Source organism: Mustelus asterias, chromosome 17 (genome assembly GCF_964213995.1).
Source record: "Mustelus asterias chromosome 17, sMusAst1.hap1.1, whole genome shotgun sequence".
Classification (NCBI taxonomy): Eukaryota; Metazoa; Chordata; class Chondrichthyes; order Carcharhiniformes; family Triakidae; genus Mustelus; species Mustelus asterias.
The window spans coordinates 28,880,381-29,161,110 of record NC_135817.1 but is presented as its reverse complement, the minus strand read 5'-3'; the positions used below and the strand labels follow the sequence as shown (position 1 = coordinate 29,161,110).

Sequence of the window (280,730 nt, the reverse complement as noted above, 5' to 3'; positions counted from 1 at the left end):
GGCGGGATTCGAACCTGGGTCCCCAGAACGTTAGCTGAGTTTCTGGATTAAATAGTCTAGTGATAATACCACTAGGCCATTACGTAGTGGAAGATTTCTGAAGGCACAGTGTGCCTTCATGTGCTGAAACAAAGCAGATTTAAAAAAGAATTTCTGAACGTAGGACCAGGGATAGCAGATTTGGAGTCCAGAACCAGAGGACTGGTCTGCAGAGAGACATAAGCTGGACAGAATCATGCAGAGGAAGGTGACAGTGAAATTTGAAAATGAGGACCATTAAGTCAATTCAAAAGGGTGCAGGGAGTCGAAGGAGCTCGGCATTGATGAGGCTGGTGGTCGTGAGGGACCATAAATTGGAAACTCGGTTGTGAATATATTGGAACTTAGAGGGTTAAAACAAAGTGATGGGCTAGAAGAACTTTGCAGGATTTTTAATGCTCGTCTTTTATGCCCGATATCCAAGTAATATTGGGAAATCTGAGCTTTATTTTCCAAGCTGCTGACTGTTTTCATCTGCGTGAAGCACAGTTTGAATTATTTCATCCACACTGGCTGTGTAAAGCAATCTTTGGTTTGTATTAGTCTGAAATATATGCAATGCTTTTCCTTCCAAGCCTGAATGAGTGTTAGTCTTCCTGCAAGTGCTACAAGGTATTTTTTTCTGTGTTCCTTAAATATTTGGATGTTTAAAATATTCCATTTTAAAAAAAGTAAATGCACAAATATTTGAACAGTTAAAGGAAGCTGTACTGGTAAATAAAAACTGTACGACACCAAAACTACCTCGTATTCTCCATTTATTTTCTTTTATATAAATTTGTCCAGGTGTTATGTAACACAAGCTTTATTTTTACATCTGTAAACATTGATGTTAATCAGGGTGAAGGAAGTCAAACTTGGGATTCTGTAGTTAGAATGACTTGTGTCAGTTCCATGGAGATCAGATACATTTCATTCCATGAATTAATTAGCAGTATTATTCCTTGGAGCAACGGTCAGTTCTGAAGGCTTGTCTGTTCAATGTGGATGTGTGAAGTGCTCATACATATTTTCCTAGATGTACACCAATGCACTTGTGGTATCTGTTTAACCGACTGTTAGTCAGATGTGATTTGAAATAGTATAACATTCTTTTCAAAGTGGGTGTTTTATCAGAAGGAACAGTGGCGTATTGCTTCCTGCAAGATTAAATAAGACAACTAATGCGAGGACAACAGTGGCTGATTTTGCCATGCAAAATAATAGTTAATCCAATTTACGGAAACTAATTCAATCAGGAGCCAGCTGTTATGCAAGCTAATTGAATAATTCAAGAACCTTTGTTAAACAACTAACAAAGTTTAGTTAATCTTAAGTAATTCTTTTTTAACATTGAATAGGCATTTATCTTTGACATTTACTTCCATTTGTTCAAAAGTTCTTGTTTCGCTGAAACTACCACTCCAAAAAGGAACTTCCAAGCTATGTCAAACTCCCAGCCATAAAACATAAAATGATGGGGATAATTTTAACTGCAAGACAATGAGGGGAAAAAACAGGACAAGGGGACAATTAAAATTGCCTGGGTTACTTATTTGCTGCAAACTCACCCAGATCCTGCTAACATCTTGCTGACCCATTCAGGCTTCTGGGCGGATGGCCAAGTCATCTGCCCAAAATCAGCAGGCTCCTTAGTTAAATTTGCAGTTTGGGATCTGATTGTATTTTAACTCGACAGCCTGAGCAGGAAGCCACGCTGAGTTTCCTATCAGACCAACCTAGTGCTAAAGTGGATTGGGGACATGGGAAATGAACCTCCAGGCCCCACAATGTAAAATGAGGCCTTCCTTGCATGGATTTGTGCTCATGGTATTTCCCAACACCCACACAGCATAGCCCCGGCATAAATCCACCACTTAACTGGTCCCAGGAGGCATCTCACAGATTTAATGCACTATTTCCTGTATGTTAGATATCATTTTAATTGATAGTTATATTATTTATTCACAACGAGGGACAAAGGGAATTGACCAGTCCAGTGGACAAGAGCATTGCATTTTCACCATTAGAACTCAACTCTAATTCCAACCAAAATTGATCTCCTCATACTGCTGATTGCAAAAGCTTTAAATTAAATGGAGTTGAACTGACTAAATGCACAACACTAACTCAATTTTGGGAGCATCATTCAAGAAGGCCTCAAGAATAGTTGGTATGGGAAACAAACAGCAGATGTTTGTTGGGGTGGCACAGTAGCACAGTGGTTAGCACTGCTGCTTCACAGCTCCAGGGGCCTGGGTTCGATTCCCGGCTTGGGTCACTGTCTGTGTGGAGTTTGCACATTCTCCTCATGTCTGCGTGGCTTTCCTCCGGGTGCTCCGGTTTCCTCCCACAGTCCAAAGATGTGCAGGTTAGGTTGATTGGTCATGCTAAAATTTCCCCTTAGAGTCCTGAGATGCGTAGGTTAGAGGGATTAGTGGGCAAATATGTAGAGATATGGGGGTAGGGCCTGGGTGGGATTGCGGTCGGTGCAGACTTGATGGGTCAAATGGCCTCTTTCTGCACTGTAGGGATTCTATGATTCTATGTCGGGCAGGCTGAGGTGAAGGCATATCATAAGAACTTAAAATTGTTAAGGGTCTCCACTGCTAATTGAACTACACCATTCATGAACTGTTGGAATTAGCTGGTCTCTGACTGACGCATTTATCAGACTGCTGAATCAAAGCAATTAACATTCATGATGAACCTGTCCTAATTACTTGGAGATGCAAACACAACAAGGAAAACTTAAAATAATGTGATGAGATCACTTCTAACCATCACAAAGCAACTGCAGGAACCAACATCTTCATTGATTAACATTTTCCTTTCCAAGCCTGACTCTACAAGTGTTTCTTAAACCTTTTCTTGAAAGTAAATACTGCAATTGCTGGAAATACGAAACAGAAAATACTGGAAATACTCAGCAGGTCTGGCAGCATCTGGAGGGAGAACCATTCATGTTTCAGGTTGTGACCTTTCATCACAACTGGGATGTTCCTGTTCTGATGAAAGCCAGTTCTGATGGAAGGTCAAAACCTGATTGCTTAATATACTATGTCTAAGTCAGAAAAACAATGTAACAAAAGAAATACTTGCACTTACAGAGCACTGCTTATGAGCACAGGCCTAAAATCCTTCACAGACTATTAATTGCTTATGAAGTATTGTCACTAATGTCAGGTAACAACGCAGTAGCAAATTTGTACAGCAAGCTCCCACAAGTATCAACAAAATAAATGACTTGCTCATCTGGTTCACTTTAGTAACATGGTGGTATCAGCACCTTAGGCCTGGGATTTTTCCAAAGAACAATTTCTCATTTGCATCCATCTTTTTTTTCTTCTCCTCCTTACATCCTACTGCCCACTACAGGGGTAATTAAAACCTTGTCGGTTTTTATTCATCATTTCTACCTCCAGCTCCACTCCTTCTTTACACACCTCTGATACATGACGTCCCAAACTTTCCAAATCCTCCTTGTTTTATTTCCCTCCTGCCCTTTTCCTGATGAGTTTGCCTCTATAAATATTTAGTTTCTTTTTTTTGCTCTTGCTGCAATAGTGAAGCAATATTATAAGGGAGGAGTGATATTTCTATCTACCCTCATTATAGGACTAAAACTTATTTTATGTCACAGGTAGCCCATTCTCTGAGTCATATTCCTTGACTCTTCCAGTGAGCCCACTAGGGAGCAACAGGCATTTATAATATTTTAACTATTGGTTCAGCAAGCAAAGAACAGGAATGAATTTTGGGCTAAGATCCCGAATCTCTTATGTCCATTTTTTTTCCTCTGATACAAATGAGCACCAATACTCTATAAGATAAAGGACTCCAAAGGTTGATTTTTATTTATGGCCTTGGGAGTGTGGGGGTTACTCTGCCTTAAAAGGCTAGAGGGAGGAAGAATCTTTAAAACACCCTTCTGAGCCCATCTTCTCACAAGTGATCGACTACCACGAGGATAGAGAGTGCCTCTGCTCCAGTATCCTTTCTCCAGGGGAATGGCCCACATGGATTTACTGAAGCAAATTCCTGAGGGTTATATCATCAACTTGAACGTGGTGCCAATGTGAAGGAACCTCAGGGGAAAAGGTGAGGAACAGAGAAAGCTGCTTTCAACAGCAAAACAATTCTAACCATGCACAATGCAACCATGACTCACAGATACGAGATCTTGAACATCTAGTTTCTCCTGACAGTCTTGAATTCCAAAATTAAACATTGGGATGGATGACGCCGTCACTCAGTTGTGTTCGCCAGGAATGACAAACCTCAAGAGGATGTGCTGGATCTAGGGCAGGTGGTGGCACTGTTTATATCAGTTTCCAAATGTGCTGAGGAGAAAATATGGTGATACAGGCCAGGAATGAGTAATATGGAGATAATCAGCCTGTTTGTAATGTTAACATGTTCAATACCAGAAACTGCCAACTTACTGTAACCAATTCTGATTCCCAAATTTACAATTTTCCAGCATAGATATTTCCTTTGTATTGTTTTGTTTTATTGGAAAATAATACGTATTCAAACTTACACCCATTGAAATGCAGATCATTTATCATTTTGATTTCAAAGACACACAAAATTCACATTATCAAATACTACATTCTTATGTTCTTCGTAGAAGAAAATAAATGAGAGATTTATAACAATGTCATTCGATCCATATAAAATGTTTACAAAACCTACCCCAGAGTACCGAGGCCATCAGTTATAGAACTCAAGATTTAACACCAGTCAATGAGTATATCTGAAGCTAACTACTACCAGGCATGCAATGTATTCAAAGTAATTTAGTTCCAATGAGTCATGGCTTGGATGTAAAGGAATGAGTTGACAAACAGTTGACATATCACTAAATTTAGGGTTTTGGTTAAAGACACTACCAAAATGCAGCAAGGTTTCTGGAAGGAATGTTAGAAATTCCTATCAGAAAGCAAACAGAAAACCATTAGTGCTGAGCTGACATGATTTTTAACTGCCTGTGCTTGGTCCTATGTAAAGCTTTCTGATTATCTCTTGACAGCCACTTTCTTTTCTTCAAGGCCCATTTCATACAATCTGATTTAAAACAATTGAAGGCACACAGCTGGCATGGGTGTACAACCATTGTATATACTTTTGGAACTTATAAATATGTATTTAATTGCACTGTGTTCTCGCAATGCCGCTTGTTGCTGACATGGTCATAGCTAATTAAGGGCATTGCGTTTCATTCCCAATTTGATTCTGATGACGTGGTTCTAACGATGCACCATTAATTGTCTGACATCATCAGTAGTGTTATCATTGAGTATTCTGACATGAGTATGTTTCAGTCTTGGCTATCATTTGTAAATGTGCGGTCTAAGTACCCTTCCCAGCAGCCCACTGAAAATGTTGTCTGTACCGCATTTAGACATGTCATTATATGTCCCACTGGCGTCCTGATGTGAGATATTAGGAGAATGCAAAGAGGCCTCAAGGGGAGTCAGACAGGCTAAGTGAATGGCCAGGAACATGGCAGATAAGAGTATGAAGGTCAAAAATAACTGTGAGCTAACCTGCAGGCAGCAAGTAAGGATGACCTTGATTGCTAAGGGGATGGAGTGCAGGATTAAAGAGGTCTGTCAGCAGTTGACCGCAGCCTTGTTGAGACCTCACTTGAAGCGTTGTCTGCCCTGGGACAGACTGACTTCACATAAAGGGATTGCAACGGAGGTTCACCAGATTTATTCCAGGGATTGGAGGATTATCCATAAAGTGGGATTACTGCAGCCCCGGACCTTGCTGGGATCTCGATGTTGTGAGACCCATGAGGCAGGGAGCAAACTTGCTGCTGTGTGGCTTTCACCATAGAGAGGAGAACACAGTGGAGCACGGATCCCATTTAGTTGCCTCATGATCATTAGGGTGTCCTTTTAGTCAACCAATTGTGCTCACCTTAAACTTCACCCACCTGGAAACACCTGCTCCCACTTCAGGGATTCACAAGTACACTGCAACTGCGTTTGAAGAGACATTTTAAGAATGGTGCACATCATATTTCAAACATACTGGGTCGCCTTCTACTCTTCCCCTGTCACCCACCAACTTTCCCCATCACCTTGTCCCACCCAAAATAATGATTTCTCTCTCCATTTCACCCTTGAACACATAACTATCACTCTCCACCTTCTCTTCCCTCTGATCCCACACCTATTACCTTCCCCATGCCTACCCAGACCTCTCGTTATTCAAGCCAGTCTGTTATCATGACCCCCCAGTGAAACTCTCAGCTACCTGACTATTACCCTGGACCTGCCACCCTACCACATCCCACTCTCTCCCCCCCACTCACTGCGACTGTTCACACCCCAGCACCCCACCATAGACAGCACCACACTGCCCTCTAGGACCATCTCACTCCCATCATCTCTGCTTGGAAACCTACTCTCACATCCTAAAACCCGACCCCCAGACACAACAAACAAGGCCATTCCCATATCCCTAGCCCCTTGCAATCCCTCACTGCCTCCCTCCCTGGCCCAGTCATTCTGTCTTCCTTCCCTGAATAGCCTTTCCCCATTAACTGCTGGTGCTGCCTCTCATGTCCTGCCTCCGCTTCACTCTTTCCCACTGAGCCTGTTTCCCCCTTCCAGTCTCCACTCCTCCCTTCTCCCTTCCCCACTGGTCCTGCTTCCCGTGTTCAGACTTTGTGCAGTATGTCCTACCAGCTGAATCAAGAGGGTGACATTTGTAAGCAATCCCCAGGAAGGCCAAAGCAGTCGCTACACACGTCAAGTGGAAGAAGTCAACCTCGCCAGGTGCACATCACTTATACGCTGTCATAGATGTGAATGTTCTGGTTTCAGATTGACGGGAAAATTAATTCTGGTGAACTGGTCTTTTAATGAGCATTCATAGTACACAAATACATGCAAAAGTGCATTGTTCCCAACCTGCTTTTAAAATCCCAAGGACATAATTGTAAAAGCTCATTACGCCATTGGGAAACTGACTTTTGGTCTCAAGCCAAAGTAAATTCCCTGCCTGTTAAGTTTCCCACTGCTGGCTGGTCCATAAGATACTGCCCTGAGACTTACCCTGCAACAAAATAAAAACAGTAAATCAATAAGACACAAGAGTTGCAAAATTCAGCTGTATAGTGCCAGCAGTTTGGCACTATTGATGCCACTATATCAAAATGGCGTGTATGCCCCTTCCAAGCATACTCTTTGTCAAACATCATCATCATGAGAACATTTGTGCAGGCTTTACATGTGATACTGTAGAGTAGGCAGATTGTGCATCAATCACGAGTCTCATTGATTAACCCCAGCTCTGCCACTTTAGCCCTCACCACTTTAGTTAATAGTTTTCTTACTCACACACACAAATATGGAGGACCAATCTACCTTGCTATTTAAATGGGTCATCAACAACTTGCTGTTTAATTGCTGATTACTTTCTACTCTGGTTTGAGTTTGTCATAATACTGTATGTTTGGAGGAGTTGATATCAGTTGAGTGTGTCCCACCTCTGCTCCACTCCATCCAGCATCCTGGTGGGGAGGGCCCCCTCTGAAAAACGTGGTGCTGCCTTCTTGCTTGACATCCCTGCAGTCCTAATGGAACAAGAGCTGAGGAGCTGGTATGAAGCTCCCCAGTGCTTGCAACAGTTAAGTCATTGCAGGGCAGGCGAATCAAAGGGAATGCACACCCCTGGAGCAGGGCGAAACTCGTGGACATAAAAATGCTCACTAACGAGGCATAAGATTTGGCCCAAAAACACACTGGCGGCATTGTGACAGGAATCACTCCATTTTTCCTGCCGGAACCAACACTCTGCCTTTTTTGGTTTCGCTTTATGTCATTGTTCCATCACCATCATGGAGTTAAAATTCTGGAGCTTTCTCCCTGACAGAACCATGAGAATACCAACACTACATGAAATGCAGCAGTCCAAGAAAGGGTAATTAATGACGGGCAATAATTGCTGGCCTTGCATGTGCCACTCACATCCACTGGATGAATAAAAAAGTCACGTGTATAATTGATTTGACTCCAGCCATGCCATTTTTGACCTTAACTCTCTGGTTAGTAACCCCCGCCCCATTTAGCATCACACAGCTGAACATCCAATCAGCTGCAGGAAGGAACCTTCACAAAGAATAGTTATCAAGGGATCATCAACCACTTCTAAGTTAGTTTCTGGTTTACTGCACTGACTGCTGCTCAGTTAGTAGTAATGCTTGGAGATATGTACTGTCAGTTAACGTTGTTGATGTCTATAGGTGGTGGTGTGACATGTTGAAGGTCTTGGTTCTCACCTTAAGGTTGTATTCAGTCCGATTCGTCCCAATTCTGGGTTCTGTTGTTCCCATCCCTTGGTCTGCAGAATGTCAGCGTGCACACACAATATTGAGGTTGACAGGTACAGGAGTCAGAGACAGACCCATTCCAGCTGATAAGTAAAGGGCCAATTAATGCCATTAAAAAGCCTATTAACACAGATTTTTAGTTGCCTGTGTGATTTTGCATTCATCGCACGGGCAAGACGGCAAGAGAGCATTACATTTCTTTCCATTTGTCATTCAAGGGCAGGATAAAAGGCCCCCCAGAGTACACACACACTTTCATTTTATTTGCGATTTTGCTGCTGTCATACTTTTGAGTTTTACTAGCTTTCCTTTTAATTGCATTAGCTTTTTAAGCAAATCTGTACCAAATTTCTAACAAAACAGATCAATCTGTACAAACCATGGGAAACATTGATGTTTACAAAAGATATCTGCTTTGAAAATCTATGGCCATTGGGCATTTGCCATTGTAATTATATGCGGAGCTGGGGGTCTAGGAGCATAGCTAAGGGTAGGAGCTCTCTGAATGTCAGATTCCCCATGACCCAGGCCTTTATTATGACCCAGCAGACAGATCCTGTAGGTCTGTCCAAACAGACCCAGCAACCCCTCCGTCACTTCATCCCCGCCACCCCACTCCACCATGAACACTAACCCTAGCTCGGCTGGGCAGTCCCAATTGCTGCGATAGCAGGGAGACCAGATACATCCTCGATTGTATGCGTGTCCACCATATTGGAGCATTCAGCTCTGTGGAGCTCAGTAGGTTATGGGTGCAAGTCCCATTCGAAAGAATTGAGCACGTGGGCTTCTGGTCCCAGTTCAGTCCTGAGAGAGTGCTGCATGGTCTGTGGTACCAATGGTCAGGGGTGAGATGCTAACCTGAGAGCATATCTACCCTCTCAGATGGACGTCAGAGATCCAATATCATTGTCTATGGAAGGCTGGTCAGCACATTTCCACATTATAGCAATGACCACACTTCAAACAGCAGTGAGGCACTCTGGGACATCCTGAAGTCATGAAAACTGCTGGAGAAATGCTTACTCATTATTTTTTCATTCTTCACTGATGCAAGTAGATGAAGGGAACCCCAACTCTTTATCACCACCACCACCCCAACCACCCCTACAGCTTTCTCATTGCTGCCACAAAGTTTAGTTGGATCAGTGGCAGACTCTGGTCAGGACTTGCAAATTTTCAAAGCATATTTCAGAGCGACTATATAATGAGATACATTGGGCGGGATTTTACTGCCTCGCTCGAGCGAGACCGGAAATTCCAACCGAGGTCAATGGACATGTCTGTTGTCCATCCCTCGCCTGCTCCGATTCCATGATGGGCAGGGGGGTAGAATTCTGGTGATTGAGTCAGTGAGGGTTTTCATCAGGATCAGGCCATTGCTGAAAAGCCGCAGTATTAACACCAAATTCCTTTCCATGTTGTAGGGCCAATCTGTTAATCAACTGGAAGTTTAACTGAAGTTACCAAAATCCTGGAGAATACCATTGGACCCGATGCCCGATTCACTGTTTTCCCACCTGCACCATCAAGCCAACCAGGATACAGATTTCACATTGGGCAGGCAGGCCTTAATTGGTCACCCAATGTAAAATTGTATTGAGAATGCAATCTCACCTGGGAGTGGATTCCACGTCTACTTTCAGGCTCACCGACTTCACACACACATCAGACATGAAATTAAGGCCCTGGATTTTCAAAAGGCCTTCAAGAAAGTAACCGACAATAGACTAATAAATAAGGTCAGGGTGTGGAATCAGGGCTCAAGTAACAGAATGGATTGCTAGCTGGCTTTAAAACAGAACGTATAGTAAAGGGTTCTTATTCAGAATGGCAGAAGGTGGGAAGTGCTATCCCATAGGATCAGTGCTGGGTTCACTGATGTTCACAATTTACATCAATGATTTGGAATCAAAAACACAATTTCAAAATTTGTGGATAACATCAAATTGTAGGAAGATAGTCAGTACTGAGGAGGAAAGGAATAAACTTGCAGAATGGGCAAATGAATGTCAAATAAAGTTCAACACAGACAAATGTGAGGTAGTATATTTTGGTAAGAATAATAGAGGTCACTTGGCACTTGGAAGGTGCAAGACTAGGTGGATTAGATGGATTGCAGTGTACAAATGTACCAATCATTAGAAGTTGCACCACAGGTTCGCAGGGCCACATAAAGGCAAACCAAACATTAGGCTTTATTTCTAGAGAGGTAGACTTGAACAACAGGGAGTCATACTAAATCTGTATTGAACCTTGCTTCGACCATACTTTTCATGCATACAGTCACCATATAATGAGTGAAGGGATTAGAGAGGGTGGAGAGAACATTTATATGGATGATACCAGAAATGTGTGGGCATAAATGTCAGGAAAGGATGAACAAGTTGGGTCTCTTTACCTTTGAATAAAAGAGGCTGATAGATGACCTAAAAGAGATTGTTAAAATATGCAAGGTTTTGATAGAGTAGATACAAAGAGAATATTATCCCTTGTGGGGAAGAGCATAACCAAAAGTCATTAATATGAAATAGTCACCAAGATATTCAATAGGAAAATCAGAAGAAACTTCTTTACCCAAAGACTGGTGAGAATGTGAAACCCACTACCACAGAGAATGGTTGATGTGTATAGTATTGATGTACTTAAGGAGAAGCTAGACAAGCATATGAGGGCAAGGAAATAGAAAGTTATGATGCTAGATTAAGAGGAAAGACAGGAGGGACTATAGAGTGTATAAGGAGCATAAGCAATAGATGGGAAGGAGCAGAAACATTGGCGTATCTACAAAGCATTGGGTAATTTTAATTTTGGGCAATAATGTAAAAACGTTAGGTCAGATTAGCCATGTATAATATATCTTTTCCATGAAGCAGATCCCTTGGGTAGACAAAAGCAAATTCAGATATATTTATAACATTATTATTCGTATATTATATATATATATTCAGATATCAAGAAATGCACTACTGTGATGGTTTCAATTTTCATGTCAACATTCCTTTATTATTATTCATAGCTATAACTATTGCAGAATGCTCTTTTCTTTCAGCAAGAATGGGCCAATGAAAGTGAGACTGAAGGCCAGAATACAAAAATACCAGAAGTGGTATTTGCTGACAGCAATGTGATCTTTTATTAGCTGAAATTCTGTATTGATTTTCAAAAGCAAAATGACCCAACAGAGAGAACAAGTGCTGTCAGATAAGTCTGGCCTAGTTAAAATAATACTTTACGTTACTGACATGTGAGGAGACTGTACTGAAGAGACTTCCCCATGCTAAATTAAATTGTACACACGCATCCAATTGTTGCATATATTAGAAATAATTTTCTGATTTCCAAGTCAGAATTGCATTGATGACTGAGAGCCATGACAGGAATATGAAACTCGAACAAAGATTCAATTTCACTATATGCAGTGCCTCAGGTAAAGTGGCAGATTGTTAACCTGTGTGTTCCATTAATATCATTCCAGACATGCTCATTTCTAAAGTGAAAAATGAGTGAAAAGGGAGGTATATGCAATCAAAGGCAATAAAACTAATTATCTACCTATATATCTACATTCAGTACAGACAGTTTCCTGTTCTGAGTAACATATTTAAAAGTCCCACATTTACTGACTGAGGAATTATTAATACAATTGATGCTGTTGGTCCTTCAATTTCTCAGTGATTAAGGCCCCCAGATTCAATTCAAGATCTCTTCCGAGTTCAGTGATTTCTCCTTTTAACAATAATAAGATTGTTACAAATGGCTTTAGTATCCCTGGGTTAAGAAGAGGACAAGTGTTATCATTAACCAGCAATCCCAGCCAGAAAATGAGCAATGGTCAAGTCCGGATTAGCTTGGTTCTGAAGACCCATGCTCAGTCTGCTGATGTTCACAGTTTCAGGCAAGACTTGAAGACTTAGATTGGTACCGGTGGGTTACTGGCATCCATTAACTAGTACTCTGACACAATTCACCAGTTTGTATTGTTGGCCTCTTCTATATCTAATAGCATGCAAGGCAACACATTTCTTCCACTGTTTTTAAATCCAGCTCTGAATTTTTTCTATAATTAAGATTCTACCACATGATATACTTGTTAACAAAATTAAAAGCTATGGGATTAAAGTGATAGTGTCAGCTTGGATCCAAAATTGGCTAAGTGATAGAAAGCAGAGAATTGTTCTTTTTATCATTGGATGGAAGTATACAGGAGTTGATATTAGAACCACTGTTGACATAAATTGATCTGTTGAACTTGTGTATACAGGACAGAATTTCAAAGAGTACGGAAGACATGAATCTCAGAAATGTAGTTAGGTAAAGGTAGTAACAGATTTCAAGAGATCATAGACAAGCTGGTAAAATGGGAGATTCATGGTAGATGAAACTTCACTCAGAAGTGTGAAGTGATTGATTTGGTTGGGCAACTGAGATTAGGCAATATAGACTAAATTGTTACAATTCTAAAAAAGGCAGGAGGTCTGGAGTGGAGAGCTGGGTATTTGTGGATGCAAATCTTTGAAAGTGACAGGACAAGTTGAGAAGGCTGTTAAAAATGTATACGGGATCCTTGGCTCCATTAGTAGAGGAATAGAGTACAACAGCAAAGAAGTTAGGCTAAACTTTATTAAAATACTGCTAAAGTCTCAGTTATTGTGTCCAACTAATACATAACACCACACTTTAGGAAGGATGTCAAGGCCTTGTAATGGATACAGAAAAGATTTAATAATATGGTACAAGGGATGAAAGACTGCAGTCTCTACCTGGAGACGTTGGACAATCTGGGATACTTGTCCAATTTTAAACTTCTCAGCTTGCTTCCAAACTCGGCTGTGGCCCTGCCAATTCCAAATTCTATAGTCTCCTCTGCCCATTTGTATAAGAACATAAGAAGTAGGAGCAGATGTAGTCCATTCAGCCTCTTGGGCCTCCTCTGCCAATCAATAAGATCAAGACTGGTCTGGTTGTGGCCTTAACTTTAATTGTGGCCTCAAGTGTCCTTGAGTTTAATTTTTACATCATTGTCAGTCATGCCTTCAGTTGCCAAAGCCCTAAGATCTGGAGCTCCCTCCCTAAACCTTTCCATCTATCTCTCTTTCCTTCTTTAAGATGCCACTGAAAACCTACCTCTTTAACTAAGTTTTTGACCAATTGCTTTAGTATCTCCCTTTGTGGTTCGGTGCCAAATTTAGCAGGCTAGTATTCCACTGAAGCACCTTAGAATGTTTTACTACTTTAAGAGTGCTACATCATTGTAAGTTGTTGTTATGAGCTGGATCTTATAAAATGTTTATTTACATGTGTCACTAATGTCTCTTGAAATCTGCTTTTGTTCTCTAGTAACAAAGATAAAACTTCATTCAATTATTCAGATGCACTATCAAAACATCTGGTTGATAAACTCTCAAGACGTCAATATTGTTCCAATTAACTGGAATGATATCAAATTTGAATTCTGAATTCTAATTAAAGTAGAGCGTGCAGAAATGTGAGCAGCCACTGGGAGTTCCATTCAAACAATTAGCCACAATTTCAAAGACATTTGAATAATCTCTTGCATTTTAAAGATGTTACCACAGTGTCAGCCCGAGCTCTGTTGGTAATGATCTTTTCTCAGAGTCAGAATTTCCAGAGCTGAAGTCCCAGTCCAGGGAGATGCTCGGGGAATGCTTCACAGTTGGAGATTCTAACTTTTCAGACGAGATGTCAAACTCACCGTTTCACAGAGGATTTCTATTTTATCCTCCACCGACATCACTAAAACAAGTCATCTGGCCATTACTGCTTTACGAGACCATGGGCATGATTTTCCTGGCCTGCTGCTTTGCTCAAGTAGCTGCTGATGCCAGCCTCTCGGGCTAGGGGATTAGGCCGCGCCATCCCCACTACTAGCATGAATCCCCCGGCGGACTCTGAAGCACCAAGTGCTGGAAATTCAACCAACTCAGTTCCCCCAAAATAACTGCAAGTATTTGCCTATGGATTTCCTACTGTTTGTCAATTTTATTGATTAAACTGACCACAGCACATGAATCTCATGGTGCCCTGACCTCCCGCTCTGATTTTTGCCTCCTAGGAGCTGCAGACACAATGGTGTCTATAGCAATGAAAATCTATTTCCTGCCCATTGGCCACTTAGTGTTTTTGGGAAAATCGTCTCCCTTTGTGTTGAAATAGGCCACCATGTCTGCTACATTACAACAACAAGACACCTCTGGAAAATTAATAAACTGACGAAAAGGAAGAAAGATCTACTTGTAGGAAGGGGAGTCAATCTACGTTCAATGTAACTCCAGTGAATCGTGAAAAGTGCTGTGTTATCTTACAGATGCAAATTCCCGTCAAGAAGCTCGGTGGGAATTAAGCTGCAACGCATGATCAAAGTCTTACAGAGAGGTACTGGGGGAACTCAGACTGTCCAATTTCTAAACTCTGAATTTAAAAAACAGGGATGGAATCTAGCAACTGCACATACAGGACTTGCTGCATGCAGGGTAAGTTCATGGTGTAAACATTGGTTCAATGTCTTTACTCTCAACCCTTAAACGAATTAGGGAAAATATGTTGGATCCCACCCATCAGAAATTCTGCACACATTTGTCTCCTGGTTTAGATCTCCTGCAGCCTGGGTAGGACAGATGCTACTTCTTACTGTGTTCACCCCAGTCCAACGCCGGCATCTCCACATCATTAGAACAAATGTGCCATTGTCTTCCAAAAATTGGATTTTCAACTCCAGTTAAGAATTCACAAGTTTTTATAGCAAATCAGGTTGATTTTGATGTGTCGGGTGACAGTTTGGACTCCCTGCCAAACCATCCTCATGAATACATTTCCTGAGCAATAAAAATTAACAGACAATCATTCAGTGTTTTCTATTAAATTCTAGTTCTGTTCAAAGCTCTGCCTTCCTTTCATGTCATGTCTTTAAGATAACAAGGTTAAAAAGTGCAAGTAGTAGAATAATTTAAACAATAAAGTCATAACCTGCTCATTAAGTTCCAGATGCTGCAAATTTTAAATACTATTTCAGATGTAGGTGATATATTTCTGTTGTTTAATAGATGTGAGGCAAAATTCCTGCATAATTATACAATAAGTTAACACATTTATACTTTAAAATGAGTAAAATTTTGAAATAGACAGAAACAAAATGCAGGAATGAGAAATAAAATAAAAGGTAAAGAAAAATGCTGCAAATGGTTTTTAATCCACTTTGCAGCAGGGGCACAGTGTATATGCTTCCCCTTTTTGCAGTATTATTATAACGTGTGCATTTTAATCCACTTCACAGCAACAGGTGCATGGTACAGAGAGTTTAAAGTTAAAGTTTATTTATTAGTCACAAGTAAGGCTTACATTAACATTGCAACGAAGTTACTGTGAAATTCCCCTAGTCGCCACACTCATGCCTGTTCAGGTCAATGCAGCTAACCAGCACATCTTCCAGACTGTGGGAGGAAACCGGAGCACCCAGAGGAAGTTCGCACAGACATGAGGAGAATGTGAAAACGCCACACAGTGACCCAAGCTGGGAATCGAAGCCAGGTCCCTGGCGCTGTGAGGCAGCAGTGCTAACCACTGTGCCACCGTGCTGCTCCAGAAGGTCAATCAACCTGTGTAGTGATTTCCTGGAGGGGCACGGGAACCTCACAACTCCTCAGATGTTGGTGTCCCTTCACCAGATTCCCTTTATTTACAAACTCAATTCATCTCCTAAGAGATACAAAGTCAGAATCCAGAGTGTTAGTAGCCCTGACACCACTCAACATATATGTAGGTGAGAATCCCTGATTGGGCAGGCAATCATTACTCAATCAGGGAGCTCATACTCCAAGAGGTCAACCTCATGGGCCTCGTTGAGGTGTCTCGGAGCATTCATGGTGCATTTCTCGATGTGTGCTGTGAAGAAGAGTTTATAACCTCACCTTGCAGATTTTACTAACTGCATTTGCTGGAAATGCAGAATGATAGTGAAACTATGCTGTCAATGGGGTATCTTGGCATGTTGGGTCCATCTTCTTAATCAATGAAACTTAAGGAAAGAAAAAGAGACAAAACAAATGACAGAGAAAGAAGAATCGTGAATTAAAGTTCAACTGGATAAAGTAATATAAAGGGGAGTAATCTTCCCTGTTTCTTGTAGGCGGGTTTTGAGGCAGGAAGGTTGAAAAAAAGACGTGTTGCGTTGGCTCCCTGCCAATTTCCTGCCTGCTTGCTGTTTTGCCGAGGGCAGGCTGGATCATGGGCTGGAAGCCCACTAGTCAGGGGCAAAAAGCCGAGGCGGCGGCAATTAGTAAGCATTATTGGAAAGATATGGGATTTTGACAGTGCCACATGGGGCTACCTTTGTATCTGCAGCTCGCCTAGGAGGAAAAAATCAGAGTGGAAGGTCAGGGCACCATGAGATTTATGTGCAGTGGCCATTTTAATAGACAAAATTTACAAAACAGGAAGAAATCCATTGGCAAATACTTGCAATTATTTGCTTGTTGTCTACAGACTGATTCACCAAATAGTGTTGGGCACGAGGAATGGCCTGCCAGTCCCATGAGAATATGCCGCTACTATCTGGTGTCACCCTCTTCTTCGCCATTCACAGCCGCACACAGTATTCACAGTGGGCCTGTCACCCACTCTTTACGTCGGGTGGTCTGACTGGCCCTCACCCATCTTCAGGTCACCGACCATTCTTATTTGGAACGGTGCTCCAGAAGACAGCTTCTTAACTGGCTTCCTTTGGGAAGATCATACCCCATGTTCAGCCATGCACTTGTCTGGATTCCCCACCCAGAAATCAAGCTGACATCAAGTTTGCGACTCTAAAGGCAAATTCAACTCTAAGAGCAGGGAAGAAAATGGATTAACAGAGAGCGGGGGAGAAAGGGTAGAACGAGTAAAGATGAAAAAAGTGAAACTTAAGATTTCCAAAACCTTGGGGAGCAATTCACTACCTGCTGGAGTGAGACTCCACTGTTTCAATGGATCCCTCTTTAGGCTGCCAAAGTCGATATTCACATCAAGACTTTCGTTAACAGTGTCCTTACAACATAATTTACTCGCCTAAAATGTCTGCCTGGAGATAAATTTGTGTTAATGAGAACAAATCCAAAACTTTGGTGTTCTTTAGAGGAAGCTGGTTAATTGAATGATTGGGGAAAGGAATAGAAGGATAGGCTGAGAGAATAAGATGGAAGATGGCAGGGAGCTTATATGGAGCATATGTGTGTTTGGATCTTTCCATCTGTGAAAGATGTTAGACATGCAGCAAACAGTCTGTTTAGGTCCAATTTAAAGGGCCGCAAAGAAAATATTTCTTGTCTTTTTTCTTTGAGATTTAATTCAGTTTTCAGCTAAGCTTGATCATATTTTAGCTGTTGAACCAGGTGAGTAGATGGTTAAAATCACCCCTGAGATTTACCCATCCTTCTCTAGCAGTTTAAATTTTTAATCTGTACTTCATGAACGAACTGAACAAACATTAGGACACCTACTCAATGGTGTCAATGGGGTCTGACCACTCAACAAATTGCAGGTGAGGAGTTTTTGACTTACTTCTGCATAGGCTGAGTTTATGGAAGTGCAGTGTTGTGCTCTTTGCAGTTGTTTTTTTTAAGGTGTGGTGCTCATAGGTCTGGTACGGGGGCTGTGGTAGCAGTGCCTCTTAATCTGCAGTTTGAGTAGAATATGGAGTGGAGGAGGATGCAGAGAGAGAAAGCTTCATGAGGAGGGAGGAGTAACCATCCCCACAGTAAGCCCCACCCACCAAGGTGTTTCTGGACTACTCTACTGCCTTCACTCCATCCAGGAGCAATGCCTGAGGTGACTCCGATTCAACCTAGTCCGTGTCATCTCCTTTAACCTAACCTGGAGCCTCACAGCAGAGCCAGCACAGCACTGCTAGTGGCTGTCAAAGGTCACTGTCACTCTCAATATTTATATCTCTGGGTCCTTCCAGAAGAGAGCAGGACAATAATATTGTCCATTTGCCCTCCACCGAAGCATCCACAAAGTCCTGGAGGCTGTCTATTCCAGATGAGGGAAATTCATAATCTTTTCACATTTATGTGTTCTGTGAATCCTTCCTTGTCCTACTGCTTCTACTGTATATAACCTCAATGCAGCATGACTGGTGAAAGCCTGCTGACTTTCACTGAGGGGAATCTTCAGATGACCTTGAGCAGCTCAAGGACTTGAGGGTCCAGTTTCAGACTGCACAACCCCAGCATGGATAGCCGAACTCTGGTCTGGCTGGCTGAGAAGCAACTTCAGGGACACTGACAGAGTGGTAATGGCAGGAGTATGAAAGCTGTTATCCTGAGAGAGAACAGCAAGGTCGTGCTCCATGGTGCCACTACCTTTCACAAGGTGTGGTACCTCTGCAATCCGAGTAATCTGGTGGCAGACAGATTGCTGGACTATCATGAGAGCCTGAGTGCCCCTTTGAGCACTATGGTAGGCAGGGGTCTGGTAGCACTCGGAGCCTGTATGGCAACAAGCATGGGTCTCATGGCCCTAGTCTAAACTTCCATTGCAGCACTGAATGGCTGGGTAATTTCTACTGTACCACAGTGGAAAGTGAGACAGCAGAGGCCAGATTATAGGTGAGTTCACTCATGGAATTGGCCCCCATTTTCACACTGGTGATGATGGTGTTCAAGCTCTGCATGATTCAGTTGGATTCATCCAGGCTCCTTGGCATTGACAGGAGACTTTGTGACATACCTGCCAATGGAGCAAGCATCACAATGTTTACATATCATCTTTCTCACAGAGGCTGCCTTATTGAAGGCCTCGTTCTCCTGTGAACTGGTAGACAGCTGTCTTAACACTCTGGCCTGACTGCAGCTCACTCACCACATGCAGATCCCGACTCTATGGTAGCCTCTAAAGTAGGTGCAGTGTCAGTATCTGAGTGGGAATTGTCTGCTCAAGTGACAGTGTTTCTTCATCACTGCTGTGGTCTTGCTCTCTTCCCTGGTGTCCTGGGGTTGATTAGGCAGGAGATCCATGTCATCTGAAACCATAAAAGCAGAAAGGAAAGTTTAGGTTGAATGAAGAGTTGGGGAAGAAGGCAGGAGATCCATGTTTACACCACCTGCACCTTTCACATCATGGCAGATCTCAGGATGAGGGTAACAAGGGAATAGGGAACAATAAGGGAATAATTTACCGGCATCTTTGAAGTTCAGAGCTGCCAGGCTATTGCAGGCAGCCTCATGGTTTGGAGTATCATTTCCTTATTTGTGCTGAATGGATGGAATCATGACATCACCCCACAGCATTTTTGGTTCTCACTGCAGTTATGTCCACCTCAACCAGCAAGGGAGAGGGAAAAATATCAGTGATTGTCTGGCTCTTTGAGTTCATTATATGCCTGCCACAGCTCAATAGCTCGAGGTATGGGGAGACTTCAGTGGAAGGTGCATGTGTCGGTCAAGTATTGTGTGAGAATTTTAGGCACAAGTCCCGAGTGCTAGTGAGTGCTGCTGGGTGAGTCATGGGTGTCACGAACAGTGCCTGATGCCAATGATCTCTTGGGCATAAAGGATAGTGTAAAGATGTATTCAGTGACCTTGTCTACACGTGTGAGGTCATCAAATTTCTTGGGGCACTACTGCCAGGTCCTTGGGGCCTGACTCTAGTAATTGACTTCCCTTGTGATCTTCCCTCACCCCCTTCAATGGACCTGACGTGAAGGCTTCCTGCATTCGTGGAAACATTGCCCCTCTTTGGATGAACTTCTACTAGTGCCTCGAGCATAACATTGGAAGAACTTACAACCCTCTCCCTGGGCTGCTGTTCAGATTTCCTTTACTTGGGCTGCTGCATTTTCAGTGCTTTTCAGTCTTCAGTTTACGAGTGTAGTGTCCCTTTAAAAGGGACAAACTGCCTTTAAGAGCTGGAGGCTAGCTAGAGCATGTGATCACTTTGCACTCTCTTACAATCCAGCCAGCAATGTGAATTGCGCTTGGCTGCACATCACAATGAGGTTAACAAGGAGAAACATGCATTTCCACCAAGAGTAGTGGGGATAGGTCACAAATCATGACACCCATGCCCAAAAAAACTGCACAATCCAATTTTAACCAAGCACATTTGAAGTACAGTTAAAACACAGATGGTTATTATTAAAGTACTCACCATTCATTCTGCTCCCTGAGTTGACACACAATTATAGTTCATCTGCTGCAGCTCACATTGTGTCTGGTCCTCTAGACAGCATATATGACGTGAAGTTTTGAAGAAAGCTAATTTGTCAACCACAAGGCAAGGTGCTCATTAAAATGATTTTGTCTAAACATTCCTCTGTGTGGATCAGATTGCTATCTGGGGTTTGAGAAGCAATCTATACTGATGATGACTGATTGTAAAGGGCAGTTTCAAATCTCGACTGATTGTTCCAATTGAATCCCAGTCAGCCATTATCATTTCAAGTGTCTCCTCCAAATGACAAAGTCATATGTGATTGCTGTTGGCTGCTATATATTTATCAGGCCACAGCAGAATATGAAATAACCCAGAGATGACTATGTCAATGTAATAATAACTTATGGCCAGAAGAGTATCATCTGCTTGTTTCATTTCCATTTTTCTAAGTTATCAAATATCTAAAAAGAAATATGACTGTTTCAGTAGAAATCAGAAAAAGAATTAATACTAATTAAATGTCTTCATCTTAAATTGAGCTTTGTATGAATTATGAATGACTAAATTGTTTCCCCTGAAATAAGATGATGAATTGTATTTATTTAAACTCTTGGGTTTATTAGCTTTTGTTAAATAGTTTGTTCAATGTGATGAGAATATTAATGTTCAGGAATAGAATTCTGCTCTTTTCTATACTTTCATGTCAGACTCAAGTGTCAGGTATGGCACAGCCATCCCGTCTATATAGTCTTGTTATTGTCAAATCAATGGCCGAGATTCTTCAGCCTCCCAGCTGCGTGTTTCTTGCTGGCGAGAAGCCCATTGGCAGGGGTATGCTGGCAGCGGGACTGGAGAATCTCGCCGGCATGAACGGCCAGAGAATTCCGGCCAATGTGTCCAAACATCCATCTCAAAGAAGTGGTGAAAGACAGTATATAAATGCAAAACTTTATTTTTATGCATGGAAAGTGTAATGAAATGAGACAGAGACTGTTCACAGCAAAGTGGGAAAATCTGCTCACGGGTAAAACAACTGAAGGACAGTGGAGGATGTTTAGAGGAACATTTGATGCAATACAGAACCTGTTTATTTATACCCCTGAGAAGGAAAAGCTTCACTTCACAGAAAAAAACAGCCACAGACAACTAAAGAGATAAGGGATAGCATAAAACTAAAGGAAAGAGCTTGCAAAAATGCAAAAAATACCACAGATCCTGCCGAATGGAAAAGATACAAAAACCATCAAATGGCCAAAACGCTTGCTTATAAGAACTACAAAAAGGGATTTTGAAAGGAAACTTGCAAGGAACATCAAAATCAGTAAGATGAAATTTTATAGTTACATAAAGAGAAAGTGGGTGGTCAGGAGCAATGTTAACTCACTCAAGACCAAAAATGGAGATATTGTCAATGACTATGGGGAAAATACAGTAAGAAGTCTCACAACACCAGGTTAAAGTCCAACAGGTTTATTTGGTAGCAAATACCATAAGCTTTCGGAGCAATGCTCGTTCGTCAGATGGAGTCAGATTGACTAACATTCTCAGTTGTTGTTTCAACTGCTTCACTAGTTTCAATGTCCAGGAGTGTCAGAGGTAAAGTTTCAATGCACTGTTAGTGGATCAGGTCAGCGCAAGAACAGCATTAATGAACAAATCAGGTTCTCCATCTGACGAAGGAGCATTGCTCCGAAAGCTTATGGTATTTGCTACCAAATAAACCTGTTGGACTTTAACCTGGTGTTGTGAGACTTCTTACTGTGCTTACCCCAGTCCAACGCCGGCATCTCCACATTATGGGGAAAATGGCAGGGATAGGGCATAAGTAAAATTAACGTAAGTAAAACATTGATAATGAGGAAATTAATGGAACTAAAGAGTGACAAATCCCCAGGGCCTGATGGTTTTCATCCGAGGGTATCAAAGGAAGTAGGGAAAAAACTTGTAGATGCTCTAACTATAATCTTTCAGAGTTCCCTACATTCAGGAGTCATCCCTCTGGATTGGAAAATTGCTCATGTCAAGAAGGGTGAAAGAGGAAAAGCAATGAATTACAGACCAGTTAGCCTAACATTTATGGTGGGGAAATTATTTGAGTCTACAATCAAGGTTAGGTGAACCTTGAGGTTGAGGTGAACACCTCAAAAATTTTTGGGTTCATCAGGGACAGCCAGCAGAGATTCATGACGGGTAGGATGTGCCTAACAAGTGTCACTGAATTCTTTGAAGAGGTGACTAAGATAGTGGACAGGGGAATAATGTCTATGGATGTTGTTTATATAATTTCCAGAAGGCATTTGAAAAAGGCCCACATAAGAGACTGTTAACTAAGGTAGAAGCCCGTGGAATTGAGGGCAAATTACTGACGTGGCTGGGAAATTGGTTGAGTTGCAGGTGACAGGAAGTAGGGATAATAAGTAGGTACTCAATTTGGCGAGATGTGACGAATGATGTCTCACAAGGATCTGTATTGGACTCTCAATTATTCACATTATTATTAATGACTTTAATAATGGCATAGAAAGTCATATATCCAAATTTGATGATGGCATAAAGTTAAGCAGCATTGTAGACAGTGTAGATGATAGCATCAAAATACAAAGGGATATTTATAGACTAGATGAATGGGCAAAACTGTATAGAACATAGAACAGTACAGCACAGTACAGGCCCTTCGGCCCTCGATGTTATGCCGAGCTTTGTCTGAAACCAAGATCAAGCTATCCCACTCCCTATCATTCTGGTGTGCTCCATGTATAGATGGATTTCATGTAAGCAAGTGTGAGGTTATCCATTTTGGACTGAAAAAGGATAGATCAGGGTACTTTCTAAATGGTATGAAGTTAGATACAGTGGATGTCCAAAGAGACTTTGGGGTTCAGGTGCATAGATCCTTAAAATGCAACAAAGAGGTGCAGAAAATAACCAAGAAGGCTAATGAAATGCTGGCTTTTATATCTAGAGGACTGGAGTATAAGACGCAAAAATTATGCTGCAGCTTTCCAAAAACCCTGATTAGACCCCACTTGGAGAACTGACAGCAGACCTGGGCACCACATCTTAGGAAGGATATATTGGCCTTGAAGGGAGTACAATGTAGGTTTACAAGAATGATACCTGGTCTTCAGGGGTTAAGTTGTGAGGAGAGATTATTAGGCCTGTTTTCTCTAGAATTTAGAAGGTTAAGGGATGATTTGATCGAAGTCTTCAAGATATTAACAGGAAAAGACAGGATAAAGATAAATCATTTCCCATTGTTTGGAGATTCTAGAACTAGGGGGCCTAGTCTAAAAGTTCGGGCCAGACCATTCAGGAGAGATGCTAGGAAGCACTTCTACACACAAGGGGTGGTAGAGGTTTGGAACTCTCTTCCACAAATGACTATTGATGCTAGATCAGTTGCTAATTTTTAATCTGAGATAGATAATTTTTTGTTGAGGAAAGGTATTAAAGAATATGGGCTAAGGCAAGTATATGGAGGTAGGCCTCAAATCAGCCATAATTTCATTGAATGGCGAAACTGGCTCAAGGGTCTGAATGGCCTACTCCTATTCCTATGTTCCCAAGATAGTGCACAAACTCCTAAGCATGTGGAGCAGGTTGGTCTCCATTGGTATGTGCAGTCTCTTTCCTGGGATGTCAGGTAGTTAAGGCACCATTTAAACTTTGCGCAATTAAAGAATAAACAGTAAACCAAAAATCTGAATAGCTGACAATAGAATGTTCTTATTGATTAGTGCATAACCAAAATTTTTCAATAATTCTTTCTCTTTTGTCTTCTGTAAACTGCTTGAATTCCAATGGTTGGATGCTGATTACATCTCTAAATATGCAAGTTGCTCAAAGTATCTTAAAATCAAGCAGCGCTCTACCATTCTTATTATCCAATCAGGGATCCTCCACATGCATAAAAGTAAAAATTCATGAGTGTGGAAGCTATGGTCACTAACTGTATTTAGAAGGTAAATTCTTGACTGACATTCTCAGTTGTTGTTTCAACTGCTTCACTAGTTTCAATGTCCAGGAGTGTCAGAGGTAAAGTTTCAATGCGCTGCTAGTGGATCAGGTCAGCGCAAGAACAGCATTAATGAACAAATCAGGTTCTCCAGCAGATTGCTATTTATTTTGGATAGTGCAAGAGCAGTACACCCATGAGTGGCAAGTTCTAAACATAATGTTCAAATAGTTGAGAGTGCATTTTAGCATCCACAATTGATTTGAGTTTAATTTTGCTTTTGTAGTCACACAGTGCCATGGTCAGTTAGCTCAACATAATTTCATTAGCAAGTAAAATTGAGTAAACTTGCCTTCTGTGTATGGGGACCAGCTCATTAGTGCGTTCATGAGAATTAGGTATTATGTGAGTTCTGCTATGGAGCTGTGAAAGTGCATGACAATAATCTTATGGGAGCCCATTCATGGGAGAAGTTAATTTGACAAATTTGAAAGAAGGAAGGGAGATGCATTCACAATGTAGAATTAAGCTAAGTGAAGGACTGAAATAGATAACCTCTGTCTTGCAGCTAACCACACAAGCACCATGTGTTCCTTTTCTGTATTCCCACAACCCCATTCACATTTACCATAACATGAAAGTATAATTCTAGAGTACCAGTAATACTGTTGCATAGTCCACTCAAAGTTACAGACATAAAAACCGTTGGTGACACATGTTCCCAATGTTCCACTAAATCTCAAGTATCTCCCTATTCATGGGAACAAGGCTTGAAATGAACAGTCTTCCAGATTTGGTTGAACAAGGTGACATATATCTAAACCTGCCACTGAATGAAATTGATCACAAACAAGGTTGCCATGTGCTTCACACCTTCAAACTTATTATTTTTAATTTGTGCTGTTTCAGTTTAAACTATGAAGTTTGAATGTACAGGTGGGGAGCAACATTAATGCATTTGAATCTATTTCCTAGAACAAAACATAATGAAACCAATCAGGAAAGAGCTTATTTCATGTCTGTCACATAAGACGACAAGGTTAATTGGCAATGTCATAGTAAGGAATCCACTGAGAAAGAGTCATCATAATATGTCAGAGTTTTATATTGAGTTTGACAGTGACATGCGCAAGTCCCAACCTAGAGTATTTAAATAAATTAAATTAAATAATGCCAATTGCGTAGATATGAGGAACAACTTGACTAAGGTAGACTGGGAAATTAGATTAAAAAGTATGATGAGAAATGAACAATGACACACTTTTTTAAAAAAAATCATAATTATAACAAATCTATATTCCATTCAGAAATAAAAACTCCTCTGGAAAAGTATTTTATTCATGTGCAACTAAAGAGGTTAAGATAACACTAAATTGACAAGAGGCTTACAATATTGCCTTGCGAAGTAAGCTAGCGTGGTCTGGGAGAGTTTTAGATGCTAGCAAAAGATAACCAAAAGAATGATAAAGGGGGGAAAAGGATTTGAGAGGAAATCAGCAAGAAATATAAAAACAGATTATAAGAGCTTCAAGAAAGCAAAAAGGAAGACAGTAGCAAAAATAAAAGCTGGTACCTTAGAGACTTGAGATAGGAGAAATTATAATAGGGAATAAAGAAATGACAGAGATGAACAAACATGAATAAACAACAAACAATAAAAGACAGAAAATTCATACCAGAAATTGTGGGGAACCAAGGGTCTAATACAAATGAGGAATTTAAAGCAATTAATATTAATAAAAAGAAAATACTGGAGAAATTAAATGGGACTGAAAGCTAATAAATGCCTTGAATCTAATGGCCTAGAGTTCTAAAGACATAGCTGCACAGGTAATGCATGCACTGGTTGTGATTTTCCCTAGATGTTTGAATGATTCTAGTGGATTGGAATGTAGCAAATGTAACACTGCTACCTAAATAGAAGTTGAGAAAATGTGGTACTATAGGCCAGTTAACCTGTCATCGGTCATTGGGTAAATGCTGGAATCCATTTTTAGGGAAGTGGCAAAGAAATACATAGAGATTTGGCAAATGCAATTTTCCTTTCATAAGACCATGTTGACTCTGCCTAATCACACTGTTGTTTTCTATGAGTTTTTTGAAGATGAACTAGCAGCTTAGATAAAGAGGAACCAGTAAATGTAGTACATTTGCATTTTTAAAACGCACGCAAAAGGTTGTTGCACATGATAAAGGCTCAGATAGAGGATTGATTACAGGACAGAAAACAAAGTAAGAGTAAACAGGCAATTTTCAGATGAGCAGGTTGTAACCAATGGGGTACCACAAGGATCAGTGCTGGGGCCTTAGCTATTTACAATCTACATTAATGATTTTGATGAAGGGGCCAAGGGTAATATAATTGGGTTTGCTGATAATGCAAAGCCGGGTGGGAAAGTAAGCCACGAGGAGGACACTGCAAAGGGATACTAATGGCTAAGTGAATGGGCAAGAAAGTGGCAGAGGGAGGCTGTGAGGAAATTTGAAGTTATTAACCTTGGTAGGAAGAATCAAGAAACAGAATATTTTTTAAACTGGTGAGAAACTTTCAAATATTGTTGTTCAGAGGCATCTGGATGCACGTTTACACAAAACAGAGCAGCTGAACATACAGGTTCAACCAGACAGATAGTATATTTGTTCCAAGGCAGTTGGTTTACAAGAGTAAGAAAGTCTTGCTGCAATTGTACAGGGTTTTGGAGCAGTGTACAGTTTTGATCTCCATGCCTAAGAAAGGATGTACTTGCTTTAAAGGGGGCGCAACAAGGGGTCCAGAGATTGACTCTTGGGATGAGATGAACCAACAAGTTGTTTTCATGGCCAGTGGGTGAGTAGATTATGTAATATCCTAACCATTAACCCCCTGGATATTCATTATCAATCATGATGATATAGGGACACATATTTCCATATAACCATTACTCTAGCAGACTTTTCCTCTCTGATGAAGAGGTAGTCCTATATCCCTTTGAAATAGTTATTGACATCCTCGGGTATGAAATTCCATGAGGGCATCTTGGCATGTCTGATTTGTGATTCACAGTCCAACGTTCCAGAAATTGCCACTGGCAATAGCAGATGTCAGGTAACTTATGGAAGCCATCTTTAGTCAGTGAATTTTCTTGTCAGCACTCATGCATAAGTCACATTATCGTGGCTATAACAAGGAAGGAGACAGAAAACAGGAAACTACAGGCCAATTAGCTTAACCTGTGTCATAGGGAAAATGCTGGAATCTATTACAAATTAGGTTACAGCAGGACAATTAGGAAATCTCAAAGAAATCAAGCAGAATCAACATGATTTTGTGAAAGGGAACTTGCCTTTGACTAATTTATTGAGGTTCTTTGTGCAAGTAACAAATAACATAGAGGAAGGAAGGGAACCTGTGGATGTGTTGCACCCGGATTTCTAGAAGGCATTTGACAAAGTGCCATATCAAAGGTTAACAGACAAAATAGAAGCTTATGATGCAGGGGTAGCATATCAACTGGGAAAGAGGATTGGTTAGCTAATAAGAAACAGAAAGTAGGCACCATTTTCTGGTTAGCAAGAAGTGATAAGTGGAGTACTACAGGGATCAGTTTTGGGGCCTCAACTGTTTACAATTTATATCAATCACGGAGTTGTAGGGATTGAATGATGCAAACATATGTAGGAAAGCAAATTGTGAAAATGACATAAGGAACATACAAAGGGGTGCAGATAGGTTAAGTGAATGGGCAATGATTTGGCAGATGGAGTAGAATATGGAAAAATGTGAAATTGTCCACATTGGCAGGAAGAATTGAAAAATAGCATATTATTTAGAGGGAGTGAGATTACAGAGGTCTTGAGGTATAATGGGATCTGGGTATCCTGGTACATGAATTGGGAAAAGTTAGTATGCAGATACAGTAAATGATTAGGAAGACAAATGGCATGTTGTTGTCTATTGCAAAGGGGATGGAATATAAAAGTAAGGAAGATTTGTTACATTGGTTAGGCGAGATCTGGAGATAAGGGCCAGAATTCCCCGATCTCTCATGCCCTGCTGCCACTGCCAGCGAGAACGGAGAATTTGGCGCTCAGCCAAATCTCCATTCATAGCAAGGGGACCAGAGAATCCAGGCTGCGAGTGAAGTCAGAGAGAATTTCAAACAAGATCACAACTTTTGTCTCTTTATTTAAGAAAGGATATCAATAGTTTAGATGCAGGGCAAAATTTAGCTGACCAGTTCTCCACAGGCGCTAATCCCGTTATGGCCCCTAAATCATGTGAGGGGGTCATAATGGGATTTGTGGCAGCGAGGTCTTGGTTTGAGATCTCCCCCGTCCTCCATGGCGATGTAATCAGGTTCAAAGAACAAAGAACAATACAGCACAGGAACAGGCCCTTCGGCCCTCCAAGCCTGCGCCGCTCCCTGGTCCAAACTAGACCATTCTTTTGTATCCCTCCATTCCCACTCCGTTCATATGGCTGTCTAGATAAGTCTTAAACGTTCCCAGTGTGTCCGCCTCCACCACCTTGCCTGGCAGCGCATTCCAGGCCCCCACCACCCTCTGTGTAAAATATGTCCTTCTGATATCTGTGTTAAACCTCCCCCCCTTCACCTTGAACCTATGACCCCTCGTGAACGTCACCACCGACCTGGGGAAAAGCTTCCCAACGTTCACCCTATCTATGCCTTTCATAATTTTATACACCTCTATTAAGTCTCCCCTCATCCTCTGTCTTTCCAGTGAGAACAGCCCCAGTTTACCCAATCTCTCCTCATAACTAAGCCCCTTCATACCAGACAACTCAGGAAAGGCGTGAACTTGATTTGCCTGAACTTAAATAAGTATAGCTATGCAGCTTTACACTGTAGTATTTGGCCCTTTGGAATAATAATGAGAAGCAGTCAAGATGATCACACCATGGGTGTGGAGATGCCAGGAGGCCCCATGGGTTGAGGGCCAAGGCTGGGCATTATACCCTGGCATTGCCATTGGCAGTACCAGGGGCACTGAGAATGGGCACTGTGGTGGGGTTGCTCACCTCCATTGGAGGAGGGGTTCCCGTATGTGGTGGGGATGTACACTGAGTGCAGCACTGCGGGGGCCTGGGGGAAGGGGGAGGTACCCTCAATACTCCCATGGTGGGGCAGGCTCACCCGGAAGTTTGTTGAGGGGGTGAGGTCCTCCATGGCCGTGGGAGGTGGTGAGAAGGAGTTTATTATTTTCGCAGGTCGGGATGTCTTCAATCTCTTGGAGCCAGCCTTGTGGAGGGGTGGGAACAGTGGCAGCGGAGGGGGCGGGAACAGCAGCAGCGGAGGGGGCGGGAACAGCAGCAGCGGAGGGGGCGGGAACAGCAGCAGCGGAGGGGGCGGGAACAGCAGCAGCGGAGGGGGCGGGAACAGCAGCAGCGGAGGGGGCGGGAACAGCAGCAGCGGAGGGGGCGGGAACAGCAGCAGCGGAGGGGGCGGGAACAGCAGCAGCGGAGGGGGCGGGAACAGCAGCAGCGGAGGGGGCGGGAACAGCAGCAGCGGAGGGGGCGGGAACAGCAGCAGCGGAGGGGGCGGGAACAGCAGCAGCGGAGGGGGCGGGAACAGCAGCAGCGGAGGGGGCGGGAACAGCAGCAGCGGAGGGGGCGGGAACAGCAGCAGCGGAGGGGGCGGGAACAGCAGCAGCGGAGGGGGCGGGAACAGCAGCAGCGGAGGGGGCGGGAACAGCAGCAGCGGAGGGGGCGGGAACAGCAGCAGCGGAGGGGGCGGGAACAGCAGCAGCGGAGGGGGCGGGAACAGCAGCAGCGGAGGGGGCGGGAAGCTCTCCATGGTATCACCCCCAACCCTCCCCAGTGCCTATACAAAGAACAAAGAGAACAAAGAAAATCACAGCACACGAACAGGCCCTTCGGCCCTCCAAGCCTGCACCGACCATGCTGCCTGACTTAACTAAAACCCCCTATCCTTCCGGGGACCATTTCCCTCTATTCCCATTCTATTCATGTATTTGTCAAGACGCCCCTTAAAAGTCACTAGCGCATCTGCTTCCACTACCTCCCCCGGCAACGAGTTCCAGACATCCACCACCCTCCGTGTAAAAAATCTGCCTCGTACATCTCCTTTAAACCTTGCCCCTTGCACCTTAAACCTATGCCCCCTAGTAATGACTCTTCCACCGTGGGAAAAAGCTTCTGACTATCCACTCTGTCCATGCCTCTCATAATCTTGTAGGCTTCTATCAGGTCATCCCTCAACCTCCGTCGTTCCAGTGAGAACAAAGCAAGTTTCTCCAACCTCTCCTCATAGCTGATGCGATCCATACCAGGGGCAAATCTGGTAAATCTTTTCTGTATCCTCTCCAAAGCTGCCACATCCTTCTGGTAGTGTGGCGACCAGAATTGAACACTATGTCCTAAGTGCGGCCTAACTAAGGTTCTATAAAACTGCAACATGACTTGCCAATTTTTAAACTCAATGCCCCGGCCGATGAAGGCAAGCATGCCGTATGCCTTCTTGACTACCTTCTCCACTTGCATTGTCACTTTCAGTGACCTGTGTACCTGTGCACCCAGATCCCTTTGCCTATCAATACTCTTAAGGGTTCTGCCATTTACTGTATATTTCCTATCTGTATTAGATTTTCCAAAATGCATTATCTCAGATTTGTCTGGATTAAACTCCATCTGCCACCTCTCCGCCCAAGTCTCCAACCGATCTATATTCTGCTGAATCCTCTGCTGATCCTCATCGCTATCCACAAATCCACCAATCTTTGTGTCGTCGAGAAACTTACTAATCAATCCAGTTACATTTTCCTTCAAATCATTTATATATATTACAAACAGCAACGGTCCCAGCACTGATCCCTGAGGAACGCCACTTGTCACAACCCTCCATTCAGAAACACACCCTTCCACTGCTACTCTCTTGTCTTCTTTGACCGAGCCAGTTTTGTATCCACCTTGCCAGCTCACCTCTGATCCTGACTTCACGTTCTGCACCAGTCTGCCATGAGAGATCTTGTCAAAGGCCTTACTGAAGTCCATGTAGACAACATCCACTGCCCTACCATCATCAATCATCCTCGTCACTTCCTCAAAAAACTCGATCAAGTTCGTGAGACACTACCTCCCCTTCACAAAACCATGTTGCCTCTCACTTATTTCCAAGTGAGACTAAATCCTCTCCAATAATTTCCCTACCACTGATGTGAGGCTCACCGACCTGTAATTACCTGGATTATTCTTGCTACCCTTCTTAAACAAAGGAACAACATTGGCTATTCTCCAATCCTCTGGGACCTCCCCTGTAGCCAGTGAGGATACAAAGATTTCTCTCAAGGCCCCAGCAATTTCCTCCCTTGTCTCTCTCAGTATTCTGGGGTATATCCCATCAGGCCCTGGGGACTTGTCTACCTTAATGTTTCTCAAGAACCCCAATACCTCCTCCTTTTTGATCTCAACATGACTCAAACTATCTACACATCCTTTCCCAGACTCATCATCCACCAAGTCCTTCTCTTTGGTGAATACTGACACAAAGTACTCATTTAATACCTCACCCATTTCCTCTGGCTCCATGCATAGATTCCCTCCCTTGTCCTTGACTGGGCCAACCCTCTCCCTGGCTACCCTCTTGCTCTTTATATATGTATAAAAAGCCTTGGGATTTTCCTTAATCCTGCTGGTCAGTGCTTTTTCACGACCCCTTTTAGCCCTCCTTACTCCTTTCTTTCAACTTTCCTTGTATTCCACACTTGCTTTGTGTGTTCCCAGCCTCCTAGCTTTGACAAATGCTTCTTTTTTCTCACAATATCTCTTGTTATCCAAGGTTCCCAAAACTTGCCATACTTATCCTTCATCCTTACAGGAATGTGCCGGTCCTGAATCCCTATCAACTTACACTTGAAAGCTTCCCACATGCCAAATGTTGATTTGCCCTCAAACATCTGCCCCCAATCTACATTCTTCAGTTCCTGCCTAATATTGCTGTAATTAGCCTTCCCTCAATTTAGCACCTTAACTTGAGGACTACACTTATCTTTATCCATCTGTACCTTAAAGCTTACTGAATTGTGGTCACTGTTCCCGAACTGCTCCCCTACTGAAACGTCGACCACCTGGCCGGGCTCATTGCCCAATACCAGGTCCAGTACGGCCCCTTCCCTAGTTGGACTATCTACATACTGCTTCAAGAAGCCCTCCTGGATGCTCCTTACAAACTCTGCCCCATTCACACCCCTAGCACTGAGTGAGACCCAGTCAATATAGGAGAAGTTAAAATCCCCCACCACAACAACACTGTTACTTTTACACCTTGCCAAAATCTGCCTACATATCTGTTCCTCTGTGTCCCACTGGCAGTTGGGTGGCCTATAGTAAACCCCCAATATTGCGACTGCACCCTTCCTATTCCTGAGCTCTCCCCGTATTGCCTCGCTGTATGAGCCCTCTGTGGTGTCCTCCCTCAGTACAGCTGTGATATTCTCCTTAGTAAGAAGTCTCACAAAACCAGGTTAAAGTCCAACAGGTTTATTTGGTAGCAAAAGCCACTAGCTTTCGGAACGCTTGCTGCCCCTTCGTCAGGTGAGTGGGAGTTCTGTTCACAAACAAGGCACATAGACACAAACTCAATTTATAAAATAATGGTTGGAATGCGAGTCTTTACAGGTAATCAAGTCTCAAAAGGTACAGACAATGTGAGTGGAGAGAGCGTTAAGCACAGGTTAAAGAGATGTGTATTGTCTCCAGACAGGACAGTTAGTGAGATTTTGCAAGCCCAGGCAAGTTGTGGGGGTTACAGATAGTGTGACATGAACTCCCACTCACCTGACAAAGGAGCAGCGAGCGCTCCAAAAGCTAGTGGCTTTTGCTACCAAATAAACCTGTTGGACTTTAACCTGGTGTTGTGAGACTTCTTACTGTGTTTACCCCAGTCCAACGCCAGTATATCCACATCATATTCTCCTTAACCAGTAGTGCAACTCCCCCACCCCTTTTACAACTCCCGCTATCCCGCCTGAAACATCTGTATCCTGGGATGTTAAGCTGCCAATCCGGTCCTTCCCTCAACCAAGTCTCTAATAGCAGCAACATCATAGTTCCTAGTACTAATCTAAGCTCTAGGTTCATCTGCCTTACCTGGTACACTTCTCGCATTGAAACAAATGCACTTCAGTCCACCAGACCCTCATTGATTAGCAACCTCACCCTGCCTGTTGTTTCTCTGAGTCTTACTGGCCCTACTCTCTGGTTCCCCTTCAGCTAATTCACCTTTGCTTTGGTTCCCACCCCGCTGCCAAACTAGTTTCAATTCTCCCGTGTGACGCTAGCAAACCTGCTAGCCAGAATATTTATGCCCTTCCAGTTTAGATGCAACCTGTTCTTGTACAGGTCCCACCTGCCCCGGAAGAGACCCCAATGATATCTGAAACCCTCCCTCCTACATGAGCTGTTTAGCCACGTGTTGAGCTGCACTATCTTCCTATTCCTAGCCTTACTAGCACGTGGCACAGGGTGTGATCCTGAGATTGCAACCCCAGAGGTCCTGCTTTTTGACTTTCTACCTAACTCCCTAAACTGCTGCTGCAGGATCTCATCACTCTTCCTGCCTATGTCGTTAGTACCAATATGTACCACGACCTCTGGCTGTTCACCCTCTCCCTTCAGAATGTTTTCTGCCCATTCAGAGACATCCTGGACCCTGGCACCAGGGAGGCAACATACCATCCTGGAGTCTCTTTCACGTCCATCTCTGTAACCCTCTCTACTCCTACAATCCTTCCAAGATCGCTGTATTCCTCCACTTCTGGTCTGTTGTGCTTTCCCAATTTCCTTCAACCCACTACTGATGGGAGTGCCTGTGGTGAACCATAGATGGTTACCACTATGGGTACTGAACCATAGATGGTTATCACTATGGGTACTTGTACATATGTTACTGTTGTCACTGTTGGGGTTAGGGTTGGGGTGTTCCACCTGTTAGCATTGTTCTCTGGTACACTCCGGTTGGCTCCGCCTTCCTATAGGAGTATAAAGGTCACTGCACTTCCTAGTGACCCTTTAGTCTGGGATTGTATTGTTAAGCAGTATGCTCTATTCTTGTTGCGAATAAAAGCCTTTATTCCCGGGTACGATCTAGCCTCCCGAGTGAATTAATCGCGCATCAATTTTATTCACAACAAATTTTGTTCTGAAAAATAAAATGGAGCAGATGCTGAAACCCGATCGGCTAACCTTAGATCCGCGTGCCGCTGGAGCGTCGAACACTTTCGACCATTGGTTTAAGTGTTTCCAGGATTATATAGACGCCTCAACAGCAGTCCAAAACGACGCCGACAGATTGCGGGTCCTCCACGCAAGGGTAAGCGACACTGTGTATGCAACAATCCGTGATTCCCAAGACTACAAAGAGGCCATCGAATTACTCAAGAAGCTGTACCATAAACCGCCAAACAAGATTCATGCTCGTCACCTACTAGCCACTCGACGGCGGCAGCCCGGCGAAACGATGGGACAGTACCTGCGCGAACTTCAGCAGCTAGCCAGAGCCTGCAATTGCAAGCCAGTGTCGGCTACTTAATACACTAATGATCTGATCTGAGATGCGTTCGTGGCGGGAATCGGCTCATCCTATATTCGTCTGCGGCTGCTAGAGCAAGGTAACTTGGACCTGGCTAAGACGGTAGAATTGGCTGATGCGATGGAAACGGCCTCCAGAAGTCCTGAAACTTACCCCACCGACCATCGTGGGATGGGAACATTGTGGCAAGTACAGCCACCGACTCAACTCTACCCAGCGGCTCCTAGGAACTGCGCGATCGTGCTTTCAAACCTCGGACCTGACGGCTGCGGCAGCTCCAGGAGGCCCACGGTGCTATTTCTGTGGATTGGCGAAGCACCTCGCCCAGAGATGTCCGGCCAGGACGGTATTTTGCTCCGCTTGTGGAAAGAAAGGGCACTATGCTAAAGTGTGCCGAGCGAAGCCCCCTTCGAAGCCAAGCAGTGCTGCGTGTGACTCCCCAGGATCCGTCTCCTCATCTCCAGCTTCGTCGATGTCTTCAACCACGTGCGATTCACGGGCACCGCCATTCCTGATGACAACGACGCAAGACACATGCGATCTGCGGGTGCCGCCATTTTCAACGTCATTGACCACGTGCGATCCATGGGCACAGCCATTTTGGTCGACACCGGCCGCAGACGACCAGCAGGGGTCCTCATCGTCGACCATCTCAGCTGCCTGCAGTTGCACTCGGGATCCAACAGTGGCGTCAATCATCCTGGACCAGGCCAACCCTCACATACTCGACAAGTCCATGATGGACATAGAGGTAAACGGACGCCTGATGCATTGTCTGTTTGACAGCGGGAGCACGGAGAGTTTCATTCATCCGGATACCGTGAAACGGTGCACTCTCCGCGTACAAACTGTCAGGCAATCTCTATGGCGTCGAGGTCCCGATCTGTTACCGTTCTTGGGAGCTGCGTGGTAACTCTAATGGTGCAGCGCACAGTTTATGAGAACTTCAGGCTCCTTGTGTTACCGCACCTTTGTGCTCCGGTACTCCTGGGGCTAGACTTTATGGTCCACCTGAGGAGTGTGACCCTGCAGTACGATGGGCCACTCCCTCCACTTTCAGTGGGACAACAGCAGCCTCCAAATTGCCCAGCGCGCTCCACGTGCAGTCTCTCGACACTCAAAATCACCCCGCCTTCTTTATTTGAAAATCTCGTGCCAGGCTGCAAGCCCATCGCGACTAAGAGCAGGCGTTACAGCGCTGAGGATCGGATCTTTATTCGATCTGCGGTTCAGCGGCTCCTCAGGGAAGGGATCATTCAACCTAGCACTAGCCCATGGACAGCACAAGTCGTGGTGGTCAAGACTGGAGACAAGCCCCGGATGGTCATAGACTATAGTCAGACCATTAATAGGTACACGCAGCTGGACGCGTACCCTCTCCCGCGCATATCTGACATGGTCAACCAGATTGCACAGTACCGGGTGTTCTCCACCATTGACTTGAAGTCAGCCTACCACCAGCTCCCCATTCGCCCAGAGGACCGAAAATACACGGCCTTTGAGGCGGATGGCCGTCTCTACCACTTCTTAAGGGTCCCTTTTGGCATCACTAATGGAGTCTCGGTCTTCCAGCATGAGATGGACCGAATGGTGGACCAAACCGGGCTACGGGCTACCTTCCCGTACCTGGACAACGTCACTATCTGCGACCATGACCAGCAGGACCACGACGCCAACCTCCTGAAGTTTTTACGCACTGCGTCTCGCCTGAATCTGACCTATAACAGGGAGAAGTGTGTATTCAGCAAGCACCGCCTAGCAATCCTCGGATACGTGGTGGAAAACGGGGTCCTTGGCCCCGATCCAGACCATATGCGTCCCCTCCTTGAACTTCCCCTACCCACTAGCATCAAAGCACTGAGAAGATGCTTAGGCTTCTTCTCGTATTACGCACAGTGGGTTCCCAATTATGCGGACAAAGCCCGTCCGCTCATAAAATCTACCTCTTTTCCCCTGGCAGCAGAGGCTTGCTTAGCCTTTGAAGGGATAAAAGCTGACATCGCGAAAGCCACGATGCACGCTGTCGATGAGTCCATTCCCTTCCAGGTGGAGAGTGATGCATCGGATTTCGCCCTGGCCGCCACACTTAACCAGGCGGGCAGGCCTGTCGCCTTTTTCTCTCGCACCCTCCAAGGCCCTGAAATTTGGCACTCCTCTGTGGAAAAAGAGGCTCAGGCCATTGTGGAGGCCGTCCGGCATTGGCGCCATTATTTGGCTGGAAAACGATTTATCATGCTCACGGACCAGCGGTCCGTGGCATTCATGTTCAACAACACGTTAAGGGGAAAAATTAAGAATGATAAAATCTTGAGGTGGAGAATTGAACTCTCCACCTACAACTATGATATCATGTACCGTCCGGGGAAGCTCAATGAGCCCTCAGATGCCCTGTCGCGTGGAACATGTGCCAGTGTGCAGGAGGACCGGCTACAGGCCCTCCACAATGATCTCTGCCATCCGGGGATCACTCGGCTCTTCCATTTTGTAAAAGCCCGGAATTTGCCCTACTCCATAGAGGATGTCAGGTCGATAACTCGAAGCTGCCAGGTATGTGCTGAATGCAAGCTGCACTTCTACCGACCTGACAGGGCACACCTCATTAAGGCCACTCACCCTTTTGAACGACTGAGTGTTGATTTCAAGGGCCCCCTTCCTTCGACAGATCGGAATGTGTTTTTCCTCAACGTGGTTGACGAGTACTCCCGATTCCCTTTTGCCATTCCCTGTTCTGACATGTCCACTGCCACGGTCATCAAAGCCCTGCGGTGTCTTTTTACCCTGTTCGGCTACCCCAGTTATATCCACAGTGATAGGGGTTAGTCGTTTATGAGCGATGACTTGAGGCAATACCTGCTCTCTAAAGGAATTGCCTCAAGTAGGACTACGAGTTACAACCCCAGGGGTAACGGGCAGGTCGAAAGAGAAAACGCTACAGTCTGGAAGGCTGTCTTACTGGCGTTAAGGTCTAGGGGTCTTCCAGTCTCCCGTTGGCAAGAGGTACTTTCTGATGCGCTCCATTCAATCCGGTCCCTCCTGTGTACGGCAACCAATGCTACCCCACATGAGCGGATGTTTACCTTCCCTAGGAAGTCTTCCTCTGGGACCTCACTGCCGTCTTGGTTGACGTACTCAGGACCTGTCCTCCTGCGGCGGCATGTTAGGACCCGCAAGTCCGACCCTTTGGTTGAACAGGTCCATCTCCTCCATGCCAACCCTCAATATGCCTATGTAGCATATCCTGACGGGCGAGAGGACACGGTCTCTATCCGAGATCTGGCGCCTGCAGGGGACCTGGAAACCCCCGTCGCTCCCGCACCCCTGGTTAGGGTCCCTTTGCCCATTCTCTCCCCTCCTGACACGGCGCGGGCAGTATCGGGACCTCCACTTAATCTTTACTCCCGTGTACAGCTTGCCTGAGTCCAGGAGATTGTCGCCACCTCGAGGTCCACCCGTGCGTGAGGAACTGGAGGAGTCACTGGACACCACCTTGGAGAGAGGGACACCACGGTCACCAGAACCGGCACTACTGCCAATGCTGCGGAGGTCGCAGAGACGGTGCGGACCTCCGATACGACTGAACTTGTGAATATATGGACAGTTCGTACTGTTTTTTTGCCCCACCGGCCTTTGTTTTTAAAGGAGGGGTGAATGTGGTGAACCATAGATGGTTACCACTATGGGTACTGAACCATAGATGGTTATCACTATGGGTACTTGTACATATGTTACTCTTGTTACTGTTGGGGTTAGGGTTGGGGTGTTCCACCTGTTAGCATTGTTCTTTGGTACACTCCGGTTGGCTCCACCTTCCTATAGGAGTATAAAGGTCACTACACTTCCTAGTGACCCTTTAGTCTGGGATTGTATTGTTAGGCAGTATGCTCTATTCTTGTTGCGAATAAAAGCCTTTATTCCCAGATACGATCTAGCCTCCCGAGTGAATTAATCGCGCATCAGTGCCTCCCCCTGTCTAGTTCTATGCCAAAATTCTCCATCCTTGTTCGTGGCTGGGATTCTCCGGTTCCGCTGAAAGTGAGTGGAACGCCAAATTCTCCATTCTCACTTGCAATGGGACGACCATGGACGAGATCAGACAATCTCACCCATAGGCTCTGGAATTCCCTGCCTAAACCTCTCTCTTCTCTTTCCTCAAGATGCTCCTAATATCTCTTCTCTGATGAAATGATAACTCTTGTTTCTCTCCACAGATGCTGCCTGATCTGCTGAGCATTTTCAGCATTTAATTTCAGATTCCCAGCATCCCGCTCCTGTGATAGCTGTCAAATTTTATCTATACTGCCCCTGTGAAGTATCTTGGAATGCTTATTGCACAATGCTAACGTAAATTGTTCACTAGTTGCTTCACAGCCGGAGCTAATTGTCTGCCAAGCCCACTCAGTTTTCAGTGACTATCACCAGAGAGCGCTGGCTTAAAAAATACTTTGTCCAAAACAGCAAAGGCAATAACCATCGCCCTTGTCCCACAATGTACATGACTGTGGGAAACATAAGATGTATGAGGTGGTAGGGAATGGTGGAACATGCCTAACAAGCTGATCCCACACCTGCCTGGTGCATGGCAAGAAAAGCTAGCACACATTTGTCCTGGGAACTTCATCTGAGCAAGTTGCCAGAGAAGCAACTTTCATCAGGCCCAAGAAAGTGACACAAATAAATCACTCTTTCCTTGGAACTGTGTGAAGGAAACAGAGATCTGTGTACTAAATTAACCTGTAGCTCGGTTTCAAAATGTCACAATTTAACCTGGACTTGATTAGCAACACCCTGAAACAATATAAAAGCAATTGATAATTGCTGACTAGAATTATTTATTTTTATGTGTGGGGGTTTGGGATAACAGAGTGGGAGCTGTTTCCATCAAGTTGACAATTCCCTATATTTACTCTCAAGTGAGGTTTCAATTATTCCAGGTGTCTGAAATGATAAATACAGGCGTGCTGATTAATCTGTTTGCAAACAATCAGGCAGTCTGATATACTAGACATATTGCCCACGAGACAACAAGCCAGCGTGATGGATCTGCTAATCAGGCTGATGAGTTGCAGACAGCTGTTCACAATCTCTCTGACGAAGTAATTGCTGAAAAATGTGTTTCCTGTTCTGGAATTCACTCCCAAAGCCTCTCCACTTCTTTCATCCTTTATGATGCGCCTTTAAACCCACAGCTTTGACCAGGTTTCTGGTCACTAATGCTAACATTTCCTAATGTGTCTGTGTGTCAAATTTTGCTTGATACCATACATGGGTAGTGCTTCAGGGCATCGTACTACATGAGGAGCACTATATAAGTGCAAGTTGTTGTTGTTAATAAGAATCCAAAGCTTTCTTCAAAAGACATTCTCCTAAATGAAATGTTTCTGAGGGTAAGGAGCTCCCTGTGTTACAAGTTCAAAGAGTACAGTGCTTCCAATGTTTTTATCAAAACAAAACCATAGTAGCACAGTGGCTAGCATGGCTTCCTCACAGCACCAGGGACCTGGGTTCAATTCTGGCCTTGGGTGATTGTCTGTGTGGAGGTTGCACGTTCTCAGTGTCAACGTGGGTTTCCTCCAGGCGCTCCGGTTTCCTCCCAGTCTAAAGATGTGCAGGTTAGGTTGATTGGCCATGCTAAATTGCCCCTTAGTATCGTAGAATGTGTGGGTTAGGGGGATTAGCAGGGTAAATACTTTGGGGAGGAGGGGGTGTTACAGGGATAGGGTCTGGATAGGATGCTCTGTTGGAGAGTCAGTGCAGACTCAATGAGCCAAATGGCCTCCTTCTGCACTGTAGGGATTCTATAACTGTGCGCAGCCTGATCCTCATGGCACAGGTCACATGACTACATGTAGGTAGGACATTTAGTGCATGATCACATTTCAATCACAAACATCCTGGATCAGCTGCATCTGACTAGCAAACCCAAGTTCATTGAAAGTCGCCCATTCCAATCACCCCCGGTGTATGATCTGCTTCATCTGAGACTCCCTCAAAATGCCATACCATTTGTTATGTTGGATTCAGAAACTGTTCAATGGAAGTATATTATCATAGAATCCTACCATGCAGATAAAGGCCATTTGGCCCATCATGTCTGCATTGACCACAATCCCACCCAAGCTGTATCACCACAACCCTATGCATTTACCCTAGCTAGTCCCGCTGACACTAAGGGGCAATTTAGCATGGCCAATCCACCTAACCTGCATATCTTTGGACTCTGGGAGGAAACCGGAGCACCCGGAGGAAACCCATGCAGACACGGGGAAAACGTGTAAACTCCACACAGTCATCCAAGCCGGGAATCAAACCTGGGTCCCTAGCTCTGTGAGGCAGCAGTGTTAACCACTGTGCCACAGTGCCGCCCTTTTTTCTCAGCTGATAAACTCGTTTTGGTGTCCATATCTTTTCCTGCAATACATTATTTGTAGTTTAAGCTAAAATGTATAGTGTAAGTATTATTTTCTCCCCCCACTTATTGGAGAGAATTCCTATAATATCTGGTATTAACCAAATGGTACAAGGATGAATCGTTAACTGTGAAAACATGACTTGGACTAGGGAGTTGTTCCTGCTCCACAGCTGTAACTTTGTAAGCTTCACAGTAGGAACTCAATTTTCACACTTCAGATAAAGCTCTAGCAGCAGGATTAGCTTTGGGGAATTAAATAGCCTCACACGAAACATTGAGAGCCATTTGATACCTGGCTCATTGTCTTTGGACTTTATGAATCGAGATTGCACTGTCGCCACTACAGTCATTTTGTCAGTGTAGTGACGCACATTAATGACCACTCGTCACAATTAAGTCATGGCTCCCCAAACACACACAGGCTGATTTGCAGCTGATTGTTTGGGTGGAAAATTGACATTATACACTGACAATCCGATTTAAAATTATTCCATGGGATGTGGGCACCACTGGCTAGGTCAATATTTTTGTACCCATTTCTAATTGGTCTTTAAAAAGTGGTGGTGAGCCATCTTCCTGAACTGCTGCAGTACCTGAGGTGTGGGTACACCCACAGTGCTGTTGGGGAGTGAGTTCCAGGATTTTAACCCAGTGGCTGTGAAAGAACGGTGATATATTTCAAAGTCAGGATAGCGAATGACTCGAAGGGGAACTTCCAGATGGTGATGTTCCCACATGTCTGCTGCCGTTGTCCTCCTAGATGGTAGCAGACATAGGTTTGGAAGGTACCTTTGAATGAAACACCTCATGCTATCTCCATGGATACAAATTTTCACTTCCCTATAAATGAATTTTGCGACAATTCTTGTGTATGTGACTCTTAAACTCTATATTGTCTATCACCACATGGGCTCCCAGCCCTATCCCCTTCAACCCCTTTTTTCAATATGCCTTGCTCTTACTCCAGGTTTTTGTTAGACAATTGTATTAAAAGGACATGGGTGAACATGGGTGTGCAGATTTAGGTCACAAGTCAGCCGTGATCTGCTTGAATGGAGAAACGGACTCAAAAGGTGACAAGGTCTCGGCGTGCTCCTATATTCACATGAACCCAACATCCTGTAGGTGTTATCATTGGAACAGACTGTCTCATCTCTATTTTTTGAGCAAAGAATCCTCTGCGCTGCTTCATATCAGTCTCACATGTTAGTTTCACTGTTTCTAGGGAAACTTTGCAGGGTTGCTCACTTTCCTATTTTTTAATCAATATTTGTTCATACTACTTTGCTTTCCATCAATAATCAGCTCAATTTCCTGATAAATCCGTCTCTTCGCACTGATCTCCACTTCTGATCCCTGAATCTTTGATCTCACGGTTTTTGGCTCTCATGGTTTAACCGCTAAATCGGCCATATCATTGACCTGTTCTGGCTCACTTAGCACATTTAACACCATCACACACCATCAATAATCTCCTTGCCACGTTCCGCTGTTCTTCTAAGTATTCTCTTATCTTCCTCTCTAAAGCCATAACACTTCATGATACTTTATTCTTGATTTTTCCCACCTACCTGCGATGTCTGGCTCTGCAGTTTCCAAACACCACAAAACAAATACAATTTATAGACTTCAAGTTAATACTTTTGCTTTGACTCAATCTTTTGCTTCAGTGAATTTGCAGGAAGGGAGAAGACACTTTTAAGTTTAGGCTGGAGCAGGACTGCAGTAAACATCAGAAAGATCACTGTGCATTGTAGGCTAAACAAAACCACAAGCGTTTTACGTAACAACAAAAAGTTTTGTGCCTGATATTATCCATCAGGAAAGTGGGGATACCAAAATGTCCACAAAATGCAAAACATGCAATTGGATCAAGTCTCCCACCAACTTAAAAAAAAAATCAATGGGTCTGTACTTGCTGAAAACTTGTAGCGACAGCACAGCACATTTGTGGCTTGTACCATTATTTTATACTGCAAAGGTTTCAGATAATTGTGGCATGATTGTTTTACGCCATTACATTCTGCACACCATGATTGTTTAGGGCTACTCCAAAGAGACCCACACTTAGAAAGCTAAACATTAACTGCCCTGCACTTCATTACCATCAATGGTGAGACTGAGATTGCTGAACTAATGCTGCTGTGCTGTGATCATCACTTAGAATGGTGCTGGTGGGCTCAGTGTACTTGGTACAATCACATAAAAAATAAAATATTCCCCAAGGGATGATCTAAATAAACCAGGACTTGAATTAATCAGGTCGAATGGTAAGTCCACTCTTGCTATCTATTAAATGTATTCACTGCTTTTAAAGCATCAATTATCCACCAGCAGCAGGCCTGAAAGTCTTGTTCAGTTTACAGTATCTGATGGTTTCAGTTTGAAATGGCTCATTCAAGATCTCCATTTGTATATACTATCACAGATAAAAGGTAACATCACTTTGACACCTGTAATTATCAGTCACCCCATAAAATTCCCAACACCTTCTACTTCAATTCAGGTACAAGTCCTTGCTCAGTTAGTCACACATCCACCTCCAAATTAGAAGGTTGTGGGTTCAAGTTCCATCCCGGAGATTCTATCAGATTATCTCAGCTAGGCACTTCAGTATTGAGGGAGTGTGGCACTGTCGTTCAGTGGACTAGCTGCCATGGGGACACCGTTCAAAGATGAGCAGAGGAGTCCCTGTGTCCTGATCGATATTCAACCCCCAAATCAAAATCACAAGAGATTACAAAAGCAGAAAATGCTGGAAAATCTTAGCACGTCTGACAGCATCTGTGGAGAGAGAATAGAGCCAACGTTTCAAGTCTGGATGACACTTCGTCAGAGCTTTGCCATTATCACAATAGATTACCTCATCATTTAGTTCATTGTTGTTTGTCGACCATTGCTGCGTGCAATTGACTGCTGTGTTCCTCATTTTATAACAGTGACTGTACTCCAGAAAGTATCTCACTGACTGTAAAGTGCCTTGAGCCTCCCCAGGGTTGTGAGTTGCACGAATGCAAGCTTGTTCATTCTTCTAATCATTTTATCAGGTTGCATCTTATTTATATTAGTACCTCCCAACCCTAACAACACATTCCAATTCAGAGGTGTATCCACAAGCGGTATATGAGGAGCTGATACTGATTAAACCCAAGGCAAAGAGCAACAAGTCAGTGCTAGTCCATGTGTGACTGCAATAGTTCAGCTCCATTAGTTTCTGCCTTTCATTAACCGACCTGCAAATTTCCATTGGCCGGTTTGGTAATTACGGTGCACAGAGATTTTCCTGTCTCTTCAGCAACTTTCCTAATATATTATTCACTCTTTTACACAATATTCAGTGACATGTCAGTCACACTAATTTATACTGCTACATTTCACTTGCTTTAAACGAAGCAGCAGGGGGCCTGCTTAACCATGGATAAAACATTTAAAACAATGCAAGATTATTTGGTAGCGCATTCCAGGCCAATGAATTTAAATTCCAATGTAATGCATATTTTATCAGGCAATTTGCTGTTTTATTGAATCCAAAGTAGGATGCAGTTAATGTATCTGCTGCAGTATTCAAATTAAGCTGAACAAAAATTCGAGATACTGTCATCCTTTTGGCACTTTACAACCATCTGGACACATCGAGTTCAACAATTTTAGATCATAACCATTTTCCCCACCTTAGTTTTGTGTTTCTATTCCCCCTGCCCCTCTTGCTTTTCTCATTTCCTCTACATTGTATTTGGATTGCAGTTATTCAGTACCTGTCATTCACGCCTCCTCTAAACATAATCTTGTTTCTTTACACGGGCCATTACCGCTCCTTTTGGCTTTGTACTATGAAACTTTGTAATTTAATCTCAACTGCCCTCCACACTATCAAAAACTTTCCCTTTTGTTTTACTTTATTTCCCCTTGCTCAAAATCCATTAGCTTTCTAATTTATGTCAAATTGCATCTGATTCTTCGCACTGCTAGCCTTACTGTTGTGTACTCTTCAGCAAAATACTGCTCCCTGTATGCACAGAGAATTTCCGCACAAAACAGTTGAACACTGTCTTCAACATATCAATGGCATGATGAAATTAATAATTGTACAGTTTTGTCCAATATTACATCTTCTGATGTGCGCTGGAAAGCAAAATCCCTCAGATTTTGATCCATTGAAGCCAACCCATAACTGTCAATTCATAAAAACCTTTAGGATCTACTGAATCTGTGACTCAAATCAGACCTTTCTAAACCTCTGCAAATGCTTCGAGTGATGCAAGTTTTGACCAAAAGGACAAATGGCATTATTTCTGGGCTAACTCCAATGTTGCCAGAAAAAGTGACTGACAGTACAGCCTTCAAGGTTTGACCTCCCTCAAAAAAACAATGACTTCAACTGAACAGTCATCACAAACTCACCACAAATGGAATTTCAAAAGGTGGCCCAGCATGCGGTTGTGGTCAACCGGATCAGACAGTTCACCAGAACGAGCGCGTTGTATGAAAACTTGCTGCAGGATTCAAGACAATCCACCTAACACACTGTCTGTGACTTGTCTGTCCAACTTGGATCTAGACTTGTAAAGCTGTAACATTTTTAACTTTTCCTAATTCTGGTAGGTCGCTGACATGAGATGTTAAATTTGTTTCTCTCTCCACAGATGCTGTCAGATCTGCTGAGCATTTCCAACATTTTTGTCTTTATTGCAGTTAATGTGTTAGCTCAATTATTACACAAAATGTTTCCTTTTAGTACAATACTTTGAGGTGCACTGATTTGAGACAGAATAGCTAAAAGGCAGAAATGGCTGCAATGGTGGTTTTGTCAGTGAGCAACGGTACCTGAACTCCTGTGCTCACCATCAACATCACATTATATTTGTGTTACAAGTTGTTGGAATGCCAATCTGATAACCCTGCAGCAATGTCATTATTGCAACTGGCACCTCGTGAACTTTGTACACAATGACTCACCTCCTTCACCTGCGCAAAAAAAAGCATGTGAATTAAAGCCTATTGAAATATAGCAACTGAAAAAGGAATAGAGGGAACAGATCAACAGTGCACCAAAATGCTAAAGGGAAATTAAAAAGAATGAGCAGAAGCAGTCAGGGTAACCATTTTTGCTTGGGAATTTCTGTATTGGTCCTTGAGAAGTTAATGGTGGAATGGCAGTGGCGGTATGTAAAATTTTTGTCCTTTTAAATATAAAGTCATGATCAGGAACAGTGGAATTCCGAGTATGTACACCACTGCACTGTGTTCATAGGAATGATTAAACCAAAAAAAAAGTCAATCTTTTGACACTTAGCCAGGAAAACTAGATCTTTTCCTGGCAATATTGGAGTCAGCCCAAAGTTCAATCCTGGTGGTCACATCATAGAATGACCATGGAGTTGTTGACCAATTCTACTGAAGCTAATGTTGGACCGGCACAAATCACATGGAAAAATTGTGTAGAAAAGAAGCAAAGAGATAGTAAGAAAGCAAGAAAAAAACTTGCATTTATAAGTGCCACTCATCTTCTGGATGTTTCAAAGACATAGTTGAAGTGTAGTCATTATTGTAATGCAGGAACAAACTATTGTAATGTAGTTTCAGGAAAACAGTCATTTTATTTTGTTCAGGAGTAACACCATGGGACACCAACTGATTTATTTCTAAAGTAGGACAGCATGTATTATGATAATGTAAAACTTATAAACCAATTTCACACTATATAAATTAACATTAGTCTTTGCAACTTTTGCAGGAATACCATTTTGCTGATTATCGACCATGATGTTTTTGAAATTGTGGTATGCGCCTATAAAAGGCCAATAGTTAGCATGCGTTTCCACAGAGACGTTATCATGAGTGAGTTACAACATACATCACTGTGTTGATTCAGCTAATGTCAGAATTGAAAGAATGCAAGCCAGAGGCTTGCAACATCATTAAGTCCTCATATTTATCTAAGAAATAACTTGAATAAGTTAATTAGCTATCCCATGCTGGCAGCTAAATTCTTAAACCCCCAAGTGATAGAGCAAGCAATTCATGGAAAAAAATTCACTTTGAGAATAACAATAGCTACATCTAATAATCACATCAGACTTTTACTAGTTCAATATCACAGCATGTCAATGCATAATGCAGCCCTCAGAATAGAGAAGTCTAGATAAAACTGAAATTTAATAGTGTTCTTTGCCAGAACTTACATAGCAAGGGGCTCATGGTTGTTAGTAATGTCAGAAAATTGTTTGGTGAATGGCAGCTGCTTTACTTTCTCAGAACATGAAAGCCTGATGGGTTTTTTTTGCCTTTTTAATCCCCTTCACTAATTTTATCAACATTACTTTATCAATCTTGATCAATTAACTTTTTACTTATCTTTAATAGTTTTTAAACAGAAACTTCCCATTAATGTGGTCTTTTATCCGTCTCAGTATGGGCAACTCATGATGTTTATAACATAAAAAGGCCTTGATGCATTACTATCCCTGTGACATAAAACACAGCAACATGACACTCTACTCCAAAAAGAGAGGAAAAAAACCTTGTATAACACTGCCACCTAGCTCTCCCTTGCATGAATGTTATTTCCCTCTATCAGTATATTGTTATTAGAAATGCATTTGTTCTAATGTTTTATGCAGTTAGTTCAATATATATTATATATATATATATTTTTTTATAAATGTATTTATACATCACCTTTCTTGACCTCAGGACACCTCAAAATGCTTTACAATCAATGAAATGTGGTCACTGTTATAATGTAGGAAAGATGGATGCTAATCTGTACAGTAAGAAGTCTCACAACACCAGGTTAAAGTCCAACAGGTTTATTTGGTAGCAAATACCATAAGCTTTCGGAGCACAGCTGTATGTATAAATACATTTTAAAAATATATATATATATTGAACTAACTGCATAAAACATTAGAACAAATGCATTTCTAAGAACAATATACTGATAGCACAGCTGTGCTCCGAAAGCTTATGGTATTTGCTACCAAATAAACCTGTTGGACTTTAACCTGGTGTTGTGAGACCGCTTACTGTGCTTACCCCAGTCCAACGCCGGCATCTCCACATCATGCTAATCTGTACACAGTAAGCTCCCACAACAGCAATGTAATAAAAGCTAAATAATATGTTTTTTTTTCAAAATGTTTTTTTTGAAAGATAACTTTCAAGCTAAGTAGTGAGAGAATTTTCATGTTCTTTACAGTAGTAACCATTATTAGGAAACTTGATTTGCAAAAGATTTACAGTTTTAAGAGTATACAAAAAGTCTAGCACATACACTTAACAGTTCAAGGTATCAAGTTTTTTTTTAAAAAGCCTTCACTTGGTAACCAGGTCTCTCCCCAAGGACAGGGGACAGAATATAGAATCAGCTGCCAATGTATAGAAACTTCAACAAACAATTAGCCTCTAGTCAATTTCAAAAATGCAACTTTCTAGACTATTTTCGCATCTGCAATATCCAAGTTTTTGCCTTAAAGGGACAGGCTTGGTGAAATGCCGTTCCACCTTGGTGAATGTCACACAGTCAAGTTCACTCTGTGAGCAATTTCATAAAAGATCAGCCAATCTTTGTTATAAATATCACACGTGAAAGAATGTAGAAGAGAATCTGAATCAATAAAGCAGACCTGCTTTAATAAAAATGTAGCACTTCAGCTTCCAACCCTTAGATTTTCAAATGCCTTCAAATTGCAAACAAAGTTCTAAAGTCTTACAGTCTAAAATACCTACAATCATTTTGATGCTTCAAATAAAAGGGGTTCCTTTTGTTGTTTCATATAGATTTAATTTTTAAAATAGCTGCAAGAGTAAGATTGAAGTATAACATGGTTATTTAAATTGGTGCATTGATAATCCGCAGTATTAACTCACTATTACTAACGTGTGTGGAATAATAGCTTAGAGGAATGAATTGGGACATTAAAATTAGATACTGGTGGAGAAATTCAACTTGCACAAAATGCCTGCTCGTGGGGGAGGAGGGGTCAGTTTGCCAGAGCAGGCATTCTCAGGTTAGCACTGACCCACAGTAAATGTGTAGATCCAGGCAGAGGACACCTGCTCCTTCCAGTTCCATGAAAATATAACTTTGAAAAACTTTTGGGGCTTTTTTTTTGAGGGGCCTTTAGCTGCCCCTTTAAAAGCCACTGGTTAGGTTGCTCAAGTCCTGGTTCAACTAGATGGGGAGCTTGAAGTGAAATTACTGAGGATCTTAGAGCCAGTGTTGGATTCTGATTTGCTTGGTAAAAGAAGACATGCATCTGTTTTGGACTGTCTTGCTGGTTACCCATTGACCCTCATGGTTTTATGTCATTTGGGGCCCACCTTGCACCCCACAGGTGCAAGACTAATGGCTGCAAGTTCAATTTTTCCACCCGGCCCCCAGGTCGCTTTAGCATAAGTGGCAGTGAAGAATAAAAAACTTGTTTGTGTATAAATTGTATATTCAGCCATCAAAATGTAAATTCTAAAAGAGAGTGCAGGTTTTAGTTAAAAGTAGTTCAATTTTGTCAAGTAGTTTCTGAGCTTCTGTCATGCTCTTTCATAATTAGACAGGAATGTTAAAAACAGAAAGGTAAAAAAATCAGAAAATCCATCCCTTTCAACAAGTTTGTTGGGCATTGTGCTCTAAGTACTGAAATTCACTGCATCAGAGCTGATCTCTGTCAATTCAAACAGGATGTCCCTAGATTTTCTGTATTCATGCACTGTCAAAGTAAAACACTTTCTTAAAAATAATCTGCACACTGGTGAAAAATGAATAAATGCGCAGTTTTCAAACCGTGTGTGCAATTTCAATGATCACACATTAATGTAATGTGAATAATATGTAACATGGTGGAAGAGATGGGGATGGTGAGCACTACGCGTTTACAGAGTTTACAACTATAGTATCATCAAATGTTAAAATAACTGATACTGTAGCAGCTTATTGCAGCATCTCTCAGCAAGCAACGCCTGCTTCAAAACTCTTACACACGTTGGATACCCATCACCTGCTTTGTCAACCATGTATTAACCAAATTATTGTTACACCTTCTGTTTTAAAATGAGTTCCTTAAGTTGCTGCATCTTGTCGTCTCTCAAAGCATCACGGATAGATTGGAAGAATCCAAAGTAGTGATGGAGGTTATGGATCATGAGAAGGACTCCAGCCAGCAGCTCATTTGTCACGAGAAGATGGTAGAGGTAGGCACGGGTGTGATTCTTGCAGCAGAAGCAGGAACAGCCCTCCAGCACGGGCCTGAAGTCACCACGGAACCTGAATGGTAAAAGTCACGTTAGCACCAGGAAAATAGGAATCTCAAATCCAACCAGAGAATCAGCCTGTTTTATAATCCACAATTAGCTGCTAACTTCTGCAGTAACAAAAAACTGAACATGAGTGACATTTATCAGGGCATGCAAAATAAGAATTAATGAACGATTAATGAATTCTCCTTCAAGTCATTTATTCAATCAATAATACACTGAGGCAGAAACATGTTGCTTACTATCCAGTAATGCCATTTCTGTGATTTATAGATCCTTGCAAACCAAGCAACTGCAATTCAAAATACATTATTTCTATAGGTGGGTATAATTGCTGATCCACTAATTACAACCCATGGGATTCATTTTGTGTTCCAAAGCAAAACAGTTGACAGCATTTACAGCATCTAGTGAGAGAGTTTTATCCCACAGAATAATCAGAATGGACAGATTTACAATGGGTACAAGTAATGGTCACGAGAGAATCACAGAGCAGAAAGCTGCTGAGCTAATCACCAGCCTGGGCTGCCTTAGCTGGATTGCACCAGGTCATGATAAGGGGAGATGGGGAGACCTCTGAGGAAAAGCCATGCGAGCTTCCATTTTTGACAAATCTACCAACACACGTGCTGGAAGGTCTATGTGTACATACTTAAGGGGCTACAAAGGTAAAATAATTGGCAAAGCTTGTATTTTGTTCCGTTTAGAAGGTTAAGGCATATCCTAATTGAATGGGAGAAAATATTACTGTAATGAATGTTGGGGGCAACCATGGCCGAGGTAGCCACATGCAATATATTACGTTATAATTGAAATACGGCAGATTGAATGTGAGGCATTATGGGACTTGATTAATTTGACCGTGTAAAAACCATTTGTTCCTGTGACAGCTTGGTACTACAGTCACCAACCACTAAACTTGCTTATCATGAGATGGTCCAGAGCTATCCACAAATTGGTCATATAGCCACATGATTCCTAATTGTCAGCTTGACAATGCTGTAATCAATTAATATTGTGATTGGTTTGTAGCCAGCCAGGATGGGCTGAAGTAAATGTATATGAATGTGTGATTTTCTTTGTTCGGTGAAGAGACCACATCGGGAGCCCAGTGGCTATCTTCCCGCCAGTGTAAAATAAACCATTTAATGATTGCAACAGACCAGAGTCAAGTGATTCTTCTGGACACATTTGCTCTAACAATGAACATGTTAACGACATAGGGCAAAGGGATTCAGCATCTGTATTTCACTGATGATATCGGGGCATTTACTCTTTACAGGCATAAACAAATGTTCAATGGGAAAGCAGAAAAAAAAGCAGGAATATCCTACGTTCATGGCCAAGGTAAACCATCAGTGCTGACAAAATTTGTCAATTCATTTGGTTCACTCTACAGAGCTGACAACTGATCAGATACTGTACCACAGGAGCCCTCAGAAGAGAAATGAGAGGCTTTTTAGCTGGGCATTTCTTATTCCAGTTATAAAGAAAAACAACAGTAATAGAGTCTATTGAACACTCCACCACATTTATTAACAGGTTTATTAAAAATTCAATAACACTTACTGCTCACTTCTCAGATGCATTGTAAAAGGAATCATCTTGCCCTCATTGCCCAACGACTTGTTACCATTCTCATTATCCCCACAGCCATTTCTTTCCAGTACTGAAATATAATCCAAAGCACTTATTAGAGTTTTACTTCCAACTTGTATTATGCAATGTGCTCTTACTGTTCTCAGCTTCTGTCTCAAGTTAACAGTGGGTGAAATCCGATGTTAAAGAAAACTTTCATTGGTTAATCGCATTAGTTGCTTCTCACATTGTTATTTGATTCAGCTACATTGGGCGGTAGTAACTGCAAGTTGCAATTTCAGTTTAATGATTGCTCATTGGTGCATGTGGAAAATTACTGTTTGGAATGTTGTTAGATAAAAAAAGAATTTTGAAACTTTAGAACAATGTTTTTCAGCAGAAACTGAAAAAGTAACTCACCATCTGACGCCCCAAAGCCTGTCCAACTATCTACAAGGCAAAATTCAGGATTGTGATGGGATATTCTCCACTTGCCTGGATGAGTGCAGCTCCAACAATAGTACAGGAACTTGACACCATCCGGGACAAAGCAGCCACTTAATCAGCACATTGTCCACTAATTTAAACATTCACTCCCTCCCCCTCCAATGCACTGTGGCGGCAGCGTGTACCATTTACTAGATACACTGCAGAAACGCTCCTTCGACAGGACCTTTCAAACACCACCACCTGAAAATTCCAATTAAAGCCACTCACCATCGTGACTTGGAACCATGTTGCCATTTCTTCATTGTTGCAGGATCAAAATATTATAACTCCCTTCCTAACAGCACTGTCATTGTGGCTGCAACAGATAGACTGCAGCAGTTCAAGAAGGTGGCTCACCACCATCTTCTTAAAGGCAACAAACATCACATGGAGGAAACTTTTTTAAACTCCCAATGTGGAAGTTGAACTTAACAACTACAATTCATAAGGAAGTGACTGACATCTCTGAACTATAACAGAGAGCCTACAACCAATCCAAATTTGTACCAGTTTCAATGGCCCAAAAGCTAAATTGTTTAAAACATTTGGATAAGAGGCAACACTTTCTGCCTTGAAATCAAAACTGGGACAAAAATGTGAATATGTAGCTTTCACGACAAAATGAAGCCGTTATCAAAAATATGCTTCAAGCCTGATACCAAGTTTACAGCTATGAAACAGGCAACACTACAGACTATGCCTGCATTCACCCCCCTACCCACCTCAGGGTGGTGGGTTATGCGCGGTTAACCAAAACATTGCTAACTAATCTACCTCTTCAGAGATAATTTTTTATGTGGTGTCTGCATACAAATATGGGAATGCAAATTTCATCCATCACAGATAAATCTCCTAGAAAGTAAACTTGTTATAATGTTGCCAAATGCTGAATATCAATAGCTATATATTTAAAACAGAGGCTTTGTGGTTTTAAAAAGACAGATCTCTAAACCACTCAGATGCAGCCAACTGTACAACTAGCAAAAGCTTCAGCTGATATTAAAAACTATGAAGTTTTTAACACAATTATTATATAACAATGTCAAAGCTACACTGTTCAGTTAGAGACATCAGCAGTTGTATAATTATTAGTTGAAATTATGGCAATTAATGCTTAAGGATACTCCTCCACAGGTAATTTAGATCATCCAAATGGATACTAGTACAGGAAATGGAAAATATTGTACATCACTGCAGTAGGGGGTGATCCTGAGGTTTTTTGATTTGATTTATTGTCACATGTATTATTGGTAAACGGGGAAAAGCATTGTTTCTTGCGCGCTATACAGGCAAAGCATACCATTCATAGAGAAGGAAAGGAGAGGGTGCAGAATGTAGTGTTACAGTCATAGCTAGGGTGTTGTGAAAGATCAACTTAATATAAGGTAGGTCCATTCAAGTCTGATGGCAGCAGGGAAGAACCTATTCTTGAGTCGGTTGGTACACAACCTGAGACTTTTGTATCTTTTTCCTGATGGAAGAAGGTGGAAGAGTGTATGCCCAGGGTGCACGGGGTCCTTGATTATGCTGGCTGCTTTGCCGAGGCAGGGAGAAGTGTAGACAGAGTAAATGGATGCGAGGTTGGTTTGTGTGATGCACTGGGCTTTGTTCACAACCCTTTGTAGTTTCTTGCAGTCTTGGTCAGGACAGGAGCCATACCATGCTGTGATACAACCAGAAAGATGTGACGAAGGCATGTTATTGGGAAAAGCACAGGAAGCCTTATTTTCTGTTAAAGTGAGGAACACCTGACTTGGGAGCAACTGTTGTGAACACGGGGTTTCTGAAATGGAAAGTGTTCCAGGCCCAGTATTAACCTCTCATTTTGATGAATACATCCAAAATGTTGTACAATATAGAACAATTGGTTGTATCTCTTCAAAATCAGCATCTTTGGTTTAACATCAAGTAGCTGACATGGTGATGGTGAGAAAATATAGGCTATTCACTGTGCAAGTGACTCAGGTATTCTCGCTACCACAGGCTTGACCTGGGTGTCCAAGGCAGGTGAGGACACAAATACCAAGCCAGGAATAATAGTTTGGATAGACTACCATAGAGTCCATGATAGCCTTTGTTACGCGCTGCACGCTAACACAACATACTGACGTTCTATAATTGGTACCTTCCATCTCTGGGTCCATCTTGTATTTAAAATTGAATGTCAGAGCTCTTCCTTGCTCGGTCATCAGATAGGGGAAGAAACCTTCAAATAAATCCACTCCTCTTGATATACATTCCAGCACTTCATCTGGCTTTCCAATCCCATGGATCAACCTAACATTGGATAATTTGAATAACTATTAAAATATTGAACAGAAATGAAGTGCCACAAAACATTCTCATTTTGGATGAATCCAGTTAGCTTTGAAGAACTATGATTAAAACCACACAGAAACAGAAATGTTGGAAATACTAAGGCCAAACAGCATCATGTCACTAAAATAATTCTAAAAGATACTCCGTACTGTTTACCACCTTGCATAACATTTTACATGAATTTGCTTATAAACAAACTTCCCTTAATAATGAATAATTTTAACAAATTTCACGCACACCAACTTACCAACATCATGAAATCTCTTCTGAATCCCAATAAATCAAACCCAATAATTTTTAGAACCGCTGCTTTTCCTGTCCAACTCTATCCTCTCTGCCTGACTTGTGCTGAGTTCCTCAGGGAATGCTGCATGGTCAGAGGTGAAATCTTTCAGATGAGACTTTAAACCAAGGTTCACTGCAGTCGGGAATGGGTTAATGAACTTTGTCACACTTAAGCATTAAGACCCAAACTCTGTGATTTTGTTGAGAACACTGCAGAGTCCATGTTTTTGTCAGAGTTCGGTGTTTTTCATGTCTGTACCAGATAAAAGGAACAGCTATTCCTCTGTCTCCATTTGTTATCAAGAAATGCGATTAACCCAGCTCGAAATAAGCTAAACAGTCTCCATTTTTATGTACCTTTGTTTAACACGATGGAGTTGACATGTATGCCTTCTGTCTTTGTATAACCATAGATTCATATATATATATTCATCATACGTTATTCATCTTATCCTGATATAAAGTATTATACAAACCTGTATGTAGATTAGTCAACTTGTTTGTGCAAAACCTGTGATGTTGTTTCAAGAATATAAATGACGAACAATCGTGGCCTTGGAGATCGGACAAACTATGCAGAGGAAGATACTGCTAAAACAATAAGAATCTCACCATGAACAATGACAGCCATCTCAGGTTTTGCAATGTAATGAGGGCGGGAACAGGGACATATATAAACTCTGTTCTTACTTGTGTTCGATGAGAAGGCTGGGGGTCCACTGTTAGGAACCTCACTTCTCCCACAATTGTGAAAATAAACACTGCATTTTGAACCACTAATAGTGTCAGAGGTTTTTTACCTACAACATTCACCTATCCTCTCACCTCATCACACTCCTTTGAAAAAAAAACAGGAATTCTCATGGTGCCCAGGCCAATATTTATTCCTCAAGCAACACCACTAAAACATTTTAAGTAGTCATCCAGCTCCTTGCAGTTTGAGAGGCCTTGCTTTATTCAAATTGGCAGCTACGTTCCTCAGGTGGATTCATGGCGCATGTCAAAAAGGAGTTGGGACAGTCTCCCAATATAGGGAATCCAATATTTATCCCTCAACCAACATCTGTAAGATAAAAGCAAATTACTGTGGATGCTGGAATCTGAAAAAGAAACAGAAAATGCCAGAAAATCTCAGCATGTCTTCTGAAAGCATCTGTGGAGAGGGAGCAGAGCTAACGTTTCAGGTCTGGATGACTCTTCGTCAGTTTGTCTGGTTATTGCTACGCTGCACACAGCAAATGTTGCATTTCCTACATTTAAATAATGACTACATTGCTGTAAACTCTTTGTGATGACTTGATGCCACTGGCGCTATTTGAATGCAATTCTCTCTTTTTTTACAATACAATGGCGATTACACTTTAGAAGTATACCATTGACGAAAGCATTTTAAGATGTCCTGATGTGCAAGGTGCCACATAAAGATAAATCTTTTGATTTTAATTATAATATAATCCGTCATTCTTAAAATAATTTGGTAAAAGGCAGGGAGGTTACTTCACCTTGTTATCTTTGATGTACCATCAGCAGAGAACCATTTTGAAATCTGATGATCCACAGAATGAACAGAAACCAGAACAATATTCATAAAACATGGATAGCAGTTGTTTCTGCTCAGATTGGAGCATTTGATTGAATGTGGCATCGAAGAGACCCAGCAAAATTGAAGTCAATTGGAATCGGGGGAATATCCTCCACCGACTGGAGTCATACCTGGCACAGAGGAAGATGACTGTAGTTGTTGGAGGCCAATCATCTCAGCCCAAAGACTGGTGAGAAGTCACACACCTGAATCATTAATTCTGTTTTTCTCTCCACAGATGTCCTGTCCTGCTGGGTATTCCCAGCAGTTTCTGGTTTTATCTTGGTGTGATGAGTGCCTCAATGCATGCACTTCAAGAATAAACAAAAAACCCAGCTTCATCCAGGATAAGGCAGCTCACTCCTATGACTTGATTGACATACCACCCACCACTGATGCCCTACCTGGGTTTATCGGCAGGCAGTTCTTCTATGACTGAAGAAATTAAGTTCAGTTTGGGATCATCGTGTATGTTGTCTCCCTGAAAACCATCCAAAAGGAAACCTCCAACTGGCCGCTTCATAGTTTCTCTTGCGGACCTCAGCCTTTCTTCAAGAATGTCTCCTCCTTCTATTACACCTATAATCTCTATGTTCTTCAGCGCCTGGTACAAATAATAAACATGAAACTCAAATGTATTTACTTTGCTTTAATTTACTGCAACACAGCTTCTGTAAGCAGCATTGCAATTCTATGAAACATTGCTGCATGAATAATATGTGATTACTACTAAATGTTATTACTTCAAAACCAATAATGTTGGTTCCCTTTAATTGTCCCCCCTTTTTTCCCTAACTCCAGCTAAAGTTGCTAAACTGCCAGGTGCCCTCTGTTACCTCAGCAAAGGGCACATTTTACAAATACCATTCCTTTCTCAAAGAAGAACAAAAAATAAATCAGCTGTGTTCCTGCTCCTGATTTCTATTCTGCTCCCCTGTCTGGAAACAGAAAACACAGGGGAGATATAGAAAAGACAGCAAGAGCGGCAAAGAAAGAGTATGAGAAGAGATTAGCATATTGTACAAAAGAGAACATAGAACATTACAGCACAGAACAGGCCCTTCGGCCCACGATGTTGTGCCGACCTTCATCTGAAACCAAGATCGAGCTATCCCACTCCCTACCATCCTGGTGTGCTCCATGTGCCTATCCAATAACCGCTTAAATGTTCCTAAAGTGTCTGACTCCACTATCACTGCAGGCAGTCCATTCCACACCCCAACCACTCTCTGCGTGAAGAACCTACCTCTGATATCCTTCCTGTATCTCCCACCATGAACCCTATAGTTATGCCCCCTTGTAATAGCTCCATCCACCCGAGGAAATAGTCTTTGAACGTTCACTCGATCTATCCCCTTCATCATTTTATAAACCTCTATTAAGTCTCCCCTCAATCTCCTCCGCTCCAGAGAGAACAGCCCCAGCTCCCTCAACCTTTCCTCATAAGACCGACACTCCAAACCAGGCAGCATCCTGGTAAATCTCCTCTGCACTCTTTCCAGCGCTTCCACATCCTTCTTATAGTGAGGTGACCAGAACTGCACGCAATATTCCAAATGCGGTCTCACCAAGGTCCTGTACAGTTGCAGCATAACCCCACGGCTCTTAAACTCCAACCCCCTGTTAATAAAAGCTAACACACTATAGGCCTTCTTCACAGCTCTATCCACTTGAGTGGCAACCTTTAGAGATCTGTGGATATGGACCCCAAGATCTCTCTGTTCCTCCACAGTCTTCAGAACCCTACCTTTGACCCTGTAATCCACATTTAAATTTGTCCTACCAAAATGAATCACCTCACATTTATCAGGGTTAAACTCCATTTGCCATTTTTCAGCCCAGCTTTGCATCCTATCTATGTCTCTTTGCAGCCTACAACAGCCCTCCACCTCGTCCACTACTCCACCAATCTTGGTGTCATCAGCAAATTTACTGATCCACCCTTCAGCCCCCTCCTCTAAGTCATTAATAAAAATCACAAAGAGCAGAGGACCAAGCACCGATCCCTGCGGCACTCCGCTAGCAACCTGCCTCCAGTCCGAAAATTTTCCATCCACCACCACCCTCTGTCTTCGATCAGATAGCCAGTTACCTATCCAATCGGCCAACTTTCCCTCTATCCCACACCTCCTTAATTCAAAAGTTTTTTAAAAATACAAATAGTAAAAGGCCAGTCGAAGGAAAGATGGAGTAATTAGGGATCAGAAAACGGAGCGATGCTTATGAAGGCAGAGGGCATGGCTGGAGTAATAATTCGATATTCTGCATCTGTCTTTATGAGAGAAGAGGATGCTGCCAAAGTGACAGCAAAGGAAAAGGCAGTAACGATTTTGAACAGGATAAAACAAAGAGGATGTACTTAAAAGGATGGTAGTTCCCAAAGTAGAAAGTCACCTGGTCTAGATCAAATACATCCTAAAGTAGAGGATGCAAGGGTGGAAATTACAGAGCCTCTGGCCACAAATTTCCAATCCTGCTTGGACAATGGGGTGCTTCTTGAGTCCTGAACGACTGCAAATATTACAGCAGATTTCAAAAAAGAGGGGAGGGATAAATTTGACCAGTCAGCCTAATGTAAGGAAACATTTAGAGATAATAATCTAGAATAAAATTAATTTCATTTGGAAAAGTATCAGCTAATAAATGAAACATAGCATAAATTTGTTAAAGTTAAATTACATTGATTTACTTGATCAAGTTCTCTGATGACAGAATGGAGAGTTCAATGAGTGTAGTGAGGGTTGTTGTTGTGACACGGGCTTTCAAAAAGCATTTGACAAGGTGTCACCTAATAGATTTGTTACCAAAATTGAAGTCAATCAGATTAAAGGAACAGTGACAACATGGACACAAAATAGTCTAATGGACAGAGTATTGGTGAATGGTTGCTTAGATGGAGGTACAGAATGGTATATCCCAGGGTCAATATTGGGACCATTGCTCCTTTTTGATATACATTAATAGCTTGGATTTGGATATCCAGGACATAATTGTAGACAGACCAGTAGTAACAGAATTCAGGAGGAGGTAGACAGACCAGTGAAATGGGTAGACACATGATAGCTTTTTAAAATGTGCAGCACTGGTCAAGTCATCTAGCGTGGTTATTGTGACAATGCATCCATCATCATTTAATAAAATACGAATCCTGGCATCTTTTAGTTACAATCAATGTGCGATTGAAAATCCATTACTGCAATACAGATTGCATACAATACACTAATAAAAGATTTATACGGTCCTTAAACTCATTTGAGCATTTGTGTTTTATTTCTGTTCAAAAATGTAGTATGGGGTGGGGCACAGGGAAGAGTTGGGACAAATTAACACAACGGTAGAAAATGCTACTGCACATACAGATGTGAAATAAAAATATTTTAAATTAATCTGGACAAGAAATCACAACTGAACTGGAACATTTTTAGAATTTTAACATTAAAGATAGCTTTACAATTTTGAGTGGTTATTGTCTTTAGTGCAGCGCTAATGGAACTTGGCAAGTCTGATGCAACATTCTGAGAGCTCCTATTAAATGGTAATAAACTCTGCCGTAATCTAGTTTAACCACTATTTTAAAATTTGTGGCATGCATAGCTAGTATACATTAATTTGCTGTACAATGATGCTGTGTAACATTTTTCTTTATAGATATTCTAGCTTCAAGATTCTGTTATCACAATTCCTGTGCCAACAATCTAGTCATGCAGAAGTACTTTGAAATTTACAAATATTTCAGGGTCTGTCTTTAGCTTATTATTTGTACCAGAATAATTATTGATTTCTTATTTGAATCTTTTGTTCCATATGATCACAAATGGTTTGGGGAAAACCCGACACAATGCCTCATTAGTGATATTAAAATATAAATGTGAAAAGGAATAGCAGGCAGAATTCTTTACTATGCAAAGGAGAAATTGAACTGTTTGAGTTTGAAACCACAAAATCAAGAGTTTTGAATTACATTTCAGAATTTATCACAGAATTTGATTGTTAGGATGGCAAATATTTTGAAATGGGAGTACATGGGCAGATAAAGCACAATACGGTAAGGGTGCAAAAAGCAAATTCACAAGTGAACATATTGGGGTGGTTTCAGATATTATAGATGTAATTGTCACTGGCATGTTTAACAGCAATAATTGGGAAACTTTAGGGGATTGATACATTTAGCAAACCTATTTCATTAGGGTTGTAAAGGAAAAGAAGAACATGTTTGGGAAATCATTGCTGGAGCTATTTGAGTCATCTCAAAACACTGGTTTAAAATAGCCAGCCAATTTTTTATGACTTTAATTTGGCCTGCTCAGTAATAATACAGGTGTGTTTGTCAACTGTATATTTAAATGTCCCACATGAAATATAAAGGTTGCAAATCTCACCATTGCTCAGTGTCTCTTCCAAAGACCAGATTTCTAGTGTTCAAGTCATGTGATATGAATCAAAAAAGTTTTTTATTGTTTAAAAGTTGATTGCCTGTTCAGCATGCAAGGGGAATGGATGATGCCGGATAATCAAAAATACTGGTTTTACGTTATCAACCAATCAGGAATCTCCTGATTGTTCTCGTGGCAATGCATGTTTTGTGAAATCATGAGTGGGAACAGGAATCTAGTGGGCAGTACTAAGGGATCATGGTGTAGAACACTGGGAGGCAGAGACCACAGCGAGGGCAGGTCATGGATAACAACTAACCATGAGAATTCATTTTCGTAAGTTAATGAACAGGCGTCAGGCTGAAGGTTCACTGATGGCAGCAAATACCCTTGCACTGGCCCTGAATTTGATAGAAGCATTCAAAATTATGAATGGTTTGATAGAGTATATAAGGAGAAATTGTTTCCAGGGTCAGTAACCAAGGGATGCAGATTTAAGAGGATGACAAATCTTTGGAATTATCTTCTCAGAAAGTAGTGGAGGCTGGGTCACTGAATTATTCAAGGTTGATTTAGGTAGATTTTTGATTGAGAGGGAAGTTAAGGGTCAATGGGGGGGGGGGGGGGAAGAGAGAGAGAGAGAGAGAGAGAAAAGTGAAGTTGAGACCACAATCAAACCAGCCATGTTCTTATTGAATGGCAGAGTAGGGGCAAAAGGCTGCGTAGTGATCTGTAATGCATTGCCCAAAAGAGTGATGCAGATTTAACAGAAACTTCCAAAAGGGAATGGGATTAATTTAAACACAGGTGACACAAAATTCTGATTATGCTGAAGTTGTCAACCATTCCCGTTGGCATTAAAGATAGCTTTACAATTCCAGCCTCGGGTTAGTATGTGTGGAGTTTGCACGTACCAACCGACTCAAGAACAGCTTCTTCCCTGCTGCCATCAGACTTTTGAATGGACCTATCTCACATTAAGTTGATCTTTCTCTATACCCTAGCTATGACTGTAACACTATTCTGCACTCTCTCCTTTCTTTCTCTATGAATGGTATGCTTTGTCTGTATAGCGAACAGGAAATAATACTTTTCACTGTATATGTGACAATAATAAATCTAACTCAAAAGAAGGATACCACATAAGACATTGTTGAATATAATGTTTAAGCCACATTTAGAGAAGGCCTGCATTACTTAAGTCATGGGACATGTAGAGCCCCCTTTTCTCGTGGAATATAAATTGTCAGGAACATCTTACTCAGGACGATCTCCATTTAAAAACACTCATTTTGAAAAGGTACACAAGAAATTGTTATAATATTGTCAAAGTTGTGGTTTTAAATCTACAATGTGAAGAAAATTTCCTATTTGCTTGTCTTATAAAAACATTAATGACCTTGCTATACATAAAGCAGAGAGGAGATTTCCCCTGGAGATGTGATGCATTAAAGGCCTTCTTGCAGTAATATTTTACCTCTGAATTCTGATGCACCTTGAGGCAATCATCCAAGAAGCCCAGAGTACGGTCCACTGATTTCTTTACCCTCTTCTTTGAAGCTCCTGGAGGCAAAGGCTCTCCATCTGCCATACTTTGGTACCAATCAGCTCTGAAGGCTTGTTGCATTGCCATGAACTTTGATGATGTTATTTCAATTCGCCCACCTCCACCCCACACCGATACGGTCTTTCCAATTGTAATGATAAAAACAGAAGAGGAATTAGCTCATCAGGCACCAAGAAATGGATTTGCAAAGGATTTTAATGTTTAAATGTTTAAAAAATAACAAATTAATCCAGGATCCAACTGGTTGCTTTTTAAAATACAATTTATTATATTGTGCAGTCTTCAACTTCTTTATATTTCTCAATTCACTTACATCAATTTACAATTTAAGGGTTCCTACTATTTAATGTTGCCTACTTTCTTTCTTCTACCACCAGCTCTCCACTTTGCCTCAGTTTACTATTTTTTTTTCTCAATGAGACAATTCATGTTTGGGTACTGTTCCATAGCTAGGAGAAATCCTTCACCCAGATGTGCTGACACCAAGCTTACAATCTACAGTCCCCACACAACCACTCAGCATTGAAGCAATTATCAAGCTCAGAACCATCCTATGCAGTAAATTTACGGTGGAACTCAAATTGTTCTGACTCTTAAATAACCGAAAGAAAAATATTGCTTTTTCACATGAGAGAGAACATCAGTACTGCATTCCATGATTTTGGCAATAACACTTTGTTCACAAGTCACATCTAGCTTCAGTAATAATGAGCAGCACCATTGACAGCTTAGAAAGGAAATTAAATAAAAGCAAGGCATGAAGGACAGTCAATTATACCCTAAATTCTGTTCCTATGCTCATAACTAACTTACTTTGTTTGTGTTGTATCCTGGTGGACATGGACTAGCTGGGTCATACAAAGAACAGTACAGAACCGACTCTGGCATACCTGTCATAAAGCAAACTAAAATAAATAACATTTCTTTCAAATTGATCAAACGAGTGAACTCTGAAACCACCAGTAACCAAGTTGCAGCATCACGGGAATGCACTGGGATTTGTATAGCGGCATTAGTGATGTCCAAACTTCTCCAAAACAAATGTTTTACAGAGTGACAACATAAAATTGAATAGGGCAAAAAAAGGGATTAAGAAAATACAATCGAAAAAATATCTATTTACTGAAACTTAAAACAATACTACATCAGACAGATTAGCAGAAAAAATACACCTGAAGCCTTGAGTCTTGGGTTTCAAGGCTTAATTTTTCTTTATTTCTAATTTCCAGCACTCTTACCAATGCTCACTTTCAATTTGTTGAAATTTATTTTAATAATGAAAGGAGATTTATTAGCAACTAAATATTCCAGGGGTGGCCAAACCTTTTGAAGCTTACAGACACATATAATAATCTTCAGGCGTTTGCCCAGAAAACCATTAGACACATTTTTATTGCATACAAACATATGAATTAGGAACAGGAATAGGCCACCTGACCCCTCGAGGCTACTCTGCTATTGAATAAGATGCTTAATCTGATCGAAGCCTCAACTCCACTTTCCCGTCTATCCCCGAAAGCATTTCACCCCCTTGTTTATCAAGAATCTATCTACTTCTGCCTTATAAATATTCAAATTCTCAGAAGGCACTGGAAGCAGAGTAAGAGTTCCAACGACTCGCAACTCACAGAGAAAAAAATTCTCATCTCAGTCCTAAACGGGGGATCCCTTATTCTTGAAGTGTGAAGTTGTACGAACTAAGTAATGGCATGGTGGGAAAATTGGTCAACTATTTGGTACAATATAAGAACGGCTGACCAAGCTATTTCAAAATGCCTGACCCCTGTAAGACCTGATAAGGCTGACTCCGCATAACTTAAGACATGAATAAGACCAGAGAAGGTCAGGCTACTCCAAAATGCCTGACCTCTGTAAGGCCTGATAAGATTGACTCCTCATAACCTAGGGCTGTATGAGTAAGACAAGATAAGGTCAGGGATGAAGGAGTCACCGACCTTTTTCTGTTACATCAAAGGACAAGATAAGGGTATGAATGATGAGACAAAGAGTTCTAGGAGGTCAGCAGGTTGTGACATGATTAATGACGTTGCTTATGATTCTATTACTGATCGAATTCCTGAATAAGCTCTGGTCACGCAAACTGATAATGATTATGTATAAATACTGAACTGTTTCTTTCTGTAAGCGCAGACTTGAGGAGGAATTAGCAAGTTGTACCAACTGCTCTCTGAACTCAAGTTTCAGCCAATACTGCATGCAGTCTTTCGTAAATAAAGACTAAGTTATTTAGTCAGAACGAATTTTGTTGAGTCTCTCTATCACAGTCAAGAAGCAGGAAAGTTTCCACTGCAACAGAAGTGTCCCCTAGTACTAGATTCTCCGAAAAAAGGAAACATCTCCTTCATATCGATCCTGGCAAGACCTCTCAGAATCTTATATGTTTCAATCAAGTTACCTCTTACTCTCCTAAACTTTCAGCTTTTTAATCTTCGAGACTTCCTTCAAATAGCTTTTTCCTTTCTTATCCTAGCAGAGACTTTCTTTGTACACAATTCAAATAATTGAAAAAGCAAATCTGCTTCATTGACACATATAAGAACTAGCACGTGCTCACTACGTAACTGATTTTGGCAGCTATGCTCTTCCAATGTGGAAAATCGGTCAAGAGAATAAAAATAATTGATTTACTTGAAAATAAGTTTATCCTCCGACTGAACAACAAAATTCAATTCGGGCATCTGCGTCCCAATTCAGTAGATTCTTTCATTTCTGTGTTAAACTGTTTCCTCGCTTTCCACTCCGAGCCTGCAGGTTGGTGGGTCAACAATGTTACAATCCCATTTAATGTTATGACTGGACAGGATGATGCCAGAATAGAAACCAAGTTAGTATCTGTGGAGTGCTCCACAGAATCCCCCCACGTGAGAGATTCCGAACTTAAACAAAGCGTCCGCTCCTCTTTTAACATTGAATCCAATCCAGGATTTACACCAACACATTTAGGATTTCTTGCCTTGACTGTTGCACAAACTGTTCACAATTGCTTTAACGCTCAATTCCCATGCTCTCATTAAAATAGCATCAAATGTTTAAGTTACCTCTGAAGTCTGCTTTAAATCTGGTTATCGTAATTGTCTATTTAACTCAGAACACATTGTTTACTTTTCCTTGAATTCTTCTGATAGCTTGGTCTCTGTTCACTTAACTCTGGTCGTTTTAGACATTATTTCTGTCCCAATTCCCTGGTTATCTAGACTATACCTTCCTTGGGAAGCCTGAAACTTTTCAACTCCCTTGTCCTGTCCAGCTACTCCTGGCAGAGTTGAGAGATGTTGCCTCCCTAGTATCCTGTCACCAACTGCAATATATCCAGCTAAAATTTAAAGTTTTTAAAATCCTTACAAGGGCATCTAGTTGCTAAGCAACATCTCCATACCTCTATGATAAAAGCAAATTACTGTGGACACTGGAATCTGAAACAAAAGGAGAAAATGCTCCAAAATCTCAGCAGATCTGACAGCATCTGTGGAGAGTGAATAGAGCTAATAATGTTTCAAGTCTGGACGACCCTTCCAGCATTTTCTGCTTTTGCCTGCATACCTCTGTTGGCCCATTCATTCTTCAAGCTGTAGCCCCCTCTAAGCAGAATAAACAGTTGGAATTTAACCAACAACCTGCACATACGAACACCTTTGTCCAGCATGAATCTCACTACAGGTTTTACCCTTCCTGGTACAGAAACATTAAATTAAACACACTTAAAACTATGCCTTACTTTTAATGTTTACCAATACAAATATAAATTTCTTAAAACTACCTTTGTTTTCCTAACAAACAGCAAGAGGATGCATTAGTGAGCCAGAGAAAGTGGCGTTGAGGGTCACACGGTCCTACACAAGGCCAACAGGAGACTCTGAAATAAATTTTGTGACTACACTGGAACGAAAGGAATCAGCCACAATGTGTGTGTGGAAGCGCCACGTGTGGCTGCAAGTCACAGTTTGGCTACCTCTGAACTATTCATTACAAGATTTACCTGCAACAAAACAGAATTTATTGATACCACTGAATATAATGTTACACTCGTCACAAAGCTAGATGCGTACGAATGATACATGGACAATCTGGACCATGTTCTAGTATGAACCTGAGAACAACATGTTTACACACAAAACACAATGGGCACGATTTTAAAATTTGTGCCCGTTTTCGGGCGCGAAATCGCGGTAAAGTCGGGTGTGAGGCCTCTATCACGATCTGCACCCGCGTCCGCGCAGATCGCCACTTTACCGAGACCCATGAATGGCGGGGATCCGTTCCGCGCCCAAATCGGGTGCAACGACGATTTAAATGCATTTGCATGCATTTAAATTGAATTAATGAACTGCCCGCCCAACTCTATCAGCATTTCCCCCTTTATCACCGCGTTTGCCGATCCAGAACCGCGCTTTTAGGGACTTGCTAAATAAAAGTCTGAGTCGGGCGCTCCAGTCTCTGAAGAGCGTGCCAACAGCTCTCTGACTCAGTGGTGGGGGGGGGAGGAGGAGGGAGGCGGGTCAGATTATTCTCTGGTTGGAGGGGGGAGGAGGGGAGTGAGGTCAGATCGTTGTCTGGGGGGGGGGGGGGGGGTGAGGCCAGATCGCCGTCTTTTGGGGGGGGGGGGGGGATCATTGTCTTGGTGGGGGGGCGGGGGGGTAAGGCAGGCGGGTAAGATGTATCTCGGGGAGGGGGGTGGCGCAGATGGATCGCTGGTGGGGGGGTCAGGGGGTCCACTGCCACTCGGCGATTGGTGGGGGGGGGCAATCGGCCTGGGTAGTGGGGGGGTTGGTGAATAAGGGACACGCACACACACATCACCGTCCCCCTTATCCACCATCCCCTGCTACCCAGACCGATTGCCACCCCTGCCCCCCTCCCCCCCACCGATCGCCTGCAGAGTGGCAGCAGACCCCCCTGCGCCTCCTGCCCCCCCAACCAGAGATCCATCTGCGCGCCCCCCCCCCCCCCGCCCTGAGATACAGCCTCGCTCCCGCTTGTCACTCCCGGGCCGCTTTCTGGGGCTCGGGAGCGATCCGATACGGGCGCGCTTTTTCCAATTTTTTTCTAACTGCACATGCGCAGTTCAGAGCTCCGATCGTTCCGGTAGCGCTAAGCCCCGCTCACAGCGTGAATCGGACTGGAGATGTCTGAGAGCGGATGGGGGCACCTGAAAGCGGATTTCTAAGTCGGATCTGTACTACGCCGAGATTCGGCACTTAGAATGAAAATGGTAAAAATCGGGCCCAATGAGTACCTATGAATTTTCCGATGCCTTGTTTATACTCCTCCAGAACCTCATGGTGCTCAGCGCTGAAGAGAAAAATAAACAAATACTATTTGTGCACAGAGTAATATCAGAGATAAACAACATTAAGATATTTGGTAAGCAAATATTCAGTGGTAAAACCACAATCCTGTTAATGCAAATTTGGCAAAATCCCAGTTCATAAACACGGCAAAATATAATTTTCGAAGTAACTGTCAGGACCAATATATAGACTGTGACTGCTCATGCAGTGTTTTATGGCAGAAATGTAATAAAGGACCAAGAACTGGGTTGTGCAACAGATCAAAGTATTTATACTTCGTCTTTGTGATCAGAATACAAATCAAACCAGTTGGAGACCTCCTTTGTCTACTGGTTTCAAGGGTCATACTTTTAAACTCCATCAATATTCTCAATGGAGCTCCAACTCACAATTTCAGTCACAGTGAGAGATTACCTTACTAAATCAGAGGATGGGTCAGTAAATATAATTTGCTCATTAACCCAATGATAATACCTAGCTTACGGGCATTCACATTATTATTGATCACAGCAACTATAGAGCTCAACGAAACACAACATCAATTTTATTCTATAATAATTTATTTCATAAGCATTATATTGATCCATTCAGCCAGGAGTCAAAGTCATACAGCCACAGGCTTCTCCAGGAAATCGTTGCTTCAAAATAAGTCTTTTTCCTACCAACAGCATTTCATTTACAAATCAGTCTAAGAACTGATATAATGTAGCCCAATTGTGTAGGTAATGATGTATTGTACTTTATGCTGTCCACATTGGATTATTAGAAAAAACACTTCCTCAATTGCAAGTTGTTACTGCACTTCTTGTTCTTGTAGAGTGGCTTTAAAAACTATTAGTCATACAAATCACAAAGTCCCACTTTTGATTCTCTGCTCTGCACCAATTTAGTTGATCAGGCAATATGGCAGTAACACTCCTGGTAAAAGAGGGAAAAATTAGACAGGCTCCAGTTGCTAGGCCTACCCAGTTGAAAGTGTGAAAGTCTGAAGATGTGAAAGTCAGGCAAGTCCACGATTGAGCTCCACTCTATTTGCTCCCATGTCTGAATAGCCTGCCAGCAGCAAGTGTCTACTTTCTCATTTGGGTGGGCTACTGGAAGATTGTGACCTGAAAGCCAGTAACTATTCAAATATTACTGGGAGAGGAGAGCAAAACTGGCAGACAAAGGAAGAATAATAAAAGATAAATAAATAATCAGCACTGTCCTATTTTTATGTTACACCTTTTATCAGCTTCATCAAATTAAAAAAGATATCTGCAGTTTTAATGCAGCATTGATGTTAATACAAAATACACATTGGGTGCACATCGATGTGACATTGTCATTATAACTCAGTTAGGTCCCAATCCTATACAGAAGTGTTTCGAGACCTCTCTCCAGGAGACATTTGAATCTGCTTATGTTCATGTCAGGTTCAGTGTAACAGATCACCAAAGAGCATTATTACCCAAGTTGAAGAATTGCTTCCAACAAGAAAGGTAATTGAACATGGAATGCATTATTGGGAGTGGCTATTGAGGTAGAGTCCATACCTTTTAAAAAGACACAAATTAAGTGTTTGAAAATTGTGAACATAGAATCCCGACAGTGCAGAAGCAGGCTATTCAGCCCATCGAACCTGCATCGATAACAATCCCACCCAGGCCCTATCCCTGCAACCCCACATTTATCCTGCTTATCCCCTTGGCACGATGGGGCAATTTAGCATGGCCAATCAACCTAACCCGCACATCTTTGGACTGTGGGAGGGAACCAGAGCACCCAGAGGAAACACACGCAGACACGGGGATAATGTGCAAACTCCATACAGACAGTGACCCTGGCGCTGTGAGGCAGCAGTGCCAACCACTGCTGTGAATATAAAATAGTAAAGAGGACCTGCAACCTTATTTTCCAATGTTTTTAAAAGTTAAAGATAAATGCAGGAATTCACATCCAATATTACAATGAAGTGAGCACAGGTCTACTAGTACCATTCACGGACACCAGGGCAATGTGCAGCAAACAGACAAATGGTATCATACCACATATATAGAGCTCCAGGATTCACTTTATAGCAGAAGGCAAAGGGGCCTCTTTTGATGGGCACTCTTGAATTAATCCAACCCACATCAGTGTGGATCTTTGAATGCTGGAATTTCTATTCAACAGAAGGGATACTGCAACATTTCAGCAGGTACTTATCATATTTGCATTACAACCGAAGAGCAAAAGAAAAAAATGTTTTATACTTGCACATACAGCGTAGATAATGTCAGGTGCACAGGTTCAGGAACTCCTTCTATAAGACTGAGTGTGTCATGAGTCAGATGTGGAGCTGTGCCTGTCCGAGTATAAAGCAGACAACCAGGAATGTCAAGACTTTTACTGCCATTCCGTCCTACTTCAATCAATTTACCAAGACGACATCCATTCACAACACTGGAGAGGATTAACTTCATCTTTCCAGCTGAAACACTTCGGATGTGTGCAATTTGGATTGGTAGATCTTTTATTGCACAGGCAGATTGCTAAATATGTTAGTTACCAGATGTTTGTATGAAACATGAAAGATGCATAACTGTGTTGCAGTTTCTGTGAAAAGATAAAAGGGAAACAAATGATATTTTACTACATCTTTTCCACACGGCTATTATCCAGAGTAAATTTATACTTCCTAACTCAAGTAAAAGTTGTCACTCTATGTTCAATAATGACCAATTAAAGGTGGTGGTTTTTATGCCTATAATAGCAAAGCACGTCAACACCAGGGAAAAGGACAATTTTCTCTGTCGCCATCCAAGAACCCTCAACCTTGGCCAAGTGAAAAGTAAGATGCCCGTTTGGTCCTGAGAAAGTCTTAATCCCACTTCAGCAGACCAACCCAAATCATCACAATGCCCCATGGAGTGGTCAACAATGCAGGCAATTCCCTGCTGTCAGCTGTGTTTCACGTGTGAACTTAGGAACTTTGCCCATCATTTGGTCAGAAAATGAATTTAATCTAAAATTATTTTGACTTCACTGAGATGAAAGTTTATCCTACAATTTGACAGCAGTTCAACTCTATCACTGCCAAGCTCCCAAAGAGCATCACCTTTCATAATTAAAAATCAATTCCTTTCTTTCATTTTTCTTTATCAATATTTGAGTTCTGTCTTTGTTCTGCTTCACTGTTTCTATCTTTTTTGAATCAATCTATTTCATTTATTTCTCCTTCTATTTGCACCAGTTTCTATGCTTAGTCTGTTTTTGATGTACAATCTCCAGTGCACATATTTCATCCCAAGCTAAGTTTGCCAACATTCATATTAGAGCCAAAAGAGCTGCATCACAATTCTATTAATGAAAATGCTATAAAATCAATTTCCAATTATTACAAATAGTGAAACTCAGCAAACTTTACAAAGTTTTAAATTAATGAACCAGGATAAAGAGCCATGACAAATAGTTGAAAAGAGAGAAGATAACTCAGGAACTTGTAATTAGGAGACACAATGCTTGGGTTTTAAAAGCCTGAAGGTAGCGAGAGGAATAAAATACAAAAGTTTTAGGAAAGAATGAGGGATCATGTCCTACAAAATCATTCCTCAAACAACTTTCAGATTAGTAAAATCCAATGTGATGTCATCCAATCGGGACGATGGCACAGTGGTTAGCACTGCTGCCTCACAGAACCAGGGACCCGGGTTCGATTCTCAGCTTGGGGCACTGCCTGTGCGGCGTCTGCACGTTCTCCCCGTGTCCGCATGGGTTTCCTCCGTGCTCCAGTTTCCTCCCACAGTCTGAAACACATGCTGGTTAAATGCATTAGCCATGCTAGATTCTCCCGCAGTGTACCCAAACAGGCGTCGGAGTGTGGTGACCAGGGAGGGGTTTTTCACAGTAACTTAATTGCAGTGTTCATATAAGCCTACTTGTGACACTAATAAATAAACTTTAAACTTTATCACTATGAACGTACAAACAAATTAAAAGGAGTAGGCCATTCAGCCCCTTGTGCCTGCTCTCCCATTTGGAAGATCATGGCTGATCTGATTGTGATCTCCACTTTCCTGTCTGCCCATAATCTTTCACTCTCTTGTCCTTCAAAAGTCTACCTAACTCAGCCTTAAAAATATTCAATGGTCCTGCTGCCACTGCTGTCTAGGAAAGAGAATTCCAGTCTAAGAACTGCCTGAGAGAAAAAAAATTATCCTCACAACCGTCTTAGACAAGAGACTTAATTTAAAATCGTGTCCCCTGGTTCTAGTCTAAGCCACAAGGAGATACATCCTTCCAGCATCCACCCTGTCAAGTCCCTACAGGAGCTTACAGGTTTCAATAACATAACCTCTCAATCTTCTAAACACCACTGGATACAGGCCCAATTTGTCCAGCTTTTCACCATAAAATAACCCCTTCATCCCAGGAATCAGTCAGGTTAACCATCTTTGCACTGGTCCCAATACAGTCGTATCCTTTCTTAAATAAGGAGACTAAAACTGTATACAGCGCTCCATGTGTGATCTCACTAACATCCTCTACAACTGTAGTAAAATTTCCCTACTTTTAAATTCCGTTGTCTTTACAATAAATGACAGCTTTCCATTTGCCTTCCTAATCATTTGCTGTATCTGCAGACTAACTTTTTATGATTCATGTACCAGCACACTAGATCCCTCTGTACCTCAGAGTTCTACAATCTGTCTCCATTTAAATAATATGCTGTTTTTCTATTCTTCCTACCAAAGTGGACGTGTTCATATTTTCCCACATTATACTTCACCTGCCAAATTTTGGCCACTCACTTAACCTATCTACAGGCTTTTGCAGCCCCATTATGTCCTCTTATTCTCCTACTGATCTTTGTGTAATCAACAAGTTCAGCAGCTATACATTTGGTCTGTTCATCCAGGTTACTGATATAGAATGTAAATCGAGGCCCCAGTACTGATCCCTGTGGAACTCCCCTCATTAAAACTTGCTGACCCAAAGGTGACCCATTTATTCTTACACTGTTAACTAACAGCTATCGATGCTGATGTGTCACCCCTACTCCGTAAGCTCTTACAGTCTTTTGTGTAGTAACCTTTGATGTGGCACATTATCAAATGTCTTTTGGAAATCCAAGTCTATCACACTATTTTCTGATTTACTTTCTATTCACCTTTACTCTTGTACACTTGGTAACGTCTACCACCCTTCATCATGGTTTATTAGTTTTAAAAAGTCTTGCAAAATTTGACTAGAGAAAGATTCTGTCTCTCTGTGTTTTACTATTGCTGTAGTACTTTTGAGTGCATTGAAACTGATTTTTGGAAGCTTCATCACTTCTCAAGTAATTTCATTCTGGTGTCATATTTAAAATCTGCTTCGAATAGAATGATGTTAATGTTGCTGAGTTTACCTTTGGGCTGGCAATACACAAAAATCAACTTGTATTTACATAATGCCTTTCACTAGTAAATGGCCTCAAGGTGTTTCATAGGAGCAATATCAAAGAAAATTTGACACTAAGCCACATAAGGAGATATTCGGATAGATGACTAAAGGTCAAAAAGGTAGGTTATAAGGAGCTTATTAAAGGAAGAGAGAAAGGGAGAAAGATTTACAAGTATTTTTGCTACTGCCTGCATAAACCTGTGAAAATACAGATCCTCCCTCTGATTTGTATAAAAGATACCACAATATTTTATGGTGGATTATGAAGAACGAGCATAACAGTTTAATAAGTTACAACCTCATCAACCGTCAGAATCCACTGATTACCTGCACTGAATTTTGACAGAAAAATGCTTGGATGCAAAACTAAACTTGTTTAATGTTCTTAGATCAGAACTTTACAGTACAGAAGAGGCTATTCAGCTTGTCTTGTGCCAGTTCTTTGCTACAGCAATGGGCTTATCTCACATTTCTATATCTTGCACTCCTTCAAATGCTTATTTACTTTTCCCTTAAAAATGTAATAACCTATCTCAACAATTCCCTGTAGTAAAGCATTCAATGCTCCAATAGATAAACACAACACATACATGAACCAAACATTATTAAAATAAGGCAGTCGTGTGTAATAATATTGAAATCAAATTCAGTAGCTGTTTTCTGCTAATACATAAATTTGGCCATTAACTGTTCCTTTCTGCATAACAGTTTCATATCAAACTTACAGGCAGAATCTGCTTTTCAGACTAAAATAATGGAATGCGGTTCTCAATGGAATATGAGTGTTCTCAATCTTTGGTTGAGAGCAATAATTTATATGCAATGAGATTTCCTACTGACAACCCCAAACAACATGTTCATTCTGCAAAGGTCATAAGACCATAAGACATAGGAGCTGAAATAGGTCATTCGGTCCATCAAGCCTGCGCCACCATTCAATGAGATCATGACTGATTTGGTATGATAATCCTCAACTTCACATTCCCACTGTATCCCTATACCTCTTGATTCCTTTACTGATTAAAAATCTGTCTCAACCTTGAAAATCCTTAATGACCCAGCCACTACAGCCCTCTGCAGTCGATGTTCATGGAACATGAATCCTGTACTAGAAAGTGTGGTAAGAAGTCTCACAACACCAGGTTAAAGTCCAACAGGTTTATTTGGTAGCAAATACCATAAGCTTTCGGAGCAATGCTCCTTCGTCGGATGGAGTGGTCTCTGTTCTCAAACAGGGCACAGACACAGAAATCAAATTACAGAATACTGATTAGAATGCAAATCTCTACAGCCAGCCAGGTCTTAAATGCACAGACAATGTGGGTGGAGGGAGCATTCAACACAGGTTAAAGAGATGTGTATTGTCTCCAGACAGTACAGCTTGTGAAATTGTGCAAGTCCAGGAGTCAAGCTGTGGGGGTTACTGATAATGTGACATAAATCCAACATCCCGGTTTAGACCGTCCTCATGTGTGCGAAACTTGGCTATCAGTTTCTGCTCAGCGACTCTGCGCTGTCGTGTGTCGTGAAGGCCGCCTTGGAGAACGCTTACCTGAAGATCCAAGGCTGAATGCCCGTGACTGCTGAAGTGCTCCCCCACAGGGTGCTCTCCACCCACATTGTCTGTGCATTTAAGACCTGGCTGGCTGTAGAGATTTGCATTCTAATCAGTATTCTGTAATTTGATTTCTGTGTCTGTGCCCTGTTTGAGAACAGAGACCACTCCATCTGACGAAGGAGCATTGCTCCGAAAGCTTATGGTATTTGCTACCAAATAAACCTGTTGGACTTTAACCTGGTGTTGTGAGACTTCTTACTGTGCTTACCCCAGTCCAACGCCGGCATCTCCACATCTAGAAAGTGTGGACAGGACTGCTTGTCTGTAACTATTTGAACAGTTAATGCAACATCTAATTACTAAATTTGAATACTTGTAGATTGCAAAGCTGTAACTCTTCCATAGCTCAAGCAGGAATGCGAACATTATTAAAGGTTCAAGTGGGCAAAGGCAGTGAGACTGCTCCAACCAATTCAGAAAAAAAGTGGACAGGTGGAGTTGGAAAATTTGTTTTTCCGGAACTTTTCAGCGTTCTTCCGATTTCCGTACCAACAATCATGCCTCAACCAGCACCACCAAAAGCAGAATGAGTAGTCATTTATCACATTACTGTTTGAGGACCCTTGTCATGTGCAAACTTCAAAATTAATGTACTGGTTGGGAAGCACTCTGGGATATCCTGAGGGCTCAAATAAACTATTAACTTTTGCCAAGTCCATGCCTTCAACTCAAATATCACTGAGATTGCATCATATTCATTGCCTAGTCCACCACTACAAAGATCTTTTTAAAACTCACACATGGAAATGATTCAAGTGACAAAAAAAACAATTTGATTCTTTTTATTCCCCACAGGAATTAATTAATCTCAAACTAACATTTTCAACACTATTTAACAATTGATGAACATATTTTAGTTACAATCTGAACTTGTCTTTCCAATTGTAGGTATTAAGCCAGCGTTTATTGTTTGGCAGGCTTCTAACACCATTAGCAAACCAAAAGATTATCAGCTCTGATGAAGGGTCATTCCAATTCGAAATGTTGGCTCTATTCTCTTTCCACAAATGCTGCTAGACTTACAGAGCGTTTTCAGCATCCTCTGTATGGTCACTAGATTAATTATCCAGTTACTTAAACACTCAACTGCCTGCCTGGTTATATTAACGAATCAATGTGTTCCAGCAACGACGGTAAGGAAATATGTGGACTTTATAATTGATGTGGTGCACCTACTTCAGTTTTTCTTGCCAGTGATCTGTACCATATATACAGAACTGTACTGGGCTACATGAGCGAAATTCACCAACTTTAACTATGGTCACTTTCCAATCTGACCACCCAGGAATAAGCTCTCGCCTGATATGAAAAGTGGATGGAAGCATTGGGAATGGGTCGGATGTATATGCCACGTCCTCGCTTACTTTTAAAACCATGACGATGTAAACATATATCCTGCCAACAACAGCAGCAACTCTGCTAATAAAGAGATAACTCACCTGCACATGGTCCCCGAAATGTCCCGGCAGCCACTCCGAGCGCCCAGCCAATCAAACGGCCGGAAGCATCCCAGCATCATGTGAGAACTTGCTCTGGGTACGTCATCCGGGGCTCGCTCTTCCGAGTCAGCCCTTGGGGCATGCGCAGTAGCCGGCGTTCAACGGCAACGACGTGAATGGAGCGCCCGGGGCATGCGCAGTGTCCGGCGTTCATTCCAGTGACGGTCTGTGAATGGAGCATGCGTGGCAGCCGGCCCGGCGAAGGTTCGAAAAGATAGCCAGTTTCCTCTGTAATAGCCCATGGTGGACATCAGTGCAGACGGCTGGGCAGGACTGTAGGGCAAGAAGAGGACAGGGAGAAACTGTCTCCATTGGCGCAAGGGTTGAGAAACAGAGAACACGATTAAGGAAAGACTTAGAAATTACAACATGCTGCTGTGCAGAGGGACCTGGGGGTCCTTGTGCATGAGACGCAAAAACCCAGTCTGCAGGTGCAACAGGTGATCAAGAAGGCAAATGGGATGTTGGCCTATATCGCAAGGGGGATAGAATATAAAGCAGAGATGTCTTGCTGCATCTGTACAGGGCATTGGTGAGGCCGCAGCTGGAATACCGTGTGCAGTATTGGTCCCCTTATTTGCGGAAGGATATATTGGCGTTGGAGGGAGTGCAGAGAAGGTTCACCAGGTTGATACCAGAGATGAGGGGTGTTGATTATGAGGAGAGACTGAGCAGATTGGGTTTGTATTCGTTGGAATTTAGAAGGCTGAGGGGGGATCTTATAGAGACCTATAAGATAATGAAAGGGCTGAATTGGATAGAGGTGGAGAGATTCTTTCCACTTAGAAAGGAAACTAGAACTAGAGGGCACAGCCTCAAAATAAAGGGGGGTCAGTTTAGGACAGAGTTGAGGAGGAACCTCTTCTGAGGGTGGTGAATCTCTGGAATTCTCTGCCCACTGAAGTGGTGGAGGCTACCTCGTTGAATATGTTTAAATCACAGATAGATGGATTCCTGATCGGTAAGGGAATTAGGGGTTATAGGGATCAGGCGGGTAAGTGGAACTGATCCACTTCAGATCAGCCATGATCTTATTGAATGGCGGGACAGGCTCGAGGGGCTAGATGGCCTACTCCTGCTCCTATTTCTTATGTTCTTATGTTCACGGAGCGAGTGGTTAGCATTTGGAATGGGCTGCCTGAGGGTATGGTAGAGGCAGAGTTATTGAATTGTTGGTTACAGCGCACAGAAGAAGGAACTGTGCCAGTTGTCGGCAATAGTAATGTTGCCAACGCCATTCCCCCTGCTTTTTCCCCAGAGCCCTACAACGTTTTCCTCTTCAGATAATGTCCAATTCCCTTTTGAAAGCCATAATTTAATTTGCCTCTGCCACACTCAAGCAGCGAATTCCAGAGCCTAAGCACTCGTGAAGAAAAATATTTTCCTCATATTGCTTGGTCAGCATCCCATCCACAACCTTAAACATTCACTCTCTTTACCACTAATGCTCAGTTATAGCAGGTACAAGATGCACCTGCAGCAACTCTCCAAGGATCCTTTGACAACATCATGATCTCTGCCTCAGATTAACAATGACAAGAGTAAAGGATACCACCCAGTATATACTATTATAAATAAAGGATACAAGGCACAGTCCGAATGCCATACAATCTACACAGCTCGCTCCTCAACACTCAAGTTGTTCAAGGATATTAAACAACTAGGACTCAATTTTGACACAGGACTAGAAGCAATGCAGGTAGTCTTTCATGCCACCTTGCACCCCTGGCACAATGAGGATATAATGGGATCAAATCTGCACCTTAAGCTTGGAATATTTAAAGGAACACGCCGAGGGATGCATTCCATTATAAACAAATGGCATCTCTGGTTTCCAAAGAATAACAGCCAAAATTTGCCTCATATACTAGATCACCAGTGTCAACAAGATAAATAATATCACAAAAGAGCGTAATGACAAGGGGTAAAGGCCAGGATTAGTGATGAACTGCAGATTATGACTCCAAATTATCACAATCCACGGAGTTGAGAGAGGCCAAAGCCTTAGTAGAATTGTCAAAAAGCCTTAAGCATCCATCAGATTTCACCTTCATGATAGCAGGATAAAACAGGGCAAACTGCAATCATGTAGCTTTCAGACATTTTTCAACTTCATCGAAACCTCTGCCACCAAAGTTGTGAAAATGCATGATTACTGGTGTTGGGTCAGGTCTTGAGAATAGGACACAACGTGCCTCTTCAAGATTAATATGCCCAGCTTTCATGTTGAGATTAAGAAACGTAGTTGCCAGTTCTCATAAAAATTTGGCTAGGAGTTCGCCCTCAATTCTTTCTGGAAAGCTGGTCACACGGACACTCCTCCTCCAGGCCCAGCTCTCCAGATCGATCAGGATATCTGACATACCATTTACTGATTTTCCAAGGATTGAAAGCAGGCCTCACTGAAGAAACTGCATTCTCGACAATAAGGATTGTTTCCTCCGCTTCATCAAGCTTCTATTCAGTATTTTGCAGTGCAGCAATATGAGCATTGAAATTCTGTGCCAAAAAGCCAAGTTTGTCATTTGTAACCTTAATCATATTGACATCATTGGGTCAAGAGCCTGCTCACTGACCAAATTGCCATGTTGAGGGCTCAGCTTCATCCAGCTGCTTCCGACTGCTTCTTTCCATCAAGGATTTTCATAACTTTGCTTGTCACTTTGTCCCAAAACTTAACCAGAAAATCTTTCAGGGACATTGTACTGAGTTTTCACCCCAAGATTAGGTACTTATAGGCTGTGCATCAGGATAAATGAAAGTATTAAAAGATGAGTAGCACCGGAGCTCATGGAAACACAGCCATTCCCGTGCTCACATCACATGACCCCCCCCATAAAATAATTTTTAAAATCATGATTTTTGAAAGGAAATTAGATAGCACTTGAAGAGAAAATAATTGCAATTAGAATATTTGACTTGAAATGTTAACTATGTTTCTCCCTCCACAGATGCTACCAGACCTGCTGAGTATTTATAGCTCTTTCCATTTCTATTTCCAGCACGCAGGGTACTTTTTAAAAATTCTGTGGGATGGATATTGGCAGAAAATCATAATTGCTCCTAGTTGGCAGTTTCTGATTTAAGCACTTGTAATTAAAGTTGGCCCTTTGGGCTGTGGATTTTAAAGTGGGGAAATAAAATATGTAAATTAGTGTGTGAATGACTTATCGAAATAACTTAAAAACATAATTTAGTAGGTTAGAGCAATCTTTAAACCTGCTTTAAAATAAGAAAAATACCAACATCAAAAATTGTTTATTTAGTCAGTTGCAATTCTGTAAAATAAGATGATGTGGAAACTAGATGAAACCATAAGTAAGAAACTGTACTTACAGGAACTATGGCTCTATGCGTTAAAATGGAGAAAATTAGCACCTTAGATTATGGGTTCAACTCTCAGGAGTGGGGACTTGAACCTTCTAACACAGTGAGCCAAGTTTGACATCTAAGTGTTTACAATATATGTCACATTAATTCAATGAAAACCAGAATACCCTCACATTTCAATTTCCTGTTATTCTCATGGGCATCTTTACGAATTTAATTATTTAGGGTGTATGGAAATAGCCGTTGGTCGTTGCCATGGCGATAACAGATTCTGCGGCCCGGTGGGGCGGTTGGGCGTACTGACCCATGGGAGTTGTAGTTGTTGGCATGTTTTCACCGCTGGGTGGCGATCGGGATTTCGGGAGCGGAGAACTACATCTCCCGGCGTGCCGAGCGCGGCACGGAGCCGACCATGTTGGTGCAGGAAGTGGAGATGGACACGGCCATATTGGTGCCGGAGATGGAGCCTGGCCGCCCGGAGCTTTTCCACTGGAAGCGGTTCACTCACAACAAACATGGAACCAAGGTAGTTCGGCAGCACTGCTTACCTCTTAAGCACACGACAACTTTCAACGGAGTTAGTGTTTATTTACGAACTCATTTAAAACAATGGACCTCTTCCTGCCTGAACCTTCCCGGTTACTGCAACCCTGCTCACCGTGTTAAAGAGCTGACCGCAATCTTTGCTCTCTCCTCTTACGTTCCCTCTGTTGGCCTTTTCTTCCTCCTTTTGCCTCCTCTTTCTTTCCCACTTCGTTATTTCCATTCAGGCTCAATCTGCTCTCCCAGGTGGCTGTAAAACATCCCCTGGCACAATTTCCAAAAATACAGTGGTGTTCTCCCTAGTGTCCCAGCCACTGTCACCAAAACACATCATTTATCTCATTGCTGTTTGTGGGACTTTGCTGTACGCAAATTAATTGCTGTATTTCCTACAACACAAGTGGGTCTACACTTCGAAGGTACTTCATTTGTTGTAAAGCGCTTTGGGACATCCTGAGATCTCTCTTCCCAGAAGAAAAAAACAGCAAAATGGGGAAATAAGAATACTGATCTGAATTTGTCTTGTATACTTTAAAAATGGAACACGGGAAAATACTGGTTCAAACTTTTTTTCCTTCTGGGCTTTTCATTCTACGTCTGCAAGAATTTCTATTTCCTCTCTGTCGGTCTTTTTTGACTTGGGAGTCCTAGTCCAGGATTCTCTAAAGGTAAACTTGCAGGTTGAGTCCGTAATTAAGAAAGCAAATGTAATGTTGTCATTTATCTCAAGAGGCTTGGAATACAAAAGCAGGGATGTACTTCTGAGGCTTTATAAAGCACTGGTTAGGCCCCATTTGGAGTACTGTGAGCAATTTTGGGCCCCACACCTCAGGAAGGACATACTGGCACTGGAGCGGGTCCAGCGGAGATTCACACGGATGATCCCAGGAATGGTAGGCCTGACATACGATGAACGTCTGAGGATCGTGGGATTATATTCATTGGAGTTTAGGAGGTTGAGGGGAGATCTGATAGAAACTTACAAGATAATGAACGGCTTAGATAGGATGGACGTAGGGAAGTTGTTTCCATTAACAGGGGAGACTAGGACGCGGGGGCACAGCCTTAGAATAAAAGGGAGTCACTTTAGAACAGAGATGAGGAGAAATTTCTTCAGCCAGAGAGTGGTGGGTCTGTGGAATTCATTGCCACAGAGGGCTGTGGAGGCCGAGACGTTGAGCGTCTTCAAGACAGAAATTGATAAATTCTTGATTTCTCGAGGAATTAAGGGCTATGGGGAGAGAGCGGGTAAATGGAGTTGAAATCAACCTTGATTGAATGGTGGAGTGGACTCGATGGGCCGAATGGCCTTACTTCCGCTCCTATGTCTTATGGTCTTATGGACTCTTAATTTCCCTTGCCTTTTCCCTCTCATCTGTGGAGATTTGGAAGCAGAATCGATACTCTGGTTACACATCCCTGTAGAAATAATCTCACCCCTCCCTTTGATGTGAAGAACAAAGCTGGCTATTAAAGTTATAGAGCAACCCAGGATGAGGGGCCTGGTTTGTACTATACGCTACTTCAAGTGGCATTTCAAGTCACTGATACTGGATTTAGAGCCATGCTCGAATCTGAGCAAACATACCTTAGGAATTGATACAAGATACTCAGACAAAAGAAAAACTGACTGAGGTAGTGAGTCATGGGGATTTGGTTGGCTCGAGTAATGTAGCACACATGGTTGGGGAAATAGAGCACTTGAAGCTAACTGCAGAGTCACTTGATTGCCACATTCTAAGCAGTGACCCCAAATGGGCAGACATCTGATGAACAATGGTCTTTTTTTAGAAGATAGATGGGATTGTAACCAATTATGTGAGTATGTACTGAAAAACAGTAATTACTGTTAACAGCAGCATTGCAGGGAACACATAACTATTACGGTTCATGCCTTTTACATCATCTTCTCATGCAAATGCATTAATAATTTCCCTAAACTGACCACATCTTGTAAATTAACTTGCATCTAAAACTTCTGCATACTGAAAAATTCTAAGACTTAACTCTGATTGTACTGCATTTCTTATCAGAAAGCATATTTATAATATCTCCTGACAGACTAGTTGGAGAAATGTCACAATACTTATACAGATTCAAATGATTCACAGAAGCAAAAATACTGATAAATGCAAATTAATTTATAAAGAACCAAGAAAACACTCCACAAGAAGTTCATTTATGCAGTAGTTTTGCAATATAAAATAAGTTTCGAGGAACTTCACAAATGGTCAGGAAGATAGGGAAAACCAACACTGTGATGAAGGGATTGCATGAAATTTTCATCAAAAAATGGGATTTACGGAAGATTTTGAAAGAAATGAGCGAAACAAAGAGCAAAATATTTAGGGAGGGAGTTGAAGACATGCCATAACCCATAGTGAAAAGTAGAGGAGACACACTCGCGCACGCACGCACGCACACACGTAGGTTAAGGTCAAGAGTGAGAGATGGAGAACATGTAAAAGCTTGAAAGTGATTGTGGGAATGAGATGGGGCAAGCCAGGGGGACAGATTATAAAATGAGGATGAAAAAATTTAATCTAATACCTTCAGAAAGTCAGTGTCGGTCAATGAGAATCAACATGATAGAGAAGAGGTCCAAATGCACTTTATTTTGGATAAGTCGAAGCTTGTGGAGGAAAGGGAGGTGAACACAGAATGCATTTGAACAAATCACATTTTGAGATGAATAAAATACAGATAATGGATTCAGTGGCAGAAATATAAGGTAGAAGTAGAGACCAGCAACATTTTGCAAATGAAAATACCTGATGCTGAATAAGATCTGTTTACATAGAACATAGAACAGTACAGCACAGAACAGGCCCTTCGGCCCACGATGTTGTGCCGAGCTTTATCTGAAACCAAGATCAAGCTATCCCACTCCCTATCATCCTGGTGTGCTCCATGTGCCTATCCAATAACCGCTTAAATGTTCCTAAAGTGTCTGACTCCACTGTCACTGCAGGCAGTCCATTCCACACCCCAACCACTCTCTGCGTAAAGAACCTACCTCTGATATCCGTCCTGTATCTCCCACCACGAACCCTATAGTTATGCCCCCTTGTAATAGCTCCATCCACCCGAGGAAATAGTCTTTGAACGTTCACTCTATCTATCCCCTTCATCATTTTATACACCTCTATTAAGTCTCCCCTCAGCCTCCTCCGTTCCAGAGAGAACAGCCCTAGCTCCCTCAACCTTTCCTCATATGACCTACCCTCCAAACCAGGCAGCATCCTGGTAAATCTCCTCTGCACTCTTTCCAGCGCTTCCACATCCTTCTTATAGTGAGGTGACCAGAACTGCACACAATATTCCAAATGTGGTCTCACCAAGGTCCTGTACAGTTGCAGCATAACCCCACGGCTCTTAAACTCCAACCCCCTGTTAATAAAAGCTAACACACTATAGGCCTTCTTCACAGCTCTATCCACTTGAGTGGCAACCTTTAGAGATCTGTGGATATGGACCCCAAGATCTCTCTGTTCCTCCACAGTCTTCAGAACCCTACCTTTGACCCTGTAATCCACATTTAAATTTGTCCTACCAAAATGAATCACCTCACATTTATCAGGGTTAAACTCCATTTGCCATTTTTCAGCCCAGCTTTGCATCCTATCTATGTCTCTTTGCAGCCTACAACAGCCCTCCACCTCATCCACTACTCCACCAATCTTGGTGTCATCAGCAAATTTACTGATCCACCCTTCAGCCCCCTCCTCTAAGTCATTAATAAAAATCACAAAGAGCAGAGGACCAAGCACTGATCCCTGTGGCACTCCGCTAGCAACCTGCCTCCAATCCGAAAATTTTCCATCGACCACCACCCTCTGTCTTCGGTCAGACAGCCAGTTACCTATCCAATCGGCCAACCTTCCCTCTATCCCACACCTCCTCACTTTCATCATAAGCCGACCATGGGGGACCTTATCAAACGCCTTACTAAAATCCATGTATATGACATCAACTGCCCTACCTTCATCAACACACTTAGTTACCTCCTCAAAAAATTCTATCAAATTTGTGAGGCACGACTTGCCCTTCACGAATCCGTGCTGACTATCTCGGATTAATCCGCATCTTTCTAAATGGTCGTAAATCCCATCCCTAAGGACCCTTTCCATCAATTTACCAACCACCGAAGTAAGACTAACCGGTCTATAATTACCAGGGTCATTTCTATTCCCTTTCTTAAACAGAGGAACAACATTCGCCATTCTCCAGTCCTCTGGCACCATCCCCGTGGACAGCGAGGACCCAAAGATCAACGCCAAAGGCTCTGCAATCTCATCCCTTGCCTCCCACAGAATCCTAGGATACATTTCATCAGGCCCAGGGGACTTATCGACCTTCAGTTTATTCAAAACTGCCAAGACATCCTCCCTCCGAACATCTATTTCCTCCAGCCTATTAGCCTGTAACACCTTCTCTTCCTCAAAAACATGGCCCCTCTCCTTGGTGAACACTGAAGAAAAGTATTCATTCATCACCTCGCCTATCTCTACTGCCTCCATACACAAGTTCCCACTACTGTCCTTGACCGGCCCTAACCTCACCCTGGTCATTCTTTTATTCCTCACATAAGAGTAAAAAGCCTTGGGGTTTTCCTTGATCCGACCCGCCAAGGACTTCTCATGTCCCCTCCTAGCTCTCCTAAGCCCCTTTTTCAGCTCATTCCTTGCTAACTTGTAACCCTCAATCGAGCCATCTGAACCTTGTTTCCTCATCCCTACATAAGCTTCCCTCTTCCTTTTCACAAGACATTCCACCTCTTTCGTGAACCATGGTTCCCTCACTCGGCCATTTCCTTCCTGCCTGACAGGAACATACCTATCAAGGACATCCAGTATTTGTTCCTTGAAAAAGTTCCACTTTTCATTAGTTCCTTTCTCTGACAGTTTCTGTTCCCAACTTATGCCCCCTAATTCTTGCCTAATCGCATCATAATTACCCCTCCCCCAATTGTAAACCTTGCCCTGCCGTACGGCCCTATCCCTCTCCATTGCAATAACAAAAGACACCGAATTGTGGTCACTATCTCCAAATTGCTCTCCCACAACCAAATCTAACACTTGGCCCGGTTCATTTCCCAGTACCAAATCCAATGTGGCCTCACCTCTAGTCGGCCCATCCACATATTGTATCAGGAAACCCTCCCGCACACACTGCACAAAAACTGCCCCATCCAAACTATTTGACCTACAAAGGTTCCAATCAATATTTGGAAAGTTAAAGTCCCCCATGACAACTACCCTGTGACCCCCACACATATCCATAATCTGCTTAGCAATTTCTTCCTCCACATCTCTATTACTATTTGGGGGCCTATAGTAAACTCCTAGCAACGTGACCGCTCCTTTCCTATTTCTAACTTCAGCCCATATTACCTCAGTGTGCAGATTTAGTAATTAAATCAAGCAACTCAAGATCTCAGGTGGTCTGATTCAGCTTGTGAATGTCCAGGAAGGGGGCAAATGTCAGTGGCAGGTGCATGGACATCCAAAACAATGGTTCTGGTGATCCTGATGTTCAGTTGGAGGACATTGTTGCTTATTCAAATTGATGTTGAGTCGGCTATTCTGACTGCACAGAGTTGATTGCGAAAGATAGAGCACACGTTACCGGAAAACTTACGAAAACTCGGTCTTAATTCTTTGTGAGAGTGCATGCTAGCCTTGATTTCCGAACTTGTTTTCAATACCTACAGACCAAGGAAGTCCCAAAATGCCAGAAACACAATATTTTAGAGGCACTTTCCTCCCTCTAGTTGGCATTGCCCATCAACCTTCATTAAATTAAAAATAAAAGCAACAATGCTGTTTTGCCCCATGATGATGACACCACTCTTAAACCACAATTTGCCATGAAGCTTAGTTTACTTAGCTGGATCAAAATAAATATTTTTAGAAATTAATTCTCAGATACTGGATCATATTTGTAACCAGCACTACTGATGGTCTGAGAGTACATTTGACAACTCTGATTAAAATTTACAGGATTCAATTACAATTTACAATGAATTCTATTGCTTGGGGAGCACAGATAAATATTTAATTCATAGAGCTCTCAACGTAACAATAATGAAGACTACATGGTTGAAATTGCTTGAAGAGCACCAAGGCAAGTTTCCAGTTATTTTTTCAGCCATTCAGAATGGAGCCAGTCAGTACACATTCATCACAATTAAAACACTTGAATTAAATGAAACTTGATTTGGGCCTTTCACTCCAAGTGCTTTAAGTTTTCAGATTATGGTGTCAAACAAGAAGATGGATTATAATTTGATTATGGTAATTCAGCTGCTCTTTGCACTGATAGCAACACATCAGAACCGTGTAAAATCCAAGATCGTACCTTCAGCTGCTTCGTCAATGACCTTTCCTTCCATAATAAAGTCAGAAGTGGGGATGTTCGCTGATGACTGCACAATGCTCAGTATCATTTGTGATGACTCAAATATTGAGGCAGTCCATATCCAGATGCTCCAAGACCTGAACAATATCCAGGCATGAGCTGACAAGTGGCAAGTAACATTCTCGCCACACAAGTGTCAGTGTCAGAGATCCTTGGGTACCAGCAACCTTAGGCACACTTATTCGACTCTTAATACAAACAGCACCGGATACCATGCATCCAATGCAAGGCCTTTAATTACTTGTGCACAAGGAAAATGCCCCTCCCTCCATCGAAATGGCTGGAGTGGTTCTGACATTACAGAGAAACAACTCATCAGTTATAGTCAATTACAGTAAATCAGGAACAAGCATTTTGTTCACATCCTTCTTTGACATATATATTTGCCAATTAAATCCTTTTCACCCTTTCTCATTCGATAAAAAATTGACTTCTGCTAATCCTTCATTTGCATAGCATATCCCCATAACATTGCCTTTGGTATTTGTTATGGAAAAATCCGGTCTTGCTCACCCTCGGTGAAGGTCACAAAGCAGAATGTTATGTGGCCTAGTCTGAAGCAGACAGGCTCTCTCGAAGATCTGCAATTGATATTATTCTCACAAGCTGTTACAGAGAAGGCATGATTTTTAAAAATCTGAGCATTTTAACTTCCACATCAGGCAATGACCATCTCCAACAAGAGAGGATCTAACCATTGCCACTTGACACTATCACTGAATTGCCCGCTATCAACATCCTGGGGTTACAAGAAACTGAACTAGCCATCTAAAAATTGAGGATACCAGAGCAAGTCAAAGGCTAGGAATCCTGCGGTGAGTAACTCCCCTCCTGACTCCGCAAAACCTATCTACCATCCACAAAGCACAAGCCAGGACTTTAATGGAGTACTCTTCGTTTGCCTGGATGAATGCAGCTCAAACAACACTCAAGAAGCTTGACACCATCCAGGACAAAGCAGCCCACTTCCCCTTCCACAAACATTCAATCCTTCCACCACTGACGAACAGTGGCTGCCACGTGTACCATCTACAAGATACAGTGCAGGGACTCACCAAGGTTCATTTGGCACCACTTCCCAAACCCATGGCCACTACTATCTAGGACAAGAGCAGCAGATTCCCTGGAACACCACCAGCTGGAGGTTCCCTCCAACTCGTTCAGCATCCTGACTTGGAAATATATCACCGTTCCTGCACTATCGCAAGTCAAAATCCTAGAACTCCCTCCATAACAGCACTGTGGGTGTGCCTACTCCCCAGGGAGTGCAGCAGTTCAAAAGGCAGCTCACCACACCTTTTCAAAGGCAACAAGGGATGGACAATAAATGCTGGCCCAGCCAGTGATGCCCACATCCCATAATTAAAATTTTAAACATTACATGTAAAAAATATTCATCTATATTCTAATCTGATAAAATTTAACTTGTTTAAGTTAAAATGCAGTTCTAAAATGTTAGAACTTTTATTCAATAATCTTTCATTTTACAAAATTTGGCATTGGTGAACTTAAATTGATTGCCAAAGGGTCAAGATATAATTGGTTTGCCGTATATGCAGATTATCTATTAAATTATTGTACAGATATTGACAATGCTGTTATGTTTATCTGTAGCCAAACATGGATCCTGATGATATCCAAAACTGGATTAAAGTGAGTATGATCAGCTGAATTCATGATGTCAGATTCAGTTTAATTAATTACTTAAATTTGAAAAAAAATGAAATGCAGACAATATTAACTGAATGATGCATTGCTTTTAATAGAAAGTGGAACGAGCATCTGAATGTGCTGTCGCAGAGGTTTTTCCCTCAAATAAGTCCAAAATGAATCCAAAAGCCAATGGATATGTTATGGCCATGGAGACAATTGATCAGCTTCATGATCATGATGATGCCTACACTGAAGGTAAGCTCACACTTGATTATCTGGCTCTATAATGATCCTCCCACTCAAAGTGTAAATCACTGAAGTAAAATAGAGTTGTAAAGTACTTCTTACAGCCCCAATTTTCAAATCATAGAATCCCTACGGTGCAGAAGGACATCATTTGGCCCATCGAGACTGCACCGACTTTCCAAGAGAGCATCCCACCCAGGCCATCCCGTAACCCCTGTATTTTACCCGGGCTAATCCTATAACCTGCACATCGTGGGACATTAAGGGATAATTTAGCATGGCCAGTCCACCTAACCTGCACATCATTGGACTGTGGGAGGAAACCGGCGCACCCGGAGGAAACCCACGCAGACATGGGGAGAACATGCAAACTCCATACAGACAGTGACCCAAGCCGGGAATTGAACCCGGGTCCTTGACTATGAGGAAACCACCGTACCGCCCACAATCCACAGGATGTGTGGAACCTTGCTAAACCTGAGATCAAACCACAAAATCAGTCTGCATATACGGTCTAAAACTTGTTACATTTTATGTCTCCAAAAGTGCTAGTGCAGCAAAATTTGACAGGCTATTTAAAGGTCCATTAACCTCAGGCAGCAATTTCCGACCTCAGGGCCAGCATACCGGAAAATCCCACCCCTGGTGTTTGGAGACTTTGGACCAGTGCAACTGTCACTAAAGCTCCAAAAATGTTATGAAAGGGCCCAGATTGATTAACAGCTACTCACTAATAATAGCACCATTAGATAGGTTGCAGAATATGTAATGCTTTCCCATTCAGGGTAGATGTCTTTAAGATGGATCACACTTTATAAATTAGTTGGAATGCTAGATTCTTTTGGATTATAATTCTGCTCTATCTACATTATGATTGCATTATATTTTGTATAGGCCTAATTTTTAACATTCCAAGCCTTTTATTTTCAACCTATTTTCTTCAAAAATGAGAAATTTCCACTGGGGTGGATTCTGATTTTTGATAGGTGAATTCCACCCTTTTAATATTTTTTCCGACTTCCACCTCCCCTTGGCTGCTGCCACCTCCAATGCAGCCAGAGCTGGGATGAGAGTGTCTTAACCTGGAAAATCTAACAAGGGAGCAGGTCCGAGGGGGAGTCCACATAGCCTTCCGCCAGCCTGGATCTGGCTGCTATCACGCATCGCATGGGAAGGACATGCTCTACTGCTGCCCAAAATAACTTCTTTGATATGCGAACTTTAATAATTATATACTGAATGTTACTCTGCTGCTTTATTGCTGTTTTTTTTCACTGGCATCTGAAGTCTTGTTAATTTTCAAGAGTTTTGTTTCATAAATTCAAAATGTGGGCAGCTCTGGCAAGGCCAGCATTTGTTGCCTATCCCTAAGTGTCCTTGAGAAAGTGGTGGTGAATTAAATTGTCACATTAGAAAATAGTTTGCAAAGCACCATCATGGTCCTTTGCTTCACTTCACATGTACATAATCCAGTAGGGTCATGTTCTGCTGTTAGTATAGTCTTCATCCTGTATTATATGCATTAGCTGCATTGAATGCTGAAATATTGAGTGATTTGATTCAAATGCATTGGTCCATAGTCTTGATGGTAATAGAAGGTAAACAAAGTGAAAGGTAATGTTTTACCTACTTGAAAGTCCAATAATTCCACAATTTAAAAGGGTCCAGAAGCATTTGAATTTCACTACAGATCATAAGTGCTCTAATTATGTAATTTCTTGTCACAAAACATTTCAGACCTACGGTCATTCTCATCCCTGTTTTATTAAAAGTCTCTTATTGCCAGCTGGTCTTTGATGAGATAGAAGTTCTTTTGGGAGTTTCAGTATTACCCTTAGAAGAGGAGAAGCTTTTGAAGGAACAAAATGGATGTGATTATATTACACACTTTATAACTTAACCCATTTGTTTCTGGACCTGTTAAAAACGTCCCATTCTGAAGCCTACACTTTACAAAGATAGCTTTACAAGTTTGTTGAGGCCAATTTGCTGATTGTTCCTGAGCATAAAGGACAATATGTTATGAACCCTATGGAAATCTGTAAATCAGACAAAGTTTATCAAATGACCCCCAAATGAAGAAATTAGCAAACAAGATTTCACTTTTTGTGACTTTTACTTGAACACAGATTGGAGTCAATATAAATTAAACATAAATTAAGCAGCAAACCACAGCCGGTACATACTATAAATTGCATATAGAAAAGCAGATACAACAAAGACAGATCTCATGGGATTTATAGGCCTGCAAGGCACCAATTTCAGTAACACTGTTATCCCAAGCTCAGCACTTCCTCGGGCAATATTTCAGTCCCTTTCTTTCAAGGATTTAACCAATTCTCCACAGGCAGCTGCTTCCATGTAAGTAGGGTTCTGCTTGTGTAATATTTTACACCGTGGCATACTTCTTTCCAGAACATTCTCAACCCCCAGCTTCAGTTGATTGTGATAGCGTGGATCTATCAGAACTGCTTTTATCTACGCATGTTATGGCTAATTGTGGATTTACCTAGAGGTAAAGAAACAGGGATAGATATTCAAGAATCCAGCTTTCTGACTCGACTTGCTAACTACTCTTTGTCTCTTCTGACTTGTGTCTCTGCCATGCAGCTTCTGTATTTTAGCTTTTCTCCTGTTAGTGCTGCTTTCAGGTCCATGCTCACCGGATCACATGGACTAGTATTTCTTACTATCCAAAAGTTTTAATTGGTCCCTTTACATTTTTAAAAACAATTAAAGTTTGCCCAAACATTTTAAAGTAATTACAAATTTTCCTTACTACTACCTCACGGGGTGAAATTCCATCACAAAACAAATCTTTCCAGCTGTTGTCAGTAGTTTATGACAGTGAATGTGCACAAATGCATCAAACAAATGATAGATGCTGTATTTGCAAGGAACAACACATTCATCATTTTTCCTATGGAAAGGAAATATGAGCTTGCTAGGGCACAAAACACTCCGAGTAGGAAGATGCCCAGCAGGGCAGAACATAGCCCTGTAGACAGTTAAACATGCTGACATTTCTTGACAAGCAAGGTGGACTTCTGTCTTCTGTTGAAGGGAGCAAAAATATAATTTGTTCTGATGTAGCAGCATGTCCATTATGCCTCTGTCAGACAGACGAACAGGTACTATGCCACTCCATCATCTGTATACTAGGCACAGTGGTTAGCACTGCTGCCTCACAGCGCCAGGGACCCAGGTTCAATTCCAGCCTCAGGTCACTGTCTGTGTGAACACGTTCTTCCATTTCTGCATGGGTTTCCTCCCACACTCCAAAGATGTGCGGGTTAGGTTGATTGGCCATGAAAAATTGCCCCATAGTATTGGGGGGACTAGCAGGGTAAATATGTGAGGTTATACGGATAGGGCCTGGGTGGGATTGTTGTCGGTGCAGGCTTTATGAGCCAAGTAGCCGCCTTCTGCACTGTATGGATTCTATGATTCCAAGTTTCATGTCTCTTTGTTGCATTTCCTTTCACTTATTTTTATCTACAACTTGACATTTTATGACACCTATTTAAAATGATTTTTGACCCCTGACTGCAGCAGCATTTTACCCATCTGCAGTCAGTGCTTCACACATCTCTTAAAATTTGAACTTTATTTTTAGAATTCTCAGGGGCGATTCTCCCAAAAGTGCTTAATTGGTGGGAAAACTGTTCTAAATCCCGACTGTTTTGTCAGTTCAGCATCTCACCTGAATCTGCGCACTCTGTGCACCACAGAGGTCCCAGTCGTGAATCTCATTAAAACCTAGGGGGGCGGGGCCTATTCGCTCCGGAATTTGACAGTTCTGGAACTCTGCGCATGCTCTGTGGTCCTGATCTGTTAGATTCCCCATTTGCAGGCCAGCTCGATCACTGGCCAGCCCGGGACATGGGGGGCTGGAGGGGCAGTGCTGCCCCTCCAGCTCCCCATGGCCCGATCGCAGCCCCCACAGCAATTCCCGGACCAGCCGTGACCCCCCCCCTCCCCCATCAGCCCCGGAGCGCCCCGATGCACAGCCCACCACCCCCAGCAGTGGTGATCCCCCCAGCCCCCTCACCCCGGCAGTCCCCCCCCCCCCCCCCCCCCCCACTGTCAGCCCGCCCAATCACTGCCCTCCCTCTGTCCCAGACTGATCCTGTCTGCAGAGTGGTAGCGGGAACCCCACCCCCCCCATCCCCACCGATTGTCCCTAGTCCCTGCCCACAGTAGGCTCCACTCCCTTGGCACTGCCCAATGCCAAGTTGCCCCCTGGGCATGGGCACTTTGCCCTTTGGGCAGTGCCAGAGGGCACAGACTGGCACTGCCAGGGTGCCCATACCCAGAGGGCACCCTCCTGCCCGACCCCCTGGGGGGCCCCGATTGCCCCCCCTTCACTTTGGCGTGATCCCCCGCTAGTTCCCCGAACGTGGTGAGCTAGTCTGAACCCTGCCGGAATGAAGTACTCAAAGAACAAACAAAGAACAATACAGCACAGGAACAGGCCCTTCGGCCCTCCAAGCCCGCGCCGCTCCCCGGTCCAGGATTGAATCCTGAATCCAGGATCCCCGCCCAATTTTCCAGCTTATCTACATCCTAATATCCTATCCACCGAGCTGTCCCTCACAGCTGCGATGCTTTGTTCATCACAACCTATTAACTCACCCCCACCCCCCCATTCCAGACCATGTGGTACTCCTGCCGGGATGGGAGATTTGATCGGGACCTGAAAGTTCCCGTTAATGAACTGCTAAGCAGATTTAAAACATATTTTAAAAAGATTTAAATGATTTAACTGCCTTCCCACCGGTTTCCAGCGTGGTCTGACCGGCGACTGTCTGCTGGCTCTGGGAGATGTGCATGCGTTTCCCGGCACATGCGCAAATCCCTGTTCAAGGCCAGCGACGCACATCTCCCACCACGACCCGACAGAAAAGTTGCGTGTCGCGATGGGCCAACTGCGGCCCTAATTTCGGTATCCTCAGACATGCTGTTGAAGCTTTTCATCTTTCACTCATCAGAACAGATGCAAGAATTTCAGAGGGAACAACAATTTAGACTATGAAAAAAAAGGTGCCAATTCATTGGCTCCAATTGGTCAAGAATGCACCAGGGAGCTATTGTTCCTCTTTTGTGTATTCAAAAAAGATTGTTCTAATCAGGTGAGGAGGGGTTGAATGGCTTCCCCCTTTTCCCACTCCTGTTTGACTATAATAGGGGTTTTGTGAAAAGGACATACTTGTGAATTGAGTGTTTTAATTGTTCACGTGCTGTCATCATAAAATAACCAATTGGACAGTTTTTTCTTGAGTTTAGCATAGAAAGAGATTAGCTTTATTGTACTCAATATGGTCTTAGTAAAACAATAAAATACTTTCCAGCTTTAAGATAAAGTTTAATGTATAGATAAAGGGGAACCAGTAGATATAATATACTTGGATTTCCAAAATGTGTTTGATAAGGTACCACACAAAAGGCTGTTTAATAAGGTAAAGGTCCATGGTGTTATGGGTAGTATATTAGCATAGATAGAGTACTGGTTAACTAATAGAAGCAGAGAGTTGGGATAAAGAGGCATTTTTAGGATGACAATCTGTAACTAGTGGAGGGCCACAGGGATCAGTGCTAGAGCCATAATTATTTACAATATGTACTGATGACTTGGACGAGGGAAGTGAATGTATTATTGCCTAGTTTACAAAAGACAAAAAAATAGGTAGGAAGGCAACTGGTGAGGATGACCCAAAGAGTCTACAGAAGGATATAGACATGTTAAGCGAGTGGGCAAAAACTATGCAGATGGAACATAATGTAGGAAAATTTGGTTACTCACATTGGTAAGAAAAATAAAGGAGCAAAATATTATTTAAATTGAGAAAGACTGCAGAAAGTTGCAGCACAGGGATTTGGGGGCCCTTGTGCATAAATCACAAAGTTAGCATGCACACTCAGCAGGGAAGGCAAGTGGAATGTTGGCCTTTATTTCAAATGGAATGGAGTATAATAATAGGAAGGTCTTGCTAAAACTATACAAGGCAATAGTTAGACCATACTTGGAATACCATGAATAGATTTGGTCCCCTTATCTTAGGAAACAATTACTGGCATTGGAGGCAGTCCAGGACGTTCACTAGGTTGATTCTGAGTATGGAGAGATTTCCTCATGAGGAGAGGTTGAATAGATTTGGCCTGTACTCATTGAAGTTTAGAAGAATGAGAGGAGACCTTATTGAGACGTATAGGATTCTCAGGGGGCATGGCAGGGTAAGATGCTGAGAGATTATTTCCCCTTGGGGGAGAGTGTAAGACCAGAAGGCATAATCTCAGAGTTAAGGGGTTGCCCATTTAAGACAGATATGAGGAATTTATCTTCTGAGGGTTGTAAATCTGTAGACTTCTTTACCGCAGAAGGCGGTTAGAGGCTGGGGGTCATTAAGTATGTTCAAGGCTGAAATAGAAAATTTTTTAATCTGTGAGGGAATCAAGGGTTATGGGAATAAGGTGAGAAAGGGGAATGGAGGATTATGTCAGGTTAGTCATGATCTTGCTGAATGGTGGAGCAGATTCATTGGGTTGAATGGCCTACTTCTGCTCCTATATCTTATGGTTCATCTCCACCATTTGAATATCTCAGGTAATTGTTTTGATGTCTTGTTAATGGGTACAAGATATATGGTTTATTCAAATTCTCTGGTCAATGTCCTCACTGGATCCCTGCAGACATGGGGCGGGAAAACCCACCTCAACGGACCTTTGCATGGTCTGTGTCCCGCCCGCTACGATCCCCGTAGCAGGTGGGACAGAAAAATTCTGGCCATGGTGTCTTCACCTTAATGGATTGGAATATGGAAGCTATAGTGGTGCATCTTTGGCTGTGATCTCAAGTCACCTTTAGTCTCTGTTTATGAAAAGTTCAATTTATAGAAACATAGAAAATAGATGCAGGAGAAGGCCATTCAGACTTTCGAGCCTACATTCAATATGATAATGGTTGATCATGCACTTTCAGTATCCCACTCCCGCTTTCTCTCCACACCTCTTGATTTCTTTAGCCACAAGGGCCACATCCAGCAGCCTCTTGAACATATCTAATGAATTGGCCCCAACAGCTTTCTGTGGTAGAGAATTCCACAGGTTCACAACGCTCTGAGTGAATAAGTTCTTCCTCATCTCAGTCCTGAATGGCTTACCCTTTATTCTTAGTTCTGCACTTCCCCAACATCGGGAACATTCTTCCCGTATCTAGCCTGTCCAGTCCCATCAGGATTTTATATGTTTCTATGAGATCCCTTCTCATTCTTCTAAATTCCAGTGAATACAACCCAGTCGATCCAGTCTCTCTTCATCTGTCAGTCCTGCCATACCAGGAATCAGTCTGGTGAACCTTCGCTAGACTCCCTCAACAGCAATAATGTCCTTCCTTAGACTAGGAGACCAAAACTGCACACAATACTAAAGGTGTGGCCTCACCAAGGCCCTGTATAACTGCAGCAAGACGTCCTTACTCCTATACTCAAATACTTTTGCAATGAAGGCCAGCATGCCATTAGCTTTCCTCACCGCCTGCTGTACCTGCATGCCAACCTTCAGCGACTCTTCCACCGTGACACCCAGGTCACATTGCACTTCCCCTTTGCCTAAACAGCCACCATTCAGATAATAATCTTCCTTCCTGTTTTTGCCACCAAAGTGGATATCCTCACATTTATCCACATTATATTGCATTTGCCAAGTATTTGCCCACTCAGCTAGCCTGTCCAAGTCACGCTGTAGCTTCTTAGCATCTTCCCTCACAGCACACACTGCCACCTAGCTTAGTGTCGCCTGCAAATTTGGAGATATTGCATTCAATTCCTTTGTCCAAATCATTAATGTATATTGTGAATAGCTGGGGTCCCAGCATGGAACCCTGTGGTATTATACTAGTCACTGCCTGCCACTTTGAAAAGGACCCGTGTATTCCCACTCTCTGCTTCCTATCTGCCAACCAGTTCTCTATCTACGTCAAGCCATACCCTCTTCCATCTTCTTCCATTGGGGAAAAAGATACAAAAGTCTGAGGACACATACCAACCGACTCAAGAACAGCTTCTTTCCTGCTGCCATCAGACTTTTGAATGGACTTACCTCGCATTAAGTTGACCTTTCTCTGCACCCTAGCTATGACTGTAACACTACATTGGGGTCCGGGTCCATAGGACTCTTAAATCGGCCTCGCAGGTGGAGGATGCGGTCAAGAAGGCGTACGGCGTACTGGCCTTCATTAATCGAGGGATTGAGTTTAGGAGTCGGGAGATAATGCTGCAGCTTTATAGGACCCTGGTTAGACCCCACTTGGAGTACTGCGCGCAGTTCTGGTCACCTCATTACAGGAAAGATGTTGAAGCCATTGAAAGGGTGCAGAGGAGATTTACAAGGATGTTGCCTGGATTGGGGGGCATGCCTTATGAGGATAGGTTGAGGGAGCTTGGTCTCTTCTCCCTGGAGAGACGAAGGATGAGAGGTGACCTGATAGAGGCTTACAAGATGTTGAGAGGTCTGGATAGGGTAGACTCTCAGAGGCTATTTCCAAGGGCTGAAATGGTTGCTACGAGAGGACACAGGTTTAAGGTGCTGGGGGGTAGGTACAGAGGAGATGTCAGGGGTAAGTTTTTCACTCAGAGGGTGGTGGGTGAGTGGAATCGGCTGACGTCGGTGGTGGTGGAGGCAAACTCGTTGGGGTCTTTTAAGAGACTTCTGGATGAGTACATGGGATTTAATGGGATTGAGGGCTATAGATAGGCCTAGAGGTGGGGATGTGATCGGCGCAACTTGTGGGCCGAAGGGCCTGTTTGTGCTGTGGCTTTCTATGTTCTATGTACATTCTGCACTCTCTCCTTTCCTTATCTATGAATGGTATGCTTTGTGCGCAGGAAACAATGCTTTTTACTGTATACTAACTAATACATGTGACAATAATAAAATAAAATCAATTCCATGAGCTTCAATTTTGCTCACTAATCTCTTGTGTGGGACCTTGTCAAAAGCCTTTTGAAAGTCCAGATACACAACATCCACTGGTTCACCCTTGTCCACTCTACTAATCACGTCCTCAAAAACTTCCAGAAGATTTGTCAAGCATGATTTCCCTTTAGTGAATCCATGCTGACTTGGACCGATCCTGTCACTGCTTTCCAAATGCTCAGTTATTACATCCTCAATATTTGACTCCAGCATTTTCCCCACCACCAATGTCAGGCTAACAGGTCTATAATTCCCTATTTTCTCTCCCTCCTTTTTTAAAAACTGGGGTTACATTAGCTACCCTCCAATCCACTGGAACTCTTACAGAGTCTATAGAATGCTGGAAAATGATCACCAATGCATCTACTATTTCTAGGGCCACTTCCTTGAGTACTCTAGGATGCAGAGTATCAGGCCCTGGGGACTGATCGGGTTTTAAGCCCGGCAATTTCCCCAATACAATTTCCAGACTAATAAGAATTTCCTTCAGTTCCTCCTTCATGCTAGTCCATCTGTCCCCTGGTATTTCTGGAAGGTTATTTGTGTCCTCCTTAGTGAAGACAGATCCAAAGTATTTGTTCAGCTTTATGTTTCCGGCTGGTGGATTAAAAATCATTATTTGACATAAAGCTCGTTTTGTGACAAGGTACAATGTCTGGGTATATTCTTTTTGCCTGCATATTGTAAATGGATGTAGATTCTCACAAGTGTATGTGAGCTACATTGCGAGCTCAACCTATAATCTTAAATTGGTTGTTGATATAATTCTTTGCATTCATAGGGCCTACATACCTGCTATCTCACAGCCACTGAAATTCATATCCAACAGTACTCATTTGTGTGATGGGCAGAATGTCTTTTTGACTTGACAGCAGTATCCCCTGAGTGGAAAACACCACTTGTTTGCCACTTTGAAATGATCATTATCAGCAAAACACATTTCTACCAACCCCCTATCCACTGGGTCATGATACTCCTGATATATATATTTGGTATAAATTTTGATATATCCTGATATAGATTTCCTGAGGTGAAGCAATAACACCTCAGTTCACAATTTGTCTATTCTGGAAAAACAACCAGCACTTTAGCGTGTCTGAACTATTCATACAGTTTAAACGTTTTCATTCAGCTTGCAAAGTGCCCCTGTCTCCTTTCCTGCCAAACAGAAATAACTACTTAAAATACTAATTTTAAATCTTCAACAATAGTTTAAATCTGAAGGAATAAGACTCCACACTTGTGAAACTAATTTCCTGTCCCAGAAATAAAAACAGAACATGATAGATTAGCCCAGCAGGTCTGGCAGCATATGTGGAGAGAAGTCGAGTTAACATTTTAACTCAAATTTGACTTCTTCAGAACTGAAGGAAAGTAGCAATGTGTTGAGTTTTTTTCTGGTTGGAAAGGGATAGAACAAAATGGAAGGCCTGGGATAGGGTGGAAGATGGGAGAGATTAAATAACAAAGATGCCATGGAACAAAAAGCAAAAAGAGTGGTAATGATTGTAGGAAAGAAACAAAGCATAGACCAGACTAGGTGTTAGTGGTAGAACAATAAACAGCTCTGTCTGAAAGTGAAAACAAGATGCACATTGACCATTGTTTAAAAAAACTCAAAATAGAAAACAGAGTTCATGGTCTAAATGTTGAACTCAATCGTCAGTCTGGAAGGCTGTAAAGTACACAATTGAATGATCGGGTGCTGTTTCTCAAGCTTGCATTGAACTTCACTGGAACATTGTAACGGAGCAAGGACAGAAATGTGAGCATGCGAGGCAAAGTGGTGAATTAGAATATCAAGCAACCAGAAGGTCAGGATCACGGTTGCGGACTGAGTGGAAGTGTAACTCCTGCCTTTTTTCCTTCTCATTCCTTCCTGTCCAAAGCTCCAAACACCATTCCTAGGTGAATCAACGATTTACTTGTTCTTTCAATTTAGTCTACTGTATTTGCTACTCATAGTACAGTCACCTCTACATTCAGGCAACCAAACACAGACCGGGTGACCGGTTTACAGAACACCTCTGCAGTATTTTGCTTTTATTCTGTTCCAGAAAGTTTGTTTGCCAATAATTAAGACTTTACATGTTATGCTGTTAAAAGAGAACTTACACTGGAATAGAAAAGACTTAACCTTTTCTGATGAGTTTGTGTATACAAGTTAAGTACAGAAATCTCACAGCCGTTGCTATATTTTAACGCAATATTATTATTGCGCTGTTTTTGGAGGAGCAGGGTATCTGACAACAACTTCCTGACCATTATTTTCATTATAAAACAACAAATTTTAGAAGGTTGTATTGATTGCTGTAACAAATTGTGGCTCGTATGACTTGATTTTTCAATTACGTTAACATTAAAACTTGTAACACTAAATAGAACTTGAGAAAACCCATGTAAAACTTCCCATGTAGATTACGTATTCTACATTGCAGAAAGAGACCATTTGTCCCAACACACTGTGACAGCCCTTTCAGTGAGCTATCCATGAAGACCCATTCAACTAAAAAAATAACCATTTGAGCCCATTTCGTTACTAAGAAACAAAAATAAAGAAACTTGCATTAATATGACATCTTTCACATCTTCAGGACATCCCAAAGCACTTCACAACCAAAGAGTTACTTTTAAATGTAGGGAAATGCAGCTTCCAGTTTGGACACATCAAGGATTCATAAAAAGAAAACTCAGTAATTGACCAAATCATCCAGTTTGGCTTTGTTAATTAAGGGAAGAATGAAGGCCATTAAAGTCTGTCATGAGTTATACTTCCACCACTTTTTCCTTCCACAACTTTTCCAAAAATATTTTGAGTCTGTTTGTTTAATAGATCTTGAGTAATGAACATCTAACTACATCCATTAAAATGTTAGGCATATCTATGAAGTTAAACAATGAAACTTCACTTATTAAAAATAATTTTTATTAGAGCTTAAAATAGCAAGTCCCCGTTCTAGTGTTTGAGTTGGAGCTCGTTAAAGTTTATGGTTATTCATTTATGATGCTAACAGTGTGCATTGTAATATAAATGTCCAGTATAAACTGCCTTTCACAGTTTTTCAGTCCTTTCTATGTAGCTCAAGCGTTACTTCATGAATGGATGAATTCCAAGATAAAGCCAGAATTAGAATATGAAGAAACTGAAGACCAAGAAAGCTACATCAATAAATCAGTGGAGTGCACATACTCTTCAGAGATGGCCTCCGGAGTGCCTGCATGTGAAAAATTTGATGGTGAGGCCATTTGTTGTGTCTTTTGTTTTTTTTAAATAAACTTTAAATTTTCAGACACATTAAGATTTTAGTTGAATTGCCAAGTGTTTCGTATATATAATATATATAGAAAGAGAGGACATTTTTGAATTGATTATTTATTCACTGTTCCTCCAGATTCATAACCCTTTATTAATTTATTTCTACTGAAATTCACCTCCCTTTGAATTCTATTCACAAAAGCCAGTCACAATGGGTGGAATTCTCCAACCTTCCAGCCCCTCCCGCGGCAGTATTTCATGCAGCGGACCGGCAAGATATTCCAGTCCTGCCAAAATCATTACATTACATTACTCGCCTGCTGCTTTTGGGGAACCTGCGGGAGATGTGGACTTCAACAAGACCGGAAGATCCCACCAATGGGAATGGCTGAAGAATTCAGTCCAATATAATTCAATAATGAAGAACATTTCCCTCTTCTGAAAGCAGCGACTCATTCTAGGGTACAGGTTCAAAATTCTACTAATAAAACACTACAAGTTTTCAGTTTGCATATGATAATGCTAAAGTAAGCCCCAGTATAAGTGGTTGGGAACAGCTTTATTACAGTAAGATTAACCCTAACCTCAAAAAATTAATATAAATGCAGGATGTGCCAATATAAATAGTAGCTTCAGATAATGTCTGAAAGGGAAAGGTACCTTTTTGATTTTCTCCCTTTCGTTGAACTGTAGTTAAAAAATATATTTAAACACTTTATTCTACATTCTACTTGTACAGTATTGTCTTTTTATATTTTCCCATTTTCTATCTTGCCTATGTTAACAATTTTTTTTTTAGAAACTTAGAAAATAGAAGTAGGCCATTCAGCCCTTTGAGCCTGTTCCACCATTCAGTATGATCATGGTTAATTCTCTATCTCAACTCCAAACTCCCGCACGCTCCCCATACTGTGACGCCTTTAGATTCTAGAAATCCAGCTGTTTCCTTCTTAAGTATATTTAGTGACTTTGCCTTCTATGGTAGAGGATTCCATAGGTTCACTACCTTCTGAGTAAAGAAGTTTCTCCTCATCTCAGCCCTAAATGGCCTGCCCAGTATCCTGAGAACTGTGATCCTTTGTTCTAGATGAACACACACACACACACTCTTTGCTGAACTCTCTCTATGACAAGAATATCATTTCTTAGATAAGAAGAACAAAACTGCACACACTGCAGGTGTGATCTCACCAAAGCTCTGTACATCTCATACCCCTATACTCATGGGACTCCACTAGTTACCCATCGCCTGCCATTCTGAAAAATACCCATTTATTCCTACTTTCTGTTTCCTGACTATAACCAATTCTCAATCCATGCCCATATCACCCCATTCCTATGCGATTTAATTTGCACACTAATCTCTTATGTGGGACTTTATCAAAAGCTTTCTGAAAATCCAAATATTTAACATCCACTGTCATCCTTATCAATTCTAGCTATATCCTCAAAAATCTCCAGTAGGTTTGTCAAACGTGAGTGGACTTTTTGGAGGATGTAACGAGCAGATTGGATATGGTTGAACCAGTGGATGTGGTGTATTTTCAGATAGGTTTTGGTAAATTCCCATGGGGCTAGTGTGCAAAATTAAAGCACATGTGATTGGGGATAACATATTGGCATGGATTGAGAATCTATCTATTCTATATGTAATGTGTTTTTCCAAAAAATAACAGTAAAATATTTGTTTACCTAGTTTTTGCTACCTCCTAGTTTCAGCTATCTATTTTGGATATAGTTGCATCATTGGCTTTGTGTGATTGAAAAAATAGCTCCAGATAGCTATTTAGCTAATAAGGAATCAGTAGAGTGAAAGTTTAATGTAAAAAAAGGTCTGCCCACCAATGATAAACCAAAAAATAAATGCCTCAATGAGTAAATGTGATTGTGGCATTGCCAAGACCTAAATCGCAGACTACTGCTGGATAATTCTTTAAAAGGAACAGGCATTTTAAAGTATTTTACAAAAATCTAGATGATAAGAACAACAAATAAAACTGAAATATCAGTGAGAGTAAAGACTATCAAAACTATTGGAATATTCCTTTTGTTTAAAAATAGAGCTATTTAGAACAACGCAAAGTTAAAGCCAAGTGAAAACAGACATGACAGTACCGTAAAACAAAGGCAATTTGGTGTTCTTAATAAAGTCAAAGGTTTTGAAAGACACAAAGAAATATTTTCCAGTCATTTGCTGCACCATAATTTGGACCTGTATATATGCTTGTCGACTTATAACCAACAAAAGGTCACCCCTCATCCAAGAGTTATTCATTATATATGATACATGTATCACGACAGAATTGTACAGTTATTTGGAACAGGAGAAAGAGAGTGCTGCAGCAGAAACGTTTTTACAACAGCTCCTTGAGACGAAAGTAGTGGAGTCTGGCATCCTTGAGGATCTTGGGCTCGATGAGAAAAGACAGCAGAAAAAATTCAAAGACCCTTGTCTGAACATGGAGGCAAGACAGCAACAGGTGTGTACCAGGTTGTTAAGAACAGTACTGTAGTTATAATCATTGTTTTACTTAGATTTTGGTGTGGCGTATTAAAATCCACAGCTAATATGCTGTAGCACTATGAGCAAGTCATCTTCTTTACTGCACACATGGAATAAATTTGAATATTTTTTAATGAAACTGATGCTTTTAAGTATTTTTGGTGTTTTTTTATTTTAAAGGGCCTAAAATGTTTCTTTCCTTAAATTAAAAAAACCCAGAATCATCTTTAAGGTGATGTAGATTTCCAAGAATAATTATTGTAGTCTATAATTCAAAGATGAGAGAGAATCGTCTGAAAAGGCAAGCTAAATTGGAGCAACAGAAGAGGGAGAAAGCCATGAAGAAACATGCTCATGCTAAAGCTCAACAGCTGATACAGGAAGAAGACAGGAGAAAAGCTTTGCAGGCCAAGAAAGAGGAAGAACACATTAAAAAAGAAATGGTGCAATTACGGAGAGAAATGATGGAAAGGCGATGCATAATGGGAGAAGCAAAGCGACTGTAAGTTGATAATTCATCAAAGTAACTCCTTCAAGCATTTATAGTGCTTTAATTAATTTTGTATTATTTGGAGGAAGGAAAAAATGAAATTTAAAAATATTCATTCCTGAAATTAGAATTTGGTTTTGCATTTCCATTCAGGATATCAGGAAATCTTTTAAATTAAGTTTTTCCAATAATTATTGTGTTATTAATTTGCTCATTTTAATAGTACACACAAAGAATACTTAAATAAACAAATTTATTGTGCTCCTTTCACCTCACTCCCTTGCCTTTCCATGTTCTTTTATTTTTAAGTGAAAAACTCATTCCGAATTTTAATGAAAAAAAAGTTTCCTTTGTACATCCCGGGGTCCCACACTGTCAGGAAACAAATGTACTTTTAAGTGATCTATATTTGTAGTATTAAATATCAGAAATAAGGAATAGATATATATGTGATTTTAATTTGGTGTTTTTATATAGGAAAATGTAAAACTCGAGTTAGAATCATGTCAAACAAAGGTGTTTGCATGTATGGGGGGTTTTGGTTGTAGTTCAAACTGTTTCTATTGTGCTGAGAGAGAGTTTCTGACAGGAAGAGTAAACGTGAGCTTGAGCAAAGAATGAGATGTTGCATAGCAATCAGGGGCCATTTTCAAGGAGCAGACCTTTTGAGTTTTAGTGTTTAACTGGACCCAGGTAGCAGGAGATAGGATGCTAGAACGTGAACAGCTTTCAGATCTGCTTGAATCAGGAAACACAGTAAGAAGTCTAACAACACCAGGTTAAAGTCCAACAGATTTATTTGGTAGCAAAAGCCACTAGCTTTCGGAACAGGCTGTTCCTTCGTCAGGTGGGTGGGAGTTGAACAAATAAACCTGTTGGACTTTAACCTGGTGTTGTTAGACTTGTTACTGTGTTTACCCCAGTCCAACTCCGGCATCTCCACATCATGAATCAGGAAAGCCATACCATGGAGTAATGAGCAAGTAAGCAAGTCCAGAAGCTAAAGGATAGTTAGTTCTGGAAACCAGGGAATGAAAAAGAAGCTCCAGGAAATTTGAAGTCAAAGGAACAAAGAAGAACTGCCAATGGAACCGGGTACTGGTCACTAAAGCTAAAGATAGAGTTGGAAGTGCAAACCTGAGTGAAATTGGCTTCGAAAAGCCATACAGACATCTGAAGCAATTGGAAGTTTGATGTCCTTATTTCTACCTTTGGAAACAATAATATTCTGTTGGGGACAGTATACCTGAGAATTTGTGTGGAAGTTTGGATGTTGTGGCAATTCAAGACACAAAAATATTGAAAAGAGTTGGAAAACCTGGAGGCAGATCCTTGCTAATGTTGTGGGAAATGTACCACTGAGTCAGGCTTGAAGGTTTCAAGAATACAGTTTTATTTTAACGAAGCTTCGTGGAGAAAAGGCACTAACAAGCAGCAAACCTTCTCTCAATGAGACAATAGGAGCGGTCCATCTTTATACCCTTTATACAATAGATGGACCGGACATCTAGCCATTAACACATCATTGTAATCAAGTAGGTGATCGATTGTTAACACATCGTTATAGACAAATACAGACACATACAGACATAAGCATGTTAACATCGCATTGTTCTATGAATGAATACATTTCCTTTGTCAGTGACCATCAGTGGTTTTAGTTTCGGTCTATTCATATAGTAATTTACAGTAATTGGTTTTCCTGCAGTTATGTATTCCCGATCCCACCTGTAGCTAATCTCGTTATCCACCTCTATTGTCCTTATCCTAAAGAGTGCCTCAAACCCTGGCTGGCTTCCTGTAGGATTTGATTCCTGCATGTTTAACTTTGAATAGCTGTCTGTCCTTTATGTTTTAATCTCAGGTGGCTGTCTGTACTGAAAGTCAGTGCCTGTTTAATGTCTCTTTCCCAGGTGACTGTTTATGTGCCAGGCAGCCATTTTATGTGTACCCATCTGTATATTTTTCCCACTTCACTCAGTAGTGGAGAAGAAGCTTTGTTTGAAAAGATGGTTGGAAAACCTGGAGATGGCTCTTTGATTAAACCAGCTGAGTGAAAGCATTGTTTGAAAGAAGATTTTAAACCATGTCATTTTTAGAGTGCAATTTGGAAGCACTCGTGTGACAATCATCTGAGGGGATTTGAAGATAAATCCACAGAGTAAATCGAGTAGCATTGGCCACTTGGTTCAGAGTGGACTATGTCTGACCACAGTCAGCATGAGAGTTTAAAGGGGCTTTGTGTTTACTGATATTATTGTAGCATAAGATATATTTTGTAACCTATGTTATCCTTTAAATATGTACATTTGTAAAGATCAGTGGGAGTGAAGGAGTATTGTATTATAGTCAAAATTTTCATAGTTAATTTGTTTTGTTCCTAAACACTAATTGCATCCCTGTCATAGAATCAATCATTATGCAATCCTGTCATAGAATCAATTGTCATGCAGAAGGAGGCCAATAGGCCCATCAAATCTGCACTGGCTCTCCAACAGAGCATCTTACCCAGGCCACCTCCTGCCGTATCCCCGTGACTCTGTTCCTCCGTGTTTTCTAAAAAACAGAAAAAGTTATGGTCTTTTGAGCCAAGGTTTCATTATGGGATCTTCTTATCCAACGATATTATCAACTTGGATCGTAACAACAGCATGAATTCTGACCTACAATTAACTGTTAGCCTGCTCCAAGGCTTGGTTTTTACCAAGACCCAGAATACTTAACTACAGGAATCTTTTATGAGATTTACCAGCACCTAAGATTAAATGTCTTTGATGGCATGTCTCAGCAACACTTGAAAGATTTAACATCTACATCAACTTGGTCATTAAAAATAGCAAAGAATCTCTTAAATTATCCAATTAATTCAGTGCAGGTTTTGTTTTACAGTGAACGAGAGCATCTGGAAAAAGAGAAAAAAAGGAAACTGTTGGTTCACGAAAAAGTCAAGCAAGCACTGATGGAGTTACAGGAACAGCAGGACCAGGAACATCACAAGATGGAGCACCTTTGGGTGATGCAGCAAGTTGAAGCCAGGATTAAAGCTCACCAACTACGGGTGAGAGAAAATTAATTATCTAAACAAGTATGGCCCTAAGTTACTATGCTAGCAACCATGCAATAATTTTAGTTAAGTCAAAAGTCTGTGTATTCATCCAGTAGTGCCTTTACTACACATTCTACTGCTCACCATTCAAGGCTAATTAGTATACAGCATTGAAGGTCACCTCTGAGAGGCACAATTTAAAGAAACTCTCATCATTGTTGATCTCAGTTTGAAAGACGTGCTGGTTAGGTGCATTGACCATGCTAAATTCTTCTTCAGTCCACCTGAACAGACACCAGAGTGTGGCGATTCAGGGATTTTCACAGTAACTTCATTGCAAACTTAATGTAAGCCTACTTGTGACACTAATAAATAAACTTTTAAACTTTAAACAGTTAGGTGAGAATTGAGCAATATTGATATCATAGGCTCACACAGATATACCAAGATGTCCACAGTATCAGGCTATGGTCCTCTCATTAACACTGCTACATTGCTGTCCCTCACAGCAGAAAGATAAATGTGTAGGTGTTTCAAATAATCCTGGCCTATGTTGTTTGTTAATTTTGTCTGCGGCAACAGTAGAAGTCTTACTGCACTTGTATGCACGAGAACAAATTTGACCTACGATCCCTCCAGGGACCAATTGTCTATCTGCTCTCACTACTTAGGCATGCATATGAAGAATAGTAATTTCAGTGAGATTCTAGGGACAGTATAAGTAACTCATCCTATTGACAGTGCTGTTGTAACAATGACCGCTCTATAGCACATAGTTATTGTCCTTATCTTTCTACTTTTTATTATTATATATTATAGTCTTGTATCATATTATATATCTAACATATTACTTTCTGAAATAACCATAATATTCCACCAGCAGATGTTCCCATTATCTCAACTCTCAGCCTTGGATGTGACCTTCAGTCCCGCATTTCCTTCTTCTGTATAACAATGAATAGGCTGTTTATACAGGCTGTTAAGGGACTATTTGCTAACTACCAAGCCAGTATTCTTCACTTTGGTTAAGTATCCCATCATGCCTACAGTATTGGCTACATTTCCTATCAAGCATAGAATGAGTTCTCATAACTACATTTGTCTATTCTAAAGCTTTAATGTATGTTTTAATGTCAACAAATGTGAAGTCATTTCAGTTATCATACTTCAGCAGTTCTTTATGTTTCAGTCCAAACTGGTAGGGAAATTGATCATAAGATACTGAGGCATCACAGCCTGTTGCTGTCCTTATAGGATATATTCTTTTTATATGTTACTTGGCAGTATGAACATTTGATGACTCCTTAATGCCATCTAGCTAAGGTAAACAAACTTGTATAAAGAAAGCATCAAATCCCCTTCCAGCACTTTGACTTATTTACACTCTAGGCAGTGTATTTGCCAATTAAGAAATAGGAGCAGGAATAGGCAATTCAACCATTCAAACCTACTCTGCCCTTTAATAAGGCAATGGCTGATCTGATTGCGGCCTCAACCCAATTTACCTGTCTGAGGAAGAGAATTCCAAAGACTAACAGTCCTCAGAGAAGAAATTTCTCCTCATCTCCATCTTAAATAGGAGACTTTCAAACTCTGCCACAGTTCTTGACTCCCCTATGAGGGGAAACATTCTCTCAGTATCCATCTTGTCAACACTCTTCAGAATCTTATGTTTCAATTGGATAATTCTTAATCTTTCATACCCCCAAAAATATAAGCCCAATGTGCTCAACGTTTCCTCATCAGCCCAGGAATCAGCCAAGTGAACCTTCTCTGAACTCCTTCCAATGCAAATATGTCTCTTCTAAAATAAGGTGACCAAAACTGTACACAATGCTCCAGGTGTGGTTTCACCAATGCCTTATACGTTTGTAGCAAGACTTCCCTATTTCCATACTTTATCCCCCTTACAATAAAGGTCAATCTTCCTTCTGCCTTCCTAATTACTTGCAAAACCTGCATGCTGACTTTTTTTGATTCATGTATAAGGGCACCCAGATTCCTCTGTACTGCAGCATTCTGCAGTCTGTCCCCAGTTAAATATTCTGCTTTCCCATCTTTCCTGCCAAATTGGATATTTTTTCCATATTATACTGTAAAATTTGCTTAACCTATCTATATCTCTTTGCAGATTCTTTATATCTTTCTCACAATTTGCTTTTCAAGCTACTTGCATGTAATCTGCAAATTTGGTTAGAATACATTCTTCATTAATAAAGATTGTAAATAGTTGCGGCATTCCACTAGCTACAGTTTGCCAAGTTGAAAATGATACATTTATCCCGACTTTCTGTTTCCTATTCATTAACTAGTCTTCTATCCATGCTAATACATCACCCGCATCATCATGACCTCTTATCTTGTGAAGTAGGCTTTTGGGGTGGTACTTTATCAAATGCCTTTTGAAAATCCAAATACATTACATCTACTGGTTCCCATTTTTCCACCTTTGTCAACAAACTCTAATAAATTTACCAAATTATGTTTCTTTTTCTCAAAACCTTGTTGACTGCATGATTGTATTAAGATTTTTTAAATGTCCTGCAACTAGTTCTTTAATAATGGATTTTCCTTATGATTGATGTCAGGCCAACTGGCCTATAGTTTTCTGTTTTCTGTCTCCCTCCTTTCTTGAATAGAGATATCATTTTTGCGGAATTCATCTGCAGGGTCGTCTCCAGAATCCACGGAATTTTGGATCATTTTCACCAATGCATCTGCTATCTCTGCAGCCACCTTTTTAAAGGCCATAAGGTCCAAGGGACCTGTTTATCCAGTGCTTTTTCTCTCGTGAAAGTGATTGTTTTAAGTTTCTCTCTCTCTTTTGCCTTTTGATTTCTAACATTCTGGGAATGCATTTTGTGTCTTCTACTGTGAAGATAGATACAGATACTTGTTCAAGGTCTCTGATATTTATTTCCTATTATTCATTCCCCAGTCTCCATCTTCTCAGGGACCAACGCTTATTTTATTCTTTTCCTTTTCATATGCTCGTCGAAGTGTTCACTGTCTGTTTTGATGTTGCTTGCTAGTTTTTCCTCATACACTTATTTCTCCCTCTATTATTTTTTGGTCATCCTTTCACGGTTTCTAAAATAATTCTTGAATCTTTTGACTTACCACTTCTGCAATCTTTTGAGCACTGTAAGCCTTTTCTTTTAACTTGATGCCATCCTTAACTTCCCTTGCTAACCACAGATCATACATCCTTCTCAGAGATCTTTCTTTCTCAGTAGCATATATCTTTGTTGAGAATTATGAATTATCTCCTTAAATGTCTGCCACTGGTCATCTACTGTCGTAACTTTTAACTTATTTTCTCAATTGACTTTAGCCAACACCTTCTCATACCTTTGCAATTGTCTTTATTTAAATTTAACAATTTTAGACCCACTTTTCTCACCCCAAAATTGAATGGGAAATTCTATTCCGTTATGACCTCTCTTGCCTAGACAATTCTTTATTGTGAAGATTGTCTCAACAGTGCAGCTCTCTCTTTCCCCAGTACTGCTGCCAGTGCCCAATGAATTGAAACCCACTTCTCCCCCACCAGTCATTAAGCCACACGTTTAATTCTCTGATCTTTTTACCACATGAACTCTTTCTTAGTCCTACCTTAACCCTGGCAGTGGACAGGCAACACAGCCTTTGGGACTTGCATCCTTGACTGCAGAAAAATATCTTTCCCCTTAATTATACTGTTCTCTATATTACAACATTCCTTTTAACTCCCAATTTGAAAGATCCTGAGACAGGATTAATTAATACACATTATAGGGTCTAAAATAGCCTTCGCTTTAGTTGGTTCCAGGATGGATTGTTTTAAAAACTGTCCCGAATACATTACATGAACTCATCCTCCATGCTACCTTAACCGTACAGCTCCCTCTTTCCCTAGTACTGCTACTAGTGCCCCATGAACTGAAACCCGCATCTCCCCATCAGTCATTGAGCCACACATTCGGTTCTCTGATCTTATTTACCCTATGCCAATTTGCTCAAGGCTCATGTTATAATCCAGTGGTTATTACCTTTGTAGTTCTGCTTTTTAATTTAGCCCCTTCCTGCTCATACTCCCTTCAGCAGAACTCCTTCTTAGTCCTGCCTATGTTGTTGGTACCCAAGTAGAAAACGAAAGCTGGATTCTTGCTGTCCCACTCCATGTTCATCTCCAGCCCTGAGGAGATGTCCTTAACCCTGACACTGAACAGGCTATAAGCATTTGGGACTCATGCTTTTGGCTACAGAGAAAATATCTATCCTCTTAGCTATTCTGTCCTCAAAATTTTGACTTTCCTTTGAGCTCACTCAATTTGAGTGGCTCTCTGCACCACGGTACTGTGGTCAGTTTGCTCATCCTCTCTTCAGGCCCTGCTCTAGTCCATACAAGTAGAATTTGTCCAGCTCCCAAATGTTACAGATTCAACATATCACACCGACATGGAATTAAACCCTTATCTAACATAATGATGTAAAGAGGACTCTACTATTTTTAAACCTAATTAATGTGCCAGTGAACTAACATTTGCCATTTAAATCTAGTGTTTGCAGAAACATTTTTCAGTTTGGTATAAACTGGTTTTGGATCGCAGGATTAAAATGGGTAAAGCCAGGGCCTTGTTTGATTGGAAGAGTCAGCTCCGAGCTTTCCAAGCTTGGAGGATGTATGCATGGGGAAAGAAACTGGAGCAAGAAGTGCAACGCACAGAAAGGGAACTACGAGATGAAAAAAGGTAGGTGTGATGTAAAAAACAATTTTGTAAAAAAAGAAATGATATCTGTAGTCTAACATAGGAATTAGGAGCAGGAGCTGGCAATTCGGCCCTTCTGAGCCTGCTCCGCCTTTTGACATGATCATGGCTGATCTTACCCTGGTCTCAACTCCATTTTCCTGCTTGTTCCCCATAAGGAAAAAAATCTCAAGTTGACTTTATACAGTGTAACTAGAGTGCATTGATAAGTAAAGTGTTTAATAGGAAAACAAATCATTATTTCTTCAGTAAGAAGCCTCACAACACCAGGTTAAAGTCCAACAGGTTTATTTGGTAGCACAAGCTTTCGGAGTGCTGCTCCTTCATCAGGTGAATGAAGAGTTGGGTTCACAATTTACAAGAGGTGTAAATTGTCTCAAGCCAGGACAATTAGTAAGATTTTGCAAGTCCAGGCAAGTCGTGGAGGTTACAGATAGTGTGACACGAATCCAAGATCCCGGTTGAGGCCGTCCTCATGTGTGCAGAACTTGGCTATCAGTTTTTGCTTGGCGATTCTGCGTTGTCGTCTGTCGTGAAGGCTGCCTTGGAGAACGCTTACACGAAGATCAGAGGCTGAATGCTCTTGACTGCTGAAGTGTTCCCCGACAGGAAGGAAACACTCCTGCCTGGTGATTGTCGAGCACTGTCCATTAATCCGTTGTTGTAACGTCTGCATGGTCTCGCCAATGTACCATGCCTCGGGACATCCTACAGGATCTGCTCAGATGAGGAGGATCACAACAGACACCTACAGACACTGAAAGGCACCCTCATAAGAACAGGATATGGCGCTCAACTCATTGATCGACAATTCCGAAGCGTCACAGCGAAAAACCGCACCGACCTCCTCAGAAGACAAACACGGGACACAGCGGACAGAGTACCCTTCGTCATCCAGTACTTTCCCGGAGCGGAGAAGCTACGACATCTTCTCCGGAGCCTTCAACATGTCATCGATGAAGATGAACATCTCGCCAAAGCTATCCACACCCCCCCACTACTTTCCTTCAAACAACTGCGCAACCTCAAACAGACCATTGTACGCAGAAAACTACCAAGCCTTCAGGAGAACAGTGACCACGACACCACACAATCCTGCCACAGCAATCTCTGCAAGCGTGCCGGATCATCGACACGGATGCCATCGTCTCACGTGAGAACACCATCCACCAGGTACACGGTACATACTCTTGCGACTCGGCCAACATTGTCTGCCTGATACGCTGCAGAAAAGGATGTCCCGAGGCATGGTACATTGGGGAAACCATGCAGACGCTATGACAACGGATGAATGGACACTGTTTGACAATCACCAGGCAGGAATATTCCCTTCCTGTCAGGGAACACTTCAGCAGTCAAGCCTCTGATCTTCGTGTAAGCATTCTCCAAGGCGGCCTTCACAACACACAACGCAGAATCGCTGAGCAAAAACTGAGAGCCAAGTTCTGCACACGAGGACGGCCTCAACCGGGATCTTGGGTTCATGTCACACTATTTGTAATCCCCACGACTTGCCTGGGCTTGCAAAATCTTACTAACTGTCCTGGCTTGAGACAATTTACATCTCTTTAACCTGTGCTTAACCCTCTCTTCACTAGTTTTGTCTGCACCTGTAAAGACCTGATTACCTGTTAAAACTCGCATTCCACCTATTATCTTGTAACTTGAGTTTGTGCCTATATATGCCCTGTTTGTGAACCCAACTCTTCACTCACCTGATGAAGGAGCAGCGCTCCGAAAGCTTGTGCTACCAAATAAACCTGTTGGACTTTAACCTGGTGTGAGACTTTTTACTGTGCCACCCGAGTCCAACGCCGGCATCTCCACACCATTATTTTTTCAAGAACTATTCACATTGGGGCAGAGTTTCCACCTTTGTATGAATTAATATTTTTGAAGTTTTTGCTCAAATCTTAGTGCGTTTTGCCAAATGGAAAATTAACCGTAAACCAGGGTTGTGCTTTAGAATATAATTTTAAAAATAATTTTCAACTTAAAAAAAAATTCCTTGATATAGGGTTGGTAACTTGATGCAGTTTAATCATTGATATCTAGTCCACCACCTGTGAGTCTCCTAATTTTTAAATGACCTAAATTGTACTGAATCGCATGCTATTTATATTGTGTTGTGTAGTCATCTTCTTAGTACAATAAACATGTATTCCAAAACTTTTCAAACATACCTATTAGTGTCCTGGGACCCAAAAGAACCAGTTTAATTTTAAGAGCCTCCTCAAAGGCTCACAAATAGACATAATTGATAAGAATTTGTTAATGGTGATTAATTTGATCTAAGTACATGATCAGTTTTGTGTGCAGGTCCAGCTTCCAATGAAATGTTTCTTAAACTGCAGCAAAAAATGTCGGAAACTCGATTTGCATTGAACATAATTTGTGCTTGAAATTCTGCAATCCTTTGTGATAATTTGTCTGTTCTCAGTAAATGGCACTGAGAAAATCTGTGCAACCTAGAGGAAAATCTAACCCTTCATGTATAGTTTCCAAGAGAAAAGTAGAATCAGAACTCTACTGAAAATACTGATTAATTATTCCAGATTCCTGTGTAATGAAAATGGAATTTGTTTCATTCAGTTGTTGTACTCACGATGGCTCAAATCATCCAATCAACATCGGAACCACTTTGTCTGATGTTAATCAGACTGAAAACTACCCGCTTACCTGGATAAGTTTAAAAAGGCAAAGCTGCCACTCTATAATGCAGAATCTTAGAACTTTGGTCCTATAGAAGAAGGAGGCCATTTGGCCCAAAGAGTCTGCACTGACTCAAACCCAGGCTTACTCTGTAACCCCATGTATTTACCTCGCTAATCCCCCTAACCAACACATCTTTGGAAAGTCCAGGTGCAGCCTCACCAAGGCTCTATACAATTGCAGCAGGACTTCTTTGCTCCTGCATTCCATCATCTTGCAATAAAAGCCAAACGTGCAATTTGCCTTCCTAATTGCTTGCTGCATCAGCATGTTCACTTTCAGTGACTTATGAACAAGGGCACCGAAATCCCTTTGGACATCAACACTTCCCAATCCCTCACCATCTAAGTAATTCTCTGCATTTGTTTTTCCTACCAAAGTGGATAACTTTACATTTTTCACATTATATTCCATCTGCCATCTTCTTGCCCATTTATCAAGGGTTGTGGGAAAGTAGGGTGTGAGTGATTAGGGGTCAGTTATATAGTTACTCAGGAGTTAGACTAGGATTGTTCTGTCTAACACTTCCTGGCTAACTATCCAGGTAAGTATGTGGGAACTGTCCAAAGTATTCATCTCTAGTTTAAGATTGGAGACTATTTCAGAGAGTCTCGGGAATCAAGGGAATTGCCCATCGGAGGTTTAAACCTCCTTGGACAATTCCCACAGAATCAACATGCCAGGACTTCCATGGGGTCCCAACTTGCATCTTGGGTTAGTATGTCTGGTCTCTGACAATCGGGAGACTGGAAGATCTGGGTTATTGAGTTGTATTGTAAGAATTGTATAGTATTCAAATTTTATTCCTTAGGATAAGTAGCAATTGACACTGCCCACCATTTTGATCTGGTCTGTTTCTGCAAAATGGCAAAGCTTTCCAGCTTCATAGTAGGAACAGTATTGAGAATCAACTCAGGAACATATTAATATTTTCCCCTTAAGTCACTTTTGCATAGTCAAATACAGTACTTGGGTAATTAATGGTATAGATATAAGATTGTACAGTTCTCATACATGCATAGAATGGCAAGTTCATATGAGAGGATAGAGAAAAGGATCACACTGCACCCCCTCAAAAAGAAATCTCATCCCATTAGACACTTGCCTTTCAACTCACCTGCTTCATAGCGGTTAGTGCCGTAAAAAGTGTGTGCGTCCTCCTTCGCTCCACTTCTTTTAGGATCCGATGCTGGACCCGGGGATCTGTTGCATTGCTTGGATCTGGTCTGGCTTGAGTCAGGGAGGCCAGGCAAGACAGGCACTGAAGGACTTTATCGTAGCTACATGGATATGGAGTGACAATCCAATGCTGATTGCCGCTCCAGGGGAGTTATGGCCCATTAAATTTCACTGACATCCTAGTAAAAACATTGCAACATAATAACCATTTGTTATTCCTTCACTTCTGGGACATGACTACGAAAAAATAACATTTTGTTTCTCCGATGAAGATATTGATTCAGATTATTTGAGGGGCATCACTCCTTGTTGCAATCTTTTTCTGACCTAGCATTCACAAATGCACACCTTCCAGCAGAGTTTAACTGATTGAGCTGATACAAATTATATCAAATACCCTAATCTAGCTAAAATTAACAAACTCAACCGATACCGATTGAGTATCATGACTTGAAATCATCTTAATTCTCTCTCATTCCATACCACTTTATACACTCTTAAACATTTTAATTAATATACTAGGCCAGAATATAAATCGACAAGACGATAGTGTGCATTCCTGAAAGTCAGTTTAAAATGGGATTCAATTATTTAAATTCCCAGGTTGCAGTGCAATATATCACTGCGAGAACAAATTGACTACTCACTTACTATTGTAAAAGTAACTCTCTAGAGTTTGATATATCACTTCCAAAATAGCAGGCAGGCAAGTAACTGAGATCCAACCCCGCAACTAATTTCAAAAATGCCATGTGCCCTTTGTGCTGCGAAAGCACATTTGGTATTAGAATACGTTGCTTTTTTAAAAAATTCAGAATGAAAAGATCAGTTGAAAAGCTGTGTTATCATATCTCATACTTAAAAAAATCTATAACTTCCATCTAATTCTGCTAGTTAAGTGCTGCAGGTCAAGGGTACATATTGTTATGCAATTTTAAAAATTAGACACCTGTTTAAGCATAGAAATAATGGAGATGAGAACCATAGCAGGTCTCCCCCACCCTGAACAATCTTCACTGCAATGTTGAAACTCACATTCATTTTGCTAAACGGTGACTATCCCATCTATAGTATCATTCAACTCCTCTCACCAAACATCTATTTTCCCCGATCCTCTAATCACCCAACCAACAATGCAATACCCAATTATATAATACTGGCATCCATGTCCAGTGACTACTTTGCTCTCAGCTAGCTTTCTGCTGGTCAGGTATGTAGCCATCTGCAGAATAAAAAGCTCAACCCATGTGCATAGTGAAGCCCCAACATGTACAACTATCTGTAAACCAATTTATAGATAACATGTGATCCAAATATATCAGTCCAAAGATGTGCGGGTTAGGTTGATTGGCCATGCTAAAAATTGCCCTTAGTGTCCTGAGATGTGTAGGTTAGAGGGATTAGGGGGTAAATATGTAAGGATATGGGGATGGGGCCTGGGTGGGATTGTGGTCGGTGCAGACTCGATGGGCCGAATGGCCTCTTTCTGTGCTGTAGGGTTTCTAAGATTCTAAGATCTCAATTGATCTTGATATTAAAACCATCAAATTTTCAAGCACACAGGATGGTCACATAGGCCATCATGTCTGTGCCAAGTCTTTGAAAGAGTTATCCACTTAATCTCGTCCTCCTATCCATTTTTTTAAGCTAGTTGTCCACTTCCCTTTTAAAAGCCATTATGCATGTTGATTTCACCACAGTTACTGGTAGAGCATGCCATATCTTAATAACCCTTTGCGCAATGCCCTCTCCTAACGTCCCCTCCCCATTCTTTGTGATACTCAAATTTTACTTAAGTTATTGACATACTGATCAGTGCAAATAGTTTTTCATTATTTACCTTCAATTATATTTTCTTAACTTTGCACAGTTCCATCAAATTTCCTCCTAATTCTCTGCTGTAAGGAAAAGAGCGAAGTTCTTCTTCCTCCACATATCTAAAATTTCTCACACTGATATCATTTTGGTCAAAATCCGGAGTCCCAAAACCTGAAGCGAGGGGGCTGGTCCAACTGGCTTGAGCCAAGAGGCGTCCAGTCAGGTTGGGTGGGGGTGGCGTGCAGGTCTGGGTATTTAAAATAGTAAAGCTGAAGTTAGAAATGGTTTTTAACTTTTTCCAGAGTAACTATTAGTGTAACATTGGCAGAAGTATTTAAAGTTAGAGATTTAAATCACTTTGTCAGGTGGTTTCCAGCGCAGCACAATTGTCCAGGGGAAGTTGGCATTTCTGGATAATTGCCACATACCCTATATCCGACACTTGGGAGCGAGGAAGTTACAGGCCAATGATGATCACTTGAAATTTTTATACTACAGCATTGTAATTTCTTTTTGTTTCCATGAGAATTTCAGTGAAACATAGTGGCAGGCATGTAACAGTTTTGAATAGAATTACCCCCTGCAGCATATTTGTAGAAATTAGTTTGTATTCAGAGGACATTTTGAATAATGCAACACTAAGGTGAAGTACCAGTGATTAGTAGTGAAATAATTTCAGTTGATGAATCAAGTGTTTCACATTAAGATGCTTTTTTCACTAAAACAGCTTGAGTTAAATTTATTTTTCTCCCTTTAACGTTCCCCCTATTGCCCCCCCCCCCCCCCCCCCAGCACCCCATAAAACGGTGACAGCACCATACGGTACTTTCCCCCGACAGTTTAAACTATACTTGGCTGCTTTATTTACAGAAACGCATTTTATTGAAGCCAGACTAGATTTATATGAAGTTGAAAGGATTAAAACACGCTCTCTCTATTGTCCATAGAAAAAACCAACTTGCAACAGAATGTAACCGAAAACACAGACTCAGTTACTGTTTCACAAACTGGCAACTATGGTGTAAAGCTGAGAAAGAGAAGAGAGAGCTGGAGGCAAGAAAAGAGGAGACAAAGCAAAAGATGGCCGCACTATTGGACTCAGCATGTTCAGGGAAATTGTCAGCAGATCCCAGCAGAGTTTCAAAATGCTTAAGTGAGACACAGCAGGTTGATGCTACTCAGCAAGTGGTAAGGGGATAATCTAGCCCTTTATTTCTTTGCACTTGTATGAAATTAGACCATTGTAATGTACAAAATTAACCTAAATAGGGTTAATTTTACACTTTTACTTGCAGTTTTTGAAGAAACTATTACTAGATCTTATAGTTCATAGCTGCAGATGAATTAATTTACTGCAGCTTTAATATGTTTTACAACTGTTATTAATTTGAATGGTTAGAAGTCTGCTCAGTGATGCAATTTGCATTTAGAGTATGATTCAGCCAAGATTGTAACAGCAATGGATTGAAATGCTCCAAATGCTTGCATAAAAAAGTTTTCATGTGTAAAAAGATAATTTTCATTATTGCTGATAATCATGAGTGAGTACGGTTAGTCTTACTTCGGTGGTTGGTAAATTGATGGAAAAGGTCCTTAGGGATGGGATTTATGACCATTTAGAAAGATGCGGATTAATCCGGGATAGTCAGCACGGATTTGTGAAGGGCAAGTCGTGCCTCACAAATTTGATTGAATTTTTTGAGGAGGTAACTAAGTGTGTTGATGAAGGTAGGGCAGTTGATGTCATATACATGGATTTTAGTAAGGCGTTTGATAAGGTCCCCCATGGTCGGCTTATGATGAAAGTAAGGAGGTGTGGGATAGAGGGAAAGTTGGCCGATTGGATAGGTAACTGGCTATCTGATCGAAGACAGAGGGTGGTGGTGGATGGAAAATTTTCGGACTGGAGGCAGGTTGCTAGAGGAGTGCCACAGGGATCAGTGCTTGGTCCTCTGCTCTTTGTGATTTTTATTAATGACTTAGAGGAGGGGGCTGAAGGGTGGATCAGTAAATTTGCTGATGACACCAAGATTGGTGGAGTAGTGGATGAGGTGGAGGGCTGTTGTAGGCTGCAAAGAGACATAGATAGGATGCAAAGCTGGGTTGAAAAATGGCAAATGGAGTTTAACCCTGATAAATGTGAGGTGATTCATTTTGGTAGGACTAATTTAAATGTGCATTACAGGGTCAAAGGTAGGGTTTTGAAGACTGTGGAGGAACAGAGAGATCTTGGGGTCCATATCCACAGATCTCTAAAGGTTGCCACTCAAGTGGAGAGAGCTGTGAAGAAGGCCTATAGTGTGTTAGCTTTTATTAACGGGGTTGGAGTTTAAGAGCTGAGGGGTTATGCTGCAACTGTACAGGACCTTGGTGAGACCACATTTGGAATATTGTGTGCAGTTCTGGTCACCTCACTATAAGAAGGATGTGGAAGCGCTGGAAAGAGTGCAGAGGAGATTTACCAGGATGCTGCCTGGTTTGGAGGGTAGGTCTTATGAGGAAAGGTTGAGGGAGCTAGGGCTGTTCTCTCTGGAGCGGAGGAGGCTGAGGGGAGACTTAATAGAGGTTTATAAAATGATGAAGGGGATAGATCGAGTGAACGTTCAAAGACTATTTCCTCGGGTGGATGGAGCTATTACAAGGGGGCATAACTATAGGGTTCATGGTGGGAGATACAGGAAGGATATCAGAGGTAGGTTCTTTACGCAGAGAGTGGTTGGGGTGTGGAATGGACTGCCTGCAGTGATAGTGGAGTCAGACACTTTAGGAACATTTAAGCGGTTATTGGATAGGCACATGGAGCACACCAGGATGATAGGGAGTGGGATAGCTTGATCTTGGTTTCAGATAAAGCTCGGCACAACATCGTGGGCCGAAGGGCCTGCTCTGTGCTGTACTGTTCTATGTTCTATGTACCCGTCATCAGTTCTTATAGTCTGATACAATCACAAAGCACAAATAATTGCCACAGCCAATACACAAGTATAATCTTTCCCTTTTTTCTTTATAATAAACAAGTCAAAGTAAATCATAAACAAAGGCTTTGACACTAATTCCATATTTCTTCCTCTCTGTTCGAAGTGTTAGGGTCTGCAGAGTCATCAGTTACCATTCGGAAAAGCAGGTACTCCAAAATGGATAATTAAACAAAACATTTTTAACAGCTAATCCTCACAACTTGACTGCCTTGGTGCAGTGTCATGTTCTTCTCTCAAATTCCTCACCCCCTATGCCCTCCACCTTCCCCCTGCCAAAATCGAAATACATTGAATGTCATAAATGGCAAATGCCAATTGCCTTTTTCATCAGGGATGGGGGTCAGGGCTGCAACGTACTAACACGGAGATGTCCCATTCCATTGGACTTGAAATGACATGGAGCTCAGGAATTTCAGACCCTATGTATTTTTCAGTATGAATCATACACATTGAAATACTTTTTTTTGTATGCAAGGTTTAAATTTCACAATGTATTTAATATAGGAGGAAGTGAAGAAACAGGATCCCTCTGCAGTCAATTCTCAGGTGAAAGAGAGCAACAAAAGTCAGCGGATCAGAGCTGCAAGCCCAAAATATGCTTGGCAAGTTACTCGCAAGCATGCCGCACTGAGCCCAGAGGAGAGAGCGCACATGCAAGATACCAATAAATTCTCAAATTGGGACCAGGAAAGTCAAATACTCAACTCTCCCACTGCAGGCAAAATGATCCAGCATTTTCAGGGCCACTTTGAACATCGCCACAGATCCCAACAGCAACTCATTGAGAAACAAAAAAAGCAACTTCAGGAACAACAGAGAACAATTGAAGAGCTTCAGGATAATGAGCACTTGAAAATACTGCAGCAAGAGGCAAAACTAGCATCAGCCATAACTGCAACAATTGATAATGCAGTACAAAAGGTGCAAACAGAGCCCAGTCTTCAAGGAAGAAGACAATCTGGAAATGTCCAGTCTATAATGAAAGGCACTGCTGTGCATATGTCCAGGTAATGTTATCTTTTTAGGCAACATCTCTTCATGTTTAACTCCAAATATATAGGCAACGTTTCTTCATTTCTAACTCCAGATATGAAAGGGTTTTAAGTAAAACAGACCTTACCTTTCTGTGACCCAAATTATGGACACCACAATATTTCACCTACATAAGTAGATGCATATTAAAGGCCATTAGAACTTAAGATTGATTTGTGGAATTTGTATTATATATATAAAGTGATTCTAAGGTGGGAAGGTGATCAGCCAGATGTCGTGGTACACATCGGTACAAATGACATAGGAAGGAAGAGTGAAGAGGTCCTAAAGAGTGAGTACAAAGAGCTTGGAAGGAAGTTAAAAAGCAGGACCCCGAGGGTAGTAAGCTCAGGATTGCTACCTGAGCCACATGCCAGTGAGGGCAGGAGTAGGATGCTTGGGCGGATGAACACGTGGCTGAGGAACTGGTGCAGGGGGCAGGGTTTCCAATTCTTGGATCATTGGGACCTCTTCTGGGGCAGGTGGGACCTGTACAAGAGAGACGGGTTACACCTAAACTACAAGGGGACCAATATACTTGCAGGGAGATTCGCTAGTGTTATTGGGGAGCGTTTAAACTAGATTTGCAGGGGGATGGGAACCAGAGTGCCAGAGCAGATAGTGGAGCAGGGGTAAAAAGACAGGTTAGTTCAAGCAAAATCACAAATGGAAAGGTTGAGTGTGGTGGAAATAATCTTTTGAGGTGTGTCTATTTCAATGCCAGGAGTATTGTGGGGAAGGCAGATGAGCTGAAGGCGTGGATAGACACATGGAAATATGACATTATAGCCATTAGTGAAACTTGGCTACAGGTGGGGCAGGACTGGCAGCTCAATGTTCCAGGGTTCCAATGTTTCAGGCGGGATAGAGGCAGAGGGATAAAAGGTGGGGGGGTGGCATTGTTGGTCAGGGAAAATGTTACAGCGGTACTCAGGCAGGATAGATTAGGGAGCTTGTCTACAGAGGCCCTATGGGTGGAGCTGAGAAACAGGGAAGGTATGGCCACATTAATGGGGTTGTATTATAGACCACCCAATAGTCAGCGAGAATTGGAGGAGCAAATCAGCGGAGAGATAGCTGACAACTGCAAGAAACACAAAGTTGTGATAGTAGGGGATTTTAATTTTCCACATATAGATTGGGACTCGCATACTGTTAAAGGTTTAGACGGGGTAGAGTTTGTAAAATGTGTTCAGGAGAATTTTCTACAGAAGCTGCCAGAGGTAGTAGTAGAGGCGGGTACAATTTTGTCTTTTAAAAAGTGTTTAGACAGTTATGTGGGTACGATAGGTATAGAGGGATATGGGCCAATGCGGGCAATTGGGACTAGCTTAGTGGTTTAAAAAAAAGGCCGGCATGGACAAGTTGGGCCGAAGGGCCTGTTTCCATGCTGTAAACCTCTATGACTATGATTCTATGACTAGTATATAGAGGTGCCAACTAGAGAGGATGCGATATTGGATCTCCTATTGGGAAATGAGTTAGGGCAGGTGATGGATGTGAGTGTGAGGGAACACTTTGGATTCAGTGATCATAATACCATTAGTTTCAACCTGATCATGGATAAGGATAGATCTGGTCCTTGGGTTGAAGTTCTGAACTGGAAAAAGGCCAAATTTGATGAAATGAGAAGGGATCTGGGAAGTGTGGATTGGCACAGGCTGTTCTCTGGTAAGGATGTAAATGGAAAGTGGGAGGCCTTCAAAGGAGAAATTTTGAGAGTGCAGAGTTTGTATGTTCCTGTCAGGATTAAAGGCAAAGTAAATAGGAATAAGGAACCTTGGTTCTCGAGGGAGATTGTAACACTGATTAAGAGGAAGAGAGAGTTGTATGAAATGTACAGGCAGCAAGGAACACATCAGATGCTCGAGGAGTATAAAAAGTGCAAGAAGCTACTTAAGAGGGAAATCAGGAGGGCTAAAAGAAGACATGAGGTTGCTTTGGCAGACAGAGTGAAGGAAAATCCAAAGAGCTTCTATAGGTATGTTAGGAGCAAAAGGATAGTGAGGGATAAAATTGGTCCTCTTGAAGACCAGAGTGGTAGACTGTGTATGGAACCAAAAGTGATGGGGGAGATACTAAATGGTTTTTTTGCATCCGTATTTACTGAGGAAACGGGCATGGAGTCTACGGAAATAGGGCAAACAGGTAGGGAGGTCATGGAACCTTTACAGATTAAAGGGGAGGAGGTGCTCGCTGTCTTGAGGCAAATCAGAGTGGATAAATCCCCAGGACCAGACACAATATTCCCACGGACCTTGAGGGAAGCTAGTGTTGAACTTGCAGGGGCCCTGGCAGACATATTTAAAATGTCAGTATTCACGGGGGAGATGCCGGATGATTGGAGGGTGACTCATGTTGTTCCGTTGTTTAAAAAAGGTTCCAAAAGAAATCCGGGAAATTACAGGCCAGTAAGTTTGACGTCGGTGGTGGGCAAGTTATTGGAAGGTGTGATAAGGGATAGGATCTGCAAATATTTGGATAGACAGGGACTTATTAGAGAGAGTCAACATGGCTTTGTGCATGGTAGGTCATGTTTGACCAATCTATTAGAGTTTTTCGAGGAGGTTACCAGGAAAGTGAATGAAGGGAAGGCGGTGGATGTTGTCTACCTGGATTTCAGCAAGGCCTTTGACAAGGTCCCTCATGGGAGGTTAGTTAGGAAGGTTCAGTCGCTAGGTATACATGGGGAGGTAGTAAATTGGATTAGACACTGGCTGAATGGAAGAAGCCAGAGAGTGGTTGTGGAGGATTGCTTCTCTGAGTGGAGACCTGTGACTAGTGGTGTGCCGCAGGGATCGGTGTTGGGTCCATTGTTGTTTATCATCCATATCAATGATCTGGATGATAATGTGGTAAATTGGATCAGCAAGTTTGCTGATGATACAAAGATTGGAGGTGTAGTGGACAGTGAGGAAGGTTTTCAAAGCTTGCAGAGGGATTTGGACCAACTAGAAAAATGGGCTAAAAAATGGCAAATGGAATTTAACGCAGACAAGTGTGAGATATTGCACATTGGAAGGACAAACCAGAGTAGAACGTACAGGGTAAGTGGTAGGACTCTGAAGAGTGCAGTTGAACAGAGGGATCTGGGAATACAGGTACAGAATTCCCTAAAAGTGACTTCACAGGTGGATAGGGTCGTAAAGAGTGCCTTTGGTACATCGGCCTTTATAAATCGGAGTATCGAGTATAAAAGTTGGAGTGTTATGGTAAGGTTATATAAGGCATTGGTGAGGCCGAATTTGGAGTATTGTGTCCAGTTTTGGTCACCTAGTTACAGGAAGGATGTAAATAAGGTTGAAAGAGTGCAGAGAAGGTTCACAAGGATGTTGCTGGGACTTGAGAAGCTGAGTTACAGAGAGAGATTGAATAGGTTGGGACTTTATTCCCTGGAGCGTAGAAGATTGAGGGGAGATTTGATAGAGGTGTATAAGATTTTGATGGGTATAGATAGAGTGAATGCAAGCAGGCTTTTTCCGCTGAGGCTAGGGGAGAAAAAAACCAGAGGGCATGGGTTAAGGGTGAAAGGAGAAAAGTTTAAAGGGAATATTAGGGGGGGCTTCTTCACGCAGAGAGTGGTGGGAGTGTGGAATGCGCTGCCGGATAAAGTGGTAAATGCGGGGTCACTTTTAACATTTAAGAAAAACTTGGACGGGTTCATGGATGAGAGGGGTGTGGAGGGATATGGTCCAAGTGCAGGTCAGTGGGACTAGGCAAAAAATGGTTCGGCCCAGACAAGAAGGGCCAAAAGGCCTGTTTCTGAGCTGTAATTTTCTATGGTTCTATATATATATATATATATAGGTACTAATTGTTCTATTCTAGGTACCCAGGCGGTGAAGGATAGAAGTGGAGCCTAATCTTTACATACTGTATAAGCTTTTATTTACAAATATACACATTGCAAAAACATACACCTCCGAAACAACAGCCGTAAATATATTGATATAGTAAAACTGCTTCTTGCCTGTTTGAATGTTGTAAATGAGGAACTGCATTGTTATTCAACTGTCACCATTCAGAATGTAACTCTTATTATCATAGATGAGCATCACCCGCCACCATTTCAGCAGTTAAACATGAAGCGGCATGGTGACACAGTAGTTAGCACTGCTGCCTCACAGTGCCAGAGATCTGAGTTCAATTCTGGCCTTGGGTGACTGTGTGTATGGAGTTTGCACGTTCTTCTTGTGTCTGCGTGAGTTTCCTCTGGGTGCTCCGGTTTCCTCCCACACTTCAAAGATGTGCAGACTAGGTGGATTGACTATGCTAAATTGTCCCTTGGTGTCAGGGGGATTAGCTAGAATAAGTATGTGGGGTTATGGAGATAGGCCTGGGTGGGATTGTGGTTGGTGCAGGCCTCCTTCTGCACTGTAGGGATTCTACGAATAAGCAATGGCTTAAGTGACATTCTTTAGTCATTTCTTAGTCCCTATGATCTGCCAGTGTGTAACTCCAGTGCAATTAATTTGAAGAAATTTCAGAGGATGATTTTTAAAAAAGGTCCCCTAGAAAGTGTTTAAAAAACCGAGTTGCATCTGTAGGGAAGAACAGCTTCACGTTGCAGAAAGTATTCTAGTATTTTCTGCATGCTCCTGAGAACCAGGAATCTGTCAAATTGAATTTTATTAATGTAGTAAAATGTAAAATTTAATTGCATACTCTGCATTGCTAGAATGTGATGTTGAGAGGTTTCTCTCTCCTGTTTACAATTTACTCAAGAATGTGTGAAATTGCTTAGGTTGCCAAGTTCTTCATCGGCTGAGGAATCCAATTGCCACAGAACCAGTACCAACTGCAGCAAAACCACTCATAATTTGATTTCACCTCACCCAATTGTCAGAGGTATGCCATACTTTCCAGTTCTGGTAGTTTGGTGTTTCAAGTTATTTAATATGCTTTCTTTTAGTGGATCCCTTGTTTCTGCTCTAGCTCACCTGCATACAATACACTGCTGTGAATTTATGACAGCAATCAAACCTTCTGTTAGTTTACTTTTTATTCTTCTTATGATATACTTAGTTGTGCAAAAGGAGGTCTTGTAGCGCAGTGGGTAATGTTTCTACCTCGGAGCCAGAAGCTCTAGGTTCCAGCCCTATTCCAAGACTTGATGGCCACAGAAGGTGCATTCATAACATGGCCAGGCAGATTTATTATCAATCTGTAAATCCTTTTGTTAGACATATGGTAAATGGGAGAGTGCCTTGATCAATCACACCTGAAGCAGAGTGATGGTCCCTCAAGCTATAGCCTCTGGTAACATCTGGCGACCTGTTCCGGGAAAAAAGCAACCGTGGAAACTGCCTTATGTGCCACTAAGCATGATAAAACACAAAGTATAAGTTGTACTTTAAGTTCATCTCAGCCAAACTCTAAATCAGGAAAAACAATGATACTCTATAAATTTCTGACCAGTTAATCATGCTACAATACTTTCCATAGCATTAGATTCAATGAGAGAAAAAATTCTGCTAAGCTTTTCACTCCTGAATGGACATTAAGTAAGTGCCGTATCTGGTTCAGCTGTTATATCTCAGCTGTGGTTCAATTGCCTGCTGGTTCTTTCAGTCTATGGTCCCTATGATAAATGGCAATTAGGTTAAGATACTGAAGGTTTGCCACCAGCTAGGGAATTATACCCAGCAAAATGATAAGCTCAGAAAAGGAGACAGAAACTTAAAAACTCTCCCAAGTTCCCAATAGAAAATGAGCAGCATAGGGAAAGTCTCATTACATATTACCAAGTTGAAAATACTCTAGTTCCTTGGTAGATCCTGCTGCGAAAGCAGATGCCAATTGACTATTTTTCTACCATCAGCTGGTTGACCATGTAAAGATTACACATCCGATACAGGAGAAATTACTCAGCAAAATAAAGATAATGGACCCAATCACTAAAAACTTGGTCAGACTCAGTAAAAATTAAAGTTGGATGGAAATGATCAATCCTGTAATGGTTCAATTTAGTTAAGAATACTTTAGTAAGGGTACAGTATTAGAATTTGTGTTCATGTGAAAGTTAGTCAGCAGCAAGGACTGGCCAGGTCAAATGGTCTGATTTGGTGCTGTACTGTTTCAATAATCCAGTAATGCACGTTAAATACATTAAGTCGGTAACATTTCTGTATGTGATCATAATTTTAAAATTGTGCGCAAACAAACTGTATTGTATAATGTCATGGCTAGTTGTATTAGTGATCACCAAATCAAGTGATGGACTACTAATTTTCCTGTTTCCTCTCATATTAATATTTTCTCAGCAATGGAGGAACGAGCAAAGCAGCGCATGGAAAGAAGAAAAGAACTGGAGGAGATCAAAAGAAGAAAGGAGCAAGAGAAACTTGTAAGTAAAAAGAAAATAGTTATGATAATATTTTACATTTACGTCTATTCTTATGCTTATTACTTTTTCAGTTTTCCCATTTTCTTTGATAATTTAATGGGCAGTAATTTTAATACCAATTAAATAGCATGCATGGTATGACTATGCATAAAAATTACAATTAATTGAACAGATAGATACATAAACAGAAAATGCTGGGAAATCTCAGCCGGTTTAAAGCTAAGATTATCTCTGACGAAGGGTCATCCAGACTTGAAATGTTGGCTCTATTCTCTCTCCACAGATGCTGTCAGACCTGCTGAGATTTCCCAGCATTTTCTGTTTTTGGTTCAGATTCCAGCATCTGCAGTATTTTGCTTTTAAGATAGATATATAACATTGTATATAGAGCAAATAATTGCATTCTACACCTGACTCTAAGATGGATACCTGATACATGAATATAACATCAAGACTTCTAATGAAAATGATGCCCGATCGAACAGAACATCCCAGAAGCAGTTACAGTTCCACTTGGAGTTAAGCTAGCCTTGGATTAAGTGAAGAACTAAACGGCAGGTCAGATGGGCTGATCAGTGGCAAATGGAATTTTATCCAGATAAGTGTAAGATGATGCACTTGGGCAAGGCGAACAAGGCAAGGAAATACATGATGAACGGCAGGACTCTGGGAAGCGTCGAGAGGGATCTTGGTGTGCAAGTGCACTTAAGGTAGTAGGGCAGGTGGATAAAGTGGTTAAGAAGGTATAGGGTATACTTGCCTTTATTAGCCGAGGCACAGAGTTTAAGAGCAGGGAGGTTATGCTGGAACTATATAAAACATTGGTTAGGCCACAGCTAGAGTATTGTGTGCAGTTCTGTAATCCGCATTATAGGAGGGATGTGAAAGCACTGGAAAGGGTGCAGAGTAGATTTACCAGGAAGTTGCCTGGGGTGGAGAGTTTTAATTATGAAGAGAAATTGGATAGGCTGGAGTCATTTTCCTTGGATCAGAGGAGACTGAGGGGGTACATGATTGAAATTATAAAATTATGAGGGGCATAGATAGAGTATGATGTGGATAGAGCACAACGATGGCATTGCTGCAACTGCCTCAGTACTCAACGCCGACAACAGCCAGTTTCCAGATGCAATTTTACAACTCATCCGCTTCATTCTGGACCACAATGTCTTCACCTTCAACAACCAGTTCTTCATCCAGACACACGGAACAGCCATGGGGACCAAATGTGCACCTCAATATGCCAACATCTTCATGCACAGGTTCGAACAAAACCTCTTCACCACACAGGACCTTCAAACGACGCTATACACTAGATACATCGATGACATTTTCTTCCTTAGGACTCATGGTGAACAACCATTGAAACAATTATATGATGATATCAACAAGTTCCATCCCACCATCAGACTCACCATGGACTACTCTCCGGAATCAGTTGCATTCTTAGACACATGCGTCTCCATCAAGGACGGTCACCTCAGCACGTCACTGTACCGCAAGCCCACGGATAACCTCATGATGCTCCACTTCTCCAGCTTCCACCGTAAACACGTTAAAGAAGCCATCCCCTACGGACAAGCCCTCCGTATACTCAGGATTTGCTCAGATGAGGAGGATCGCAACAGACACCTCCAGACGCTGAAAGATGCCCTCATAAGAACAGGATACGGCACTCGACTCATCGATCGACAGTTCCGACGTGCCACAGCGAAAAACCGCACCAACCTCCTCAGAAGACAAACACGGGACACGGCGGCAACAGAGTACCCTTTGTTGTCCAGTACTTCCCTGGAGCGGAGAAGCTACGACATCTTCTCCAGAACATTCAACATGTCATTGATGAAGACGAATATCTCGCCAAGGCCATCCCCACACCCCACTTCTTGCCTTCAAACAAGCGCACAACCTCAAACAGACCACCGTCCGCAGCAAACTACCCAGCCTTCAGGAGACCAGTGACCACGACACCACACAACCCTGCCACAGCAACCTCTGCAAGACGTGCCGGATCATCTCATGTGAGAACACCATCCACCAGGTACACGGTACATACTCTTGCAACTCGTTCAACGTTGTCTACCTGATACGCTGCAGGAAAGGATGTCCCGAGGCATGGTACATTGGGGAGACCATGCAGACGCTACAACAACGGATGAATGAACACCGCTCGACAATCACCAGGCAAGAGTGTTCTCTTCCTGTTGGGGAACACTTCAGCGGTCACGGGCATTCGGTCTCTGATCTTCGGTAAGTGTTCTCCAAGGCGGCCTTCACGACACATGACAACGCAGAGTCGCTGAGCAGAGACTGATAGCCAAGTTCCGTACACATGAGGACGGCCTCAACCGGAATCTTGGGTTCATGTCACACTATCTGTAACCCCCACGACTTGCCTGGGCTTGCAAAATCTCACTAACTGTCCTGGCTGGAGACAATACACATCTCTTTAACCTGTGCTTAACGCTCTCTCCACTCACATTGTCTGTACCTTTAAGACTTGGTTACCTGTAAAGACTTGCATTCCAACCATTACTTTGTAAATTGAGTTTGTGTCTTTATATGCCCTGTTTGTGAACAGAACTCCCACTTACCTGACGAAGGGGCAGTGCTCCGAAAGCTAGTGGCTTTTGCTACCAAATAAACCTGTTGGACTTTAACCTGGTGTTGAGACTTCTTACTATGGATAGAGTAGACAGGAAGAAATTTTTCCCCTTGCTGAAGGGGCCAATGACTAGGGAACATCGATTTAAGGTAAGGGGCAGGAGGTTTACAGGGGATGTGAGGAAAAACCTTTTTCACCCAAAGGGTGGTGAGAGTCTGGAATTCACTGCATGAAAGGATGGCGAAGGCAGAGACCCTCAAAACATTTAAGTATTTAGAAGTGCACTTGCGATACCAAGGCATACAAAGCTATGGGCCAATTGCTGGACGATGGGATTTAGAATAGTTATGTAGTTTGACTTTGGCCAGCACAAACTTGATGGGCCAAAGGGCCTTTTCCTGTGCTATGTACATCAATGACTGTATAAACAAATATGTATCTTATACTATGATAATGCATTCATTCTGCCTGGATCCCTTGTAGCTAGTGAGCAGGGGCCCAAATCTTCCAATCTCTGGATCATCAAAGACTGGACGTACAACTGAGATGTGTGTCATAACCCCGTGGAAGACCTGACATGCTGACTTATATGGCAATTGCCTGGGAAGTTTCAGTTACCGATGCACAGCTTCCCAGCTCCCCCCGGGTCCCTCCGTGAATGTCCCTGACTCGGAATTAGAGATTGAGACTTCAAACAGCTATGCTATATGTACTTGGATAGTTACCAAAGAAATGTTAGATTAAAACTTAGTCTAACATCTGGTAACTACACCACTCCCCCACAACCATCTCCCAGATCTGACTACCACCTCGCCCACACCACCCACCTCAACTAAACACCTACCTCACCCAACCACTTTCTATGCACCCCACCCACTCACACAGCCTAAACACCTACCTACCCATTTAGCCACCTTACCCACCTACCCATTCTATCAATTCACTCATTTTTCTACTCACCCATTCTCTAACTTTCAAACTGGATATTTAAACTAGTGTTGTAAAAAGGGGATTTGACAGTCTGCACCCCGACTGTACCACACTTGGAGCTCGCGAGAGCATCTCTGGAAAAGCCAGGCTCAGAAGATTCTGGAAGAAATGTGGGGCTGTGCAAGTCAGAGTGAGATGTGGATTTCTGACAAGGATTGCTGCTCCTAGGAAGATTTGGGTTTAAGATCTTCTTGCTGAATTACAAGCTAGGTTCCAGAGTTGAAAGGATAATGTATTTATCCACTTGCTACACAGTCACTAGAGCAGATATTTTTTAAAGCCATTCTTGGTGAAATATATTTAATAAAATACTTTTAAAATACATTGCAATTATTTAAAACTGGGTGTAAACCCTCAGTTCTCAGCTGTAGCTCAATTGATAGCATTGGTACTTTGGTACATTCAAGTCTCACTCCACGACTTGAGTGCATGAACCTAGGCTAACCCTTCAGTGAGGAAGTGCAGCATTGTCAGAATGCTGTCCTTCTGATGAGATGTTAAATGAATAGAGGAGGCACTATTTCAAATAAGAGTAGGGTTTTTAAAAATTATTTCGTGGAATACAGGTGTTGCTTTGTTGTCCTTGAGGGACTGCTAGGCCATTTCAGAGGTTAGTTAAGAATCAGCCACATTGCTGGGGGTCTGGAGCCACAGGGTAAGGATGGCAAATTTGGTTCCTGAAAGGGCATTAGTGATCCAGATGAGTTTTTACAACAATTGACAATGGTTTCATGGTCACTATTATGGAGACTAGGTTTTTTAAATTCCAGATTTTATTCATTGATTTTAAATTCCACTAGCTTTGACCCATGCTCCTGGAGCATTATTCTGGGCCTCTGGATTACTAATGCAATGACATTGCCAGTTCGCCACTTGGTACAGTCTTCCCTGGTGTACTGGTGGATGGTTATCCCAAATCACCAAGACAAGAACAGATTTGATGTTTGTAGGAGATTGCAGTGTGCAAATTGACTACCAGGTTTCCTACATTAACTACACTTTAGAAAATACTTAATTGACTGTACTTCACTGGACTTCTAGTGGTTGTTTAAGGTGCCATATAAATCTTTTCTTTATAAGCAAAAGATTCTGGTTCAGCCAAAATGATAGTGTCACTTTTACCTCCGCACATAATGCTGTGGAAGGTATTTAAGCTTGCTAAGCTTAAATATTACACTGCGGTTCCATCACAGAACATTTTACTATTTGCTTTCTCTATAATTTTTAAGGGTAATGATTGGTGACCCATTACTGATGTAGGACTTTACATTGTACCATTGGCAGCTGCATATAGAAATAAGAAAACAAGTAAAAGTGACAGTCTTCTCTTTTCTAAATTGTTCACTTTCTAATCATGGGGTCTGCAGGTTGTCAAGACTTTCTCTCAAGCAAGCTTTGTATTGAGAGTGCAAGTGACAACACAAACAAGATCCATTTGAGCACATTTTGGAATAGCAATTTAATACCTGAGAAATAGGAAGTTTGAGCTTGAGAAGCTTTAATTTATAAATTGTCTGACTTCAGAATGTTTTATTTTTCGTGGTTGATTCAAGGCTCACCTGAGAGCAGAAGAAGAAGAGCGGGAGAGACAGCTGCAAGCTGAGAAACAGGCAGCTCTAGAAAAGAAGCATGAGGAGAGAAGATTGCAAAGACAGGTCTGAATTTTAAAAGAATATTTATAATAGCTGCTATTCAACCAACATATTTTTGTATGATTTATTTAGATATAATTGAAAGATTTCCAATTAAGTGGAAAGATGTTATTTTCATATGTATTTTGAGTTCGCTATGCACACATTGAAGGACTGTTAACAGTATTTTACTTCAGTCTAGACTGTATCATTTTTCATTTGTGCTCTTTGCAGGTGGGACTAAATAGTTCTGAGGCTAAAAGTGTTAATTTCATTCTCTGACTAGCAGAACTAACTGTCAGTACAAAGAAAGAAAATATATAAAATTATATATTATTTGAAATAGTATTGTAATATTATTTGAAATATATAAAATTTAGTTATTTCCAAAAGTACAGTGGATTGCCACAGAACTTTTAAAATCTGGTTCCATACTAGATAATGAAACTGAACCTCGTGTGAAGCACAGCAGCTTGAGAACACCTTGGTTTATTGCATAGAAACATAGAAGATAGGAGCAAGAAGAGGCCATTTGGCTCTTCGAGCCTGCTCCGCCATTCATTACAATCATGACTGATTGTCTAACTCAGTAGTTTAATCCTGCTTTCTCCCCATAACCTTTGCTCTCATTCACCCCAAGTGCTATATCTAGCCACCTCTTGAATACAGTGCATGGATTCCTCAGAAGTAGTGCTGAAACTACTCTGCATTAATTCAAAGTATTAGTATGAATGACCCAAATAAAATCCTGTGTAACTCACAAATTTTGTAAGTAAAACATAACACTTAAAACTTAAACTATATGCCCAGGCTTGGTTGGCAAGTTGTGCTCAACTCTAATTTGGCCGAGGTGAAGTTAGACACAAGTTGCTGTGCTTTTAATTAACGTAAGTCCAAATGCAAAATCTCCCCGAATCAAAATAATTAAGTAGCGTAACTGAACACAATCAATATGCGACAGGAACAAGGCCAAACGGGAATTCTGAGGTACTGGGGTGAAGCACAACAACAACTTGTATTTACCTGATGCCTTTAACATCCCAAGGTTCTTCACAGAGACATTATAAAACAAAGTATGACATCAAGCCACATATGATGATACTGGGGCAGATGACCAAAAGCTTAGTCAAAAAAGGTGGTTTCAAAGAGTGTCTTAAAAGAACAAAGAGAAATAGAGTGGCAGAGTGGTTTATGGGGATGGGGAGAGTTAAAAATTCTGGAACTTAGGCCCTAGGCAGCTAAAGACACAATGTTGGAGAGTGTAAAATCAGGTATGCTTAAGAAGCTCGAAATTAGAGGAGTGCAGACAATTTGGAAGGCTGGAGGAGATGAGAAAGGTGGGCAGCAACTAGGCCATGAAATGACTTTAAAATAGGAATGAAAGTTTCAACATCTCAGGTAAAGAAGTGTTGTTTAACTGGGAACCAGTGTAGATTAACAAGCACAGTTTGATGGTTGATTTGGTGCAAGTTCTGTAAAAGGCAATATGGAAACACAAGTGGTAAAGTTCTGAGGAAAAGAAAATTCTTTAGAGTGAGAGCAAAATATCTACTAAGACTTGCAGCAACAATGCAGATCTATGGCATCAACTGACTAGTGGATTAACATGACCATGGGTGCCATAGCATGATCTACCCTCCTGAATGAACACGGTTGGTGAAAAGTCATTTTTTTGACCTTGGGCCATGGCCAGCTCTGTGAGCAGGGACTGGTTCAGTGGTAGGGATTGTTGCATTAGCTTGAAAGGCCGTGAACACTTGAGCATCGCAGTTATGGATGCAACAAATGCACAAATTACTTTTGCACTTTTTGATTTGGTTAAACTGTTATCTGGATGGATGCCGCAGAACGTACAGAACATATTTTAGGATAACTTTCAAAATCTTTAAAACTGAAAAATAAAAGTTTTCACTTAAATGTTAAACATTTGAAATCACAATTCCCTCAATGTTTATAATGGAATGGAGATTCTATAACTGCAGTGTTTTGTCTCTGCAACTGGGTGGTGCTGTTTGGCCCCATTTACTGACAACCAAGAGAAAGGGAAAATAAAGGTAAGGAAGAAGGGTTAAAACTGGTAACATTTTGTACTAGAAAGATTTTTCCTCGTTTTATGCTTTGAGTGATCTTTCATTAATTTATTTTTATTGTTTGATTAAAATCTTAAAAATCCGACATTAATTACGAAACTAAACAGTTAAATCAATAGAAGATTTACAAATACATAACTGATTTTTCAAATGTCTTTACAGAGAGAAGTTGAGAAGCAGCTGAAGTTAGAAAAAGAGAGACAATTCCAGACTGCTGCAGAAAAGCATCATCAGCATTTTCTTCTACAAAAGAGGGGCCTCGAACCCTGGAAAAAACTTGTAAAAATCTCCAAGCAAAACTCAAAGGTAACTTCTTTTATGTTTTGACAATCAAATCCAAGAAGTAAAGGAAACATTCAGGAGGCATTAATATTAAAAGTCTAAAGTATGAGGAAGCATTGTAGAGACCCAATACGAAGGTGAGAAATTACAAAGTGGAGCTCAATGCTCTGTCGTCTGAATGGAAGCTAACGGGTAAAATGGGGAGCTCATTACTCAGCATTCACATCGGCAAAGATGATTTCTGCTTTACAGCCATGGAAGGATTCGGTCTGAGATTTCTCCGTTTCTCTGCTGCTATGGCTGCTGAGTAAAGAGATCTCTTCCTAAAAAGCTATTTCTTTCACCCACTGTCGCCTCACATTTATCCGTTTTCCTGTGTTGTTCAAGTTGTTAACAGATGTGGTACATAAGGATATCCGAAACACCATTGCCTTTGCTCTAACTTGCACCAATACCATTCACCCATTAGCTCGGTGCACGCTGTCCTGCACTGCCTCCTGATTTAGTGACATCCCGATTCTAAAATTCTCATCTGTGTCTTCAAATCCCTATCTCTGTAATCTTGTCAAGTTCTACCATCCCCCCAAGATATTGGAGCTCATCTAATTTTGATCTGACCACCCCCCATTTTAAATACCATACCATTCCTGGCTGTGCCTTCAGCTGCCTGGGCCTCAAGCTCTGGAATTCCCTTCTTAAATCTCTACACCTTTCTTGTCTGCTTTGAGACACTCCTTAAAACCTACTGCATGGACCAAGCCAAACTTGGTCAAACTTTGCTTCATAAGCCCCCTGTGAAACACTTTAAAGGTGTTTTATTATGTTAAAGTTCATGTAAAATACAACTTGTAACTCATAGAATGCTTATTTTATTTCATAGCTAGCAGAAGATTACTACAATTCTTCAATCCTACACCTATGTCTACGTACCTGGCATCAGAATGTAACAGAATCATTGGCTGAGAAGAGTGTCAAAGCTGACAAAGTGTACCATGGGATTCTTCTTAAAAGGTGTTTCAACAGTTGGCTAAAGGTAAGTATATCCTACAACAAATTTTGTGGGTGTAGTGTGGTATATTTGATAATGTAATCTGTTTTTGTTTGGTAAATTCAAATTCAAGGAATATTTAAGTTTTTCAGGACTTCAATAAATCTCAAATTTTTGAATTAATAATTTTGACTTTGTTGAGCTTTAAAATGATTTAATTATTTTTGAAATATCTTTTAAAAATGTAATCCAGTCAATGGAAGATTGAATTTTGGGTACTTCGGACCACAGAAAGTAGAAGTGAACAGAAAAGACAATCAAACCTACATGTTCCCAAGAATGTATCAAAACATGCAGAGCAATTACTTGTATATAGTTTTAAAGTACTATTTTAAGGTTTTAAAATGCTGAATAATTCTAGAAATTTGCCATGTTAGCATGGCTCAGTGACTTTACACATTAAGGCTCTGCTTAACCCAGGGAGGGGAAAGTTTTTTATTTGTTGCCCAACCCTAATTGTCCTTGGCTTGCTTAGGCCATTTCAAGAGGGCAGTTTATAGATAACCACATTGCTGTGGACCTGTAGGCTAGACCAGATCAGGATGGTCGATAAGGGACATAAGTGAATCAATGGTAGTTTCATGATTCCAGATTTTACATGAGCTGAATTGGTGGGATTCAAACCTATGTCCCCAGAGAATTAGCCTGGACCTTTAGATTATTCAGCCAATGACAACACTACACCACCGTCTCCCCTACTGGAAAAGTTATTTAGCATCTGTGGAGAAAACAGACATTCTAGTTTTTGGATGTGGATTCTTTACCCAAAATATCAACTTGTATGTTCTCCCCACTTTCGCTGATTGAAATACCGAGTGTTCCTAGAGACTTTGCCTCAGATTTGCAACAACTGCAGTTGGTTTACTTTTTGTCTAGATGCGGAGGATTTTAACCGAGAACTGGTCATTAAGAGGATGCAGAGGACATTTAGCAGACTGGTTCTAGAGTTGAATGAATTCAGCTACAAGATTAGGCTGGAGAAGCTGGAATTGTTCTCTTTGGAACAAAGGAGGAGGCTGCCCAACCTTTAGGGGGTTAAAAATAAGGAACACTTCGCCAGTGTGCTGGTGAGACTGGAGGAGTATGGCAGCCAGCCTGGACTGCCCTCTTCCCTCGCAATGTAATAAATAGTGATAAACAATCCAATTAGAAATAAAATTGTTTCCAACTGCAGAGATCAAAGATCCAAGTAATGAAGCAGTTGGTGAATTCCTTGATTTTACAAAGAAAATTGAAGATTGAAATAAATGACTGGCAATTTGCTATGAAAATAATGATGCTACTTTCATTAGGGATTTTTCATCAGGCAAAGGGCTGACGCTGTATTGTCCTGAAGTTAAAAGAAGTGGTGATTGATTGAAATTTAAGAACTCATAATAAATTGTCTGCCACATAGGGATGAGGGAAGGTGCCAAGTGCGTGGCTCTTATTGACTTAAGTTCAGAAACTCAATGCAAATTGGTCAAATTTGTAGAGGATATCTAACCAGAAATTCATGGAATCCCTACAGGCCCATCGAGTCTGCAGACTCTGACAAAATATCTTACCTACGCCCTCTCCCCCTGCCCTATCCCTATGCCCCACACATTTACCATGGTTGATCCATCTAACCTACACATCTCTGGACACTAAGGGGCAATTTAGCATCTAACCTGCACATCTTTGGACTGCATACTTGAATTGCATACTTCTTGAACTAATTTGTTAGCGAACATAACTCCATTAGAATAAGAGTGCTAAATCTGATATCTTGAAGGTAAGATGGTATGAAAAGCCAATGCAATAAATTACTTCAAACTATTAAAACAATGGGGCACAAATTCAAACTAGGAAATGGCAAAACTTTTTGGAGTAAACAACACATGGAATTAACTTGTTACTTACAAAAGCAAACCATTACAAGTCATTTAAGAAGCAACTAGATTTGTGATGGGTGGATTGTGACATCTTTGTGGAAAGTAAGTTATAACACAAATGGCATTCATCTGTAATGGAAAGTAATAAATAATTGCTGCAGATGTGAGTAATGGTACATATGCAGTCAGGCATTTATAGTGCTTCTCAGCAATTGCTTGAGAATTGAGAGCCAATGCTGCTAGCATGTTGTATTGCCATCACATTAAATTTAAAGGTGTATGGATTAACAGAAAAGTTGTTTTTTTAATCTCCAATTCTTCTAGCAAACAGTAATACTGCTCTTAAAACGGGTAGCTATACTTTCTTTTGAAAAGAAAATACACAAGCCCCTCAGACTACCAAAATGCAGTCTTAAATTCATTCAAGAACATTCTTAGTTTGCAAATGGAATATTGTTTTATGTTTATAATTAGAATTCAGTCTGTTTCCTGTCATGTGAAGCACAGATTCAATGAAAACTTGTTAGTTTTTCTTTCAAATCCTTATCTGTGAGATTAGACACTACCTGATTAATTTAGAATTCAAGATGGTTAATAAACAGTTAGAGAAACATATACTGTTAAACAAAGATTCCCATATCTATAATCTCAAGTAAATGCAAAACTTGAGTGTTTGTAACTTCACCCCTGCGGTTAAGCTGAACAAATAGTTTCAAACCAATTCACTTGAATATGGAAATTATTTTGTCATTAATTTTGTGGGAAAGAAACAGTATTTAACTTGGCAGCTAATAGGCTGGTGGTCTGCGCAAGGTAAAAAGCTACAAAATATCAAGACCTGTTGCTATTCTATGATATTTTAATGCTTTGCCAAGGAATCCAGTGTGATAAATACATTGGCAAGTAGCAAGTGAAAAGATTTATTAAGCTAGAATGACTTTGATTCTAATTCCCTGTTTTGGCTATAGCCAGCAGAGTGCTTAAAAACCCAAACTCTGTCTTGTACGCTTTTCTTTCTTATCCTTCTTGGACTTCTCTTTGATGCAGACTGGATATTGGTTCAAAGTAACCCCTTTCCTTAGAATCTTTCTTCTCTCCACTGCAACGAACATGGTTTTGACCTCCTTATATCCTTAATTTGTCCCCTTCCTTACAAACTATTTGAGCCAATTGACCAGTCACTAGGGCACAAAACTAATTTTTAATGTGTCTCTGGCATCTGGCATGACCTCCTAGGCACAACATTCCCAAGTAAGAATTTTCACACTTCAGATACCCTTAAACAATTTGTACTGGTTTTGACTAGTCCTGTACAATTTCATAGTTACAAGCATGTATATAGGCTAGGATTATAAAAGATTCACTTGAGTGGCAAAATTTGAATACATGGTTTGCAAAGCATGATTCTAAAATATGATTTTTGCAGTGCAAAGATTACTACAATATTATGGAAGAAAAAGCAAATCAACACTATCGGACAGCTCTAAGAAGATCCACTTTTATTGCCTGGTTTGGTTACGTGTCAGAGGAAAAGATTGCATCATGGGAAAAGGAGAGAATTGGAGCAGAACATAATAAAAGGTAATAATTAAAGGCCCTTTAATTGTTGGAATACCAATTTAAAAAGTAGAACTCTTTGCAGCTGTAAATTAGTTATATTTGGTGAGTCTAACCGGCACAATACCAATTTTGAATATTTCTAAATTAATGACCAAAATATTTGTTCTAAATTTTATTTTCATAACTTACTCTATCAATTTGATTTCAGAATAATTATCTTGTAATTTGAGTATGTATTGCATTTTTTTCATTGCATGCTGTATTCCCATATGCAGGAGGATGGTCAAGATAGCTTTCAGAGCGTGGAAGAGTTTGCCAATACTCATGAAGGAAGAGATTAAAAAGGAAGAACGCATACAGCACTTTAGGAAAAAAGTTGCTGAAATTCTACCCGATTTTCAAACATCACATTAAATAAAAGAAGGTTTAAGAAGGATCTTGGCTGTGTACTGGAACAATGCATCACCCAGTTAGAAGATTCTTCTTCAAATCTCAGAATTAATTGAGCAATGAAAAGAACTCCAATACAGCAGGAAGGTCATTCCAACAGCAACTTCCATACTTGGTGGTGGAGTCCAAAAATTATACTGACATTAACACTAAAAAAACAATTTGAACAGTGAAATATTTTTATTGATATATTTATAAACAATAAAACATATGAATATTCAACATCGTATTAAAACAAGTTTTGCATTTTGATCTTTGGAGAATTCATGAAACAAAACACATCCCCACTGTAAATAAATAGAAATAATTTAACCAAATTTTATATAATTACAAATCTGGTTAGGTTCAGTAGTGTAGCGGTTACAATTATGTAACTTCAAACGTGAAGCTAAGCAATATTTCTGCAACAATATTTGCTTCTCCAATGAATGCTTCCTTAAAGCAGATCTCATGACAAGTTGTATCTTCCCACTTATAAATTGAGGAAACCATGTTTGCACCATTAAAATGCAAACAATGAATGAAGTCCCACACGAATATTTTTCGTAATAACCAAAATGTCTTTAAGAGAACATTTTCTTCAACATGTGAAGCAAATAACCTGCCTATAATGTATGGGAGCTTAAACATATGCTCTAATCACCTTGCAAAAGGATTCTTGACATTTCACTACAATCCAAGTTTAACAAGAAGAACCATGCTAAAGTTTATGTAAGAAAGTTACCTGATCATTTATATTTTTAAATATGAACAGATTAAAAGAGGATCAGAAGTTAATCATTTTTTAAAAAAATGATTAGAAGTAGATCAGTGAAAGAATTCTATAGATAACTTAAAAATAAATTGATGTCACAAACATTTTTTTAAAATCACTTTCAGAATTTTGGCCCTTTCCTATATATCACCACTTACACAAATGTATCATTGCATGTTATTTATTGTTTAGATACTCATGGGAAACTATATTTATTGTGAAAGAATCTGATTTTTAAAAGATATTCAGAGTTTGATTACTAATCTAGTTCCAATCATGTTTTATAGTTTTCTTTAGAAAAAATCTTTTTTGCAAAGACAAATCTTGTAGGTTGATAAGATTGTCATCTAAGTGCTACAATTTTCTAAATATCCCAGTTATACTAAACGTGATACAATGATTTGTACATAATATACATACTTGACTCAAACATGTTTTCTTCATTTGAATAGGAATTGTTTAGCTCAAAGACTTACCTAAGAGTAAAATTAAGATTCTACATGCTATAAAATTGAAGCTTGAAGATAAATATCTTGAGCTATGTTTTTTGTGCCAGAGATATTCAGTTACTTTCAAAAAGTGCTCTTTGTTTTCCCTTAGTCCATCAAGTTCCACCAATCTTATCCCTCTGGCTGAAGTAAATTGTCTTGCTGTAACTAAAGGAACATTGCATATATTGGTAAATAGGTTAGATTGTCAAATTTGGGCATGAATCATGACCACAGTGAGATTACAGCATTTGTTGCTTTATTTCTCAGTAAGATCACACACCTAATGTCCATTCCCACAAGTTAAGTTTTTTTTGGCTATTTTCTACCAAATGGCTATTTTCATCACAAATAGATTCTAGTTTGCTATGCTTCAAGCACTGTCCTCTGGGAATACTTGGCTGACTTAATAAATTGCAATACAATGTTTTCCATAAATCACAATTAAAGTGCATTGATGATCACAGATGTGTTACATTAACAGCAAAGTAAATAAAGCTTAACCAAAGGGTAATTCACAACACACATCAGCTAAAATTTAATGCCAGGCTTTTTTACACCATAAATGTTGAGGGTTGCATCAATGGACAGCATTAACACAGAGATAGAAAATTCATGAAATCGTATTGAGGCATATGGAAGACCAACAGTAGCACTATCTGTTTCTACCTGTCAAGATTAATTAAGTAAGGAGTCTAACAACACCAGGTTAAAGTCCAACAGGTTTATTTGGTATTTGCTACCAAATAAACCTGTTGGACTTTAACCTGGTGTTAGACTCCTTACTGTGTTTACCCCAGTCTAACGCCGGCATTTCCACATTAAGATTAATTAAAGCATTATGCCTGCCCAAGACTAATATAGCATTTTTAAAAATACGTAGATTATAGTTTGAGAAAACTTAGTTATAAAAAACATACTTTTTAATTAAGCATATGAATTGTATCCAACAATTTTAAACATTTTAGCTATCACTTCAATTCAGTTACAGCATTGGTTAGCGAAACACCTTCAGAAGAAAAGTTAAGAAATGATTGACAGCACATTATCTTTCTGGAGTGCCTCAAGTGACATTAAAATTAATTATACCACAGCCTAATAATCAACCGCACCTTTGAAGAAAATTAGTGATCCTATTTACTTAAAATTCTGTAAAAACATTGTTTCTATGTTTCCCCATCGCTAGAACAAATTCCAAAACATTGTAAATCTTCAAAGCAAAGGGAGAAACTGCACTTATAATTGTAGAACTTTGGCCAAACAAAAGGCACCAATCTATGCTTTTAGTATTTTTCCCGATATCAGAAGAGTCTGCAAAATACTCAGATGCCAGCCAGTTCCAAAGGGATCGCTGTCAGGAGATCACACTGTACATTGGAAAGGAGAGTCAAGCAATTAGGATAGTGGTGTTAATGACCTGGAACTCTGTGCACAGAGTGGTGAAAGCAGAGAGACGATCAAGGATTTTTGAAAAAAAATTAGATGATGACTTGAGATAAATAACCTTGCAGGTCTACGGGGATAGTGCAGGGGGAATGGACCTGGCTGGATGGCTTAACATAATGCCAGCAAGAACTCAATGGGCCAAATGGCCACCTTCTGTCCCATCATGACTAAATGACAATTAAGATTTTAATGGTTAGAAAAACTTGGAAGGACCTTTTCTAATACACTAATTAAATTTGGAACTTTTGAGAAAGCCGCAATATTTAAACTCCTGATTTGGTTTGAGATTTTACAACTTTGACAGCTGGCAAGAATAGAATATTGCTTTTGTTTTCAACATAAGTGAAATTAAACTAGTGACCACAACAGTGTTAATTCCACATGCATAAAGTTGCAATGAAAATCTGAAACCACTATAAAACTACATAACAGGCACATTTTCACTCTGCTTCAAATAGTAACTCGCATTAAAAAATTTCCTAAATCTATTTGTAATGTTTTCCAAAAGTTGCAAACCTTTTTCAGGCGTAGCAATTATTTACAATAAAGGTAGTGCACAGAATATATACTCATTCAGAAATATTGAAAGTCTCAAAAAGAGAATTTTATATTTGATCTTTTCTGAAATATTAAAGATGCTGGAAGTTTTTAAAAAATAGATATTTACATCTGCTGACAAAGTGATACTAATTGACAAATTAGTATAAACCCAGCATTGGTAGTATAATACTTAAATCAACAAAATGGCGAGAATATGGAGCCGATCTTGTGTGGAGAGAGAAATAATGCTTCAGGTTGATGATTATGTTCTGATGAAAGATCAACCCAAAAAGTTAACTCTGTCTACCTCTTCACTGTGTAATCTGTGTCTTCATATCATCAGTTGCAGCACAACCTCTAGAGTTATCCAGTCAACTCAGTTGTTGGGAAGAGACTGATACCCGAGGCCAGCATACTCACAGCTAACTTGGCAATGTGTGATTATGCAGACGAAACAGGCTGTATGCAAAATACACCCCAGTTCTCTTCAAAATGGAGAGGGCCAACTGCAAGTACAAGTGAGGCAGCATCAATTCACTCAAGACAGCTATTAAAAGCTTTACCAATGGATACCATCCTTGGATAGGTTTACATTAATATGGCTAAAAACACTTGATTTGACAACACAATATGGAGTGTTCTGGATTATGCCAAGCCTGAGTTCACACTGTAAAACAACAAGAGATTTAAAGATGTTGAATTCTAAAAATGTGAAAGTCAAACAAAATATTAAGAATCTAATCTAAAACACTTCCCCATCTCCTATACATGAACCTAACTGCAATTCTTGAAGCAATGTTATTAGAATTATAACTTCACTATAAATTTCAACTCTTTCTCCACTAGGCGACAATCTTTATTTAAGTAAGTTTGCCTTCTTAATGTACCCAATATTTTAAAAATATTGGAATCAAAAACTAGATTTTATATGCATGTTAAACAGGCTTCAGTTCTCTACTCACCCAAGCCCTGAACCTGCCAATTCCTTTTCATTGATTTTCCCTATATACACTTCAGCCTAATTTTTCACCCTGACGCATTATATATTGCATTCAATGTTCACTTCTTTCTCCTTATCCCTTGCAGCATTTGAGTTCTCCCACCAAACGGCAGCCTGCCTTCTGAAAATATTCCTGCCAGATTCTCCCAATCATATCACCAAAACTGGAAAAACAGCCTGTTGCATAACCTGTAAAATGCACATCAATTGGTATAATACTGGGATCTTGTGCATGTAAGATGAGAATTTGGATAAACCCCACACATAGAAATCAATCCACATCAAAAAACATTATGGAAAATTCATTCTTTCCAATCAGAGAGATTTATTTTCTGCTCATTTGCTATTTAAATAATTTACTTCAAAATCTGTTATTTGTTTTGGTGGAACAGAACATTGTGGCAAATAGACACACATTGAGTTACGAGTATGTGGGTAAGCCCTTGAATAAAACAAATCAGAAACATTATACCAAATCTTCAATGGTTGTCTTCACACGACGGGGCTGAAGTTTGAGGAACTCTCTCCAATTGTTAATGAGCCCTCGATTATACTCATCGGTTTTTATGATTAGTCCACAGAGGTACTTTTTTCCAGTTTTGTCTCTCAAAGCAAATCGTGTTTCTCTTTCTGTGATGTTGCAACTGATGTTGATGAGCTGGATGAGGAACAGATAGCCCATCCCTGCAGTGACTATTGTGCAATACCAGATGCAGGTGAATGACAATGCGGTACTGTGAAATAAATAAAACAGAATTTAAAACATTGTAGATATGTTGCATCTCTTCTATAAGTACCCTAGGCTAACACATTCAGAGCAGCAAGACTGATTACAGCAACATTTCCAGCAAAAAATATTTTAAAAGAATTTTGGAAATAACTCAAAAATATTTAGATGTGAAATAAAAAGGCAAACCTGCAAATGACATAATAAATAGGTTTAAATGTATTTTCTGCATTTTGTTAAAGATCGTGGTGTAAAACACAAACTTGCACCTTTCATAATTAAGCACAGAAAATAGGAAAGTGGTTAAAACAATGAAGCTTGACCTACCACATAAACCATTCTAGTTGTGAAAGTCCAATGAAGGGTTTTAAGATTTTGAAACAACCAATTAATTGCTTACTGATTTAACAGTATTGATGTGCTCAAGTTCACCAAGAACCCGAGGGATGTTCAGTTAGTGTTCATGGATAGGCAGGTAGCCGCCATTTCAACTGGAACTATTAGATATACTGATCTATATCTAGCTAATAGCAACAAACATTATGCCAATTTGTATTTCAATCCAAGATTTTAATCACTCCACAACTGGTAGGACATGCCTACAGCTGCTCAGATACCAAGCTCTGGAATTTCCTCCTTAAATCTCTCTGCCATTCCAACCCTCTCCTCCTTTAAGACGCTCCTTAAAACCTAGTTCCTTGACCACACTTTTGATCATATTCCTTTAAAGCCCCTTATGTGACCTGGTGTAAAATTTTATTTGATAACACTCCTGTAAACAGTGCCTTCGGATATTTTATTATGTTAAAAGGCACTAGTTGATTTGTTTTAAACATTGAAACTCCAATTCACCATGCCAGGATAATACAGTAATGTGCAATTCCTTATGCAATGAGATTCTAATCAAAGGAACACTGATATGGATGTTGATACTGAAAAATATTGAACAGAAGCCAAGTGAGTGATTTTCAGTCAGTGTATCACCAGTAGCCACTGCCTAAGGCACTGTTCAGTTCTCATCCTGTGTTTAGTGGAACACAGGAAGGAGACAGCATTTTGTTCCAACAAGTGTAACACTGGACATTTCCAGGGGGCTGGGGGGAGAAATCAGAGAGGTTTGTTATGTCAATTTCACAGTAATTGTTGTTTTATGCATGGTTTCATAATGGATGTTACTGGTCATTCCCAGTAGCCAAGACAATAAGATCAATGTAATTTCTTTCCAAATTTGATGAACACTGAAAGTGCTCAATGACAAGCAGTATGTTTAATTAAAAAATCCGTAGGTTATGAAATATTCAGCAATGCAGCATGTGAGTTGGAGTCACTCATTTTAAATGCCTACTTTACTGTTACGGTTATTATTCAACTCACCTTTCATGAGTACAAATACCTAAGCAAATACCTAAGCATCAGAGATGGCAAAGAGATTATATTCAATGAGATTGTAGAATTTATTACCATGAATCAAGGTCTACCTTACGATTTCATTACCTGTGAATGCCATGTATCTTTACCAGTGGAAAGAAACTTCTCTATTGGAATAGTCTCTTATTTAAACCAGAAGTTCAAACAAAAATTGTAAAAGTATTTGTATTTAATTTGAGAGTAGGATGAATGGAAGTGGTGCTTTAATACTCCCCATGGCCTTGTAGTGTGCCTTTCACATTACTTCAGATATAGTCAGCCATCATACTAAAGATCCCCCCCTAAGCACCAGGACAACATTGCTAAACATCTATTTTCACTTACATTTCATCAGATTTGCTTGTGGAGTCAACAACTTGGGTTACAGGTCACGAGAAAGACAAGAGAAGGGCAAAAGTGAGTGAACAGGTTACAGGAAAGGACAGAGCAGGTAGATAGACAACAACAACTTACATTTATAAAGCACCTTAAAAACATGCCCAAGGTGCTTCACAAGAGCATTAGTAATCAAAATATGACACCGAGCCACAGGACAGATGACCAAAAATTTGTCAAAAAGAGTTTTTGAGGAGCATCTTAAAAGAAAGAAAAAAATAGATGGGGAGGCATGGGAAGGGAATTCCAGAGCTTTGGGCCTTGGCAGCTGAAGGCACAGGCACCAGTGCTGAAGTATGTAAAACCAGGGTGGTTCAGAAGATCAGAACTGGAGTAGTGCAGCGATCTTGAAGGGCTGCAGGGAGGGGTGTTACAAAAATAGGAAGGGACAAGTTTATAGTGAGATTTGAAGACAAGGATTAGAATTATAAAACTGAGGCAATGTTGGACAGGGTTGTAATGTCAGTCACATGCAGAGATGAACAGGACTTGGTGAGAGTTAAGATACGGGCAGCAGAGCTTTGGATGAGCTCGAGTTTATGTAGTGTGTAAGATGGAAGAGCCAGGAGAGCACTAGAATGGCCAAGTTCAGAGTTAACAAAACATGAATGAGCTGAGGCAGAGTCAGGTAATGTTGGAAGCATGGTGTGAATATGTGAGCACAATGCATTGTCAAATATGGCAGTAAGGTAGTGGATAGTATGGTTTAGCCTCAAGACAGTTATCATGGAGAGAAATGGAGTCAATGTCTACGGAACAGACTTTGCGGCAATGTTTCAATCTTCCCAATATTCTACTCATCTGCTCACTGATGTTGGATAAGCAGTGTGACAAATCAGAGGGTAGAGGGACTAATGGGAAAATTTGAATGTGGTAAGCATGCACCTGCAACCTGGCAGGTTTGATCATGATGCCACCAAGGGGCAGCATGCAGATGAGAAATAGGATGCAAGAGGGGTGGTGGTTGTGGGGAGGTGAGTAGATCCTTGGGGGGCTCCAAAAGTAGTGGTGTGTGAGAGAGGAAAAGCCATTTAAGGTGATACTTTGTCTACAATTGGAACTAGCTGGAAGGTTAGGGCTGGGAGTTTTACGAGTTGATAGGTATGAACTGCCAACTATGAAAGATTAACATTGACATATTTGTGTCGATATAGCAAATGTTTTTATCTTTTTAGGTAGGGAATACTCCTCTTATAGTTGTGCTGCATATTTACTCAGTTGTTTTCAAGGACAGAGGACCATGGGATTTGGATGAGCAGATGAATACACATGCATGGACCTTCTGTCTTTTTTAGATCATTGCTGGTTTAGTACATTGTCCCTGTGGATCTGGCAGCAGGATTTCATTGTTTGTCTACCCTCAGCCTACCCCCAGCTTTGCAGTAGAATGCAGGTTGTGCAAAGGGGATTTGTTCAAGTCCCAGGAAAGGGATCATTTCCATGTTCTATGTACAAACCACGTTCTATGCACAAACCACGTTCTATGCATAATCACTGCTCTGATTAGCATATGTCATTGGGCACTTCACCAGCTGAGAGTAGGGGTGGGGAAAGGGAATAAGAGATCAGTGGTGGGAAGGTGGTGCATTTTCTCACTGCCAGAGATTTGCATTAGGCTGTGCATTTCAATTCGAGCCTTGCACTGTATCAGGCCAAGATCACAGTGGAGCAGATTTATAGGAATCTGTTCTTTGGGGCAACCTGGATCCCTGTTCAGAATGGTTGGTTCCAGGAGCAAGACCAAAGTGATGTGCAGCAGCAAGTAAACCTGATCATACTGTCACTAATCGCATCCAACAGGAAGAGACCTATCTGTAAATCTTGCACTGGGTCTGGTATGTAGTGTGTTGGACTTGATTGGTTCACAAACAATCTTATGGCAAATGCTAATGGTGAGGGTGTCTTCCTCAAATTTAGAATCAGGAAGGAATTTAGCATAAAATAATATCAAATGAAGTGGTGAGAATTTTAATGTTTGCAATGGAATATGGAAATGTGAGAAAAACTGCAGTCAAGGTGACTGCTTGACAAGATGCATGAACTAACTGGTAGTCTGTTTAATTGATGAAAGCAATGCTTAAAGTAGGCAAAATACTCTAATACAAATCTTATCTTCAAACAAGCCAATCAGATCTTCTGATTCCCAACATCCAACCTTAAAACAGAGAAGCTAAAAAAAAAAGCAACTTCTCTTGAAAGGGGGGGAAAAAATCAAGGAGCAACTGAGTTCCCATCCCTTTCCCCTGGATTAGTGTCACACTGTTTCAATATTAAAGCATGTTGAAATCAAACTTGCCCAGAGGCGAGTTTCATTTCCAATGATATCAGTTCTTTTAATGTCGTCAAGAGTAAAAACAATGTGCATCTTGAGAAACTGCTTTTGCTTTCCTAGCTCTGGCCAGCGAATTCATCTATTGGCTGCCTTCTTTAAAACAAAGGGCAGAATATGTTAAATTTCCTAACCCAATGTTCTTTAGCAAGCTTCAAACATCAATCACAATGAAGTGACCAACCCTTCGTGGACTTCAATTTGCATCTCTCGTTTGTAGATAGACCGACACCTTTATAATTCCAGGGAGACAGGTGAAGGTCTTTTAGTTATCGCAGCCTCACTCTGGCACGGCTCACTTCAGACAGATCATCTTTGGTATAGATCATAAATCAACAAGATACTTCTGGGATTAAAGGGTACTGACGTTTGGATAATCACTTTCTTTTCATGTTCGACATCAGCCTTGGTTCAGTGGTAACATTCCAGACCTTGGGTCAGAAAGTTATGGGTTCAATGTTCCAATCTGGAGATTTGAGCACACAATCTACGCAGGGACCCCTTACGGTACTGAGGGAGTGCTGGGGTATCAGACGTTTTGCCTTTCAGACAGGATCTTTAATGTCCACTCAAGATAAGATATTAAAGATCCTGTCTCTCTACTGAAAGAGAAAAATGAGTGTTCTCCGGGTGTCCTGCACAACATTAATTCCTCAACTAAAATCCAAAACAGATAATCTAATCATTTATTTCATTTGTGCTCAATGTTTCCAGACTTTGCTTGTAAATTTAATAAATAAAGCACAGACCCCATCGCTTATAGTGGATGCAATGATGTTAATGCGATTTGCCCTTTAGGCACATTGAATGCCTTAACGGGAAGCCAGTGATTCCCAAGCCTGGATAATGAATATTTGGGTATGGGGATAGTCCAGTGCTCCCACTCATGCTCCATATACCTGGACTTTGCCCGATGTGTGCAGTGCTCTCAAAGGATGGTCAGGACAGCTGAGGTCCCAGCTGTTGTGAATTTGAAAAGAACACAGGCATGTAGACCATAGGGAAAGAATCGGCATGGGGCCTGAAATAAATGGGCATCAGGAGATGAGCAGTGTCCTCAGAGAGAAGAAAGCCACAGCTGTTCCGAGTGGTGGTGTCTGAGGCCTCGGAGAAAGGAAAGAGATCCAAGAGATGAAAAGCTGAACATTAAACAATAACATTTTCCATCCAAAGTAGAAGTGCTTGACACGCTGAAAGTGGTAACTTTGAAATTGATGTTAACACAACCAATTAATTAGCTGATACAAGTGCTTGCCCAATCTAAACACTGGGGTTTTAAGTGATAGGGCCTGTTCTAGTCAATGGAGTCAGTTGGCAAAAGGTAGAACAAGAGCCAATTTTTTACTCAGCCTAATACTTTAGAGTAAAACATTACAAACATACACCTGCTAACTCAACCCCAATCTCTTTATTTCTGTTCAAGTGAAAGCCCACTTATTGCCTCCACCATCATATAATTAAACACAACTGATACACAATTAACAAGGACACTGAATTTTGGTGACATGCTCCAAAAAAAAGCGTCAGATCAAGCCCAAGATGGGGTGCACTGCCTTATTGTGTCAACTTGGATCTTGTTTGTCTCTCTTGTGGGGATCGTGAATTGGATTCAATTGGATTTTCAATTTGGAGCAAGGAATGGATTCAGGTTTGCCCAGTCCATTCTGAACATTGGCTTTGTAACTTTAAGGATGGAGTAAAAGTTAAAAAAAATCTCCTGTTCTTAATGTCCAAATCCTCCATCTCTGCAAATGCCTTTCCAAGTACTTTCTTGTGATACAAATGATGAAATATACCTGACAACACGTACTGACAAACCTCAAATCCTTTTCCACTTCGTGTTTTTGCTTTCACCTGCCATGGGTCAATGTTTAGGACTGTTATTTTTTGTTAGTTTATCTAGCTAGGCTGGTAAGCTCGATTATATATAATTACATTTGTCAGCCCACTTACACTAAAATGGTAAGCAAGTAGTGGTCTCATGGTATATCGGATTACAAACATTATCGTATCAAAGCATAAATATTCCAGAACTTTAAGACAAATGAAAATGTACAAAAATAATTTCAAGTTTGTTTTCAATGTCTATGAAGTTGTAACAATCCACTGTTTAAGCTTGGCTGTGTCAGTAATGATTGACCAGATGCTAAAATTAGTGATCCTGAAGAGCTGTTATTCCCGCAAGCAATGATAAGCATGCTGGCAGTGTCTATACTTCACTAATGAACATAATGGCCCAGAAGGCATGTGTTATTTATGAGATAACATTAAAACAAAATCATTTTACCTCACCATGTTTTAAAACAAATCTCAAGGGGCACAGGGTAGCAGGGAAGATTAAGTACTAGTCCTTCATTACTAGGACTGCAGTTTTTCTCCCCCATCAGCTACAAGATCAATTCAAATCACTCTTTGGGTGCAACAGCCTTGTGTGAATTGAGCTCCTATTTGGAAGAATTTGACAGTACAAAACGGTCAGTGACTTGCTGTCAAATAGCAACTACAGAGAGATCAGGTGACATGGGGAAATGGCACACCAAGTGGCATCATCCACATTGATGAGTACAAATATTTCTCCCCAAACCAAGAATGCCAACAATGTTGATCAGCATCGGTAAGTTTTTGAATTAGCTAATGTGAAACACTACAAAAATATTTAGGATAAAGCTGCTAATTGATAGGAGTTTGGTTTGATGCACTCAGTGTCTAGGTTTGGAACATAGTCTCTTTTTGTTATTCGCTCCCCCTCCCCCTTTTCACCTCTTCTTCTGAACTCAAGATGCCAGCAACTCTTCTGTACTTTGCCCAATTATTGGGCCTCAATTTCAAAGCCCAATGCGGTCAATGCTATTCCTAATCTTCATGCTTTGTAATGGGAGGAGAGAAATGACTGAATAGCTATCAGGAGCAAGAGACCTGGTCCTTAATCCAGGAACACAGTAATTGCTAAGCAATAAAAATCTGGTTGCATGACAAAGATAATGAAGTTGTTGACTAATAATTGCCATCAATCTCTTGCCCATTAGATTTGCAACAGACACTGACAGAAGATAAGAAAAAGCCCCAATGCTGGTGAGCTTTGGGAAGCACAGTCTAAATTTACCCATATACTGTATCCCAAAATATTATTTTTTGAAAGAAATCTATCTAATCCAGATTTGATTAAAACAACACTTTCTGCTTCCATCACCTCCTTATGGAAGTGGTTCCACAGATTTAGTACTTACCCAGGACACAGATGTCAACTGTAGAGGAGAATAGTTAATGCAGCATTGAACCTTCCACCACCCCATTGGGTGACCAGCTGAACTGTGCAATCATGAGACACTCTTCCCCCTTCAGATGTCTCCTGCCATTGACTGCATGATGTGGAGATGCCAGCGTTGGACTGGGGTAAGCACAGTAAGAAGTCTCACAACACCAGGTTAAAGACTTTAACCTGGTGTTGTGAGACTTCTTACTTGACTGCATGGTCAGATGGCTAACTGATCCCTCTCCAACGTGGAGCACAATAGCAGCAGGGGTCACTCTGCTTCCAATTTTCCTTCTCACAAAAAAAGCAACTCACCCCATGGAAAGACTATATTGAGATTTGAGACTCCCCGTTAATATTATTCATGAAGTAATGGATTACTCTGTTAACAAAATATCAGCTGGCTGTGCTTTAACAGCTTCTGGATTTAAAATTATTTCTTCTTAGTGCTTTCCATTAGGGTGACTCAGTCACATTCTGAACAAACAGCTCAAAGAGAATTACATTTGCTGATGGAACCAAGCCAGGATGGACTGAGGACTCAAAGGAGGCAGTCAAATTCTGTCAGAAAGGGAGAGCAAGAGAATTTGCACCTGACTGATCAGAAGTAAATGAAGTTCAATGTGATAACAGAACAAAGAGGCAGATGCATTCCCCGAGTGGGAAAGAATGTGCCAACAGCCAAGCTGGAAGAAGCACGACAGCATTGACTGACATATTACTTCTGGTCTACATAACTACACAACACGAGACAACAATAAACAAAGAGACAAAGAGAATATGGAGTCTGTTTCCATATACACTGAAGTCAACTCTTGAAGAATTCACGCTAAGATGGTTTATGTTTTGGTGAAATTATAAAGGGAAACATTCAGATGCAGTGCCAAGAACCAAGACAAGGTTGATCCCACACATTGGGATGAGCAATAAGGAATACTTGGCTAAAGTGGGACTATTCAGTCTTTTAAAAAGTGAGTTCCAAGGAAAGTTTCCCCACACTGAATAGAATGAAATATAGAAAATATTTAAGAGGGTTCAAATAAACCAATAACCAATACTTCCAAGTACATCAACACAGCAAACAAAGGTGACACAGGTTCAAGGCTGTGATGGGCAAGTCTTGGGCAGAAGCCAGGAATTGTTCCCTCACACTGAAGCAGATTAGCATGAAAGGAATTAAAAGCTGAACAGATTGCCAAGTATGGTGCCCTGGCCAAAATATCTGATTAAATTAGACAAAAACTAGCTGTTGCACTGGGGAGACAGATGGAATAACATTCTGGAAAGGTGAAATCAAATGGGTTGAAGTTGTTCACTTGAGCCAATCTTCTGATATTGTGAAGCGATTGAAGTAGAGCAGGTTTCACACAATTCCACTTACAAACCACAGAAAACTTGAGGTTGTGTTAATCAAATCTAAAACAGATTTAGGCATGAAATTCTTTTTTTTACCTGTGCTCCTTGTAGACTCCAGGACAGTAAAATAAAGCTGTGAAAATGCTTCGCCCCCTACATATAGTGTCCAAAGTCAGACCGATTCCATACATGGAGGTCAGGAGGAAAACAAAGAGGGTCAGAATAAATGCACGGTGATTGGCTTCACCTACACAACTGTTAATCCTGAAAACAGAAGATAAATAAATAAAAATTATGCAGCCCAAGAAGAACTGATTCTCTTAAAAAATAAATTCCAATTACTTAAGTGATACGGTGAAGAAACGGAGATTAGCTGAAATTATTAGTGAAAAAACACGGACAAAAAGTCCCAACCAGACCATTTCCCTAAACCTTAATATTCCAGCACATCCTGCATAAAAGTCTAATAATTTGAGATATTACATTGAATGAAAAAGATATGGAAAAGTTGCAGCAGTAACCTGAAACTTTGTTGTGAAGTAAAATATTTTCATTCACTTCATTTTTTCATCCCAATCACGCTTACTTATAAATGGTTTTTACCCAAGAGATTGAACCCAAGAGCCTCAACTTTTATAGAGCTTACACTTTCAAAAGATGGAATCAGGGCAGAACAAGATAAATAAAGTTTATCATTTTTGCATTCTGCAAACTGTCAACAGCTTAAAATTGCTGATTCATAGCACACTGTGCTCAACTGTATGGAATACAGAGAACTGCGTGAGATGTAGAGTGGGAGATCACAATTTCAGACCATAGGAAGGGAAGGTTTGACATTAGGACTTCAGCAGATAACAAGAATCATTAAAAAATTATAGCAGACTGAACCGGTCTATAGATTGAAATCATCAAATAAGATTCAGCACTTTCAAAGAAATATAAAGAGTACAGAGCAGAAAATAGGTGGGATGGAGTGGGGGTGGATTTGGCACAGAAATGACAATGTACCACATTTTGAACTAAAATAGGAAGAGGCAAATAGGCACCATGACAAAAGACAGCAAAAGCAGAGGATACGAACCATGATTTTGAAAGGTCACTATAATAAAAGGTAACAAAATATAATATAAAAGCAAGTAGAGTCATATAAAACAACCTGTAAAATCAAACTGGCACTGAAGGTGCCTCCCCCTCCCCGCCACATCTCCATCCTGACCCCTTCCACATTTCAATTAAATATCTAGATTCCATAATCATGGAATGAAGTGAAAGATACTTCAAATGCAGAGCCAGTTTGTCACCACAAATTGATTTTACCCTGCAGAAAAATACTAAACTGAAAAGTCAGAAAAGGTATCTGCAGAAATATTTGGCTGCAAGTTACACGTTTTCTCAAAAATGAAAACTGGTACATCTGGAACTCTATTTCTACCATAATCATCCTTTATTAACATTCTTCCTAGCAATTTTAGGCCTTAGTCAGTTGCTATGTCTTCGTTTCACATTATTTTCACTTTAGGGCAATCTGGGAGAGCTGAATAATACTGCACCCAATCAATACTAGACCTACCAAACACAATGGTGGTCCAGTCTCTGCACACAAGATGCACAAATTCGACAATGTCCTGAACGAGGTGGTCTTACAATCTTGCATTCTGCACACCAGTTCTTTTTGAATTCCTTATGTCCTGACTGCAGTTTGCCATTCTGGCCAGATTGATTCCATTTTGCGGAACTGTCCCAGTTCACCTGTTGAACTTGGTGTGTGCCATTCAAACTATACGGTAAAATGTTGTTTGTCCCAGCACCTTTGATTTGAGCACTCCTGTTGTCTGTTCTGATGTAGCCTGGGTCCTTCTTGACTTGTGCTAAACATAGTAGTGTCAGTACCAAACCACAAGTCAGCACAATTAGGTGTACAAAGTTAGTGTTACCCTTGGGCATTATTTCCGTCAGGAATAAATAGTACATGTAACCCAGAGAAAATAGGCCAAGACTTAGGAAAAATAGAGTGTGCCCTTTCTTCTGGTGAGTGATGTAATAGTACCAGAGCACTAGCATTGGTAAGGACGTCAATATGATAAACGCCAAGAAGATATGAAGCGCTGCAATGTGGAGGAAGATTGGAAGGAAAACAAGAGGTGGCAGTACTGTGATATCAATCTTCTTGGCACCAGTACCAAACAGCCATGGGATCCGCAGACGGTCAAAAATCGTGTCTCTTACTCGATCGATGGTCTGTGAACTGACAGATTTACCCTTCAAACACCTGAAAAAATCAGAGCAGAGATCGATGAATTACTCTTTATGAAAGTAATGATGTTAGCCTAAATATCTAGCTGCACTGATTTATGCTCCTTACTTTATAAAAATTATTTTGTTGTGACAAGAAGTCCTTCTGCTAATCCTACAGCTGAAACCCTCCCTACAAAAACTAAAGAAAAAACACCCACATGGAATTAGAGGCAAACTTGTGACATAATTTGGGAGGTAGGTGGCAGAAAGAGATAAATAGTATATACCGCAATTGGCAGGATATGACCAGCAATGTTCCCCACAGAGCAGGGGCTGTAGCTTTTCATCCTGTATAGTCATGGCTTGAATGAAGAAATAGATTGGTGTACATCCAAACTGCAGATAACACCAAGTTACAGAATGCAGTATATTCTGTGGATGAGAGCAAGAATTTAACAAAAGGAATGAGACAGACAATACCTGCAGGCAAAATTTAGGCGGATGGTATTCAATGCATGGACATGAGTGGTCACAAACTTTAGATCTGAGAATGACAATCAAATATTTTCTGAATGGTAAGCGGCTGAGCTGTGGTGAAGCAAAGGGATTTCGGTATCCATATTCACAAACTGCTAAAAGCTAGTGAACAGGTACAAATAGTACTTTTTAAAAAGCTAATTGAATATTGGCCTTTATCTCAAGGAATCTAGAATTCAAAGGTGAGGAAGTGATGCTTCAGTTGTGGAGATGTCAGCGTTGGACTGGGGTGGGCAGAATAAAAAGTCTCTCAACACCAGGTTTATTTGGTATCACACGTTTTTGAAGCACTGCTCCTTCACTCACCTGATGAAGGAGCAGCGCTCCAAAAGCTTGTGATACCAAATAAACCTGTTGGACTTTAACTCAGTTGTACAGGACATTGTTCAGGCCCCATCTCAAGTACTATGTTCAGCTTTGGGCACTGGAGCACAAGAAAAAAATATATTCTGGTCTTGGGAAGGGGTACAATGCAGGCTCATTCAAATGGTAACAGGCTTAAAGGGTTGAATTATGAGGACAGATTGCATAAACCTGGCTTGAATCCCCTGATTTAAAAAGTTGATGGATATGGGGTAGAGGTATTGAAAATTAAGTGATTCAATAAAGCATAGGCAAAGAAATTTGCCTCTGGAGTGAGAATCCAGGCCAAGAGGATATGCATGTTAAAATTAGAGCTAGGCCATTTAGGAGTAAATTCAGGAAACAATTTCCCATACAAAGGGTGGTGGAAATCTGGACATGGCTCTCCCCAAAAGGATATAAATTCAATTAAAATTTTAAAGTCTGAGATTGATGGATTTTCATTAGGTAAGGATATCATAAGATATGAATCAAAGATGCAGAAACAAAACTGAGGTAATGTCCATCATGCTGCAAGTCAATGGTGAAACAGGCTCGAAACACCAAATGGTCAACTCCTGTCTCTATTCTAACACTGGAATTTAAAAGGTACTCCCACCAGTGGACCATATCATCTTACAATGTTGATCAAAATGTAACAGAGGAAGGAAAAGCAATAATGTTTTATGTCCCACAGGTGGAATATCACAGGTTGAATTTTCCAGCAACAAATCAGCTCATGGCTCAAGACATACGAGTCGAGGACTCAAACTTAACGATGGAGTTTCAAATGCTAAGCTCAGGTGGACTTTCATCAAGTATCTTAATAAAATAAATATTTAAACTCAACCTTGTTGGCCAATCATTAATGATATCAGGGCTGTGATGATATACAATGATACCTTTTTAAAAAGAAATATATTTACACACATGATCCTTTGCCATTTTTCACTTGGTACAAATCCCATTCTTTTTATAATATCTGCACTGAAAAAAATTCCCTAGATGTCTTTGAAAATGTCTCCAGAATTTGAATGACTATAAAGTATAACACCGTTAAAGTCACATGCAGAAGTCAGCATTAACAAGTCATATGGTAGGCACAGGGCTTCTGTATCAAAAAGCACCCTTAAATCATGCTCAAGTTTATAAGACTTCAGAAAGTTATGAATGCATCGACACAACAGATATTTGAAAACTCTGCTTCTTGCTAGTTGAATTGTGCCAAACCTAACTTTAGTTAAAATGAATAGAACACTAAGGAGTATTCTATACTTCAGAGTCAGACATTCTTATGAAAAGGGTTCCACTCCACTCCCAAGTGTTCTAACTATTTAAGAGGGAGCTACAACACCATAGTCAAGGTTTCCAGTTAAATCACTGATATTAATTTGTACAGACATTTTTAAACCAGGCTCATTCACCTCAATAATGTAGAAGACAGGAGACTGAATTATCCGCAGCAGATTCTTATAACAATGCATGAATGTAACTTAAGGGAAATGAGATGAAAGTTGGTCATTATTTATTAAAATGAAGATGCGGTCATCTTATTAAAGGGGGGACAATATAATTACACTAAAAGAGACAGCAACTCTTTAGATCCAAAATCAATGTTCACATAAACCAGCTGCTTTCCTGGAATGTTACTTTGCATATATTGATAACCTAAATCAAATTTCAAAATAGAATTCGTAATTCAATTTGAATAGTGATATCTCCATGGACTTAGGAGTACATTAAAGTAGGATGTGCAATATTCTTGTTACATTATCAGTTGCACTGAAAGTGTCTTAGACAAATATGAACTGCTTAGTTTTTGCACCATAAGGAGAACAAAGTCTTCAGTTACATTTTGAAGTCAAAAGCCATTTGGAAGATCACGCTGAATTATTTTTTCTTTCAACTGGGTTTTCACTCTCATTAGCCAAACATTGAGTCTAACAATAGAACTTAGTATGGTACTTGGTGGCAAAAACAAAACCATTAATGAATAGACTCGTCAACATTTGGTGACGAAGACCAGTCTTGTATACAATTGGTCTAATTATCCTAAAGGAAAAGCCTGCCTTCTGACATATTGAAGGAACTTTGATCACTTTGTTCTTCAAGGAATTTTAGGATTAAATTATGTTTAAAGGTTATATTTTATAACAAAGTGAATTTACACAAGTTTGAAAAGTCACCAGCTGCAGATATTGTAGAACACATATTGAGGCCAGCCAAGCCATTTTGAGGCACATCACAGCTCTCTCTTACTTTAAACCTTTACAGATAATCACTTGCCATTAACCAGGACAGTCAAATATTAAGCTAAACATCATTTTGAAGCAAGTGTCCAACTAAAATTCACACCCATTGTCTGGATGATGATTCAATTCATGTACACGCCTAAGAATATATTTGCGATTTAGACAAACACAAAAGAATTACGAGGTACTACTCTTGGTCCACAGCTGAAAGCAGGAAATCAGGATGTTATCTAGAGAAAATGGTGAACTTATCTAAAACAAGCTAGACCAGGTGAGACTTGCCTGTGAGTAAGGACATGGGCAACAGAGTTTCAGATATCCTCAATTTTACGACAGTGGAAGGTCTGCCAAGAATGCAAGTCTAGAGAAAGTAAGGCATGGATGAGGGTTTCAACTAAAGGTGAAATGAGGAGGAACAGAGTCGGGGCGGTGGGGGGAGGATGTTATGGAAGTAGAAATAGGTGGTCTTAGTGATGGCCCCTACTTATGGTCTACAAGTCAAATATAACACTAAGGTTGAGAACAGTCTGGTTCACTTTTAATCAATTGCTATGATGTGGGATGGAGTCAGTGCCTAGGGACTGGAGTCTGTGACAGTGAGTAAAGACAATGCCTTCACCGTACCCAATTATTAGTTTGAAGGAATTTTTACTGGATGTCTAATAAGCAGTTTGCCGTGCTAGAGAGCATGAGGGGTTGCATTATTAGCATACATGCATACCACCATTGTGTTATCAGATTATAGCACCACGAGGCATCATATAGATGCGAAAGAGGACAGAGGGCAGCGCAGCTTGTTTCTACTTTCAGTATCTGAGTGTTGTGGACTAAAAATGATGGTGCAAGGAAATATATGACAGTGATAAAGTCAAGCATTGATGATTAAGGTGTAACTTTAGGGTTTCAGGAAATAAACAGATAGATGGGTCTATGAACAATAGTGTAGAAAGATAACAGTTAATAAGCCGACTTTTCAAAGGATCTAACAATATGTAAGGAAGTCCTGTTTGAGGAATGTAAAGAACTATATGTGTAAATATCAGTCATGAGGTTTTTTGACATTTATCTTTGAGTAAGCAAATAATAATGAATAAAGGAGCTTGGATTTCAGTAGTTTTTCAGAGAGCTTGAAAGATACAGAAAACCGCAAGTTTTTCCTACGTCTAGTTGAGCTGATCATGCAAACTTGGCATCAATAAAGTCTGTTCCAAAATGTCATTTGCTGACCTGAACCCTGCTCCTGTGATCCATAGTAGGAAGTTGAATGCTAACAAACTACCATATAATTGGACATGGATACAATGAGCACTCTGCTGAACATGAGATACTCTTATGCACATAGATACTCGAGAATACCAAAGGCTGACTTGAAATGGCCAAGAGGAAGGCGCCATCAACCATGGCTCAATGGATAGCACCTCTCCTCTGAGTCACAAGGTCCCAAGTTCAAGACCCACTCCAGAGCTTGAGCAGAAAATTCTATCCTGACACTTCAGTGCAGGGAGTGCTCCACAGTTGGAGGTGCTATCTTTTGGATAAGATGGTAAACTGAGGCCCCATCTGCCTGCGCGGCTAGGCGCAAGAAAAATATCTTGGGGCACTGTTTTGAGATTGAGCAAAAGGAGGTATCCCTCGTGTCCTGCCGATATTATTCCCCAATCAACATTACAAAAAAAAGAGATTATCTACTCATCATCGCCTTGATGTTTGTTATGGGAAACTTGGCTGCTGCTTTTCCTACACAATATTACACCAGCGACTACCTGTCAAAAATACTTTTCTGACTGAAACATTTTGAGACATCTGGTAGTGATAACTAGTGCTTTACAAATACAAAAGCTTTTTTTTCCCTTTAATGAGGATTTTATTTTATGCTCAACTAATATTCAATTTTACAGCTTGTAATTGTACGCTGGTTAAATCACTGAAGCTATCTCAATTCCAAAAAAAGCCATTTTCTTAGTTGTGAACTCAAAGGATGAAATTGATATTAAATAAACAATATTCCGTGGCTTTGCAAAAGGTGCCCCTAGACATAGGCCCATACTTCACACACCTTCAAATATTTAGAACAATGAATTTTAAGCAAATTTTAATTCAGATTTCCAAACAGAACATAAAGAAGAGAAATGGCAAGTGATCGTATTGCACTATCAACCTACCCAGTTTGTTATCAGGTGCCTTTACTAAAATACCCTTGTACGTACTAATTCTGCTGATTCAAGGTTGTTCATTTAAAGTCTATTTCGGACTGGATTCAATTAAACAAGACAAATTAACTACATAATTTACCATATTTGTAATCCACCCTCATCAGCCTTGTCATAACTTTCTTCGAAGGTGAAACGATGAGATGTGAAATGCTTGCTTTAGCCCAGTATAATCAATTTGTGACTTTTAAAGGGGCATCTTGACAAATACATGAATAGTATGGGAATAGAGGGATACAGTCCCCGGAAGGGTAGGGGGTTTTAGTTCAGTCAAGCAGCTTGGTCGGTGCAGGCTTACAGGGCCGAAGGGCCTGTTCCTGTGCTGTAATTTTTTTTTTCTTTCTTTAATTACCTAATATTAAAAGCCGACATTTATAACTGACCTGTCACAGGCCTCATCCAGATCTGTACAGTCGCAGCAGCTGGCCAGTATGTGAGTTTTCTCTCCATGCTGATTAATGTACTCACAGCAGCAGAGAGTGCCATCTTCATCATATGTCTCAGATCGTTTCTTCGTCATCCTGCCTTTGCTCACACACCTAAAATCGAGAAAAACAATGCTAAGAAATACATAATGAGTGATTCTCATTATTGGGATGTGGACGTCACTGGCTGGGCCATCATTTATTACCCATTCCTAATTGCCCTCGAGAAGGTGGTGGTGAGCTGCCTTCTTGAACCACTGCAATCTATGTGGAGTACGTGCACTCACAGTGCTGTTAGGGAAGGAGTTCCAGCACTTTGACCCAGCGACAGTGAAGGAACAATGATATATTTCCAAGTCAGGAAGGTGAGTGGCTTGGAGGAGAACTTCCAGGTGGTAGTGTTCCCAAGTGTCTGCTACCTGTATCCTTCTAGATAGTAGTGGTCTTGAGTTTGGAAGGTGCTGTCTGAGGAGGCTTGGTCAGTTACCCCAACTAATCTGATTGAGACTGGAAAATATGTTTCATTAGGGCATACACCGGTTCACCTTAAGGAAATTAGACTCAGCTTCATACCACATATGGTGCATGTTCCTTTCACTGGGTGGGAGCTATTTGATTTTGTTCATTTAGCATTTTTTTTTGCACACAACCACTGCATAAACAAAAAGCATAATTTCTCAGGCGACAGAACATTACAGAATGCATGCTTCACTGCAAATCACCAATTTCTTAGGTCCATATAATGAAGATTTAGCATTGCTCTTAACAATTGGACAATGTTAAAATTGTCATGGTTATTTAGGAGGGAATTAAAATGCTGGGAACTCGTGGAACCCCTTCATCCACAAAGGGGGGAAAGCTTTGCACGTGGAAGGAGGAATACTGTAGAATACACACTTCAATCACAGAAACAATTCTATCCGACAAAATAAAGACAAATGAAACCAAAGTAACCTTCATTAATTTCCCTCCTGCTGGTTTCCCACATTTTACCCTCCATATTTTTGTCACCCAAAATTCTAGTGAATGTGTCTTACTTTGCAGCACATCCTCCTATCACCCCTGTGCTTACTGATCTACACTGACTCCCATACAAGAACATCTTGATTTTACAAAATCTCAACCTCTTTTTCAAATCCTTCCATAGCCTCGCCTCTCCCAATCTCTAATTTCCTCCAGCCACAACCCTCCAACATATCTACTGTGTATCCCCAGTCAAATCATTCCACCAGTGATGGCTGTACCTTCAGTTGCCTCTGCCCCATGCTCTGGAATACCCTCCCTCAACCTCTCGCTTCTCAACTTCACTCTCCTCCTTTAAGGCACTTCTTAAAGTCTAACTCTTTGACAAAGCTTTTGGTTATTTGGCCTAATAACGTGGCTCAATGTCAGACTTTGTTTTATAGTGCTCCCGTGAAGCACCTTGGGAAGTTTCATCACATTAAAGTTGCTATGTAAATATATTTTGTTATTGTTGCAGATTAAGCAAAATTACCCACTTCTATTATGGCCCTCCATTTTCTCCAATGTAATGTATCCTCAAAATGTCTTGAGAAAAGGACCATAGTCCCATAACGGAAACAATATTTGGCAAAGCAGAAGGTGTTGTGGGGAATAGAGCAGGACACAAGAGGTAGAATATATTCAAAGAACGAGGAAAGAAAATGTGTCAACTAAAGCTAAATAATTATTCATAGATCATAGAATTTATCATAGAAACCCTACAGTGCAGAAGGAGGCCATTTGGCCCATCGAGTCTGCACCGACCACAATCCCACCCAGCCCTACCCCCACATATTTACCCGCTAATCCCTCTAACCTACGCATTTTAGGATTCTAAGGGGCAATTTTTAACCTGGCCAATCAACCTAACCCGCACATCTTTGGACTGTGGGAGGAAACCGGAGCACCCGGAGGAAACCCACGCAGACACGAGGAGAATGTGCAAACTCCACACAGACAGTGACCCGAGCCGGGAATCGAACCCGGGACCCTGGAGCTGTGAAGCAGCAGTGCTAACCACTGTGCTACCGTGCCGCCCATATGCATGTGTTAACATCCATATATAGTATCTATTTTAAAACATGGTGATGCAAAGGTGCCCTCCTATGCTCAGCCAACAATCTAGAAGATGAGATATGATGATACTATGCTATTGATATATTTTATGTTTCCGTAGAATGTTTTGAGGGTCAATATTTTCCTACAAGGAGTCAGTATGTCTGGAAGGAATGCAGCTCAGATGCTGAGAAAGCAGGATAATTACTAATTTTAGCTATGTAGTGCTTACTTAGCAGACGGCTAATGCACTCTTGTCTATTTCCAGGGAGGACCCCAGGGGTTTTTTGATTAAAGTAACAGAAGGTGAGTTTAGGTATACAAAGTCACATGATCGTGAGATTGATGGGAAAAGTTAGTTTTGTAGCAGAGAAACAGGTTTCAGTTCAGAGGCAGTTGCTGACTGGAGCTGTTTAAAAACAGAAGTCCGCTTGCTCTCTCTCTACAAAGTTTATTTTTGCAAGTCTCACTGACAGCTTCAGGACTTTAAAGCAAGTATGCCCATCATAGAAACCCTACAGTGCAGAAAGAGGCCATTTGGCCCATCGAGTCTGCACCGACCACAATCCTACCCAGGCCCTACCCCCATATCCCTACATTTTTTACCCACTAATCTACGCATCTCAGGACACTAAGGGGCAATTTTAGCATGGCCAATCAACCTAACCCGCACATCTTTGGACTGTGGGAGGAAACTGGAGCACCCGGAGGAAACCCACGCAAACACGAGGAGAACGTGCAAACTCCACACAGACAGTGACCCAAGCCGGGAATTGAACCCAGGTCCTTGGAGCTGTGAAGCAGCAGTGCTAACCACTGTGCTACCATGCCGCCCCATGTTTGTCAACCATATTTAAAGTGGGTTTAAGTCTATAGAAAGATGGTTGCTTACTTGGAACTGAAATAGTGATGTTAGAAATTAGAGGGGTTTCTGTGTTTAAAGATTGTTCAACTGTTAAGAGTAACACTGTTTCATTTTGGGTTTTTTATTCATAATTGTGTTGTGAATAAAGCTTGTTTTGATAATAGATCCTTAATTTGTCAGGAGAATCAGGTGAGTGGGAGATCTCCCACTCACCTAACGAAGGAGCAGCGCTCCGAAAGCTAGTGGCCTTTGCTACCAAATAAACCTGTTGGACTTTAACCTGGTGTTGTTAGACTCCTTACTGTGTTTACCCCAATCCAACACTGGCATCTCCACAGCAAACTGAAAGGACAGGCTCAAATCAATATGGTTCTTGCTTCATAAAATCTTCTAAACCCAAGACAATTAACTACCTTGAATTCACATTATAGAATTCAAATTAGTACAATTCATCGCTGGTGTGTGACGTGGAGTCATTTCCAGACCTGGGCCGTGTTCTTCCATCCCACTGCACTAATTCTTTGGTACAATGGGCGGGAAGATTCTCATGTTGGCTCGTGCCCACGTTCGCTCCCCGCTTGCATCTCCCAGCTCTGGATTTCCAGCGGTGCTACGCAAAGACCATTTACATGGTCATCTTAATATAATTTAAACACGATAAGCGGGCCTGGGACTGAAGTCTCCGGGCCCACTAGCATCTCCCACCCCACCCAGGATATTTCACTCCTGCGGGTTTAGAGTAGCTCCCCACTTTCAAGGAGCCAGCAGCCTGACCCCGCAGGAGAGAAGGGGGGGTCAACTGTAGACCCCAGAGGGTCAGGCAGCAGGGTGGGGATTGCACCCTGGGATTGACACCCTGGTAGTGCCAGCCTGTGCCCCCTGGCACTGCTCAAGGGACAAAGTGCCAATGCCCAGGGTGCTGCCCATCGGGCATATGACAGTGCCAAGGGGGCAGGGCATATGGGGGGTGGGCAGGGCCTAGGGGGCAATCAGTAGGGGTGGGGGGGTCCCGCTACCACTCTGCAGACAGGATCGGTGGGGGAAGCAGGGAGGACAGTGACTGGGACAGGCAGCTGAGTGGGGTGGGGATGGTCAAGACTGCGGGAAAGGGAGTTATTGTCAGTGGGGGGCTGGAGATTGGGCAGGCCCGGAGGAATGGGGGGGCGGGGGGGAAACAGGGTGGAAGCTAGTGATCAAGTCATGGGAGCGGAGAGCCAGCAATGTGGGGATCGCGGAGCTGGCCAGCGATTGACCTGGCCAGCAATCAGGAGACCATCAGTGTGGGGCCACCACACGTATGCAGGAGCCCACTCAGGCACTTGTTGATTTCAGCCTCTCCAGCGGAAATAGGTCCTGCCCCCTGAAATTTGATAAATTAAATTATCCCAGGGGGACTCTGCAGTGCACAAGTGTGGGAGATTCTTCTCCGAACTGGCACCGAAAAAAAAACAGCGTGAATTACTCCAGTTTTCACACAAATTCGACACTTAGAATGTTTTTGGGAGAATTCCACCCCTGGTCTCATTAGAAATGACATGGGATGGATAACAGAAATAATACAGAACCAAAATTTACAAGATGTCAGGGAAAAGCTGCAGTACAATTGATATCAAGATAAATCTAAACAAAAAAAGCACTTAAAAATTGTAATATTTATTTCAAATTTAACTTTTTGTTGAAGATGCTTGAACAAACCCAGTAAATGCAGGATGTTTTTTTTTGTATTTTTATATATCCGGTCTAAATTTAGAGACAAGAATGATACCAAATGTCAGCCAAGCTGACAGCTAAGTTGAAAGATGAGATATCAACAAGTGCCTGTGCTCAGCATGTTTCAAAATATCTAGTTTTAGTTTAGTTTTAATCAACTTTTGTATCACCTGTCATTGCTCCATACTGATTCGGATGGAGTTTAATAACAGCATTAATCAATGTTTAGTCATTAGTTCTGTTGCAACAAGAAATAATCTGCTTTTGATTAGTGACAGTCCTTATCCAGTCCCTATTACACAAGCATCTTGGCAAACCACCAGAGGAACCATATTACTGGCTGGTAATATTAAGTGTGTGCAGTTAAACATTGAAAATGCTATTGAAATAATTAGTTTACTTAAACTACTTTTTTTCAAGGAATATATAGCTCAAAGAACTAAGACCACTTTTTATTGACAATGTCAAACAAAGGAGGTAAAATAACATGTGCCCAGTACAGAACATATGGCAGTTAATCCCAGAGTATATGTAATAAACGTTTTAAAAAAGGTATTGGTAAGAGCAACCAATAAATCAAAATATACATGATTTCCATAAATCTTTTATTATGAACCGTTCTTCCTGTGGAGTTTTTATTATTGGATATGTGCCATTCAAAAAAAAACTTCCAAATAACTTCACATCCCTTTAAATAGATCCACCACTAGCTTTACTGAAAAATCGCGTTCAGCTGAACAGATTAAACCCAGAAAATGATTTTCTACGAAACTGAGCAAAATTAAGTTGCATAATAACCAGCTATTAGTAACATTTAAAAAGTTTAGAGGCAAGGATCTTATTCTCAAACTATTACAATTCATACATTAGAGTGACGTGGAGCCAGTTCCACCTCCAGTCTTAAGAAGCAATCTGGGATGGTGAATGAAAATAAAGTTTACAAGACATCAGCGAAAAGGCTAGATTACCAAACTTGCAATTCATAAATCTAATTGAAATTTGTTATTTAAAAGGTCCTTTTAACAGTTGTTAAAAATTCTCAATTTATCTTATTGTGGAAAATGCATGAATCCAGTCTAAAATAGAGACTAGAATGATCCCTAAGCTGTAAGTTTATTTGGGAAACAAGATATTAGCTTCCCCAGAGCAAAAGCAATAAAGTCAAAGCAAAACATAAAGTATCCCCTCTTTGGGTGCTTACCAACACTATACTCAACCTTTTAGATAACTCACAGTTTCTGAATGATTCTTCAAGTACTACAAAAATCAGTGCATTTCAAAGATGGAAAATACTGTGCTGCTGATCTGCAAGGTAACAGTAATCCTCTAAATGTCCAAGCAAGTAGCCTTGTGGTGTCAGATTTGTGTTACAAGAGCCAGTTGTACTCTCGGAAGTCCAAACATGATTCTCCTTCATGGCCAGACATCTGTGCTATCATTGAGAGCTGAAGCTTGCCAAGGATTTACTATATTTATAATGGAACATAGCTTCAATGAAGCACACACAAGTCAAATCTCACAACTACCCATTTGAAAATAGGAAAACAAGGATCGAATCGCCCCACAAGAAAATATGAGATTTCATAAAAAGTTATTTGTTTGAGTACAGTGTGTTAAAGAATCTCAATATGCCTGTGACAAACTGCATTTTTATACAAGTAGTTTTCTTCCCCTCTTCCCCCACTTCACTGCATTCCATACTAATCCAAGAAGATAGAGTTCTATTTATGTAGTTCTATTCTATTCTTCTTCTGGGGCTCCATCACTAAAACTCTATATCTAACAGATCAGAAGAATATGATAAAGCTGCCTGACCTCCCTTCTTTCACTGGTCTCTGCTCTCATGTCTCACTGCAGCATGGTTGAAACTAATCTCTCACTGAGTGGGACAGGGTTACAGTCCAGGATTTGGGCTCCATTATTTCATTGAACACCCCTACATGGTCACACATCCTGCTCTCGGACAAGATATTTTTATAGACAGAATGCAATTTTTTGTGCTCCACACAAGCCTCCTTACATCCCTATTCATTCAGCAAAATCTGCCATTCCTTTCTCCCTGCATATCTCACTTCCCCTTAAATACATCGATGCTATTTACCCAAACTGCTCCTTGTTGTATTGAGTTTCATATACAAATCATTAGTAGATAAGTTTCTCCTGAATTCCCTATTGGATGTAATGACCATCTAGTATTCATGGCTAGCTTGAATCCCCCAACAATCGGGAACAACTCCTCTACATATATCTGATCGAGGCCTTCCAGACAATGGCACTATTTAGGCAGAGGGATACCCAGCCAATATTTATCCACCAATCAACATCACAAACAAGCAGCTCATCTGGTCATTATCACACTGCTGTTTGTGGGAGTTTGCTGGATGCAGATTAATTGCTCTGTTTCCTACATGTGATTACATTTCAAAAAAATATTTTGCCGACTGCTTAGCACTTTAGGGCATCTGGTGGTCATGAAAAGCACTATATAATTGCAGGTCTCTCACCTCTTTTATACCTGAAATGCCTCAAACAGGCCACCTTTTAGCATGCTCTGTTCTTCTGATACGAAAGCCAACCTGAGACCTTGAGAAAAATAAAAAATATACACTTGTGACTACTATTACATACAGCTGTCCATCAAAAGTAAATTCATCTCGTGCTCCGAACATCGACTGGATAAAGAAAGTGCTTGCTGGTATATCACCAAAGCCACATGGAGCAGAAAGCTTCAGTTTCAACTCAGTGGTAATTCCAGTAGGCATGGGTAAAGAAATTGGGCAGGGTGCTATTCTGCTGGATCATACAGAGGCCTATGACTATTTCAGTCTTGTATTAAGAACTAACAATAGCAACATTTAAGAGGCATCTTGACAGATACATGAATAAGCAGGGAATAGGGGGATACAGGCTGCATAGAGGCAAAAGATCTTTAGCTTAGAAAAGTGTCATGTGTTGGCGTAGGCTTGGTGGGCAAAAGGGCTTGCCCTCATGCTGCACTGTTCTTTGTTCTTCTTTGTAAATCAAATATGTTCCTCCCTTTACTTAGTTCTGCCTTTGTACTGCTGATATTTTGGCCTCTTCCTCTACAATGAAGATGGAACCAAAGTGTTAATTTGTTCATTAATGGTTCAACTGAATCAGGCAATGTACATAATCTTATTTACATAACTGATACCACCAACACCATGTCCTTCATGAAGAGTACAAATTGCTCACTCGTATTGCAAAATGATAACAGATTGGACTGCCAAAACTTAATTTAAATACTAACAAAATCCTAACACATTGCAGTGTATAAATACACTGAATACTGTCAGCCTCCTTCGTTTTATCAAAAAGCTCTAATATTTGTATGGCATTCATTTTCAGATAACCTGCACTAAAGCATTCTGTGGACTAAATATTTGCTTTCATTTTCTATAAATTCACATATGCTGAATTACTTTCATCATACTTACCAACTATAGTAAGAAGCTAAATGCTCCAAGATAAGAAATGGCTTCTAATCACTTGCTACAAGGAAATAATTAAATCTTAAGGTTCACATCTCACTCACTCGTATGGGTTTTCTTCAGAAAATCTAATTGCAAAGCAATATACAAGGTAATCAATACTAATCCTGGAAAAATGAATTCTGGCTGCCATGAAAACTGTAAGAAGTTTAACAACACCAGGTTAAAGTCCAACAGGTTTATTTGGTAGCAAAAGCCACACAAGCTTTCGAGGCTCTGAGCCCCTTCTTCAGGTGAGTGGGAATTCTGTTCACAAACAGAATTCCCACTCACAGTGGGATCTGTTCTGTTCTGTTCTGAACACAAACAGACTCATTGATCAACAGTTCCGACGCGCCACAGCGAAAAACCGCACCGACCTCCTCAGAAGACAAACACGGGACACAGTGGACAGAGTACCCTTCGTTGTCCAGTACTTCCCCGGAGCGGAGAAGCTACGGCATCTCCTCCGGAGCCTTCAACATGTCATTGATGAAGACGAACATCTCGCCAAGGCCATCCCCACACCCCCACTTCTTGCCTTCAAACAACCGCACAACCTCAAACAGACCATTGTCCGCAGCAAACTACCCAGCCTTCAGGAGAACAGTGACCAAGACACCACACAACCCTGCCACAGCAACCTCTGCAAGACGTGCCGGATCATCGACACAGATGCCATCATCTCACGTGAGAACACCATCCACCAGGTACACGGTACATACTCTTGCAACTCGGCCAACGTTGTCTACCTGATACGCTGCAAGAAAGGATGTCCCGAGGCATGGTACATTGGGGAAACTATGCAGACACTGCGACAACGGATGAATGAACACCGCTCGACAATCACCAGGCAAGACTGTTCTCTTCCTGTTGGGGAGCACTTCAGCGGTCACGGGCATTCGGCCTCTGATATTCGGGTAAGCGTTCTCCAAGGCGGCCTTCGCGACACACGACAGCGCAGAGTCGCGGAGCAGAAACTGATAGCCAGGTTCCGCACACACAAGGACGGCCTCAACCGGGATATTGGGTTTATGTCACACTATTTCACATAAATATTTCTGCTTTTTTCCTCCTGAGTCTTTATCATGCGATCCTAGAATCAGAATTTATGTCACACTATTTGTAACTCCCACAGTTGCGTGGACCTGCAGAGTTTCACTGGCTGTCTTGTCTGGAGACAATACACATCTTTTTAGCCTGTCTTGATGCTCTCTCCACTCCCATTGTTTTGTTTCTTAAAGACTGGATTAGTTGTAAGTATTCGCATTCCAACCATTATTCATGTAAATTGAGTCTGTGTCTTATAAGTTCTGTTTGTGAACAGAATTCCCACTCACCTGAAGAAGGGGCTCAGAGCCTCGAAAGCTTGTGTGGCTTTTGCTACCAAATAAACCTGTTGGACTTTAACCTGGTGTTGTTAAACTTCTTACTGTGTTTACCCCAGTCCAACGCCGGCATCTCCACGCCATGAAAACTAGCAGAGGGTCGTTCAAAAATTATCAAAGGAGAATAAATTCAATTAGTCTCCAGAAATTTCCCTGAAGTTACAGACAGTGTGCGTATGGACCGTTTTAAATCTCCCTGTATTTTAAACGTGCCACGCCACACAATACAGTGGCTAACAATTGAGTGTACCTTTTAACTGAAGATAACAATTCGAAGCCTGTAGAGCTTACATACTTCTCGGAAACAAATGTCCGTCACAATATTTATCACAAACTATATCGGGAAAAATTGTCCTTCACAAAATTAAGCTTGCAATAAAATTGTTGGCAGCGACTTGTTGAACATTTGCGGCGTGCCTGTCAACTGGAAGAGAGTTTGTGAAGGTTAATACCGAATCACAGTGCGTCCTTCCACTGGATGCCCTTCAGTCAGTGCCCAGCCCGTGTACCTGTGCCCAGCCCGTGTACCTATGTGCAGCCCGTGTACCTGTGCCCAGCCCGTGTACCTGTGCCCAGCCGCCTCTTCTCAGCACCCACTTCATTCAGTCTGCATTTGGCCAACAGGTCTCCCGCTCACTTCCGCGTCTCTACTGTTTGTGGAAGCGCTTCACGCTGCAACACGTCTCTCGCTTCAATGCCGGGGCGCGGGATCCACCCTCCCCCGCGCGCGTCCCCGAATCCCCGAGCGCACGCCCCTGCAATCCCGCGCGCGCTTTCGGCCACTTCCTGCTCCGGTCCCATCTAACATGTAGCAATTGTTGCACCTTGGCAGTGTGCATAAAGGCGCCTCTGTACCGTGTGTCTTACTCTCTTAAAAGTTGCTAAGTTTCTGATCATAAGTTTCTGATACATTTAATGCAGGGGGTGAGGGGGTAGAATGGCCCCTCTCTTTCTCCACACCCCCTTTGATGACAACAAGTTATTTTAATAATAGACTTGCCAATTCAGTGACTGTTTAACCACCATGACTGTAAAAGGCGCAAGACGGATTTCCTTGTCAGGTTGTAACACTAAAAGAAAATACTACTTATTGTAACACCTGATCTTAATAGAAATGATCAAACTCTTGTACAAACACAATAATTTACAAATGGGAAGATCAATTAAATAGTTTTTTATAGTCCAATAAAAATCAATGTTATTTGATCTTTTACATTGATGACTTGGATGGGTTTAGGCCAGGCTCGATGCCCCTTGTAGATTCTGTGTCAAGGTGATTTAAAGTGGTTGACAGATGATTATTTTCTCTTCAGGTTTCAGGTCTAGAGGAAAATGGCTACTTAAGACACAAAAGAGGGCAAGTTGGTTCACCACATGACTCCCTCTCACCAACTGACCAGTTACCCAAACATTGGTAATTGAAAGTTGATTCCAAATCCATAGTTTAGCCTTGGTTAGTGATTGGAAAAGTTCTTTTCTCAGCCAGAGTTCATTGTCCAAAGTGATTATGTCTATTTGCTTGTTACCCACATAGTTAAATACACAGGTGGTGTCTGGATGTTTTGTGAAAGGGTCAGGAGATCTGGTCATTCACATTCCTCTACGGTGATCGTCTTTGATCGGTTGTTCTAGACAGTCTGACTCCATTTTAATAGTTTTGGAATTTGTAAGGTACAGTTATGTAAGTGTTTGGCCTCCTTATAAGCTGTCACTGAAAGTCTTTTAAAAGTCAATCAGTGGTTTCAGCCCAAAAAATAAAGTTATTTTTGATAGAACGCTTGGCTTTAAAACACATTGTTATTGCCATAATTTTTAAAGTTTATCGTGCAAAATAAAGGGGAGCCAATGACTTCATTTTTGGAGGGATAGAAGGAGAGGAATTATGTTAAACTTGTATCAAACTTTGCTCAGTCTTAAGAGTACATCAAAATTTATTTCTAGTATCTTTCTAAGATGTATGGCTAAATGCTATATTTGCTTGCTTCCGGGTGAGGAAGAATCCCCATTTTGCTGGTGTGGGTTAAATACTCTGTGCTGAAAGCCAGTTTCACAGATAATATGGTTGCCATGGCATTAAGGAATGTTAATCCATCAACTGCGAAGGTATCAGCATTGATGTCAACTAAAATATGTGCTGATAACTAACTACATAATGTAATTATTCTCATTTGAATTGATTATGAACTCTTTGCTGTAGCTGGCTGACTGACACAAAGGGTTCTGATGTTTTCAGTTTCATTTGGCTGATCCAGTGTTTACAATTCTGATAGGAAAATGGGACAACCTTCCGCAGTTCATCAATTCTTCTCGCACCGTTTTTGTGGGGTGACATGTACAGAATCCACAGTGGGTAGATGAGACACTGCACACTCTCCATAAATTTTATCATTGGGTTTATATCAATGGTCTTGGTTTGTATTATGAGAATGAATAAAAGGTTTCAATTTTGTACAAGGAGGTATAAATTAAAAATCATATTATCTGCAATGAATTCTGTCATACTATATTTACAATACTGTTTAACTTCTATTTTTAACATTGTTTTTTTTTTACTTATGTTATAGGTGATACATAAGTGTAAGTTGATATTAAATATGATTTGTAGCTTGTAGCCAAAAGCTGGTATCTAAATTACTCTTTGCTATCTTCAGGTCAGAAGAACTTGAAAGGACTTGTTGATTCATAAAGCTATTACAGTAAGAGGAGTTTTCTTCAAATCTGGGGGATTGGTACAAGACACACATAGTGAGTAAAAAGTTACATTCTGGCCCATAGGAATCAAAAATTTGGTCCAAGACACTAAACTCATGTTGGGTTGTGAGTTGTGAACGTAGCTCAGTCCATCACACAAACCAGCCACCCATCCATTAACTCTGTCTACACTTCCCGCTGCCTCGGAAAAGCAGCCAGCATAATCAAGGACCCCATGCACCTCGAGCATACTTTCTTCCGCCAGAAAAATGATGCCAAAGTCTGAGATCACATACCAACTGACTCAAGAACAGCGTCTTCCCTGTTGCCATCAGACTTTTGAATGGACCTACCTTACATTACTTTGATCTTCCTGTACATCCCAGCTATGACTATAACACTTCATTCTGCACCCTCTCCTTTCCTTCTCCCCTATGTACTCTATGATTGGTATGTTTTGTCTGTAACAGTATGCAAGAAACAATACTTTTCACCAAGACATGTGACAATAATATATCAAATCAAAAATCATATCAAACAAGATAAATATTTCAGTAAAAGCTTGACATATAAAAGATTTATATTCAGGGTATATATATATGTATGACTATCAATTAAATATGGCATCTACTGAAAGTAAAATAATGCATTCACTTTTTGCAACAAGAAAGGAGAAATATGAGTCTATGACTATCCACTTACTACATACGATTGTCAAATATCACTCACTTGTTTCAAATGATACAATGCACAATTAGCTTAACTTCTCTGTGAGATTAGGTCTGAATTTGTTAATCAACAAAGCTGAAATCTAAAAGAGTTTTCTCTCTTTTCCCAATTCCTCCTGGCATGGCAGTAACATGCTGCACATTTTGGGTGCTGATTCAAGAAGCATAAATAAAGGTCAAAGCACATTTTAAGTCAGTGTATTAATGCTTAAAAGGGGCCTTTTGCACCCCAACCTCCTGATCTATTTGGGATTCCGCGCAATAAATTTTCAGCGGGTCTATACCATACACTCATTGCAGAACCAAAATCCCTTCTGAAGAGACACTGCAGATGATAGTCCATCATTAGCAATCCTTGTTAAAATCCTCATCCCCAAATACCATAAATGTTCGATCTAAATAAAAATGGAAAATCACAAATGAAAACAAGAAACGGAAAAGTATAGCAACAATGTGATGGAATGTGAAGCCTTCCATTGTTCAGCCTCACAAAGAAAGTATGCTTCATTTTTGAGGCGTTTTGAGACAGAAACCTGTAAGAACGCTAGCCATTTGGATGCTCACTCTGCAAACTATTGGATTTGTGAAGGGCTTAAAGAACAACCATTCACTGTACAATATCACCAAGGCAGAAAGAAGAGGAAGACATGGGGATCATAATTTGTGGGGAATGGTAAGTAGAATGGAATATTTTAATTGAAACAATATGCAAGGATACGGGGAAAAGGCATTAAGCCATAATATTCATTTGGCGAGCTGGTGCAGACACAATGGGCCAAATGGCCTCCTTCTGCACCATAACAATTCTGTGATTGTGTGAATCAAAACAACACTTAACAATTGAAGCACTGGAATCATTCACCCCAATATCAGTGAAGGAGGTAAAGTCATGCATTGGTTTGCAAAAAAAAGTAAGGATTTTGTTTTCAATTTATTAAGAGGTGCCAGTTGAGATCATCAAGGAGTGGATATGTGAACAAGTCCTAGTGTAAGACAAGATACAGGTGATAAGAGTTTTGGATGAGAAGGAGTTTAGGGCTTCCAATTCATGTGTAGAGCAGCCAGTCACACATTAAAGTTTCCACTAGTTCTGGAGAAGTCTTATTTGACTCAAAATGATAACTCTGTGTCTCTCTCCACAATTGCTGCCAGGCCTACTCAGTACCTGTTCAAGACCAACAAGTGCAGCATTAGTGAAGTAAAGCCTGCAGGCAATGGACATGTGTGCAAAAGTGTTAGTGCCAATATTGCAATGTGAGGAGAACAATATTTTTCATTGTACTGGGATGTGTGATCAGTTGTATGATGAAACTTTTCCTTTGCACATTTTAGAAATGGTGGATGGAATCAGAAAATGTGAAATGATTGTTGATTAGTAAACTTTTAAACAATAATTGAAAAGTCGTAATAATGGAACATTTCATGTGCCCCCCTCCCCCACCCCCACCCATTAACATCAAGGGCTTCCAGTTCATGTGTAAAGCAGCCAGTCACAAATTAAACCTATATGGAATTTTCTTATACTCACCTGACAGTATCACATGTAGTAAAATTACTGTCTGTTTATTTATTTGTTTCAGGGAGGATCCATTGTCTGGTGGATTTTTACTGCTTGGAACAGAACTCCGGTGCCTGGTCTTCAGTCACCTTCTTGACAGCATTAGTTCATAGATTTTCAATGTACTTTGACAAGAGGTCCGCATGAAGGTTTTTGATTCCCTCCTGGTAACCTACTAACTGAATTCCCAGGTTTCAACCTTCCTCGACAAATCTTGACAACCCTCAACCATTTGAGGATCGGCCAGGTAAGATATGGCCACTTGTGTGAGGAACAGCTCAAATCGTGACTGTGGTCATCCAAGTTAGATCATTGCCTACATACTGAACTTCTGCCCTGAAGGACACATTCCTGGTGGAATCCCAAGCATTCACTGTGTCAGCTGAAGCTGTTGAATAAATTGTTAACCTCGACATCAAATGTTAACTATTTCCCCAGCCTTATGAACAAAGAAAATTCAAGAAGGGTTGAAACTTATATCCTAAGTGAGGTGATGGTAGTCTTGTCTTGTGGGCCGAAGGTCTCCAGGTCAAAATCATTTCATCAGATCACTCATTGCTCATTATAAAACATCCATTCCTTATCACAGAAAATACAATCTGTGGACAATACGTGCCGTGGGGCGGCACGGTAGCACAGTGGTTAGCACTGCTGCTTCACAGCTCCAGGGTCCTGGGTTCGATTCCCGGCTCGGGTCACTGTCTGTGTGGAGTTTGCACATTCTCCTCGTGTCTGCGTGGGTTTCCTCCGGGTACTCCGGTTTCCTCCCACAGTCCAAAGATGTGCGGGTTAGGTTGATTGGCCAGGTTAAAAATTGTCCCTGAGATGTGTAGTTAGCGGGTAAATATGTGGGGGTAGGGCCTGGGTGGGGTTGTGGTCGGTGCAGACTCGATGGGCCGAATGGCCTCCTTCTGCACTGTAGGGTTTCTATGTTTCTAATACAAAATTTGGATGTAGTGTGAGCTGTAAAGAGAATAGTGTCGAACTTCAAAACAAGTGGCAAATGAAATTCAGTGCAGAGAAGAGTGAAGCGATTCATTTTGGAAAAATATAGAGAATTAATATAAAATAAAGAATATAAAAGTGGGTGCAGGTGCAGAGGGACCTGGGTGTATACGTTCATTAGTCATCAAAGGTAGCAGTTCCTAAAGCTTACAATATCCTAGGCTTTATAAATAGGGGCATGGAGTACAACAGCAAGGTGGTTAGATTAAACTTGTATAAAACATTGGTTCAGCCTCAACTGGAGTACTGTGTCCAGTTCTGGGCATCACACTTTAGGAAGAATGCGAAGGTATTAAAGCGGATGCAGTAAAGATTCCCAAGAATGGTTCCAGGGATGAGGAACTTCAGTTATGTAGAAAGAGTGGAGAAATTGGAACTGTTCTCCTAAGAGAAGAGAAGGTTGAGATGAAACTTGATAGAGGTATTCAAAATCATGAATTGTGGGTGGCACAGTGGCACAATGGTTAGCACTACTGCCCCTCAGTGCCAGGGACCCAGGTTCAATTCCAGCCTTAGGTGACTGTGTGGAGTTTGCACATTCCATGTTTGTGTGGGTTTCCTCCGCATGCTCTGGTTTCCTCCCATAGTCCAAAGATGTGATGGTTAGGTGAATTGGCCATGCTATATTGCCCCTTAGTGTCAGGGGGATTAGCAGGGTAAATACGTAGGGTTACAGGGACAGGGTGGGATTGTTGTCAGTGCAGGCTCGGTGGGCCAACTGGCCTCCTCTGCACTGTAGGGATTCTATAATTCTATGAGAGGTCTGGACAGAGGAGATAGGGAGAAACTATTCCATTGGTGAAAGGATCGAGAATGAAAGGACACTAGTTTAAGGTAATTGGTAAAATAATCAATGGTGACATGAGGAAAAAGTTTTGAATACAGCAGATGTTTGGGGTCTTGAATATACTGCCTCAGAGTGTGATGGCGGCAGATTTAATTGAGGCATTCAAGTGGTAATTGCATTATTATGTGGAAAGGAGGAATGAGCAGGTACAGAGAGAAGGCTGGGGAGCGGCACTAGGTGAATTTCTCCTTTAGAGACCCAGCACAGACATAACAGGCCTAATGGCATCCTTCTGTTTTGTAACAAAACTGTGATTTTATCGCTAATGTCCCAAAAATTGATGAGCAAAAATATCTGTAAAATTTGTGATAAATTTACCTAACTGTAAATTATCATGAGGTAAAACTCACTAAATATATACATAAATTTGATCACCAAAAACATTGGGTAGAATTCTCCTGTTTTCAGGCTAAGTGCACACGCTGGCAGGAAAACAGGAGTGTTGCCCACTGGTGCTGGGAGCATCTGTGAGGTGGAATTAACCCACCTGAAAGCTGTTAATGAGCACAGCCTGATTGCCAGCCTGTGATTTCTTCAAAATAGTTGTGGTTTGCGAAAGAGGAAGTTAAATCATAGGCTGTCAATCAAGCTTACAGTCTTCTGTCAACATTGTGGTTAGGATCAGTGAGGTATTTGAAGTGCATTTAAGAGTGAAGATAAATTAAACACAGGTGGCTGGAGCATGATAGAATCCATTGAGCTGTCAATTGAAGTCTTTCTCAAGGCAATGCACAATGAATTTAATAGAGATCAAAGGTTTCCAGTGGAATGGAGAGGGTTTCAAAGATTTCAGCTTGCTAGAAAGCCACAGAAACTGTAAATCAAAGCTGTGTGCATACATTGGGGCTGAGTCCACAGCTGTGCAGACTGGAACCTGCCCCCATCCACCCCACCCTCCCGTGAAATTGACGTTTGTCAGAGGACTTAAAAGGGATCTTCTCCCATGTTCACCTTCTGTCAGGGAGAAAGTAAAATCTCTGCTACAGGATGAGGTGCTGCAGTGACTTAAAATCCTACCAGGTGATTGGGGGGCATGGAGGTTAAAGTGACCTGGTCATTTCAGAATTTTCAGATGTTGATCACAGGGCTGAAACCCAGGGGTGATCTTCAGGTCTGCCAAGGGCTGGAAGGAGCAGTCCAGCCACTGCAGCCTCATCCTGGGAGAGAGTGGTGAGTTCAACCTCTTACCCCAGACCCAAGCCCATCCAATCCCCAGGACCATTGAGGGACCCTTCCTCTGCAGTCTGGCAGCAGCAAAGGGACAAATGGCCACTGGACCTATCTCATTGACCCCCCCCCCCCCCCCTCAGGACCCAAGGTGCCAGGCCAGGGTGTCAGTGTCAGGGTGCCAGGGGGCAGTGCACTGTTGGCACTGCCAAAGCACATAGTCCGAAGAGGGGTTGAGTGTGTGGGGGCGGTGGGGTGGTCTGAGTGTGGAATCTGGGAGGTGGGGGTACTGTGGTGAGATCTAAGAGGGAGGGGAATGAGGGTGAGTTGGATCGGGTCACCCTCATGCCTGTGGAGGGTGGGGTGACCCATGATTTGAGTGATGGGGGGAGGATGCCCTTCTTTTCTGCGGGGTTAGTGGTGTTCCCCGGATTCTCAGGGTGCAGCATACCATGTCCCTCCTTGTGGATAGCAGCTGTAAAAGCCCGGCCAGTGCCATTTCCGCTGGAGATCTGGCTGAATGGCGGGAGGCTGGTGAATTGGCTGTCAAATCCGTTAATAACATTCAAATTTGCATAATTATCGGGTTGCCACCCATTCTGGGCGGGAACCCGATCGGAGCTGACGGGTCGGGTGAACCCTGAGAGCCCTCACACTCGTCGGGAATCACGATCTTTGGTTGATGGTCCATTCACCGGATTCCCGTCCGAGAGGGTCGGAGATTCGACTGTATTGTTTTTAAGAACAGGCATTTCGAAAACTATTTATAAGTTGTCTGTTTACTAAGGGATTTAGACAACATTTTTATTTAAAAACTGATGAGAGTTAAATTAACGATACATAAGTGAATAATTTATAAGATTCTCAGCATCCATAATGCCTGCCTCAGCAACTGTGTCACAGGGTGGGGTGGTTGGTACAGTAGCAATCAGTACATAAGTAAAGAGTAAAAGCAAGTTGAAATGTGTTATAAATCTAAAATCTGCACACGTTTTTATGGTAACCATTTTTACATAATCATTTCAAGAACGTTTTTGTCATTAAAAACTTGCTGTTTTGATAGCTGTCGTTAAGCTCACCTTGGGTGTGTAAACTGTAACAAAATTGAATTGCTGTATGTCTATTATGCGTCCAAATTCCGCAGTGGCAGAGCACCACCTTGTGATTAACTCAAGGTTTTATATGTAACGATGAGGTGCTGATTCCATAATTCAGTGAAATATTTCATTCGCAAGTTCTAAAACTGCCAATATCATCTTTCCCAACCTTTTTCCTGGCTGTGCCCTCAATTAAAAGCTGTGAAATCTCTAACATCTTTGAGGAATTTCTTGTTTTCCTCTCCTCACAAATGCTGCCTGACCTGCCGAGTGTATCCAGCATTATATGGTGCGTTTTTTTTCCAGATCTGCAGCACCTGCAGCTTTTTCTTTTGTTCTTTAATGACTGATTTTGTCGGGTTTTTAGCGATGTTTGAGTGTCACAGGGTTGGCTTGTTCCTTTCGTCTGATGGATTTATTTAGTTTGGATTCTAAAAGGAGCGACAGCAGCAGTAATACCTGACTGTCACAAATAATTCTGTGAAGAACTGGTATAATGCCAGCTATCACAGCTATTGTATCATTGGCCCAGGAATTAATTTGGTTTAAGACTGTGCGAACAACCAACTATGCTAAAGTGGATAACACCATCCTGGAATGCATTGTGATATCACTGGTCAGTGTTTGCAACATCTGTCATCACCACACAAACTGCTAATATAACTACATAGTTCAAATCTAATGCTTCTAATACCTTCCGGCTAATGTTGCTTAGTGGTCAGGAATAAATAAATTATCTCAAGTACCAACCTTGGAGAGGAGATCTTCCTCCCTCTGGAAAATATTTGCATCAGGATGTTTCACATATTTACACAGTCCCAGTATATTGAAATCAATTGCTACCATAATGTAAAATCAAATCAACAGCTGTAGTGTAAATTTGGTGTGTAATGTCGTGTTGTAAGTGCTTTCGGGCGGCACGGTGGCACAGTGGTCAGCATTGGTGCTTCACAGCTCCAGGGACCCGGCTTCAATTCTGGCCTCAGGTGACTGTCTGTGTGGAGTTTTCACATTCTACCCCTGTCTGCATGGGTTTCCTCCGGGTGCTCCGGTTTCCTCCCACGGTCCAAAGCTGTGCAGTTTAGGTAGATTGGCCATGCTAAATTGCTCCTTAATGTCAAGGGGATTAGCAGGGTAAATATATGGGGTTATGGGATAGGGCCTGGGTGGGATTGTTGTCGGTGTGGGCTCGATGGGCCAAATGGCCTCTTTCTGCACTGTAGTGATTGTAAATGCTACTGAAGCTTTAGGGAGGTCACCCTTCAAGGCCATTCCTGTGAAGGACAGCTAAGAGAGGCATAATGCTAAATGAAATAAAAACTCTTTCAGATACATTAAAAAAGATAGTGCCTCGAAGCCGGGGGGGCGGGGTGGGGGGAGGCGGGGGAGAGTGGGGGGGGGGGGGGGGTGGCATGATGCTGGAATTTGCAGATGATATTAAATTGTGGAGGTTAGAGCAAATAGAATGGAAGATTGCACCAACATTGAGAAAGACAAAGAGGCTTTCAGATTCACTGGATAAATTGATCCACTGGAGCAAGCTGAGAGGGGTGATTGAAAAGCAGCAGTGCTGGTAAGAGATTAATTGGATTAATTGAATTGTTTATTTATTTAATTAGTCAGCTAGTGTGTGTATTTTTTTTGGCCTTTACTTTAACAGCAGTTTTTCTAGTTTAAAGTGAAAACTAGAAGTGGGCAGCAAAGGAGTCTGGGAAGGGTTTTTATTTTAACTTTAAAAGTCAGTTACCTGGGTGGTTCCCCCTCAGTAGTAGTTTTTTTTTCTCTCGGGCCCCTAGCCCTATAAATTGGTGCAGAGGAGATACCCGATCCTCTACACTGGTAGAGGATCCCACCCTTCCATCCTCCTCTAACCTAATTATAAGTGTGGGGAAGTTTTTTGTTTTCTTTTTTTCTTGCTGGTAATGGCTTCAGGGATGGCAGTTCAGGCAGTATGCTGCATCTCCTGTGGGATGTATGTGGTGAGGAAATCCAGTAGTGTTTCAGGAGATTTTAGTTGTAAGAAGTGCATTAGATTGCAGCTTCTGGAGGAGCGTGTAAAGGAGCTGGAGGGGGAGGTAGAGGAACTCCGCATAATTCGGGAGGCGGAGGTGGAAGTTGATAGGAGTTATAGAGAAATAGTAACTCCTAGAAATGAGGCTTGGGTCAATGCCAGGAGGAGGGGTAAGAAGCAATCGGGAAGACAATCCCCTGGGGCGGTTCCCCTCCATAATAGGTTTTCGGTGCTGGAGGCTACAGTTGAGGAGGAATCAACTGAGCATAGAGAGCAGATCTCTGGGGGTGAGCCGAGTGAGAAAGCTCAGGTGGTTAGGGGCTGTAAAAGACTGGGCCTTGTGATTGGGGACTCCACAATTAAGGGGACAGATAGGAGGGTCGGAACTAAAGGTAGGGACTCAGGGTTGGTGTGTTGCCTACCAGGGGCTGGGGTCCGGGATGTGTCTGACAGGGTATTCAGGACTCTTAGGGGGGAGGGAGATAAACCACAAGTTATTGTACATGTGGGGACACACGACATAGGGAGGATAGGGGAAGGGGATATTAGGCAGGGATTTATGGAGTTGGGGTGGAAACTAAAGGCCAAGACTGACAGAGTGGTTATCTCTGGACTCTTGCCTGTACCACGGGATAGTTTAGAGAGGAATAGGGAGAGGGAAGGTTTGAATTCATGGCTGAGGGGATGGTGCAGGAGGGAGGGGTTCAGGTACTTAAGCAATTGGGGCTCGTACTGGGGAAGGTGTGACCTCTATGAGAAGGATGGTCTACACCTTAATCAGAAGGGGACCAATATCCTGGGGGGTAAATTTGCTAAGGCCATGCAGGGAGGTTTAAACTGATTCGGGGGGGGGGAGGGATCCTGAGTAGTGGGGCTGAAAGTGAGGGATGCATGGATGGGGACTGCAATGCACGGCATTGCAGAGGTGGGGTGGAGCAGGGTTTGAAATGTGTATACTTCAATGCCAGGAGTATTCGCAATAAAGTGGGTGAACTTGCAGCGTGGATCAGTACCTGGGACTTCGATGTTGTGGCTATTTCAGAGACATGGATAGAGCAGGGGCAGGAATGGATGCTGCAGGTCCCGGGGTTCAAATGTTTTAGTCGAAGTAGGGAAGGAGGTAGAAGAGGGGGAGGGGTAGCATTATTGGTCAGAGATTGTATCACAGTGTCAGAGAGGAGGTTTGATGAGGACTTATCTGTTGAGGTAGTATGGGCGGAGATTAGAAATAGGAGAGGAGAGGTCACCCTGTTGGGAGTCTTTTATAGACCTCCTAAAAGTTCTAGAGAGGTTGAGGAAAGGATTGCGGAGTCAATCCTGCTTAGGAGTGAAAGTAATAGGGCAATTGTTATGGGGGATTTTAACTTGACTAATATTGACTGGAATTGTTATAGCTCTAGCTCGTTAGAGGGGTCAGTTTTTGTTCAAAGCGTGCAGGAAGGTTTTTTGACTCAGTATGTAGACAGGCCAACTAGAGGTGAGGCTATATTGGATCTGGTGCTGGGAAATGAGCCAGACCAGGTGCTAGACTTGGAAGTTGGTGTGCATTTTGGTGATAGTGACCACAATTCGGTTACGTTCACCTTAGTGATGGAAAGGGATAGGCATGAACCTCGGGCCAGTGGTTTTAGCTGGGGGAAGGGTAATTATGAGGCTATTAGGAGAGAATTAGGAAACATAGGTTGGACTAGGAGATTACAGGGACTGGGAACGTCCGACATGTGGAGTTTTTTCAAGGAGCAGCTACTGCGAGTCTGTGATAGGTATGTCCCTGTCAGGCAAGGAGGAATTGGTAGGGCTAGGGAACCGTGGTGCACCAAAAAAGTTTCTTTGTTGGTTAAAAAGAAAAAGGAGGCTTATGTTCGGATGAGACGTGAGCACTCGGGTAGTGCACTAGAAAGCTTTAGATTGGCTAAGAGGGAGTTGAAGAGCGAGCTTAGAAGGGCTAAAAGGGGACATGAGAAGACTTTGGCGGATAGGGTTAAAGAGAATCCTAAGGCGTTCTATAGGTATGTCAAGAACAGAAGGTTGGTTAGGGCAAGTTTAGGGCCAGTTATAGATGGCAGAGGGAAGTTATGTGTGGAACCGGAGGAGATTGGTGAAGCATTGAACCAATATTTCTCTTCGGTGTTCACGCAAGGGGACATGAATATAGCTGAGGAGGACACTGGGTTGCAAGGGAGTAGAATAGACAGTATTACAGTTGATAAGGAGGATGTGCAGGATATTCTGGAGGGTCTGAAAATAGATAAATCCCCTGGTCCGGATGGGATTTATCCAAGGATTCTCTGGGAGGCAAGAGAAGTGATTGCAGAGCCTCTGGCTCTGATCTTCAGGTCGTCGTTGGCCTCTGGTATAGTACCAGAAGATTGGAGGTTAGCGAATGTTGTCCCATTGTTTAAGAAGGGGAACAGAGACTTCCCCGGGAATTATAGACCGGTGAGTCTCACTTCTGTTGTCGGCAAGATGTTGGAAAAAATTATAAGGGATAGGATTTATAGTTATTTGGAGAGTAATGAATTGATAGGTGATAGTCAGCATGGTTTTGTGGCAGGTAGGTCGTGCCTTACTAACCTTATTGAGTTTTTTGAGAAAGTGACCAAGGAGGTGGATGGGGGCAAGGCAGTGGACGTGGTATATATGGATTTTAGTAAGGCGTTTGATAAGGTTCACCATGGTAGGCTTCTGCAGAAAATGCAGATGTATGGGATTGGGGGTGATCTAGGAAATTGGATCAGGAATTGGCTAGCGGATAGGAAACAGAGGGTGGTGGTTGATAGTAAATATTCATCATGGAGTGCGGTTACAAGTGGTGTACCTCAGGGATCTGTTTTGGGGCCACTGCTGTTTGTAATATTTATTAATGATCTGGATGAGGGTATAGTTGGGTGGATTAGCAAATTTGCTGATGACACCAAAGTCGGTGGTGTGGTAGACAGTGAGGAAGGGTGTCGTAGTTTGCAGGAAGACTTAGACAGGTTGCAAAGTTGGGCCGAGAGGTGGCGGATGGAGTTTAATGCGGAGAAGTGTGAGGTAATTCACTTTGGTAGGAATAACAGATGTGTTGAGTATAGGGCTAACGGGAGGACTTTGAATAGTGTGGAGGAGCAGAGGGATCTAGGTGTATGTGTGCATAGATCCCTGAAAGTTGGGAATCAAGTAGATAAGGTTGTTAAGAAGGCATATGGTGTCTTGGCGTTTATTGGTAGGGGGATTGAATTTAGGAGTCGTAGCGTTATGTTGCAACTGTACACAACTCTGGTGCGGCCGCACTTGGAGTACTGTGTGCAGTTCTGGTCCCCACATTACAGGAAGGATGTGGAGGCTTTGGAGAGGGTGCAGAGGAGGTTTACCAGGATGTTGCCTGGTATGGAGGGGAGATCCTATGAGGAGAGGCTGAGGGATTTGGGATTGTTTTCGCTGGAAAGGCGGCGGCTAAGAGGGGATCTTATTGAAACATATAAGATGATTAGAGGTTTAGATAGGGTGGATAGTGATAGCCTTTTTCCTCTGATGGAGAAATCCAGCACGAGGGGGCATGGCTTTAAATTGAGGGGGGGTAGTTATAGAACCGATGTCAGGGGTAGGTTCTTTACCCAGAGGGTGGTGAGGGATTGGAATGCCCTGCCAGCATCAGTAGTAAATGCGCCTAGTTTGGGGGCGTTTAAGAGATCCGTTGATAGGTTCATGGACGAAAAGAAATTGGTTTAGGTTGGAGGGTCACAGTTTTTTTTTAACTGGTCGGTGCAACATCGTGGGCCGAAGGGCCTGTTCTGCGCTGTAATGTTCTATGTTCTATGTTCTAAATGACAACGTTTGATGTAGCGAAATGAGAGGTTCCTCATTTTTGGTAAGCGGAATAAGGAAGCCACTTATTTCATGGGAGGCAAGAAACTAAATGGGGTAGAGTAAAGAGATTTGGGAATACAGGTACATACATTGTTAACAACAGCATAAAAATTGCTCAGGCCATTCAAATGTAAACAAAGCATTAGGGTTCCTTTCATAGAATCCCTACAGTGCAGAAGGAGGCCATTCGGCCTATTGAGTCTGCATCGACAACAATCCCACCCCAGGCCCTATCCCCACAACCCCACACATTTACCCCGCTAATCCCTCTAACCTACACGTCCCGGGATACTAAGGGGCAATTTTAGCATGACCAATCAACCTAACCCGCACATCTTTGGACTGTGGGAGGAAACCGGAGCACCCGGAGGAAACCCATGCAGACACGGGGAGAATGTGCAAACTCCACACAGTGACCCAAGCCAGAAATCGAACCCGCGTCCCTGGTGTTGTGAAGCAGCAGTGCTAACCACTGTGCCACCGTGCCGCCCCATGCAAATGTACCCACATATTTTCTAGACAAAAATATTACAAAAGCAAGGAGGCAATATTAAGAGTATCTAGAACCTTGCCTCACTTGAAGTATCATTTGAAGCAGTTCTAGACCCCAGAGTGCAGAAAGGATATTGAAGTGCAGGAGAAAAAGCAGAATCGAGAGGCTGCAATCAACAGGAAAAATTGAGCTCTTTTCTCTGGAGAACTTAAAGAGGAGTTTGATAGGGTGGACATAAGAAAACTATTTCCACATGTTGAATTGTTTCCTCTTGTGGTTGAGTCTGGAAATAAAGAGAGGCACAAATATAATATAGCCACTAATAAATCAAATAAGGAATTTAGGAGAAAATCTTTACACAGAGAGAATCATAAGAATGTGGAACCCGATATCACATGGAGTGGTTGAAGTAGATAGCTTGGCGTGTAAAGGAGGGGTTAGGTACCCAAAAGGGAATAAAGAATAGAGGGATACAATGGCAAGCTGAGATTAGAGCAGGTGAAGTCTTGTGTGGAATATAGGGGCAGTTGGGCTGAATGGCATGCTCTGTACTGTAGATCCTAGGTAGTTGGTTCTCTGAGGACATATATTCATATCTTAACTTACATTTTTAAGTTTCTAATAAATACAATCATGGTAGTTTACCATATAAAATCTGGTGATATGCATAGACAGTATGAACCGTATATTATTTACACAGATTCACATTCATCCTCTATTCGGCAACTGTTTCCCAGTTTTCCACATCTAGCCCAAGTTTAAAATATTGGCTCCTCGATCCAATAGATTTTTAAGTCATGCACTGTGTATGATACAGAGATAAATACAAGCCACACAATACCAAACCTTTTACATAGTAAAAGCGGAAATATGGGAATTTTCAATTGAATAAATATTGGTTAGCATTCTTATTGTGCATCTGTTCCTTTCAAATAGAAGAATCCTAAAATACAAATAGTCAGCAGGTCCTGGTGTTGTTAAACTTCTTACACATGTAACAAACACAGGAATCAAAAGTAACTGCTGTAGTAAATTACAATTAAAGTTCACTTATTGTTACAAGAATCATATTTATAGATTACAGCATATAGAAACATCCTGAAAAGTCAAATTTGCTCTCAGGTAGTTTGATCAGGCTACTTTTGGATCAGCATTTCTTCCAGCAGGAGCGGCAGCTAAAGTAAGTAGTTTAATCGCTTTTTTTGAGAGATTCAAGTATACCAGCTTTCAGGAGCACAAGATTCTTTCCCCAGGTCTGAAATAAAAATTATTCCACATGTCATTCTACAGAAAAAGGAAAAGATGCATCTTGGGCTGTTTGGTATTCTGTTGATTTGGTAAGAGTATTACTTCTTCTTCTAAAAGCACGATGACTGAACATAACCCCAGGGCACAAATCTCATAACTCCGTTCCTGGTTGCACTTTAGACAGTTGGCTGTGGGTGTAATTTAAAACCTTTTAAAGGATGAAAGTTAGTCATTTTCACAGGAGTTTCCTTAAAGTCAACATCAACGAGATCAAAAATTCTGTTGTCACCAAAAACTTTGCATACTAGTTTTATCTCCCTGCCTCTGCTCGGCGCTTACTAATGATGAAACATTCTCCCTAAGCTCTGCAGTACTGTTATTCCTCACTCCTTCAACAGTCCCTTTAAAATATCTTTAATGCCACCTTTAAAAAACATTCCTAAACTCTCATTCTGTCACCATTTGTCGTAATGTTCTTTTCGTTTCTATGAGTGTTTTAGCATTGTATAGTACAAATTATTGTGTCACCTTCCACAATCGGCTGTCAAGGCATTTAAAAGTCCAGCCCTTTAAACCTTTGAAAAATTATCTGGAGTGTTAACCAAAATTGTTTGCTATTTATCTCTACCTGTTGACATATGCCTGAAGGCTTCCATGCCTGAATTTGTGCTGCATGATTTATTTCACAACCATCCATTATCACAGTAGGGTACCTTTCATTTCAAAGTTTGATTGCAAACTCTTTGATGTGGGATTGAATTCCAATGTTTGTTGTTATAAGGGATTGTGCACGTGAATGATTTTCTTTGTTACAAGGCTTTATACAATTGAAGAAATGTGAATGTATAAATGCTTTTTTAAGAATGAGAATTTTGCAATAGACATTTAGAAATTTGTTACATTTTTATTTTATTGTAGAGGGCTATGGGAAAATGGCACAGAAAAGGAGTTGAGGCCAGCATAGATCAGCCATGATCATATTGAATGGCAGGGCAAGCTTCAAGAGCCTGGTGGGTTATTCCTACTTCCATTTCTTGTGTTCATTTCTGCATATGTCCTGTAGTCTGTCTATAGTGCATCCTAGGTGAGTTGGCATATGAGTGTAAGTAAAAAGGGTGTTGTGTTGGGAGCATGGGTATGCATGAGTCAGTACTAAGTTGGCATAGAGACTAAAAAGGGTGATTGGGTGGTGGAAGCACATACGAGCTATAAAGGGCCATAAAAAGTGGGTACAGGGGAATGGGTTGGCACAGATGATATGAGGGGTCATGGAGGTGGGTACAAGGGCATATTTTTTCAGGGGCTATAAAGGACCATGGGGGTGCTACAGGGCATAAAATGGCATGGTCTGGCTTTGATGGGGCGTAGGGGGTGTGTTTGTGAAGGTGAGGGCAGGTGGGGGGGGGGGGGTGAGGGCTAGAAAAAAGAACAAAGAATTTAAAAAAGTACAGCACAGGATCAGGCCCTTCAGCCCTCCAAGCCTGTGCCGATCATGATGCCCTAACTAAACTAAAAAAAACCTTCTGCCCTTACTATCTGCTCTGACTATCTACCCTGTTAATGCCTCTCATAAGTTTGTAGACCTCTATCAGGTTTCCCCTCATCCTCCGTCTTTCCAGTGAAAACAATCCTAATTTATTCAACCTCTCCTCATAGCCAACACCCTCGAGACCAGGCAACATCCTGGTGAACCTTCTTTGCACTCTCTCCAAAGCTTCCATGTCTTTCTGGTAGTGTGAGGACCAGAACTGCACGCAATATTCCAAATGCGGCCCAACAAAGCTTTTATATTGCTGCAACATGATTTCCCAACTCTTGTACTCAGTGCCTCCCCGGCTGATGAAGGCAAGCATGCCATATGCTTTCTTAATCACCTTGGCCATCTGTGTTGCCACTTTTAGGGAACTGTGGACCTGCACGCTCAGATCCCTCTGTATGTTAATGTTCCTAAGGGTTCTGCCATTTACAGTCTAATTCACAACTAAATTTGATCCTCCAAAATGTATTACCTCGCATTTGTCCGGATTAAACTCCATCTGCCATTTCTGTGCCTAAGCCTCCAATCTATCTATATTCTGTTGTATCCTCTGACAATCCCTGGCACCATTAGCAACTCCACCAATCTTCATATCATCTGCAAACTTACTAATCAAACCCCCCACATTTTCCTCCAGATCATTTATATATACTGCAAACAACAGACATCCCAGCACTGATCCCTGTGGAACACCACTAGCTACAGATCTCCATTCTGAAAAACACCCTTCACCTGCTACTCTGTCTCCTATAAGCAAGCCAATTCTGTATCCATCTAGCCAGCCCACCCGAATCCCATGTGATTTTAGTTTTTGTACCAATCTGCCATGGGGGACCTTGTCAAATGCCTTACTAAAGTCCATATAAACTACATCCACAGCTCTTTCTTCACCAATTATCTTTGTCACCTCTCGAAAAAATTCAATCAAGTTGGTGAGACATGACCTACCCTGTAAACAATGATGCTGCCTGTCACTGACGAGTCCATTTTCTTCCAAATCCTGTCCCTCAGTATCTTCTCCAAAAGTTTCCCCACCACCAACGTGAGGCTCACTGGCCTATAATTCCCTGGATTATCCCTGCTTCCTTTCTTAAACAAGGAGACAACATTGGCTATTCTCCAGTCCTCTGGAACCTTGCCTGTGGTCAAAGAGGATGTGAAGATATCTGTTAAGGCCCCAGCACTTTCTTCCCTTGCCTCCCGCAGTAACCTGGGATGGATCCCATCCGGCCCCAGGGATTTGTCCACCTTATGCAATTTAGGATACTCAACACTTCCTCCTTCGATATATTGACGTTCACTAGAGCATTCACACACCTATCCCTGACCTCAACATCTGTCATGTCTTTCTGCTTAGTGAATACCGATACAAAGTACTCGTTAAGGATCTCACACTTTCTGTGGCTCTACGCATAACTTCCCTCCATTGTCCTTGATTGGGCCTATTCTTTCTCTTGCTCCTAATATATACATAAAAAGCCTTGGGATTCTCCTTGACCCAGTTTACTAAAGACATTTCACGCTCCTTTTCGCCCTCCTAATTCCACATTTAAGTTCCTTGCTATTTTCACTATACGTCTCAAGGGCTTCATCAGTTTTTAGATGCCTAGACCTATCCTATGCTTCCTTTTTCCTTTTGATTAAGCTTACAATTTCCCTTGTCATCCATGGTTCCTGAATCCTACCATTTCTATCCTTCATTTTTGCAGGGACATACCTGTCCTGCACTTCAATCAACTGGCCTTTAAAAGCCTCCCACATGCCAGATGTGGATTTGCCCTCAAATAGCCGCTCCCAATCCACATTCCCCTGTTCCTGTCTAATTTGGATGCAATTGGCCCTCGCCCAATTAAGCACCCTCACCTGAAGACCACTCTTGTCCTTAGCCATGGCTTCTCGAAATCTTATGGAATTATGGTCGCTAAGCTCAAAATGCTCCCCACTGAAACATTAATCACCTGTCCCGGCTCATTCCCCAATACCAAGTCTAATATGGCCCTCCCTGGTTGGATTGTCAACATACTGTATCAAAAAGGCCTCCTGGACACATCTAACAAATTGCTCTGCATCTGAGCCCCTGGTTGTAAGGGAGCCCCAGTCAATACGGGGGAAGCTACTATCTGTGCGATTATGACTGAACACCTCAACTACCATAACTACCCTGCTATTTTCACACCTTTTCAGTATCTGAGTACACAACTGCTCCTCTGTCTCCTACGGGCTGTTGGGAGGTCTACACTTCCAGCATTGTGATTTCGCCCTTTTTATTCCTGAGCTCCACCCATAATGTTTCACTACAAGGTCCCTCCAATGTCTCCTCCCTCAACACAGCTGTGCTGTGCTCCCGAATCGGCAATGCAACTCCCCCAACCCTTTTGTCTTCTGTCCCGTCTAAAACAACAAAATCCCAGAATGTTAAGTTGCCAGTCCTGCCCCTCCTTTAACCATGTGTTGACAGGGGTTTCCTTTTGAGGCTATTTATTGCTAAACTTAAGCCAAATTCAGAGACTCATGAAACTCAGTGTACTGATTTTAAGATGTGACTTTATTAACCAAACGATCGAACAAGCGAATGATATAAAGTAGCCCAGCCCTCCACATAGAGCATGCGGGCAGCCCAATATCACTCTGAAAAACAATGCCTCCATGAGGGCAATTATACATTTTCAAAATCATACTCCCTACCTTTCCGGTAGGCACTATTCAATAAGCATTAATACAAATCAGTCAATAATCATCCCTGTCACTAACTCCAGCCAATAAAAATTTATATTCTGGCCTCATGGGATCAGTGAAATGGGAGAATGATTACCACAGACTCAAACCAACTTGTCTGACCCTGAGAAAATCTTTATGTCTGCCTTGCATCTGTGTTATCAGTTTTGAGCTGTATAATTTTATTCATCAAACTGGCATTGGTAACAATCTTGTTCTTGACAACTACTGATAAAGTAGCCGCATTCAGTAAAACTGTTGTCCCTTGGAATGCAGGCTCCATCTGCTGACTCATCCCATCAAACCCTGTTGCATCTTGCTGTTGGCTGAAGTTTCACAAAATGTATTTTAAAAGCAAACTGCATCCATTTTATATACAGTCACTTCCAGCTTCCAACAGGTTCACATCTCCCTGTTTCCCTGAGTCATAATGTCCAGTGACTATTGATGTTCTTTTCCCTCAGTCACCTGAGAATTCCTAAATTGACTTTCAGCAGTAAGGCCCACTCTGGTGATTCCTTCCCCTGGCTTCACCAGGGAGAATCTTCCATTGTCCTTAAATTGCTGTAGGTTTCTTCTGTTCAACTCATGGATGAGCTTTCCCCAGCATTCTGACAGGTAGCTAACAGAGTTTAGAACCTCTTCTCTCTGCTAACTGCAACAATTGCTGTCCCCTCTCTCTCTTTTAGTCTTCAAAGTCCTGAGACAGAAAGTCTACAATAACAAGGGCATTTGTTTCTGACTTTCTTTTCAGGTGTTAAAACCAGGTACATGCATTTCAATGACACATGATTTGGGCCTCTAAATGCCATGGTAACCAAGCCAAACAAATGTATTATTGGGCATAGAACATAGAACAGTACAGCACAGAACAGGCCCTTCGGCCCACGATGTTGTGCCGAGCTTTATCTGAAACCAAGATCAAGCTATCCCACTCCCTATCATCCTGGTGTGCTCCATGTGCCTATCCAATAACCGCTTAAATGTTTCTAAAGTGTCTGACTCCACTATCACTGCAGGCAGTCCATTCCACACCCCAACCACTCTCTGCGTAAAGAACCTACCTCTGATATCCGTCCTGTATCTCCCACCACGAACCCTATAGTTATGCCCCCTTGTAATAGCTCCATCCACCCGAGGAAATAGTCTTTGAACGTTCACTCTATCTATCCCCTTCATCATTTTATACACCTCTATTAAGTCTCCCCTCAGCCTCCTCCGCTCCAGAGAGAACAGCCCTAGCTCCCTCAACCTTTCCTCATATGACCTACTCTCCAAACCAGGCAGCATCCTGGTAAATCCTGGGCAGTATTAATAGAAGATCATATGACCAATTTCTTTACCACATCTTATCTTAGTTAAAGAGAAAGTCCAAAATGTAATCCTGTTATAACACTTGTAATTTGTAACACTTATCACCAATCAGAAAGGCAGAGCACCCAGTGCCCATCTCATGCTCACTCCCAAAGCATAAGAACAGAAGAAGATCATTCAACCCTTCAGGCCTGTTCATCATTCGATCATATCAAGGCTGATCTGTACCTTAACATTATTTACTCACCATAGCTCATTATCCCTTGATACTGTTACCAGTTATATTTTATCTACTTTGGTCTTTAATTTTCTAATTGACCTCAACAGCTTTTTGAGGGGTAGATTTCCAGAATTTCAATACCATTTGTGTGTAGAAATGTTTCTAGACATCACCCCTTAACTGCTGAATTCTAATTTTAATTTTGTTCTGGGCTCCCTCAGCAGAGGAAATAATTACTCTCTTTCTACTTTATCAGATGCTTAAGGTCATTTTCGACACTGCAACTAGATCACCCTTTAAGCTTAAGAGGTAAAGAAGGACTTGCAGTTTTCACAATCACAGGAAGCCCCTCGTAAAGCCCCTCGTACTTTACAGCTAATTAAATACATTGAAATGCGGTCACTGTTGTAATGTAGGATACACGGCAGCCAATTTGTGCACAGCAAGGTCTCACAAACAGTATTGCGATCATCATCAGATCATCTGTATTGGTGAATGTCGATTAACAAATAAATAATAGACAGGACACCAGGGATAAATCTCCTAATTGTCTTTGAAATAACGGGATCATTTACATTGACCTGAGAATGTGGCAGGACTTCAGTTTCACTTTTCACCCTCACGTTTGACAGCAAACACCACAGCACTACACTGGGGTGTCAACCTTGAGTTTTATACTTCAAGTCCGGATGTAGGACTTGAACCCAAAACCTTCTGACTCAGAGATGAGAGTGTTAGCAACTGGGCCACGCTTCCATACTTCAGCAAATACAAGCCTAGTCAATGCAACCTTTACTCATAATTTTATCCTTTTAGCCCTGATCACTTTGTTGAACCTGCACTACACCCCTCCAAGGCTAATATATCTTTCCTGAAGTCTGATGTCCAGAACTGAAAGGGGTACTCCAAATTCGGTCCACAGCATTATAGAATGATAACATAACTTTCAGCTGTTCTATTCCCGATATCCTGAGATAATGGCTAACCTACACTCACCAGCTTCATTAATTCCAGTGCTCTTCTTACTAGGAGTCCACTGTTGTACATGGCTCTCCTCTCATGACTCTTTCCTCAAATCACATGTAAGCCACTTAACTCCCATTCAAAATGCAGAGACTGAGATCAGATCAATAAATTGATTAGGTGGATAGTCACAGCATGAGATTCAGCAGTCACTCATTTACACCACAGCACCTTCTGACAAGCCATTTTTAGTATCCTAGGGATCTGCCAAGGAACAAATAGTATTGAAGAACATTACAGTGTGACTGAAAAGCAGATGGCATACCATATGAAACAGATGCTGCAGAGGAGTAGCATGCTACAAAGATACAAACTCTTGGAAAAATATCAAGGAATGAGGAAGGCTGTAGCAGCGAAAGTTAATGCTAAATGCATCAATGCATATTTTGATCAAAGAAGTTTCAGAAACTAAAAGAAGTTCAGAAGGATTTATTTAGTTGGAGAAAGCAGCTTTGACATTGGGTATTTTGCATTTATTGTTTGCTTCTGAACGTAATTCAGTCACTACAATATTTTTGTGATATTTTAATGAAGTCTGTACAGCTTGCAATGATCTTAGCAAAGTTAAATCTCACTGCTTACTGCAATTAATGATGTTTCAGCAAGGTTCAATATTTAAAATGAATGAGTTTTGTCAGTGCTCAAATTTAAATATCTTCATTAAAAAAAGTTTCTCTTCATAATTAACTCCGCGTCCTTGCCTATCGTTTTACAATCGAGAGTCAGTTACATTGTAGAATGCCTCTGCCAGTTCTTCAAATGTCCACCAGGAGATTTGTGAGAGTTGGGGTGGACATCACATCCTCCTCCATCTCAAAGTGAAATTTGATTGACGCTTCTCTGTTGTAATATTTTTATATGTTAAAGGGTGACAATTGTCTTTGATTGGTTCCTGCATTCTGATACCCAAAGCACCTAAATAGTTCAGTGAGCAGCTCCTAAGCATATATATGCTTTATCTATGTTCTCAAATACTGAGGATCCATTGTGCAGTATGCCTCTGGGAAAATCACTGCTCCAAGGTTGTCCTATATTCGTGTACACCGTGACCATATCCACCCCTCTCCAGCACCTGGGTATTTGCTTATGCTGTACTCCAAAGAATTATTCTGCACCCAAAATTTGTTACCCTCAATTTGAAGGCACCTGCCCTGAGTTTTCTAGCCCTTGGCAACAGTGGAATGGCAGCAAGTCATAAAGGCATTCACCATTAGACTTACTTCCCTCTCTGATGCCTTAGCTGGATGTAACTTCTGCCTTTGTGCTATGTTACCATCACCAGCTGAAGGATAATGCTGTTTGGGAACGGAGGTGTTTGCACTGCTAGGACTAAGAGAATGGTCTATGCAAGATCTTATCATACATTTCATTATCATACCATCTTATCATACATTTCCCATCACAGTGGCAATTGCAGATGGGAGATCTGCATCAGGAGTCACAGGAAACAGATGTGGATGATGGTGTTCTGTTTGTACAAGAAGCTTCAAGCTCACAGAATCTAGTGACAGAGTATGTAATCAATCCCTGGTACAGTAGTGAGATTCAGTGTGAACTTTATCTGCTTATGGACTGAATGGGAGTGTTCTGCAAAGTGGTCATCTAGACTGTGCTTGGTCTTCCCAATGTAGAGTAGATCACATCATGAGCAGTTTGTAAATTAAAAGAAGCACAAGTAAATCACAGTTTCACTTAGAAGCAGTGTTTCAGGCTTTCGAAGGAATGTTCGAGGCCTTGGATGGTAAAAAGGGAGAAGGCAAAATAGTGTTGCTTTTTCTGTGCTTGCATAGAAAGGTGTCATAAGAAATTACTTGGAACATGTTTTTTTTCTGTTAATGCACACATTTAGGACCACTGAAACGGTAAGAAAAATTCTGACGAGCATTGATATATTATAATACTCATCCAATCTAAATAGCCAATAAATGCTGTCAATTTACAGTTCATGTTTGACAAAACTCTTGGGTTATAAATATTAATGAAATGTTATTGCAAAGTTATCAACAAATAGCTCATCTCATGAACACAGAAAATGGTGGAAAGCACTCAAATCAGAATTGATGAAAGGTCATCCATCTAAATCATAAACTCTTGGTTCTCTCCACAGACATTGCCTGAATATTTTCCTGCAATTTATCTTTCAGATTTCCAGCAACTGTGGAATTTTTCTTTTATCTCTATCCTGTGAAAATACTGCTGCTCTGGTTGTTGAATAACTTCACCATGGTTCACAAAGATTTGCTAGGAGCAAAACAATACAATGCAGTAATCCGTTGAAGCCTGGGTGAAATTGGGTGTCTGTCAGAGTACAAAGACTCTGAGAAATTCTGAGACATGAATTGTACACCTCACCAGAGGCTTAGAGAATCTGAAATGGTTGTTTGCACGAGCTCAACTGTTGCATTTAAAAGAATTAGAAATGAGGAACATTTATTGTTTCCAGCCTGTGAACACAGTAGAATTCTGTTGAATGCAATGCTTTCGGATGGAGAAGAAAAATTTTGTTTCAACAAATATGCTTAAAGCAGAAACTCTGGATTTGCCAGCAATGACTACTCATTCAACCATAGCAGTGTGTTTCATTGTACACTGTAGACAACAAACTAAAGGACCAGTGAAGATGTTGGGTTATTTCATGGTTCTCTATTTTTGAGAGACAAAAATACAGGTGGCAGATTTATGTCTTATTCCCAGTACACAGTATGGTAGAATGATGGTTTCAATGGGCATCTCAGTCCACAAGCACATGTGACTAGTGGTGGCAAGGTGGTTGGCACTGCTGCCTCACAGTGCCAGGGACCCGGGTTCGATTCCCAGCTTGAGTCACTGTGTGGAGGCTGCATGTTCTCGCTTTGTCTGCATGTGTTTCCTCTGGGTGTTCCGGTATCCTCCCACAGTCTGAAAGAGGTGCTGGTTAGGTGCATTGGCCGTGCTAAATTCTCCCTCAGTGTATCTGAACAGGCGTTGGAGTGTAGCGACTAGGGCATTTTCACAATAACTTCATTGCAGTGTTAATGTAAGCCTGCTTGTGACACTAATAAATAAACTTACTTCGATGCTTACAAAACCACATCACTTCCACAAAGATCTCTAACTCCACTTATTGAAGATATAATTGAAGACCATTTGGCCCACCATTCGAATGTTTTGGAGCCATCCAACTAAACCGAATTTCTCTTTTCAGCTCTGACGAAGGGTCATCCTGACTTGAAATGTTAGCTCTATTCTCTCTCCACAGATGCTGAGATGTTCCAGCATTTTCTGTTTTTGTTACAGATTCCAGCATCCCCATTATTTTGCTTTTATCTTTTCATGTTTGCTTTTATACCCTTCTTTTCGAATACTTAACCAATTTGCTTTTCAATAGTATTTATGGGGGAGAATAAAGTGCATTGTGCATTCACTTGCTATGTTATCTTGCACAGCGATCACCTTGTTTCTGTGTCCTCTTGTTGCTCATTCACCAACCAGCGGAAATGGTTTATAAAAGGGCTATGATGAAGAGTCACATTAGATTCAAAATGTTAACTCTGTTTCTCTGTCCAGAGATGCTGCTGGACCTGCTGAGTTTTTCCAACATTTTCTGTTTTTATTTCAAATTTTTAGCATCCACAATAGTTCGGTTTTATCGAAACAGTTTTATTACTTCTTTAGATTCTGAAAGCTAAATTTCTATGTGGCCACTTTTCCTTTATTGCCACATATCTTCATTTTCTTAACAAATCCTAGATGTGACATCCTATCAAATGCCTTCTGAAAATCCTTATATACAGCATCAAATACATTCCCTGCAATTCTATAAGGGCCAAACTTAATATCAAATGTGCTACTTCCAGTCAGCTTGGCAAACATATCTTGTGGGATTGCTTCACCATGTTAGTATGGTATGGCATCAGTGGAACATCTCTGCTTTCATCAAATTGCTAATTAACCGTGATGGAAGCATTCTTTGCAAGACTATTCTGAGAAGGCAGGACTGTCATTAAATATTCTATGAAAAAAACATGTGAGAGTTAATGATGTACATTAACTTGAGTGCCGGCCACAGCTCAGTTGTGTCATACTGTCACCTCTAAGTCAGAAGGTTGTGGGTTCAAGTTCCATTCCAAATACTTAAGCATAACATAGGTTGACGTTCCAGTAAAGCTTTGAAGAAGCACTGCAATGTCCAAGGTCCCATCAATCAGCTCAGCCATTAAACCAAGGCCCTGTTTCCCCTCACTATTCAGTGAAGCGGTTACTGAAAAGCAGAGACCTTCCTGGTGTCCTTGCCAATATCTATCCCTCAACCAACATCCCTGGGGCCTTGTGTGCAAACTGGCTGCCGTGTTCCCCGCATTACAATAGTGACTGCACACTGGAAGTGCTACATTGGCTGTGAAGGACTCTGGGGCATCCTGTGAAAGGGCTATATAAATGCAAGCTTTTCTTTTATTGACAGGACTTTGTTTTCAAGGGGCACAATTTTACGGGTCCCAGGTTGGCATGTGCCGACCTGGCAGCACGTAAAATAGCATGTGATGACATCAAGTGCGCATCCTGACACCATCCCACACTCGTGCAACATTTTGGTCGGCAGGTACAGGTGTGGATCTGCAATATGAGCGCCGACAGTTAATGAGCCAATTTAGGGAATTATCTGCCCTCTTGCCTGGAATACTACGCTGCCCGTGCAATTTTTAGGGCATCACACAGGCATAACGAGTAAGCGGACAGGCTGTTTTCCAGGCAGGAACGGGGGGAGGGGGCTGCCTCAATCTGCACGCCCCTTCCCCTCCTGGATGGGGACCTGGATGCTAAAACTTCTACCCAAGATGTTACGTCAACATGAGAAAGAGGATGGGGAATTTGATTTGAATAAAATCCTTTCCTAAATAATTTTGAGTAGTGTAATATTTTGTGGCTGAACAGTTTTCACTTCATGAAGAGGATAAAGCTTTCTTATATTACATTTCTTTGGCTTTTTCCAATCGCAGATCGTGACTGCTTTGAGGAGATCCTGTACAGTTCTTTTGCCACCAGGTGGCGATGTTGCAATGTCTACAGTAGCTAGTTTAAATATAGGAAAACCATAACATCAGTACAGAAAAAACTGGCTCCGTGTTTAAGAAATCTAAAGAACCATGCTTTTGCTTCTTACAAAACAGTCAACAGGTTTATATTGTGATTGTCAAAAGGAAAGCCATGCTTCTTTTAACAAAGCAAAACACAGATCCTTCCACAAGTTAAAGAAAAACACTGGACCAATGAATTTCGATTTGCTTTTTGCAGCAGCAGGCATAGAAACCAAAGAAAAATAATGAAATATTGAGATAAAGCAGCCAATAACTGCTTCACGTAATAAGAACTTAAATCTTAAAACTATGTATATTTATTGATGATACTACGATGATCCCATGAAGAAATGTTTTAGAGATTCGAACTTCCAGCATCACTAAAAATAATGATACAAGGTTTCACATTTTAAGATTTTAATTGCAACAAATAAATAAAAACACTGTTTTTGCAGGCAACCTATATTTTAATGACACAAAGAATTCTTATTAACCCAACTACATACATTTCATGGGGTTACTTTACACTGTCCTTTACAGTGATGTTCAATTTTCCCAGAATCAATCCAAAGTGATTCTTAGCTCCTGAAGGTTTATCCATCTTATTTTATTTTCTCGGCCTTGTAACTTACAATCTTAGAACCTTACTGTAAGGTTTTAGTTCCTGGAGACTATCCCTTTAGCCCAACTCTTCCAGCCATAATTTAAGCACGAGTTTACATCTACATTCCAGCATGGCAAACCATGGAGACTTTTCTGGTCTCTATCTGCTCCCTCTCTCTCACAATCAGGTAGACTAAAACACACTTGTCAATATTCTAGAAAAACCTATAATCTGGTCTCTACAATTTTTCACCTGCATCCTTCCCCATGGCAACATGAATCAGTAGAGCCATGTATCTAGGTAGAAACATTATCTAGGTAGAAATATTAATTAGCTATTCTTAAGAGACTAATTATCTTTCATCTTGGAACTAAATGGACAGTTTAAAACACAACTGTTTATAAGTGACATTTTCAACCTTTTTCTGGAACATTGGAGGCTCACAGTCTTCACTTTTAATCCACAGGCTTCTGCCATTGGCACCAAACCTAAATACCTTACACCCTTTTCCCAGTAAAATAATTTAAGCCTTCCTTTGATTTCTAATAAACCTCGCAGGCTTACTGCCAGACTTCAGAACTGGTCACTAGATCCCCTTTTATTTACCTAATATTTAAACATACAGTCCCCAAAGTATAATGGAAGGTTTTAGTTGGGAAAACACAGGAGAAGCTGTGGTTGGAATCTTAATGAATTGAACCTGCACACAGTGGCCAGTAGCAGGGCACTTTATTTGTACTCTTCATCCTTTTGCACTCAAGTTTATTGCATCCTCCAATCACTCTGGATGTTAGCCATCAGGTGATTGGTATGAACAGCATTTATGAGGAGGAAGGGGTGTGAATGTAATGGTTGGATAATGGATAGTTAACTGCAATGAATTGTGCCTGTGAGGTGCCACAAGGTTTCTGATTAAGCGAAGTGTGTCTGAATGAGTCTGTCACAAGGCTCTTTGGCAGCCAGGTATATGGCTACAGGCACCATGGTCACAACTGGCTCCTCCTCCTACACGTCCTCAGAGAAAGATGCAGGTTGCTCTGCAATTTCTTGCTGCAACTCACTTCTCTCTGCAACATGATATTCTGAAAGGCACATCAGTCCACAATCATTCAGGAGACCCTATGGGCCAGACTGAAGGGAACTTCGAGGTCTGTTGAGGCACCTGAAGTGCCTCAACAGACCTGGAAGAATGATTGTGGACTGATGTGCCTATTAGAATACCATGCTGCAGAGGGAAGTGAGTTGCAGCAAGAAATTGCAGAGCAACCTGCATCTTTCTCTGAGGACGTGTAGGAGGAAGAGCTAGTTGTGACCATGGTGCCTGCAGCCATATACCTGGCTGCCACAGAGCCTTGTGACAGGTTCAATTCTGGTCGCCACACTACCAGAAGGATGTGGAGGCTTTGGAGAGGGTACAGAAAAGATTTACCAGGATGTTGCCTGGTATGGTGGGCATTCGCTTTGAGGAGAGGTTGGAGAAACTTGGTTTGTTCTCACTGGAGCGACGGAGGTTGAGGGGAGACCTGATAGAAGTCTACAAGATTATGAGAGGCATGGACAGAGTGGATAGTCAGAAGCTTTTTCCCAGGGTGGAAGAGTCAATTACTAGGGGGCATAGGTTTAAGGTGCGAAGGGCAAGTTTTAAAAGAGATGTATGAGGCAGATTTTTTACAGAGTGGTGGGTGCCTGGAACTCATTGCCGGGGGAGGTTGTGGAAGCGGATATGGTAGTGACTTTTAAGGGGCGTCTTGACAAGTACATGAATGAGATGGGAATAGAGGGATATGGTCCCCGGAAGGGTAGGGGTTTTTAGTTAAGTCAGGCAGCATGGTCGGTTCAGGCTTGGAGGGCCGAAGGACCTGTTCCTGTGCTGTAATTTTCTTTGTTCTTTGTTAACTTTTCATGTTTATTTCCCTCAAGTGTCCACACAATTTTCTTTTAAAACATTCAACATCGCCACTTCCACCATTCTCATTGGAAACGAGTTCCAGGTTATTAGCACTCACTGCATAAACAAATTCTTCCTCACGTCCCCTGCATCTCCTGCACAGAACCTTGGATCTGTGTCCTCTGGCCCTTATTCCATTAGCTAATGAGACAGCTTTCCTTTATCTACCTTATCTCAACCTGTCAGAATCTTGTGCACCCCCATCAAATCTCCCGTCAATCTCCTCTGCTCTAGGGAGAACATCATACTTCTCCAACCTGATCTTATGGCCTCATCCTTGACACCATTCTAATCAATCTCCTCAGCATCCTTGTAAGGACCCTCACATCCTTCCTGAAACATGGTGACCCAAACTAGATGCAATATTCTAGATGTGGCCTAACCAGAGCTTTATAAATGTTCAACATAACTTACCTGCTATTGTACTCAGTACCTCTATTTGTGAAGCTCAAGTTCCCGTATGCTTTGCTAACTACTCTCTCAATATTTCATGCCATCTTAATGCACATGATCCTATGGCCCTTGTCCCTGTACACTTTTAAAACTGTGCCATTTAATTTATATTGCCTCTCCCCATTCAGTCTTCCAAAATGCATCATCTCACAACTCTATTCTAAATTCCATCCGCCACTTGTCTTCCCATTCTGCTAGCTTATCTATGTCATGTAGTCGATTGTTATCATTCTTGGTGTCTGCCACATCTTCAAGGTATCATCAGCAAGCTTGCAGCACACCACCATTTATCATCCACCAGTATGAAAACAACTATTTACCATGACGTACTATTTTCAGTCCATAAACCATTTCTTGATTCCAGCTGTCACTGACTCCTTTATTTCAAGAGTCTCAATGTTATTAACCAGTCTTCCATGTACTTTATGGAATGCCATTTAAAATTCATATCGACAACATCCATTGCTTTCCCTTCATCAGCCTTTTCTGTGACATCTCCTGGATTGACTCAAATCTTTGCCATGGAGTCTTTTTTATGACAACAAAAGGTTGAAATAGGGAGCTCACAGCTGTATTCAAAAGTCTGAGAAATGTTTGTAAATAGAGAAAAATATTTCTGCTAGCCTGTGAGTTGATAAGCAGAGGGCATAAATTTAAGAGCAGTACAAAAAAGGAGGTTAAGAGAATTCTGATTTTTTTAATGAAGAGATTTTTTTCAAGCATGGGGTTCCGTACCAGAAACAGCAGTGAGGTAGAACACAGAAAATGAGTGGGATTCTCCCAAAAAAATTCAAAGAGTTGAATTCACTTACAAACTGGAGTAAATCACGCTGGTTTTTTCAGCGAGATTTTCAAAGTGAATCTCCCACACTCTGTGCGCTGCAGAGAGCCCTGGCGTGAATCACATGAAAAATCAGGGGGCGGATCCTATTCCAGCTAGAGAGGTCGGCAGCATAGTGCTGAGCGGGTCACGACACATGTGCCAATCTGTCAGCGCCGAGATTGGCGCATACACAGTAACCGAGCACTGCTGGCCTTCTGATAGCTGCCTGACGATTGCCTGACGAAGGAGCAGTGCTCCGAAAGCTAGTGGCTTTTGCTACCAAATAAACCTGTTGGACTTTAACCTGGTGTTGTGAGACTTCTTACTGTGTTTACCCCAGTCCAACGCTGGCATCTCCACATCACTTCTGATAGCTGGCCAGCCCAGCGACCCCGCAACACTGCCCCACGGATCCACCCATGGCCCGATCGCTGGTCTTCTGGACGTGATGTGGAGATGCCTGCGTTGGACTGGGGTAAACACAGTAAGAAGTCTCACAACACCAGGTTAAAGTCCAACAGGTTTCTTCGGTAGCACACTAACTGTCTAACTTCTGGATGTATCCAGGCCAGCCTCAACCTCTCCCCTTCCCCCCAATCTCCACCCCCACCACCCCCATCCCCCCCAGCAGCCCCGACTCCTCCCACCCCGATCACTGACTTCCCTCCCTCTGTCACCAAGCCCGAGTGCAGAGTGGCACCACCCCCACCGGTCGTCCGCAGAGGCTTCGCCTCCTCTCCCCATTAGGCCCTGTCCCCTTGGCACTGCTCGATCTGTGGTGGACAGTGCCAAGGTACACCCAAGCATTGTCACTTTGCCCCTTGGGCAGTGCCAGGAGGTCAGGCTGGCACTGCCAAGCTGGCAATTGCCAGGGCAGCTGCCTTATCCCTGACCCTCTGGGGGCATCCATTGCCCCCCCTTTCACTCCAGCGGGGTCAGGCCATCAGCTCCGCACTAGTGGGGAGCTATTGTAAATCCTGCTGGAAACACTGCTGGAGGGGGACGGGGGAGAGGCGAACAGGCCCAGAGTCTTCAGTCCCGGGCCCACTAATGAATGTAAATTACATTAAGAGCACTAGTATAATTTATTCAGCTCTGCACCAATTTCTGGCGAAAGCCGCACAGCGTGCTGGAAGAATTGCCCCCAGTCTTTTTAAACAAAGGGAAGTGGCTGATTTTTTTTAGCATATTGGTCTTTAGAGAAATAGCACTGGTGTAATAGGCCAACAAGTCTCCTTTTTTGTATCTTTAACACCAGGTTAAAGTCCAACAGGTTTATTTGGTAGCACGAGCTTTCGGAGCGCTGCTCCTTCATCAGGTGAGTGAAGGAGCAGCGCTCCGAAAGCTCGTGCTACCAAATAAACCTGTTGGACTTTAACCTGGTGTTGTGAGACTTCTTACTGTGCCTACCCCAGTCCAACGCCGGCATCTCCACATCATTGTATTTTTAAGTTCTATGAACCAAGTGATAAAATATATGAATTTCATTAACAGATTTTTCTTTTAGTCAGATCCAAAATATGATGACTGGTATCAATCCAGGTTTAGCAGTACATTTGTAACTCGTATATTAACTTCTCCTGTTTATCTGGCAAATATTTCAATGCTTCACATGTATCTTATTGGAAAATGTTATGTCACCCTACATAGAAATGCTAATACAAAAATGTGTGATATAGCTTCAGCTACACATAAATGTACTGCAGTTTAGAGTCTCAAGATTTGCAGGCAAATTTGATTTTTATAGTACTATATATTAAAATAATACATATAAAAAGATCAAGCAAATCAAAGATACGAGAGTCCTTATTTTTTCTGGGATTTGGACTATGTTGAATCAACAACATAAACGCACAACATTCGGTCCAATTGGGCTGTGTCAGGGTTTATATATAAACGTCCTCCCATTCTAATTACTGCTTCTCACTTTCACCCTCTCCCTGCCCCGTGTATTAACCTATCCCGTCCTCCCTCATGTATGCATCAAACCTTTTCTTCGATCCATGAGCTATCTGCTTCAATCATTCCATCTGGCATCGGCTTCCACATCTCATTACTTTCTGCATAAAGAAATTCCACCTAAATTCTTTATTTGATCTTAGCAGCTATCTTGTTTCCTTGACATATCGATACACAATTTATCCACATGCACTCTATTGAACCCTTCATCATTTTAAAGATTTCCAGAAGATCTCCTCAGTTTCTTTTCCAGAGAAGAGTCCCAGATACTTGCATCCACTCAATCCTGCTTATATCTTTAGAATTCTTTCTTGCACAGATTCCAATACTTAAATATCCTCCTTGTAGTATGGAGACTAGCACTACTCACAGTAGTAAGTTTAGCCTAACCAAAGGTCTATATAAATTTAACATCACATCCCTGCTTTTGTATTCTGCTTTTCCGAAAATAGACCTCAGTATCAATGACCTGACCTGTGGTGTGTGCCACATGATTTCTAAATCAGCGTATGACACAAAGAATGGACGCATTGTCAACTGTGATGAGGATAGACTTGAACTTCAAAAGGACATAAACATATTGGTAGATAGGGTAGACAAGTGGTAGATGAATTTCAATGCAGAGAAGTGTGAGATGGTTCATTATGGCAGGCAAAATATGGAGAGACAATATAAAATAAAGGGAGAAACTCTAAAGGAGGTGCAGGAACAAAAGGACCTCCATGTATATGTAAATAAGTCATAGAAGGTGGCAGGGAATGTTGAGAGGGCAGTTAATAAAGCATATAGTATCTTACGTTTTATTAATAGGGGCATTGAGTACAAGAGTAAAGAGGTCAAGACTATATAGTCTTGTATAAGACTATTTAGGCCTCATCTGGACATGGTGCCCAGAACTGGGCGCAACACTTGAGGAAGGTTGTGAAGGCTTTGGAGAGAGTACAGAGTGCAAGAATGATTCCAAGGATAAGCAACAGTAACTATGAGGATCAACTGAAAGATTAGGTCTGTTTTCCTTGAAGAGAAGATGAAAGGAGACTCAATTGAGCTTTCAAGATCCTGAGCGGTATGGACAATAAAGAGTGAGAAACTGTTCCCACTCAACAGCATCAAAAACTAGAGGCTAAGATTCAAAATAATGGGCAAAAGGAGTAGAGGTGATGTGAGGATTTTTTTTTTCACCCAGAGGGTGGTTAGAGTCTGGAATGAACCTGCCTCCACCACCCAAGAGGTTCGATCAAGGTATTCAAAAGACAATTGGATTGCTATTTGAAAGAATGTGCAAGGTCACGGGAATAAGACAGGGAAGTGGGATTAGGTAGAATGCTTTTTCAGGGAGCCAATGCAGACTAGATAGGCCAGGTGGCCTCCATCAGCAATGCCGTCAATAAGTGCACAGCAAGATCCCACAAGCCACAATATGATAATGACAAGAAAGTCTATTTTTGGAATGTAGTCACTATTGTAATATAGGCATTTGATAATATGTCACATAAGAAACTCTTGGTCAAGGCATGTCTGCAGGACATCATTTCCACATGATGGCTCCGGAAGAATGTGGCAAAGGATGTCCTGCAGAGAAATGTTTTGACCAGCATTAGGTGTCTCTTATGCGACATATTATCAAATGCCTACATTACAATCGTGACCACATTTGAAAAATAGATTTTCTTGTAATTATCTTATTGTGGTTTGTGGGATCTCATTGCAGAATTTCCTTCATTATACATGACTATATTTCAAATGTATTTAATTGCTTTATAGAACTTTGGGACAGCATGTGGTTGCAAAAAGCAATATAAAAATGTAAGTTTTTCTTTCTTTTTAATCCACCACGTTATTTCTGTTATGAGAATAAGAAATCAAAACTATTCTTTCTTGCTATCTTTATAATTGACTTCTGCTGATCCACAAATAACTGTCACAGGTCACATGGCTCACGAGATAGGCCATCAGGAAGGTTCCAACAGAGACTACAAGAACAAGAGTTCCACTCCCATCCTTGTGGATTCTTACACCCCATTGTAAGACCACATAATTGTCACAGAACTGGACGACTATCAAACTGATTCTCTCAGCTGGGATGATAACAAAGACAATAACATTGAAACTTTTATGCCTGAAGAAGCGTTAACCCGGCTCGGGTCACTGTCTGTGTAGAGTTTGCACATTCTCCTCGTGTCTGCGTGGGTTTCCTCCGGGTGCTCTGGTTTCCTCCCACAGTCCAAAGATGTGTGGGTTAAGTTGATTGGCCAGGTTAAAAATTGCCCCTTAGAGTCCTGGGATGCATAGGTTAGAGGGATTAGCGGGTAAATATGTGGGGGTAGGGCCTGGGTGGGATTGTGGTCGGTGCAGACTCGATGGGCCGAATGGCCTCCTTCTGCACTGTAGGGTTTCTATGAACAGCCACCATTTTGCTCCCAAGAGAGATAATAGACCTTTGCCAGCACAGAAACTGCTTGTGAGCTGGGGTGTGGGGGGCAGGACAATGAACACATTAATGGGCAATGGCACATGGCCCCATGTTTCTAGCCTTTTGGATCATTTTAATAATACATTTCCAGCCTCACAACTAAAGCTGCTGTTTTAACAAGAAATGGAAAGAACTCTAGCAACCTGAGTAACAAAGCAGCTGGCCACCATCTCTCAACTCGTGAAAACCTAATTTTAAAAGTCTCTGATCAATGCCTGCCAAGTGGTCTAAACACAGAAACCCCATCATGCTGCAGCATCATTTGTTTCAATGATTTTTGTTTTCAAAATTCATCTGGACTGAACTCCACCACAAAGAAAACACCCTCTGAACTTTGACTCTTCGGATTCTATTCGGATAGTGTGAAAGGTCTGACACTGGGAGGTTCCGAAGAACAAGGGGACCTTGGCGTGTTTGTCCATAGACCTCTGAGGCAGAAAGGCAGGTTAATAGGGTGTTGAAAAAGGCATATGACACACTTGCCTTTATCAATTGGGGTATAGATCACAAAAGCAGAGAGGTTGTGATGGAGTTGTATAGAAGTTTGGTGAGACCACAGCTGGAGTACTGTGTGCAGTTCAGGTCGCCACGTTATAGGAAGGATGTGATAGCACTGTAAGAGATGCAGAGGAGATTCACCAGAATGTTGCCTGGGATGGAACATTTAAGTTATAAAAAGAGGTTGAATAGGCTTGGGGGTTGTTTTCTCTGGAGCAGAGAAGACTGAGAGGAGACCTGATTGAGGTGTTCAAGATTATGAGGGGCATGGACAGAATGGATAGGGAACAGCTGTTCCCCTTAGTTGAAAGGTCAGTTATGAGGGGACACAAGTTAAAAGTGAGGGGTGGGAGGTTTAGGGGGGATTTGAGGAAAAACTTTTAACCAGAGGGTGGTGACGGTCTGAAATGCACTGCCTGGGAGGGTGGTGGAGGTGGGATGCCTCACATCCTTTAAGTACCTGAATGAGTACTTGGCACGCTATAACAATAAAGGCTTTGGCCAAGTGCTGGCTGGTGGAATTAGGTGGGCAGGTCAGGACCTTTCATGCGTTGGTGCGGACTCGATGGGCCTCTTCTGCAATTTAGTATTCTGTGATTATGGAAATCACATGAACAAATATTCATTTTGGAGGTTCTTTTACTGTTGTTGGCAGAGGTTGTAAACCTTCCTCTTTTCTATCCTCCTCTAATAAATATATATGTGCGTGTGTGTGTGTGTGTGAGAGAGAGAGAGAGAGGGAGAGAGAGAGAAAGTTTGGGAACCCCCACCCCCATCGGGTTTGAATGTAACCCTGAGTTAATCATAATATGAGTTTGATGCAAGTTATTAAATTGGATCACACAAACAGAGTTTGGGGAGACACGCCACATCCTCTTTTAAATCAACTTTTAAAAACTCCTGTTTATGTTCAGACAGGGAGAGACTAAAGAAGCTAGTTTTTCTCTCTCCTGTCTGTAACACTGAAACTAGACCATTATCTGGTTCTGGGTGATTGAACCTGTCTCCTTTCATTCCTTTATGTTAAGCATCATTGCTTGGATGACCAGCACTAGTACCACACTTTGACGAAAGAGTTTGCTAGTCATTAAAATAACAGGTTACCACTGTCCCATACATTGTTTTGTTGCTCAGAAGATCCGGTTCTGCATACAAATCCAACATTTTGAAATATCTCATGCTGCCCTATTATGAACATCATTGCCATTTTAACTGATGAATTGTTGAATGCAGTGAACAGCAGCAGGTCCGTATTGGGGATGAAATAATTACTAATCCATAAATAAACCACAGTTTTTTGATGTATTCACAGGCTTTCAGCATTCGTCCCATTAAAATTATAACCTGACATTATGATCCCTAGCATAAAGCCAAAAGTACCATTCAAATTTTGTTACATCTGTCAGGAGGCAACATACAGGCTAAGCCATTATAGGTGACAGCACAAACTGCTCACTGTTGAACTTCCAACAGTTGTTCATATTTTTTTTTATTCGTTCATGGGATGTAAGCATCACGGCCAAGGGCAGAATTTTTGCTTCTCTCTGATTGCCCTCGAGAAAGTGGCAGTGAACCATTTTCTGTAATTTTTGTACTTTGGGTGAGACTGCTTTATTTTCATCGATGTTTTACAATTCATTACTGCACAAAGTCAAGATCAATCCGATTCATCTTATAAATGCAATGGTGAATCAACTTTATAAAAGCAGATCTTCAGTTAATGTAATCTGCATGGGGTTCTGTGCTTGGAATCTTGTTAGGTCTAGTTAAGCTTTCAATGGGTTGCATCATAAATCTTAGTAAATTAAGACTGTATCTACTCGTGGACATTGTCTTGTCAGTTTGCTATGTCATGCTCGCTGCAAAGATGGGGAAACACCATGAGCAATTTTCACTCCTGTTTTTATTAAGTTTCAATTGAAACTAGCACTCATTGTTGGATTGTAACCATATTTATCTTGATCAATATATAAAACAATAACGTTCTTACCAACTCCAATAAGAAACAAAAACATGAGAGTGGAATATAATGCAGTTGTAAATGTAAGTAAGTAAATATTTGGCTACTCAGCTAAGGAAAACAGAATGTTCAAAAGATAGCAGATACAACCTCTTTTGCTGCTGTCACTTTCAGGTTATCCTCATGTATGCCCAGGAGAGAGACAAACCAGGATCATTCTGAAAAATGTCGGTTAAAATAACATGATAATCATAAAAAGACTACTAGTTGCAAAGATGCTTTACCATATTCAGCATTTGAATAACCTTATTTTACATTTGAATGGATTGAGTGCATTAAAAAAAACCTGCCACTGGAAATACATGTCTTTCTCTGTGTGAACACACTTACTTGATGCATATTAAAAGGCAATTTGTTGGGGAAAAAGCTTTCAACTTTTCAGCTGTTTGAATTCTTTAAAAGTATTTTACAAAAATATGCCACAAAGAAGTTTGAATAATTATAATGGAATGAGGTTCTTGTAAGTCAATTTAGGGACAATACCAACTGATGTTACCTAAATATCAATCAGAACTAATCAATCTAAACAGAAAGTATTCAGTCTGCATAGATATTACACAAAGATAGATTCCATTATATCTCTCATGAATAAGCAATGATAATTAGGCCAAACTTCATATGGCTCTTTAATTTGCATGTAGTCTCCATCCATGAATCAGTACAATAAAATCAGCATTTGATATTGTAGACTCAAAGTGCTGTCCTGAAATTGATTTTCATGTCCTTGCAGAATTTCCCATTGATCTTAAAGAACTGGAATTATGCTCATTAATCTGAAGATTCCCAGTTGTGTGAGCTATGAAGCATCTCAGAAGATGAATCCCAGAATAGTTCAAAGAGCTGGAGGGACAAATAACACAGCATTATTTTAAATAATATGTCCTTAAACTTTGTAAGCTGCCAGAGAAATCTGTATCACACAAGTTCTGAAAGTTTTAGACTGAAGTTTGATATTATGGTTTTCAAACCTGAAGTTTACATTAGCCATATATGGATGACACACGAACCAGCCAAATCACTCATGCTCCAATGATCTTTGGTATTATTTTAGCCACATACCAAACTCCCAAATCCAAACCACTCTCCATGGGGAGGAACTGATTAATGACCAGATAATTTCCCATTGATGTGATTTGATTTATTAAAGTATTGTTTCTTGCGAGCTGTTACAGACAAAACATACCGTTCAGAGAGTACATTGGGGAGACAGAAAGGAGAGGGTGCAGAATATAGTGTTGCAGTTACAGATAGGGTGGAGAGAAAGATTAGCTTAATATATGATAGGTCCATTCAAAAGTCTGATGGCAGCAGGGAAGAAGCTGTTCTTGAGTCGGTTGGTACATGTTCTCAGACTTTTGTTATCTTTTTCCTGACGGAAGAAGGTGGGAGACAGTATGTCTGGAGTGGGTGGGGACATTGATTATGCTGACTGTTTTTCCGAGCCAGTGGGAAATGTAGACTGAGTAAATGGATGGGAGGCTGGTTTGCTTGATGGACTGAACTACATTCACATCCCTTTGTAGTTTCTTGTGGTCTTGGTCAGAGCAGGAGCCATACGAAGCTGTGATACATCTGAAAGGATGATTTCTATGGTGCATCTGTAAAAACTAGTGAGAGTCGTAATGGACATGGCGAATTTTCTTAGCCTTCTAAGAAAATAGAGGCGTTGGTGGGCTCACTTAACTATAGTGTCGGTGTGGAGGGACCAGGACAGTACACACAGCAGTGGTTGACTGGATATCATCTGGGTTTCTGTGCCTCCCCACTATGGCTTTGATCCTGATACTGACTATCATTTTATGTTTATTCAGGTTAAAATGGTTTCTCAATGACATCTCGAGGCTGAGGCGATTGATCTTGAACAAACAGATATCTCACTTTGTGTTAGGTGTGACTTGACCAGTGGAGAGTTTTCCTCCCAATTCCCACTGACCTTAATTTTGATAAGACTGCCGAGGTCAAGGGCAGACACTCTCATTTCACCTCAAGTTTTTTACCTCAGTTTTTTTGTTAATGTTTGGAGTTAGACTGTAATGAGATCTGGTGTCCAATGGTCATAACAAAACCTGGAAAACCTGTTCCAGTGCAGATATATGATAACCAGACAAAGTAGTTTATCACTCCAAAGAATTTGTGTTCTTATGTAATGTGTACGTGAATATTATTCTGATCATTTAAAGGGATCTAACTCATATGAATAGTGAAGACATTGTGGCAAATCTTCCTGTAAAAATAATGGTGCACGAACAATGCACACCATTATTAATTTATCAGCGAAGTAAGTTCCTTAATGAAGAGATATGCTGTGAATTGTGTATATCCAGAACATGCTGATTGATTTATGCCATTTATGTAACACAAATGACATCTCACTTGAGCTTCTCTATTATAAGAAATTGCTGGATTTGCATATTAATTACCCTTTAAACTTACCACAGATAGTTATGGCTCATAGTTAATAATATAATTGTTATTATAATTCCAATCAACTGTCCAGCACAGAAAGGAAACATTTTAAATTGTTGAAATTTATTTCTGAATTTAATAACTTGAGGTTTTAAATACTTTGAAGTTCAATTTCTTTTCCTACATTTCCTTTTGATATTTTTCCTCACTTAATCCAATCTTTCCTTCCTTTTTTTAAGCCTGATTTGTTTCTTATTCACCAACTATAATTTACCTGCCTTTCTGTTCATCTGGTTCTTTCCCAATTCTTAAATCTCATTGAATGAGGAGACACACTGTTGGTCCAATTATTCATCAAGGCCTGAGGTGCTCTCTTGTCCTCCATGCCATTATCAGCTTGCACTTCCAGCAAGTTCTGGTGAAAATTATATTCAAGTCGGAAGGTTCAGAAAAAGTCTAACTAACGGAGTGCACCATGAGATGCCCCACTTTTGACCCTGTATTGCTTTTGAAAATGGCAGAAGAGAAATGGTTCATTGTTCTCTAACTTTAACACCTATATTTAAGATTCCAGAGACCTTGATAAGTTTACTTTAAAGAATGAGTAACTGAAGAGCTTAATTATCTTTTGAAGCCAAATTCTGTACTTCCTCCCCAACTGTCAATGAGTGTAATGAAACCATCTGTAAATTAAATATTTAGTCCAAAATTACATGCTAGTTCTCATAATTTATCAACTAAAGAATATTGTGCACACATCTGTTTGATCTGTCCTTGGCCAGATGTTGCAACAGCATAGAAAATTCACAGTCACCAATGTTTCGAATTTTACGTTCTGAAGTTTAACAGAATAATGTGCACTTCTCAGAGGCAACAATTCAAAGTTTAGACTTTCACTAAATTTAACAGCCCCGGTGGTCTCTGTCCAATTGATCCAAGTTGGTTTCAATGTGCAAAGAATAGTGATTCTTGGTATTTCATTCATGCAAAAACATTTGTCCTATAAGCCACAGAGCTCAATCCCTCATCTCAGCCTCAGCAACAACTTGTATTTATTTAGCACCTTTAAAAAAAGTAGAACATCCTAAAGTGCTTCACAGGACATCAATCAAAATCTGATACAGAGCCATGTAAGGCAATATAATGGCAGATGACCAAAAGTTTGGCCAATGATTTTGATTTTAAGGGTCATCCTTTGGAAGAAAAGCGAATAAGAGAGGTGGAGAAGGATAGGGAGGAAATTCCAGAACCTGGAGCCATAGCAGCTAAAGAAAAGGCCATCAGCATTGAACTGATGAATATAAAGGATGCCCAAGGGACCAGAATTGAAGGAGCGCAAGTATACTGGAAGGATCTAGAAACTGGATTAGATTGCAGAGATAGGAAGCAAAATGATAAGACTGGATTTGAAAATAAGATGGAAATTTTAAAGTTGAGACATTGCTTAACCTGGAGCCAATGTAGGTCAACGAGCACAGGGTGATGGGTGAACAGGACTGAGTGCACAATAGGACATGAGCAGCAGGGATTTGGATGACTTAAGTTTATAGCAGGTAAAACATGACAAGTCGGACAGGGGTAAGTCAGAATAATTCAGCCTAGCGGTAACAATGGCAAAAATGAGCAGAAGAGCCAGGCCAGAAGTAGAGTTGGGAAATGCCATGGAGATGGAAATAGGCATTTGTCACGGTGGCTTGAATGTGTGTGGGGTCAAATATAACAGAGCTTAATTATCTTTTAATGTGTGTGGGGCAAAGGTTGCAAATAGTCTGGTTCAGCCTTAGTTTGTCAGGGAGAGGAATGGAGTCACTGGTTAAGGAACAGATGTTGTGGTCACAACTGAAGACAATGCCTTCAGTCCTCTTAATATTTAGTTGGAGGAAATGTTTGCTCCTCAATGTACCTGATATGAGATAAGCAGTCTGACAAGTTAGAGACAATGGAGGGGTTGAGGGAGACAGTGATAAGGTAGAGCACACAATATAGAAACTTGTTATAGAAACTTTGAGATGTTATTGAGTGGCTGAGTCTCTAGCTATAAATGCCGTGCTTGTGAACCCACCTCTCCACTCACCTGATGAAGGAGCAACATTCCGAAAGCTTATGATTCCAAATAAACCTGTTGGACTTTAACCTGGTGTTGTAAGACTTTTTGTTTATTTCTGTATCCTGATTTCTTCCCTCCAAAAGATCTTAGCAACTTTCCCATGGAGTTTGAAAAGATAACATACCTTACAAGGAAGAGCTGAGGAAAGCACCCTGAAGTTTGTTTTTCTATCACTTCTTGTACCTCTAGAATTATCTTCAGCAGATTGCCCTGCTGAGGTCTGTCAATCTTTGTTAATACAAGCTGTAGATAACATAATAGAGGGAGGCAATTACTGATTACTCTGAGGATGCAATTTTACCAGCTCTATCATTATTATTTCACATGATGTGCAAAATGATTTTTTGAAGTGCCCATCAGTCTGCCAATTTGTCTATTTTAATGACTTCCTGCAAAACAAGTCTGCAATTTTATAGCACAAGTAAAAACAAATCTGCATTTTTATGTTGCTTGCCGTCAAACTCAGAAAGCATATTGACAGCTGGTGTTTACATGTTCAGACTTCATCCACAAACAGTGTCATTGAGACATATTGGCTGTTCAATTTCCTATCTTCAATGGCCCTTAACAGTTACAATGGAGCTCTTAATTGAACTGCAGAGCAATAAGAAGCTGTACTTAAATTTTATTCATTTTTAATTAGCTTTTTTTTTTACAATTCATTCACTTGCATTTGTTTATACATGATTTGACTTATGTGTAAAGAATTCAGACAATGATTCAAAATTAAATTAAGTTTAAAAGTTTAGAATCTATTTGGTTTCAATAGATTATGCAGATCAACAGTTATCTTCATAACCAGAGATTCAAAATTAACAAAGATTCAGAGCAAGGATTACTGCTATTGATTAAAATTTAGTCCTATGCATAGGTGTGATGCCACAGCATAAATATTTGCTAGCAGCATCAGAACATCTAAAAGGGCCTAACTAGAATCACAGCATGGTTACAGCACAGAGGAGGCTGCTAAGCCTGTTGCATCCATGCTGGCTTTCAAGAGCAATTTAGCTAATCTCACTCTCCTGCCCTTTCTCAATAGCACTGCATTTTTTTCCCTCTTCAGTTGTCTCCACCACACTCTCAGGCATTGCACTCCAGATCCTAACTACTTGTTGCACCAAAATGTTTTTCCTCATGTCAGCTTTGGCTCTTTTGCCATTCACCTTAAATCTGTGTCATTGGGTTCTCGACCATTCCATCAGTGGAAACAATTTATTTCTATCTACTTTATCTAGACATCTCATGACTTTGAACAAAAAATTTCAGATCTTCTCTGAACCTTCTCATCTCTAGTTCCCAACTTCACCAACCTATCCACGTGACTGTAAGTCCCCCATACCTTGCGTCATCTTGTAAATCTTTTTTGTATCCTCTGTAAAGCCTTTACAACCTTCCTAAAAGTCCAGTGCCCTGATTTGGACATAATACTGAAGTTGAGGCAAAACCTCAGTTTGAGAGTCAGGTGGGAATGGTATTACAATTAAATAAAGGTAACTACAAAGACATGAGGGGGGAGCTGGCCAAAGTTGATTGGAAAGGGAGCCTAGCAGGGAAGACAGTGGAACAGCAATGGCAGGAGTTTTTGAGAGTTATTCAGGAGGCACAACAGAAATTCATCCCAAGGAGGAGGAAAGATGCTAAGGGGAGGACGAGGCATCCATGGCTGACGAGGGAAGTCAAGGACAGCATAAAAGCAAATGAAAAAGGATACAAAGTGCCAAGGATTAGTGGGAAGCCAGAGGATTGGGAAGCCTTTAAAAGTGAGCAAAGGACAACTAAAAAAGCAATAAGAGGGGGGAGAAGATGAAATATGAGTGAAAGCTAGCCAGTAATATAAAAGAAGATAGGAAGAGTTTATTTCAATATCTAAAAGATAAGAGAGGGGCAAAACTAGCCATTGGACCAGTGGAAAATGAGGCTGGGGAAGTAATAATAGGAAACAAAGCAATGGCAGAGGAACTGAATAGTTACTTTGCATCAGTCTTACGGTGGAAGACACCAGTGGGATGCCAGAGCTCCAGGAGAGTCGGGGGCACAGGTGAGTGTAGTGGCTATCACTAAGGAGAAGGTTCTGGAGAAACTGAAAGGTCTGAAGGTGGACAAATCACCTGGACCGAATGGACTACATCCCAGGGTTCTAAAAGAGATAGCTGAGGAAATGGTGGAGGCATTGATGGTGATCTTTCAGGAATCACTGGAGGCAGAGAGGGTACCAGAGGACTGGAAAGTAGCAAATGTAACACCGCTATTTAAGAAGGGAGGGAGGCAGCAGACGGGAAATTATAGGCCAGTTAGCCATTGGCAAGATTTTAGAGTCCATTATTAAAAATCATATCACAGAGTACTTGGAAGTGCATGATAAAGTAGGACTGAGTCAGCACGGCTTTGTCAAGGGGAGGTCATGTCTGACAAACCTGTTAGAGTTCTTTCAGGAGGTAACAAGGAAGTTAGGTAAAGGAGAACCAGTGGACGTGATTTATTTAGATTTCCAGAAGGCCTTTGACAAGGTGCTGCATAGGAGACTGTTAAATAACTTAAGTGCCCATGGTGTTAAAGGTAAGGTCCTGGCATGGATAGAGGATTGGTTGACTGGCAGAGAGTGGGGAAAAAAGGGTCTTTCTCAGGATGGCAGCCAGTGACTAGTGGTGTGCCTCAGGGGTCAGTGTTGGGATCACAACTTTTCACAATATACATTAACGATTTGGAGGAAGGAACTGAAGGCACTGTTGCTAAGTTTGCAGATGATACAAAGATATGTAGAGGGACAGGTAGTATTGAGGAAGCAGGGGGGCTGCAGAAGGACTTGGACAGGTTAGGAAAGTGGGCAAAGAAGTGGCAGATGGAATATAATGTGGAAATGTGTGATATTATGCACTTTGGAAGGAGGAATTGAGGCATAGACTATTTTCTAAATGGGAAAATGCTTAGGAAATCAGAAACACAAAGGGACTTGGGAGTCATTGTTCAAGATTCTCTTAAGGTTAACGTGCAGGTTCAGTCGGCAGTTAGGAAGGCAAATGCAATGTTAGCATTCATGTCGAGAGGGCTAGAATACAAGAGTAGGGATGTACTTCTGAGGCTGTATAAGGCTCTGGTCAGACCCCATTTGGAGTATTGTGAGCAGTTTTGGACCCCAAATCTAAGGAAGGATGTGCTGGCCTTGGAAAGGGTCCAGAGGAGGATCACAAGATTGATTCCTGGAATGAAGAGCTTGTCTTATGAGAAACGGTTGAGGACTCTGGGTCTGTACTTGTTGGAGTTTAGAAGGATGAGGGGGGATCTTATTGAAACTTACAATATACTGCGAGGCCTGGATACAGTGAACGTGGAGAGGATGTTCCCACTAGTAGGAAAAACTAGAACCAGAGGGCACAACCTCAGGCTAAAGGGACGATCCTTTAAAACAGAGATGAGGAGGAATTTCTTCAGCAAGAGTGGTGAATCTGTGCAACTCTTTGCCGCAGAAGACTGTGAAAGCCAGGTCTTTGAGTGTCTTTAAGACAGAGATAGATAGGTTCTTGGTGAATTAGGGGATCAGGGGTTATGGGGAAAAGGCAGGAGAATGGGGGTGAGAAAAATATCAGTCATGATTGAATGGTGGAGCAGACTCGATGGGCCGAGTGGCCTAATTCTGCTCCTATATCTTATGGTCTTACAAATGTAGGTGGTTGTCACATTGAGATAAGTTAATGCTACTGATGCCAGAATTGCTATGAAGCTTTTGTCCTAACTTCCTCAAGAAAGAATCTGAAATAATTGGATTGTTGGAGGATGGCAATGCAGTACCATGCCGCCATGATTGAATGGCGGAGCAGGCTCGATGGGCTGAGTGTCCTAATTCTGCTCCTATATCTTATGGTCTTATAAAACCTGTGTTTTTGTACTTTGCAGGTGGGATTTTCCAGCTGCGAAACCGGAGAATTCCACCCAAGGTCAACAGACCTTTTCATGGTCCGCCCCTCATCCCCTACAATTCCCGTGGTGAGCGGATTGGGAAAATAGGCCCCTATGTCCCTTCTATAAAGCCTGGACTCCTCAGCTTTTTTAACCACTTCTCGCAACCTGCCCTATCACTTTCAATGATTTGTGCATATATCCTCAGGTCTCGCTGTTCTTATAACCCGTTCAGAATTGTACCTTTCATATTGCTTTTGTTGTTCCTATCAAATGTATTATTCTACACTTGTTTGCATTGAATTTCATCTTCCACATGTGTGCCCATTCTACAAGCCTGTCAATATCCTCTTGAAGTCTATCACTATCTTCCTTAAGGTTCACAATATTTCCAAGTTTTGTGTTATTTTAAATTTTGACATTGATCCCTGTGTATCGAGTTGATCATATACATCAAGAAAAGCACTGGTCCTAGTGCCGACACCTGGGGAACACCAATATATACCTCCTTTCAGTCCGAAGAAAAACAATTAGCCACTTCTTTTTCCTGTCACTCAGCCAACTTTGTATCCATGCTGCCACTGTCCTTTTTATTCCATGGCCTTGAATTGTGCTGGCAATTCTCCCATGTTCCACTTCAACAAACACCTTCTTGAAATTCATATCAACCCTCTCCATTTCCTTATCAAAAAACTCAATCTAGTCAGTCAAAAACCATTTGCCTTTAACCAATTCATAGAGGCCTTGCTAGGAATCAATTATTTAAACATAGTTGGCATCTGAACAGGTAGTGATTAATTCACTGTTATTAAGCGATTTTCAGCACGATTTTAATTTAAAAACATTTGTTTTGCTCCTGATCGAATGAGTATTTTTGTAACTTTAAAATACTTTTTGGATTACTGAAAACTTTATTGCAATAATGTTTGTTATAATGAAATCTTTTATTACAAAAAAATAAAGATATCGGGGATGATTTTGAGCGCGCACTCTCCGTCTGTGGGAATGGCGGCACATGCTCAAAATCCGGAGTGTGTGATTTGTGTCAGTGAGTTTTCGAATTCCAATGTTACCGGCCCCTCACCGGTGGAGTGACATGAACATGTTGCGAGACCGCAGAAAGCTCATTTTAATCCATTAGCGAGCATTCTCTCCAGCACTTTCTCCTCACGGGATATTCAGAAGGCGCTGGCATGCCATCACACCGGCTCCATTTACAACAGGTTCACCCGGACGTGAACTGTCATGACAGGGGTAGGAGCCTCATGGGGGAAAGATTCATTTAGATGTGGTGGTGGCCGGGAGTGGACAGAGGAAGAGAAGATGCCAGCGATAGCCATTTGGAAGGGGGGGGGAAGGAGTGAGGGAGAGAGAGCAGGGACCGTTGATGGAGAGTGGAGAAGGGGCCAATGATCAGGGAAGGGGTGGCTAGAGGAATGCTGACTCCCAGCGGGGTGGGGAGGGAGGCCCCTGAGACCTTCGTAGTGTGCTTTTCTCAAGTTCTGATTGGGGCGCCCTTTAAAAATGGAGCAGCGGAATTTTATCAGCGTATTGAGGCATACTCCCTCTAAGATGGTATGGGAACAAGCCCCCTATTTTTTTTTTGGCTGAGTGTCGTAAGATCTGGAGACAAACATGCAATTTTCTCGCCAGAAACACCCTGCTAATTTTTAGTAAGGTTTCGCCCACAGAATTTGATTCTCCTGCTTTTTGCACTTGAATGGCATGGTGGCAGTGGTTAGCACTGCTGCCTCACAGTGCCAAGGACCTACGTTCAATTTCAGCTTTGGGCGACTGTTTGTGTGCAGTTTGCATATTCTCCCATGTTTGTGTGGGTTTCCACCAGGTGCTCCGATTTCCTCCACAGTTCAAAGATGTGCATGTTAGGTGGATTGGTCATGCTAAATTGTTCTTTAGTTTCCAAAGATGTCTAGATTAGATGGATTATCCATGGTAAATGTGTAGGCGTATGGGGATAGGGTGCCGGAGAGAGCCTGGGTATGATACTCTGTCAGAGAGTTGGTGCAGACTCGAATGGGCAGAATGGCCTCCTTCTGCACTGTAGGTATTCTATGATGTGATGGTGACATGATAGGAGAGCACTGGTTTCCAAATTGTAAATAAGAGAAAAGAGACCCATTATATCATGCATTGTAAGGCATGGGTTTCCAAGGCTGCCACAATAGACACAGTCAAATTTGCACCTAAAATGGGCTCAAACCCATCGCTGAGATTTAACTAAGATAAGGGAGTTGTCTCTTGATTCTGTTTCCTAAAATTATGATTGTAGCATGGCCATGGTACGTCAAGATACAGAGGTATCCCAAAAAAGCTGACATTGGGCTTGCGCCTGGAACTCCCCTTAGGATGAGAATGCTTATGACATAACCCTTGGATCATGTTAATGATCCAAAACATACAGATTTGGTGCATGTCCACTGCTGTGGCATTGTGGGTGGCTGTATGAATATATGAAACGAATGAGTTGTGTGTCAAACACAGCCATGTAAATACATAGGGTTGAACTTCATGTTAAAACTAGATAAACGCTTTTGGCATTTCAACAATCCTCCATAGTGAGTTTCCATTGCACTCCCTTCTCCCAAGGAAGGGATAGACACTTGATAAAACATCAGTCTAGATTGGATTTGAGTTCCAAAGGTGACATGACAATCTACTAAGTTATTGAGACACCCAATTGAGTAACATTTACCAATAATTGTCAGGCAGGCCAAATCCATTTGAGGGGATTAAGAATGGAGGTTTAACAATAGAAGGAAGGGTCTAGTTGCGGAGGGAAAGTCAACCTGCAGCACTTGTAATCAACTAGTAGCCATTTCAAACTGATCTGTTCTTGCATTAAGTAAATGCTATGTGGATGAAATTCAATGGGGAGAGAAGTCAGAAAAACAATCAGTATAATTAGACAACAGGAATGTGTTACTTACAACATAAGGAATGCCAAACTCCTCACACATCTCAATTGCTATTTGATCTGCTTCTTGGATTCCTACTGAAGCATCCAATAGTAAAAAAGTTCTCTTTAAACTATGGAAGAAACAAATAATCTATTCAATTTTTCACACTTTAATAATTTGTTTTAGGTGCTGGAACGTGGAACATTCTTTTCCACTTCTATTAAGAGGTGTTAGAAACAAACATTTCCACATCTTAGGTAGCTGAAGAGTAAAACTAACAAGAATACAAGATAAGAAATGCCATTCAGTCCAATTTAATTCATCCAACCAAAGAGATTTTACCATATCTGCTCCGCACCAACTGATTTTTTCTTAAATAATTCGTGGGTTTGCTTCCAAAAACACTACGTAGATGTTTATTGCATGGTATGAGTGATGTTGATCACCCTTTGGGTAAAAAAGTTCAATACTTCCTACCTTCCAACCAATTTCTTATTCTTGGGTATCAGCCTTTGCTCATTGGGAGCATTCTCCCTTCAAATTCTATTCCATTCTCCCAGTTCCTCCTCTTTGATCACATCTGTTCTTCCTCACTGTGATTGACTAGCCTTCTATCATGTATGGTCCATTTCCAACATGTTACCCCTTACCCTCCCTCCTGTAACCATGACAAGGTTCCCCTTGTCCTCACCGTCCACACCACCAGCCTCCACATTCAGAGGATTAACCTTCATTGGTGTCACCTCCATTGCAGTGCGATCACCAAACACATCTTCCCCTCCCCTTTCAGATTTCTAAAGGGACCGTTCCCATTGCAAAATTCTCATCCACTCTTGAATCACCACTAATATTCCTCCCCGTCCCATGGGACAGTCCAATGCAAGGGTAGGAGATGCAATGCCAGCCCTTTCACCTCTTCCCTTCCTATCATCCGTGGTCCTAAACACTCGTTCCAGGTGAAACAACAATTTACTCCTTTCAATTTGGTATCATGTATTGACTGCTCACAATGTGGTAGCCTTTACATTAGTGAGATGAAATGCAAATTGAGTGATCACTTGGTGGAATACCTCCATATAGTCAGCAAGTGCAATCCTGAGATTCTGATTGATAGTCATTTTAATTGTCTGTCCCACTCTTGCACTACTCAAATGAAGTTCAGCATAACCTTGTGGAACAGCACCTCATTCATCAATCTGGTGCTTCACTGCCTTCTGAACTCAACACTAAGTTCAAAAATGTTAGATCATAACCACTGTTCCCATTTGTTCAGACAAGAATTGTCAGTAATGCAATTCCTATTTACACCCTTCTGGACCAACTTTGTGTTTTACTTGTCCCATCACCCCATCCTCCTTTGCCTCCACCATCATCCCGTTTACCATTTAATCTCTTGTGCCCTTTACCCTATTATAAACCTTCCCTTTTGATTTTTCCTCTATTCTGACACCTGCCCCACCCAACCTTTCTCTTGGCTCTGTAATTGGTTAGAATTTTTATCACCAATTTCTATTCTGATGTAAAAATTCCATTTGGAATTTTGTTGTCTCAGGTGGGAAAAGCGGAGGACGGACCACAGGTTGCCCTGTCAGGTTTTCCCGCCAAATTTTCAAACACTTCACCAAAAAACTGGAAGAGGTAGGTGCCAGATGAGCCTGCCCCCACCAGTAAGGGCACTCTGATTTTAAAACTCTCCCACATTAATATCTCCCACACCACAACCATGGAGCCCCCCCCCCCCCACCCCACCCCAACAGACATGGAACCCCCCCTCACCAAACACCTTCCCATGGCACTCCAGGGGCTGTGCCCAGGCAGTGCCAGACTACTGCCCAGGTATGACCCCCTCACCCCTGGGGATGGTACTCACCTGTGCACCTCTAGCGGGTTCTGTTTGCCAGGGGGGAGGAGGTGGGGTGACCTGTTATGATGCATGTCAGCGTGCTCTCAAACTGACGTGAATTGACAGTCCAGCGTGGTTTTAAGGGTGGGGGGAGGGATTGGAGGGGGGGGGGGGGGGGAGTTGGGGGCAACCGGGCATAAAGGCCTGATAACGAGGTTCAAATTGATGTAAATAGCGATCCTGACTTTTCCCATTATGTCATAGATGGGGGGCTGGGAAAGTCCAATGGGAAAATCTCACCAGTGTAAAATCCTTTTCAGGACTCCCGTTTGATTCTCCACCCTCTCCGCCGTTCTCAACTCCCAGAAATGGGGCAGAAAATTCCAGCCTCACAAATTCTCCCTGACATGCTGAGTGTTTCCTGCACTTACTGTTTTATTTCAAGAAATAAAGGATTTGTTACATCTGACAACATGAACACATCTGAGGGACCCATTATCTACACATTACTTGGAACCTAGCAGACAATTTGTAATTACTGAAATATTGAACAATTATACAAAATTTAGAGGAAAAGAAAATTTGTAAAAATGGAGACTATTTGGCACTTACTTCTGCCTTGCCTGGAGATAGCTCTCTACCATTTCCACAAAATCAGAAGGTGCTCTGTATCCATAACCAGGCATGTCAACGACTGTAAATGCTTTACCGACTTTAAAGAAATTCATCTTCTTTGTGTGTCCCTAAAATAAGATAATACGGAGAGAGGTTAATTCATGAATCAATGGAAGCTCCATTACTGCAGTGATGCATTATTTGGAGCTCACTGTTTTTGTTACAGGTTACAAACGTAGTCAAGAATCAGCAACAAGTTCTATTTGTTTTTAAACATTATCGTTCTGCTTCATAGTGTTGTTCTAATTAGCAAAAAGAAAAATCATTTCTAGTTCCTTCAAACAATAAAAAATATACATAAATAAATGTTGCGCCACATTATAAGTTAACTATCAAATAAATTGGGTGTTTCAATAATTGTTCACAAAGCATATGAAGGCATTTGTCACCGGAATTAACCCGAAGCCCATCAGCAGTGGAAATAAAAATGTTATCAGGCCAGAATTTGGTGGAGTGGGGCATCCCGCAGCATGCTCTGAGATTTGAACATTTATCTCCGCCATTCCAGTCAAAGCTTTTACATTTCTAGCATTTTGCAGTACAAGTTGATAATAATGCAGAGGTCAACAGAGTGCTTAGGACCCTGCTGAGTGATGGGACTAACAGTCCATCTCCTTAACCAATTACATCTAAGGATAGAGGAAGAAATGGAGGAAAACAGAGAAGAAAATCAGGGTCTGTTAGAGTCAAGTTATAAACAGAAAAAGAGCAAAAATATTTTCTCAAAAGACAAAAAAAAGACCAAGAAGGAAATTTTTTAAAATTTGAACAATTTTAATTTTAAAAAAACCTCAAGAAAAAAATTACAGGCGATCTCAAGGGGCAATGGTAGCTTCCCTGTCTCTGAGCTCGGTGTTCAAGTCTGACTCCGGGACTTGACGGTCAAGGAAGGTGCGTTCATAATGTGGTCAAATAGGTTGAGTGTCAACTTGCAAATCTTTCCACGAATGGCAGATGGTAAGAGTGGGAGAGAATCCCGATCAGCCAGGTGATGGAAAGAAATTGGAGCTTCGACCATCACTGTCCATTATTCCAGGCTACAACATGTAAGTAAACTGTATGTTGCTATGGCAACTCAGAATCCTTCATGGACTGGTTGGTTTAATTGGCTGGGCTGCTGGAGTGGACCAGATTGATGCCAACAGCACAGGGTTCAATTCCCATCCAGAGTGGGGTGCATTTGGGACTGGCTCAGATCTTTGATACTTTTTCTCTCTGAAATTCAATATTTCCCTTCCTAATTTTTCTATTTCTCTCTTCGGAACATTCCGGTTCCTGTTCTTTGAAATTCAGGCTCAAGTTTTCGTGTTTTGCTTTCTTTTTCAAATTCACAATTTATTTTCCCCCAATTCCATTTGTTATTTGCAACTGAATCTTAGTTACTTCAACCTGAATGCTCTATGGCTTACTTCTTTCTTTCCCAAGGTTCAGGGTGTTGTGCTAACTCTGCCTATGTAGCACCTACTTTTAAATGTATTTCTAATTCTTATTATTAATCTTTGTTGACTGTTGTAAGGCATTCACAGACAGAGAGGCCACCCAAAGGCCCAGGCTAATGCTCTTGGGACATGAGTTCAAATCACACCACGGCAGCTGTTAATGAAATCTGGAATTAAAAAGCTAATAACTGTGAGCATGAAACTATCAATTGTCGTAAAACCCCATATGGTTCATTAATGTCCTTCAGGGAGAGAAATCTGTCTTTCTTACCTGACCTGGCCTACATGTCACTCCAGACCCACAACAATGTGGTTGACTCTAAACTGCCTTCTGAAATGGCCTAGCAAGCTACTGAGTTCCAGGGCAAAAATGAATGGGCAATAAACATTGGCCTAGCCAGTGACGCCCACATTGATGAAAGAATATAAAACACAAGAACACCTGCTTCTGTCTTTGTTTCTAGGTGTTGAACCTGGCACATGTATTTAAATATAATTTGACCTGGGCCCTACGTCTCCATGGTTATCTAGCCATACAGGCTTGTTGTTGGGCAGAACTCACATGATTCTCTTTATTACTTCATGTTACCTTGAAATAATATATAGTCCAAAACATAATCATCTTATAAAACCTCACATTTGTAACAGTATTTACTGGAAAGCGTGGTTGACAAAGTACTTTTTGAAGAGCGGTCATGACAGCAGTATTAAAAAGAATAATACCTGGAAAGCCATTTACAAAGTCATAGTCCTTGGCAAAGAAGAGCTTGGGGGCATTATGTTAACAGGAGGTGAAACTTTTGAAAGACATGAGGGTAGTGAAGATGAGTGAAAAGGTACAGACCTTTGGGGGATTAAGGTAAGTTTAGCGAGAATGGTATGGCTTTGGAGTGGGATTGAGGAAGGAGGAGGTATCTGAAGCACCTCTGATTTTGGAGTCAGGATATTCAGGAGCTCCTCATAGATAATAGCAATAAATAATGACATGTATGCAGTGATTATCTGAGGTCAAATAAATGTATGATGCCCAAATTCCAAAACACACAGATACTCACAGGATTTTTTGAAACTCTAACTTCAATACCAGGAACCAGGGAAAACAAGGACTTTATCAATGAGGACTTTCCCACGTTACTTCTGCCTATAAAACATACCTGGAAGGGGAAAAAAAATGCTCATGTCAAAAATTTCAAATTTCTGATATTTTGTTCGGGTACAGGGTAGTGCAGATCAGAACTTGTGGTTTCAATCTGCCTACACAGTGCTCACTATATCCACTACACAATCACTTTCATGGTTATAGCCAAAATTAATCTCATCCCCAATCAACAATCAATACATGAAGCTATTCTGAAAGTTGATGCAGTTGGCACTAATTCCAACACCAGTTTATAAGGAGTATAAGGAGTAATTTGGTGAACCAGCACTCCCAGTAGGAGCCACAATCAGAAGCAGGATGCTTCTATTTTCTCCTGGAGTAAATTCCACTTCGCTGCTGACTTCTGTACTTGATTGAAACTATCATTTTTGTCACTTGCTTTCAACTAAGAGTGTGCTCTTTGCTAGATTGCCTCTATTCTGCACCTCCCTTCTGCTCCTCCACTATCAGTTTTCACCTTACATTGAGCTAGCTCTGATCCACAAGTGTTGATTCTTATTATTTGTTGGATTCGGCTCTGGAATGATCTCTTCATCTTGTGCTACCACACCATTGCGAAAAATCTCATCCCTGCCATTGTTAACATCATGTTCAACATCGCCAAAGTTTTCCTCGCTACAACTTACATAGAAATTTACTACCCATATCCTACCCTCCCATGCTAAGTCTCTGTCACCAGTCACCTTCCACCGGTTTTTGGTCATCCAGAATATTGATTTCAAATCCACATCACCTTTAGAACTTGTGCCCCAGCATTATTTGATTCGATTACCTAAAACTTCTTCCAACCCCGTTGAAGCTCACACTTACCACTTGAGTCTGGTATGTCCACCTTCCCTCTCTCCCACCATATGGCTGCAGAACCTCCAGGAATCACAACACTGCACTCCTCAGTTATTTTCCAGTCCGTTTCACTTCCCGTCCCAACATCAAAAGCCTCCTTCAAACCTACCAGTTAAACTATGCTCGAGTTAAATTTCCCTAATTTGACTCCCAAATCTTACTTGTGTCCAAGTCTTCTCCCTGCACCCCACTGCCCTCCATCCTGTTTGTCCCCCAACCCCCACAGGTTATTTCACCATGTTAAAATGTACTATATACATGAAAGTTGTTAATATTAATGACCAGTGATTTGCTTTTTGTATTGCATACATTTGAACTGCTGCTCACTTGTAATTCATGCACAATAATTGATTCCAGCCAGAATTCTGTACAACCTTTTTAAGAAACTATCTACACAGGCAGTCACTTTCCACACACACCAGTCCTCAGACATCACAAAATTAACTTGATACTTAGATTTACCAATCTCTGTACTTACTAACCTAAATGCTGTTTTGGACTATTAGGGAAAAACAATTATTTGTAAAACAACCCTCTAAGTTAGCTGCAATCCTCTAGTTCTGGCTCTTGTGCATTCCCAATTATAACCAATCCATCACTGGTAGCCTTGCCATCAGTTGCCTGGACCCTAAGCTCTGGCATTCCCTCCCTATCTGTCTACCTCATTTTCCTCCTAGACACTTCTTAAAGCACGACTCTTTGATCAAGCTTTTTGTCACCTCACCCAATACCTCCTTATTTGATTCAGTGTCGGACTTTATTTTTATAATGCTCCTGTGAAGTGCCTTGGGGCTTTTCATTGTGTTAAAGAAGTGATATAAATAGAAATTGTTGCTGCCTAAGTGACTGTTAACTTATTTATGATTTCTGATTATCTATGGAGAACAGTGACACTAACCTCTGGTTGAGCTGTTGCTGGTGCGTGATCAATCCTGACAGCAGAGGTGAAATAATCTATGAAGTGTTTATTTGAAGGTGTGAAGAATCGTTCTGCATTTCCGATGTCCTCATAGCTTGGAGCAAACATTTGAAAATTCATTTCGTTCACATTTTTGACCAAGTATCTTTCCAAGTCTTTGAATGGAAAAATAATACTGTTTCGCTTCTTCTCGTTAAATTTGGAGATAGCCTGGATAGAAGCTAATTTGTGACTGTTCCTACAGACCAAACAGACTGAAATGACTCTTTCTTGCACCATGTTTGCTTTTAATGCTCGTGATAAGCCAAGTAAACTTGCTCGCACTGTGAACATTCTTCCAATCTCTATTTAAATGCAAAATAAGCCTGAAATGTAAATGACAATAAAATGAGACAGCATTAAACATTTACTGGCTAGATTCACAGTGTATTTATTTAACTTTTTTACCTCAAACTCAGTGCTCACCAGAAGCTGATTCTGAAAACGTTAAATTTTCTTTAAGATATATGACTCATTACTTAGAATTCCAAGTTCATGAAAAACAAAACAGCCAGGTAAGTGTGTGCACATGGTGTGTGTATAATAGGAGATCTGTGCATTTCCTTCCTCCCTTTTCCCTTAATTTATGGTCTTTATTAAATTCTGCTCATCTGTTCTCTTTCCTTCGAAGTGTTACGACCTAAATAGGAACCATCAAAGTTTAAATAAGAAACTTAAACACTCAGCAATTCGCTGTCAGATTTCACATTTTTAAATAAAGAATTGTAAATAAAATGAAATTAAACAAAGCAAGCAGCACTACCTTAACATTATGATTTATAAGCCGTATGCTATAAATTCAGTTCAACATTTTACTTCCCAAGAGTTCCCTTATCGTACAAAATCTTGAAAGTTCATTCACATTTTCTGGGACCCACTCAAAAGGTCTATCACAGTTTTCTGGAATTCACTTGGATTTCAGGAATCCTTCTATTACCTTTTGGCCAAGTGATCCTTCAACTTTCCTTTCATGACTCTGAATTAAAGTTTGCACATTCTCCTCGTGTCTGCGTGGGTTTCCTCCGGGTGCTCCGGTTTCCTCCCACAGTCCAAAGATGTGCGGGTTAGGTTGATTGGCCAGGTTAAAAATTGCCCCTTAGAGTCCTGAGATGCGTAGGTTAGAGGGATTAGCGGGTAAAATATGTGGGGGTAGGGCCTGGGTGGGATTGTGGTCGGTGCAGACTCGATGGGCCGAATGGCCTCCTTCTGCACTGTAGGGATTCTATGATTCTATGAATTCTACAACTCAAGTGCAGGCCTCCCTGCAACTCCACTACAGTAGCTTAAAACATTAGGAAACACCCTTGGTTTCCAATAGTCTGCTGTTATGGTTTCAAACTGCAGCCAAGCTAATTACGTCTAGAACCCTAACTGCAACAAGGTTAACTGTCTTTCACTGAGAGGATTATTGTAGGATTCTTCCTTTAACTTCCAGTTAAACAAATCTTCCAGCCATCTTTCCCCTTATACCGAATACCAGCTCCCAGTTGCAGGATGCGTCCTGAACGATAGGTCTAACATTTACTCTACTTCAAGTATAGGCTTTATCTCTTGACTTCCTTACATCATTCATCAACTGGTCTTCCTGCTGGCTGTTTCCTGCTGCATGGTGGCACTGCTGCCTCACAGCTCCAGGGACCCAGATTTGATTCCAGCCTTGAGTGACTGTCAGTATGGAGTTTGCACGCTCCCCCCATGTCTGTGTGGGTTTCCTCCGGGTGCTTTGGTTTCCTCCACAATCCAAAGATGTGTAGCTTAAGGGGCAATTTAGCATCGCTAATCCACCTAAGTGTCCAGGGATGTGTAGGTTAGGTGGATTAGCCATGGTAAGTGCGCAGGGTTACAGGGATAGGGTGGGGGTTGAGCTTGGTGAGATATCAGTTGGTACAGACCAAATGGTCTCCTTCTGCACTGTAGTGATTCTAGGATTCTAATTTTCTACTTCTAAGCACCAACTAAATTCACAGAGATAAACTCAAAACGAAGAATTTCACTAAGCTCCACCCATCACCAAGACAATGTGACACAAATGGCTTGTTCCCAGGTAGAAATTCAAATTAACTACCTTTTAATTCCAAAGTTTTCCTTGATTCTGGGAAACCGTATGAATAACATATTTCAAACAAAGTCAGGACAATGGTTCCCAGGCATACTGGCACCACTACAAAGCCAAGGACAAGCTCTCTGCTTTTTGATATTTTACCTTTCCAGTTGGTAACACGGTGTGCAATCTGTCAATGAAGGATACGATTGAAGCATCTGTGTGGTCAATTAGCCTCTGGATGGTTGGGGGCAGCAATTCTTGGCAATACCAAACACCTTGCAAAGCTCAAGTTTCATCTTGCCCTGGTCGCTGTGTTTCCTGCATGAAACATAGAAACAAACAAAACAATCATGCACTAGAACTCAAGCTATAGTTGAGGCTTCTGATCATAGGTGAGAATTATATGTGTTAACTTGAAGACACAGAGATCTCATGCTGGGGTGAAGCTACATCCCTGCTTTGGCCATAGCAAACCATGATGTGGAGATGCCGGCGTTGGACTGGGGTAAACACAGTAAGAAGTTTAACAACACCAGGTTAAAGTCCAACAGGTTTATTTGGTAGCAAAAGCCACACAAACTTTCGGAGCCCCAGGATATGGCGCTCAACTCATCGATCAACAGTTCCAACGCGCCACAACGAAAAACCGCATTGACCTCCTCAGAAGACAAACGCGGGACACGGTGGACAGAGTACCCTTCGTCGTCCAGTACTTCACCGGAGCGGAGAAGCTACGGCATCTCCTCCGGAGCCTTCAACATGTCATTGATGAAGACGAACATCTCGCCAAGGCCATCCCCACAACCCCACTTCTTGCCTTCAAACAACCACACAACCTCAAACAGACCATTGTCCGCAGCAAACTACCCAGCCTTCAGGAGAACAGTGACCACGACACCACACAACCCTGCCACAGCAACCTCTGCAAGACGTGTCGGATCATCGACACGGATGCCATCATCTCACGTGAGAACACCATTTACCAGGTACACGGTACCTACTCTTGCAACTCGGCCAACATTGTCTACCTAATACGCTGCAGGAAAGGATGTCCCGAGGCACGGTACATTGGGGAAACCATGCAGACACTACGACAACGGATGAATGAACACCGCTCGACAATCACCAGGCAAGACTGTTCTCTTCCTGTGGGGGAGCACTTCAGCAGTCACGGGCATTCAGCCTTGGGTCTTCAGGTAAGCGTTCTCCAAGGCGGCCTTCACGACACACGACAGCGCAGAGTTGCTGAGCAGAAACTGATAGCCAAGTTCCACACACATGAGGACGGCCTAAACCGGGATGTTGGATTTATGTCACATTATCAGTAACCCCCACAGCTTGCCTCCTGGGCTTGTAGAATCTCACTAGCTGTTCTGTCTGGAGACAATACACATTTCTTTAACCTGTGTTTAATGTTCCCTCCACCCACATTGTCTGTACCTTTAAGACCTGGCTGGCTGTAGGATTCACATTCTAATCAGTATTCTGCAACTTGATTTTGTCTGTTTACACTGTTTGAGAGCACATTTCCACTCCATCTGACGAAGGAGCAGTGCTCCGAAAGCTTATGGTATTTGCTACCAAATAAACCTCTTGGACTTTAACCTGGTGTTGTGAGACTTCTTACCTTGGAAATATATCACAGTCGCTGGGTCAAAATCCAGGAATTCCCTTCCTAGCAGCATTGGGATCAACCCACAGAACATGGACTGCAGCGATTCAAGGCGGCAGCTCACCACCACCTTCTCAAGGGCAACTAGGGATGGGCAATAAATGCTTGCCAGCCAGCAATGCCCATGTCCCACAAATTAATAAAAAATAAGATCTCGCCTTAGCAGGCACTTTGCCCCAGATGTGTGCAGGGCGGGGCTGGCAATTTTCCAGACTCCCACTAGGCACCCCTTCACCGTCCACATAATGCCCACAGCACTGGTTCTGCCCCCTCCCCCCCCCCCGGAGAGTTACCAACTGTGGGTAAATGTAGGAAGTTTCATGATTGCCCATGCCACCAGCCCCCACAACACCCCCTCTCAGCCATTATTCGGCCAAATAAATTGCCTTCCAGTGCCAACTGGAAAGCAATTAGACTCAATACCCAACTGGATGATGTTTATAATCCGGTAAAGAGAAATGTTCAAATAAAAATTACCAATCTGCTTTATATCCCTATGACTTTTCTCCAGGGTTGGGGCACAGCTGATTGCTCTCCAATTCCTGGAGACTCCAAGCCCATCCTGGAGAGTTGGCAACCCAACTTCCAGCCCCCCGCCACCGGCCGCGCGGCAGCAGCGGAGCCACCGCCCGGATCCCCAGCCTCTCATTACCTCCCTCAGGCCGCCCGCGCCTCATTGCCAGACTGACCTGCCCCGATCCGGGCTCTGCAGGAGTAGCGGGCGGTGCGGCGCTGCCGGAACGCCCCCGTTGCCCTGAGTAACTGCTCCTCAATGTCCCGGCTCTCACTGTCCTCCCCCAGGAAACAAGGAACGAGAGCAAAAGGGCCGGAGACACACAAAGAGCTCCTGGTTCCGACCCAAAAGAAGGGAGGGAACCACTGCTCGCTGTAAATATGTGAGAAGAGGGAGTGGACTTTGTCAGTTTTCACATTTATTTGCAGTAAATTCCTCTGTCAAACTCTTAAAATGGTCTTCAACAAAATTGGCTTTACTTTTCATCTAATTTATATGTAAAACCTTAAATGCAAGTTTGAAAAAATATATGCTGAAGTTAGAATAATCACATTGATCCTTTGAGCATCGTCCAAATTGTTCTTTATTTTCTTCTTCCTTTTTCACACATGCACCAACTCCAGTAGGAGAATGAATCTCTGGCAGTCTTCCAATTGGGAGACAGTAGTTTGTGCCTTGGTGGTTACCTCTGTGTTAACATTGCTTGGTGTGGCACAGCGGAGGTCGCTTTTGAGGAAGATGGCAGAATTGTGGTAGGTATAGCCGTCACCAGCTGTTCGATAACTATAACACTGGCATCTACCCAGCAGTGTGGAAAATTACCCAGGTGCCTCCCATCCACAAAAAGCAGTACAAAACCAACCCAATCATTTAACTCCCCATCAGTCTACTCTCGATCATCAGCGAAGTGATGGAAAATGTCGTCACAGTGCTATCAAACAACACTTGCTCAGCAATAACCTGCTCTCTGATGCTCAGTTTGGGTTCCGTCAAGGCCACTCCTGACCTCATTACAGCCTTGGTCCAAACATGGATAAAAGAGCTGAATTCCAAACATGAGGTGAGTTCTATGGCAAGAAGTCTCACAACACCAGGTTAAAGTCCAACAGGTTTATTTGGAATCACGAGCTTTCGGATTGCTGCTCCTTCATCAGGTGAGTGGACAGCTCTCCACTAACCTGATGAAGGACCAGTGCTTCAAAAGCTTGTGATTCCAAATAAACCCATTGGACTTTAACCTGGTGTTGTGAGACTTCTTACCGTGTCTACCCCAGTCCAATGCTGGCATCTCTATATCATGAGGTGACAGTGACTGCCCTTGATGTCAAGGTAGCATTTGACTGAGTGTGGCATCAAGGATTCCTAGCAAAACAGAAGTCAATGGTAATCGAGGTAGAGGGGGGAGGGGAGACTGGTTGGAGTCACACCTAATACAAAGCAAGATGGTTGTGGTTGTTGGAGATCAATCACCTCACTCGAACATCATGCAGAAGTTCATCAGGGTCGTGTCCTACGCCTGACCATTTTCAGCAAAACTATAACTCGGGAACCTCCTGCAATTATGAAAATAATCCAGATTGTAATTTACAGAATGCAAAAAATGAGATTATCTTCAGGGAATCCTTCAATGGGAAGGATGTGTTGAGGCATAAAACTCCTATCTAAAATGAAAGACAATTTTAAGGTCTGTTCTATTGTGTCTTTGAAAGTGAATTAAAAAAACATTGTGTCATTGAAGGGCATGGAGGAGTTCAAAATGCCAATAATCGTGCATGGCACTGCAAAAAGTCTAGAGGTTGGGAGCAGCAAGAGTGTGCAATCTAGCAAGATGATAATGCACGTAGAGTGGAACTATCAACAAACAAGGATTAGTTTTGATAAGTGAAAGATGTTATTGATTATCACAGCACAGTAGAAGTAATTTTCAAAAACCTATCCATGAAGATAGATTAGGTGGGCGACCCTACCAGGATTAACTTGTTTAGAAGTGCTCTGAACCAGAACCTGCCAAAGTTTACAAAATCTAGGGTAATGTCAGATATTTCACCAAAGTATTCAAGAGCAAATTTCCACTGAGGCATAGCATAGGCAACAAGGTCATCAGTTAAATAGATATGCCAAAGAACATCTACGTAATTGTGGATTTGGCCAGAACTTTTAAGTTGTGAGATAATTTGTAAGTGTCCTCATGCTTGAATGAGCTGTAATAAAGAATCATTGTATTCAGAGAAAATGCTAGCATGGATAACAGAATGGAATGTGGATTCCCAATAATTAGATTTCACCTTGGAATATTTAAACATTTATGCACCTGGTATTTTTACATTATTTTGTAAAAAGGGTTAGTAAATAACAAAATAAGACAAAGGAATACAGCTCACTGTGTCAGTATTCATGGAATAACATAAACTAATGAGCATGCAAACATTGCTGCTCCGTCATTGCTACGGTTGGTTTCTGAGATGTAAATTCCTTGGAAAAGAATAGATTGAAATTTCCAGGGTCTCTTTCACTTGACATTTTGTTGCTTTTGAGCACCAACCATGAATGTCCATTCAAGAAACTTTGCAGAACTAACATGACTGAAGAAGAAATTTCACCACCATGGCCTGTGTATTGATACAGAGTGAATAGAGTGGCTCAAAACAAACTCCTGCAGGTAATTACAGGTCGGTGAGCCTTACATCAGTAGTAGGGAAATTATTGGAGAGGGTTCTTCGAGACAGGATTTATTCCCATTGGAAATAAGTGGACGTATTAGCAAGAGGCAACATGTTTTTGTGAAGGGGAGGTCGTGTCTCACTAACTTGATAAAGTTTTTCGAGGAAGTGACGTAGATGATTGATGAGGGTAGGGCAGTGGATGTTGTCTACATGGACTTTAGTAAGGCCTTTGACAAGGTCCCTCATGGCAGACTGGTGCAGAAGGTGAAGTCGCATGGGATCAGAGGTGAGCTGGCAATATGGACACAAAACTGGCTCGGTCAAAGATGTCCCGAGGCATGGTACATTGGGGAAACTATGCAGACGCTGCGACAACGGATGAATGAACACCGCTCGACAATCACCAGGCCAGACTGTTCTCTTCCTGTTGGGGAGCACTTCAGCGGTCACGGGCATTTGACCTCTGATATTCGTGTAAGCGTTCTCCAAGGCGGCCTTCGCGACACACGACAGCGCAGAGTCGCTGAGCAGAAACTGATAGCCAAGTTCCGCACACACGAGGACGGCCTCAACCGGGATATTGGGTTCATGTCACACTATTTGTAACTCCCACAGTTGCGTGGACCTGCAGAGTTTCACTGGCTGTCTTGTCTGGAGACAATACACATCTTTTTAGCCTGTCTTGATGCTCTCTCCACTCACATTGTTTTGGTTTCTTAAAGACTTGATTAGTTGTAAGTATTCGCATTCCAACCATTATTCATGTAAATTGAGTCTGTGTCTTTATAAGCTCTGTTTGTGAACAGAATTCCCACTCACCTGAAGAAGGGGCTTAGAGCTCCGAAAGCTTGTGTGGCTTTTGCTACCAAATAAACCTGTTGGACTTTAACCTGGTGTTGTTAAACTTCTTACTTTGTTCACCTCGGTCAAAGAAGACAGAGGGTAGCACTGGAAGGGTGTGTTTCTGAATGGAGGGCTGTGACAAGTGGTGTTCCTCAGGAATCAGTGCTGGGACCTTTGCTGTTTGTAATATATATAAATGATTTGGAGGAAAATGTAACTGGATTGATCAGTAAGTTGTGGATGACACAAATGTGGAGGATTTGCGAATAGTGATGAGGACCATCAGATGATACAGCAGGATATAGATCGGTTGGAGACTTGGGCGGAGAGATGGCAGATGGAGTTTAATCTGGATAAATGTGAGGTAATGCATTTTGGAAGGTCTAATAAAGGGAAGAAATATACAGTAGAGTATATACTTAAGAGTATTGATAGGCAGAGGGATCTGGGTGTACAGGTACACAGGTCACTGAAAGTGGCAACAGAGGTGGAGAAAGTAGTCAGGAAGGCATATGGCATGTTTGCCTTCATCGGCCGGGGCATTGAGTTTAAAAATTGGCAAGTCATGTTGCAGCTTTATAGAACCTTAATTAGGCCACACTTGGAATATAGTGTTCAATTCTGGTCACCACATTACCAGAAGGATGTGGAGGTTTTGGAGAGGGTACAGAAAAGATTTACCAGGATGTTGCCTGGTATGGAGGGCATTAGCTATGATGAGAGGTTGGAGAAACTTGGTTTGTTCTCACTGGAATGACAGAGGTTGAGGGGCGACCTGATAGAAGTCTACAAGATTATGAGAGGCATGGACAGAGTGGATAGTCAGAAGCTTTTTCCCAGGGTGGAAGAGTCAATTACTAGAGGGCATAGGTTTAAGGTGCGAGGGGCAAGGTTTAAAGGAGATGTATGAGGCAGGTTTTTTACACAGAGGGTGGTGGGTGCCTGGAACTCGCTGCTGGGGGAGGTAGTAGAAGCGGATATGATAGTGACTTTTAAGGGGCGTCTTGACAAATACATGAATAGGATGGGAATAGAGGGATATGGTCCCCAAAAGGGTGGGGGTTTTTAGTTCAGTTGGGCAGCATGGCCGGAGCAGGCTTGGAGGGCCGAAGGGCCTGTTCCTGTGCTGTAATTTTCTTTGTTCTTTGTTCTTTTACACCACAATCCACTTCCAAAACCTCTGGAAAAACTACCCTTAAAATTCCTACTCACTATTTTTTCCTTCTAAACAATTTTAATGTGGGCTTTGAATCCTCCCATTGATGCCATGCACTCTAATTTTCTTTCATAATCTCCCACTTGGTACCTTGTTAAAGGCTTTCTTAAAGTCCAAGTATACTGCCTCCATGGAATTTCCCATTCGTTATTTTCTGTAACAATTATAAATAATAATTAATAATGTGAAGAATAGTTCAACAACAAACAATTTTCAATACTTTATCTTAACGAAACAAGCAAAAGGCAACAGAGTGGAATGTTAGTCAGAAATGGTGTTTTAGGCAAAATGGATAAAAGGAAAGATGAAAATTGTGAAATTATTAAGCCTGGAGAAAGAAATAAACGTTGGAGTAAAACATTAAAGCTGATGGACATGTTTACGTTTCTGATGTCATAGACACTAAACTTTACGAGACAGTTATGTTTTAAAATGTACCTTTGATTCAAGGTAAAATAGGAAATTCTGGATAAATACCTTAGCTCGAAGATGTGCCCATGTGATCAAGTTGTGATGGGACGAGGAACTCAAACAGAAGGCCATTGTGGGAAGATGGGGGACGTGGCGGTGGTTACAGCTTTAACAGTTTTCACAGTATCTCACAAAAAAAGAACAGCTGCTATTTGAGCCACAGAAACAAATAAGTTTTGGCTGTGGAGCAGCAGGGTGAAATGTTTAGTGTTAACAACCAAGCAGGATGATTGTGAGAGTTTGGTTTCTGTTCAGAAGAGTCCTTCCAGCCACCCTCTGGTAGTGGCCTTAAGTGGACAAAATGCACTATGCAAATTTTCAATACATAACATCCTTCCACTTCTTAAAAGCATAGAAATGAGAAGCACAACGTGTTTCAGTGGTTTATTTTCAAAAGTGTAAGCAATAAATTTAAGCAAACCTTGAATATTCAACTTCACCAGTAACACTATTACACACATTCTAACTTTGTATTACTTTAACAATGCATTCAGTTATATACAATAAGACAAAAGATTTGTTCACCAATTGAAAATAGTTTGCTTAGTAACATAATCAATTAAGTATGGTGGATGTTTTATCTCATGAGTCGGAGATCATCTGAAATCACGTGCATTTGCATCTGTTTCTACTTTAATATCCATATTCCAGCAACATTTGTACTGGTAGCGCTAATTAAACTAGGCATGATCTGCTGAAATGGTAGTCCTGATAATGAAAACTTTCAAATGGAAATAACCAAAATTGGTTCTTGAAGATTTCAAGTGATGAGGCTGTGACTATTTACTCTGGCAGCTTGTTCCATTGTGGAATTGACATCGGGAAGAAAGATTCCTGATACACTGGGCAGGATTTTCCCACCAACCACCAGGATCGTCCAGCCCTGCTGAAAGTCAATGGATTTCTGGCTGGGCCACTGCATCCCCTGTGGCGAGCTCTGCTGTAGTGAGACCAGAAAATTCTGGCCACTGTCTTGGAAACAAATGGTTTGTGTATTTTGCATGGATGACTATCGCGTCTTTTGACATTGCCAGAGGGCACCAGATATTTGTTTTTGTCAATTCACACCAGTCCATTCTATATTTGATAAAACATGGTGTCCAAGCTGAGATGGGACAGAGAATAAATACATATCTACATCATCCAGACTACCCTGTAAAAATTATATATTTTTCTTAATGGACAAGGCTTTCCATGACTTACCATGACTCATAGCAGAGGAATTTCAAACTATCAGAGAACCAATATCTACAAGGAGGTGCTAATGCTCCCTTTGACTGCTGGCAATCGAATTCCAGAGAAATACATCAAAACTCTTTGAACTTCTAAGGCAGAATTCCAGCTCCAGAGACAGTAGGGGGAATTTTCCTGTTCTGTCTGCCATGGAAATCGTAGCGGGTGGGGGGCAGACTATGTAAAGGTCCGTTGACCTCTGGCGGGATTTTTCAGTTTTGGGGTGAGCGCGGCCAGAAAATCCCATGCAGTGTGTCTGTCCCAGCCAGCTGCCAACAAAGGCAGGTATTTATGATTCCTAATATCCCAAGGTGGTGTTAATGGCCCAACTGATAGGGGCTCTGGAACACAATGAGTTCCAACCAGGGGGCTTCATTAGTTAACAAGTAACCAGTGTCACATAACCGAGACATGAGCTGTCTGAACTCCTTTAAGTAATAAACTGTTGGAAGTTCTCTTCAGTCACTGTTTGACCTCCAAAGAGAACAGTAACTGCAGGCAAACAGCATGTTGCTGCCTATCATCTTACCATTGTAAGAGCTCCATCCAGGTACAATTGCCTGACTCTCATCTACTCTGTGAACTATTGGAATATCAGAACTGGTGCTTTCAAGCCTTAATCAACTCTACATGCCTTCTCCCCTCATGGAAGTCTCCCTCCTAGACAGATGGATCACCCTGTGAGAGTCAACCAATCTATCTTTGGAAGAAACCCTCCATTCGACTTTTGATTCTGGACTCATGTAAAACCATTCAGGGTCACATGGAGTCGGAGCCTCCCCCGACAGATGCTGGGCATTAAGCAGGGTAAAACCATAACTTGAATTGTTATTGTGATCTGGCACTGTACCCCTTTCTTTCTCTTATCCTTCTTTTATTGTGTGAGTGCAAAAAGGGGCAGATGTGTGAAACCTCTTTCCATGTGTTGTGTGTGTATGAAATAAACCAACCCTTTTAATTTTGTCTTATCCTGAGTTTGCTGTGTGAGCTATTTATAGAGGATTGGAACTTTCTAAATTTAAGGGTTGGGGAAAATACACTATTGCTTATAAGAACATAAGAACTAGGAGCAGGAGTAGGCCATCTGGCCCCTCGAGCCTGCTCCGCCATTCAATAAGATCATGGCTGATCTTTTTGTGGACTCAGCTCCACTTACCCACCCGCTCACCATAACCCTTAATTCCTTTACTGTTCAAAAATTTATCTATCCTTGCCTTAAAAACATTTAATGAGGTAGTCTCAACTGCTCCATTGGGCAGGGAATTCCACAGATTCACAACCCTTTGTGTGAAGAAGTTTCTCCTCAACTCAGTCCTAAATCTGCTTCCCCTTATTTTGAGGCTATGCTCCCTAATTCTAGTTTCACCCGCCAGTGGAAACAACTCCACTGTTTCTATCTTATCTATTCCCTTCATAATCTTATATATTTCTATAAGATCTCCCCTCATTCTTCTGAATTCCAATGAGTATAGCCCCAGTTTACTCAGTCTCTCCTCATAAGCCCTCTCAACTCCGGAATCAACCTAGTGAATCCTCTGCACCCACTCCAGTGCCAGTATATCCTTTCTCAAGTAAGGAAACCAAAACTGTGCACAGTACTCCAGGTGTAGCCTCACCAGCACCTTATACAGCTGCAACATAATCTCACTGTTTTTAAACTCCATCCCTCTAGCAATGGAGGACAAAATTCCATTTGCCTTCTTAATTACCTGCTGCACCTGCAAACCAACTCCTTGAGATTCCTGCACAAGGACACCCAGGTCCCTCTGCACAGCAGCATGTTGCAATTTTTTACTATTAAATAATAGTCCATTTTGCTGTTATTCCTACCAAAATGGATGACCTCACATTTACCAACATTGTACCCCATCTGCCAGACCCTCGCCCACTCACTTAGATTATCTATATCCCTTTGCAGACTTTCAGCGTCCTCTGCACACTTTGCTCTTCCACCCATCTTAGTGTCATCTGCGAATTTTGACACACTACAATTGGCCCCCAACTCCAAATCATCTATGTAAATCGTAAACTGATGCCTGAGGCACACCACTAGTCACTGATCGCCAACCAGAACAACATCCATTTACCCCCACTCTTTGCTCTCTGTTAGTTAACCACTCCTCTATCAATGCTAATACATTACCCGTATCACCGTGCACCTTTATCTTATGTAGCAGTCTTTGACAAGCGGCACCTTGTCAAATGCCTTCTGGAAATCCAGATACACCACATCCACAGGTTCCCCATTGTCCACTGCACATGTAATGTTCTCAAAGAATTCCACCAAATTAGTCAAACATGACCTTCCCTTCATGAACCCATGCTGCGTCTTACCAATGGGACAATTTATATCCAGATGTCTCGCTATTTCTTCCTTGATGATAGATTCAAGCATTTTCCCTACTACAGAAGTTAAGCTAACTAGCCTATAGTTACCCGCCTTTTGTCTACCTCCTTTTTTAAACAGTGGCGTCAATTTGCTTATTTCCAATCTGCGGGAACCACCCCAGTGTCCAGTGAATTTTGGTAAATTACCACTAGTGCATTTGCTATTTCTCCCGCCAACTCTTTCAGTACCCTGGGATGCATTCCATCTGGACCAGGAGACTTGTCTACCTTTAGCTCCATTAACTTGCCCAACACTACCTCTTTTGTGATAATGATAGTTTCTTGGTTCTCATCTGCCATAGCCTTCCTGTCATCAATTACTTTTTGGCATCTTATTTGTGTCTTCCACTGTGAAGACCGACACAAAATACCTGTTCAATGCCTCAGCCATTTTCTTATTTCCAGTTATTACGTCCCCCTTCTCATCCTCTAAATAAAGGGGGAAAAAAAAATTATGTTTATGGACTGGTAGCAGAAAGAAAAATCAGGGCTGTTTTAATTGAACCCCCCTTCCTCCTGTTTGTAACAAGGGTCAGTCTATTGTTCTCCCTCCTTTGTTGTAGTGATTTTCATTCCAAATCTTTAATCAAAGTATTTCCCACTCTGATTCATGCGGAATCATACAGCACGTCTTTGGGTCACTTCGATCTAATTTATATCAGTTGCTATAAAATGATACACAACTTGCATATTTCAGGGTCAGACAAACAAATGTTTGGTAAATTAACTCTGATTTTTTTGTTTTAACACCAACGGTTCCTCCTCATAGATCATTAAAATGTCTTACAAAGTTCTTGAGGTGAAGGGGTTCAAAGGATATGGGGGAAGGTGGGATCAGGCTACTGAGTTGGATGATCAGCCATGGTGAAACAGGCTGAAAGGGCTGAATAACCTACACTAGTTCCTATTTTCTGTGTTTCTATGTAAACAGATTCAGAAAATAAAATAGGTGTTGTAAAATAGATAACGTGGCAGTCATCCTGTGCACAACGAAGTTCCATAAACAACAGTAAAAAGATTGCTGTTTTAGTGATATTGGCTGAGGAAAAGGACAGAAGTCCCATGTTCTTGTTTGAAACAGTGCAATGGAATCGCTTACATTCACTTTAGAGGACAGACAGGGTCGTGCTTTAAAGTTTCTTCCCAAAGGCTCAGAAAATACAACACCCACGTGGCAGTTTCGATTATGTGCTCGAGTCTCCATTGAGCCAAAGTCGTTCTGGGTTGTAGGACAGGAAAAAGAAAGATTATTCTTTTTAAGTATGATGACGTGTTAGCATCTGGTATCGTTTCATTTTTTTTTCAACTTAGTATTTTTGCACCAATATAAATTAAACCAATTTCAGAGAGTGAGTGCAGACCTGATGGGCCGAATGGCCACTTCTGCACTGTAGGGATTCTGTGGTTCTATGTATGCACCAACATATGGGCACCAAGGATGGGCAGGATTGTGACCTACAAAAATTCAGAAAATGGACCAATGACTATAAATAATTCATGTTGCTGCAAGCAATAAGTATACAATCACAGTACAGCCACCCATTGATCCTGGTCAACATTGTATATTGTTGGATCATTTTAACTTGGAAGCATTCTGGCAGGAACTTGTCAATTATCTGAGTAAGATACTAACTAAATTGATCTAATTTCTACAAATACTTTCTCAAAATAGCAGTCTGGAGATTATAAATATTTATGTTTAATGAATAAATCAAAAGTACAGATTTGCATTTTTACTGATTGGGAATTAAAGGTACTCTCAACTTTAAGTTTCCAATCCTTTAATTTGTGGATTCACAACCCAATTCTATTCATCAAAAGTAATTACTTGTCAACTGCAAATAGTAATTTATAGGAATAATAATGCAGATGGATATATTTACAAATTCATTTCACTTTTCATTCTGAGGTGCTGGTTCTTTGTTGGAGTAAGAAGTCTAACAACACCAGGTTAAAGTCCAACAGGTTTATTTGGTAGCAAAAGCCACTAGCTTTCAGAACAGGCTGTTCCTTCATCAGGTGGGTGGGAGTTCTGATCACAAACAGGGCACAAAGACACAAACTCAATTTACATGAATAATGATTGGAATGTGAGTCTTTACAGCTAATCAAGTTTTAAAGGTACAGACAATGTGAGTGGAGGGATCATTAAGCACAGGTTAATGAGATGTGTATTGTCTCCAGACAGGACAGCGAGTGAGATTTTGCACATCCAGGCAAGTTGTGGGGGTTACAGATAGTGTGACATGAACCCAATATCCTGGTTGAGGCCGTCCTCATGTGTGCAGAACGTGGCTATCAGTCTCTGCTCAGCGACTCTGCGCTGTCGTGTGTTGTGAAGGCCGCCTTGGAGAACGCTTACCCGGAGATCAGAGGCTGAATGCCTGTGACCACTGAAGTGCTCCCCAACAGGAAGAGAACAGTCTTGCCTGGTGATTGCCGAGCGGTGTTCATTCATCCGTTGTCGTAGCGTCTGCATGGTTTCCCCAATGTACCATGTCTCAGGACATCCTTTCCTGCAGCGTAACAGGTAGACAACGTTGGCCGAGTTGCAAGAGTATGTACTGTGTACCTGGTGGATGGTGTTCCCGCGTGAGATGATGGCATCCGTGTCAATGATCCGGCACGTCTTGCAGAGGTTGCTGTGGCAGGGTTGTGTGGAGTCGTGGTCACTGTTCTCCTGAAGGCTGGGTAGTTTGCTGCAGACAATGGTCTGTTTGAGGTTGTGCGGTTGTTTGAAGGCAAGAAGTGGGGGTGTGGGGATGGCCTTGGCGAGATGTTCATCTTCATCAATGACATGTTGAAGGCTCCGGAGGAGATGTTGTAGCTTCTCTGCTCCGGGGAAGTACTGGACGACGAAGGGTACTCTGTCCACCGTGTCCCGTGTTTGTCTTCTGAGGAGGTCGGTGCTAAACTACCCAGCCTTCAGGAGAACAGTGACCACGACACCACACAACCCTGCCACAGCAACCTCTACAAGACGTGCCAGATCATCGACACGGATGCCATCATCTCACGTGGGAACACCATCCACCAGGTACACAGTACATACTCTTGCAACTCGGCCAACGTTGTCTACCTGTTACGCTGCAGGAAAGGATGTCCCAAGGCATGGTACATTGGGGAAACCATGCGGACGCTACGACAACGGATGAATGAACATCACTCGACAATCACCAGGCAAGACTGTTCTCTTCCTGTTGGGGAGCACTTCAGCGGTCACAGGCATTCAGCCTCTGATCTCCGGGTAAGCGTTCTCCAAGGCGGCCTTCGTGACACACGACAGCGCAGTCGCTGAGCAGAGACTTATAGCCAGGTTCCGCACACAACAGGACGGCCTCAACTGGGATATTGGGTTCATGTCACACTATCTGTAACCCCCACAACGTGCCTGGATGTGCAAAATCTCACTAGCTGTCCTGTCTGGAGACAATACACATCTCTTTAACCTGTGCTTAATGCTCCCTCCACTCACATTGTCTGTACCTTTAAGACTTGATTAACTGTAAAGACTCACATTCCAATCATTATTCAGGTAAATTGAGTTTGTGTCTTTGTGCCCTGTTTGTGATCAGAACTCCCACCCACCTGACGAAGGAACAGCCTGTTCCAAAAGCTAGTGGCTTTTGCTACCAAATAAGCCTGTTGGACTTTAACCTGGTGTTGTTAGACTTCTTACTGTGTTTACCCCATCCAACGCCGACATCTCCACATCTTTGTTGCAGGACAGGGCTGGATTTTATTAATTATGTTTAAGTTACAGCTGCATAACTGTGAGGGTCCAGTATACCTGCCTTAAATGTGGTACATTCGATAATTTTTTGTCATCGTTCAAAGTAATTGTAGGTGAGATTCTAGTTCTGGTTTCAATTAGACAGTACTCCATTTACATTAAATGGGCGGAATCTTGCCATATTCTCACGGTTCCAGTGAGAAAACCGGTGTAAATCCTTCTGGCACTGAGAAATTTCACGGAATCTTGAACCACTTTAAGAATTTTTTTACCCACGTCAGGAGGGCAAAAAGGGGACACGAGATTGTTTTGGCGGATAAGGCAAAGGAGAATCCAAAGAGCTTCTACAAATACATAAAGGGCAAAAGAGTAAGTAGGGAGAGAGTGGGGCCTCTTAAGGATCAACAAGGTCATCTATGTGCGGATCCACAAGAGATAGTGAGATCCTAAATTAATATTTCTCATCAGTATTCACTGATGAAGGTGTTAGAAGTCTTAAAGCGCATTAAGATAAATAAATCCCCGGGACCTGATGAAGTGTATCCCTGGACACTGTGGGAGGCTAGAGAGGAAATTGCAGGTCCCCTAGCAGAGATATTTGAATCATCGATAGTCACAGGTGAGGTGCCTGAAGGTTGGAGGGTGGCAAATGTTGTGCCTTTGTTTAACAAGGGTTGCAGGGAAAAGCCTGGGAATTACAGGCTGGTGAGCCTCACATCTGTTGTGGGTAAGTTGATAGAAAGTATTTTGAGAGACAGGATCTACAGGCACTTAGAGGCACAAGGACTGATTAGGAATAGTCAGCATGGCTTTGTGAGTGGAAAATCATGTCTCACAAATGTGATTGAGTTTTTTGAAAGGGTAACCAAGAAGGTAGATGAGGGCAGTGCATTTGATGTTGTCTACATGGACTTTAACGAGGTCTTTGACAAGATACCACATGGTAGGTTGTTGCAATAAGGTTAAATCTCACAAGATCCAGGGTGAGGTAGCCAAATGGATACAAAATTGGCTTGATGACAGAAGACAGAAGGTGGTTGTAGAGGGTTGTTTTTCAAACTGGAGACCTGTGACCAGTGGTGTGCCTCTAGGATCGATGTTGGGTCCACTGTTATTTGTCATTTATATTAATGATTTGGATGAGAATTTAGTAAGCATAGTTAGTAAGTTTGCAGATGACACCAAGATTGGTGGCATAGTGGTGGACAGTGAAGAAGGTTATCTAGGATTGCAATGAGATCTTGATCAATTGGGCCAATGGGCTGACGAATGGCAAATGGAGTATAATTTAGATAAATGTTGGTGATGCATTTTGATAGATCGAACCAGGGCAGGACTTACTCAGTTAATGGTAGGGCATTGGGGAGAGTTATAGAACAAATAAATCTAGGGGTACAGGTTCATAGCTCCTTGAAAGTGGAGTCATAGGTGGACAGAGTGGTGAAGAAGGCATGCCGCATGCTTGGTTTCATTGGTCAGAACATTGAATACAGGAGTTGGGATGTCTTGTTGAAGTTGTACAAGACATTGGGAAGGCCACACTTGGAATACTGTGCACAGTTCCGGTCACCCTATTATAGAAAGGACATTATTAAACTAGGAAGACTGCAGAAAAGATTTACTAGGATGCTACTGGGACTTGATGGTTTGAGTTATAAGGAGAAGCTGGATAGACTGGGACTTTTTTTTCTGAAGCATAGGAGGCTTAGGGGTGATCTTATAGAGGTCTATAAAATAATGAGGGGTGTAGATCAGCTAGTTAGTCAATACCTTTTCCCAAAAGTAGAGGAGTCTAAAACTAGAGGGCATAGGTTTAAGGTGAGAGGGGAGAAATACAAAAGGGTCCAGAGGGTGGAGAGTGTCTGGAAAAAGCTACCAGAGGTAGTAGTAGAGGCAGGTACAATTTTGTCTTTTAAAAAGCTTTTAGACAGTTACATGGGTAAGATGGGTATAGAGGAATATGGGCCAAATGCGGGCAATTGGGACTAACTTTGGGGTTAAAAAAGGGTGGCATGGACAGGTTGGGCCAAAGTGCCTGTTTCCATGCTATAAACCTGTATGACGTGAATCACACCACGCTCATGGCACCCTGCTGCTGATTCACTTGCTCTGGGGTGATTTAATCTTTGCAATCAATGGGGCTCCATATAAATGCCTCCCTAGCACTGCCCTGCAAGCATTCCAGATCGACTCGGGCGGATGGCTGCCAGGAAGCCAGTGCCAAGATTCTCCACCTCAAAGGTCAGCTGGGATTTTATGTTACTAATGAAGATAGATGCAAAATATCTGTTTAATTAATTTGCTTTGCCTTACTTTCAGGCCTATCAGGGGATGACAACAGCAGTAGCTAGAACACTGGTACCACAACTGGCTCTGTTGTACAGCAGGCAAGCAATGGTAATCAGTGACTCAATAGTTAGGGGCACAGACAGGTGTTTCTGTGGCCACAAATGAGACTCCAGGATGGTGTGTTGCCTCCCTGGTGCCAGGGTCAAGAATATCTCTGAGCATGCTCAGGACATGGTTTACATTGGTACCAATGACATAGGCAGGAAGCGTGAGGTCCTGCATGGAGAGTTTAGGGAGCTAGGCCAAAAGTTGAAAGACAGAACCTCCAGGGTTGTAATCTCAGGATTACTCCCCATGCCACGTGGTAGTGAGGCAAGGAATAGGAAGATAGTACAACTCAATGCGTGGCTAAAGAGCTGGTGCGATGCGGAGGGTTTCAGATTTTTGGATCATTGGGATTTCTTCCAAGGCAGGTGGGACCTGTACAAAAAGAATGGGTTGCATCTTAACACCAACATCCTGGCGGGGAGGTTTGCTAGTGCAACTCTGGTGGATTTAAACTAATAAAGCAGGGCAGTGGGAACCAAAGCAACAGGTCAGCATATGAGCAGAAGGTAGGGGTTAATAGGATAAACAGACAGGGCCAGTCTAATGGCTATGGTGAGCTAAGGAAACAAAGAAGATAAAATGTGAGTTGAAAATTGGAATAAATGACAGAGATCCGGCTCCGTGTTAACAGGGATTAATAAATAAGGATGGAGAGTGTGGAAAGCGTAGTGCACAAGAAAATATTAGAAGACAAAGACAAATCAGTAGGTCTTATTTAAAAACCTTATACCTAAATGCGCGCAGTATCCGGAATAAAGTTGATGAGCTGACGGCACAAAGACAAATAGAGTGTGACCTGGTGTGGATTACTGAAAAGTGGTTACAGGAGGATCAGAACTGGGAGTTAAATGTCCAAGGGTACTCAGTATTCTGAAAGGATACACAAGAAGGAGTGGGACGTGGAGTTGCTTTATTGGCTAAGGATGACATCAAAACTGTATTAAGAAATGATATTAGCACTAGGGACCAAAATATTGAATCAGTCTGGGTGGAAATAAAAAGCAAGGGAAGAAACCCCTTGGTAGGAGTAATTTACAAGCCCCTGAACAGTACTTACGAACCAGGGCATAGTATAAACCAGGACATAATGAGGGTTTGTGAGAAGGGTGCAACGGTAATTATGGGTGATTTGAACATGCATATTGACTGGATTAACCAACTTGGTAAGGGTAGCCTCACGGAAAGGTTCATAGAGTGTATGAGGATTGTTTCTGAGAGCAACATATCATGGAGCCAACCAGACAACTGGCTACCTTAGATTTAATATTATGTAATGAGGAAGGATTGATAAATAGTCTTGTAGTTAAGGATCCTCTTGGAAGGAATGATCACAGCATGCTAGAGTTTCAGAATCACATACTAGAGTTTTAGTGTTGAGCAAAGGTAATTTTACTGGCCTGAGGAAGGAGTTGGCCCTAGTGTACTAGGCAAAAAATATTAAAGGGCAGAATAGTGGCAAATGTTTAGAGAGATACTAAATAATTCTCAATTAAAATATATTCCTGATGGATCTGTATCCATGTTCGTTTGCTATGTAAAATATAAGAAAATTTTCAATAAACATATCAAAAAATATATATATTCCTGAGAGGAAGAGGAATTGGAAAAAGGTGAAAAATCAAGGAATACACAAAGGCAAAAAATTAGGGCATATCGTACTGCAAATGTTAATGGCACTCTGGAGGATTGGGAGAACTTTAAACATCAGCAAAGGGTTACTAAAAGCAAAATCAAAAGAGCTAAGATGAACTACAAAAGGAAACTAGCAGAAAACATAAGCACTGATACCAAAAGCTTCTATAAGTAGATAAAAAGAAAAAGAATAGTGAAAGTAAACATTGGCCCTTTAGAGGATAATAATTGTGGGATAATAATGGGAAACTCAGAAATGGCAGAGGCACTAAACCAATATTTTGTCTTTGTTTTCACAGTGGAAGTTAATATTTTTCCCCAAAACTGCAGTTACTACAGAGGAACTTGATGAAATTACTGTAACTAAGGAGAAGGTATTAAGTAAACTGATGGGATTAAAGGCAGATAAATCCCTGGGGCCTGATGGCCTGCACCCTAGACTATTAAAGGAGGTGGCAGCAGAGATAGTGGATGCATTAGTTATGATATTCCAAAATTCCCTGGATTCTGGAAAGGTACTAGTGGATTGGAAACACACTAATGTGACATCCTTTTTCAAAAAAGGAGAGGCAAAACGTGGGAAACTATAGACCAGTTCGTTTGACCCTGGTGGTGGGGAAGTTGCTGGAGTCAATCATTAAGGAGGTGGTAACTGAACACTTGGAAAATCAAAGCTCAATTCACCAGTGTCAGCACGGTTTCATGAAGGGCAAGTCATGCTTGACAGAGTTATTTGAAGACATAACCAGCAAGGTGGATAAAGGGGATCCTGTGGGTGTGGGATATCTAGGCTTGCAGAAGGCATTTGACAAGGTGTTGCATAAAAGACTGATCCAGAAGGTTAGATCCAAGGGGGTTTGGGGTAGAGTTTTGGTTGGATAAAGGATTGGCTGACTCATAGAAAGCAGAGGGTCGGGATAAATGGGTCCTTCTTTGGATAGAAAGGCTCAGTTCTCGGACCTCAACTATTTATAATCTACATAAATGATGTGCAAGCAGGAACAGAGTATAACATAGCAAAATTCGCAGATGATACTAAAATAGGTGGGAAAGAAGATAAAGAGTTTACAGATGGATATTGATAGGCTAGGAGAATGGGCCTAAATCTGGCAGGTGCATAAGTGTGAGGTTATCCATTATGGCTGGAAAACTAAAAGGGCAAATTATTATTTAAATGAGAAGCAGATTCAAAGTGCATCAATGCAGAGAGATGTGGGTGCCTTTGTACATGAATCACAAAAAGTGGGTATGCAGGTGCAGCATGTAATAAAAAAGGCAAATGGAATCTTGGCATTTATTGCAAAAAGACTAGATTTTAAAATTAAGAAAGTGTCGTTACAATTGTAAAAGGTGTTGGTGAGACCACACATGGAGTATTATGTCCAGTTCTGGTTTCTTTACTTGAGGAAGGATGTGGAGGCAGTTCAGAGGAGGTTCACCAGATTGATTCCAGGGATGAAAGGGCTGCTGTACGAGAAGCGGTTGAATAGCTTTAGCTTGTACTCACTGGAGTTCAGAAGAATGAGGGGAGATCTGATTGAGATATATAAAAAGCTGAAGGAGATTGATAAGGTGGATGTTGAACAGATGTTCCCCCTTGTGGGGCAGTCTAGAACAAGGGGTCATAGATATAGAGTGAGAGGAGATACGTTCAAAACTGAGGTGAGGAGAAACTACTTCTCTCAGAGTGTTGTGAATCTGTGGACCTCACTGCCCCAGGGTGTAATAGAGGCAGAAGCAACCAACAGATTCAAGAAAGAGATTGCTATGTTTCTGAAGAAAGGTGGGATAAAGGGCTCTGAGGAGCAGGCGGGAAAGTGGAGTTGAGACCAGGATAAGGTCAGCCATGATAATGTTAAATGGCAAAGCGGGCTCGAAGGGCTGAATTGCCGACTCCTGCTCCTAATTCCTATGTCACTTTGTTCCTACTTTCCATTACCTATTCCCTATACATACTTTTTATAGGACCAATATGCACTTTGTTAACTCTTATTTAAATATCCATAGAAACCCTTGGTGTCTGTCTTTATATTACTGGCTATTTTTTCCCGCTTATTTTAGTTTTTCCCTTCTTACCAATCTTTTTGTCATTCTTTGATGTTCTTCATATTCTTTCCAGTCTTTTAAGTTAGTGAGCACGGGGGGCCAGTCTGAACAAGAAATAACAGGGAATGGGATGTTGCTGGTAAGGAGTGCGATAAGAAGACAACGCTGGATTATTCATATTCCTTATGGAGCAACAAGAGATCCTCTGCTAATGTAGAACAATATAATGTAACAGCTGTTATCAACTTTGTGTAGTGGATGTGTCAAGAGAGAACAGTATATGACTGGCACAGCACACCAAGCGTCCATGGTCCCTTTAAAGCTTCCCTTTAACACAGGTGCCAATAACCTTGACAGTGGGTCAGAACAATCGCGTGTTGCAATATCTGCTGAGGGCTATCTGAAATATTCAAGTATATATTGCCTATATTTTTCTTACTGACGGGATCACTTTCACAAGTCGTTATCCTAATTCTATTATTTTCCAATCTCACTCCAGACTGAAAATACAGCTGTATATTTATAATGAAACAACAGAAATAATTAAGCAGGAGTCCTGTATTCTGTCTGGGTAGCTATAATTGTTCAAAGCATTCCTGGCAGTTCCCGGTGTGAAAAAAAAGGCAATCTTGGAGCGAGTTGGATTTCAATGTTAAGAACTCTTTATAGAATAACTCGTTTTAAATAGGCGAGGTTTGATGATACGATGACCTCCTGGTGTGACCTACCTTGTGGGTGTTTGACCCATGCACATTTGACCCTCCCAGTTAAAAGGGCAAATGCTAACATGGAAAAAAGCAGCCTCTGCCTATCAGGCGCTATTTTTAGTTGGAACAACTGTCAGCCACGTCAGGAATCTTTTCACAAGCTGTCTCCAAACTAAACTGATTCACAGTCCCAACTATCTCCTTCGATCGACTTCTGCCCTGTCCCCAAAAAACACCTCAATCATTTCAACCTTTAACTCCGCCAAGGCCGGGAAATAACATCCAACATCCCACCTGTTGGTTTGGGATAATAAACAGAAAATAAAGGCCTGCAGCAGTCAAAAAAAAAGAGCATCCGCCAGTTACAGGTAGGAATCTTAAAGTTTTGCTGTTGTCTAGTGCTGTGGTCGGGAATCCAGTGGCATGTTTGAGGAGTTGAACAAGCCGAGCGGATTATTGTCCCGCTTGGGTGTGGGCGGGGGTGGGGAGGGGAGGTGGTGGGAGTGAAGTGAGGCGTCTCACACAGCTCAAGGAGAAAGTGACATGAGACTGTTCCAAAGGTCCACTCCATTTGGAGAGCTGCAAGTAGAAAGGTGACCCTTTCTAGCTCTGGCTTTGTTGGCCTGACTTACCTCTCGGAGTTGGACAAGGGCTCGGAGATAGTGAAAGAGCCAGGTTCAGTCCGGTGACTGTGACGTGACTGTCCCAAGAAAGCCATATTGACCTTTCAGCAGCACTGACCCTCTCTCTGGAAGAGCCTGCCAGGCTACCGCAATTTACAAACATTGATGCCGTGACTCACCCACATGCAATCCGCTCTCGCCTCCAATGCTTATTCTTAGGAGATGATTCTCCTGTTGTTAATACCGTGAGCATCAATCAGCCCCTGGCCCTGTGCTCAGTGTCCCAGGATGTTAACACGAGGATCGTAAATACTGCATACTATTCAGTGAGAGTTAACTGTGGGTTGTCTACAGCAGTTTTCTTTTGCATTATACATTTCTATATTTCAATAAATGCCATCCAAAGGATAATATTATCCCACCTCATCTGGTTGAGATTTTAGTGGTACACCATGTTCGCTGGTTGTGAACTGCCACAGAATTTGTTCCCTCTCTGTTTCTTAACTTATATCTTATATTTTGAAATAACACGTAATCCTTCGCAGCAGGAATATCTAATGTGTCTAGCATTAATTCGTTGGGTACCAGGTTTATATAAGGGGAAACATGTTTTTTCAAATGTTTTCAGACAGTACTAAGAATGTTATTTTAGTGTCTATTAAAGATTCACTCAGATCTGAGCGAACGGAGAGAGGCTCAAATGTTTATGTTCTGTGTCCCTGTAAGAGGTATCTAGGCAACATTGAAATGGACACTGAAAGATTATCCTGAGAGCGGCCATTAACAATGCTAAAGCGATAGATAAAGTTCATTCCAGCTCTGTACTGTACTCCTTCCATATTCTGGATGTTTGGATTTAATTGCCTTTTCTCGTTTCCAGCGGGAAATCAAGCTTCCCTCTACACAATGTCCAAACGAAGCTCCAATGTCAAATCTATTCAGGTGAGAAGAATATTACTTAGAACTTGGAAGTTGGTATATTGTTAGGTGTTCTGTGTCCAGAGGAGGGAGATGGCATTATGACTACCCTATCTTCTGCTGTCTCAACCGGGGTCATCGTTGACTGGCACAATTGCTAGTGGATGTTAACAGGTTGTTTTATCTGATCCAATTGCAGGCTAACATAAACATCCCCATGGGCGCCTTTCTGCCTGGAGCTGGACATCCCAGTAAAAGAAAAGAGTGTGTCTCAGAACCTGATGCGGTGAGTGAGAAAGTGAAGAAAATAAAACGAAAAGTCCACTTGCCAATTAATCATTACTCCCTTCTTATGCGGTATAAATTGTTGTTCCCGTTACAGTTGGTATTCTTTGAATATGTCCTGATGAGTGCAAACTGTAAAGCTTTGACAGCTTGTATATTTCTTTAACCCCTTCCACGACTTCAGGACTCCCCAACACACTTTACAACTAAATAAGTATTCCTTTTTGAAGTGTTGTAGTATTGTAATAGAAATAGAAATAGAAACCCTACAGTACAGAAAGAGGCCATTCGGCCCATCGAGTCTGCACCGACAACAATCCCACCCAGGCCCTATCCCCGTATCCCTACATATTTACTTGCTAATCCCTCTAACCCTCATATTTACCCGCTAATCCCGGGACACTAAGGGGCAATTTAGCTTGGCCAATCAACCTAACCCGCACATCTTTGGACTGTGGGAGGAAACCGGAGCACCCGGAGGAAACCCATGCAGACACGGGGAGAATGTGCAAACTCCACACAGACAGTGACCCGAGCCGGGAATCGAACCCAGGTCCCTGGAGCTGTGAAGCAGCAGTGCTAACCACTATGCTACCGCGTCGCCCTAATGTATGATGTAATGTAATGTAGCAAACACTATAGCCATTTTGCAAGCAGTAAGGTCCCACGTCCAGCAATGTGACAATGATCAGATAATCTGTTTTTATTGATAATGGTCCATGGATAATTATGAGCTAGAACACTGGGGAAGACTTCCCTAGTCTTCCTCCTATGGGTCTATGAGATCTTTAACACCCAACTGAGAGGAGAGACAGGACCCCATACCACCCAAATGACAGAATCTCTGACTGTGCAGGACACCCTCAATACAGCTCCGATATGTCAGCCTACATTTTGTGCTCAAAATTCAAAACCCACAACTGAGAGGCAAGTGTGCTACAAGTGAGCAATACTGATGACTAAATGCTCATTGTGGAACTATACCAATAGCTAAAAAGTGGGAAAAGATGGTGTGGTTCAGAATTAGCCACAACTGCTAAAACAATGCCAAGAAATGAAATATAATAGAAGATTTGACCTCACTCACTAATGTGAGAGAACATTGAAACTATGCACACCTGGATTGAACAAAGCTTTCTTTTTAATCAACAATTTTAATGTTGTGTGTAACCTCACTGGGCTGTTGTCAGGAAAACCTCATCCCTTTGCTAAATACTGTCCTGTATAGGATCAGAAAAGAAGTTGCTACCGTTTACAGAATGAAACATCCTTTCAGAGAACTTGTGCACCAGTACAGGAAAGAAAGACATGCATTTATAAAGTGCTGTTCATGGCCTAAGGATGGCCCAAACTGCTTTACAGTCAGTGAGATACTTTTAAAGAATTATCATTATTATAACACAGGAAACATGGCAGGCAATTTGCTCATTGTAAGTTCTCACAAACAGCGATCAGATAGTCTGTTTTACTTACAGCTTGTATTATATATTATCTTTAATGTAATAAAATGTCCCAATTTGTTTCACAGGACTATCATAAAAGTTAACAATGCACCACATGAAGAGATATTATAGCAGATTATCAATAGCTTGGTTAACGATATAAGTTTTCAGGAACATTTTTAAGGAGGAAAGGGAGGTAGAGAGGCAGTAATCTTTAGGGCAGGGATTCCATTAGAACCTTGGCCGATGAAGGAATGGCCACCAATGGCGGAGAAATCAAAATTAGGGATGTCCAAGAGATCAAACTTAGCTAAGAGAGCAGATATCTTCGAGGATTGTGGGGCTGGAGGAGATTACAGAGATGTGGCAGGGAAAAACCATGGAGGGATTTGAAAACAAGTATGAGACTTTTAAAGTTGAGACATTATTTAACTGGGAGCCAATGTAGGTCAGCAAACACCAGTGATGGATAACAGGACTTGATACAAATTAAGTCATGGGCAGAAACATATTGAATGACTTCATGTTTATGGAGAGCAGAACATGGGGGGGTCAGCCAGGAGTGCCCTGGGACAATCAAACTGTAGAGGCAACAAAGGCATGATGAGGGTTTCAACAGCAGATGGGCTGAGGCAGGGCAGAGTTGGGCAGTGTTACAGAGATGTAAATAGGTAGTCAATAATGGTGTGGCTATGTGGTTGGAAGCTCATTTTGGGGTCAAATATGACACCAATGTTGTGAACAGTCTGGTTGATCCTTAGCCAGTTGACAGGGAAATGATAGAGCCATTGGCTGAAGTAAAGTTTGTGGCAAAGAATAAAGATAGTTGGAGGAAATTTATGGTCATTCAATACTGGATTTAGGATAAGCAATCTGATTATTTAGACAGTGGAAGGGTCAAGAGAGGTGGTGGTGAGCTGGAGCTGTGTGTCATCAGTGTACATGCTTGACATTGTTGTTTGGAATGATGTTGCCAAGGAGCAGTACATGAATGGGAGATAGGAGAGGGCTAAGGAATGATCCTTGGTGGACACCAGATGTAATTGTGTGGGAATGGGACGAATAGCCAAAGTGGGTGATTCTCTGACTAGGATTAGACAGTTAAGATTAGAAGCAGGCAAGTGCAGTCTCATCTAGCTGAACAACAGTGAGGAACCATTCAAGCAGGATGATGAAGTGGTCAACCATTTCAAAAGCTACAGACAGGATAAGGAAGGATAGGTTATCTTTATCACAGCTACATAAAATATTTTTTGCGCCTTTAATAAGAGCCATTTTGGCATTGTGGCACAGCAAAAATCTGATTGGAGGAAATTAACTCCAGGAAAGATGGCTGTGGATTTAGAAGTTGAAAGACTTTGGAGAGGAACGGGAAGTCAAAGTTTGCAGCGCCAGAGGGGGTTGTCAGGAAAACCTAGGTTGATGACTGCAGATTTCCAGGAGAGGGAGACAGTACCTGAGGAGAAGAAATTGTTAACAATGTCTAACATGTGCTAACATAGGAGCCAGGAAGGACAGGAGCAGGAAGATAAATTGGATGGTCGTCAGTTTAGTGAGTATAGGGTCAAAGGATAGGGTCAAAGGTCTCATGAACAAGATGGTCTCAGAGAGGTCATGAAAGGTGACATTAGATAAAGGAGCAAGTTCAGGGCTAGGGGAGGATGAAGCCTCGGAGATATTTACCCCTATGGAAAGGTAGGGAGGTGGTAGAGACAGCTGATTGGCTGGTCTCAATTTTAGTGACCAAGAAATCCACAAACTCATAATATTCATTGTTCAAGGTGAGAATGGAACAGGCGAGAGAGGTTTAAGAAGACAGTATGGCAAAGCAATCCAGGCTTATTTTTACATTCCAGGATAATCCGGCAATACTGAGCAGTTTTGGCAAGTGAGTGTGTGACTTGATAATGCTTTATGTGGATCAGCCAGATCTGGTGGTGAATGGGCTAAACCAGCTTTAGTGATGTGGGTTGAGGGATGAATATTACCCACTGGGAAATACTCCCCATTTCTTTTTTGAAATAGTGCTAGAAGAACTCACCTCATCCAAAAAATGCACCTCTGGCAGTTCACAACTCTCTCAGTTCTGCTTTGGATTATCAGGTTAGATTTTGTGCTCAGATTTTGTATATCTGGAGTGATATGCTGTGACAGAGGGCGGGAATTCTTCCACTGAGCCAAAGCTCACACTATTCCAGGATGCAAAGCCTTGAATTCACACTCTTCAGTGATGAGGGCACTATCAATGCACCAAAGCTGGAGTGTAAGCATTGTTTATGGATTGACATTTAAACCAGGAAGAAACAGGATGTGGGGGTAAGGTGACACTGTATTCTTTTTTGAAGTTTGGTAATGGTTTCATTTGATACAGGGGGCTTGCAGTAAATCAGAGGAAAAGAAAGAATTGCCTGGAGCAGTGAAGTTACCAGGACCGGCAGTCAACCTCAAGCAACTTCAGGATGCCAAGAGTGATCTTAAATTTGTCCCCAAGGTTGAATAAAAGAGATACGGGCTCAGCTTCAGAAATGTCTATTACAATTGACTTTCAGTTTGAGCCAATACGGCTTATGCAGAATGGCAATGGGCAACTCACATAGCCCAACATTTTATACAGATTTTCCAGCTTTGATAGAATGATCCAACGATTTGTACAAAACACTTCCTTTGCTACTATTAATCTCCAGTACTGCAATATCAGTTTTTGCCTGCCACTCATACTGTTTTCTTAAGAATGTAATTATAAAATATTATATTATAAAGTAATTACAATTTATTAAACCAGAAGTCTTGTTAAACTGAAAACTTTACTGTTTGATAAATCATATTTTATTAAAATGTGTGGGCATTAAATAAGTGAATGTTTTAATTAAGGATGTTAAAACATTGCACTGTCTTCTTATGTTGTTATAAAATGTAGTTTTAGAAAAAGTTGTCAGTTATGGACTGAGTTCTCATTCAAAATTTATTTCTCGGAAGCAAACTTACTGAATATGGCACAGCAATAAACACTGTGCTCAAAGCCCAACTCCTACTTACATTTCCACTTGTTCAATGTGGTGAGTGTGGACCCAGCTCATGTTACGAGACATCCTAGCCATTTAGACTAAACACATCATCACCAGTGTGATTATTGGGATTATTTCATATCATGACTGTGACATTTATTTAAGGATATGACCTGTTCTAGTAATCATAAAATAATCATCCCACACCATAGGTCATTAGTGTCAGAGAACTAGGAGCTTTCCGAACTCTGTTAGAGATCAGAGGCTGATTTTAACTCGGCCTTCCATGCAGAAACTAGGCACAAGCTGAGTTAGAATTGCACAGGTGACGCTTCCCTGTTTCACTCTGCCTCACTATTTACTGGGGCCTTCCCTAGGTGATCCTAATGCTGGCCTGGAGCAGGCAGGACCCTCATAACTATACAACTCCCAGAAGTACATAGGATCCTGATGCAACTTTGGTGGACAACTAGGCAGATTGTGGGTAGTGCATGTTCCACCGAATTGTACCAGCGTAAGAGAGAGTGGCTCAATAAAAGGTAAGTGAAAAAATATTTCTGTGAAGCCTGGAGGTATTGGGTGGTGTGTATGCCAGTATCTGTTTGACGAATGCTCATTTTGCAGCCTACTGAATTTTACTGGCAGCCTATGTTTCAAGGCATCTTGTTGATTACTCATTGATGTTTATATAGCACAAGCCTTAAGAGGCACTTTTGTAAAGGCGAGAAGCCAATATGTTCAAGAGGCACTCTGGGAGAGAATGTCCTTTTCTGGAAAGAAGTGAGGGTGGAATAGCCCCTTTCATTTGTGTTTAAACTTTGCAAAAGGCAATACATAATTTTGGTGAACAGATCATTGGATGAAATGTAGCAGCAATATTTCAAGGAGCTTATAAGAACATAAGAACATAAGAAATAGGAGCAGGAGTAGGCCATCTAGCCCCTCGAGCCTGCCCCGCCATTCAATAAGATCATGGCTGATCTGAAGTGGATCAGTTCCACTTACCCGCCTGATCCCTATAACCCCTAATTCCCTTACCAATCAGGAATCCATCTATCCGTGATTTAAACATATTCAACGAGGTAGCCTCCACCACTTCAGTGGGCAGAGAATTCCAGAGATTCACCACCCTCTGAGAGAAGAAGTTCCTCCTCAACTCTGTCCTAAACCGACCCCCCTTTATTTTGAGGCTGTGCCCTCTAGTTCTAGTTTCCTTTCTAAGTGGAAAGAATCTCTCCACCTCTACCCTATCCAGCCCCTTCATTATCTTATAGGTCTCTATAAGATCCCCCCTCAGCCTTCTAAATTCCAACGAGTACAAACCCAATCTGTTCAGTCTCTCCTCATAATCAACACCCCTCATCTCTGGTATCAACCTGGTGAACCTTCTCTGCACTCCCTCCAAGGCCAATATATCCTTCCGCAAATAAGGGGACCAATACTGCACACAATATTCCAGCTGCAGCCTCACCAATGCCCTGTACAGATGCAGCAAGACATCTCTGCTTTTATATTCTATCCCCCTTGCGATATAGGCCAACATCCCATTTGCCTTCTTGATCACCTGTTGCACCTGCAGACTGGGTTTTTGCGTCTCATGCACAAGGACCCCCAGGTCCCTCTGCACAGCAGCATGTTGTAATTTCTTTCCATTTAGATAATAATCCAATTTGCTATTATTTCTTCCAAAGTGAATAACCTCGCATTTGTCAACGTTATACTCCATCTGCCAGATCCTCGCCCACTCACTCAGCCTGTCCAAATCTCTCTGCAGACCTTTTATGCCCTCCACACGATTCACTTTTCCACTTATCTTTGTGTCGTCTGCAAACTTTGTTACCCTACACTCAGTCCCCTCCTCCAGATCGTCTATATAAATGGTAAATAGTTGAGGCCCCAGTACCGATCCCTGTGGCACGCCACTAGTTACCATCTGCCAACCAGAAAAGCACCCATTTATTCCGACTCTCTGCTTCCTGTCGGATAGCCAATCCCCAATCCACGCTAACACCCTATCCCCAACTCCGTGTGACCCAATCTTCTTCAGCAACCTTTTGTGAGGCACCTTATCAAAGGCCTTTTGGAAATCCAAAAACACCGCATCCACCAGTTCCCCTCCGTCAACCGCACTAGTCACATCTTCATAAAAATCCAACAAGTTCGTCAAGCACGACTTTCCCCTCATGAATCCATGCTGCGTCTGCTTAATCGAACCATTCTTATCCAGATGGCCTGCTATTTCTTCTTTAATGATGGATTCCAGCATTTTCCCAACTACAGACGTTAAGCTAACCGGCCTGTAGTTACCCGCCTTTTTATTTACCTGCCCAAGAAATGAATGTTTGAGTTTATTAAATAATTTAAAATTACATTTTTATCTGATGAAGACAAACTATGGGAGAATAAAGCCATCTGAAGAAGAGCTTGAAATGGATGGGAGTTTACACCCTCGCTCTTCCCGAAACTGTAAAATCCCACCCGAGGTCAATGGACCTTTCCATTGTCTACCCCTTGCCTGCTCTGATTCCCATGGTGGACGGGGTGGCATAATTCCAGCCGCGAGCGACTTTACTTGTGGGCTATTTTTCAGAAAACAATAAGGAACTCACGAGTTTCCTTGCCCTCTCTGATTCAGTTTCGGTGAAATCAGCTTTCATCAGTAAGAAAAGTATATCAGGTTAATTCTTTACATTTTTGAGACATCTGTCTCATAGGTGCCCTGGTGTGAATGTAACATGCTTCAAACTTTACTGCAACTGAAATGATGAAAAATGTATATTTGCATTTACATACTGCCTTCCACAACCTCGGAACATCCCTAAGCACTTTACAACCACTGTTTTATGTAGAAAATGGTTTAAGACAGTCCAGTACCAGGATTCCAACACAGTTGAACACATCCATATAGACTGTTATAACTCTCTAAATAACTCTATGCTTTGATACATAATATATGACAAACACATCACCATAGGGAGGCAGTGATGTAGCGGTATTGTCGCTGGATGAGTAATCTAGAGACCCAGGGTAATGCTTTGGGAACGTGGCTTTGAATCCCACCACAGCAAATGGTGAAATTTGAATTCAATAAAAATTTGGAATTAAACATCTAATGATGGCTATGAAACCATTGTTGATTGTCATAAAGACCCAATTGGTTCACTAATGGCCTTATAGAAAATCTGTCGTCCTCACTGGTCTGGCCGATTTTGTGACTCCAGACCCAAGCAATATGGTTGACTCTTAAATGCCCTCAGTGATAAGCAATAAATGCTGACCTAGCCAGTAACACCCACATCCCATGAACGAATAAAAAAAATACACAGTGGTCATGGGTTAGACCACTTAAAAAAGTTACAAAGCCAGGCAAATTGCATACCAAATAGATGCCTGAAGGAACAAAAATATTTTACCCATAGACATTTAAAATATTTTGACTTGCCATTTTTCACTTCCCTCCTGAAGCATTGGTTCACCACTGAAGTGCAGTTCGATGAATGATGATCACTCTATGCTATCTAACCTTTATTTGTGTGTCGTTATGACAATGGGTGCCAGCAGCCTATCTGACATAGTGGAGGGGTGAATGGAGACAACATGTATAATTCAGATCTTTTTGTCACTCAATGTTCACCTTAGTGTCATTGGATAACAATCAAAAAAGGAACTCAGCAAAGACTGTGATCGAACCAAATTATTTCCCTAGTCTGTTGTCCCCCCACAATTCAGCAGGTAAACTTACTGGGGTCAGTAGGGTATAAATTTGTTTTGGATGGCATTGCAAAAAAGGTGATCATGAATTGCACATTTTACAGCCAATTCAATTTTCTTTACCATTGAAGTAAATGGGGAGTGCAAAATGAGTTGCTGATTTGCTATCACTTATATCGAATTATACTCAAGTAGAATTTATGCCCCTGTGAACTTGGGGAAAATTTAGATTGGGGTAAGTACTCAACACTAATTGTATTGGTCAATAGCTATCTGTTCAACCCACTGTTTGTATTTCTACACGTAAACTCTCATCTTATTGTCTATGAACAAATTAAAAAATGACATTCTTATACAATAACATACAGAAAGTGTGGAAAATTCACCTCCCCTTTGAAATTGTGTTATAAAGCTATCTTTTTAAATTGTTACACCCATGCACAGTTAATTACATTATAACTACAAAGTTTATTAGAACTAAATAATCTCCTGATGTATAAAATGTATGGGTTTATTATAACAGATCTGAAGTTATATATTCATAAATTGAAACAGAAATATCATTAATAATTGCAATGAGAAACTCATTGAATTCTAAAATATAGTTAATATAGGGGATTTTAAATGTAGTGAATAACTTAATGAAATAAATCAGTAACATGATGCTGAAATGTACTGAATAGCTTCATAAATAAATGTAGTTAATGAATTAATTATAAAACTTAATGAGTGAATAATGAGATCTTCGTTGAAATTTTGCTGATTGCTTGTTAGAGATTTCCTGATTTTATCTTTTTTGTAATTCACTCTGAGCTTTCATTATTTTAAGATGTCTCTTAAGTAATGTAATCCTTAGACCCTGCCAGGTCCAAAAATGCAGTCACTGGAGTGAAAGTGTGCAGGAGTCAGATTGCAATGACAGGGTTGTTGATCATGAAAAGCAAAAATATTTACAATCAGGCACAGGTATATTGTCATATACATGCACATATAGCGCAAAGGCTGACTTTGAGGGGCACAATAGAGTTTTGAGAGTAAGAGGTGACTTGATCAAAACCTTTAAGATCCTGAAGGGTATTGACAGGGTGGATGTGGAGAAGTTGTTTCTTCTTGTCAAAGAATCTAGAATTAGGAGTCACTGTTTAAAAAACGGGGTCGCTCATTTAAGACAGAGATGAGAACTTTTTTCTCTCGGACAGTCATGTCTCTGGAATTTGCTGCCCCAAGAGGTAGTGGAAGCAAAATTTTGCATATGTAAAAGGCAGAGCTGGATAGATTCTTGATTAACAAGAGGGATGAAAGATTATCGGGGGTTGGCAGGAAAATGGGGTTGTGGTTATAATCAGATCAGCCATGATCTTAGTGAATGATGAAGATTTGAGGGGCAAAGTGGCTTAGTCCCAGTTCTAGTTTGTCTGTGTGTATGATAGCATGTACATGCATAGTTATGAAGGAAAACAGGCATGCTTGGATACTGACAAAACATGCACTGAAGGGAGCATTGACTGGAGAATCAAACATAGATTTTTTTATTTCTGTGTGGATCAGTACCACACCAGGCTGAGCATTTACCAATTGAGCTTACATGGGAGATCAAAACCAGGGTTAACATCAGAAGGCTGGACTGAAACCCAGGTTTAGTGATTTAAGACCAGTGTCTGACACTATACGCTATTGATGAAACTCTGTTGGAACTGGACTGGAACATTAGCTACTATTAGATTTATGAAGGAATTTGAGAATCTATAAACCATAAAATGATCAGCACGCTGAAGCAGCTGAGCTTTTCTGATAAGGGCGGAGATTAAAACCGATTTATGAGAATTAAGTTTCAGACAGATTCAAGTGGAAATGTACTGTTTGCATCCAATTCTTCAAGGTGAGCACAGAACGCATCTCTAGCTGCAGTTTTGGACAAGTTTCAATGTACCAAGCAAGAATGGAGGACTTAGAATCAACACGTAAAATGAAGGAAAAGAAAATGCAAAGCTCAGGCAGTCCAATCCCCAACCCCTTTTTTAATATGCCATGGAGGTGTTGTTGCAAACAAGGTTTTCAAAGAAGCTACTCCACCCTGCCACTTGATTACATCACCTTACAGGTGAGTATAGCAGCAAGCATACAAAGAATCAAAAGCAAGCTGAAGGTCACAAATGACTATGATGACTAGCTTTTCCAGAAAGGTACTGAATACTGAGTCTCAGCAGATGGCACAGATCTGTATTTGGCTCTCTGCTGAACTGAACCCAGTGAAGGCATTTTACCATGACTGTCTCCAGATTGATGCAGTTTTTTATGCTTGTTCATGGCACATTGCCATCCCTGATTGCTCTTAACAAGGTGGTGGCGAGCTGCCTTCTTGGACCCTACAGTCTATCTGGTGAAGTACACCTGCAGCATTGTTAGGCAGAAGTTCCAGGCTTTTGATCTAGCAACAGCGAAGGAATGGCGGTATAGTTCCCAATCAGGATGGTGTGGATTTTGGCAGAGAACTTGCAATTGGTGGTGTTCCCATATATCTGCCACCCCTGTCCTTCTTGGAGGTAGAGGCCATAGGTTTGAAGGATACTGACAAAGGGGCCTTGGTGAGTTGCCACAGTGGATCTTATAAATGGTACAAGTTTCACCAGATTGATTCCAGGGATGAAAGGGCTGTTGTACAGGGAGCGGTTGGATAGCTTGGACTTGTACTCGCTGTAGTTCAGAAGAATGCAGGGGTGTGGGGGTGAGGGAGGGGGGCTCTGATTGAAGTATATAAAAAGCTGAAGGGGATTGATAAATTGGATGTTGACCAAATGTTCCCCCTTGTGGGGCAGTCTAGAACAAGAGGTCATAGATATAGAGTGAGAGGAGGTAGGTTTAAAACTGAGATGAGGAGAAATTACTTCTCTCAGAGGGTTGTGAATCTGTGCAACCCACTATCCAAAAGTGCAGTGGAGTCAGAATCAATCAACAGATTTGAGAAAGAAATAGATATGTTTCTGATGAAAAGCGGATAAAAGGCTATGGGAAGCAGGTAGAAAAGTGGAGTTGAGATATCAGCCATGATCATGTTAAATGACAGAGTGGACACGAAGGGCCTACTCCTTCTCCTAATTCCTATGTTCCTGTGGTATACACTGCTACCACTCTGCACTGGGGACTTTGTTTTAATTTATTTTTTCACAGGATGTGGGTGTCACTGGTTAGGCCAGCATTTATTGACAACCCTAATTGCCCTTGAAAAGGTGGTGGTGAGCTGCCTTCTTGAAATACTGCAATCATGTGGTGTAGGTACACCCACAGTGCTGTTAGGGACTTCCATAATTTTGATTTGCAACAGTGAAGAAATTACAATATAGTTCCAAATCAGGATGATATGTGGCTTGGAGGGCAATTTCCAGGTGGTGGTGTTTCCAAGCATCTCCTTACCTTGACCATTTAGGTGTTAGATATTGAAGGTTTGGAAGGTGCTGTCAAAGGAGCCTTGGCGAGTTTCTGCTGTGCATTTTTGTATATCTGGAAGGGGTGCCAATCAAGCAATCTGCTTTGTCCTGGATGGTGTCAGGCTTCTTGAACATTTGGGAGTCAGGAAGTAAGTTTATTAGCCATAGAATTCCTGGCCTCTGACCTGCTCTTGTCACCACAGTATTTATACATCTGGTCCAATTTAATTTCTGGTCAACAGTAACTCCCAGCATGTTGATAGGAGAGAATCCAATAATGGTAATGTGGATTAACATAAGGGGAGATGGTTATTGCTTGGCACTTATGTGTCATGATTAATGAAGCATGAATGTTGTCCAGGTCTTGATGCATGAAGATATGACTGCTTCGGTATGAGAAGTTACGAATGGTGCTGAACATGATGCAATCATCAGTAAGTGTCCTCCTTCCTGATTATGTATCACTGTGCGACCATCTCTGGTAGACAGGATTTACCAGGGATTTGCTACAATGTATCAGAGAGTATGACAATGTCAGTCTGTTACTTGACCAGTCTGTGGAACAGCTCTCCCAATTTTGCAGCATGTACTTTTGTCATTTTCCAGTGACTTGGTTAGCACTGAGTGGTTTGATTGGTTTTATTCTCATGTGACATTTCTGTAGCAGTTTGATACAACTGAGTGAAAGAGGGCAATTAAGGGACAACCACATAGCTGTGGGTCTGGAGTCATATGTAGGCCAGACCAGATAAGGATAGCAGGTATTATTGAACCAGATGAGTTTCTGTGATACTCCGTTAGCTTCTTGGCATTATTACTTAGATGAGCTTCAAGCTGCCATTGTGGGACTTGAACTTGTGTCTCAAGAGCTTCTGGATTACTAGTCTGGTAGCATTACCACTATGGTACTCTTGCATGCAGATAGAATCAACAGCATTTTGGTAGGTTTGATCAATCTGGCTTTGTTGACTGTTGATCATCCACGTAGTACCACTGACAATGTGGCATCATGTGATTGAGGTGTTTCTGAGGAAGTATTAGAGTTACCTGGGCATTCACAAACATTATTGATGTCATAGGCTGCTCCAGATGTTTCTGGGGTAATAGGAATCTCTGCCACACTAATCATCTATCAAAGCAAATGTATTCACCTCTCTCCACAAGTGGGGTTGTCAAAGCTGAGGGATGGACACAAAGCATCTATTTTATATTCTGACTTGTCTGGCATCAATCATCTTCTTTTGAAAAGTTTAGACAGGGATTCTCAATTGGAAAACTATTAATGAAGTCATGATGCTGCGGGCAAAATATAAATAACACAATTTGGTGCAGGGGTTCAGGAGAATCCAAGTTCCAGCAAAATAAGGAAGAAAAACAATCAAGAAATGATGAATGGAAATTTACTTCAGCATTGATGTGTCCTTTAAATGACTTTCTGTGTATAGCCACTGCCAAATAAACCTGGCTCAGCTCAAATGGGCATAATTAAGAGGTGATGTATTGCATGGCATGCAGCCGCCTCAAATTAACTGTGACTGAAGCCATTCCAACAGCCAACAGCCACTTAAACTAATGATATTCATGTTTGAAGCTTGTTTATGATACCTCAGTACAAGGGTTGGGTGGCTACATGTGGCAAAATTGAGGCTGAAGATGATTTTGCTGCCACAGGCATTCAACTTATCTCTTTCATATTCCTCAAAACTCCCCTTCTCGACCTGCAATTCAAAGTGTTGCATAAAATATGTACAAAAGAATTGAATCCATGGTTGGTCATATGCTCATTTTTGTTATTATTCCAGATGAGCTTTCTTCATTTCATGATGAATTTATATGAAGAACAACTTGCATTTACACAGCTCCTCATTATGTCCTCAAGGCATCCATTCTACTATGCACCCAATTAATTATATTTGAAACGTCACTATTGTTATGTAGGCAAATACAATACTGAGTTTCTACTTGCATCTCACCAACAGTAAATGAGATGAATGACCTGTTATTTTCTATTCTATGGTGTGTTGATTGAGGGAGAAATACTTGCCAAGAAATCCAGTCTTCTTTGAATCTTGCTGTAGGGCCCTTAATGTCCAACCTGCAGAGGCAGACTGGGCTCTCAGTTTAATGTCTCACTTCAAAGCTTTCGGGAAAGATTCTCTGGGCCCGCTACCTGGCGAAAATCGCGATGGCCCAGAGAATCGGGTAAAAATCGCGATGCTCCCAGCCTGCCAGCCCCAATCGGGTTCCTGCCCATAGTGGGCAAGAAACAGATAAATATTCAAATTGGCCACTTAACATAAAATTAGCAGGCTTGAAGCCAATTCAAATACCTTACACTATTCACACACCTCCCCAGTTGGATCAGCTTTTGTACAGATCTTCACAAGCGAGGACCTGGCATGTTGGACAGTGAGGGTCCAGGAAGCACCTCCAACCCTTCAGCAATTGGAGGCACCCTCCCCCCACCACACAGGCATACATTTTATCCAACCCCCCACTCAGCCTGCTTCCCCCCCAAACTCCCCACTCAGCCTCCCCTCCCCTTCAGACCCCCTTCCCTCTCAATCTCCATTCACCCACAGAACCCCCTTTCAGCTCCCCTTCTCCTATAGACCCTCCCCCTCACAAACCGCCTTCCCCTTCAGATCTCCACTCAGACCCCTTTCCCCTCCGACCATCTACTCAGCCTCCCTTCACGCCAAGGGCGGCACAGTGGTTAGCATTTCTGCACCACAGCGTCAGGGACCCGGGTTCAATTCCGGCCTCGGTCGACTGTGTGGAGTTTGTGTCTATGTGAGTTTACTCCGGGTGCTCCGGTTTCCTCCCACACTCCAAAGATGTGTGGGTTAGATGGATTGGCCATGCTAAATTGCACTTTAGCTTCAGGGAGATATGCAGGGTAAATGTGGGGTTATGGGGATAGGGCCTGGGTGGGATTGCTGTTGGTGCAGGCTCAATGGGCTGAATGGCCTCCTTCTGCACTGTAGGGATTCTATGATAAGTGCCTTGGCAGTGTCACTGGAGTACTGCCCCCTGAAACCACTACTTAGGCCCCAAGGGGGTCAAAGAAGTTGGTCGAGTGGGCATTTGCCCTTCTGCTGCTGCCAGGCTGCAGAAGAAGAGTCTCTTAAGGATCCCAGTGATTGGGTGGGCTCAGGTTAGGGGCAAGGGTTTGACATTGCCACTCTTCCCTGGGATGGGGATCTTGTGGATGGACCGCCCCTTCTAGCTCTGGCAGGCCTAAAGATCACCCCTGGCATCATGATTCAGACAGCTGTGGATATTCTGAAGTGGCCAGGTAACTTTAACCTCCATGCCTTCTCCTCACCTGGCAGGTGTTTAAATTATTGCAGCACCCCATTCTGCAGCACAGATTTCTTTTTCTCCCTGTCAGAACCTGCAGGTGTGAGCCTCAGCCCCAATGTATACACACAGCTTTGATTTTAACTTTCTGAAGCTTCCTGACAAGTTGAAACCTTTGAAACCCTCTCAATTCCAATGGAAACCTTTGATCTCTGACAAATTCAACCAGCAGTGCCTTGAAAATGACTTCCATTGACAGCTCAGTGGATTTCTGTCAAGCTCCAGCCATCTGTGTTTATTTTCATTTCCCTTCACACTTGAATGGATCTCATGTACCTCATTGATCCTAACAGCAATGTTGACAGATTCTAAGCCTGATTGACAGCCTGTGGTTTCTTCTTCCTCTTTTGCAAACTAGTAAGAAGTCTCACAAGGTTAAAGTCCAACAGGTTTATTTGGAATCACGAACTTTCAGAGCACTGCTCCTTCATTAGGTGAGTGGAGAGCATATATAAACAGAGACACTATTGCAAGATAATGGTTGGAATGCGAGTCTTTACAGGTAATCAAGTCTTTGCAGGTACAGACAGTGAGTGGAGAGAGGGATAATCACAGGTTAAAGAGGTGTGAATTGTCTCAAGGCAGGACAGTTAGTAGGATTTTGCAAGCCCAGGCCAAATGGTGGGGGTTACCTGTAGTGTGACATGAACCCAAGATCCCAGTTGAGGCTCATGTTAGTATTGAACGGATTGTAGTGGCTTATATTCCAGGATTGTTGTCGAGAGGACACTGGAATTGTGCATCACATAAGGATGGTAAAATGTAGAACTGTTGAGCACTAGGGATTTGGAGTTTCATTCAGGAGAGCTGAAATCTCATGATGAACTAATGGAGAGCCTGAATGTGCTGGCTGCCTCCTCCCTTTTTCTTCTGTCCCTGAGGTACTCACTGAAACCACAGTGGTTTCTTCCACACTGGCCACAGTGTGGAAGATGCAGGAGATCACCATGAATCAGGATTTCCACTCCAATGAATACTGACAGGCTCCTCCAAAGCAGAAGGGACAATAGAACTGCAGGGCAAATGCAACATGCAGTGTGGCTTGCAATGATGTGTAGATGCCGGCGTTGGACTGGGGTGGGCACAGTAAGAAGTCTCACAACATGCCTCGTGCATTCGGAACTTGGCGAGCAGTTTCTGCTCGGTGCTTCAGCATTGTCGTGTGTCTTGAAGGCCACTTTGGAGAACGCTTACCTGAAGATCGGAGGCTCAAGGCTTGCAAAATCCTAACTATCCTGGCTTGAGACAATTCACACTTCTTTAACTTGTGATTATCCCTTTCTCCACTCGCACTGTCTGTGTACCTGTCAAGACTTGATTACCTGTAAAATCTCAGCAAGTCGGGCAGCATCTGTAAGGAGAGAAAAGAGCTGACGTTTCAAGTCCAGATGATCCTTTGTCAAAGCTTTCAATAGGGGAAGATTTGCATCCTCCCCTATTGAAAGTCAGTAGCCTTCTCCAGCCTGCAGCCAGTAGTACTACATAGGAGCACAAGACTACATAGTAACCCATGGAATACAAGCTACATGGAATTGAGAATTTGAAACAATTCTCTTTGGTTTCAGATTCCAGCATCCGCAGTCATTTGCTTTTACCTGTAAAGACTTGCATTCCAACCATTATCTTGCAATTGTGTCTCTATCTATATATGCCGTGTTTGTGAACCCATCTCTCCACTCACCTAATGAAGGAGCAGTGCTCTGAAAGCTCGTGATTCCAAATAAACCTGTTGGACTTTAACCTGATGTTGTGAGACTTCTTACTGTGCCCACCCCAGTCCAACGGTGGCATCTACACATCATTGCAAACCACACTGCATGTTGCATTTGCCCTGAGGTTCTATTGTCTCTTCTGCTTTGGAGGAGCCTGTCAGTATTCATTGGAGTGGAAATCCTGATTCATGGTGATCTCCTGCATCTTCCACACCGTGGCCACCATGAAGGCACAGCTTTTGTAACCATGGTTTCAGTGAATACGTCAGGGACAGAAGAAAAAGGGAGGAGGCAGCCAGCACATTCATGCTCTCCATTAGTTCATCATGAGATTTCAGCTTTCCTGAACGAAACTCCAAATCCCTAGTGCTCAACAGTTCTACATTTTACCATCCTTATGTGATGCACAATTCCAGTGTCCTCTCGACAACAATCCTGGAATATAAGCCACTACAAACCATTCAATACTAACATTATCGATCTCTTAACACTCCATTACAGTGCTCAACTAATTATTCTTATCCATTTCCATATAGCTTGTATTCCATGGATTATTGCATAGCCTTGTGTGCCTATGTAGTACTACTGGCTGCAGCAGAACTGGAGAATGCGACTGACTTTCAATAGGGGAAGATGCAAATGTCCTTGCAGGGCGACCTTGAGCAACTCTGAGCCTTGAAGGCCTGGATTCATGATGCACCGCTTTGGCATGGACTTCATCAGTCTGGGCTAGCTGGCTGCCAACCAATAACAAGGGCATTGGGGAAGGAGTGGCTGTGGTGGGAAGGAATATAGTCATGCTGACAGCACAATGGGGACAGTACTGTTCCTTAGGTTGGCCACCAGCAATTTTAGTAATCTGTTGGAGTACAGGCTGCTGTGGGATCCTGAAACCCTTTTGAGCACTGGCATCTGCAGCCATGGTAGCAGCAGTCTGGGCCTCCATGGCAACCATCTGAGATTTCATCACCTTTGTCATGGCTTCTTGTGTAGTTTCTGCAATGAAGGTTGAGACGTCAAGGTCCGCAAGTGTTCTCATGGGGACAATAATCTCCCATTTAAGACAGAGCCGAGATTTATTTTCTCTCAGAGGATCGTGAATCTTTGGAATTCGCTTCCTCAGAGTGGTGGAGGCAGGGTCAATGAATACTTTTAGGGTAGCCGTAGATAGGTTCTCGATTAACAAAGCAGCCAAAGGTAGGCAGAATGCAGGGTTGAGGTTACATTCAGATCAACCATGATCTTTTGAAGCAGGCTCGAGCGCCGAATTACCTACACTTGTTTCTAATTCATATGTTTGTGTAGTTAGCCACAACTTGCATACTGGAAAGGATGGTTTTAAAAATTTGGACCTCCCTGCTTTTACCAAGGCCAGATTCATGTTGCAATTTTCTTTGGCCGGTGCATTTTATTCCACCTTCTTTTACCTTCCCATTCATTAGATTGTGTGTCATTAGAATCATAGAAACCCTACAGTGCAGAAGGAGGCCATTCGGCCCATCGAGTCTGCACCGACCACAATCTCACCCAGGCCCTACCCCCATATCCCTACATATTTTACCCGTTAATCCCTCTAACCTACACATCTCAGGACACTAAGGGGCAATTTTAGCATGGCCAATCGACCTAACCCACACATCTTTGGACTATGGGAGGAAACCGGAGCACCCGGAGGAAACCCACGCAGACACGAGGAGAATGTGCAAACTCCACACAGACAGTGACCCAAGCCGGGAATCGAACCCAGGTCCCTGCCTGGAGCTGTGAAGCAACAGTGCTAACCACTGTGCTACCGTGCAGCCCTTAGGGATACGTCCTGGAAAAAGTGTGTCTAAGAAACAGTTAAAAGATAGAGGCGAAGGGTAAAATGTGCTTAGGGGCAAAATACCGCTCCCACCACATCCACAGGGAGTTTCACTGTGAAAAGACCCGGCACAAAACTATAAGGTTTGGTTCGCCGGGTAATCGATCAAGAATCAGGAAGTTTGCCTCGCTCTCTCAGTGCAGGGGAGAATGGGACTGACAGGATTGCTGGACATAGAGCATGCATTCTCTCGATAGGACGAATGGCCTCCTTACGTGCCACAGTGACTATCTGAGATATCCGATTCAGATGGAGGAGATTCCCGTGCCTGAGAGCAGCGAGATCCTAAACCAGGTCTTAATGGGAAGTGGGGTTTACAACGCGGAAGATCAAACCTTCCTGTGGGTGGCCTCGTAAATTATAAGGGCCCTTCAGAAAATGTAAAAAAGCAAATTTCGCGCAGAAATACCTTGGATTAGAACATAATCAATTTTAGTGGAGGGCTTATTTATAACCTTCTATTCCAGTGAGGATGGTACGTATTAGCGCCCTCTTCCTTGTATTTATAGTAAGAAGTTTAACAACACCAGGTTAAAGTCCAACAGGTTTATTTGGTAGCAAAAGCCACACAAGCTTTCGAGGCTCTGAGCCCCTTCTTCAGGTGAGTGGGAATTCTGTTCACAAACAGAACTTATAAGGCATCTCCACACCTTGTATTTATGCCAGCATCCCCTGACTGGGGATTGCATTACAGAGAATGTACACACGGGAGCAGGCCATTCGGCCCCATAGGTCCATGATGGTGTTTTATTCTGCACAAGATCCTCCTCCTACATTTCATCCCGTGGACAAATCACTTCTTCCAGGTTGTCCGCTGACACAGTCCCAGCGAGCAGCGTGTAGAAGAGGGCGGGGACACAGCAGGAAAAAAATCATACATCCCGAGTACAGACTTCCTAAATACTGGCTTCTCTAATGTGTTGTTTCTATTCTGGTCTGTGGGCCACCCAAACTGACAACATAACGAAAGGTTGGATAGAGACATGCCAGCCGGATTATGATCAAAATTTGCCTGAAATTGAGTGCAGGGAAGTGCTGGAAGAGGACAAACATGCGGTCAATTCAGTGAAACCTCTGCATTCAACACCAAGATTTCATTTCTAAAACAAAAAAGATTGCACCGCTGCACAGTTAGGGACTTTCAACGCCAAACGCCGGGATTTAATTTAAAAACAAAAAAGATTGCAATTCAGCATATTTGAGGACTATCTGGACATTCAACGCCAAACAGCAAGATTTAATTTCTAAAAAAACAAAAAGATTGCACCTCCGCACACTTGGGGACTATCTGGACATTCAACGCCGGGATTTCATTAATAAAACAAAATAATTGCACCTCAGCACACTTGCGGACTATCTGGACATTCAACGCCAAACATCAAGATTTAATTTCTAAAACAAAAAGGTTGCATCGCTGCAGTTCGGGACTTCCTGCACATTCAACGCCGGGGTTTAGTTTAAAAACAAAGTTTGCACCTCTGCACACTTGGGGACTGTCTGGACATTCAACGCCAAAGAGCAAGATTTCATTTCTAAAAACAAAAAGATTGCTCTGTAAAGTTGGGAACTTTTTGGACATTCAACCGGGATTTCATTTAAAAACAAAAAAAAGACTGCACAGTTGGAGACTTTCTGGACATTCAACGCCAAAGAGCAAGATTTCATTTGTTTAACAAAAAGATTGCCCCTCTGCACAGTTTGGGGACTTTCCGGATTTTTAATGTTGTGTGAGGTGATCAGTCACCCTCAGGATGGACTTCTGGACAGTTCATTGATTGAGTGTGCAGGGCTGACTGTAGCTGGGAGGTGAGGCTGAGTGACTTTGAGTGGGATGTTTCTGGAGTTGGCTGAGCGAGCAAGCTGGATGTCGAGAGAGGAGTGGGGCTCGAGTTATTTCCTGGCGCTGTCCCGCAGCCACGGGGAGATGGTGCTGTCGGGGTACCGGGCTCTGCGGGATGACCAGCTGCTATGCGATGTGGTGCTGGTGGCCGAGGGCACCGAGTTCCGCGCCCACCGCTCGCTGCTGGCCAGCGCCAGCGACTACTTCAGGTCCATGTTCAAGGAGCACACGCGGGAGTCCAAGGCCGGCGTGGTCCACCTGCACGCGGTGTCGGCCAGCGGCCTGCGCCGAGTCCTGGACTTCATCTACAGCTCCTGCCTGGCCCTGTCGCCGGAGGGCCTGCCGCAGACCCTGGAGACGGCCGCCTACCTGCAGGTGCTGGAGGCGGTGCGCCTCTGCTCCCGCTACCTGGTCAGCAGCCTGAGCCCCGGCTGCTGCTGCCAGGCGGCCAACCTGGCGGCCCGCTTCGCCCTGGCCGAGGCCCAGCGGCAGGCCGAGGCCTACATCTGCGCCCACCTGTGGCGGCTGGTGGCGGCGGGCGCCGAGGCCAGCGGCCTGCTGGAGCTGAACGCCGAGTCGCTGGCCGCCGTGCTGGAGGCCGAGCGGCTGCCGCGGCTGCCCGAGGAGGCGCTGCTGGGCCTGCTGCTCGAGTGGCTGGAGTGGGAGGCCGGCCGCTGGGAGCAGCAGGCGGCCGCGCTGCTGCCCCGCCTGCGCTACTGCCTGCTGCCCCGGCCGCTGCTGCAGCGCCTGGCCTGCCGGCCTCCCCGCCCGCTGCCCCCCGAGGCCCAGCGGCTGCTGGCCCAGGCCCTGGACTACCACCGGGCCGAGAGCCGGCAGCCGGCGCTGCAGAGCCGCCAGAGCCGGCTGCGGCTGGGCGAGGAGAGCCGGCTGCTGGTGGTGGCCGGCGGCCTGAGCCTGCACCAGGGCCCGCTGGCCACCGTGTGGGCGCTGGAGCCGCGGAGCCGGCAGTGGGGCCCGCTCAGCAGCCAAGGCCCGCGGCTCCGGCACCACTGCGTGTGCGTGCTGGCCAACTTCCTCTTCGTGCTGGGCGGGGAGGAGGCGGGGGGCGAGGCCGGGGATGGGGCCCAGGAGGAGGAGGGAGGCCCGCCGGCCATCCGCAGCCAGGTGGACCGCTACGACCCCCGCTTCGGCCGCTGGAGCCGGTTGGCCAGCATGCGGAGCCGCCGGGCCCAGTTCAGCTGCTGCGTGCTGGAGGACGGCATCGTGGCGCTGGGCGGCCGCAGCGGCCCCGCCGCCTCGCTGTCCGCCGTGGAGCGGTACGAGGCGGGCAGCGGGAGCTGGCTGCGGCTGCCGGGCCTGCCCCACCCGCTGCACGGCCACGCCAGCGCCGTCCACCGCGGCACCGTGTACGTGTCGGGCGGCCGGGCAGGGGCGGAGGGCGGCGGCAGCAAGGACATGTTCTCCTTCCAGCCGCCCGAGGGCCGCTGGCAGCGCTGCCCGCCCATGACCATCGGCCGCTTCGGCCACCAGATGGCCGCGGTGGGCGAGCGCGTCTACTGCTTCGTCGGCATGTACGAGCCCTTCTGCGACATCGAGTGCTACGAGCCGCTCCACCGCCAGTGGCAGCGCCTGCGGCCCCTGCTGCTCGACCGCTCCTGCTACGGCCTGGCCGTCTGGGACAGCAGCGTCTACCTGGTGGGCGGCAAGAGGTGGCACAACTCGCGGGAGGTGGCCGCCCAGAACGCCATCGTGTACGACACCCTGACCGACAGCTGGAGCGAAGTCTGCAAACTGCCCTTGCCCTTCTGCGGCAGCCAGTGCGCAGTGCTGCAGCTCCTGCACCCACCCGAGCCTGGGGACATTACACTGACCGGGGAACCACTGTACCCACCCCAGACTGGGGGCAACACCCTGACCGGGGAACCACTGTACCCACCCCAGACCGGGCACAGCACCTGACCGGATAATCACTGTACCCAGACCGGGCACAGCACCTGACCGGATAACCATTGTACCCAGACCGGGCACAACACACTGACCGGACAATCGCTGCACCCACCCCAGACCAGTCACAGCACCGGACCGGATAACCACTGTACCCACCCCAGACTGGCCACAGCACCTGACCGGACAATTGCTGCACCCACCCCAGACCAGCCACAGCACCGGACCGGATAACCACTGTACCCACCCCAGACCAGGCACACACTGACCAGACAACCACTGTACCCACCCCAGACCAGATAATCACTGCACCCACCCGAGACTGGATAACCACTGCAGCCACCCAAGACCAGATAACCACTGCACCCACCCCAGACCCGGGACAACACACTGACCGGCTAACTACTGCACCCACCCCAGACTGGGCACCACACACTGACCGGATAACCACTGCACCCACTCCAGACCCGGGACAACACACTAACCGGATAACCACTGCACCCACTCCAGACCCGGGACAACACACTGACCAGATAACCACTGCACCCACCCCAGACCGGGCACAACATACTGACCGGCTAACTACTGCACCCACCTGAGATCGGATAACCACTGCACCCACCCCAGACTGGGGACAACACACTGACTGGGGAACCACTGCACCCACCCTAGACCAGGCACAATGCACTGACCGGATAACCACTGCATCCACCTGAGACTGGATAACCACTGCACCCACCCCAGTCCCGGGACAACACACTGACCGGATAACCACTGCGCTCACCCTAGACCCGGAACAACACGCTGACCAGGTAACCACTGTACCCACCAGAGACCGGGTACAACACACTGACCGGAGAATCACTGCACCCACCCCGACCGGGGGCAATACACTGACTGGGTAACTGCTGCACCCAGCCAAGACTGGGGCCAACACACTGACTGGGGAACTGCTATACCCACCCCAGACCGGGCACAACACCCTGACCAGATAACCACTGCACCCATCCCAGACTGGGGGCAACACACTGACCGGGGAACCGCTGTACCCACCCCAGACGAGGCACAACCCACTGACCGGGGAACCGCTATACCCACCCCAGACCGGGCACAACACCCTGACCAGTTACCCACTGCACCCATCCCAGACGAGGCACAACACACTGACCGGGGACAACATACTGACCAGGGATCAACTGCACATTTAGCAATGTCCCATTTTAGTTTATTAGTGTTACAAGTAGGCTTACATCGGCACTGCAATGAGGTTACTGTGAAAATCCCATAGTTGCCACACTCTGGCACCCGATTGGTTATATTGATGGAAATGTTTTTGTTTGCATAGCCAATGCACCTAACGAGCAGGTCTTTCAGGACTGTGGGAGGAAACTGGAGGAAAGTCATGCAGACACGGGGAGAGCGTGCAGATTCCGCACAGTGGCCCAAGCTGTGAATTGAACCTGGGTCCCTGGCACTGAGGCAGCAGTGCTAACCACTGTGCCACACTTTGGGGTGTCTCCTAGGCGGGCATGGTGGTTAGCACTGCTGTTTCACAGTGCCAGGGACCTGGGTCTGATTCCTGACTTGGGTCACTGTGAGGAGTCTGCACATTTCTCCTTTATGTTTGTGTGGGTTTCCTCCCACAGTCCGAAAGATGTGCTGGTTAGGTGCATTGGCCATGCTAAATTCTCCCTTAGTGTACCCGAACAGGTGTTGGAGTGTCGTAACTAGGGTATTTTCACAATAACTTGATTGCAGTGTTAATTAATGTAAGCCTACTTATGACATTAATAAATAAACTTTAAACTTTTTTTACACAACGCACCAAGGTTTCCCCTCGAATAAGCAGCAGGCGGGCACTCCGTTCACTGGCACTGAAATCTTCAGATGGACAAACTCTTGACGGGATGCACTCAAGACCATCTCGAGTAAATGAGTAAATCTTCATTCATATAAAAATAAAACCCTCACCCCAGTCTGAAACAAAAACAGAAAATGCTGAAAAATCTCAGCAGGAGATCTCAGCATCTGTGGAGAGAGAATAGAGTCAAGGTTTTGAGTCTGAATGACCCTTTGTCAGAACTTCTTTACCCCACTCCAGTCTATTGTGATGGCATGTCTATTATTTCTACTATCATTGAAATTAAAGTTCGTAATTGGAAATATATATATTTTAAAAAACACATGAAAACACCACTCCTGCTCAAAACTGTGACTGATTTGGATGATTTACCTCGGAGAGGAGATTTACTGGAATTATGCCAGGGATTAGGGATTTCAGTTATGTGGGAGAAATTGGGATCATCCACCTTGGAGAAGATGTAAAGAGGATTTAGCCGAGGGATCAAAAAGTATGAGGAATTTGATAGATTGCGTGAGGAGAAAGTTTTGCCACAGTCGGGATGATGGACAACCAGAGGACCCAGATTGGAAATAATGAATAAAAGAACCTGGGATGAGGAGGACTTTTCTTTCCCTGGAGTTTAACCATCTTTAATGCACTACCCGAAAGAGTGGTGGAAGCAGATTCAATAGTAACTGTCAAAAGGGAGTTAGCTATTTACTTGGAAAACAAATAGTTGCTAGGCTATGGACAATGAGCTAAGAAGTGGGACTAATTTGGATATCTCTTTCAAAGAGCTGGCATAAGTGAGATGGGCTGATTGGCCTGCTGTGGCCTGATTCTGTGATTTTGGAGCACAAGGTTTCCACAATTCATGTCTGCAGGTGATGTGAATCTGATTCTGGAATGCATTATTTGAAGCCTGTAATCCATATTACGCTGAGAGTTGTATCATTCTCTAAGGTGCTTGGCTATCTTTAAATGTTATATGAGAGGGTGGTACAGCTGCCACAATTTTTCTACATTAAAATGTTTCCAGCAGGTCTGTTGCATGCTTGGATATTTTGCAACGGGGCCTTATTTGCTTAGACTCTTAAAGACCCCAAAGTACAAAATGGTTTCTTCACCCTTCCACGTCATAAACCACTTAGTATAATGACAGCAGTCTGGTGAAAGTACTAGTGGGACATAAAGTACATAGCTGGGGTTGTTTTCCTTGGAAGAGAGAAGGCTGAGAGGTGACATGATTGAGGTATATAAAATTGTGAGGGGTAGGGAGAGATTGTGCAGGAGGAACCTGTTTCCCTTGACAGAGAGTTCAAATACCAGGGGTCATAGAGTGCGAGAAGGAGTAGAAGAGACATGAGGAAAAACCTTTTTATACTGAGGGTGGTGAGTGTCTGGAATTCGCTGCCTGAGTTGGTGAAGGCAGAGATCCTAAACCTGTTTAACAAATACCTGGACTTGCACCTTAAATGCTGTAAACTACAGGGATGTGGGCCATGTGCGAGAAAATGGGATGAGAAAGGGCACCTGGGTGTCTCTTGAGTCAGCATAGGCAAGATTGGCCAAATGGCCCCTTCTATGCTGCATCATTTCTACGGTTCTAAAAGAATGAGCAGTGAATTTATTAATGACAAATTGAATGGGAATTAGGATTCTGCAAATGATACGATGCTAAAATTCACAAGTAGCTTATAAAATTCAATTCGAGTTGCAATTTTAATAATGTGTAAAAATTAAACATTAGTTAGCATTATGTATTACAGTTGTACAGTTCAGTTCACCCATCTGTTCCCATTGGTATGTGCATTATCAAGTTAGCAATATCATGTTGTTTGGGTCATATTTTATTTATATTTTTGATCAAATTTCAATGACTGTGCCTGACAATTTCACATGTACTAACTTCAGTGTTGCAGGCGTGAACCCCAATGACGTACCACATGTGGGAAGGT

At 41.9% G+C, this 280,730-nt stretch overlaps 6 protein-coding genes across 18 annotated transcripts; 3 read left to right on the top strand and 3 right to left on the bottom strand.

Annotated features, from left to right (window-relative positions):
• Positions 1-48,576: 48,576 nt before the first annotated feature.
• On the bottom strand, positions 48,577-76,725 carry qtrt2 (queuine tRNA-ribosyltransferase accessory subunit 2). 2 transcript variants are annotated; one of them, XM_078232444.1, is made up of 9 exons: positions 76,644-76,725; positions 70,425-70,757; positions 68,126-68,181; positions 63,685-63,761; positions 62,782-62,991; positions 57,336-57,535; positions 54,871-55,022; positions 52,248-52,347; positions 48,577-50,688 (listed from the first exon to the last, which is right to left on the bottom strand). In XM_078232444.1, exons 2-9 carry the CDS (start codon positions 70,622-70,624, stop codon positions 50,457-50,459), a joined length of 1,227 nt encoding a protein of 408 aa, XP_078088570.1. In that variant the 5' UTR covers positions 70,625-70,757; positions 76,644-76,725; the 3' UTR covers positions 48,577-50,456. The 2 variants fall into 2 exon arrangements, with proteins under 2 accessions (XP_078088570.1, XP_078088571.1); XM_078232445.1 differs by lacking the exon at positions 68,126-68,181 and having other exon boundaries at positions 76,644-76,724.
• A 3,731-nt stretch (positions 76,726-80,456) lies between these two features.
• ccdc191 (coiled-coil domain containing 191) lies at positions 80,457-140,713 on the top strand. 2 transcript variants are annotated; one of them, XM_078232442.1, is made up of 17 exons: positions 80,457-80,559; positions 88,611-88,649; positions 88,763-88,904; positions 100,949-101,104; positions 103,426-103,604; positions 103,906-104,129; positions 107,007-107,175; positions 111,706-111,896; positions 118,571-118,811; positions 121,106-121,608; positions 126,378-126,481; positions 127,897-127,979; positions 133,128-133,229; positions 135,458-135,601; positions 136,458-136,610; positions 139,908-140,062; positions 140,317-140,713. In XM_078232442.1, the coding sequence occupies exons 1-17, from the start codon at positions 80,467-80,469 to the stop codon at positions 140,453-140,455; spliced, it is 2,817 nt and encodes a 938-aa protein (XP_078088568.1). In that variant the 5' UTR covers positions 80,457-80,466; the 3' UTR covers positions 140,456-140,713. The 2 variants fall into 2 exon arrangements, with proteins under 2 accessions (XP_078088568.1, XP_078088569.1); XM_078232443.1 differs by lacking the exons at positions 80,457-80,559; positions 88,611-88,649 and having other exon boundaries at positions 88,818-88,904; positions 100,927-101,104.
• Positions 140,714-143,901: 3,188 nt separating this feature from the next.
• On the bottom strand, positions 143,902-172,364 carry zdhhc23b (zDHHC palmitoyltransferase 23b). Of its 4 annotated transcripts, none has more exons than XM_078231979.1 (6): positions 172,267-172,364; positions 169,326-169,904; positions 162,147-162,302; positions 155,758-156,456; positions 154,284-154,451; positions 143,902-145,453 (listed from the first exon to the last, which is right to left on the bottom strand). In XM_078231979.1, exons 3-6 carry the CDS (start codon positions 162,281-162,283, stop codon positions 145,186-145,188), a joined length of 1,272 nt encoding a protein of 423 aa, XP_078088105.1. In that variant the 5' UTR covers positions 162,284-162,302; positions 169,326-169,904; positions 172,267-172,364; the 3' UTR covers positions 143,902-145,185. The 4 variants fall into 4 exon arrangements, with proteins under 4 accessions (XP_078088105.1, XP_078088102.1, XP_078088103.1 ...); XM_078231976.1 differs by having other exon boundaries at positions 169,326-169,404; positions 172,267-172,354; XM_078231977.1 differs by having other exon boundaries at positions 169,326-169,404; positions 172,248-172,346.
• A 38,244-nt stretch (positions 172,365-210,608) lies between these two features.
• On the bottom strand, positions 210,609-233,792 carry gtpbp8 (GTP binding protein 8). 7 transcript variants are annotated; one of them, XM_078232439.1, is made up of 9 exons: positions 233,683-233,792; positions 231,481-231,639; positions 229,704-229,917; positions 229,218-229,603; positions 227,373-227,471; positions 224,816-224,946; positions 222,391-222,490; positions 215,673-215,791; positions 210,879-211,875 (listed from the first exon to the last, which is right to left on the bottom strand). In XM_078232439.1, the coding sequence occupies exons 4-9, from the start codon at positions 229,569-229,571 to the stop codon at positions 211,752-211,754; spliced, it is 927 nt and encodes a 308-aa protein (XP_078088565.1). In that variant the 5' UTR covers positions 229,572-229,603; positions 229,704-229,917; positions 231,481-231,639; positions 233,683-233,792; the 3' UTR covers positions 210,879-211,751. The 7 variants fall into 7 exon arrangements, with proteins under 7 accessions (XP_078088563.1, XP_078088565.1, XP_078088561.1 ...); XM_078232435.1 differs by having other exon boundaries at positions 229,807-229,917; positions 233,683-233,771; XM_078232437.1 differs by lacking the exon at positions 229,704-229,917 and having other exon boundaries at positions 210,609-211,875; positions 233,683-233,771.
• A 19,177-nt stretch (positions 233,793-252,969) lies between these two features.
• On the top strand, positions 252,970-259,022 carry smpx (small muscle protein X-linked). 2 transcript variants are annotated; one of them, XM_078232432.1, is made up of 4 exons: positions 252,970-253,204; positions 254,340-254,401; positions 254,577-254,663; positions 258,476-259,020. In XM_078232432.1, the coding sequence occupies exons 2-4, from the start codon at positions 254,366-254,368 to the stop codon at positions 258,602-258,604; spliced, it is 252 nt and encodes an 83-aa protein (XP_078088558.1). In that variant the 5' UTR covers positions 252,970-253,204; positions 254,340-254,365; the 3' UTR covers positions 258,605-259,020. The 2 variants fall into 2 exon arrangements, with proteins under 2 accessions (XP_078088558.1, XP_078088559.1); XM_078232433.1 differs by lacking the exon at positions 252,970-253,204 and adding an exon at positions 253,722-253,785 and having other exon boundaries at positions 258,476-259,022.
• Positions 259,023-273,723: 14,701 nt separating this feature from the next.
• Positions 273,724-276,944, top strand: klhl34 (kelch-like family member 34). The gene has a single exon (XM_078231975.1). The coding sequence runs from the start codon at positions 275,016-275,018 to the stop codon at positions 276,942-276,944; it is 1,929 nt and encodes a 642-aa protein (XP_078088101.1). The 5' UTR covers positions 273,724-275,015.
• Positions 276,945-280,730: the final 3,786 nt, after the last annotated feature.

Coding starts and splice junctions, on each gene's coding strand:
- ccdc191 (XM_078232442.1), top strand. CDS start 80,467: ATGGACACGGCCATATTGGTGCCGGAGATGGAGCCTGGCCGCCCGGAG. Junction 80,560..88,610: donor ACAACAAACATGGAACCAAG/GTAGTTCGGCAG, acceptor GTTTATCTGTAG/CCAAACATGGATCCTGATGA. Junction 103,605..103,905: donor TGGAGGCAAGACAGCAACAG/GTGTGTACCAGG, acceptor TATAATTCAAAG/ATGAGAGAGAATCGTCTGAA.
- zdhhc23b (XM_078231979.1), bottom strand. CDS start 162,283: ATGACGAAGAAACGATCTGAGACATATGATGAAGATGGCACTCTCTGC. Junction 154,452..155,757: donor CTGGACCACCATTGTGTTTG/GTAGGTCTAGTA, acceptor TTCTGTTTTCAG/GATTAACAGTTGTGTAGGTG. Junction 145,454..154,283: donor GGAGTCTACAAGGAGCACAG/GTAAAAAAAAGA, acceptor TTTATTTCACAG/TACCGCATTGTCATTCACCT.
- smpx (XM_078232433.1), top strand. CDS start 254,366: ATGTCCAAACGAAGCTCCAATGTCAAATCTATTCAG. Junction 254,402..254,576: donor CCAATGTCAAATCTATTCAG/GTGAGAAGAATA, acceptor ATCCAATTGCAG/GCTAACATAAACATCCCCAT. Junction 254,664..258,475: donor GTGTCTCAGAACCTGATGCG/GTGAGTGAGAAA, acceptor CATTTGATACAG/GGGGCTTGCAGTAAATCAGA.
- gtpbp8 (XM_078232439.1), bottom strand. CDS start 229,571: ATGTTCACAGTGCGAGCAAGTTTACTTGGCTTATCACGAGCATTAAAA. Junction 224,947..227,372: donor TTAGAGTTTCAAAAAATCCT/GTGAGTATCTGT, acceptor ATCTTATTTTAG/GGACACACAAAGAAGATGAA. Junction 211,876..215,672: donor CCTCAGCTCTTCCTTGTAAG/GTATGTTATCTT, acceptor TTGTCCCTCCAG/CTCTTTGAACTATTCTGGGA.
- qtrt2 (XM_078232444.1), bottom strand. CDS start 70,624: ATGAAGTTAATCCTCTCCAGTGTTGTGAATGGATGTCGTCTTGGTAAA. Junction 68,182..70,424: donor CACCTGACATTATCTACGCT/GTATGTGCAAGT, acceptor TTTTCTCTTCAG/CGCTGAGCACCATGAGGTTC. Junction 52,348..54,870: donor GATGGACCCAGAGATGGAAG/GTACCAATTATA, acceptor ATTATATTTCAG/TACTGGAAAGAAATGGCTGT.
- klhl34 (XM_078231975.1), top strand. CDS start 275,016: ATGTTTCTGGAGTTGGCTGAGCGAGCAAGCTGGATGTCGAGAGAGGAG.